Below are 288,358 nucleotides of genomic sequence, written 5' to 3'. Positions count from 1 at the left end.
TGGTGCCACAGGCGCTGGAGCGGGAGCAAGAAGAATGAACGAAATAATTTCATTGGAAAACGGTTTAATTTTTAATTATAAGATGGGGCACTTTGAGGGAATGAGGTGATTGGTCCACGAAGCTCTGTCTCCTGGATCCGTGTGGAGTCATGACAGGCACTTGAGCATATTTAATTATCCCGTCCCTTGTCTGTCCACTGACTCTGAGAACTGACAGGGAGCAGAGGCACAAACAGCGTAATTATAATAATAACAATGATCACTGCAGCTCGTGTTTGTGTCAAGGAAATTTCCACTGATTTTCTTCATTGTTACAGATACCATAAGGTAACCTTGAAGCCTTTTTGTCTTTTTGTATAAAAGAAAAGATACGAAGCCCTTAGGGCTGTAGAAGAGAGACTTGGACTGGGAATGAGGAGAAGGGGATGGTACTTCTGTTGTTGCTGTGGTAACAATAATCCTGTCACCTTGAGCAAGTCACTTTACCTCCCTAGGCCTTAACTTCCTTAATATATCATAAGGCCATTTGGGTCTGAAGACCTTTTTGATCCCTTCCAACTTTAAAATATACCTCTCCTCTGTGATCCTAAACCAGATTCTGTTCCCTGCAGATGAGGCTCTTTTGGGAATCCAAATGAACACTTCATTCTACTAAATATCATTCTATTTATTAATGGTCATTCAATAACTCTATTGAGCAGTATTGCACCGTGATCCCTTATGATCACTGGGAATCAGGAAGACTTGGATAACTCAAGTGATGCTAACTCCTAGCCTGATAGCATTGGATGGGTTAATTGATTTCTCTAAGCCATATCTCCCTAAAATGGGGAGAATGGTAGTAGTTACCTAAGGTTTGTGGTGAAAATTCAATGAAGTAATCCATGATGAGGATTACCATTTTCTTGTCATAACTCAATTTGGAATCTATAACAAATGGTGCAAAAAAATACACATTTATTTATGCATATGTGTATATTCATGTGAATGTTTAAGCACGGATGTGCAGAAATGTGTGCATCTATAAGCACATGTGGCCACATAGAGGGAGACACACTTGGTCCGTATGCACACGCATTAGTGTATGCTTAAGCACATGGGCATGCACATAACCACGTGCACATCCATATGTGGCCATGCATATATTTATCCACAGGCATGCATGTGTTCAAACACACATCCGCACAGATACATATGCACAGAGGGTATTTTGACAACACTGTGAACAGCTCCAGCAGCAAACACTGTGGTAGTTCCTATAATTTAATTCAGCAGTTGTCACGAAGCTTCAGTCCTGGTTTGGGAGGAGCTGGGATCTCCAGCTGCACTGGGCTTTAGCTCTTAATCATTGTAAGTCAATTAAAACAATGCTTTAAAACATCAGTTTTCTGCATCATCTGTACAATCTGAAATATAGAGTATGTACTTCATTCCAAGTGAATCAGAGGATGCTAAATCAAGAGCAGAACTTGACAATGGTTCTCCAACTTCAGGACCATAGCAACTCCCAGAGCATGCTTCAGATGCCAGTCATTCATCCTCAGCCCCAGAGATGCTTAGGCTGGCGTGAGGCCTGGGAACCTGCATTTAACAAGCCCCAATCAATGATATAGATGCTGATAGTTCATGGAATACCTTTTGAGAAGCACTAAATTAGAGACTATCTGAGCCTCCTTATTTTGCAACAGAATAAGTAGAGGTCCCAAATGGTGAAGTGAGTTTCCAAAGTTCCACTGTTGCTAATAGCAGGATAGGATTTGAAGCACAGAGCTTGTCCTTCTTTCTTAACAAGGTGGAATATGGAGTTATTATTTTGCCTGTGTAGGTCTCTCAACTTCCAACAGGATTTTTAAGCTTCCCAGAGTCATTCTTCTCCCTCTCTCTCTGTCTCTGTCTGTCTGTCTCTGTCTCTGTCTCTCTCTCCAATTTTGCCCCCTTTCTTTCTCTCTTTTCTTTCTGTGTCCAGTATTTGAATAAGCATAATCAGCTAAATAAAGAGGGTCAAAAGTGGATAAATGTATAAGAAAAATATCTTGGTGGAAAGGGGATTGACTGAATTGGGAAGAGTGTAAATACGTCTTGTGTTCCTATTTTGTGCTAGGTACTGTCTTGGAGTTTTGTACCAATTAGAGCTGTGATTGGCTGCAAAAAAAAAAAAAAATACAGAACAACTGACTAGAGTGGCTAAAACTAATAAAAGTCCATGATTTATTTATTTATTTTTGGTTAAATAAGGATCCAGGGTGAGGGATTGTTTTGACTGCTTAACAATATTGAGACTGATGTCTGTATATTAATAGTTCTTTTTGTCATTCCCTCACGTTTGTCAACACACCATCACAAGTCACTTGCTACAGCTCCAGGCATTGCATTTGAATTGAAGGTGAGAAGAAAGTTGGCGATACATAAGAGCTTTATCTGTCCCTTTTATTAAGGAACAAAAGCTTTCTTAGGAAATTTCAGCAGGCTTTGGCTTATGTATCATTGGGGAAGTATTTAGCTAGAAATTTGCTCTCAGAAATAAAATGGATTATGTCAGCAAAGACGAAGAGGGGATGGCTTTGGAATATTTTGCACCTTCACACTTGTGTCATAATGGAGAATAATCCATGTAGTATAAAGACAAAAGAATAGGTGCTTCTTTGCTAATATTTTGTAGGTGATGGTGGGAAGGTCATCTTTTCATGTAGCAAGCAGTGTTCAAGCTTATATGCCAAGAACTGGACTAAAAGCTGTAAACATAAAGTACAAATAGTAACGGTTCAAGTACTCATTTTTACAGTTAAGGTTACAGCCAGGAAAGCAATAGTGCAATTCAACGTAATGTGTGCTACAATGGAGACACAGCGTTCTATTTTTGCCTGTCGTTTCCATGCTCCTTAAAGTGTTTATTCGCTCTCTGTGGGTCTTCCAATAAAGAACTAAGACCCACAAAGTTTGATATGAGCAAAACCACCTTACTAGACTCATCTTGTATTACTTTCTCCCTCATTCTGTGCACACATCCATGATAACCTTCTTTCCTTCCTATAACTGGCCTATGCTACCTTAGGGCCTTTGCACACGCTCTTCCCTCTGTCTAGAATATGTTTTACCTACCTTTTCAACATACTTCATCCATCAATCCCTATTCATCATTTGGATTTCAGCTCACAAATGATATCTAGCCCCCCTGATGAGATCATATCCCTTGTTGTCAACCTCATAACGCTCATACTGCCTATCATATCCTGCTGGGAGATAATTGTGGCACAATTTCATTCATATATGTCTCTCACTCTATACTTTAGACACCAGGAGGGAAGGGGCTGTGTGTACTTGGATAACCATTTTTTTCTTCAGCACCTAGCACATAGTAGGTACTAAATAAACACCTATTAGATAGTACATGAGTGGGTAGAATGAAGCCACAGGTTCTACTTAGGGGTTCCATCCTCCACAAAGGATTTAGCATTTGAACTTGCCCTCTTTGATGCTCAGTTTTCCCATCTTTTAAATGGGATACAGCACAATGATTGCTAGGGATTTTTCCAGCCTTATTTTTCGCTGAGATCTACTCTTAAGCCCTGACTCCATCTCTGTCTTTCTGTGTGCCCCTGGGCAATATGCTTAACTGCCGTCAGCCTCAGTCTCCTTCTCAATAAAAACAAGTAGAGATGATCTCTAAGGCTCCTTCCAAGGCTGAAGCATCAGTGAGTTTTTGAAACTCCAGAAGGAGCATGAAAACCACAGGATGGGAGCCAGAGGGATTCTGCTGAGTTGTGGGTTTGCAGGTGTATCTCAGCAGGTTCCCAGAAGCTGTTCTTGAAGGGACTCAGCATGTTACCTGGACTAATTTGTAAAGGAAATGAAAAGGAAATGGACTCGTTATAATGAGCACCATTAATTCACCACTCCAGACTTCACTGTTTGAACAGCAAGTATCAAGTGATGCCATTGTCATTTGTCGATTGAATTCTGCTATTTTGCCTGTTGGAAATGACCATCCAACACCACAGCGTGCAGACAATGACATGACTACTAATTAGCATATATATTGTTTGTCCTGGTATAAATTTATGGCAAACAGCAATATTTTACACTCCAGTAAAGTTAATAAATGAAGCTTTGGGCTATAAAAATTTCATGTTCCTTTGTGCAAAGGTCAATTATAAATAGTTAAGCACATATTCATTCAAAAGCTGGAGGCCTTGCAGCCAGGAGAATGAAATATATTCTGGTCAATTTACACTCTGGCTGGACTTGCCTTTCATTTTATAGCCTTCATGACATCCTTCTTTTCTGGTCTGCACAGTCTGGTTCCCAAAGAACTTCTCTGGCTGGAGGGACTGAATGAAATGAGTATGTAAATGTTCCCAGGTCTACAGTTTGGTACCCAGAATGTGTTCAATACATGTCCATTTAAACTCATGGGGGCCCATGTGAGGGAAGGGGACACAGGGATTCAGAGCAACTCCTGAATCTCTTTGCTCATGGAAAGAATACTGGACTAGAGTCAGATGATGTGGGTTCGAGTCTCAGGTCTGCTGTGAACTAGTAACAGAACTCAGGCAAGTGACACTCTTCTCTCCAGGCCTTAGTTTTCTCAATGGAAAAAATGAAGAGCATGTATTACATTAGTATTCCAGTTACCTATTGCTGAATAACAAAATATCCAGGACATAGACTGGTTCAAGGTGTTTCAAAAATTCAGTCATTTTATTACATAGCATAAGTGGGTCAGGAAATTGGGCAGAGCTTGGTGGCAGATCTTCTGTTCCATGTGATGTCGTTGGTCATCATTCAGTGGTATTTGGCTGGTGGATAGCTGGTCTACAGAATGCAAGGTACCCTCTCCCACATAGCTGGTGCTTTGGGGGGGATGGCTGGAAGGCTGGGCTCTGCTGAGACTGTTGACTGGCTTTTCTATGTGTGGCCTCTCCAGCATGGCATTGTCAGGATAACTGGACTTGTATATGGCAGCTAAGGGCTCCAGAGAGGGTTTTTCAAGGCACAGGAGGTAGATGCCACCACTTTCTTAAGGCCTGGGCCCAGAAACTGACAAAACACCATTTCTGCCACACTTTATTGTACAAAGTAGTCACAGGGACCATCTGAATTAAAATGAGGCAACATAGGTCTTACCTCTTGACATGAGCGCAAGATCAAAGATTTTCCAGCCATTTTTAATCTGCCCCTACCCATGTATTCTGACTTTGTTGCATATTAAAAAGTGTTGCATGGAAAAGGATTTGGTGGGCGAGTAAGTGAGAACTAGTGGGCCAGACGGTTGAGCAATGTTTTTTTAAACAACAACACTCCTAGAGTCTTTGACTTATTCCTTCATTCTCTTTATACTTAAATGTTTACTTTATACCAGAATCCTGCCATGCTACAAAAATGAAACAGTGTACAAAATGGAACTTACATTCTAGTGAGGGAGAGATTTAAACAATAATAAAACAAATGCATAAAGTCAGATGCCAATATGCATTATGAAAACAAGTTGCAGTGATAGAGAATGACAAGATTTACTCTTTCAGATGGGACAATTCGATGGATTGGGAAAGCATGTGTCACACGTAGCTCAATAGTGAGAATGGAAGCTTATGGAGGGTTTACACAGTAGCATGAACAGGGTGCAAAGCCCCCAGGGTAGGAGCATTTTTGGCCAAAATGGCTGGGATGGAGTGAGGAAACACCTAAGTGTCAGAGTTGAGATCAGAGAATTAGGCAGGGCCTTGGGAACCATAGCAGGGTTTGGAATTTGTTGAGAGCGTAATGGAAAGCCACTCATGAACAAAGATGGGATGGAATCTCACTTTTAAAAGATCTCTCTCTCTCTCTCTGCCTGCTCTAATAAACAATAAGAGGCGAGTAAGTGGTGAACCAGTTAGGAAGCCATTGCAATACTCCAAGTGAGTGAAGATGATGATGACGTTACCCCTGCAGAGGTGAAAGTGGAGAAAGGAGTCTAGAATTGGGAGATATGGTAGTAGAGATGACAGATTTTGCTGATGGATGGAATATGGGATGTGAAGAAAGAGTGAGAAATGCCTTTGAGAGTTTGGATCTATGGAAACTGTGGGGAAGTAGTCTTAAATAAGTTAGTGCATGTTATGGCTATCAAGGTGAACACTTGCAGACAAAGTCTGAGGACCAAAAGTCTAAGGGACACATTTAGGGGAATGCCAAGCAACTCCTCTTGTCAAAGAAAAATTACACAAGACAGTTAAACAGGCAAGGAAGGCTTTATTGAGGACTACTGCAAGAGGGGAGAGAGACTTCATTAAACTCTGCTGAAACAAAAGACAGGAGGTTAAGAGCTGGAAAGGGGTTGGAGGATGATTTGGAGAGGAGGGCGTTGGTCAATGGGATTAAGTCATCTGCATTTGCTAATTGGCCTCCATTGAAGTTACCCTCCCACAGAGTCTAGGAGGTAGGGGTACTTACCTAGATGATTACATTTTAAAGGGATGGCTCCCAGGTCCTTGAGAAAGGCATTCCTGAGTTGTTGAAGTTGCAAGAGTCTGGGAGAAGATTTATAATACATCTCAAAGAGGCAGAGGAAAAATGTAAGGCTGTACATTTTCTGAAATAAATGCTCTAAGGTAAGGGAGATCAGGGGCCTATAGTCAGGAAGAAACCTGTCCAAAGTTTAGTCAAGCTGAGGGGATGCTAATACCATTCTGGTCACTCTATCATCTGATGCTTCCAGGTTTGAAAATTTAGTCACACTTGATGGAATCCTAGCAACCTGGGTCTGTTCTGCCACAGACCATCTGCTTGACACTGGGCAATAATATTAAATTATCTTAGTCTCTACTTCCTAATTCTTCTGCCTCAAAGCCTTTTCATTTTCTATTCCTCCTTCCTGGAAGGATCTTCTCTCAAATATCTGCTTGACTGACTTCCTCATCTCCTTCTAGTCTTTGGTTTCAGTGGGGCTGCCCTTACCACCATATAGAAAGTGGCAAATGTCACTCTGTTCCTTCTTATCCCCTTTATCCCTAATGTACTACATCATTTGTTTATTATGTTTCTTATTGATGACCTGTTGCCTCCGCTGGAATGGCAGACTTATGGGCAAAGTAGCTCATCACAAAATTACTTACGATAAGAAGAGATTTTAAAGAAAAAACCTAAGTGTACAACATTAGAGGAATAGTTAAGAAAGTCAACTCCTCTACTCAGGGGAATAGTATGCAGCCATTTAAATTATGTTTATGGAGAGAGTCTAATAATGAAAACGTGTGTGGAAAGGATAATTTAAAAGAATCTGAATATAAGATTACAAATAAGTATATTATGAAAACAAAAATTTAAAAAATAAAGAGAAAAAATATTAGAAGAAAATATGCCATGGCACTCATAATGATGACCTATACATGTTATTATATCTATATCTGTATTTATATCTAGATAGATGTCCATTTATATATGTATATGTAATGTTTTATTCTTTTTCTTAATTTCAATATTTTTCTATTTTTAAATAATGATCAGGTTTAAGACTGGAAAAACAGAATCTTTTAAAAAATAAAGACTCTATGAGACTCCAAGATTATAAAGTTCCTAGTCCCCAGTTTGTGACACATCCATGGAGTTCAAACTGCTTTGGCGCTTACAAGGGGACATGTGTAAAGTGAGTACCAAGAGCAGAGAAAGCTAGAGCCTATCTTTTGGAAAAACTCCCATGGAATTTTGAAGGGGAGTGGAGAAATAGAAGCCTGGGCAGAAGGAACTAGAGGAAGGCAAACCACAGCAAGCGTTTTGGGGCAGCAGCATACCCATGGAGAGCTCTGGGGATCCTCCATGCTGCAGAGTAGAGCTGGGGAAGCAGTGCAGCAGGTATTATCAATACCAGCCCAGTAACTAGGCAACTAAAAGATCTGTAAAGAAAGCACAGCTTCATGAGAAATGCGGGGATGTGTTTTAAGAAGTCGAGGTGGGGATTAACAGCCCTGTGATTCATGGAAACGGCAATTTGTCATCAGTGCTATCTGCCGAGCATAGGGGACAAAAGTATAGGGACAACACAGGAGAAATGTGGCAATGAACTGAGCGATGAGCACAGATGGGCGAAGCACCAGAATCACTTCACTTTAATTATTTTGAGCTCTGCTTTCACCTAGGCAATGTCCGGGGGCATTGTTCTCCCATTTTTTGTTTTGTTTTGTTTTGTTTTACTCTGGTTTGTTTTTTAAATGCTGAAATCAGTTTCTTTAGGATATCTCCTTGGACCAGAGGGAAGGCTCTGTTTTACTGAATACCTACTAGGTGTCAATCATTACCAGCTGTGGTATCTTTTAAACCTCTCCATGACCAACAGTGTAGGCATTACTATTATTCTCATTTCAGAGAGCGGTAAATTAAGACTTAAAAGAGGTGGTGCAATTTTGTTACAAAATCACAAATCAGTTACTGTAGAATCCTTGTATAGAATCCGTGCCTGGCTAGCTTTCCTTACCATCCCTTTCTACATTGCCGATCAAATTATATGTATGTGAATTTTTCCCCTTGGGCTGACCAGAGAATCCGCAAAACCTGTTGCTCAGAATTCAGGGTATTAAGGCTGATTGCAAAACGAGGCTTTAGTGTTGAGTCTGTTGATTTTCCAGGCTGTGCACTAACTTGACAACTTCACATGCTTCTCAGCATTCAATTTTCTAGCAAAATGGAAAATGCAATTACAGTTTTCAGCAAAATATTGTTGTTGGTTCAAAAATAATTAAGCATCTTATTAAATTGCTATTTTACCAAGTGGGATGCAATGGCTCTACAGGGCTTCGTCAGGGAAAAGCAAGGGCTTTTCAGAAATGGTGTGTATGTGTCTGTCGGGGGAATGCACCTCCAGTTAGTTAATAACCTGAGTTCTTAGGAGAAAGGGTGGCAAGGCGGCTCCTTTATAGGGCGGACTCTCTTATTAGGAGTTTAATGCTAAGGTTGACTGAAGCTCTTTCCATTGCAGTAGCTTTGGAATTTATTTCTCCAGGATCCATTTTCACTGCTTGACCTTAAGGGAGTTGGCTGCGGGAGAAATCCTAGGAGGTGAAACACCAGTTCTGAAAGTACTTAGTCTGTCAAAAAGAATAAAAGACACCTTTATTAGAAAGCACAAAAAGGACTGAGCATCGATTGTGCACCTACTATGCTCCGGGCATTGGATAAAGATATTCTCTCTTTTATTTAGAGAGAAAGAGAATGCTTCATTAATATCAAAGACAAACTCACAGTTTACTAAGCATCTATGCTGTGCCAGGCACTGTGCAAAAGTACTTAACATGCAGTTTCTCACTGATTGCCATAACTACCTGAATAGGCATTTAGCAGAGATGAGGAGCTATAAGCACAAAGAGATTAATAAATTGCCTAAGCCACAGAGCGAGTAAATAGGAGAGGTGGCTTGATTTCTAGAATCTTCATCTTGGCCACTTTTTTAATCAGTAGCTTAAAAAACTAATACTCGGATACTAAAGAATTTATTCTATGTGGATAAAAACCTTGTATAACATTACATGTTTAAAGGAAGACAAGCCTCATTTCAGAGCCTAGCTCTGTTTTGGGAATGTGGGCAATTTACTTTGCGTTTCTGAGGCTCTATCTCTTCACCAATGTTACTGAAACCAGAGTAGACATTAGAATCACCCAGAGGTGCTTTGTGACCACCTAGAGGTGTGGGATAGGGAGGGTGGGAGGGAGACACAAGGGGGAGGAGATATGGGGATATATGTATATGCATAGCTGATTCACTTTGTTATAAAGCAGAAACTAACACACCATTGTAAAGTAATTATACTCCAATAAAGATGTTAAAAAATAATAAAATTTAAAAAATAATTAAAAAAAAAAAAGAATCACCTGGAGGGCTTGCTAAAATCCAGATTGCTGGGTCCTGCCCCCAGGGTTATTGACTCAGGTTGTCTGGAGTGGGCCTGAGGATTTGCATTTCTCCCAGGTGATGCTGATGCCACAGACTTAGGACATCACCTGGACAAACTCTATTATCCATACTCTAAATCCAAACTCTGGTTTTCCCTGGACTGAAAGAGAGAGTTTGCTCTCTATAGAGCATTAGCTTTGGGGACTTGGTCTGATTCTTCCCTCTTTATTTGCTAGCTATGTGGTCTTAGATAAGTTGATTAATCCTTTTGAGCCTCAATATCTTCATCTGTAAAATAGGGCTATTGTTTTCTTTGTCACCACCCTGTTGGGGAGAATTATAGAAGTCTCCTATGGATGGCATCTAGCCTATTTTCTGGCTCAAATACTCAATAGATGTTGATTCTCAACATTGGAAAGTTATCAAGATTATTTTCATGATGCCTGGCTTCATATTCATTTATTTTTTTTATTCACTGAATCTACCAAGCACTGTAGCATTTTCCTGGCAGTATTTTTATTTCTTAGGTCTTTGCAGTTTCCATTATAAAAATATGCTGTATATACTGTAGAACTCCCAGATTAGAGCAAGGGCTGCACCCACACTACACATCATTATTGTTGGAAAATATTACGTGTATAGTTTTAGTTCAGAAGTCAGATTCACGGAATTCCCCAGAAGAAAGAATTCTGAATGGTTTTGGATTTAAGGCTTCTATAACCTTCAAGGACCAGGAATCACCAGGGAAGAACCCCAGGGAGGTAAAGATCAAGTTGAAGAATGGTTAACCCCTTGATGCCAGAGGGACTGTGTCTCAAATTGAGAAATTTCCTACCCTATCCTATCAAGAAGGCATCGCTAGTGAATTTATATTAATAACTACCCATCAAACTAGTTAGAAACTTAAATGAATTAAATCTGTTTTATTATTTTAAATAAAACCTTACATCTCCCACCCCCTTCAACTCCAAGCAGAAGTCCCTGAATACTATTTTCCCTCTCATCTTTGTCCAGGTTGAAAATCAATGCATCTGGTTCACCTTGAATCTCGAGCTGCATATTTTTAGCAGCAGAAAAGCCTATGTTGCCAGCATCCCTGGGAAAAAGGCAGATAACCCCCCAGTGTCCTCCAGCCAAGGAGGAGGCAGAGGGTTCAGAGGAGCAGAGTGCCTGCAGCTTGGATAATTCACCAGCCTCCATTGTTAACCAAGGAGCTTGCTGGGTGGTGCCAGGGACTAAAGGACCATGGATCAGGAGTTAGAATTTTCAGAAAAGGTCTCTGATCTCAGGCCACCAGTTCCTTTAACTATTGAGATCAAGGTGGGAAGAAAGTTTAGAGTAATTTTAAAAAAGCTCTCATGCATTATTATTGTTATGGATACCAAGCAGTATCTATTAAGGAATGGATGTAATAGGCAGTAGGAATTATAATAGTTAAAGCTCCTATATGCTTACTATGTGCTTGCTACTCACTGTTCTGTGTTTACCTTTGTTGACTCATTTTATTATAACATTTTATAGATGAGAGAAAAAAAACAAAAACAAGGAACTGAGAGGTTGATGAACTACCAGGTGCTATGTCATTAATTATACTATGATTTTGAGGGAAGGGTTTTCTTAAAACCTTAATTTAGCAGATGAAAAAAATGAAGGTGACTTCCCTGAGATTCCACAGCTTGCTTGAGAAAGAGCTATAGACTCTGAGCCCACAGGGTAGAAATCTTTGCTAGATTAATCTGAAGCCTTCCTGGAGGTGATGAGACTTGATCAAGCTTTGCGGTATAGAACAAACCATACTGAGGAGTGCATCTCGTTAAGATTCAGGAAGACCAGGTTCTCACCATACCTTCCCTAAAGATTTTCATTATGACCCACAACCTCTGCCCTGTTTATATGCCCAGAGTGATTGGAAAGGTCAAATGTTAAAATGCATATAAACTCTGCCTGGACTGCCATGTGATAGATCCACATGGCAAACTCCTATTCATCCGTCCAACCCTCATATCAAGGTTCAGCACAGCGGGAGCGGGAGCGGGAGCGGGAGCGGGAGCGGGAGCGGGAGCGAGAGCGAGAGCGACCAGAAATTCATCTGCACGTGGAACAACTACAGAACACCTGCTGAACGCTGGCAGAAGAGCTCAGACCCCCCAAAAGGCAAGAAACTCCACACGTACCTGGGTAGGGCAAAAGAAAAAAGAATAAAGAGAGACAAAAGGATAGGGACGGGACCTGCAGAAGTGGGAGGGAGCCGTGAGGGAGGAAAGGTTTCCACACACTAGGAAGCCCCTTCGCGGGCGGAGACTGTGGGTGGCGGAGGGGGAAAGCTTCGGAGTAGCGGAGGAGAGCACAGCAACAGGGGTGCGGAGGGCAAAGTGGAGAGATATCCGCACAGAGGATCGGTGCCGACCGGCACTCACCAGCCCGAGAGGCTTGTTTGCTCGGCCGCCGGGGCGGGTGGGGCTGGGAGCTGAGGCTCGGGTTTCGGGTTTCAGTCGGAGCGCAGGGAGAGGACTGGGTTTGGCGGCGTGAACACAGCCTGAAGGGGTTAGTGCGCCACGGCTAGCCCGGAGGGAGTCCGGGAAAAAGTCTGGACCTGCCGAAGAGGCAAGAGGCTTTTTCTTGTCTCTTTGTTTCCTGGTGCTCAAGGAGAGGAGATTAAGAGCGCTGCTTAAAGGAGCCCCAGAGACAGGCGCGAGCCGCGCCTAAAAGCGCGGACCCCAGAGACGGGCGTGGGACGCTGGGGCTGCTGGTGCGGCCACCAAGAGGCCTGTGTGCGAGCGCAGGTCACTGTCCACCCCCCCTGGTCACTGTCCACGCTCCCTTTCCGGGGAGCCTGTGCAGCCCGCCACTGCTGGGTCCCGGGATCCAGGACGGCTTCCCCGGGAGAGCGCACTGCGTGCCTTGGGCTGGTGCAACGTCATGCCGGCCTCTACCGCCTCAGGCTCGCCCCGCACTCCGTACCCCTCCCTCCCGCCGGGCCTGAGTGAGCCAAAGTCCCCGAATCAGCTGCTCCTTTAACCCCGTCCTGTCTGAGCAAAGAACAGACGCCCTCCAGCGATCTACACGCAGAGGCGGGGCCAAATCCAAAGCTGAGACCCGGGAGCTGTGAGAATAAAGAAGAGAAAGGGAAATCTCTCCCAGCAGTCTCAGGAGCAGCGGATTAAACCTCCACAATCAACTTGATATACCCTGCATCTGTGGAACATATGCATAGACAACGAATCATCCCAAATTGAGGAGCCGTGTGGATGAAAGGCTCTTGGTACTGCAGCCAGGAGTCAGTGCTGTGCCTCTGAGGTGGGAGAGCCAACTTCAGGACACTGGTCCACAAGAGACCTCCCAGCTCCACATAATATCAAATGGCGAAAATCTCCCAGAGATCTCCATCTCAACACCAGCACGCAGCTTCACTCAACGACCAGCAAGCTACAGTGCTGGACACCCTATGCCAAACAACTAGCAAGACAGGAACACAACCCCACGCATTAGCAGAGAGGCTGCCTAAAATCATAATAAGGCCACAGACACCCCCAAAACACAACACCAGACGTGGACCCGTCCACCAGAAAGACAAGATCCAGCCTCATCCACCAGAACACAGGCACCAGTCCCCTCCACCAGGAAGCCTTCACAACCCACTGAACCAACCTTAGCCACTGGGGACAGACACCAAAAACAACATGAACTACGAACCTGCAGCCTGCAAAAAGGAGACCCCAAACACAGTAAGATAAGCAAAATGAGAAGACACGAAAACACACAGCAGGTGAAGGAGCAAGATAAAAACCCACCAGACCTAACTAATTAAGAGGAAATAGGCAGTTTACCTGAAAACAAATTCAGAATAATGATAGTAAAGATGATCCAAAATCTTTGAAATAGAATAGACAAAATGCAAGAAACAGTTAACAAGGACCTAGAAGAACTAAAAATGAATCAAGCAACGATGAGCAACACAATAAATGAAATTAAAAATACTCTAGATGGGATCAATAGCAGAATAACTGAGGCAGAAGAACGGATAAGTGACATGGAATATAAAATAGTGGAAATAACTACTGCAGAGCAGAATAAAGAAAAAAGAATGAAAAGAACTGAGGACAGTCTCAGAGACCTCTGGGACAACATGAAACGCACCAACATTCGAATTATAGGGGTTCCAGAAGAAGAAGAGAAAAAGAAAGGGACTGAGAAAATATTTGAAAAGATTATAGTTGTAAACTTCCCTAATATGGGAAAAGAAATAGTTAATCAAGTCCAGGAGGCACAGAGAGTCCCATACAGAATAAATCCAAGGAGAAATACGCCAAGACACATATTAATCAAACTGTCAAAAATTAAATACAAAGAAAACATATTAAAAGCAGCAAGGGAAAAATAACACACAAGGGAATCCCCATAAGGTGAACATCTGATCTTTCAGCAGAAACTCTGCAAGCCAGAAGGGACTGGCAGGACATATTTAAAGTGATGAAGGAGAAAAACCTGCAACCAAGATTACTCTACCCAGCAAGGATCTCATTCAGATTTGATGGAGAAATTAAAATTTTTTCAGACAAGCAGAAGCTGAGAGAGTTCAGCACCACCAAACCAGCTTTACAACAAATGCTAAAGGAACTTCTCTAGGCAAGAAACACAACAGAAGGAAAATACCTACAATAATGAACCCAAAACAATTAACAAAATGGGAATAGGAACATACATATCGATAATTACCTTAAATGTAAATGGACTAAATGCTCCCGCCAAAAGACACAGGTTGGCTGAATGGATACAAAAACAAGACTCATATATATGCTGTCTACAAGAGACCCACTTCAGACCTAGAGACACATACAGACTGAAAGTAAGGGGATGGAAAAAGATATTCCATGCAAATGGAAATCAAAAGAAAGCTGGAGTAGCAATTCTCATATCAGACAAAATAGATTTTAAAATAAAGACTACTAGAAGAGACAAAGAAGGACACTACATAATGATCAAGGGATCAATCCAAGAAGAGGATATAACTATTGTAAATATTTATGCACCCAACATAGGAGCACCTCAATACATAAGGCAAATACTAACAGCCATAAAAGGGGAAATTGACAGTAACACATTCATAGTAGGGGACTTCAACACCCCACTTTCACCAATGGACAGATCATCCAAAATGAAAATAAATAAGGAAACACAAGGTTTAAGTGATACATTAAACAAGATGAACTTAACTGATATTTATAGGACATTCCATCCAAAAACAACAGAATACACATTTTTCTCAACTGCTCATGGAACATTCTCTAGGATAGATCATATCTTGGGTCACAAATCAAGCCTTGGTAAATTTAAGAAAATTGAAATTGTATCAAGTATCTTTTCTGACCACAATGCTATGAGACTAGATATCAATTACAGGAAAAGATCTGTAAAAAATACAAACACATGGAGGTTAAACAATACACTACTCAATAACGAAGTGACCACTGAAGAAATCAAAGAGGAAATTAAAAAATACCTAGAAACAAATGACAGTGGAGACACGATGACCCAAAACCTATGGGATGCAGCAAAAGCAGTTCTAAGAGGGAAGTTTATAGCAATACAATCCCACCTTAAGAAACAGGAAACATCTCGAGTAAACAACCTGACCTTGCACCTAAAGCAATTAGAGAACGAAGAACAAAAACACCCCAAAGTTAGCAGAAGGAAAGAAATCATAAAAATCAGATCAGAAATAAATGAAAAAGAAATGAAGGAAAAATAGCAAAGATCAATAAAAGTAAAAGCTGGTTCTTTGAGAAGATAAACAAAATTGATAAACCATTAGCCATCAAGAAAAAAAGGGAGAAGACTGAAATCAATAGAATTAGAAATGAAAAAGGAGAAGGAACAACTGACACTGCAGAAATACAGAAGATCATGAGAGATTACTACAAGCAACTCTATGCCAATAAAATGGACAACCTGGAAGAAATGGACAAATTCTTAGAAATGCACAACCTGCTGAGACTGAATCAGAAAGAAATAGAAAATATGAGCAGACCAATCACAAGCACTGAAATTGAAACTGTGATAAAAAATCTTCCAACAAACAAAAGCCCAGGACCAGATGGCTTCACAGGCGAATTCTATCAAACATTTAGAGAAGAGCTAAGACCTATCCTTCTCAAACTCTTCCAAAATATAGCAGAGGGAGGAACACTCCCAAACTCATTCTACGAGGTCACCATCACCTTGATACCAAAACCAGACAAGGATGTCACAAAGAAAGAAATTGAGCTATTTGTAATGAGGTGGATAGACCTAGAGTCTGTCATGCAGAGTGAAGTAAGTCAGAAACAGAAAAACAAATACAGTATGCTAACACTTATATATGGAATTTAAGGAAAAAAATGTCATGAAGAACCTAGGGGTAAGACAGGAATAAAGACACAGACCTACTTGAGAATGGACTTGAGGATATGGGGAGAGGGAAGGGTAAGCTGTGACAAAGTGAGAGAGAGGCATGGACATATATACACTACCAAACGTAAGGTAGATAGCTAGTGGGAAGCAGCCGCATAGCACAGGGAGATCAGCTTGGGGCTTTGTGACCACCTGGAGGGGTGGGATAGGGAGGGTGGGAGGGAGGTTGACGCAAGAGGGAAGGGATATAGGAACAGATGTATATGTATAACTGGTTCACTTTGTTATAAAGCAGAAACTAATACACCATTGTGAAGCAATTATACTCCCAATAAATTTGTAAAAAAAAAAAAAAAAAGGTTCACCACTCCAAGCAGCCATCTTTTCCTCTCCCTCTCTTTTCTGGGGAAGATTTCCTCTCTTTTTTATTTGCCCTCATGATATCTTCACTCACAGGGCACTTGAGATCCTCTGTGGGAAGAAGAATAGCAGAGTCTTGCCTTATTGGTGTCCTCATTACAGTCACGTGGACAACACTCAAAGTGTTTAATTAGTTATCTGAGTGGTCTTTTCTCAATTCTACAGCATTTTCCTCTCCCTGTGTAAAAGAAGGCTAGATCATTAATTGCACAAATAATTATTAGGGAACTCTGAGCAGGGCACTGTTGTAAATGCAGGTGATACAGTTGTAAATATGATGGAATATATATTATTTAATAGAGGATGCAGCCAACGGACAGGAACATACGAGAGTGTCGGAAGAGAGAGAGAGAAAGCCAGAGGGATGAAGAAAGCAACTTAGGTAGTTTATTCACTTGTGTCTCCTTAAAATTCGTATGTTGAGGTCCTAACCCTCAGTGTGATGGTGTTAGGAGACAGATCCTTTGGGTGGTAATTAGGATGTGAGGGCAGAGCCCTCATGAGTGAGATTAGTGCCTTTATAGAATTGGCCCAAGAGAACTCCCTTGCCCCTTCCACCATGTGAACGTACAGTGAAGAAAGATGGCTGTCTGTTAAGTGGGCTCTTGTTGGACATGAAATCTGCCAGAGCCATAATCTTGGATTTCCCAGTTGCCAGAACTGTGAGACATAAATGTGTGTTGTTTATAAGTCCTCCAGTTTATGGCATTTTTGTTACAGCAGCTCACGTGGACTAAGACATACATATACCCATCCAATCATTCATCAAAAATCAGAAGCATATATTATATGCCATGGGCTGTGCTAAGTACTGAAATATAACTATGAACAAGATCTAATACTTGCCATTAAAATACTTACACCCTAGCCAAATCCCCAGTTCTAATCATAATCATTGCCCTGGGATTTGGGCCATAAATATAGAATGGAAGCAAATAATCTTGCCTGTTATGGGCACAGCCTGGCTTGCAAGATTTCCTCATGGCTCCGTGTTTTCTCCTGGGAAAGGGAGCCATGGTTCCAGGGGCCCCATGCAGCAGTGACATCTCCTCTGGCTATTAATCAGCACCTTTACAGGTGCAGCAGCACTGTGGGGACAGGAGGATAGAGGATGTCTCATGCTATTTACTATCTCTCTAGAGAAAGTCTCTGACCTCAGTTTCATTTATTGACCCATTTCACACTAGTGGAGTGAATTTTCAAGGCCCTTTAGGGACAAATCAGCTCCTCTTGTCTTTGTTAAATGGACATACTCCATGTAGTCATGGATGGACACAACCTTATCATTGGGAAGATAAGGTCTGAAGTGCATGATTTGGCTGCAGTGACCCAGACTGCACCTAAGTCTTTAGAAATCAGGCTCTAGTGGCAGCATTTCATGAGCAGGACTTAGGATTGGTTCCACATTCTTATCCTAATTTGAAACAGAAGGAGGGCAGACAGAGTGACTTTGCCCCTAACTTAAATTATACTTAGGCTTCCCCAGGGAGACACCACTGCCACACGCCCCCCACCTCATGGAGGACTGCAGAAAGGAATTGTATAGGACAGAAAGAAAGAATTGAAGGTAGAAAGAGAAAGTAAAAGAGGAGGAGAAAACAGGCATAGGGGATTGAGAGTATGATCAAACAGGGAAGATTTCCAAAGAGAAAAAGTAAAAGATTAAAATTAACTAATAGGATGGATGCATCAGTCAGGATGGACTAAGTTATGCTGTAGTAACAAATAACTCTAAAATTTCAGCAACTTAAATCAATAAGAGTTTATTTCTCATTTAAGCTGCGTGTCTATTGTGAGTCAGAAGGATTATTGTGATCATTGCAGTCACTCCAGAATTCAGGTAGTGGAACAGGCAGCCTCTCATCTGTTTCTGGTCACCACGTCAAAGGGAAACTGAGTTCAGAAGGATCTCTAGCAATTAAATGCTCTGAACCGAATAGTAACACATAATTTTTGCCTGTACCGTATTGGATGACCAAGTCACATGGCCCCACTCCCCCAGGAGGTACCAGAGCTATGCACTCAGGAATCAGAGAGTGCTGGTGTCTACCCCAAGGGGCCTGGGAATCGAAGGAGATTCCTCAGAGGTGCTCCTGCCAGTATATTGTTTGCAGAAGTGGTCAGGTCTCCAAACTCTCTCTGATGAAGATCCTGGTCCTGGTAGGAGTGTGACTACACTTCCTGAGAGTTGAAAAGGAAACTGATAACAAAGCATAGGAAGGAACAGTAAAGTTAGATAAGACCATGTTTAATGAGATAATATTCTACTTTTTCTTTCCATTTCTGCTTTTCTGTGCAAGTTTGAATTCTGGCTCCATCTTTTATGAACTCTGTGACTTGGAGGAAGTTCCCACTCTGTGACACAGATTCCTCACTTTATAAAAATGAGCATAGCAACATTACAAAAAAAATTAGACTTTTGTGGGTATTTATTGAGTTAATACAGGTGAAGGGCTTAGGACAGTTTCTGACGCACACTAATAAGTATTCCATGGTATTTAGCATCCTTCTTAACAACTCGGTGAGGTAGGCTATGAGTCATGTTGAACGGGCTGGGAAGTGAGACCTGGGAGGCTAAGAATAATCAATATCATGTATATGGTCACTAGTGGAGCCAAGGTTCACTCACATTTAGGAACTTTGATTCCAGAGACTGAAGTTTACATTTCACATCAATATCATCATTCCAGTTGATCCCTTCAGTAGCCCTGTGGGCTAGAGTCAACAACATTTTGGCTATTACTGCCATCACTACAACTTCCAGGTATCATTCATAAAATACCTGTGTCTGCTTTACATAAAATATAGCTAAGCCTCCTAACAGTACCCTGGGGTTAAGTATTGTCACCTCTCTTTTTTTTAATTGAAGTATAGTTGATTTACAATATTGTGTTAATTTCAGGCATATGGCAAAATGATTCAATTATGTCTTTTTTTTTCAGATTATAATCTGTTACAGGTTATTACCAGATACTGAATATAATTCCCTCAAAGAAATTAAATAGTGCATTAGTCTGCCAGGGCTGCAATAACAAAGTAACACAGACGGCGTGGGTTAAACAACATGAATGTATCTTCTCACAGTTCTGGAGGCTAGAAGTCCAAGATCAAGGTCTTGGCAGGGTTGGTTTCTTCTGAGCCCTCTCTCCTTGGCTTGTAGATGGCCATCTTCTCCCTGTGTCTTCACGTCATCTTCCCTCTGTGTGTCTGTGTCCTAGTCTCCTCTTTTTATAAGGACACTAGTCATATTGGATTAAGGTCCAGCTATGCGATCTCATTTTACCTTACTTCTTTAAAAGCCATGTCTCCAAATACAGTCACGTACTGGGGTACTGGAGCTAAAACTTCAAGATGTGGATTGGGGGGAACACAATTCAGCCTGTAACAAGCAGCCTGCACCCAGATGGAGCCAGGATTTAAACATAGACTATTCTGATTCCAAGTCCACATGATGCCTCCACCTTCGAGCCATTAGTAAATCCCTCCTGTATGCTTAGCACAGTGCTTGGTGTTTTCCCTTCCTTTTTTTTACATATAGTTCTCAGAGGAAATGTTGGACCCTTTGGGTAGATGAGAAAATTAGGGACTCATAGTAGGGAGGAATTTCTTCCAGTTTGGTCACTGTTGGTCACCTTGGGGTGCGTTCAGATCTTCTTACTCTTGACTAAGAAGAAACTTTCTCCCTCCTTTAGTTTGCTCCTTTGGAAATGAGGCAACCCTTTTAAAATAATGCCATATCCATTACATCACCAATAGTTAACATTTTTTACAGTACCCACTATGTGCAAACATGAGGAAAGGCACTTAACACATAGAAAACGAAGACACAATGCCAGATTTTTTAGGAAATTGCAACCCAGCAGAAAAGGCAAGTAATAAGGAGTAAAATAAAAATACCACTCGATGTTCAATGGGAAGTACTGTCAATAAATCATGTAAAAAACATCAGAGGAAGACAAAACAACTATAGACTATGTATTCAGGGAAGACATTTTGCCAGGGCGTAAGGAATGCACTGGGGGTAGGGGGTGGCTAGAATGCCAGCAATGACAGAGACAGAGGTTCTCAAGAGGTGTTTGGGGGACAACTTCTGGTCATACTCTTGCTTATCTATTAATGGTTCACCATTGTCTGCAAAGTAAAATCCAAGTTTCGTAGGTTGCACTTTGCATCAACTAGCTGATGCTTCAGCCCTATCATCCACCCCCCACACCCATTGTGTAATGATGGACTAAAAGCCAGTCCCTAAAATGCCTTTCATTTCTGGCTCTGGTCCTTCACTTGTGGACAGGAACAGTGGCAGAAAGGAAGATGCAGGGGGCTCAGTCATGCAGGTCCAAATTCTGGCTCTGCTACTTACTAACTAGTGGGACATTTGGCAAGTGATTCAAGCTCTCATTTTGTTGGCCCATAAAATAAGAGTAGTAATAACTACCTGGCAAGGGATAGGGGGAGATGTAATGAAATGAAGTAAATAAAGTACCTAACTTACCACCTACTCTATTATATATGCTCAGGAAATGGTAGTTATCAGTATAATAATGATGTCTTCCTTGTGCCAGCAACTCGCTTCTACTGCTTCTTAGCCTAAACAATTCCCACAGCACTTTTTCATGTTTACACCTGAGCGTTATATAACTGTATCCTATTACTTACAGAGAGAAGCAATGCCATGTGGTGTTTAGGAGCTCAGTCCTGCAGTCAGTCTGCTTACCATTTATTAACTGTGTGACTTTGGGAAAGTTATTTGGTCTCTCTGTGTCTCAGCTTTTTTACGTATATGATGGAGAATAGAGCATTATCTCATTCACAGAGACAATTTGAAGATTAAATGAGTTTACAGTATAGTGCCTGGAATATAGTAGCTACTCAGTAAATGGTGGTTCTTGTTATCTCCACTTCATAGAGGAAGAAAGACGTTATGTAATTTGACCAACGTTGAATGACTAGTGGGACAACAAATTTCAGCATCAGAATTTTGTGTTAGATGACTGTGCTCTTAATCACCAGGCATTTGGCTTCCCGCATAAATAAGAAACACTTCCATCTCCAAGTCCTTCCTCACTGTCATTATCTGATACACATACTTGACAACTCTGTAGGCCAGGCAACAATCAGCCTATCAGACTAGAGATAGGAAGATCTGCCTCGACTTCCATTCCCCTTATAAAGAAATCTGCCTGGGTACCACCCATTTCCTCCCTCTACCCTCAACGCAGATGCATTTTGCATATGGAAACAGAAGGCTCACTGGTAAAGTACCATGTGCAGGGTCAAATAATCAAGACCAAAATCCGGCTCACATTTAGATGACTGCTGATTTTTTGAGTTCCTGCTGATTACCATATCCTGTTAGGCACTGGTGAGGGAGACTGGAAAATGTGTGTGTTTGATTATTTTAGGAATTGGATCATGGTTCTCTCTGGCACATGGTAGGTACTCACTGAATATTTGCTGAATGAATGAATTCACAGTTAACACACTTATCTACTCGTCTCTCTCCCTCTCCCTCTCCATCCATCCATCCATCCATCCATCCATCCGTCCGTCCGTCCGTCCACCCACCTAACAGGGCCCCTGCCTCATCTTCATAATGCTCCCTCAAATGGGGGAGAAATTGATGAAAGCAACTACTTACTGTATGGTGTGTCAAGAGCTGTGATAGAAGGGGGTGCTGTAGGCAACAAGGAAAGTTCTCATGACTTGCAAAATTGTTCATTCTGTGCCACTCAAGGTGCCATCCTGCCCACACCTATATTTTCCATACTAGCACAAAAAAGTCACAATTTCAGTGAAAGCTTATATAATGCTATAGTTATGCTATTAGCAAGCAGCAACAATCATGAAAAGAACTTTAATACAAATGGAACAAAGAATGGAAGAAATCAGGTTGCATTCTCCAATAAGAAAAAGCAATATATATATATATATATTTGGGGTGGTGGGGAAAGGTGGTTCTACATGAAGAACATAATCTATATCACACAAACACTGCCCTTTCTTAACACTCTGAATCATAGATTCACCAATATTTTTCTCTTGACCAAAAGGTCTTGTTACCTAAACAAGCTTGAACTATTTTTAAAAATTTTTCTTTGTTAATTTTGCGTTTCTTAGTTCTTCTCATTTCTCGCTCTATTTGCCTTAAGTATTTTTTGTTATTTGTTTTGGTTTGGTTTCGTTAAAGACACATCAACGTTTTTAATTAACTGTGTTAATTAAATACATATATATTTTTTCATATCTATTTAATAAGTAGAAAGCATATAGGCAAAATAAAGCAAAATGGCTTCATCTATACATCTTTGTGTCATACGTTCAAAATAACATATTAGGGGTTCCTTGATGTTTTTCTTACTTTCACTTTACACATCTTGATAGTCGCCAAGGCCTGTTAATTTTACGCCCTAAATTTCTCCCAAACTCACCTCCCTTTGACTACCCTTAGTCGCTGCAGTATTTCCAGTCCTCACCGGTGCCTGAACCATTGCAATGGCATCTTAAGTATCTGATCTCCATTTGCTGTCCAGCAATGCCATGCATCCCCTACAATGTTGCCAGAGGGACGATTCTAACACCCAGATCTGATCTTGCTCTCTACTAATTCAGTGGTTCTCCATCTGTTACAGGTTTAAGTCTGAGCTCCTTAGTATGATGTGATGGACTGACCTAGCATGATCTGACTTCTGCTTATGGCTCCAACTTCACCTACCACCAGACCAACTAATAGGTAGGGATCTAACAACTCTCCATATTTAATTTTTGTCCATTGTCTGCAAAATGGCTTAAAACTCCTTCTCCTTTTAATATACTGTTTCCCTTATCTGCTGTTTAGAGTCTTCACGATTTTTGTATGCCTCTTGTTTTTTTTCTTAACTGCCAAAACTCAAAGATAACTTTTATCCTTGCAAAGAGCCTTTATGACTCCCTTTTTACTACTAGGGCACCTTATGGGTACTGTTATCTTTATATATCGATAGATTGCATTGAAATATTTTAACTTCCTTTTTTTCTTGTAAAGTAATATATACACCTTGTAAAACCTTTAGAAAACATCTGAATAAGCAGAATGGAAAAAAAAATAAAATTATCCATAATTTTGGCACTCCAATGCAGCTATCGTTGACACTTTGGCAGACTCTACCTATAGTCTTTTCTCTAAATGTATATGTGTTTATTTTGCAAAAATATATTCATGCTCTCCATATTGTTTTGAAATTGGCTTTTTGAAATGGAAGAGTATATTGCAAAAATTATCTCCTGCCTTTAAAATTATTTCCTAATATCATTGCCAATGCTGAAACATATTTCCTTGGATGAATGAGATAATTTCCTATTATTCGAACTACAGTTATGTCCCAAAGTTTCACATTACAAACAAGAAGGCAATTACTCTCTTTATAACTAAATCTTTGAGTATGATCACCATTACTTCTGTTTGATAAATTTCAACGGGAGGAATTTCTGGATCAATGAGGACACTCAAGTTTAAGCCTTTTGATACGCCTTTCCAAATGGCTTTCCAAAAAGGTCCTATTTATTTGCACTCCCAAAAAACTTATAAGGGTTTGCACTCCCTATAAATATATAGGATATTTGATATGCAATTAAATAAGCAAAAAGTATCTTGTTGATTTAGCATAATTCTTTCTGATGTATATTTTCCTTTACATATTAAACTTATATATATATATGTATATTAATTTTATTAATTGGGTTCTCGATTCACTTTCCAGTTCAGTATTTATCTTTTGTTTCTCATTGGTTCATAAAAGGTTCTTTATATTGCCCTTTGTCTGTCATGTATGCCTCATAAAAATTTCATTTCTTTTTGCTGTCTGCCTTTGAATCTGAAAATGATTTATGATGCAATCCCAATTGATTTGAAATGCTACCAGTACTATATATTGATTCATATATACACTCAGATCAGTTTAAGAACATTTAAAAATAATTCGTCAGCCTGCTCCTCTACCACTACTCTATTTTTAAATTATTTTGGTTCATATCAATATTACTCTTTCTTTTTGTTTTTTTGTTTTGTTTTGTTTTTTGGCTGCATTGGGTCTTCGTTGCTGTGCATCAGCTTTCTCTAGTTGTGGTGAGCAGGGGCTACTCTTGGTTGTGGTGCACGGGCTTCTCATTGCGGCGCACGGGCTTCAGTAGTTGTGATGCATGGGCCTAGTTGTTCCGCGGCATGTGGGATCTTCCCGGATCAGGGAACAAACCTGTGTCCCCTGCATTGGCAGGTGGATTCTTAATCAATGTGCCACCAGGGAAGTCCCTCAATATTATTCTTATTGTTATTATTAAAATTAAAACTATATTATTGTAAAGTGGTGCTGGGAAAACTGGACAGCTACATGTAAAAGAATGCAATTAGAACACTTCCTAACACCATACACAAAAATAAACTCAAAATGGATTAAAGACCTAAATGTAAGGCCAGATATTATAAAACTCTTAAGGGAAAACATAGGCAGAACACTCTATGACATATATCACAGCAGTATCCTTTTTGACCCACCTCCTAGAGTAATGGAAATAAAAACAAAAATAAACAAATGGGACCTAATGAAACTTAAAAGCTTTTGCACAGCAAAGGAAAACATAAACAAGATGAAAAGACAACCCCCAGAATGGGAGAAATGAAGCAAATGAAGCAACTGACAAAGGGTTAATCTCCAAAATTTACAAGCAGTTCATGCAGCTCAATATCAAACAAACCAATCCAAAAATGGGCAGAAGACCTAAATTGACATTTCTGCAAAGATATACAGAGTGCCAACAAACACATGAAAAGATGCTCAACATCACTAATCATTCGAGAAATGCAAATCAAAACTACAATGAGCTATCACCTCTCACCAGTCAGAATGGCCATCATCAAAAAATCTACAAACAATAAATGCTGGAGAGGGTGTGGAGAAAAGGGAACCCTCTTGCACTGTTGGTAGGAATGTAAATTGGAATATTTACATTCCAGTTGGAATGGAATATTACCTCAGCCATAAAAAGAAACGAAATTGAGTTATTTGTAGTGAGGTGGATGGACCTAGAGTCTGTCATACAAAGTGAAGTAAGTCCGAAAGAGAAAAACAAATACCGTATGCTAACACATACATATAGAATCTAAAAAAAGAAATGGTTCTGAAGAACCTAGGGGCAGGACAGGAATAAAGACACAGACGTAGAGAATGGACTTGAGGACACGGGGAGGGGAAAGGGTAAGCTGGGACAAAGTGAGAGAGTGGCATGGACTTATATATACTACCAAATGTAAAATAGATAGCTAGTGGGAAGCAGCTACATAGCACAGGGAGATCAGCTCCGTGCTTTGTGACCACCTAGAGGGGTGGGATAGGGAGGGTGAGAGGGAGATGCAAGAGAGAGGAGATATGGGGATATATGTATATGTATAACTGATTCACTTTGTTATAAAGCAGAAACTAACACCCATTGTAAAGCAATTATACTTCAATAAAGATGATAAAAAAATACAATTAAACAAAAAAAATTATTATTGTAATAGACACCACTTACTGATCACGACCAACATAATATTTCAACATAAAATGCTTCGGAAAATATATCTGATTTATTCTTTCAAACAACTTTGTGAAATAGGTACAATTATTATATATTTTTCAGTTAAGAAAACTGAGACATGTATTATTTACTGTCCAGTAGACCTGATGTTAAAACTCAAGTTGGCCTAACACCAAACCTACAAACTCAAATCTGTACAAATAATTTCTCTTTATTAATCTTCAAAATGTTTTTTGTGTTTGTTCTCAGACGGTTTACTGTTGGAGATAAACTTTAAAATAACTTTATTAACTTTATAAAACCAGCCTTTGAATTTTTTAATAAACTTTTGATTGTGGTGTACTACACATATGTACATAAACCATAAATGAACCTGTGTGTAACCTATACACAGACCAAGAAATTTTCCCTCTTCCACTCATCACTATTCCCCAGTTAAACACTATCCTGACTTTTACACCATAAATTAGTTTTACTTGGTTTTGAATCTTAAAGAAACACATACATTTACATTTATGTTATTGATTGTCTTTTCATGTGCTTTTTGGCTATTTGTATATCTTCTATTATGAAATGTCCATTTGTTACTTTGTTTTTAAATTCTTTATTTGTCTTACTATTGGAATAAAGAGTATTTTATATATTCTTGACATTCGTCCTTTCTCAGAATACATATATATGTGTATGTGTGTGTGTGTGTGTGTGTATGTGTGTATGTGTGTGTGTGCATTTTTCCTATGCTTCCTATTTTTCAACCCTTTTTTTCTGAAAAGAATAACATATGCTTAATCCATTTTTCCCATTATGGTAAATACTTATTCCACAATTGTAATCTTTTAAATGTTTCTTCTCAAACTTTTATTTTTTAGCTTTTTTGTTTAGGTATATATGATCCATTTCGATCACATAATTTTGTGACTATTATGGTCAAGGTTTATGTTTTCTAGAGATAGACAGTTGTTCAGAGCATCATTTATTGAAAATACTGTCTCCAGTAAATTACTTTGAAAATTTTCTCTAAATTCAATTGAACATATATAAGTGTGGGTCTATTTCTTAACCCTTTCTCCTATTGTCTGATCTATAAATCTATTCTTTTGCTAATAGCACACTGCCTTAATTATTTGAAGCTACATAGTAAGGCTTGGAATCAGGTAAAGTATATGTTTTTAACTTCTTTGCTTTCAAAATTGTTGTAACTACTCTAGGTCTTTCGGATTGCCACATACATTTAGAATTAATTTGCCAATTTCTATTTAAAAAGACTGCTGGGATTTTGATTGGGATTGCAATGAACCTATAGATCAATATGAGAAGAATATTGAATCCTATTGTTCGTGAATATGGTATATATCTCTATTTATTTAGGTTTCATTCAACTTCTCTCAGTAGTACAGAAATCTTAGGTATCTAGTTTACTAAACTTTTATATCTGAATAAAACCCAAAGACTTCTCAAAAAGTATCTCTTTTTAATTCTATTTCTGATACCTCTAAATATGAGTCAGTAATAGGTTTCTTCCTTTTGTATGTTTTCTTTCGCTTCCCTCTCTTAGCATACCAGGCAACTTTTAGTTGAATGCTACCGTGTCCTTTTCTTTCAGACTTTCACCATATCCTTTGGTAGAACATAGACTTGTGGTAAAGCACTTTAATCTGACCAGAAACTGGGCTGACATGAAGTAGAGTTGCAGTTCTTATAAAGTTTCATCTACCTGGTTTGCACACTCCTTGACTACAGCTCTTCCAGGGGTTCCCAGCTGAGATCCCTGGGTGTTTATTAGGGCCCCTCCCTGTTGTGGTTTCTGATCACCAATTTTTGTCTGGTCAGCTCTGAGAGACTTGGAATACTCTGTTCTACACTTAAAAAGGCTGCTGCCTTGCTGGCTATTCTCCTGACCTCTACAGTTAAAGAATTCAGCACATATTTCAAGAAGAAACCAGCAATAGTGCTCGCTTCTGTGAACTCTCCTTTTTATGAAAATCTTGGCTTCCTAGGTCTTGGTTACCTTGACAGTCATAAAATATTTTTTTCTCCTCAGATTTGTGAGTTCACCAAAAATTCTGCTGTTTTCTTTACCTCTTAGCAATGGCCATCTGCCTCCTTCTTCCAATAATAATAATAATAGGCAAATGCCCTGAGGAATAGTGTGGGTAGATGCTGTGTGGTACCTAAACTTTCTATGATTCTCTTCACTCTGGATTCCTGGAATCTCAAGACACATTTCCCTCAATAGTTATGTCTTTTAAACAATTATTTAAAACTTTTTTGTCTTTTTTTTTTCTTTTTGTTCTCAGTGGGAGACTGGTCTTACACAAGCTACTACATCATGGCCTGAGAATTGTCCTTTTTGTATGTGATTTATCTTTCAGGACATTTGCCCATTTCATTTATATCATCAAATTTATTGGCTTTAAGTAGTTCATATTATTCACTTATTTTTTTCAATATCTGTAGCATCTAAATGATGCCCTTCTTTCATTCCTGATATTGGTAATTAGAACGTTCTCTCTTTTTGTCTTGATCAGTCAAGATAGAAGTTTGTCAGTTTTAGTAGTCTTTCCAAAAAACCAACTTTTGATTTCAGTGATTTCCTATATTTTGTTCATTTAAAAAATATTACCACCCTTTATTATTCTTTATTTTTACTTTCCTTGGGTTTACTTTTCCTCTCTTCCTCTAGTTTCCTAACGCAGAAGATTAGATAATATTTTTAGAACTATATTTAAAACTATAAATTTCCCATATAAGCACTGATTTCTCATATGTCATATCTTCACAACTTTTGATATTTTGTATTTTCATGTATATTTGAATTCAAAATATTTTCAAATTTTCTGTGTAATTTCCTCTGTCATACGTTGTTTTTTAGAAGTGTGTTATTTAAATTTCAAGTGTTTGGAGAGCTTTCAAATTTTTCTCTGTTATTGATCTCAGGTTTTATTATCAGAAAACATACTTTGTATAAATTGATTTATTTTAAACTTATTGAGACCTTTTATGGTCTAGAAAATGATCTATCTTGGTGAATGTTCCATGTGTGCTTGAATAGATTGTAATCTCTTGTTTTGGGACTGAATACTCTAGAAACATCAAGTAAGTTCAAATGATTAGTAATGTTCAATTCTTCTATATCCTGGGCAAATTTCTTTCTGATTGTTCTGTCAGTTAATGAGAGACAGGTATTGAAATCTCAAGTATATTTTTTGTCTATTTCTCCTTTCAATTCTGTCAGTTTTTGCTTTGTAAATTTTGTGCTTTGCTTTGTTGTTAAACATATGTAAATGATGATTTTATATTTTCCTATTATAGTCACCCTTTTATTATTATGAAATTTCCCTCTGTTCTCTAGAAATACACTTGTTTTAATGTCTGTTTTGTCTGATATTAATACAATCACTATAGGTTTCTTATACTTACTGTATGCATGATTCCTGTTTCCAGAAACTTAATTTCCACCTATATGTTTCTTTGTATTTAAAGTATGTCTCCTGTAGGCAGCGTATAGTTGAATCTCACTTTTGTATTGAGTTTGAGAATCTCTGCCTTTTGATTGGAGTATTTAATTCATTTACATTTAAGGTAATTATTAAATAAATTTAGATCTAACAATCTAATTGTTTTCCAATTTCCCATTTTTTTGTTTTATTATTTATTTATTATTTGTACTGTTTTATTCCTTTTGTGTTAAGCACATTTTTTTTAGTATGTCATTTGAATTCCACAGCTGAATTTTCGGCTACATTTTCTTGCATTGTTATTTTTGTTTGATCTGGGAATTACAATATGCATATTTAAATTATTACCTTCTATTTAAAATCAGTCCTGAATTTCTTCTGGTTAAAACAAAAATAGATGATTCTGGCTGCAGTAAATTTCCCATTACTCCACCTCCATCCTTTGTAATATTTTGCCATATATATTATCTTATACATAGATAGATAAATAGATCACTTGATAGATAGATAGAGATAGGTACTATAGGTATAGATAGGTACTATCTATCTATCCATAGATATCTACATAAGTATATCTATCTATACCTATATCTACATCTATATCTGTATATTACACAGATATGTTATACACAGCACTTGTTGCATAATTTTTGCTTTAAATAGCCATATATCTTTAAAGAATCAAGCACGATGACTGTGGAGATGCACTGATTGGATCTCCTTTAACGTACATGCTGAGGGTAGCGTAGTTAACTGACACTTCCAGGTGCTGTTCCCATAAACAATGAGGTCATGCTTCCCCCAGACTACTCATAGCCAATGACTGAGCAAGCTGGAGATACTACATTCCTCCTCAATGTGGGATTACTCTGACAGGCCCTCTGGCTGAGATTTTCTTAGACATGTCCTATGGGCTGAAGACTTTCCTACCCAATCCATCTTTTGTTCTCTCTATTCACCAGCGTTGGACCTGCACTTTAGTCTGAATGCTCTCTGCCTGCTCAAATTCTCTCCCCAATAATTCTTCACATACATTTCCTTAAAGTAATCTATCACATTTAAACCCATCTAAGTGTCTCATTCTTGGATGACTTAAACTGACTTAAAAAAACTTATATACATATAGTTGACCCTTTAACAACATGGGTTTGAACTGAGTGGGTCAACTTGTATGTGGAATTTTTTTTTCTTTGCGGTACGCGGGCCTCTCACTGTTGTGGCCTCTCCCGTTGTGGAGCACAGGCTCCGGACGTGCAGGCTCAGCGGCCATGGCTCACGGGCCCAGCCGCTCCACGGCATGTGGGATCCTCCCAGACCAGGGCATGAACCCGTGTCCCCTGCATCGGCAGGCGGACTCTCAACCACTGCGCCACCAGGGAAGCCCTGTATGTGGAATTTTTATAAAAATATTTTAAAGTAAATATGTACAGTACTATATGGTCCGTGTCTGAATCCAGGGTTGGTTGAATCTGTGTCTGTGGAACAACAGATACGGAGGGCCAACCATGGGACTTGAGTATCTGCAGATTTTGGTATTTATGGGGGTTCCTGGAACAAATCCCCTGCTGATACCAAGGGACCGGATGACTGTGTATATGATTTACAGTGTTCTTTATCTCTTCCTGTATATACAAGTCACTATCTGATTTTACTTCTTTTCAGCCTAAAAGATTTCCTTTAGCATTTCTTTAAATTGTGTCTAGTAGCAATGGATTCTGTCAGTTTTGTTTCTCTGAAAATGTCTTTATGACACCTTTAGTTTTTTCTTTTTTAATTCTTTCAGTACTTTAAATATCTAAATCCAATATCTGGCTTTCATTCAGATGTTAATTATATTATTGCACTCCTCCTTGTAGTGTGTTTTTTTATGTTGATGCTTTTAATTTGTTTGTGTTATTTTTGGCTCTCAGCAGGTTTACGAACTTATGTGGTTTTTTTGTTTGTTTTTGGTTTTTAAAGTTTTTACAGTTTTATTGAGATTTTTTTGGTTTTCATCCATATCCTCCTTGGGGGTTGTTGAGCTTCTTGAATCTGTAAATCAACAAATTTAGGGGAAATTTGACAATTATATCTTTAAATATTTTTTGCTCCATTCTATCTTCTCATTCTGGGAATCCAACTATTGGACTACTTGACCTTGACCATGGGTCTCTGTGGCCCTTTATGTATTTTTTCAACATCTCTCCTTTCTGTTATTTGACTAGAAAATTTCTAGAAATCTTTCTTCAAATTCACCAATTATTTCTTCTGCCATCTCAAATCTATTGTTGAACCCATCTAGTAATTTTTTTTTCATCTCAGTTGTTACGCTTTTCAAACCTAGAATTTTAAAAATTCCTTTTCAAAGCTTCTGTTTCTGTTAACATTTCATTTCTATTCACTCATGAATACCATCTTAATTTTTCAAATTTATTTTCCTTTAAATCTTTGGAAACATTTGTGTTAGCTGCTTTGATATCTTTGCCTGCTAAATCCAATAGCTAGACATACTCAGAGTCAGTTTCTATTGACTGGGCTTTACTAGCTTGTTTTCTTGCATAAGGGTCATACTTTCTTGTTCTTTGTATGTTTGGTAATTTGGGGTTAAAAACTGAACATTGCAGATAATATGTTATAGGCTTCTGGAATCTGTTGTGTCAGTTCTAATAGGTGGTTAACTTGGCTGTACTCACACTGAATTCCCTCTCGCTGTGGTGTACAGCAGCTGATATTTCTTTGTTCAGTTTTTTGGCTTCAAGCTGTTGCTTTTTGAGACATGTGTTCTGGATATCTCCATATCTACATAATTTAGTGGTCAGCCAAAGTTTGGTGCAGACTTTATACTTAGATTTTATTTGAGGGTCACTCTCTGTGATTCCCATGGATTAAGCTTTCTTCCTTAATCTTCTGGTTCTTTTAATAGCTCTCATGCCTGCCCTCTAATACCTTGAGAGGCTTCCACTTCTCTGCCATCAGAGATCTGTGTGGGGTGGGCAGCTCTCTTAGGTAAGAAAGTCCCAACATCACAGTTATTTTTGGTGCAGTAGCAGTCTTTGAAATATAGCCTCTTCTCCAGTTTTGACCTGCCTTCTCTTTGTTATTTTGCAGTGTCTTCAAATGTTTTTAAAATAATTTTGTCCAGTTTTTATCATTGTTATCTGTGTAAGAAATCACCTGTTCTCATCATGTGGCCATTACCATAAGTCATGGTCCTGATTTAATAGTATTTTCCTCATGCTAGTTTCCATTTATGTGTAGGTAAAATTATATGCTATATTTGTCACATTTTGGAATATAATGTTCATTACAAATTAGACAAATACATTAAAAAGCATCCCTTCTTTTTATGCGCTTAAGAACTATTAAAGTTACTTAGAAACTGTTTCTTAAAGATTTAAAAATCTCTCCATGTCCTGGCTATTGTAAATGGTGTTGCAATGAATATTGGGGTACATGTGTCTTTTTGAATTATGGTTTTCTCAGGGTATATGCCCAGTAGTGGGATTGCTGGATCATATGTTAGTTCTATTTGTAGTTTTTTAAGGAACCTCCGTACTGTTCTCCACAGTGGCTGTATCAATTTACATTCCTACCAACAGTGCAAGAGGGTTCCCTTTTGTGTTTGGAGGTTGTACCTCACTGCATAGCCTCCAGGTTTTACTCTTTCCTCCTCAACAGAGTTTGTGAGCTTACAGTTACTTTTAAAATATAAATTCCTTTTTTCTATTTAAAAAAATCTTTCCATTAAACATTCTGGGCTCTGTATTATTTCTGTATTATTATATAATAGTTGGATGATTTTCACATCACATTCATGATCACTTTGCATTTTAGACTTTCAACATATGCTTATATCAATCTTGATAATTTATATTTATTTAGAAAGTAATTTTCTACATATTTTAAAGTTTATTGGCAAAAGTGTACATCATATTCTTTCATCTGTTTAAATGACTCCTCTCAGAAAATGAAACTCTCATGCACTGTTGAATGAATGTAAATGGGTGAATGAATGTAAATGGGTGCAGCCACTATGGGAAGCAGGATGGAGGTTCCTCAGAAAAGTAAAAATAGAACTACCATATGAACCAGCAATTCCACCCTTGGGTATATTTCCAAAGAAAACAAAATCACTAATTTGAGAAGATACATGCACCCCAATGTTCATGGCAGCATTATTTACAATTGTCAAGATATGGAAGCAACCCAAGTGCCCATGGACAGATGAATGAAGAAGACATTATACACACACACACACACACACATACATATACACACACACACATTACTTAACCATAAAAAAAGAATGAAATTTTGCCATTTGCAACAATATGGATGGAACTGGAGGGTATTATTCTTAGTGAAATAAGTCAGACAGAGAAAGAAAAATACTGCATGTTTTCACTTTTATGTGGAATCTGAAAAATAAAACAAATGAATGAATATAATGAAATGGAAACAGACTCACAGATACAGAGAGCAAACAACTGGTTACCAGTGGGGAGAGGGAAGAGGAGAGGGGCAAAATATGGGTATGGGATTAAGAGGTACAAACTATTGATACTATGTATAAAATAGATAAGCTGCAGGGATATACTGTACAGCAGAGGGAATATCACCTATTTTATAATAAATTTAAATGGATTATAATCTGTAAAATATAAACCACTATGTTGTACACCTGAAACTAATATATTGTAAATCAACTATACATCAGTAAAAAATTAATTAATTAAGATAAATAAATTAAAAAATAAATGACTCCTCTCTGTCCATAGTCGTAAGTTCTTTTTCTTTTCTAATGTGGCTTATTTGGGTTTTCCCTAGTTTTCTGTTACACTCACTTAAGTTGGCTCTTTATGTATCAACCCTGCTCTTTAGGCTCTGACCACCTTGAAGTCAAGAATCCTGCTTTGCTCACCTTTGTGTTTAAAACACCTAGTATACCTTGTAGGTCTTTTCTGATTGTGTACTTAAATGAACTGCAAAGACTCTACGTTATTTATGAAGAAACTACTGATTAAACCGATCTAAGAATTTCATTTTCACCAATGGTGAAGCTAAGAGGAAAGTGGACTTGCCCAAGGTTACATAGCAAGTTTGTGGTAGAGCAGAAATTTCTTCTTCCCAACAAACGATGCTGTCTTGCTAAAATGGATTAAACTGAAGACAGCTTCAATTACCACCTCTTCCACACACATATATTCAAGTAAAATATGTACTTATTCCAAAGCAATTTAAGCTCTAAAATTGTGAAAGTCTTTCCATTAATATTCTGCTTCGTAAAATCATTTTTGGTTATTAATGACACCTAAATTCGGGGCTTCTTGTTCTTGGTGTTGTGTCATCCCAGGAACATGTCAGTGTGTGATGGATGTTGCTAATTTAGTGATTCTTTGCAACTTTGTAGAGAATCACCCTGCCAGTTTTTGGCAAGAAGATTTGGTTTATTAAACTTGGAATGCACCATCCAGGGTAAATAATGTCTAGGTCTGTCCCACTTTAGGAATGTGTTCCAACTGAGGAAAATAAATAAGCTTTCTCTTTTCTCTCAGCTATATCTATTCATTTTCATATGACGATAAACAGAGAATATTGAAGGAAGGATTAAGCTGGCAGTCAGGAGACCTGGGTTCTTTTTTTTTTTTTTTTTTTTTTTTTTTTTGCGGTACGCAGGCCTCTCACTGCTGTGGCCTCTCCCGTTGCGGAGCACAGGCTCCGGACGTGCAGGCTCAGTGGCCATGGCTCACGGGCCCAGCCGCTCCGCGGCATGTGGGATCTTCCCGGACTGGGGCACGAATCCGTGTCCCCTGCATCAGCAGGCGGACTCAACCACTGCGCCACCAGGGAAACCCGAGACCTGCGTTCTTAACCAAACTCTACCATTAACTTTCTGATGACTTATTTCCTTTCTAGGGATCACAGATCCCTTATCTTTAAATTGAAGCACTTAAATGTGTACACAGAGTCTGAGCATACCTCAGAGATGCCTTAGAGATCTCTATTTAATGCATAAGGACAGAAAAGCTTTCAGAAGCCAAATCTTTGTCTAACCCCTGAATATAAAAAGAAAGCCCAGTTTTTTAGAGAAGCATTTCCTTTATTTTCTGCCATTAATCAGGAATTCAAAAACTTGCACCCTTATTGTGATGGAAGCCAGCCTCTAAAACTTCCACAAGGGAGATACAGAAACTATGTTCTAAATAGTCAAAAGACTGAGAAATCACTTTCAGCACTTTTGTTTTAAAGTTGTGGGTTAAAGGAAGCAGAAGACAAAGACTTTATAGGGGCGGTGGCATTAGAGATGAACCTCGAGGAATGAATAAGATTTTCACATTCATTCATTAATTCTTTTATTCCTCTAGTACTCTGTTTATTCAGTGTGTAATTCTTGGGATCCTACTGTGGACCAGGCACTGTGCTAGTCATTGAGGAGACAATGGTGAGCATTAGGGGGGTTATTGTCTAGGGAGGAGGTAGACATTAACCTGATGATAATCGCATGAATGTATCATTACAACTTACTGTAGTTGTTATGCAATAAGAAAGTACAGTGTGACTTGATATAATTCAGTGAGGGTAGTGAAGGATGTCCAGAAAAGGCCTGCTTCTTGGATGCAGTGACCCTTGGGCCGATATCTGCATTATAACTGGGTTAAGGGGAGGTGTGGGAGGGGTAGAGGAAAGGTTCTGAAGAGGGAGGGAGACTGGTTTCCTTATAGAATGGAAACGAGGTTGGTGAGGCTGGTGCTGAGAGTCAGGAGGGGACGTAGGGAAAGGATATTCTGGGCTAAGAGCAGATATGGAAAAAAGCACAGCCTGTCCTGAGAATTACAGGTAATTGCATTTGGTACGAGCTTTCCATACCTGAGGAAAGGAAGTGGAAGTTTTTGAGGGAAAAGTAGGTTGAGTTTGTATTATAGAGAGGTTTAGTTGACAGGTTAAATAATCCCTGCTTAGGTACAATGTGTTAAAGAAAGTCAGAAAAGTTATTGTGCTTGGAGCATGCTTTTACAAATGTATATTTTTTGCTAGGTGAGGAGATTTAAAAAAAAAAAAAAAAACTCACTCTAAGAAAGGGGGGGTCTGCGAGGGACACCATGTGTGTAGACAACGGGATGAGTGTCTGCACTGATATTACCACACATCTTGCGGGCCCTTTTATGTGACTAGCTGCAAAAATGTGTGAGGAATGGAAGCCGCGCCTCTCCCTTTTCATCACCGATGCCATTTGTTGTTGCTTTCTGCCTTTTTTCTTCCTTGAGGTGTCACCCAAACTGTACATAATGACACGGGGAAAAATAAAAGCATTTCTTTTTCATAGTTGGGTTATAGTAACAGATGGTCATGTTCACTCTTCAAAGACAAATAGCTCAAGTGAAAATCACAACAGGGTTGAGAGGTGCAGGAGGAAGATTTTTGCCAGGATCCCCATTCACAGCTGACTCTGGAAAGAGGACAATGTGCTTTGACAGCTTTTTAGCCCCCGCAAAGAAGAAACACTTAAATACCTGCACTGGAAGACATAGAGGGCTGAGGAGCAGGCTAGGATACAGGAGTCATCGCACCGTGGGGGGGCAGCACCCACTCACACCCCCTCAGCTTCTACACCAAACTCTCACCAAGTCCTGTCAAGTTTGTTTCTTTTTTTTTTTTTCGGTACGCAGGCCTCTCACTGCTGTGGCCTCTCCCACTGCGGAGCACAGGCTCCGGACATGCAAGCTCAGCGGCCATGGCTCACGGGCCCAGCCGCTCTGCGGCATGTGGGATCTTCCCAGACTGGGGCACGAACCCGTGTCCCCTGCATAGGCAGGCGGACTCTCAGCCACTGCACCACCAGGGAAGCCCCAAGTTTGTTTCTTAAATTGCTGTCTGTTTCTCCCATCTTCTACCAGTTTATTCAGGTCTCTATTATCTCTTGTCTGTGCTATTTATTTTTTAAATTTTGAATCTATTGTTTATTATCTTCTTTTTAAAAAAATGTATTTATCTATACAGCAGGTTCTTATTAGTTATCTATTTTATACATATTAGTGTATATATGTCAATCCCAATCTCCCAATTCATCCCACCCCCACCCCCTTCGCTTTTCCCCCTTGGTGTCCATACGTTTGTTCTCTACATCTGTGTCTCTATTTCTGCCTTGCAAACCAGTTCATCTCTACCATTTTTCCAGATTCCACATACATGCGTTAATATATGGTACTTGGTTTTCTCTTTCTGACTTACTTCACTCTGTATGACAGACTCTAGGTCCATCCACGTCTCTGCAAATGACCCAATTTTACTCCTTTTTATGGCTGAGTAATATTCCATTGTATATATGTGCCACATCTTCTTTATCCATTCATCTGTCGATGGACACTTAGGTTGCTTCCATGACCTGGCTATTGTAAATAGTGCTGCAATGAACACTGGGGTGCATGTGTCTTTTTGAATTATGGTTTTCTCTGGGTATATGCCTGGTAGTGGGATTGCTGGGTCATATGGTAGTTCTATCTTTAGCTTTTTAAGGAACCTCCATACTGTTCTTCATAGTGGCTGCATCAATGTACGTTCCCACCAGCAGTGCAAGAGTGTTCCCTTTTCTCCACACCCTCTCCAGCATTTGTTGTTTGTAGATTTTCTGATGATGCCCATTCTAACTGGTGTGAGGTGATACTTCACTGTAGTTTTGATTTGCATTTCTCTAATAATTAGTGGTGTTGAGCAACTTTTCATGTGCTTCCTGGCCATCTGTATGTCTTCTTTGGAGAAATATCCATTTAGGTCTTCTGCCCATTTTTTTTTTTTTTTTTTTTTTTTTGCGGTACGCGGGCCTCTCACTGTTGTGGCCTCTCCCGTTGCGGAGCACAGGCTCCGGACGTGCAGGCTCAGCGGCCATGGCTCACGGGCCCAGCTGCTCCGTGGCATGTGGGATCTTCCCAGACTGGGGCACAAACCCGTATCCCCTGCATCGGCAGGTGGACTCTCAACCACTGTGCCACCAGGGAAGCCCCTTCTGCCCATTTATTGATTGGGTGTTTTTTTTTAATATTGAGTTGCATGAGCTGTTTATATACTTTGGAGATTAATCCTTTGTCCATTGATTCATTTGTAAATATTTTCTCCCATTCTGAGGGTTGTCTTTTCATCTTGTTTAGAGTTTCCTTTGCTGTGCAAAAGCTTTTAAGTTTCATTAGGTCCCATTTGTTTATTTTTGTTTTTATTTCCATTACTCTAGGAGGTGGGTCAAAAAAGATGTTGCTGTGATTTATGTGAAAGACTGTTCTTCATATGATTTCCTCTAAGAGTTTTATAGTATCCGGTCTTATATGTAGGTCTTTAATCCATTTTGAGTTTATTTTTGTGTATGGTGTTAGGGAGTGTTCTAATTTCATTCTTTTACATGTAGCTGTCCTTTGATTTCTTTCATCAGTGTCTTATAGTTCTCTGAGTACAGGTGTTTTACCTCCTTAGGTAGGTTTATTCCTAGATATTTTATTCTTTTTGTTGCAATGGTGAATGGGATTGTTTCCTTAATTTCTCTTTCTGATCTTTCGTTGTTAGTGTATAGGAATTCAAGAGATTTCTATGCATTACTTTTCTATCCTGCAACTTTACCAAATTCATTGATTAGCTCTAGTAGTTTTCTGGTGGCATCTTTAGGATTTTCTATGTATAGTATCATGTCATCTGCACACAGTGACAGTTTTACTTCTTCTTTTCCAATTTTTATTCCTTTTATTTCTTTTTCATCTCTGACTGCCATGGCTAGTACTTCCAAAACTACATTGAATAAGAGTGGCGAGAGTGGACATCCTTGTCTTGTTCCTGATCTTAGAGGAAATGCTTTCAGTTTTTCACCATTGAGAATGATGTTTGCTGTGGGTTTGTTGTATATGGTCTTTATTATGTTGATTTGTGACCCAAGATGTGATCTATCCTGGAGAATGTTCCGTGTGCACTTGAGAAGAAAGTGTAATCTGCTTTTTCCAGATGGAATGTCCTATAAATATCAATTAAATCTATCTGGTCTATTGTGTCATTTAAAGCTTGTGTTTCCTTATTAACTTTCTGTCTGGATGATCTGTCCATTGGTGTAAGTGAGGTGTTAAAGTCCCCCACTATTATTGTGTTACTCTCGATTTCCCCTTTTATGGCTGTTAGCATTTGCCTTATGTATTGAGGTGCTCCTTTGTTGGATGCATATATATTTATAATTGTTATATCTTCTTCTTGGATTGATCCCTTGATCATTATGTAGTGTCCTTCCTTGTCTCTTGTAACATTCTTTTTTTAAAGTATATTTTATCTGATATGAGTATTGCCACTCCAGCTTTCTTTTGATTTCCATTTGCATGGAATATCTTTTTCCATCCCCTCACTTTCAGTCTGTATGTGTCCCTCGGTCTGAAGTGTGTATCTTGTAGACAGCATATATATGCGTCTTGTTTTTGTATCCATTCAGCAAACCTGTGTTTTTTGGTTGGAGCATTTAATCCATTCACATTTAAGGTAATTATTGATATGTATGTTTCTACTACCATTTTCTTAATTATTTTGGGTTTGTTTTTGTAGGTCCTTTTCTTCTCTTGTATTTCCCACTTAGAGAAATTCCTTTAGCATTTGTTGTAGAGCTGGTTTGGTGGTGCTGAATTCTCTTAGCTTTTGCTTTTCTGTAAAGCTTTTGATTTTTGCATCGAATCTGAATGAGATCCTTGCCAGGTAGAGTAATCTTGGTTATAGGCTCTTCCCTTTCATCACTTTAAGTATATCGTGCCACTCCCTTCTGGCTTGTAGAGTTTCTGCTGAGAAATCAGCTCTTAACCGTATGGGAGTTCCCTTGTATGTTATTTGTCATTTTTCCATTGTTGCTTTTAATAATTTGTCTTGGTCTTTAATTTTTGTCACTTTGATTACTATGTGTCTCAGCATGTTTCTCCTTGGGTTTATCCTGCCTGGGACTCCCTGCACTTCCTGGACTTGGGTGGCTATTTCCTTTCCCATGTTAGGGAAATTTTTGACTATAATCTTTTCAAATATTTTCTCAGGTCCTTTCTCTCTCTCTTCTCCTTCTGGGACCTCTATAATGCTAATGTTGGTGTGTTTCATGCTGTCCCAGAGGTCTCTTAGGCTGTCTTCATTTCTTTTCATTCTTTTTTCTTTATTCTGTTCCATGACAGTGAATCCCACCATTCTGTCTTCCAGGTCACTTATCCATTCTTCTCCCTTAGTTATTCTGCTATTGATTCCTTCTAGTGTATTTTTCATTTCAGTTATTGTATTGTTCATCTCTGTTTGTTTGTTCTTTAATTCTTCTAGGTGTTTGTTCTTTAATTCTTCTAGGTCTTTGTTAAACATTTCTTGCATCTTCTCAATCTTTGCCTCCATTCTTTTTCCGAGGTCCTGGATCATCTTCACTATCATTATTCTGAATTCTTTTTCTGGAAGGTTGCTTATCTCCACTTAATTTAGTTGTTTTTCTGGGGTTTTATCTTGTTCCTTCATCTGGTACATAGTCCTCTGCCTTTTCATTTTGTCTATCTGTCTGTGAATGTGGTTTTTGTTCCACAGGCTGCAGGATTGTAGTTCTTCTTGCTTCTGCTGTCTTCCCTCTCATGGATGAGGCTAACTAAAAGGTTTGTGCAAGCTTCCTGATGGGAGGGACTGGTGGTGTGTAGAGCTGGGTGTTGCTCTGGTGGGCAGAGCTCGGTAAAACTTTAATCCACTTGTCTGCTGATGGATGGGGCTGAGTTCCCTCCTTTCTGGTTGTTTGACCTGAGGTGACCCAGCACTGGAGGCTGCAGGTTCTTTGGTGGGGTTAATGGCAGACTCCAGGAGGGCTCATGCCAAGGAATACTTCCCAGAACTTCTGCTGCCAGTGTCCTTGTCCCCACAGTGAGCCACAGCCATCCCCTGCCTCTGCAGGAGACTCTCCAACACTAGCAGGTAGGTCTGGTTCAGTTTCCTATGGGGTCACTGCTCCTTCTCCCTGGGTCCTGATGAGCACACTACTTTATGTGTGCCCTCCAAGAGTAGAGTCTCTGTTTCCCCCATTCCTGTCAAAGTCCTGAAATCAAATCCCACTAGCCTTCAAAGTCTTGATTCTCTGAGAATTCCTCCTCCTGTTTCTGGACCCCCAGGTTGGGAAGTTTGACATGGGGCACAGAATCTTCACTCCGGTGGGTGGACTTCTGTGGTATAATTGTTCTCCAGTTTGTGAGTCACCCATCCAGTGTTTATGGGATTTTATTTTATTGTGATTGTGCCCCTCCTACCGTCTCGTTGCTGCTTCTCCTTTGTCTTTGGGTGTGCTGTATCTTTTTTGGTGTGTTCCAGAGTCTTCCTGTTGATGACTGTTTAACAGTTAGTTGTGATTCCAGTGCTCTTGCAAGAGGGAGTGAGTGCACATCCTTCTACGCCACCATCTTGAACCAGTCTCTCTGTTTATTATCTTTTGATTTCATAGTTAAAAGTTCAAGACAATATCCAACACATTCATGTGAGCACAGATAAACTGTTAAACCTAAATTACTTCTTTTCCTAAGTCTGTTCTAAAGACAATTCCTTTAAGTTTCAGCTTTATTGAGGTATAATTGACAAATAAAATTGTAAGATATTTAAAGTGTGCATCATGATGATTTGATAGATCTATATGTTGTGAAAGGATCCCCCCCATCTAGTTAATTAACACATCCATCTCTTCACATATTTATCTCTTTTTTGTGAGAACATTTAAGTTCCACTCTCTTAGCAAATTTCAATTATATAATACAGTGTTATCGGGCTTCCCTGGTGGCGCAAGTGGTTGAGAGTCTGCCTGCCAATGCAGGGGACACAGGTTCGTGCCCCGGTCTGGGAAGATCCCACATGCCGCGGAGCGGCTGGGCCTGTGAGCCATGGCCGCTGAGCCTGCGCATCCAGAGCCTGTGCTTCGCAACGGGAGAGGCCACAACAGTGAGAGACCTGTGTACCGCAAAACAAAAACAAAAACAATACAGTGTTATCAAGTGCAGTCACCATGTTTTACATCAGAACCTCAGACCTTATTCATCTTGTAACTGCAAATTTGTATACTTTTACCGGCTTCTCCCTATTTCCCCCACCTCCAACCCCTGGCAACCACTTTGTACTATTTTCTACTGTTTCTATGTGTTTGACTTTTCTCTTTAGATTCCACATATAAGTGATGCCATGCAGTATTAGTCTTTCCTCTCTGACTTATCTCACTTAGCATAATGCCCTCAAGGTCCATCCATGTTGTCACAAAGGATTTCCTTCTTTCTCATGGCTAATTAATATATCATTGTAAAAAATACCCCACATCCTCTTTATCCATTCATCTGATGATGAACACTTAGGTTGTTTTCATATCTTGGCTATATTGTAAATAATGTTGCAATGAACATGGGAGTGCAGCTATCTCTTTGATATCCTGCTTTTATTTCCTTTGGATGTATACCCAGAAGTGGGATTGCTGGATCATATCGATGTTATTTCAATAGCCTCCTAATACTTCCTTCTCCTTTCTATTATCTGTGCTGCTAAAAAGTTATCTTTCTAAAATACCAATTTGACCATTTTACTTTACCATTTAAAACCCAGTGAGGATTCCCTGTTGGTTTCGATCTATTGTACAAGCCAAGTTCTTGAATTTGGTGAAAAATAACCTCTAGGAATCAGCCCCTTCCTAACTTGGAGCCTCATCTCTGCTCAACACCTCTCCATCACAAGCACATTTTTATACTTCTGTTCAATGGCCTTATTTTCAGTTCCATGGATGTTCTGAACAATCCAAGCCCCATGTTTTCCCTTTCCAGTTTGCTCTTACTGGAGTAGTTTTCCTTGCTCCTACTCACCCATCAAAACCCTATTCAGCATTTCCTCTCTATGAGGTCTGCTTAAAGCTTGCCTTCAACAGCACTGAATAATTAACTAACTACTCTCTTGTAGCATCTACATATCTTTTACAGATCTCTGTGATTTCACCATTAATAATTGTCATATGTTATAATTACCTATTAATGTGACAATCTCCCTATTATTTGGGGGCTTCCTGGAGAAAATGGGGATTCTTCATTAGTCATCATTTGTCCTCAAAGGCCATTATGAACTCTCCAAGCAGCAATACTTGCTAATGTTTATAGAAGGTTGCTATGAGCCAGGAATTGTGCTAAATCATCCTTTCAGCAGCAGGTAGTAGGGGCTCAATACAGTCTTTTGGATTCCAAGTTCCTCATCAGATAGAGTTTGATCCATTTGCTGATTCACAAATAATGGGGTAAAGAAATTATGTCCTTAAAGCACAGACTCAGCTAAGGGCCTGAGATGGAAGAGACAATTAGGTGATGAATAAAAGAGTCATACGTCTGCTATCCAGGGTGTGCAGTCGGACTCAGAAAGCATTGATTAAATATCTGCTGCGTACCCAACCCTGTACTGAGCAATTTACCACGTGTTTTCTTCAATAGAGGTGCTCTACCTTATTCCAAGTCCATTTTTCTAATCTGTAAATGAAAATATATTAGTATTTTGATCATCGTGTTTAAGTTCCATGTGCATAAAAGATCTCACCAGGGACTCAACGCTGAGCACGTAGTGGAAAGAGCGAGCACTGGCTAGGAGTCAGCAGGGCTCGGGCCCTGCTGTGTGAGCTCAGGCCAGATGCCCCCTCTCTGTATCTCAGTTTCACCACCTTGAAATTGAGAGAAGTGATCTGGTTGGGCTCTTTTGTCTCTTCCATGTTTGATGCAATCTGTGGCTTTATGGCTCCCTCCTCAGAAGCTTCTCTAAAAATGCTGTTTTCTTTACCTCCAGTTGAAGAAATTCCCCTTCTAGCCTTGTAGGTATAAATATCAAGAGAAGCTGCCAATGGCATTAGGGCTTCTCTCCTCAAGCTATCGTAAGGGTTTTTTGGAGGTTAAGATATATCCCTAGAACTAAGAAACAGACCAGCAAATAGCGTGTTTCTGGGCCCCATATTATTCTGATGCCATGTGTTACTAGGTAAGGTTCTAGAGAAGGTAGAGAGGCAGCCCTGAAGTTGCAATGTCTGATATCACATCTCAGCTCTGCCAGTGGTGTGATCTGGGATGAAAACCTCAAAATGGGGACAATGTTGTACTTATTGCATCAGCTAGTTTTTTAGTAAACCCATGTATAATGTTTAGAATGGTTTGGGCATATAGTGAGATCTCCTTAAATATTATTATTATTGTTCATATCATTAATCAAAGTGCTACTTCATTTTACACAGAAGAAAACTAGGACCCAGGGAGGTGATGTGACATTTCTATGGTCACAGAGCAACTCCTTCAGTAAGAAGAAACTAATACCAAATATAAAAGAAGGATCACTATCACAGCAACTGATATTTGTATATAGCATTTTAGGTTTGCAAGGGTCATCAGATAGGAACACTTATCCTCACTCTGCAAGAGAAGAACCAGACGCAGAGAGGTTAAGTGATTTGGTTACAGGGGTAATTCATAGCAAAACGGGGATACGAACCTGGATAATTCACCGCCAAAGCTTCTTCCCGTTGCATTAAATTCACAAGGTTGATAATCAGTTTAAGCCCCTAGCCCCTTGTGCCTCCCTAAATTCTCAGCACATGAGTCAGTAACATAAGAAAAATTCTGGAAGTTTGGAGATGAGAATATACCAAGGTCAGTGTATCTGTCAAAGTGTCTGTTCAACTGCCTATCAATCATCTGTCTTCTGGTTACTCCCAGTGGATGGGAAGGAGGAGGGAGAGGGGATGTTAAGCCCTCATTGGACTTGACTTTGCAGACATGTCTGCTCTTTCTCTCCAGAGTCCTGCCAGAGTCTGCCTCCCCAAGTGCTCCTTTGAGACCAGTGGGAAACCTTGAAGACACTCCAAGCCCCAGACCCCCAAGCAGATGGGCAAGGACGTTTGTTCACTTACTTAATGGCCCGCTCAAGACGTTTGAGCATCCGCACTATCTTCCGATATATCAGCCTCTCCAAAACATGCATTATCCATCCGTCCTTGAAGCAGGTCCCTTGGTGCATTGATTAAAACAGTCCTGTGTTGGATAAACCCGATGCAGTTTTCCAAAAGTCATCATCTCGGCATTTCCCCTGCCACTGTGGAGCACCGCACCTCCAATTTGGGGGCTTGCTCATTTGTTTTCCTTCAAACTATCTTGGAGACACTCTTTCCAGTGACCTCTGCTAAAGGAAGAGAACAGTACACTCTTATCCTGATATTATGCAGACACAGTGACAAATTGGTCTATTTTGTATGCTTGACAGAAATGGTAGAGGTAGGAAACAGGAGAGACGTATGAACTCACTGTATCTTTGACCACTTGTAGATAGAGTTTGGAAAAACTTGCTTTTTCTTTTTTTTTCTTATGTTTCTCTCCTTATGTCTCCCTTCAATTAATCCTGGAATGTGACAACATTTCCAAAGTAGGCTGCAATTTGAGTAGATTTTTGAAGGCACTATGACCATGAACAAATTTGTCATGATTTTCTTGAAACAGCTCCCCCTAACCTCTCTCCCCTGCCCATCCTTCTTAGAGACACACTCTCCAACTTCTCTGCTAGTCAAATGCTGGATTTGTTTTTACTCTGCCCTCTTTTTCATTGTTCATGTCATTAAATCGTATCAAATCTCCCTTAAAAATATTTAGTTTGTTCACCTCTCTTTGCATTTCTATCGTGTGTCCCTTGTATGGGTCTATGAGAGGGTGACTTTCCTACGTCTGCGTTTGTGTAATTTTTGTTACTTCCACCGCATTTTCTTACACTGCATCATCATCTATTGTTTTGCATTGAATTGTAATGAATGTAAAGCATGGTTGCTTCACCCATGTGGGTGTTGTATTGGTGTTCTCCCCTGAGCATTCCCTGGCACTCAGGGGGTCGTTGTCTATCTACTGTGTCTCTCAAAACAGAAAGCGACAAATGAATGAAGGATGGAATGAGGAGAAATTACCTCTTGATCATGGAGGGGGTCCAGGTGGCTGGGAGATAATTCTACAAGGTGAATTGTAAGATGGAACTCTTCACTTAGAAACAGATCGGGAGACGCAGGGAGAGAAACCAGGAGACTGACCTGCTGAAGCTCTCCTTCCCCCCAGCTGCTTCTCTTCTTTACCACCTGTACTATTCCTGGACTCATCCCTCTGTACTCTCATGACCTCCTTACTCATCTATCACCTATACAAGACTGTAATCTCCTTATGAAGAAAGAATTCTGCCTTTACTCTGAATGCACCTTCAGCCCCCAGCAGAGTTCTCAGTGTTTCTTAATAGATGCTTAATATGTTTGAGTTGAATTATGACAACCTTTGGGGCTAGAGACTTTAGAAAAACTTTCATTTGAAAATATAACTTTTTCTCTTCTGTGTTGATTTTCCTTTCATTCTTGCTTGGTATTTTTAAGTTTCGTTTGTTTGCTTTTGGATTGTCGTTGTTGTTTTTAATCCTAACCAGTCTAATCTCTGTTAATAAAAAGCTGAAGGAAGGAGCACTGTCTGTCCCCTGGTAGGCCAGAGAATTAAATTGGAGGAGAATATTGCTTGGTAACTATTGCATTCCAAGCAAGAGAACCCATAAAAGAAGGTCAAACTTCTGGATAATTGTGAGATCACTTGTTTAGGGTTTTAGTTGGTATGAATTATGTTGGCAAGTGAAAAAGAAAACAATCTAATGTAAACTGACATACACAAAGATGGTATTTATTACTTCACATCATGAAATTTCCAGAACTGGGGTAGATTTGAGGGTGAATAGATTCAGTGTCTTCAAGAACCTAAGTTACTTTCATCACTCTTCTCTGTTATCTTTGAAATATATGCATTGTCCTCAGATTCATTCTTCTAAAGTTCACAACATCGTGGCGGCAGCAAATGGGACATTGTGTTTCCTTATTCACATTGAGCAGGAAAATGAGATTCCCAATCCTGAAATTTGTTCTTCCTTTTAGCCAATTTAGAATGTATGAATAATAGGATGAATAATAGGCACCAACAGAATGTGATACACTCATTGGCTTGTGGCTAGATTCCTGGACCCATCAGTGGCTAAAAGGGAAGAGTTACCATGGTTGGCTTAGACAAAGGTTTCCTAACCTTTGCATTATTGACATTTTTGAGGCCAGATATTTCCATGTCCTGAGAATGTTATCTTGTGCATTGAAGGAGCAGCATCCCTGGCTCACTATATGTCAGTAGCATCCCTCCCCAGTTGTGGCAACCAATAATATCTGGACACATTGCCATTTGTTTCCTTGGGGGTAAAGTCACCCCCAGGTTGAAAACCAGTGGCTTAGAACAATAGATTTGAATATTTAAGAATCAACCACAATGTCTGCATTAATCAGTTACCCCTCCCTTTGCAGATTTTTCCTTTGAGAAATAAACCTTTGAAGTTGTTTTATTTTTAAATATATGCTTTACTTACAAGATCTTCATCATACTATGCCCAGACTATTACACATTCTAACAAGTCTCTCTCGTATTTGCTTCTTAAGAGTCAGAAAGTATGGTAATTCCCTGGCAGTCCTGTAGTTAGGACTCTGCTCTTTCAGTGCCAAGGGTGAGGAAACTAAGATCTCACAGGCCACATGGCCAGAAAAAAAAAGAGTCAGAAAGTAGAATCTGCACCGGCTATGTGTTAGCTGACTGTCTCCCTTCATAATAACCATGCCATTTCTTTTCTTTTTTTTTTTTAACATCTTTATTGGAGTATAATTGTTTACACTGATGTGTTAGTTTCTGCTGTATAACAAAGTGAATCAGCTATAAATATACATACATCCCCATATCTCCTCCCTCTTACGTCTCCCTCCCACCTTCCCAGGTGGTCACAAAGCACTGAGCTGATTTCCCTGTGTGATGCGGCTGCTTCCCACTAGCTATCTATTTTACACTTGGTAGTGTATATATGTCCATGCCACTCTCTCACTTCATCCCAGCTTACCCTTCTCCCTCCCCGTGTCCTTAAGTCCACTCTCTACATCTGTGTCTTTATTCCTGTCAGTATCCAAATTGGATAGGTAAGATTTAAGGAGGGAAACCTGATTTAAGGTAGTTGATATCATTGTAAGAGAGAGAAAGGAGAGGGGAGAAATGTGAAGTGTGGTAGCAAGCAAAGTTCTCCACACTCAGAATAGCTACATTTGCTTGTCTTTCATTCTGTGAACAGTCATTGTGCTGAATCCGTTATGTGCATTATGCTATTTAATCCACAATAATACATGAAATGTATGCACTTGTCTATGTATTTTACAAGTGGGGAAACTGAAACTAAGAGACATTTTATTCTTGCCTAAGGTTGCATACTATGGTTTTCATGCAGCAGCTGGGACATAAAAACACAGTTTGAACCCAACCCCTTGACACTCTGAACTTACTATTTTCTAGCCCAATGTCCGCCAATATCTATGTCACTCTTCTTTTATGAGCCCATGCCTTGGATCGCCAAGCTTCCAGGATTTTTTCCTTCATGAGGACAAGCATACTGGACACAGGAAGCAGGAGGAGGTGGGGCATAGGGGGTGTGAAAGGAAAAGGAGGTTATTGAAGGAAAGCCTGAATCTGCCTTGCAAACTCATTCCACAAGGCTGCCTTCTGACTCATATGATAAATCCTACTCCCTCAAGTCACTTTCTTCAGCCACAGCTGCATACAACACAGCAATCACCATCAGAGGGGTCATCTCCAAATTGCAAAGGACAGCCCAGCAGAGGAAATTATAACAGATAACAAACACCGCCTGTATATATCCATCACGCAGACAAGGGCTGCATGCAGAATTCTACTCCATCCCCTGTAGCTCTCCACTGCCTTCCATTTCTTTCGCAATTGCACTGATTTGAACCACATTTTTCAGAAGTCTCCCTACTGGTCTCCCTGCTTTTTCTCCCCCCCTTCCAATCTATTTTACTTAATTGGATTACTTTTATTTTCTTAAGCCACTTCTCTGCTCCTAAAAATGAACAAACCAACTACTAAAGAACTACAATAAAAAGAAACTAAGCCGAAGCTTCTTGCTCATTGTTGCCCTGGCACGGCATCCCAGTCCTTCTGTGATCTGGTCCCAGCCTAGATCTCACTGCTGGTCTTCGTACCTACCAGATTCTACCCTACTGAGCCTCTGCATCATTCACGTCGGGACTGTCCCCTGCTGTGTGTTTGCTCATGCTCTTCCTCCTGCTTAGAATGCTCTCTGGTAACTCTTTGTGTCCAGCTTGCCCTGTGTTGGCAATCCCACTAAATTCCGTGTTACTCAGAGAGGCTAAAGCCATTGTACCCATTTTATAGGTGACCAAAAGGAGAATCAAAGATGTAAGAGACGAAAGTCCAAGTCATGAAGTTTGTAGATTGTAGAGCAGGGACTGAAATCTTTGTCTTCTGATCTTCTAATTCTTTGCCTAATGTAATAGTATTCACTATTTTTCACACACAATCCAAGAGCGAATTTGTATAGCCAAAACCGCACCCAGGCCCCTTTCTCACAGCTACTTTATCTTCCAATTTCAGCTGGTAATATCAGCACAGCCCATTTAAGAACATTATCAAGGAAACTACTCTCCTGTTTCCTTTGTCCTAAACTCAAAGGAACCATCTCCATGAGATTAATTCTGAAGCTGCTGTAACATTTGTATAGGTAATGCCATCTCCAGTTATCTTAATTGCATATTTGGGAAACCCGCCCTGTGCCTGTTTCATATGGCATGCATTTGGTGTTTATGACCATCATACTGGAGTTAACAGCATATGGGGAGCTCACCCACTCTGAATACTAAGCTGATCCAATCTCTCTCCCAGAACTGACATGAGAAATAACTAATAAAAATGATTACAATAATAGAGGGTCATATAAATGCCAAATGCAATAGCTATTCTTCATTATAAAGTTCCTTAATATCTCTTCTCCACCAACATCATAAAAGTAGGGGAGGGAGAAGGCAAGATATTGTACATAAATCATGAGAAATAGTTCCTCAAGCTTTACTTCAAATTTGTCCATTTAGGGTTAAGATTCAATGTTAGGGTCAACTTGAAGGTGAGGCAAAGTTTCAGGGATAATTGAACTAGAAATTGTGTGACCTTTCCAAAGAGCTCTCTTTGTATTTATGCATTTTTCTCCAACCAGCAATAATAATAATATAAAAATATACAAGAATAACACTTAACTAAATCAGATGCAGATGGCTGTTTTATTAAGCAGAGTCAATTTTTATCATTTTAAAAGCTTTTGTTTTTGTAAAGGAAAGAAAATGGGCCATGTTCCCTTGCTTTTTTTTAAGGGAAGAAAAAGCATATGTTTCTTAGTTTGAAATGGAGTATTAATGGTGTTATCTACTGAGAATTGCTGCACTAGAGTGAATTGTAGAAAATGTATTTACTTGCAAGCTTCTTGGTAAATTCTTCTCTGACTTAGAGAGTTAGTGGTATATTACATCAGCCTACCTTTCCAAGATAATACTGTACATGCAGTACTGAGAGTCAGTTTTCTGAGCCTTTTTTTAATAGATCATCTTGTTTTCCTTGTTAATATTATTGATTTAGGGAAAATCATTTGGTGAATATTGAGAGTTCATCTAAATGAGAAGATGGTAATATGCAGCAAGTAGACAGAAAGGGATATAATCTAACTGGGAAATAAAAACCTTGCTTCTGCACTGCAGTTTATGGTTTGCATTATCCTATTTGAACCTCACTGTACCCCCTGAGAGTTATGGGGACAGAGACTATTGCTCTAATTTTATTTTTTGGATGTCAAGGAGTGAAGGGTTTAAGTGGCTTTCCTGTGGCCCCCTCCCCACATGCAGCTGGCAATCAAACCAGGACTAGAACCTTTGCCAGTAAATGTGATGTTCCCTCTTCTGCACAAAGCTGCCTCTAGATTAAAAATCAACCAATCTATGCAGAAGCATTTATGGAGCACCTATTTTTAAGCTGGTACTAGAGTTGAATCAGCGACAGACATAACAGTGTTTTTAGGTGCTGTCCCAGCACACAAGGTGCTTACTATTGAGTCTAAAAGACAAGAAAGAAATGTCAGAACTATTTAGTGAGTAAAATATGAGTATGAACAACTGCAAGATCAGTATAGGCTGGTAATGGGGAAGGCCTCATTCGGGAATGAATAGAAAATTAATGATGTTATTAGCTAACGTTTATGGAACGTTTACTATGTTCCAGTCACTTGAGTGGTAACTTCCTTCACTCATTCTAAAAACATTTTCCAGTTTTGACCCAAAGAAGGTGTTTTGGAGACTTGCAGGAAAGAAAGTCTAGTTCTTATACTTTTAACTAGGAGGACCAGGAGGATGTGACTTCACCTCTTTGGGCCTCATTTTAATCTGAAAAAAAAATCTGTTTAAAAAAAGTACCCAATTTTAATAGTTCTATAAATAGATTGTAAAATAAAATATTGGGCAATAATAATGACCTTACAACAATTTGGGGGGTTTTGTAATTAGTATAGTTATTTTTATTATTATTACTCTGTGGTAAGGACTGGAGATACAGAAATGAATAAGAAAATGTCCGTAGTCTTAAGAAACTCTATCTAGTAAGAAAGATTTCCATATCCCTCCCTCCCTCCCTCCCTCCCTCCCTTCTTTCCTTCCATTTCCTTTTCATTTGTCATTTCTTCTTTTCCCCCTTCTATCATTATTTACTGAGTGCCTCTTCTGTGCCAGACAAAGCACTAGGTCCTTGATTTTCAAGAATGTGTTAGGTGCTGACCAAGCCCTGAAGTAGGTCTCTGTCTAGAGGGGGAAATAATTCACAATAGATAGTTACAATGAAGGGTTGGAAACCCTGAGATGGAGTACGCCAAGATGCCAGTGGAGTACAAATCAGTGGCAGAGAGGTTAGAAAAAAGTTATAGAAAGCTTCTCCGGGAGTAGGAGAACTGTACTGAATCCTAAAATGCAATTGGGAATTGGCCAACCAAATGAGCATTTGCTATTTTACTAGGTTTGAGCATTGCTATTTCACTAGGAGGATGAGGCTCAGAGCAGCTTCATGTTATTCAGGGTCCTGCAGTGACTAGATGACCAGACAGTATTGCTCTGACTCTACATCCTCTCTGTCTAATCCAAGGGTTATGTTCCTTTGCCAGTTTAGACCTCAGTTTCTCTAGCTGTAAAATCACAGGATTAGTCTAGAGTTTTCTAAGGTATGTTTTACTGTGAATATTAACATTTTTATCGACTGTAGCAGTCACATAGAGGTCTCCATTTGGGGGGGGGGTCTCTTCACTATTTGTATCGCTTCCTTCGGGATTGCATTTTTATCCCAAGGTTTCAAAGATTACTGAAGACTCCTCAATTAGGTACTCAGTCATAAAACTTCTTGAGTTTGAGACTCATCTATTAGAATCAATAAATCAACCTGAATATTTAGCAGACATCTCATATATAACACCTCCAAAAACAAAATCTTTATTTTTTTTCCCTCAAAGCCCTGTCATCCCCTTTTCAGTTAATGGTGCCAACATTCACCTAGTGGCTCCACTTAGAAGTCTCTGCTCCTGCTCTCCTCTCCCATCTAACAACCAGTCCATCTGTTCTCCAGAATGTCCTCTACTCTAATGAAACAATATGGATCAAGGCAGAACACAACTGTGGTAAGACGTTGGTAGGAAACTTCACAAAGAATGAGTCAGAAAAATAGCACCAGAGTGCAAGGATCAATCTTACTATCATTTAAAGAGTGACAACCAAACCATGTGTCCTCTGGGATGCAATAGGAAGTCCCAATCACCATCTATGAAACTGAAAGTAATCAACCCTCTAGTATAACTTTCAGATCTTAGGAAATACAGGGGATAGAGGAACATGCATGATGACACTCTGAATATACAATCAGGCAAATACAGAATGTGGAAGTCTACATGACAAAAGACCCAGTTTAAAAAAATAATGTTAATTTCATTAGAGATGGAAGAGTTTCCTTTTATAAGTAATTCAAAGTCAGGCAAAACCAATCTATACTACAAAGGGTTGAATTGTGGTTACTTGTGAAGGATTCTGACCAGGAAGGGACGTGTGGCTCAAAATTATCTGGTTTATAATCTGTGAGGTTTTTATATGAGTAGGTAAGATTTATTGAGCTGTACACTTAGGATTTGTGTAAATGATACCTCAAACAAAAATATTTTATTAACTAATTTACATAAAGAGAGACAGAAAAATGTTATAAAGTAGACTTAAGAAACATTAACCTCAATGTGAAAATCTTATTTGGATTCTGATTTGGGAAAAGAAAACATGTAAACAGGAACTTTTTTTTTAAATTGAAGTACAGTTGATTTACAATGCTGTGTTAATTTCTGCTGTACAGCAAAGTGATTTGGTTATACATATATATACATTCTTTTTTTTAAAGAATATTTTTTTTAAAGAATATTCTTTTCCATTATGGTTTAGCACAGATAGTGAATATAGTTCCCTGTGCTATACAGTAGGACCTTGTTATCCATTCTATGTATAATAGTTTACATCCACTAAACCCAAACTCCCACTCCATCTCTCCCCCAGCCCCCTGCCACTTGGCAGCCACAGGTCTGTTCTCTATGTTAAACAGGAACATTTTAGATACAATGGGGAAATATTGAACACAGATTAGACATTAAATAACAATAAGAAGTTCATAATTCTGTTATGTGTGATAATAGTAATAGTAACAAAAATAACAATGAGGAGAGGGAGGGAGAAGAGGAAGAGATGGTCCTGATGTGGTAGAGATACTGAATTAATTGCTGGTAACATGATAAGATGTTTGATATCAGCCTCATAAGACTCTAGGCAGGAGTCAACAAACTGTGGCCCACAAGTTAAATCCAACTACCACCTGTTTTTGTAAATAAAGTTTTATTAGAACTCATTCCCATTCATTTACATATTGTCTAGGGATGCTTTTGTATCACAATGGCAGAATTGAATAATTGTAACAGTAATCCCTGCCTTCAAAGCTGAAAATATTTACTATGTGGCTTTTACAGGAAAAGTTTAGCAACCCCTGAAGGGAGTGAGAGAGGAGAAAGAAAGAAGGAAGGAAAGAAGGAAAGAAAGAAAGAAAGAGAGAGAGAGGAAGGAAGGAAGGGAGAAAGAGAAAGGAAGAAAGAAAGAAAGAAGAAAGGGAAAGAAAGAAGGGATGGAGGGAGAGAGGGAGGGAGGGAGGGAAGGGAAGGAAGGGCAGGAAGGGAAGGAAAAAAAAAAGACCCTAGAATGCTGCTCAACTGTGTGATGGCTATCTACAAATTTATTTTTCTAGTCTCTCTACTTTTATTAATATTTGAAGAGTTCTATAATATTTTAAAATATATCTTAAATGTGGACATGTCCCACCATGAGTCAAACCATCACCATTACCTGGAATTATTCAGTAGCTTCTAACTGTTCTTCCAGCATCCTCTCCTGTCCTCCCACCCTCTTTTCACTATACTTAAACCAAAATGATCCCTTTAAAATGTAAATTGAATCATTTCACTGAGTGTATTAAGATCTCTAGTGGAAACATTAAAGTCTGAAAAAATTCCACATTTCAGTCTATAACATGGCCATGAATGAACTGGCATCCCCCAACCTCATGGGCTTCATTTACTAACACTGTCTGCAATAGCCTACTCTTAATATTCTTGGTAAACTCCAAACTTATTTCAAATTCAGGACTTTTTATAGGCTATTTATTTTACCTGGAAACACTCTTGCCTGGCTCTTTGATTGATTTCTTCCATCATACAGGTCTCATCAGAGAAAACTTGTACCTTATTAAAATGGCATCTCCCCCAATTAATCTATATCCCCTATTATCTTATAGTGTTTGAATTTTTCAGAGTATATGTATTTATTGTAGCTTTGTATATTGTTTACTCATGTACTAGAAAATAAGCTACATATAAATGGAAACTAACCTCTTATTTACTACTTTGTTTTTACCCCTTAGAGTAGAAGCAGAGCAGAGAGAGTTAAAGAAAAGGGGGGAAAAAAAAGAATAAGCTGAAAAAATAGTAGGCTCATAGTAAGTAGACAGTGATACTATAAAACAAACAATTCTAAAACATAGAGATTCATGTGAGGTCAAAGAAACAGAATGCTGATAAACACAGGAAGCTCTGCAGAACAGAAGTCCAAGAGAGGTGGAAGAAACAGCAGTTCACATGATGCGGCTCACCAGACACCTATGGGAAACTTACTGGGTAAAAGATGTGGTCCTAGGAACTGGGAATATAGAAATGTCTAATGTAAATTCCTTTATACTCAGTCAAATGGGATTCCTGGTGAGGATAATAGCTCACCTGCTAACCAGGGTGGATCATTTCCTGTATTCCAGGCCCTATTCTAAGGTTTGTGGATGTATTATCCCATGCGCATTTCTTTCTCACAACAACACTCTGGGATAAGTACTATTAGAATCTGCATTTTACAAAAAGGAAATTGAGATGCAAAGATATAGAGTGACTCACTAAGAGCCAGTAGGTGAAATAAACAGCTACCAATGTAAAAGACAGTATTATGGCAATACTGAATATTTGCCAAATCCCTCTATTGTAGGACTAGGAATGATCTATCAGGACATGTGAGAGAAGGCTTCATAGATGAAGCAGGCAGCATTCGGCCTGTGCCTGGTGGTATTAGAAAGGCTTCTTACCTAGAGACTAGGGTGATGGCTCTCCAGCTTGACCAAAGGCCATGAGTAACACTATAGAGATGTCAAAATACAGTTGAGTGCTTAACTCCAGAATCTGACAGTGCTCAGAGTTGGAATCCCATTCTGCTAGGTACCAGCTCTATGACCCTATGATCAAGATCATAGTTCTAATTTCTTATTCTGTAAAATGCCACCTGTCTCGTTGGGTTATATTGAGAACTAAAGTAAGGCTTCCATTTGAAGCACACTACCAGATGCATAGCGGTGATCAGAAACTTTTTCAGCTCTTACTCATTCCAGTTTAGAAACAGTAAGTATAGGAAGCATATCACCAAAGAAATCTGGTGTGATATGTCTGTAAAGAGTATTCTGAGATCAGTTCACTGACAGCTAGGAATGTGCGAAGCTTGCAAGTTGATCCACCCGAGGCTTCAGACTCACATAAGGGGGTCTGAGTGCTCTAGGCAGGAAATTCTAGGAGTTGTGGTTTTGAGGTGAACTCAACAGGGCATCTTAAAGTATCTTTATTTTTATGATTATTAATAAGCACAGTTCATGACTAAATAAGACAAAACCTCATTAAAAGTCAAAAGCAGCCCTCTGGCAACTAATTTGAGACCTGTGTCTTCCATGGAAGCATTTATTGAAACAATTCTTCCCAAAAAGTGCATTGAGCACTATTGTGCAAATGGTTATACTCTGGGCAGTGTGGATGATTTCAAGGAGAACAAGGTCCAGGCCTTTTAACCTACATGGTCTAGTCCTGCATTGTCCAATATGATAACCGTTAGTTACATGGGGCTGGTGAGAACTTGAAATGTGACTAGTCCAAATTGAGAAGTGCTGTAAATGCAAAATACACTCCAGAATTCAAAGACTTAGAGTGAAAAATGTAAAATGTCATTAATATTTTTATATTTATTTATTATATGTTGAAATAATAGTATTTTGGATATATTGAGTTAAAATGTATTGTTAAAATTAGTTTTACCTGTTTTTTTTTACTTTTCTAATGGGGCTACTTGAAAAACTAAAATTTGCAACTGGCTTTCATTTGTAGCTCACTGTATTTCTACTGCATGGTGCTGCTCTTGACCCTGACCGATTAGACTTCTGGTTGCCCCCTAGAATAGCTGGCATTTAATGGCCTCATTCCTCAGCCTATGGTCAGCTTTCAAAATCTTGCCCACTCCTGAAACCCACCTGAAAGGACATTGCTTCAATTCATCCTTTTCTGAAGTCTCTTCAGGATTCTGAATTTCTGAATTCTCTCTTGAACTTCTAAGGAATTTATTTACAGGCATACCTCATTTTCTTGATATTGCATTTTCTTGATATCTGCTTTACAGGTATTGCATTTATTATTATTATTTTTTAACAAACTGAAGGTCTGTGGTAACCCTGCATGGAGCAAGTCTATCAGTGCCCTTTTTCCAACAGTATTGGCTCACTTAGTGTCTCTGTGTCACATTGTGGTAATTCTCACAATATTTCAAACATTTTCTCTATTATTATATTTATTGTAAATATAAAACTTTGATGCATGAGGAATTGCTTCTTATGGATGAGCACAGAAAGTGGTTTCTTGAGATGGAATCTATATCTGGTAGAGACGCTGTGAAGATTGTTGAAATGACAACAACAAACTTAGAATATTACATAAACTTGGTTGATAAAGCAATGGCAAGATTTGACAGGATTGACTTCATTTTGTTTTTTATTTATTTTATATTTTTAAAAAATATTTATTTATTTATTTATTATGGCTGCGCCAGGTCTTAGTTGCAACACGTGGGATCTTTGTTGCTGCTTGCGGGATCTTTAGTTGTGGCATACAGACTTTTTAGTTGCGGCATGTATGCGGGATCTAGTTCCCCGACCAGGGATTGAACCTGGGCCCCCTGCATTGGGAGCATAGAGTCTCACCCACTGGAGCACCAGGGAAGTCCCTTCAATTTTGAAAGAATGTCTACTGTGGGTAAAATGCCATCAAACAACATTGCATGCTACAGAGAGATTGTTCTTGAAAGGAAGAGTCAATTGATGAGGCAAACTGCACAGTTGTCTTATTTTAAGAAATTGCCACAACTACCCCAAACTTCAGCAACCACCACCCAGATCAGTCAGCAGCTATCAACACGGAGGCAATACGCTCCACCAGCAAAAGGATTACAATTTACTGAAGGCTCAGATGATTGTTAGCATTTTTAAGTGATCAAATATTTTAATTAAGATTTGTACATTGTTTTATAGACAATGATACTGCATATTTAATAGACTACAGTGCATATAGTGTAAGCATAACTTACATGCTCTGGGAAACCAGAAAAATTGTGTGACTCGCTTTATTGCAATATTCACTTTGTTCAGTGGTCTGGAACCAAACCTGCAGTATTTCCAAAGTATGCCTGTATTCATATAATGTATTTATCTTATCTTCATCTGTATTTTTAAATTTATTTTTTCCAGAATATAAATTTTTTTGAAGACAAGCATTTTATATAACACACTTTATGACCCATAGATCCTAGCATAATGCTTTATATATTTTTTTCTTCTGAATTTAAAATAATTCAAGGATCCTGTAATCTGTTATGGAGTCATGATGCTTCAGGGATCCCATAAACTCTTCTATATATAAAAGGGAGACACATCCCCTTGCTCCTGCTTTTGTGATATTGTGGCTACTAATGTAGATGGTCAACAGCTTTGGACAGGGAAAAAATAGGTAAAAATGAGTTTCTAAGTATAGGGAAGCTGAAACATGAAATAGAGGCCATAAGAGAGAGGTTGATAAAACATCTAATCATGTACAAGACAGTTGAGAGAGAAAGAGATGGAGAGACAAAGAGACAGATAAACAGACAGAGATCGGAAAATCTTGATCTGCTTTTCTGGCTAGGGAATAGCACATAGTCCAAGTAGTCAGATTTCAGATGTATAATCCAAAGTAGGCTAATTCCTGTAAAATGCAACCCTCAACTTTCACTGGCTTAATGAAATAAAAGGTTAAAGTTACTTTTCCTTCACAGTAGGATCTGATGTGGAGAATCAGGATTCTAGGGTATGCTGTACTCTGAACAGTCATTTGGGGACCCAGACTCCCCTGATTTTGTGTCTTCTTCCCCCTCTAGTTCATAAAAGAGCTCTCCATTCAGCTAATACAAGAGGAAAAATAAAGATAGGGAAGTTTATTCATGTATTAGTCCCAGAAGTGTCAGATGTAACTTCCATTCACATCCCATTGAGACAAACTTAGTCACTTGACCACACCTGAATTTAAAGGAAGGGAAGGAATCATGGTCTAGGTGTGGGTTAGAGAAAAAGGGGAGCGCAAATATGTTGGTGAACACTGGAGTCTCCAGCCCCAGAGAGTACATGTAGGATGCGGCTTTTGATCATTTGTTCTTCCATTCATTCCTTTGATACAGGATTTCTCAACTTTGGCACTATTGACATCTTGGGCTGGACAAGTCTCTGTTATACAGGGATATCCTGTGCCTTTGTAGGATGTTTACCAGCATTTCTGGTTTCTACCTTCTAGGTGTCAGTAACACCCCCCCAGTCATGTCAATCAAAAATGTCTCCGAATATTTCCATATATTCTGAGGGGAAGGAGATTGCCCCTAGTTTGATTTACTATTCCTTCCTTTATTGAGTATTTTCTGTATGCCATGAAATATCTCCTATTTGCTAACTTGGTAAAATTATAGAATTCTTGATTCAAAGACATCAGGAGTTTATTTATTTTTTTCCTGATCCTTTATTCATAGAAGTCCCTCAAGCATCGCATCAGGGAGAAACGAATCAGAGACAACAGATCTTATCTCAATTTTCAGCCCATTTATATGCCTGCATATAATATTTACCTCTATGTTCATCTCCCTGGCTCTCTAGTCTTATGATCAAAAATTTGTCTCTAGATTATCTTCTATGTTTAATCTCTATTCAGTCATCTTATTCTGTAATACTGAATTCACCTTCCCACAACTCTTGAATCTGCAGGCTTATTCCAAGATTCAGTCTTTCTTCTCTTTTGTAACAGGGAACAAGAATCATACAAGAACTAAAAGTATCATATCCCAGAAATATCAAAAAAAAATATGGCACTCATGCTGTAGTTACCATCTTGGTAGACATCACTAGTCAATCATGCTAATCTTTCTTCCTGAGCCTGAGGTCCACCTCAGAATCCAGAAAGCACTTAAAGGCAGTTACTATCGATTGAACAGGATTGTAACAAGAGATTAATATTATTTGGTGTACAAGATCTGGTCATTTTTAAAGCCATAGAAACTGAGAACCAGGTGACGAAGTGAAGTGCTCAGGCCACACAGAGTTTTGGTCTTCTGGCCTCATGCAGTTTCTTCTTCTGCACCTGTGGTATGACTTAAGGAGGCTTGCCCAAGCCTGGTGGGACTTGCTTGAAAGCGGAGCCTTAAAAAGGGTGCTAAAAGCAAGCGTATTTCTTGGAACAGTGGTTGGGTGAACTTGAGTTTAACCAGATTCTCTTTTCTTTGCTTTTTGAGCAACAAAGAATACTCCAGTTTATTGCACAGAAATTGAAGGGCTGTAATAACCCCCACCACCATGATTTTTAAGAGATCAAAGAAAAAAAGAAGATTCTGAATGGTACCTAAATGCCTGAATTTAAAATTCAAGAAAAAATAAAAAGTATCACGTAAAAAATTAGGTTAACTGCAGCAGAATTCATGGTGAATGTGGCATGTATATTTGCATGATAGAATTTGACATTCAGTCTTAGCCAGCCTTTTTTAGAAAAAAAATTATCAGAGTCTGGTGGGAAATCAGAAGCTGTTTATGCTTTATTGTTTGTATACAATAAAATACACTGGGAAGAAAAATTGATCCTGGCTTCATTTTCTCATCTGGGTTTTATTTCTCTACCCTCAGCTTTCCTGACTGCGGCTCATACTGTCCATGTTTATGTGAAATGGGCTTATGCTCTCGTCTTGCCTTTTGATAATTATAGGTCTCCCCAGGAAAATGGCTTTATAGAGAAATTTTATAAATGTTTTAAAGATTTTATTATGAAGAATTCAGCCCTTCCACAATTATTAGTTTTAAAAGGTGCTCTTGTAGCCATTGCTAGTAGAACAGCTATTGATCCTTTCATAAAGGGAAGACCAACTCTCATACACCCATGTGAGTGCTGTACCTTGGCATCTTTTTTTTTTTTTTTTTTTTTTTTTTTTGTGGTACACGGGCCTCCCACTGTTGTGGCCTCTCCCATTGTGGAGCACAGGCTCCGGACGCACAGGCTCAGCGGCCATGGCTCACGGGCCCAGCCGCTCTGCGGCATGTGGGATCTTCCCTGACCAGGGCACGAACCCGTGTCCCCTGCATCGGCAGGCGGACCCTCAACCACTGCGCCACCAGGGAAGCCCTGTACCTTGGCATCTTTTAAACTCATACAATAATGTGGTAAAGCAAAACAATCATTTTTCTTGTTGGAGGACCTCTCATTCCCACTAATGGGAACACAGTCAACTTTAGGCCTATGGGGAATAATAACCGCAAATTTCACTTTTGTTTTAACAGTTATATTGGAGGCTGTAATGAACTTCACCTTGTTTCATGAAGTTTGCTCAAGAGGCAGTTGCTAACCTTGTTAAAGAGACAACCTTCCAAATATCTCTTGACTCAGTCACCCCTCTCCATCCTCTTTGCCTTAGCCATCAGCTCCTTTCACTACTGGACACGTCCCAACGGCTATCGCTCTGACTTGCATGTCCTCCTGCTGTAATTATTGAATGCCTCTCCCTTGACTGTAGGAGTAAGTCCGAAGTGTACTATAGGCGTGCTAAGCCCCTGGGGACCTGGTTCTTACATACTTTGTCTCTTCACTTGCTCTTACACGAGCCTCATGAAGCAGGCTAACAAATCAGTGATCATATCATATCTCACTTGGTGGAATGGAGAATTATGGTATGTCTTCCAAGGCAGCTGTATAGTCTAATCTATGGCGGAGAAGTTTTACTTCTTATTTTTTTTATTAATTTTTCTTGGAGTATAGTTGCTTTACAGTGTTGCACTAGTTTCTGCTGTACAGCAAAGTGAGTCAGTTATATGTATACATATATCCCCTTTTTGGGGGGTTTCCTTCCCATTTAGGTCACCACAGAGCATTGAGTAGAGTTCCCTGTGCTATACAGCAGGTTCTCATTAGTGATCTATTTTATACATAGTAGTGTATGTATGTCAGTCCCAATCGCATGGACCTAGAGATTGTCATACAGAGTGAAGTAAGTCAGAAGGAGAAAAACAAATATTGTATAATATCACATATATGTGGAATCTAGAAAAATGGTACAGAAGAGCTTATTTGCAAAGCAGAAATAGAGACACAGATGTAGAGAACAAACTTATGGACACCAAGGGGGGAAAGTGGGGAGGTGAGTTGAACTGGGAAATTGGCAGAGAAGTTTTAGGGCCAGACAGATACGAGCTTTAATTTTCTTTTCTTCAGTTAGTAAATGTCTGTGAGAAAATCATTTAACCCCTGGAATCTTGTGTCTTAAAATGGGCATGATGATAAGAAGAAACAGATGTAAGGGGCCAGGCACAGTTGCTGTCCTATCATTGTTACGCCAAAAGAAAAGGAGCTATATTTCCATAGGTTATATAATATAATGGGAAAATATAGAGGTGTCAGAGGCAAGCAGATCAGGTTTTAGTTTTGCTGAATCTCAGTTTTATCATCTGTAAAACAGAGATCAGGAAATGGGGCTAGCTGGGTTATTAAGATGAAATATGACAGTAGATATAAAATGTCAAGTACATTGCCCAGCACAAAGTCAGTGTTTCAAAAGATGGTATATATGATTACTATTATGCCCTCTATACAATAAAATAGCACTAAAATCATTATTAAACTGCATTCCAACCACACAATGTTAGTAGCGAGTTAGAGGTGAATTCATGCTTGTAGCCCATTTATTCACTCACTTTATTTAATGAGCATTCTTTTAAATTACCATCTTGTTCCAACTATGGTTCCAGGTGACAGAAGTACAAAGATGAATATTTTAGCTCTTGTTCACAAGGAGCTCCCAATCTACTGGAGGACAGAAGATTTTTCAAAAGGCACGATGCAATATATACATGTGAGAAATATCCAAATAGTGTTTTGCAAAAAAGTGAAAACCAATTGCATCAATGAGAGTTTTAGGGAAGTACTGGCAATTTGAGCATGAAGGAGGAAGTGATATCTCAAAAGGCAGTGTTTAGAAGAAGGACATTCTGGAAGCAAGTAACACTTTGAGCACAGCCACAGGGATGGGAAAGGTCTGGAGAATGCTGGAGCGCATTAGGGAAATGTAGGGGACTCGGATGCCACAGGACTGGAGGAATGCTGGCAGGAGATAGGAGCTTAGCTTGGGGGTAACAGGAGATGACCCCCATTCAATGGAAGATTTTTTTGAATGGCAAAGTGACCTGGTTAGAAAAATGCTTAGAAAGATAATCAAATCGAGATTTGGAGACCAGTGAGGAGGCTGCTGTAATAATCCAGTTAAGAGTTAACAAGGGAACTAAGGTGCTTATAACAGAAATAAAATGTCCAGACGTGAGAAAGACTGTGGCTGTTTTAAGGAGAAAAATATTTAGTTAATTATTACCCTGTGGGGAACATTGTACTTTTTGTTAATTATTGCTGTGTTCTGGCTTGTAAACCCAATGGTTATTCTGATGTTTAAGCAAGAAAATATTGTCTCATCAAAAGCAAATTTCATTAGCAAATAAGGTCAAGTGTATTTGCTATGGCCACACCACAGTAGGCGCTGGAACCCAGATTAGAATGTAGGTCAGTCTGGGTCCAAAGTTTACGTGCTTTCCATGCCTATGTTCTACCATACTGCCTTCTGAAGGCATGTGCTTGGGTACTTTGCTCTGCTGGGAAAGGTGTGAAGAGAGCATAAAAGTTCATGGAGGAGTGTGATGGGAGATAAAGCCACACAAAGAAACAAGGATTAGATTACACAAAGCCTAGTGAGCCAGATGGAGTCAGATCCTGGGGGCAAAGGGGAATGTTTGAAGAACTGTGTGAAGTTAAGAAACATGAATATGGGAAAGAATCATGGCAGGGAGATAGGCTAGGGGTGTTGCAAAGATTCAGGCAAGAGAATATAGTAGCTTGAACTAAGGCATGGCCATGGGGATGGAAGTCTACTTATTGATATAGACGGTATTAGCAATGTACTGCCAAGGAGTAAAAGCAGGTTTCCAAATAATATGAATCTCACGTTGTGTTTAGAAGATAAATAGATGTCTGTATTTTTACCTGGGTCTATATCTTTCTCTCCCATTCTCTCTCTCATCCTCTCTCTCTCTCTCATTCTCTCTCTCATCTCCCCATACACCACTCTGTCTCCCTCTCTCTCTGTAATGTCTTCATGGATAATCTCAGAGTGAGAGGATAGCACGCATTTTTCGGCTCTTTTCTATTATAGCTAATATACTTTTAAGTAATTACTTGTGTCAGAAATTGTGCTAAGAGGTTTATGGTCATTTGCTTATTTAATCCTTATGATAGTTTTATGAGATAGGTATTAATGTAATTATCACTATTACTGCTGCTACTATTATTATTATTATCCCCATCCTAAAGTGAAATTGAGACTCATGGTGAAAAGTAAGCAGCCTGCCTAGAGCGTAGTTGCTTTGTTGAGTGGATGAATAAATACTGATCTTGCATATTTTAGTAACAGGGTAAGAATCCCAACTAATACTTGCATGCTTCCATGGATTAATATTTTAACCACCATGAAATATTTTATATTTCATCTATTAGTTCCCTTTTTTTTGGGGGGGGTGCCTCTCACTGTTGTGGCCTCTCCCGTTGTGGAGCACAGGCTCCGGACTTGCAGCCTCAGTGGCCGTGGCTCACAGGCCCAGCCGCTCCGCGGCATGTGGGATCTTCCCGGACCGGGGCACGAACCAGCATCCCCTGCATTGGCAGGCAGACTCTCAACCACTGCACCATGAGGGAAGCCCTATTAGTTCCTTTTTTTAAAGATAAAGTATATTTAATATATTTATAAATTGATTCACATAGGCTATAAAACATTCTTCACAAATAATATTGTTGTCTAGCTCTCACTTACTCATAGGAAAAAATGACCATTTTGTCTCTTTTAAAACTTGTATTATAAAAGAGATACATGGGGCTTCCCTGGTGGTGCAGTGGTTGAGAGTCCGCCTGCCGATGCAGGGGACACAGGTTCGTGTCCCGGTCCGGGAAGATCCCACATGCCACGGAGCGGCTGGGCCCGTGAGCCATGGCCACTGGGCCTGCGCATCCGGAGCCTGTGCTCCGCAGCAGGAGAGGCCACAGCAGTGAGAGGCCCGCGTACCGCAAAAAAAAAAGATACATGTATATGGTAAAAACCTTAATAGTTTAAATGGTACAGTAACAAAAACCAGTCTCCCTGAAAAGTCAACCTCACCTCCACACCCCAAAGAACACTACTGTGAACTGTTTGTGTGTGTGTGAACCTTTCCAGAAATGTTGAAACCACAAGCAAGCATATGTGTGTATCCTTTATTTAATTTGTTAAAAACAGATGAGGTCATACTATATACTGCTCTGTGCACTGATTTTTTTATTTTTCTCTAAATCTGTATTAAAAATTCTTCCATAAGTGCACATAAGAAAATTTCCAAGCTTTTGAAGAGCTATAAAGTATCCCATTGCATGGATATGTATACCTTAATTCATTTGAGTTGTCCTTTTTGGACATTCAGAGAAAATTCTTACACATATGTGACCAATAATATGTATAGAATAAATTCTTAGAGGTCACATTGCTGGATAAAAGAATCTATACGTGTTTAATTTGAATTGAGGTAGCCAAATTGAATACATATATCCATCAGTAGTTCATGAGAATGTCTGTTTCCGTATATACTTGCTAATGCTTTTTGATCTTTGGCAAAAGGATAAATAAAAATAATATGTAATTATTTTAATTTGCTTTCCTTTAATTATGAGAAATTTTGGTAATCTTTCTCTCATATATGTTTACTGGCTATTTGTGTGTGTATATGAGTACATTTTTCTCTAAACAGCTTTTTTTGTCCTTTCCGGTTTCATATTGGGCAATAGTTATATTTTCTTACTGATTGGTAAAGAGCACCTTATATATTTTAGGGATTAGCTATTTTCCCTGTGTGTTGCATATCAAATTCTCATTTTTTAAAAAATTTGATTATGATTCTAAAGATTGCATAGGAGTATTTCAGTATGTATATTAATAATCTATATTTTGGTAGTTTGTGGTTTTAGGTCAAATATATTAAGGCCTTCCCACTTCAAGATTTTTTAAAATTATTTTTTTGTCCTTATGTTTAGAGTTTCAAACTTCAGCTTAAATCTTTGATCAATCTAGAATTTACGTGGGTGTGAAAAATGAGATTGGAATTTAGTTTTCACTCATTTGCTCATACCAAATGGCTAGCCTGTTGTCCAAGAAAATGTATTCAATAAACTATTCTTCTCCCTTGCATTTGAAACTGTAATAATCCATTTGTTCAATATACATTTGGGCCTACTTGGAGAAGTTTTATGATGTTCCATTAATGCCATTATTGTGTTAATCTATTCTTGCTTCAGCAACACATAGTTTTAAATACCATATCTTTGTAATATAGTTTAACATCTGATGATGCTAGGCCTCTCATTTTCTCTTTTTGTTCAAATTGTCCTGGCCTCTCATTTTCTCTTTTTGTTCAAATTGTCCTGGCAATGTCTTCATGCTTACGTTCCAGATAAATTTTGGAGTCATATTTTCAAGTTCCAAAGTGACATATTATATTGATATGTTGGTTGGGATGGTTGGGATTATATTTGTTTGACATAAGGTTAGAGAAGAATCCTTTATATCTATTTCATATTTTGTTAAGCATCATAAAAATCAGGTATAGATAAATTTTATCATTCATCTGTTTGGGTATTAAGATAACCACTTTCTAAGTCTTTTTTCCTTTGATTTATTAAGATATTAAATAATATGAATTAAATAGTTAATCTTGAATAGTCCTTTCCTTCCTAAAGGGAAGAAATCCACTTCATTATAATGTGTTAATCTATTAAGTCACATAAAGATGTATTATCTTTGCTAAGACTTTAGAGTTTTTATATCAAAAACCAGAGATGGGATATATCTGCATTTTTCTATTTTACCCGAATTTTCTCATTTTGATATCAATATTGTCTTTTCCCAGTCACCTGCTCCCCAGCCCCTGCCTCAACACAAACGAACACAAATACACTTTTTTGAAGTATAGCGTTAATGTAGAGTCAATTTTTGTTTCTGAAGCAACTGCGTTTCATTTTATTCATTAATTTTATTGTGTTCTGTTTTCAAAATTGCTAATTTTGGTTTTTACTCATTAATTCCTATCTTTTGCCTTCCTTTTATTTAATTTTTCACTTTCTAACCTTTTTAGTTGGATGTTTAATTCACTTATATCGTGCTTTTCTATTAGTAATGTGCATACATCTATGAATGGTTCTGTGAGCATAACTGCATCACATAAGACCCAATCTATGGCATTTTCACTATTGTTATTTTCTAAGTATTCAGCAATTTTAGCTATTATTTTCTCTTTGTTCTAGGGGTCATTCAAAGAAGAGGGTGGTGTGGGTACTCTTTCTGATTTTATTCCTGTCCTTGCAATCTTATTATGATTTTATTGTGATCAGAAAATATCTTTCAATATCTACATTGGATGAATTATTGAAGCTTTATAATAGTAAACAAATAAAAGATTGAGATATGTATATGTTCCATGGACACTTGTAAATAATAAGTATTTGTTGCCCTCTGGTATAGAATTAATACCTATCATGGGTTATGTTATTTAGGTACTATCTCATCTATTTTTTTTCTTCTACTTGATATGTCTTTTTTACGCTGAGAGTTCAATTAAAAAAACCCGCCAATGTTGTTTAAAATCCATGGCCATGAGATCTCCATTAATGTATCATTAGAAAGTACCCTTCTTTGTCATATTTATTTACTCTGATTTTAGTTTTATCTTATGCTTACAACTTACTCCCTGATTTACTTTTGTTTTAACAATATGACTTTATTCAGCATTTTACAATCTTCCGAAGGCACTTGTTTCAATTGCTTCTAACTCCATGTTTTCTTCTGAGTCAATACGATGGACTTTTTGAATAATCTGTGGGTTTATCCCATTGCAATTAAATAATATGTCTGATTTCCATTTTAATTCTATTTCTTTATTTTATATTAATTTCTTATTTTTATGCCCTTTTAGATTTTCTTTGTTCTGCTTTTGGATACATGCTTCTTTGATTCATTCTGTAGTTCTGATTTCTTTCTGATAAGTGGGAAGGCTCTTTGAGCAAAAAACAAACAAATAAAAAGCAACCTATTTGTTACATTTACAGTTAGTAATAATATATCCAAATATATTTTTCTCAATCTAACAATATAAGTAATATTTATAGAATCCTCCCACCACCGTGAAAGATAAGAAGATAGCATGCACATGGGCACGTGGACACACACTCACTTCCTTCCTATGTCCCTACTTCCAGTTTCTGTTAGTTTCATTTTCATATATATATATACTTTCATAGTTTATAGCAGTTACATTTTGCATAGTAACCAACATTCTCACCATTCCTTAACCTTAGTTCTACATTAAAATAAAGTCAGTGCATAAGAACTTTGTTTTCATAGTTCCTCTTTCTATGCATTTTATTTTGCTTCATTTCTTGGTTGACTGGATTTTATGACCAGGCTATTTTTTTTTTTTTTTTTCCAAGAAGGGCTCATGGGTGACATTTCGTCTGAGTTCTACCATGTATAAAAATGGCTTTCGGGGACATGTGTATATGTATAACTGATTCACTTTGTTATAAAACAGAAACTAACACACCATTGTAAAGCAATTATACTCCAATAAGGATGTTAAAAAAAAAAAGGCTTTCGGTTTCCTTTATGCTTGAACACTGATTTGGCATGGTGGAAAATCCTTGAGTCACACTTCCTTTCCTTTGGATCATTGCTTGTACACATTGCTTCACTGTCTGCTAGCCCTGCACCTTGCCTAGGCAGAAACAGAAGCCTGTCTGCTCCTTGTCCCCCTCTTTGGAGGGAATCGTGTGTGTCAGGAGTCATTCTTTGCCTCTAAAATTGAATAACCTACACAGTTACTTCTCACACTTGATATGATTTTGTCTATCTGTTAAATCAACTTTCCCAGGACTTGTCGCACCCTTTCACTTTGCATGTGTAGGTATTTCTTTAATTCAGCATTTTTTGTTACATTATAAGAAATATTATTCTCTTGTCTAATTTGTTCTCTTTTTTTCAGGAACATTAATCATCCATATGTTTGCTTTCTTCTGTATTTCGTAGCTATATTTTTTTCAATCTCTTTTACTATTTATCCTTTTTCAGGTTATTTTATATTATTCCTCTAAACCTGTCCTCCCTAACTTTGTTTTGATGTTCAGTGAAGTCTTAACTCTACTTTTTTTTTATACTTCTCACGATTTAATTTCTATCATGGTTTGTTTATTCTTGTCTAATTATTTGCTAAGTCCTCTTCCCTGGGGTCATTCCCCTCCTTAGTGATCGATTTCTCTGTTTATGCAAGAATAAGTCTCTTGTGCTTCCCTGGAAGCCCTATATGGTCATGGTTTTCTAGGTGATGATTTAGACCTGCTTAGCTTTCTTCAGGTAATTATGCCATGTGTAGATCACAGAGATGATCCAGCAGCAAACCTATGTTCTAAAGAGGTATGCAGGAGATGAATTCAGAAAAGACCACTGTAAAGGGCAGGGTTGCAGGTGCCTAAGAGATGGATCAGGTTGGAGTTTTCACCAGGTGATCTCTCAGACTCTAAAGGGTGAGGATTTTATAGCCTAACTCTGTGCACTGTATGATGTACTTTCTCTGAGTTTAAAGATATGTATCAGTCTCAAAGGGAGTTATCTGGTCTATCCAAAGCCATGCTTATCTCAGGAATTAAACACTGAAATTCAAGAATAACCAGCAAACACTAAAGGTTCTTCAGAGCGCCCACTGCACTGCCTGGAAAGATATTTGAGATAATCCGAATGCAGTCTGGCTTTTAGACTTGTGGCAGACAGTGCTGCATGGTATTCAGGGCAGGAGATTTGTGTTGGTTGACTGGGCTTGAATATTACCTGTATCACGTGTCAGCTGTGGGAACCTGGGCAACTTATTTGATATCCCTGAACATCCATCTGTGATTATCTGTAGCAAAAAAAGTAAATTATGTCTGGAAAATCCATGGAAAATTACCTGGCACAAATGAAATATTCAGTACAGCTGCAATGATTGTAATGTAGCCAGAAGTAGATGGTGGAGTTTTATTGGAGGTAGTTAGCACTTGTTTTGGCTTATAAGGCATTGGTCACAACGTCTGCTGTGCTATGTGTGAGCTGCCTCTGTTTGAACATGACACCTGTGAGCTCCTGGAGAACACACACAAAGGCCGCATCCACTTCTCCTTCTCACCCAGCACAGTCCTGCCCACAGAATAATAGATGGCTGCTGATACATATTCTAACCAGATTTCAGGACCCAGTGGCCTCCAACAAAGGTGGCAAAAGATAAACTTTGGCCTTGTGGTAGGTGAGCTTCTCACTCCACCCACCAAGTGTTTTTATCCGTATGGATATGATTCCACTTTATTCTGTATAAACCATTTGGGGAAAACGACCTGTTAACTATTATAAAATGTTAATGATATTTTTAACATTTTGATGTTCATGATAAAAATGAGTTCATTAAAGAAAATACTTATAAATATGAAGCAGAAAATAAAAATCACCTTTCATCCTACCAACCATAATACGCCACTTTATTTTAAGATGTTTCCATTGTATTTTTAATGCATACACACATATATTTATGTCTAGGTACAATATGTCTATAATATATTTAGCGTTATGGAGGGGAGTGAATTAGGGAATATTTTAAAAGATGTTTAGCCGTATTATTTCCCAACTCGACAGATGAAAAAAACTAAAAGAAGCATTTGCCAAACAGTAAATTATTTCTTGAAGAAAAAGTCTTTAGCTTTAATGAACAGACACAAAGGCAATTGTTTATATGTTGATGGCCCTTCTAGAATCCCCGAAGGGGTTTGGAAACGCTGCCTTTAAACAGGTGAAACCTTCTCCTCTCCCTGCAGTCTTATTCCCACCATTAATTTATTTAGAAAATCTTTTTACTTCTAGATAACACAAAGTTATGTTTCAGTCCAGCCTGAATTAGTGGAGTCTGAATTAATGAGATTTGCCTGTATTTAATTCAGCTTCTTCAAACATGTGTTCCTCCTGATAAAATCACCTCAGGATGCAAGAACAAAACAGTAACAGTTAAAATATGCAGTGGCGGAACGCCAACTCTGAGTGTACCTTAAGAAATCAATGAGACACCATTGAGGCTTTAAATCTTGCCCCGCGACGGTGAAGGGTGAGCTGGGACAAAGTGAGAGAGTGGCATGGACATATATACACTACCAAACGTAAAATAGCTAGCTAGTGGGAAGCAGCCGCATAGCACAGGGGGATCAGCTCGGTGCTCTGTGACCACCTAGAGGGGTGGGATAGGGAGGGAGACACAAGAGGGAGGGGATATGGGGATATATGTATATGCACAGCTGATTCACTTTGTTATACAGCAGAAACTAACACACCATTGTAAAGCAATTATATTCCAACAAAGGTGTTTAAAAAATAAATAAATAAATAAATAAATAATTCTTGCCCAGAAGGTGAGTGGCTTGTGTTACAGTTTGGATAAACTATTCCAGGGCACAGGCTTGCCATAGAAAGTACTCCACAGACTCAGGGTCTCTGGAGGTACAATTTGGGTTTTGTTAGCAAGAACCTTGCAGCAAAAGATGCTAAAGCAAGCTGCAAAGCAGGCCCATCTCAAATCTGAATGGCACTTGAATTTGGTACAGATTGAGCACCAGACCGGTCTTTAGTGGAGCATCTGGCTCAAGCCATCATGGTTGGTGAGGGACCTAGATACTGACCATAGTGGCCAAATCACGAGAGGATGTTAGGAATAGTTGGGGAGAAGAGCAAAAAAGAAGCAAATGAACGTTAGGGAGAAAAAGGGGTCTGGATGGGAAGGCAGAACAACAGTAGATGCTTTTGCATGCAAATCAGGATGACTGACCCAGAAATAGACCACGCCCTCGTTTCTACCTGACCTTATCCTGAAGATGCTTCTCTCGGATCCATATTTGCATTACTTTTAAACATGCCCCACTCCCTAAATTGAGACTAAACCCTTTGAGGCAAATACTTAGTTGTATCCCCAGTAAACACGACACATAGCTAAGGCTTAATGAATGTTCATTTAATGAACAAATGAAGGAATAAAACTGAGACACAGACCCGTGTGTCTCAGAACAGCTTTTTTTGGTCCATAAAAGGGGAGAGAGATGAAATAGGTTTAGGAAGTGTTTGACATAGCCAGGCCTGAATATCTGGCTGCATTCTGTTGTGACATGGAGCAATTTGAGCTTATGCTTACCTTAAGCATCTGGCTTTGGGAAATAGTCCTGGGTCTGAAGGGAGGGGAGTTGCTTTCCTTAAATAGGTGCTGTTAACTAAGTCCAACAAGGTTACTTAGGGCGTTGTGCATTTTAAACATCTGCAGGACCTTACACCATTGAGACCCTGAGAGCTGGAAGTCAACAATCAAAAGCACACTGTTTGCAGTGAAGTCATTGTAAGATGGTGTTGGGAGGATGTGTCCTGTGCTCCAGGACCACTGGGAATTCCAGCCCTGGTAGCATCATTTACTTCCTGCAACCTGCAGGACACTTTCTTTCCCTGACTCACTGATTCTAGACAGACAGACATTCATTAACTAGAAGCATGCTCCAGACCACAGGCCACTCCTCACTCCTCACCTGGAAGTAGAGTGAGGGCTCCAACAGTTGTGTTTGGAAGAGTGAGTGACCTTTCTTCTCTAGGATCTGCCTACTTGCAAAGTAGTGCGCTGGTCTCGTCCCTGATGTAGGGGAGCAAAATTTGCCACCCCAGAATATGTCCTTGGCATGAGGATTGTTTGGAGCTGGCTATTTTTGAGAAACAGATGACTCAGGAAGTTTTTCTTTTCACCTCCCTGTTAACTGCCTAAAAGAATTTAGATAGGGAGCCTGTACCAGAAAGAGAGCTATTACCAAAGATAACTTCTTTTTATATCAGAAAGATTTCTCCGAATGGCAGGGCAGACATCTGTTTTCTCAACAGTTGTTCTTCCCCTCACCTGTGAACTCTCTGTCTCTCTTTTGAAGCCCCAGACCCCTATCTCATTCTCCCTAGCTCAGGATGGCATATAAGCCTCAGTTGCCTGTTTATGTATGGTTTCATATTCTTATGGGGTCCTTGGACGTACATGATTAAATTTGTTTTTCTCTCATGAACCTGTCCCATGTTGATTTAATTCTTAGACCAGCAGGAAGAACCTAGAAGGGCAAATGAAAGCTTTTTTCTCCCCAACACTGATATGCCAGGAGGGAAGTTTTATCTTCAAGGGGAGAGACCTATAGTTGTCTAGTGCTGTCTATGATTGGGTGGGCGGATCTGTAATTTGGGGGTTTATATTGTCATGCACACCTAAACCACATCCTCCAATCTCTCCTTTATCAGTGTGACAGGTGATATTTAGATTTTTTTTTTTTTAAAGAAGATCTTGGGGGTAGGAGTTTATTAACTAATTTATTTATTTTGCTGTGTTGCATCTTCGTTTCTGTGTGAGGGCTTTCTCTAGTTGTGGCAAGCGGGGGCCACTCTTCATCGCAGTGCGCGGGCCTCTCACTATCACGGCCTCTCGTTGCGGAGCACAGGCTCCAGATGCGCAGGCTCAGTAGTTGTGGCTCATGGGCCTAGTTGCTCCACGGCATGTGGGATCCTCCCAGACCAGGGCTCGAACCCGTGTCCCCTGCATTGGCAGGCAGATTCTCAACCACTGAGCCACCAGAGCAGCCCCAATATTTAGATTTTTAATGCCCTAACCACTCTCACTCTCCACTGGTTTAGAATGCAGGTGACATGGGGTCCTCAAAACATAATCCAGGAAGGCACTTGACCTCAGGGAATCTGAGATTTCTCATTCACACAATGGATATGCCAGTGCAGGGGGTCTCCCAAGTGTGATGAGGAATAAAAAAGATGATCAGTAGAAAAGTGGATGGTTGTTTCAGGGTTGCCCAAGATGACCCCAAGCCTCAGTGATTCACTAGAAGAACTCACAGGACTCAGAAGTTGTTACACTCACGTTATAGTTTATTACAGCAAAAGGGTGCAGATTAAAATCAGCAAAGGTAAATGTGCATAGGATGAAGTCCAAGAGAATCAAATGCAAGCTTCCAGGTATCTGCTTCCTATGGAGTTGCAGGGACACTTAATTCTCCCAGCAATGATGTGTGACAGTATAGGTGAACTGTTGCCACCCAGGGAAGCTCACCTAAGCGCTGGTACCCAGGATTTTCCTGGGATCAGTTATGTAGACATAATGCAGCGTCCACGTGACTGACCTCAAGTACTCTGACTCCGGGTCCGCAGAGCAAAAACAGATAAAAGCCCTACATCACATTTGTTAGCACGATCTGTCTGATCAAACTGGCAGCATGGCCCAAGGCCCCAGGCATATAAAAACACTCTTCTCAGGCAGAATATTCCAAGGACTTAGAGCTCATCTCTCAGCAGTTGGCCAAGAGCCGGTCCTGAAGACAAGTCTTGGAAATTTGCAAGGTTTGAGCAACCCAAGTAGCTAAGTTAATCCTTTCTTGCATAAAGGTCAATCATAAAGTACTATATTCATCTATAACATTAGGTTTCTTAGTGTAAAGGAAGCGTACTGATAAGAATGAGGTCTATATTTCACCTAGAAGATTGCTACATTAAAGAATACTGTGAAAGCTTTCTGACTGGGGAGGGTCCACCTTTTCCTTTTGAGGCAGCTAAGTACAGTACCAAGTACAATAGTAGGTGCTCAAGGTTTGCTAGATGAAAGAAGGAATGAATGATTTCAATAACACGAGCTTGGCTATGAGACGTGATGTGAATCCAGCTCTTCCAAAGTCCCAAAGCCAAAGACATTTTCTTAGACTCAATTTCCTCTTCTGTAAAATGAGGATGGCTATGCCTATCTTTCTTTCAGAGTCTTTTGGAGATTTAGAGGTTTGAACAGCTCGATGCCAGGCACATAAGTAATAAAATGGTCCTGCTTCATTGACGCACAGTCAGAAGTCAAGCCATCCTAGGGAGACGCACTGCTTACCCATAACTTTATCCCTCATATGCTCAACTGGCATAAAAACAAACCAAGGAAAGGTTTAAATGAGAAGATCATCACTCCAGACCTTTGCTCTGGCAACCATGAGAAATGTGCCAAGATCAAAGCATGAGCATCTTCTAATACAACAGGATTTCCGCTTTCTACACTCAGCGTGATGTTTCTGTTTACGTTGCTTCTTATCAGATGTCTGAAAAGTACATATTACGGCTTCAAAAAAATTTATTTTTTAATCAGCTTATTAGAGAGTTCCATGTACAATAAAGCCGTTATACGGCAGCAAATCCCAGCTGCCATGAAGGGTTCCTTGCAGTGTGACAGATTTAGGTCAGTGTCATTAACAAACATCCAGACTGACGTTGCCAGCTTGATGATCACAGAAGATGGCAAATTCCCCTCGCAAGAGGACAGAGGGAAAGAGGATTTGTCATACTAGATCATTCTGCCCATCCGTTGGCCTGTCCCAGGGAGAATCCTGAACCAGATGCTCTGGAAAAAGGATGTTAAATATCGACATAGTCTTTGAGCAGAACACGGGAGTGAAAGTCAAATGTTTTCATTCCTGCCCTGTATTATGGACTAAATGTTTATATCTCCACCCCCACCCAACCCCTCTGACCTCAATTCATATCTTGAAACCCTACGTGAAACTCCAGTGTGATGGTATTGAGGGCCGAGGCTTTTGGGAGGTAATCAAGTTTAGATAAGGTCATGAGATGGAGCCCCCAGATGGGATTAGTGTCCTTATAAAAAGAGAAGTCTGGAGCTCTCACTCTCTTTCGTGTGAAAAGACCCAACAAGAAGACAGCCATCTGCAAACCAAGAGCAAGTTCCCACCAGGCACTGAATCTCTGGCGCATTGATCTTGGACTTCTCAGCCTCCAGAACTGTAAGAAATAAGTGTTTGCTATTTAAGCTGCCCAGTTCAAGATATGCTGTTATAGAAGCCCAAACCGACTAAGACACCTTGTGTCTGCTGATGACTGTGTGACCTTGGTTAGGCCTCTTTAACCTCTCTGGGCCTCTGTCTGTGCATGTCTGAAATAAAGAAAGCAGCACATGGGTAGTCCATCTTTTTCATTCAACAAGTACTGAACACATACCTGATGTCAGGTGCTGTACTAGGATTAGGGATACAACAGAGACCAAGATAAATACAGTGTCTTCATAGCTGTTCTGCCTACTTATATATAATGGATATTAGTTTATTTCATTACGTACAGATGTGAGAAATTTTACCTATTTTTTTTCTTTTTAAATTATATGTTTCTGAGTTATCGTCTACCTGCTTAGCAGAATGACCATCACACTCATTAATGAAATTCCCTCCAGCCCTCTCTTGGAAGCTGCTTTAATCCTGCACACATATGGCCGGAAAGAAAATGAGGCAGAGGCCTGGTCCTTGGTCTCTACTGACCACTAGCTTGCAGCTATTACCTGGAGATGTGTGCAGGAAATCCTGCACGCTTCTTCTACAGAGAGCATGCTGAGGTCACTTATGGTACAGTCTCATGCCTCGGGGTCTTCACAAGGCAACCTGGATACTTCCCTCAAGGCCACACACCAGGTGTCCATTCTCCAAGGCATCTAGGCCAGCAGTTGCATCAAAGGTCCTCCTCCCCATGGGGAAGAAAGGTATAGTCTCATTCTCAGAAAATCCAAGCTACCATGCCATCTCCCAAAGAACCTGTTCTCTCTTCTGATTCAAGTACCTGTCTCTCTCCACCTACTCCATAGTGACTACAGCCTAATTCTTTGATGGACCACTGTATTAGTCTGCTCAGGCCGCCAGAACTAAATATCACAGACTAGGTAGCTTAAACCACAGACATTTATTTTCTCACAGTTCTGGAGGCTAGAAGTCCGAGATCAAGGAGTCGGCAGATTTGGTTTTCTTCTGAGGCCTCTCTCCTTGGTGTACAGAAGGCCACTTCTCCCTGTGTTCTCACAAGGTCTTTCTTTGCATACACACATCACTGGTGCCTTTTTGTGTGCCCAGATGTTTCCTTTTTATAGAGATACCAGTCAGATTGGATGAGGCCCACCCTAACAGCCTCATTTTAACTGAATCACCTCTTTATTTCCAAATACGTTCACATCCTGAAGTGCTGAGGTTTAGATCGTCAACATATGAATTTGGGGGGACATAATTCAGCATGTAACAGCCATCAACACTATCAACGACTCCACAAGATGCCATTCTTAGGCTACGATGAGAATGGTCCCCATGCAGCTGTGCAAAGCAACCAGTCTACTGACCTCCCCAGAGGGCGTCTTCTGCAGGATAGTCTCTGAAACCAAAGGAGCTGCTGGCCTTTCCCAAGGGTTCAGAATTGTCTTGAAGGAAAAAAGCTGCATTTTGTGGGTGATATGTGTGAATTCTCGAAAGGACAGTCACGATGGATGGTGACTTCTGTTCTTTTGGATGATCCCGTATTCAAGAAAACAAGACACAGTTAATCTCTTAATCAGGATATTCTGCTTCATTAATGATAATAATTAATAATAATAGCTAATACTTATCTTGTGTTTGCTATATACCTGGTGCTTTATACACATAAGCTCCTTTAATCCTCCAATCTTACGAATCATTGTAAGGATCAAAAACAGAAATGTAAGCAGATAATGCACTTTCAGAGGAAAAATAGAGAGGAATACATATTTATTTTGCTTCTACTATGTGCAAGGATATTTTATCTCCCTTGTCTTTTTTAATCCTCATAACAGCCCCATAGGTGGGTGTTAAGATCTTCATGTAAGGATGATGAGATGAACTGACTTGCCACACAGCTAAGTCTTGGCCTGGACCAGGGTTCGCTCTCAAGGGAAGTTGACTCCAGAGTGTGTGCCCTTAAGCACTATTCTAAAGAGGCAGGTGGGTCGATGAATTTCTTGCATCATCACTAAGGCTGACCAGAACTTTACATGAGACCAGTTCTTGGAGTGGATCAGTTCCTGGGCAAGTAGTTGGTTCAGCCACAGCTGCTGCAGGCTATGGGATGATGACTGTTTAGTTGAACTTCACCTGGTAGCAGTGGGATGAAGAAAACAAGAGTGAGTGGTAGAGAGTCCAACCAAACAGCATCAGGTCAGCTGTAATGACATGAGGAGAGGGGCAGGAGGGCAGGCCCTGTGGCTGAGAGTCAAAACAGGCAAAGTCAAAGGGGGGGGCAGGGAAATGGGTGATACATGAACTCAGGTTCAAGAGCAAGACTCTGTGCATTAAGGAAGGGGTGGTGATGTGTCCCCCTGCCTCCCCACCTCCCCACCCCCAGAGAATGCAGCCTCTCCTTTCTTCAGGGAGAGGGGAAACTATGCAGAAGATCAAGCCAGGAGTTCAAGAGACTAGACCAGGGACCCAGGCACTGGGTTACAAGCATAAAGTGGGGAAGCCGAAGGGCTGACGGGCTGCTAGTACACTTGATCACATGTTGTCATGCTTGAAATTCTGCAAGTGCTGCTAGTTGCTCTTAGGATAAAGTCCAGAATCCCCCTATGAGTTGCAGGACCCTTCATCACATGACTATATAATACTTTTACCTTCTGCTACTCCTTCGCACCCCCATCCCCAATTCATTCCTCTCTCCTCTCTCTTCTTTCCCTCCCTCTCCCCTTTTCTCTCTCTCATCTCCAGCTGAACTGGACCATTGCATGAACTGCCACTCCACGTGGAACAAATTTCCCTTCCTCTTTGTTCAACTCTTACTTATCATTCAAGACTCTCATTAAACATCAGATCTTCTGGTGCTTTCCACGACTTTCCCCCCTTCCCTGTCCGATCTAGGTTAGGGGTTCATGTTGTAGACTCCCATAGCCTCTTATGCTTCCCACTCCCTAACACGTATCACACTTCAAAACGAATGTCTATCTTTCTCTCTAAGCTGCAAACTTCAAGAAATATTTGTTGAATGAATGAATATAGAGTTGAACTCTGACACCTTCAATTTCCACTGACTAAGAACAATATTCTCTCCAGATCTGACTTTGAGACTGAACTTGTAGGTGGTAATCAAGTGGCTGCAGCTATAGGGAGAGGTGGCCCACATGAGCCGGGAACCTCGCATGTCCTGCTGGCCACAATTGCCACATCAACATGCAGTGAAGCTGACTCACCAAGTCCTTAGCTTGGCAAATCTTTCTCAGCACGTTGTTTCTGCAGTATTTGAAAGAAATTTTTAAAAATATTCACTCTGGGGGCTTCCCTGGTGGTGCAGTGGTTGAGAGTCCGCCTGCCGATGCAGGGGACACAGGTTCGTGCCCCGCGGTCCGGGAAGATCCCACATGCCGTGGAGCGGCTGGGCCCGTGAGCCATGGCCGCTGAGCCTGCGCGTCCGGAGCCTGTGCTCCGCAACGGGAGAGGCCACAACAGTGAGAGGCCTGCGTACTGCAAAAAAAAAAAAAAAATTCGCTCTCTATTTTTTCCACTAACTTAGACTCTTTTCCCCTTTGCCAGCCTTCTGTTCAACTGAACCTCCCAGAAAACTCTCCTCCCAGGTGCTTCCAATTCGCAGGTGTCCCTTGTGCTATAGGTGGGATTTTAAGCAAAAGTTTGGTCCTTTTCAGGACGACAGTAGCAGCCCTTAATGCACCAGCACAGAGCTCTCTCTGCTGTTTCTGGCTGGGTTGCTAAGCAACATACCTGCTTGCTTGGAAATGGGGTGAGGCTGTACCAAGCTTTGCCAGAGAGGACTCTGGAAACACTGCTCTTCTTCATTACTTCTCTTACAAACTCAGTCTTTCATTCTCTTTTTCCCCGATTCCATTTTTATCATTGAAAAATGATGTCTTCTTCCATTCTACCCTCCCCCTGTGTAAACTGTTGGAAGCTAGGAATTTGTCTACCTCTTCTGCTTAGTTTCTGTGCTATAGATGATAGCCAGGGGGCCACTTACTCAACAGGGGAAGCCAAAGGGCATAATGGGGCCATGACTTCAAGCTCCAGTCTTGATCCATGCCTTGCCCAAAGGAATTATGAAAGCTAACTTTGATTGAGTGCTTCCCATGTACCAAGGGAGTTCTAGGCAGGCCCTTACCTGCACTAAAGGGTGTAAATCTGTAAAGGGTGTAATGGGTGTAATGTAAAGGGTGGAAATCTGGCAAGAGAAACATCCTCATGGCAACTGGATCAACTGGGAGTTTTTATTCTCCCCAAGCGACAGATGAAGAAACTCCACAGAGGTTAAGTAACTTTCCGAGGTCACAGAGTTTATAAGCATTGAACCTCTTCAGGCCCCAGATCCCATGCTGCTAACCACTCCATCTTACTGTTTAATTTTGTGCTAAAAAAGTAAATTGTGAAACTGAACTTAAGTTACCAACCTTTTTGGTGCCTAAATTCCTCACCTGCATGATGTCAATAATAACATCTCTCTCCTAGCCATTTATGAGGATTGGATTAGATACATGCTAAGTACCTAGGGTATCATAGAGGAGCAATAAACATTACATGCCTTCTTTTCCTCTTCTGTAAATGTATGCTGAATCCCATTTCCTAAGACCTGATTGACCTTACAAGGCTAGAAGGTGAAATAGGCATTTATATTCCCCTTTCCATAGACATTGCTTGAAAAAGCACATGTAGAAGTCATTTTTTGGTAAACATCTAAATTTTTTTTTTTTTTTTTTTTTTTTTTTTTTTGCGGTACGCGGGCCTCTCACTGTTGTGGCCTCTCCCGTTGCGGAGCACAGGCTCCAGACGCGCAGGCTCAGCGGCCATGGTTCACGGGTCCAGCCGCTCCACAGCATGTGGGATCTTCCCGGACCGGGGCACGAACCCGTGTCCCCTGCATCGGCAGGCGGACTCTCAACCACTGCGCCACCAGGGAAGCCCAACATCTAAAATTCTGTAATCACAATATAGTTTATTCATTCTGCCTTTCTGTCTTTGTGTCACTGTAAGAGAAAGAAAAATTGGTTTGCATGTTATGGTCAAGAACGACAATTCTGGGACTTCTAGGATAGGCGAGATACAAATAGCTTGAGAAAGTGGGGTGACAGCAGGAAGCTGAACGAGGAACAAGGAAAACATCTTTACACAACCCCATCCACTGTCTACAGGTCATTCTCTATCCTCCCCAATTATCCCAAAGATCCCATTCAGCTCTGTGGGGGGATGGGCCAGGGATAGATTTCAGGAGCCTTGGATCAGACTGCTTCCAGCCCATGTTGAAACGTAGGAATAGGCCCAGCTGGAGATCAAAGGCCTCCTCTTTGTATGCTAGGCATGGAGAACAGACTATGGCGTTCATCTCCCGCTCACCACCTGCATATTTCACTCCCTCAGCACTGCTTTCCCAGAGAAGAGCAATGCACAAATCAATAGCACTTTGCCCAAAGAGATGGTGGACCTACCTGGAGCCAGTAGGCTTCCCTGAGGTGTGTGAGCAGGAGTGTGAAACGTTATCTGGGCTCTGCGCCAGATCCTGCTCTTCCGGATGGAAAATCTGTCCTAGACAGCCCATTCCTCCTGGGTCCCTGCTGAAGCTCTGATTCCAGGAGTCAGTACATTTAAAGCTATCTGGGTACCCTTGACTCTGGCTCACAGAGGAACTGAATGGTTCTGTAATAAAATAGTGGTGCCAGATGCCTCTTAAGATCTGGATTATGTTTATAAATAACTGTTAGGCCACTTATTTTCACTAATTGGGGAAATCGTGCAGCATACTTAAGAGACCTATTTTTGGAGACCGGCAAATCATAATTCCATCACTAGCTGTGTGACCACAGACAAGTTATTTCATCTTTCTAAGACTCAGTTTCTTCATGTGTAAGCTGAACTGATAATTCGACCCCCCTCATTGGGTTGCAGTGAAGTTAAAGGAGTAACTTGCATCAAATTGTTACTGTAGTGTTTGGCTTGTAAAATGAGCCCAATTGATGTTAGCTAGTATTATGAAGAATATTATTTTGCATATCTATCTATCTATCTAAAGTATATTTTTATTTATCTCACATATTTAACTAACAGATAGGCTTCCTATATGCCAGTCACAGTTTCAGGCTCTCAAACATATGTAACTCTCATAACCAACCATGTTAGAGGGAACCTGTTAAGAACCTCATTTTCACAGAATAAGAAATTGAAGCACAGAGAGGTTAAATATCTCAGTCAAGCAGCACAAGTAGTTAAGTGGATGAGCTCTACTTTCTCTTGTCTCCAGGCTGTACTCTTAGCTACAGCTCTATGCTGCTAGTTATTTTCTCATGTCAGGAATAATGTTGACTATAATGGTTAAATCACTCACCTGGAAGTTGGGGGATCTGAGTTTTAATCTGACTTCTAATCCGAGGTGTCTAATAATTCAGGAAAACCCAGCTCCTGGGTCCAGGCTTTAAGCACAGCATCCTTTTGCACACTAACAAAATGCTAGGTGATGTTATTATTAATTTATAATTATACATTATGCAATTAACACCATATAATTAACGATCCCCTGGCAGGGTTTATAATCACCCTCTAATTTGTAAGAACATTACAATTTCCTCACTGATGCAAGCCTGTGGCAGAGTCGGACCAATCTTGGGTCCCTGGTTAAGGTTTGCAGGGATCACTTGACAGGGCGAGCACAGCCATCCCCGGTGACATCAATAGGAAAATTTATACCAGTAGCTTAGGAATCCCTTCTTTCCCTTATCAATCAGCTCTGAAGCTTTTATTTAAAACTTTTCTCAAAGCCATTTTCTTCTTGGCATAAATGGCTCCATGTAGAAGTTTTATGGAGACTGTGAAATCTTGACCGTGGACAGGCTCCTTGTTCATTCTTAGGATTCTTAGGGAAATATTGGCCCTGGGGTGGAGCCAGTGCAGTTTTGTTGTGGACACTTACCAAGCAAGGAAGTTTGGGAGTGGAGGTCAGATACTCAAATGAGAGAAAGTCAACTTGTGACTCATGAAGCTCATTTGTTTATTCCAAGCTATTTAATGGAGGTTTTCACTTAAACTGATTTAACACTGTTACAGAGTAAATGTCTGTGTCCTCCTAATATTGATACATTGAAATCCTAAACCCTCAAGGTGCTGGTATTAGGAGATAGGGAGGTGATTAGGTCATGAGGGTGAAACCCTCATTAGTGGAATTTGTGCCTTTATAAAAAAAGACCCCCCGGGCTTCCCTGGTGGCGCAGTGCTTGAGAGTCCGCCTGCCGATGCAGGGGAAACGGGTTCGTGCCCCGGTCCAGGAAGATCCCACATGCCGCGGAGCAGCTGGGCCCGTAAGCCATGGCCCCTGAGCCTGTGCGTCCGGAGCCTGTGCTCCGCAATGGGAGAGGCCACAACAGTGAGAGGCCCGTGTACCGCAAAAAAAAAAAAAAAAAAAAAAAAAAAAGAACCCCCGAGAGCTCTCTTGCCCCTACTGCCACGTGAGGACACAGCGGGGACACAGCCCTTTATGACCAGGAAGTGGATCCTCACCAGACAGTGAATCTCCGGGTGCATTGATCTTGGAATCCCTAGCCTCCAGAAATGTAAGAAATAAATGTTTGCTATCTGAGCCACTCCATCTGTGGTATTGTTGGAATAGACTGAATTGAGTAGGACAAACCCTCTCTCTTTCAAACTTCATGTACTATTGTACCAGGTTCAGTGAACCAGACTCTCTCTCCACTGATGATGCAATACTTACCAGTGCATGCCTGCTCATCCTGTAACCAACCTCATTAGTTTCTGGTTTAGAGACCTCTTCCTTTTAGTTAGTGCTTATACAGAATGTATCTACTTAATACATTTGGGATTTTGTATATTTTGGGTTTTATTAACGTGACCATAACTGTCATTTCCATTAAGGTGTTTACCTGTATGTTAAAACCTGCCTTCCCTAAGGGCAGGATTCAGCTATCTGAACTACATTACCTTGATATGAGATCCTAGGCCAAAATATGCTTGAGATAGGGTAAAGGGAACTAAACCCATGCTCAGTGTTCAAGACTTTTAGGATAACTTTGGGTGCAACTCCTCATCTCTGAAAGCTGAAGTGTTAAATTTTGTAAAATAAAGGGTTTAGGCGAGATCAGAGGCACTTACTGAAGGTTTGTAGTATTCTAGAATGTTCAAGAAAGATCATTAAGGGATCTGTGAAATATTATTCAAAAGTGTATGTGAAGGTACATTTTTATTGGGAAAGAGTCCAGAGCTTTCACATTTCTCAAAAAGATCCGCAATTCCCCCAAAAGTAACTATGACTTTTGAGTTGATTTCCTCCCCATTGGTTCAAAACTGTCCCATCCCATTCCCTGCATCTGTCTTGATCTGTGAGTTATTGAGAGGAAAGAGGGTTCCAAGCCAGTCAGAGAAGGTACCATATGCCTTGATGCAGAATGCTTACCATTAGATCCAATACTGAAAAGTGAGGGATGACCTTACACTTGTAACTTCAGGCCCTGATAATGATTTGGAAAGACAGGGATATTGAGAAAGGAGAGTTCATTCAGGTAGCTTCTTCCATCTGTAGGTTCTCAGGTTGGCAGAGCTGGAGCCACTGGTATTACTCTGTTCTTAGGAAGAGAGTACTCTCTGCTCAGCCTGAGCTCATTATAACCAACCAAAGATTTGAATTGATCTCCAATTGGAAAAATGCCTATATAGAAGATTTTGGTGACATAGAAAAGAAAGATAGAGGAGAGAGAATATTTGCATATGAGTTTCTATACATTGTTAGCTTATTAATTTAAATGTCATGGAACTGATTCTTGTCTTGGTTAGGAGGTTGGACTGGACAGTCTTTTACTTGGAGGTAGTGAAAAGAGAACTGTAATCATGATCAGTGTTCAAAACTTGTAGAATAACTTCGAGTATAATTCTTCGTCTCTGAAAGTTGAAGTTTTACAGATTCTTAATGGCCCCTTTAGCCTAAAGAGTCTATGGTTCTATGTGTCCACTCTTCTCTCCACTTTCCCTGCTGAATTGACCATCTTTAATCCTAATAATGTGTTTTGCCTTAAAGTCCACTTTGCTATTAACAGTACTACATCAGCTTCCTTTTAGCTAATATTTGTCTACGATACATTTACGCATCTTTTTATTTTCAAACTGTTTTCCCATTACTTTTTTTTTTTTTTTTTTTGTGGTACGCAGGCCTCTCACTGTGTGGCCTCTCCCATTGTGGAGCACAGGCTCCGGACGCGCAGGCTCAGCGGCCATGGCTTATGGGCCTAGCCGCTCCGCGGCATGTGGGATCTTCCCGGACCGGGGCACGAACCCGTGTCCCCTGCATCGGCAGGCGGACTCTCAACCACTGCGCCACCAGGGAAGCCCTTTTCCCATTACTTTTTTTTTTTTTTTTTTTGCGGTACGCAGGCCTCTCACTGCTGTGGCCTCTCCCATTGCGGAGCACAGGCTCCGGACGCGCAGGCCCAGCGGCCATGGCTCACGGGCCCAGCCGCTCCGCGGCATGTGGGATCCTCCCGGACCAGGGCACGAACCCATGTCCCCTGCATCGGCAGGCAGACTCTCAACCACTGCGCCACCAGGGAAGCCCTTCCCATTACTTTTAAAAGTTATAACTTGTAGTCTGACTACCTCTGTCTCTTTACTGGCAAGTTTTGTCCAAGTACATTTATTGTGATTATTTGTGTGGCAAGTTTTGTTATGTCTGTTTATGTATTCAGCTATTTTAATGATTCTTTCTTCCTCCTTTTCTGCCTTTTTAATTAAAAAAATTCCCCCTATTAATTTCAAAGTTACACAATCTCCATCTATTATTTTAGGGGTTAATTGCTTCTCATGCTTTGACTCTCTGATAGCTTCCCCCAATCATTTATCACCATCTAGTGGATACATATTATTATTCTCACCTTCTTTCCACAAACAGAGAATAGGAGAAAATGTTTGTCATTGAGATAAGTTTATCAACATAGACAACCCAATAAGATACTCTACATTTAAAATATATCCTTGGAATCGGATAATCCCAAAGACTCTTTCCTTCTTTTGTGTCAATTTGTTTTACTTCCTAATCTTTCTTCCACTTTGTGACATGTAGTGCCTGTGAAGCTATGATTTTAATCAATGAAGGGAGACTTTGCTATTAGTGTGAACTCTTCTTGTCCTCCTCTTTGAAGGGGGCAGATATGCCAGAGTCCAGAATTTTCCAGTGATTTTATGTGATAGCTAATTAATGGCCTCCTGTGGTTTCCATGGCAATGCCATGCTTTGCTGCCAGGCTTATCCAAATGGGTACTCTGTTCACTATTTTACCTTAGCATCAGCCTATTAATCAGACACCATAGGTCCTTGGTTGCTGCATCAAATTGGTAAACACTAACTGAATTAAAATCTCACTTGAGGGCTTCAGGCTTCTCTTCCTTCCAGCTGGAGGGGAACCTTGTTAGCTCAAAGAGCCGGACCCAAGCAAGAGATACTTGGAAATCCACATAACTTTGTGTCCTTTTATAGAAAAGTATTTTCATTTCACCTTTGAACAAATATTTCGATGTTTGAATCTCTGAATCTCTGTGTCCTTGAAAATTTATATATTTCCCTGATCTTTCCAATCATTTGATATTGCTGTATTCTCTTTGTAATATAAAGTGATGTAATTACTATTGTTAGGGTAATGGGAAGAAACCTTTCTTACACACACACAAGCACACACACACACACAGTTGGTGAAGTCTGGGGAAGAACTCGGGTTGAATGCTGTAATTGAATTCGGATGAGGATTAGGTAGCACAGTGCATATAAAGATTGCCCCGTTATCTGTACAGGGCTGTGTAAATATAAGGGGTTATTACATTATGAGTATTTGGAACTTCTTGGAAGGTAGAGATGAAAGAGAAAGGAAGAGAGACAATTGAATTCATTCTTTAGGTTATAAGGACTATGGATGGTTATTTCAACTTCTCATTAGAGTCGAAATCCTCACTTTCCTTGGAAGGGTTACCATTTAAAAGGATACCCTTTGGGCCTCCCTGGTGGCGCAGTGGTTGAGAGTCCGCCTGCCGATGCAGGGGATACGGGTTCGTGCCCCGGTCTGGGAGGATCCCATATGCCGCGGAGCGGCTGGGCCCGTGAGCCATGGCTGCTGAGCCTGCGCATCCGGAGCCTGTGCTCCGCAACGGGAGAGGCCACAACAGTGAGAGGCCCGCATACCACAAAAAAAAAAAAAAAAAAAAAAAAAAAAAAAAAAAAAGGATACCCTTTAACACTATTATTTTTACTATTTGAACTGACCCTCAAATACCCATGCATATTTATTCCTTTGTGCTTTTGCATTCTCTGTTCCTTTGGGCCTTCTGCTCCTTGTTATTTGCCCAAGTCCTATTCATTTTCGCCACTCAGGATGAACATGTCCATATAAAGCCTGTACCAACTGCATGAACAGAATTCATAACTTCTTCACGTCTCCTCCCTGTGTGTGACCCCACAATAGCACTCATCATAGTGTACTGTAATTACTGTTTACTTTTTAATTGGTTTCATATGTCTTTTTCATTAATGTGTGAATGGCACAAAAGCATGGACCATTTCCTTCCAAATCTCATTTTTCTGGCATGCCTCATTCATCTACTAGGCGTTGAAGACATGTTTAATAATTTACTGACTTTCTGCAAAATCTTGTGCTTGATAAATAGCTGCTATGTTGACCTCTGGCATGAAGAATTTCCAACCTAAATGAACACCGAATCCTCTCAAAATCTGAGGTCAAACAACTATGTTGGTGTGAAGTGCACATTAAGTGTTAAAGTTCGTATCAAAATATATGCTAATTCATACTAAAAACTGGAACATTACATTTGGAATTTCACTATGCAAAAAACAGGATATATCTTCCCCTCCACTCCCCCCTGCGCACACACACTTAAATAAGCTAGATAATTCTTTACCTCTTCTGCACTGAAGCCCTCTCCTTTCATCTTAAAATAAACTGTAAGGGGGGGGTATTTTCTTTGAGTCATATTATGACAGACTCTGGTGACCCCTGAGATAGTTTTTGTATTTTATCTACAAAAGCACTGACATGAGGAAAACATGCACATTCTAGAACTGGAACCAGTGACTGGAAGGTACACAGAAACTGGTAAAGGTACAGAAGAACCATCTAATAATTAGATCTATTTTATAACACAAGCTGGAATGAGCACTGTTGCTCCCCCCCCAACCCAGTGAAAGGGGAATTCAAGGAATGTGGAAGATAGATCTAATGAGCTTCCTGTTCCTGGAATGGTCCAGTTAGCAAACAGGGGTATCTCCCAAAGACGGTAAAGAGATTTGCACTGGGCAGACGTCGAGACCAGAAGAGTCCTATTTTCTCTTCCAACCCTGAAGTGTGTGGTCCTGTTTCTCTGCCAATATGGAAATGAAGATTCGAAGCACCTCTAGCTAGTACCACCTTAGCAAAAAGATAAATGCAGAGTTCCTGGAGAACTGGTAAGAAACGGTATTTGCCCAAATCCTCTACAGAAGTGCTTTGAAATGAGTTTTCTTTCTTGCATCTCTCCTTTCAGTTTAAACCCCAAGTCCCAGACAAGGCTTCTCAGTTTTCAGCGATGCCCAAGAAGTGGCAGTGTTTGTGTATTTGTGTGTATGTGTGAGTACTGAGTTAAAGGACCTTTTTTTAGATACCTACTTGGGGAAGTCAGCCTGGCAGACCAATGCAATATTAAAACCTACCCTATTTTATTTTGGTGATTGATTTTTAGTCAAACTAAAGTTTAATATGCAAAGCATTTCTAGGAAATCTGACACCATTTCTTTTTGGAGACAGTAGGTAAAAGGGGTTTCTTGATTAAAAGAAAAAGAACTATCAAAACAACCTGAGACTGAAAAACACTCATCCCTTTGCAGTTTAGTTGGAGTAAACACAAAAGTGGCCAGCATGATTTAGGAGTCAGAAGGCAGGGCTCAAATCGCTATGCAGGCAGTAACCGTGTGTAGCCAAGGGCATGCCATTTCTCTCTGAGGCTATTTCCCAAACTGAATCAAGGAGGTCACTAAGCTGATATCCAAGGTTCCTTACTGTTTTAAACACCCTATGATTATGTGAATGCCTCTCCCCTACAATGCCACCTATTGTCCAGCTTCAATTAGCTTCAGTTTATTCAGCGTGAAAGAAGCTATCTGGGTGAGACAGAACTGTCATTGCATCCCCACCCTTGTGTGCAAATGAATCAAAAGAACCACAGGAATTAAGGATAAAGAGGGAAGAAATCATAACCGAAGAAATATCTTCTTTATCTATGTCCATTTCCTCCCACAAGGAAAAATGGCAGTGTCGGTTGTACATTACATATATCTTTCTTTTTAGTGTTTAATCTTAGCACCTGCACAGCAGAGATCTTTACAATTCATTGCATATGCTCTCTCTCATCTCCCCCCTCAATACAGCACCTGAGGCCTAAGAAGCAGCTCCCTCCAAGCTCCTCCCAAGGCTGAGACCCTTCTTCACGACAGAGTATAGAAATAACAAACATGCCCAACGGTTTTATACAGTTGCTAGAATGGTTTCGTTTCCAACGAATGAAGATTTTTCCTCCTTTCCTTTGAATATTAATTACATTTTACAAATTTGTGTCTGTTTTGCTTTGCTTGGTTCTGTTCTGTTTGAACAACAAAAGGGAACGTCCATGGCAAACAGTCCAGGTTAACAGAGCTTGGCTGTCATCTGGTCCGACTGTTTGAGGATCTCGGTGTTGTAGAGGTCCAGCGCGTGGTTCACCCTGATGATCTCGCTGTTGGTCAGTTTCAGGCGGTGTTTCAGCATACACGAGAACAAGTCCAGCTGGGGCTTCCCCGGGGCCACAGGGGGGGCCAGGCGATTGATTCGGTCCCGAATATCTAACAAGAGGAGCATCACAGACGAAGAGGAGTAGAACTGGCCGCCCTGTGTGTAGGACTGGTTGACCTGCTGCACGGCGCTGCGAAGGAGGTCGGCGTTGAACCTCAGGCTGTACCCGAACACCTGCACATCCGAGATCTTGATGTAGAACTGCCTCTTGGAGGGATCGGACAGGTCCACAGGGCCCTGGCCAGTCTCATTCCGCAGGAGGGTAGGTAGCCGAGTCCGACTACGTAGGTAGATGTGGACCGTCTCAAAAAACGTTTTCCACCGATTGCCCAGCAGGAGAGTCCAGTTGTAGCACTGGCTGTTCTGGAGACGGATCTTCTCCCAGCGCGGGTAGCCGAACTCCCCGAAGGGCATGTTCCAGCCCTCCGAGTGGCTCCCGCTGAAGGGGTTGACGTAGACGAAGAACATGGGGTCCAGGCTGCTGTTGCGCATCTGGCAGATGCGCATGGACATGCCGATCACCATGTGGATGAAGTCCATGCGGTTCTTGTTGCTCTTGAGAGTGAGGGACATGCGCTTGCGCCACCGGGGGTCAAAGAAGGTGTCGAGACGGATCTCGTTGCTGATGAAGGTGGTGTGGACGTAGAGGCGCGAGTCCATCTTCTGCAACAGGTACTTTAGCTCCAGGTCCTGGAAGTCCAGGTCGGTCTCAAAGCTGATGAACTGCTCGCTCCGCTCCGAGTCCACATTCTGTGGTTCGCAGCGGCCTCGATATAGCTTGTAGCCCTTGTTGCAGGAGCCGCAGAGCGAGATGTTGGCCAGGCTGCACATGGCACAGCTGTTGTTCCCTCCAATGATGCAGGGGATGGGGCGCTGGCACAGCGTGGTGCTGCCGTGGCACACGCAGCTCCTCTGGCTCTCCAGGAAGGTTCCCCAAAACCCGTTCTCATTGCAGTAGAGAAGCGACTGGACCCTTGCAAGCCACTGCTGAATTGTCCTGAGGGGTAGAGGTGAGATGGAGAATGTTAACCATCATGGGTGGGCTTGTGGTTATCCAGCTATTAATGCAAAGTGGGGTTATGGTTATCCAACTGTTAATGCAAAGTGGAGCTGCCCAAAGAGTGAAAGGACTGGGTAGAACAGTTATCTTAGGAAGGGCACCGAATATCAATTACAAGAACTACACTGTAGTTCCTGGTAATGCCACAGAGCAGCTACTTGACCTTGTACTCTACCCTTTTTTTTTTTTTTTTTTTTTTTTGGCGGTACACGGGCCTCTCACTGTTGTGGCCTCTCCCGTTGCGGAGCACAGGCTCCGGACGTGCAGGCTCAGCGGCCATGGCTCACGGGCCCAGCCGCTCCGCGGCATGTGGGATCTTCCCGGACCGGGGCACGAACCCATGTCCCCTGCATCGGCAGGCGGACTCTCAACCACTGCGCCACCAGGGAAGCCCTGTACTCTACCCTTCTAATGCTCAATGTCCTCATCTGTAAAGGGAAGGAGTTGGAGTGAATGTTCTTTGAAGCCCTTGCAGCTCTATAATCGTATTATTCATTCGTCCCGTGGAAGTTTGATTCAGAAAATTAAAGCGTATGAACTCAAAAACCCCTGCCAGATGACAACAGATTGTAAAAGATCGTCAATAAGAATAATTTAGGGGTTACTTCTTTTAACCTGCACCAGATGTTTCAACTCTCTTCACAGATTCCTCCCATGAGGTTATATAACATCCAAAAACTTCAACAAAAACAAATTATATTTTACATTACTCTGGAGATCAGGAAGTGCTTCCATATTTATGATCTTATGTGATCCTCCTACTGGCTTTTCAGAACAGGTAAGAAAGATGTGATTTCCCCCATTTTTTCCAGAGCTCCAAACTCTCGGGTCAGTGAAATTTCCATCACAACATGTACCTCTAGGCCCCCCTCTCCACAGCCCCTCAACACGTTTAGAAACAAACCCAGGCCTGTCCCCAGATTCCAGCCTCTGAAACATTCCAGTGAAGGTACATACTAGGTCAGATAAGAAGCAACAGAAGAATAGGTAAAAAGATGTAAGACCGTCGGCTTAGTGGCCTCTCATCTTTCCTCATTTCTGTGCAAGTCCCCTCTTGGCTGTCTTCCATGCTACGAATAAGCCCTTACATGTGTCTAGCACTTTTTACCCTGCACAGGGTACATTCACTCCCATTTTCTCACTTGAGCTTCACAACCACATCCCCAAAATAGCTTGGGACTTGAGGTCAGTCCGAGATTGCTTCAAATCCTGGCACCTCCACTCCTGAGCCAAGGGAATGCCGGCAGTTTCCTTCACCTTCCTAATCATTCCCCCCTACACCGGGCTGTGGTGAGGATGACATGAATTTTTTTGTGACGTCTTGGCCCCTAACTTGGTAGGTATTAGGGACTCCATAAAAGTTAGTTCTTGTTATTCCTGCCAAGGGACTCTCAGCTCCATTTTCTGGACACGGCTAGAGAAGCTCAGAGGTGAACTCATACAGTGAGTGAGGAGAGGACTCTCCTGGCTCGTAGCTCTTCACGCAAGAGCCAAGGGGGCCTTTCTTAAGGCTCTTGTGTGCTGTGGTGATGTTGACGATGATGACCACGGTGGCAGTGGTTCCTGAGCCGCATTTTCAAAAACTGGAAATGGAAGCCCTTTTGCATTGTACTGCGTCTGGTAGGAAATGCTAGCGATCTATCTATTCTGTCATTTCCACTGCCAAGCCACAATCACCAAGCCCAGGAGCCATGAGGTGTAGGCAGTACAGCCTGATATTGAAAAGCATGTGCGCTGGCCCAAGCAGAACTGAGTTCGAGGCTCAGTTCTGTAACCAGGAACAAGATACTTCGTGTCTTTGAGCCTCAGTATTCATATCTAAAAAGAGAATAATAAAGCCCATCTTAGGCAGTGAGGGAGAGGATTAAATGAGACGGTGTATTTAAAGCATTGAGCACAGAGCCTGGCATAGACCAATTATTAAGAAGGTAATAAGTACTCTCATCCCAGAGAATAAGCTCTTCCTTTGAAGGTACTGAGACACACTCTCAGGGATTTCACCATCCCTCTGGGGTTGGAGGGAAACCATTTGGTTACTTGGGACATTTGAAAATGGATACTGTTGAAACGGCTTCCCAGGATGCTGTGCTTTAAAGGAGGTGCTTATCAGCTAAGAGAAAATGGAGGAATAATTAGAGCGCTCTTTGAAACAGCTCTGCCTTTTAACTCCACAGAACGATTCTGGCTTTGGCAATGAAACCTCCCTCACAACATTCAAAACACCGTATTGAAACCCCTGGTTTTTTGGTCAGTTTCCCCTCCAGGCTCTAAGGCTGGAGAGAGGGGACCCCTCCTTCCCTGAGCATCTAGCCCAGAGCCTGGCTCTAAATAAATGTTTGCTGAATGAATGAACAGACAAAAATTAATATTTTTCTTACGAACAAACTCCTCTTCTCTCTCCCGAACTGCAGAATTAGTTTTCAATACCTTCCACCCGCACAGCTCCAGGCCTCCCCGGTCTCTGCTTCGTGGGACCAATCCCATTACAGCCTGGAGAACAGCAGCGGGCCCAGCCTTCAGGAGACGAAGCTGGAATGCTAATGAGCCATGCGGCTCCCAGCTCCCCAACCAGACCATTGACTGAATATCGGCTATGAGTCATCTGATATTTTTGTGAGCCGCAGGGGCACGCCACACGTCTCTGATTGCGTGTGGTTCCATCTGACGAGAGCGTCATTTCAAAATGCCTCTTTCAAATGGCCCGCACTTGCCCCGTCGCTCCCTCTCCAAGTGACAGGACAGAACCCCATTCAGAGCTCCTCTGTCCCCATCTGCAAGGCATTCTATAAGCCCGTAGAGCGCCCCCTTTCTCGTGTCTCATCATTGGGACCCTTTGTCAGGACCGCATCCCCCACTCCTTGAATCAATGCCTCATTGTGGCTGAGCTCTCAGCATCCTCAGTGAGGGAAAGAGGAAGATGAAAGTTCCCGGTGAGGCTGCCACAAGCAAAGGGGCGAGTGGCCAATTAGGATTCCAGCCCTGTCGAGCAGGAGGGATTGGGGACAGAGGCCCTCTGAGGCGCAGCAGAGAGCTGCCTGGCACCTGCATCTCCTGACCTCCGAATAATCATGAGGTTGTGGGCTGTATCAAAGAAGGCATTAATGATGCTGCGAGAGGACTGAGAAGAGGCGGGGCACGGGGAGGGGGGCTGGGAGCGCGCGGCCCAGGGAGAGAAGAGAGAATGGAGGAGAGAGGTGGGGACTGGGGAAGCATGCGGAGAGGAGGAACGGCCTCAGTGATGGAGGTGGAGGCGGAAACGGGGAGCCCGACCCAGGTGAGCAGACAGGGGCTGTGGAGGAGGAGGGCTGGAGAGGGCAAAGGTGATGGGATGAAGTTAGTGTGGGCAGGATGGAAACGAAGACACTCAGCCAAGCCTTCATGTGTCGTAACTCCCAGAATCAGGGAATGTGGACCCCAGATGGGCCATGGGAGGGCAAAGCATCCTTTTCTGAAAGAGGGGTGGGGGGTCAGGCGGAGAGCAATGTTACTGGTGAGCCCCGATTCCCAAGGTCAGTGAACGTTCCTGAGATTTCAGTCCTTCATTTTGAAGAGAACAAAACCAGAAAAAACAAGCTCATCCCAGTTTTTTGCATGCTTGTCCTTAGCACAAGCAACTTCTGATAATGGGGAGTCCAGCTCAATCAGATCAATCTCCTACACATTCTCCATCTCCAGCCAGTGCTCTGGGTAGTAATTGCTGATACTCAGAAACCCTGCCATGCTGGGAGGCATGCAGCACCTTAAACCAGCCAAGGGAATCAACGGCTCACAACCACCGAGCACTCACTGTATACCAGGCGTTGTGCCAGAGCTCTCCCAGAGCAGCATGGATAACCGTCCACAGCACAGGTGAAGAGAGTGAGGCCTTGAGAAGTGGGATAACTTGTCTGACATCACAGAGTCAGTCCACGTTCAAATACCAAGTTCTGTAACTGCAGCACCAGCGCACTTTCCGACGTACCACAATGTAAAATTATAATGACAAAGCCAGCAAGAAGAAGGAAGCAGGCCACAAGAAGAGAAATATATTGAAATAATGGAAAAATACTGAAACTTTGAATGTGTGAAGGGCCTATTATCACATTCCTTGCTTCCCCTGGACATGCCAGGATCCCTCTCCTCCATTCACAGATAATTGGAGCTCACCGACAAGTGCTCAGGGAGAGGCTGGGGACCAGGGGTAAGAGGGAATGCGATCTATAAATACCATTTCCCAGGCTAGCCAGTGACAGCCCACCTCAACTCTGGCAACAGAGGAGCGGCTTAATAGGCCAGCTCCAGAGAGATGGGATGGGGCAGTTTTCACAAAGGGCTGACACAGACCCACTGCAAGGCATTCAGTGTGTGGCAGTGAGGACCAAGATTTAAGATGCTTTTCTCTGTTTCTGGGGATCAAAAGCATCTTCTCTTTGCAGCCAAAGCTGAACTCCAATACATCCAAATCAGCATCTTTCTGCTGGATGGGATTTCAGTTCATTATGATGGGAGGGGCGGGGGGAGCAGGGATGAGGGGAGGGCAGGAAGCTGCATTTTTATTCCTAAAGCTGGAAAACCCTGGGGCCTGGTAAGTAGGCTCCCACAGAGGCTACACGTAAAGCTACTTGGCCCAGAAAACCTTCAAGAAGAAGCCTTGGAAATATCCAGCCCATCTCCCTCATGTTTAGACCTGAACATTGAGATTTAGTTGCTTAGGTGGAGGATTAATGTTTCTTGAGTGCTTTCTATATCATGGCAGTCAGCCTTTATCCTTACGTCAGCCCCATGAGAATAGGACTCCTTTGAGAGGAGGAGAAGGCATGAAAGACCAGAGAGGGACTGTGACTTTCCCATGGTCACACAGCATGGACATAGAAGATCAGAGCTCAGGATTTCTGGATCCAAACCCCGTGTTCCCTCCATTCCCCGCTGTACTTTTCCTACCCTCTCAAACCCAGGCTGGAGGAGAAGCTAGGCTCTGGGCCATGGGGACACCTCCGCTGCTCCCCTGCAGGCTCTGTCTTTGCCTCAGCCAGGATTTTCTGGCGACCTGACAGGCCTCCTGGTGACACAGCTGGAGTCGCTCATCATTTGGAGGACAGAGGCTATGCCACCCAGGGCTTCCCATCAGTGCTTTCAACAGGGCACGCCTCCCTTTCGGAACCACCTGGTGGGAAGCCCAGGCTGGGATTCCTAATTCAAGCAAACTTCCTGCTGATTTTAATTGGAGGTTTTGCCCAAGACAGGAATGCAGTGCCAGGCCAGTGGCATTTTAGGGAAGATCATACAAATCGAGTGCCAAGGAGAAGGGGGGAACAGATTTAGGCTAAAATAGAAAACTATAATCCATAAGTCCCATTTGCCTACCAGGAGTGTTTATTTAAAAGGGAGAGGAAAGTTTAAAAAATGAAATCAGAGTTCTGAATCAATCATTCTTGTATTTATGCCCTGTGCTTCTTCGAGATTGTAATGGGTGTCTAAGTAATTCCGTGAGACTACAAATTGTGTACTCTATAGACCAGAGACTAGTACTAGACTGGGAAGACAAACAGTTGTTTTTAGGTTTCTGATGATGCACTGTTTAGGGGGTGTGCTGTGTATGACTCTGTGTGTGTGTGTGTTACAGGAATAGTGCTGATAAAAGATGAATATATCAATGGTGTCAGAATGTTTGGGGCTCTACTGAAAGAAGCCTCGATTTATGGATGTGCTAGGGTAAATTATAACTGGCCATCAGACCCAGTCTGTGTTCATCATTTTCCCCAGATTCATATTTAGCTTTAATCATTCCCCTCTTTGAGTTTCTATCATTGACTTTAATAGTTTGTTTTCCTTCCTTCTGTCAGTTCTTCACATGATGTCAGAGAGCCTCATGGAACAGCTCACGGCAATGGAAGAAAAAACCCAAAGAAGATTTTGTGGTCCCTTGCCACGATGAAGATGCTTTCTGGTTTGGAACTGTGGAATGAAGGCAATAGGTCTTATTGGTGGAGGGCAGAGGCAGAGGGTAGAAGGGGGGAGGGGAAGAGCAGCAAAGAGAAAACCCGATGGAATCTTTAAATTTAGGTTGGCAGGAGTTTAACTGGGGAGGATTATGAAACAATTTTTGCAAATTACATAGTTCTGTGTCTGGAAGGAGGTGACAGGCAACATCAGCTACATGTTCAAATTCAGCATTTTGCTTTGGGGCATGGATTGCTGAGGGTAAGGAGGAAGGATCCAGAAGCTTCTTTAGGGCTGACAGAAATGCTAAAAGCAGCAGGAAGCTCCCAGGTGGAGAGCTGCCAGAGGGTTTTATTCTTCCTGGGCGGAAGTCAGGCAGGAGAATGACACACAGACCAAAGGCGAGAGAGTGAGAAGGGGCTAACCAGGTGTAATGGACTTCACCCTGAAGGACAGTGATGGTCATCTAGATCAATGATCTGGGCAGTGACGGGGGTGGTGAGCCAGTTAATAGACATGGGAGTCAGTTAAGGAAATGCTGGATCTGCTCTACCACTATTTTGTTGTGGATATTTGACCTTGCTATTTGACCTTGGATAAATCACTTCACCTCTTTGATCCTCAGTTTCTTTATCTGTCAAATGGGAAAGGTTATATACCTGCCTTACACTTTATCTTCAGAAGGAGAATCAGATACGTGAAGCTTGTGGGAGGTTCGCAGTGAAAGGAAGCTATCTATGATTGAGCATTAACTATAATTATTACTGAAGGCAAAGGAAAACTGTGTTTTATATTCCTCTCAGGTAAAAATATTCCTCTCAGTTACTACAACAGCCCAGTTGATTATAGCTTAATGTCCTAGTCTCCCTGGTCACTCACCCTCCACAGTTCTAATGAATGCTGTCACCATGATGCTTGAAGAAAGAGCTAGATGTGGGCTTTGGAGTCAGAAAAGATGGGTTATTGAATCATAGCTCCGCTCCTCATTACTTAACCTTGAGCTAATTGCTTGTCCTTTCTAAGCTTCAGTTTCCTCAACTACAGAATGGAATAATGATACATTACTTGCAGGATTGTTTTGAAGATCAGATAAGATAATGTATGTAGAGCTTCTAACATAGGTAGGTACACATTGTTTCTCATGAGAACAAACTATTGTGTTCCTCTTGAGCTCCTAAAGAAAATGGTCCCTTTGAAATAAGTATAGATTTAAAAATCCAGGGAAAGAATTCAATAAATATTGTTGGGTCCATTGAATATTGATATTAAAACAGCAACAACAACAACAAAATCTCTCATTGATACTTAATCTCTTCTATACCCCAGAATCATTAACAGGTGGATTGCAGATCTAAGTGTGAAAAGTAAAATAATAACATCAACAAAACACCTTTTAGAAGAAAACACAGAAGAGCATCATTATGACATTGGAGTAGGCAAAGATTTCTTAACACAGCTCACCATAAAGGAAAAAACCATGTTGATTAATAGGGATATATTAGGATTAAAATACATGAATCAAAAGACACCAAAGAGTGAAAAGACAACCCTTAGTTAGAAAATATATTTGCAAGATCTTTACCCAAAGACTATATTTATAGTACATAAATAACTCCTCCACTGGCTGGATGCTGGGCTAGTCAAAGGCATTTCACGCTGCCTGAGTTTCCCACTCCTTCCTGGGTCTCTTTAAACCAGAGTAGATGCAATTATCACAATTTATAGTTTTCTTCAGAAGGTTCTCACTAAACTGTTTAATAAATGTGATTTGTCCCAGAAAAAAAAAAAAATGACCAAACGGGAAAGTAGGCAACTGATACGATGACGTGAACGGACATGTCATAAAAGAGGATATTCAATAGGCCAACAAGCACATGAAACTCCCCGCCATCAGTCATCAGGACCGCGCCAATTAAAATTGCAATAGGATGCTTCTGCAGCAGGATGGCTAAAATAAAAATAAAAATAAAATAAAAAGGATGAGAAACACTAAGTATGGGCAAGGATGTGGAACAATCAAAACTCTTCTATGCTACCTGCAAGAGAGATCATTCGTTCAGCAAGTTTGGGAAGGTGGAATTATCTACTGAAGTATCTGTAAAGCTGAGCAATCCCACCCCTAGTAGATACTCAACAAAAATGCACATAGAAGTTCACTCCAAGGCATGTGGAAGACAGCAGCGCACTCTTGTCACAGCCCCAACCTGAAGACTGCAAATGACCACTGCAGTAGAATGGATGTCTAGAAACACAGTGGAATACGCTTGAGAATGAATGTGCCAAAACCACACAGAACAATACGAAGGAATCTCACAGAAGAATGAAAGGTGAAAAAAGCCAGATACCAAAGGGTCCACACTGCACAAAGAGAGGAAAAACTGAGCTACAGTGTGTGCAGCCATGAGAGGCATAATTCCCTGGGAGAGGAGGCTGATGGCATCAGAAGAGGACACGGCGGGTTTCTGCACTGCTGACAACGCCCTGCTCTTTGATCTAAGTGCTGGTTACATGTGGGAATTCATTCTGTGAAAATTCATCGTGCTGTACACTTAACGATATTTGCACTTGCTATATATTTCTAACACTTCCATAAAACATTTACCCCAAAAAATCGTCCTTTAAAACAACCAGAAAAACACTATTAAGGCAGCAGTATGTTACATTTTTATATCACTCTTTTAAACTTTCTAAAGCTCTTCTGTTTGGTTCTCTGATTTAGATCTTCACGACTTTTCTGTGTCATAGGTTGGGTTGAGGGGTATCAAGGATTTTTAAGGATATGAAAGACTGGGCTCAGGTGACGTGACTTCCTGAAGGTCACCAGTGAGCTGTCACATCACTAGGATTACAACTCACCCGGGTGTGGGTTTGTTGGTCGATTTGCAGGGTGGAGGTGGGTAGGAGCATAGGGAAATGGTGCTGAAGAGGAAAAAGAGCTACAGAAATTGTAAGAAATTAGTTCTATTTCTGACTCAATCCTCTAAGCCTCTAGATTCTATTCTGAACCGGAAGCCACTTCTGAGCCCCAGGGAAGAAAAAAAAACCCTGAAAAACTAAAAACAACAAAAAGACTCTGGAGATACTTATTTTCTTGCCTTACATCAACCAAGGGAGTCAATTCCCTACTTGCTACAAATGTACAATGGCAAACAGGGATGGGCATGGAGACATCCCTGGTAGTGCTGAGCTGAACAAACCCTGCATATCACTCATGGTGAAGCTCAGCTGCTGACACGCAGCTCCCTGCCCCTCACCCTGGTTGTGCATCCTTGGGATGCCATGGGGTTGGGCCTTACTACCTTCTTTATCTCCGTAAATAGAAAAGAAATGCACAAGATATTCTTAGTTAAAAGCTTCATTGCCCCATGGTTGGGAGGGTACTTCTAGGCTTCTGTGACTGACAGCGAGATGCCCCGAGCTAGCCTAGGTTATCTGTTGGCTTGTACCTCTTCCTCAATAGGACAATTTAGTACACACTCAGAATAGGTCCTTGCCACGAATTTGCCACCTCCTCCCAGGGTGCGTGCACCCGTGTGTGCACGTGCACACACACACACACATCAGTAGGTCAGGGACTGTCAAAGTAGCAATTAACTCTGGTAGGTGGAGCTGTCTGTGTGTTTAGTGTGGCAGATTTTCAGAATTCTGGAGTGGAATGATGCCTATGCAAGGCTTAGTCCACGGGAAACAGAGAGGTTATGTGACTTGCCTGAGGTCACACAAATAGTACCTGGAAACCCAGAGGCAGAATCTTTCCCTTGAGGGAGGAAGGACCCTGCACACAGCCACAAATGTAGACAGTTCATCTTTCCTCAACCTCTCCCAAGGGGACCGACAGCCTTTTACCTGGGTGACTGTGCACTGGGGGACAGGAAATATTCATACTTTTCAAGGATTACTGGACACTGGCTTTGACCTGATAGTATTTCTAGGAGACACAAAATGTCACTGTGGTCTACTAATCAGCACAGGTGTTTATGGGGGGTCAGGTGATCAATGGGACTTTGGTTCAGGTTCTTCTCACAGTGGGTCTGATGGTTATTTCCCCATTCCAGAGTGCATGCTTGAGATGAATCCATAATTGGAATACTCTGCAACTGGCAGAAACCCCTTCCTTCCCACTTCTGGTATCCCCACCAAATAATAAAACTTATATTATGGAATATTCTCTCCCTTTAACCAGCTTCCAAGAAAACAAAACAAGACAATAAGAACAACAACAAAACATGTACCTAGGCCGAAGCATGTTGCAAGGGGCATAAACCATACGATAAATCCACTAAAACAAACTTTGTCTTGATTGACAAAGGTTCAAAAGGGCAATTTTGTATTATGAGATATATCTTCATAAGGTCTCTGAAGAGTGCACTAACCTCTGTACTAAAATGTATCACAATGGAAAAATAAACAAACAGCAAACCCACAATGTACGGCAGGTGGCCACGGATCCTTTGACACTCCTCCCATAGACAGGAGATCTCTGTTCCCCTCCCTTGAATCTGGGCAGATTCCACCACTTCTTTGACCAATACAGTAAGACAGAAGTGATTCACTTAGTTTATGGACTCAGCAGCAGCTTCTACTGGAAAACTTCCCCTTAGAGCTCTGAGGCCACTTATAAGCAGGCTGACCACCCTGCTGGAGAGACCACATGAAGAGACCCTGAAGAGAGAGAGCTGCCCAGCTGAGCCCAGCCTTTTGGTCATCTCTGCTAAGGAACCAGATATGCGAGTGAAGCTCTCTTAGAACCTCCAGCTCGGCCCAGCTGCCACCTAAATACCAGTGAGTGACTTCGAGTAACCTCATGTGGAACAGAAGAATTGGCCAGCCAATTCTGGCACAAATTTCCGACTCATAGATCATGGGCATAGTATAATGATTGGTGCTTTAAGGCCCTAAATTTGGGTCAATTTGTTAAACAGCAATAGATATTCAGACTATTGTATACCATGAGCCCCCAGAGAACTCAGGATCTCTCTTCCTCCTTCCATTACTACCAAGCTATGTAACTGTACCAGGCAGAACTTGAAAAATGTCCTCCCTCCCCAAGATTCCAGGCTCTAACCCCCAGGACCTGTGGATGTGGTGAGATATCACACCCAAGACTATGTCCTGTTATTTGGCACAGTTGATGTAAAGATACTGAGATTATCTAGGTGAACCTAATTTAATTAGAGGTGCCCCTTTGAAAGCAGAGAGTTTTCTCTGGCCGTTGGCAGAAAGAGAATTCAGAGAGATCCAAAGCCTGAAAGACTTGCTGCACCTTTGTTCCTTTGAAGATGGAGTGGTCCATGTACCAGGGCTGGAGAATAGCCTCTAGGAACTAAGAGTGAACTCTGGCCAATGACAAGCACGGAAAAAGTGACCTCAGTCCTATAACCATAAAGAAGTGAATTCTGCCAACAACCAGACTGAGCTTTGAAGTGGGTTCTCGACATCTTCATTTCTGCTTATGAGACATCAGCAGAAGATCCAGCTATACCAGGCCCAGCCTCCCGACCCATGGAAACTGAAAGATAATAAATGCATATTGCTTTCAGCCTCTAAATGTGTGGTACTGTTACAAAACAATACAAAACCAATACAGTTACTCTGGCCAAGACACACTCTATTTTATTCTTTAATAAAATGACAGGAATTGATTAGATGATCTTTTAGGTTCCCTGACAGCCATGACATTTTATGATTTTGTAATTTTAGGCCATTTAACCTTCCTGAGCTTCAGATTCCTAAGGTAAAGCACCAGGTGCAGGCCCAGTCCTGTGCCGGTTTTATTTTACCTGCTAGAGCTCAAGATCTCTGTAAACGGAGGCGCCCCTGTCTTATTCACCATCTACCAAGACCTCATGCATGATGCCTGGCACTTAGTAGGTGATCACTAAATATCTGCTGGATGAAGGAATGCATGGATAAATGAATGAAGATTCAGTATAAATATTAATGTACATATTCTTTGACAAGAACAAAGGGCTATGCCTATATAGGATGGCAACAGAAGAAGGGGTATTATTTCATAATGTTGGACCAGTCATTAGTTTCTGTAAGCCTTAGTTTTCTCACCTGTACATGAGGAGTCTAATCCTTGTTCTAGCTCCGCCCAACCCCCAGGTTATTATAAGAATCAGCCCTGGGCTTCCCTGGTGGCGCAGTGGTTGAGAGTCCGCCTGCCGATGCAGGGGACACGGGTTCGTGCCCCAGTCTGGGAAGATCCCACATGCCGCGGAGCGGCTGGGCCCGTGGGCCACGGCTGCTGAGCCTGCGCGTCCGGAGCCTGTGCTCCGCAACGGGAGAGGCCACAACAGTGAGAGGCCCGTGTACCGCAAAAAGAAAAAAAAAAAAAAAAAAAAAGAATCAGCCCTTTGCAAAGTAAAATAATCTATACGTAAGGTATCTGTCTTATACATAAGGTATTTGTCTTAGTAATAGTTTACTTTTTAGAATTGGGAATATATCTAAGCCAAATGGGGTAAATTTATTCCCTAATTATACCAGAGACTGAGTACCTTCCTGCTGTTATTTTGGCCGCTGCTGGTTAGCAGTCTTGCCACCTCTCAGCAGGAGTTCTACCTGCTGGGATACAGAGCCATTAGCATCTGTTTAAGCAGAGGTGTTAGAAACTCAACTGGAAGAAGTCTGGCTGAAGGATGAGGATCTCTACTGTCAGGAAATCACAACCTGTGGCAGCACACCAAATAATCTGGGTCATTGCCTCTTAACCTGGAGTAAATCATTCTTTTCCAAGGCTGTGTGCTGAGGAACCCAATCCCTTAAAAAGAATTCAAAAAGAATGGTTCTATGGCCAAACAACTTTTTTAAAAAAAATGCATATGACCCCTTCTCTATTTAATTTTTTTTTAAATTCAACATTTCCTAAACTTATTCAATCAAAGACACCACTTCCTCCCCTCCCCACATCCCTTCACCCTTTCCCAATATCCTATCAGTTCCCTCAAGGGAACTAACTTTTGCCTGGTTTTGACCAAGTGCACATATTGTGAGATGAGACCATATTTATGGCAGTGAAGAGAGGCTTCTAATCCAAGGTTAGTTCGGTCCCCAGACCAGCCCTGTCAGTGTCACCTGGGACCTGGGACCCATCCCAGACCTACATAAGGAATCAGAAACCTTGGGGTGGGGTCCAGCCATCTGTGTTCAAAAGGCCCTCCTGGTGACTGTGATGCCCGCGCCGGTTTGAGAACCACTGCCCTAACCCATAGATCTGTGGTATAAAGCTCATGTCAACACAGTAAAGAGACACTGAATCCTTTTACACCTGGGAGAGCGAGTCCATTGATTCTCTAGTTCATATTTGGAATGGCTACCAGAGAGCACTCCCTAAGTGCATTCCTTATATATTTTTTCCAATGGCTACTCATCACCTAAATGATAATATACAAACTCCACAGCTAGGTATTCAATCCCTCCATAATTCCATTTCAAAATACTGGTCTAATCTTATTCAACAACAATAAGGACAATTATTTAATATTTGTTGACCATTTACTATATGCTAAGAACACTGTATATCTTTTTCTTGGGTAATCCTCCCAATAACTCTGGGGAGAAAGCACTGTTATTATCCTCATTTTACAGATGAACCAACAGCTCTAGCATACAACTCACCAAGATTTTACCCCAGACTGTCTGGTTCCCCAAGCCCATGTACTCAGTCTTGATTTATGTGCTTTCTCTGATCTTCTGATTTCTCATTTCTGGATGAAATTAGTCTCACATTCAATTCATCCTAAGTATCTGTTGCTTTCTTTTTTTTTTTTTTCATAAAACATTTTTTTATTAGTTTCTGCTTTATAACAAAGTGAATCAGTCATACATATACATCTGTTCCCACATCCCTTCCCTCATGCATCTCCCTCCCTCCCACCCTCCCCATCCCACCCCTCCAGGCGGTCACAAAGCACCGAGCTGATCTCCCCGTGCCCTGCGGCTGCTTCCCACCATCCATCCACCCCACGCCCGGTAGTGTACACATGTCCATGCCTGTCCCTCGCCCCGTCACAGCTTACCCTTCCCCCTCCGCATATCCTCAAGTCCATTCTCAAGTAGGTCTGTGTCTTTATTCCCGTTTTACCCCTAGGTTCTTCATGACATTTTTTTTTTTAATTCCATATATATGTGTTAGCATACGGTATTTGTCTTTCTCTTTCTGACTTACTTCACTCTGTATGACAGACTCTAGGTCTATCCACCTCATTACAAATAGCTCAATTTCATTTCTTTTTATGGCTGAGTAATATTCCATTGTATATATGTGCCACATCTTCTTTATCCATTCATCCGATGATGGACACTTAGGTTGTTTCCAGCTCCGGGCTATTGTGAATAGAGCTGCAATGAACATTTTGGTACATGTCTCTTTTTGAATTATGGTTTTCTCAGGGTATATGCCTAGTAGTGAGATTGCTGGATCATATGGTAGTTCTATTTTTAGTTTTTTAAGGAACCTCCATACTGTTCTCCATAGTGGCTGTACCAATTCACATTCCCACCAGCAGTGTAAGAGTGTTCCCTTTTCTCCACACCCTCTCCAGCATTTATTGTTTCTAGATTTCTTGATGATGGCCATTCTGACTGGTGTGAGATGATATCTCATTGTAGTTTTGATTTGCATTTCTCTAATGATTAATGATGTTGAGCATTCTTTCATGTGTTTGTTGGCAGTCTGTATATCTTCTTTGGAGAAATGCCTATTTAGGTCTTCTGCCCATTTTTGGATTGGGTTGTTTTTCTGCTATTGAGCTGCATGAGCTGTTTATAAATTTTGGAGATTAATCCTTTGTCAGTTGCTTCATTTGCAAATATTTTCTCCCATTCTGAGGGTTGTCTTTTGGTCTTCTTTATGGTTTCCTTTGCTGTGCAGAAGCTTTGAAGTTTCATTAGGTCCCATTTGTTTATCTTTGTTTTTATTTCCATTTCTCTAGGAGTTGGGTCCAAAAGGATCTTACTGTGATTTATGTCATAGAGTGTTCTGCCTATGTTTTCCTCTAAGAGTTTGATAGTTTCTGGCCTTACATTTTGGTCTTTAATCCATTTTGAGCTTATTTTTGTGTATGGTGTTAGGGAATGATCTAATCTCAAACATTTACATGTCCCTGTCCCAGCACCATTTATTGAAGAGGCTGTCCTTTCTCCACTGTACATTCCTGCCTCCTTTATCAAAGATAAGTTGACCATATGTGCGTGGGTTTATCTCTGGGCTTTCTATCCTGTTCCATTGATCTATCTTTCTGTTTTTGTGCCAGTACCACACTGTCTTAATTACTGTAGCTTTGTAGTATAGTCTGAAGTCAGGGAGCCTGATTCCTCCAGCTCCGTTTTTCGTTCTCAAGATTGCTTTGGCTGTTCGGGGTCTTTTGTTTCTCCAAACAAATTTTGAAATTTTTTGTTCTAGTTCTGTGAAAAATGCCAGTGGTAGTTTGATAGGGATTGCGTTGAATCTGTAGATTGCTTTGGGTAGTAGAGTCATTTTCACAATAATTGATTCTTCCAATCCAGGAGCATGGTATATCTCTCCATCTATTTGTATCATCTTTAATTTCTTTCATCAGTGTCTTATAATTTTCTGCATACAGGTCTTTTGTCTCCTTAGGTAGGTTTATTCCTAGATATTTTATTCTTTTTGTTGCAATGGTAAATGGGAGTGTTTTCTTGATTTCATTTTCAGATTTTTCATCATTAGTGTACAGGAATGCCAGAGATTTCTGTGCATTAATTTTGTATCCTGCTACTTTACCAAATTCATTGATTAGCTCTAGTAGTTTTCTGGTAGCATCTTTAGGATTCTCTATGTATAGCATCATGTCATCTGCAAACAGTGACAGCTTTACTTCTTCTTTTCCAATTTGGATACCTTTTATTTCCTTTTCTTCTCTGATTGCTGTGGCTAAAACTTCCAAAACTAAGTTGAGTAGGAGTGGTGAGAGTGGGCAGCCTTGTCTTGTTCCTGATCTTAGTGGAAATGGTTTCAGTTTTTCACCATTGAGGACAATGTTGGCTGTGGGTTTGTCATATATGGCCTTTATTATGTTGAGGAAAATTCCCTCTATGCCTACTTTCTGCAAGGTTTTTATCATAAATGGGTGTTGAATTTTGTCGAAAGCTTTCTCTGCATCTATTGAGATGATCATATGGTTTTTCTCCTTCAACTTGTTAATATGGTGTATCACATTGATTGATTTGCGTATATTGAAGAATCCTTGCATTCCTGGAATAAACCCCACTTGATCATGGTGTATGATCGTTTTAATGTGCTGTTGGATTCTGTTTGCTAGTATTTTGTTGAGGATTTTTGCATCTATGTTCATCAGTGATATTGGCCTGTAGTTTTCTTTCTTTGTGACATCCTTGCCTGGTTTTGGTATCAAGGTGATGGTGGCCTCATAGAATGAGTTTGGTAGTGTTCCTTCCTCTGAAATTGTTTGGAAGAGTTTGAGAAGGATGGGTGTTAGCTCTTCTCTAAATGTTTGATAGAATTCGCCTGTGAAGCCATCTGGTCCTGGGCTTTTGTTTGTTGGAAGATTTTTAATCACAGTTTCAATTTCAGGGCTTGTGATTGGTCTATTCATATTTTCTATTTCTTCCTGATTCAGTCTTGACAGGTTGTGCATTTCTAAGAATTTGTCCATTTCTTCCAGGTTGTCCATTTTATTGGCATAGAGTTGCTTGTAGTAATCTCTCATGATCTTTTGTATTTCTGCAGTGTCAGTTGTTACTTCTCCTTTTGCATTTCTAATTCTATTGATTTCAGTCTTCTCCCTTTTTTTCTTGATGAGTCTGGATAATGGTTTGTCTATTTTGTTTATCTTCTCAAAGAACCAGCTTTTAGTTTTATTGATCTTTGCTATCGTTTCCTTCATTTCTTTTTCATTTATTTCTGATCTGATCTTTATGATTTCTTTCCTTCTGCTAGCTTTGGGGGTTTTTTGTTCTTCTTTCTCTAATTGCTTTAGGCGCAGGGTCAGGTTGTTTGCTCGAGATGTTTCCTGTTTCTTAAGGTGGGATTGTATTGCTATAAACTTCCCCCTTAGAACTGCTTTTGCTGTGTCCCATAGGTTTTGGGTCGTCGTGTCTCCATTGTCATTTGTTTCTAGGTATTTTTTAATTTCCTCTTTGATTTCTTCAGTGATCACTTCGTTATTGAGTAGTGTATTGTTTAGCCTCCATGTGTTTGTATTTTTTACAGATCTTTTCCTGTAATTGATGTCTAGTCTCATAGCATTGCTGTTGCTTTCTTAAATGGAAAACCATTCTCTCTACCCCAAGTTCAAAGCATCATCATCCCTCAACTTCCATCTCAAATGGTCCCTCACTTCAGTTCAGCAAATGCTGTGTCATTCTATGCCAGGCACTTTACCTGTTACTGGGGGGGGGGATACACTGGTGAACAAGAAAAACAGAATCCCTGCCCTCACAGAATCTGTCATCAAGTAGGAGAAGTCTAGGATTAAACACACAATTGCAAACGTGCCGGGTGGTGGAAAAAACTTCCACGCAGGATGCAGTAAAGACATACTGTTGACAGTGCAACCTGGTCCAGTGTGTCAGGACAAGCATCACTAAGAAATGGGGGTTTGATCTGAAAGTTAAAGGATGAATAGAATAATCCAGGCAAAGAGAAAAGGGGATTCTAATAGTCTTCCTGACAGGAATACATTTCTCTCCTTTCTTACCTTTACTGCTATTCAAATTCCATGTTTATACAATGGGAAGCATAACAGCATCTATTTTACAGGGTTGTTGAAGGATTCAGTGAGTAAATTATGTAAGGCATTTAAAGCTGTGCCTGGTACATAATAAACAGTCATTATACGTTAACTATTATTATCATTATTTATTATTATCGTGGCGAGTTAGTAGGAATAAGAGCTGCTATCTCAGGACAAGCTCCTGAAATTGACCTGCCTGTAAGTGACTTGGCACACAATTGACACTCTCCCTTCCATCTGATCAGAGTGATGCGTGATGCTCTTGGCACACTGAATAGTCATGGCGGGTCGGTTACCCTCCTACAAAGCCCACATGCTTCTGGTCCCTCCAAGTAACAAGCACATTTACCAAGAGTCGTTTTGCTTGTTCCCAAACCTGCTTATGCCAGTTGTATTTGCTATTATGTTCCTGAGACCAAAGTATTCTAGGAATGTGTCTTATACTTTATGAAAAGTATGTTTAGACCTCTATTTTTTTTTTTTTTTTTTTTTTTTTTTTTTTTTTTGCGGTACGCAGGCCTCTCACTGTTGTGGCCTCTCCTATGCGGGATCTTCCCGGACCGGGGCACGAACCCGTGTCCCCTGCATCGGCAGGCGGACTCTCAACCACGGCACCACCACGGAAGCCCTAGACCTCTATTTCTGTGTTTGGACAATGATTGTAAAACACAACACAAAAGCATAAAAATGTCTAGGGTGAGAAATATTAGCTTATAAATTGTATTTGCTTAAACACTAAAGATGTAAGCAAATTAGCTTTAAGTATGCCATTTAACTATTGCTCTCCTTTTTTCCAAAGCAATTAAAAAATTAAACTTTTTGAAATAAAAAAAAGTCAAATCAATGAAATGCGAGCTTTTTTCTGTGGGAACTCATTTGAATTCTGTGGGAAAATTCTATAAAGACCAGTTGATGAAAGAATTGCCATCAATTTAAATAAAGGAGATGTACCTGAAAAAGATTGGGAGGGCCCCTAAAAATCTACAAACATTTAGGTTGCTTCTTAAGAGTCTTTAAACTATTGCTCCACTTTGAATAAACCAAAGTTGGAAATACTATACAATTACCAGTGTGGTTTATGCAAGAAAGCCAGGAAAACATCAAATGGAATATATTATACAAACACCCTCAAAAAAGATTTTGGCCCTACCTCAAAAGGCTGGCCAAGAAATATATATTTATATATTTTAAGTTAAAATAAATTGTGTTTATACATGTGCAGCATTGCATACATTTTAGCGTTCCTTATTTTAACTTTTTCTATTAATTGAGAAATCATTGGTTTCGAAATCTGTCTGATAAGGAGCCTGTGCTTGACTTCTTACTATGTGCTAAAAGTGCTAAAATCTTTTATTGATTTTCTGATGGTAGGTATCATTTTTATCTCCACCATGTCAATTGGAAAAATGAAGTTCAGATAACTTAATACTGTACCAACGTTCCATTGTTAGTAAATGGCAGTCTACACCTTGTTCTGTCAGATTCCATAGTCTAAAGCCTTAAGTATCTGAAATTTCATTGCCTCTCTACTACGTTATTACATTTTGTTGGGCTCATGAGTTATTTTCTCCAATGGAAAGATCTGTCTCTTAGAAGCAGAAACAGTGTCTTCATCAAAAATCTAGCATCTACTACAACTGTGCTCTTGATTATATTAACATTGCATCTGTGCATTTCTTCATAGGTTATGAAGAGTTTTCACATACAGCATCCAAATTGACTGAGACATCAACTCCATAGGGCAGCTTTTCTTATTATCCTGACCATACAGATGAGGAAACACAGGGCTCAGGTAGGTTTCGAGATTTTTTGAGGTCACACATCTAATAAGTGGGAGAGCAGGGACTGTCAGCCTAATAAACTGACACTGACACTGACTTCAGCTCAATAAAAGGTAAGAAGTCACAGCCTTCTGCCCCCCAGCAGGAGTCTGTGGAGATTAAATCCAGAGGCAAGTAAGTATAGGGTTCAGAGAGAAGAATCAAAATCAGTGTGGATACTGAGGGTTCTCATAATAGAGATAACGATTATCCTGGTAGCTGGACTCTTTCCACAGACACCAATTAAACGCTGTGTGGAGCAGGAAGTTTGTAAAAAGCTGACATGGGCTCAGAAGCTACGGCCCCACGATTGAAGCCTGAGGTGGATGCCCCCAAGAGATCTTCATCTGAACAATGCATAATTACATTGTGCCTGGCTAAAGCCCGGGTGCTGGGTCAAGTCCATGTGAATATGAGAAGTAAAAATAAACCGAACACCAGGAGTCATTGGAAAAATGCCAATAGTTATACTGCCTGCCCTCAAGTTAAAGTTCCATGAATCTCCTTTGTCTTACAATACTATAACCTCTACAAAAATTGGGACAGGGTGTGGGGAAAAATATCAAATCACACTGTCCTTCAGCACCTAGTTGGTGCTAGGAATTTTTTTTCATCTCACTGAATTTAGTAAACTCTTGGAAGTGTCTATTTTTGTCCTTTGTTTTTCACTAGGGCACATTTCCCAAAGTAGTGGACTTAACAACAGATACTTGCAGAAATTGGATACAGGTCAATTAAAGACAATCTCAATTTGCAGTTTCCATTTTACTGCCTGGACTGTCACAGTCAGAGGGCCTGAATTTTAATCAGGCTCTGTTCACACATTCCCAGAGTGACCTTGAACACGTCACTTAACTCCCTTTGGCCTTAGTTTCTTCCTTTGTAAATGAAGAAGACAATTTAAACTACATACAATGTAGTATGTGAAAAATCTGTAGGTTATTTTATGGCAATGCATACAATTTTAAAATATTGTGTCAACATGTTTTTGGGACCCCATTCCAAGTAGAAAATAATTTATTTGCCCATTCATTGAGCACATTTAAAAAAATGTGTGCCAATTACCATGCTAGGAAGTTATACTGCTAAAGTGATAAAAAACATGGGTCCAGATGCGTACCTGGGGCTGACGGTCTCACAGGAGAGACAGGTGTTAATAACTGGGTAAACAAAGGTACAGTGGTAAACTGAGACTTGGGCTTCATTTGGGAAATCAGATTGCTAGGAAAACATATTAAACAAGTCCTGATACAGCCTTTCAATGCAAGGAGCACAGGCTTTTGAGCTGAGATCTGAAGGATGCATAGATACTATTGCAGATAAGGAAGAAAGAAGAAAGCTTCAGGGAAGAGCCTGTGTGAAGCCTATGGGGTGGGAGGAGTGTGCACACCTAGTGAACTGAAAGATTAGTGAGTTGGCTGAGCGAGCCAAGAAGAGGGGTGAAACACAGAGTAAGAGGCAGACAGAGGCCAGATCACAACAGACCTGTAGGTCATCTTAAGAGCATGCCCGTTCTCCTAAGAGCAGGGATTAGTCACCAAAGGCTGTCAAGATCAAATGTGCTTCTTAAGTAATAATTCTGATGGCCTCCTGGAACACAGATTGGAAAGTGATTTGAGTAGATTTTGGGAGGCTTAGCTAAAAGGCTACTGTCACTTGGGGCAAAAGAAGATCTTAGTTTGAACTGTAGGCTACTCATGAAAATTGACTAGCATCATCAGAAAGTAATATGGTTCAAAGATTCAATTACCATTCTTGTATCAATACTTTGGAGTTGAACAGTTACTCTCTCATTCTCTGGGAGTGATATTTCTCCTAGGAGTTGGGAAGGACCTCAGAGATAACTGAGCCCAGTTGTTTTCAAATTGTTTTAGCAAAAATTTAAAAATCGGGCTTCCCTGGTGGCACAGTGGTTGGGAGTCCACCTGCCGATGCAGGGGACATGGGTTCATGCCCCGGTCCTGGAAGATCCCACATGCCGCGGAGCGGCTGGGCCTGTGAGCCATGGCCGCTGAGCCTGCGCGTCCGGAGCCTGTGCTCCGCAACGGGAGAGACCACAATAGTGAGAGGCCCGCGTACCGCAAAAAAAAAAAAAAAAAAAAAAAAAAAAATTTAAAAACCACCTTATTTTCCCAAATGAGTTTTAATGCAGAATTCTCATAAAGAAAATGGCTAAAGAGCTGCTCTGGTTAAAGGTGAGGTGCAACTGTTCTCTGCTCAGCCTGTACCCACCCCTGCAAGGCTCCTTTTTTTGCACCCAGTGTTCTCATTCTGGAATATATGCTACAGACCCAGTGTGGACTTAGTTGGGCTCACACAGGGCCCAGCCGGGGGGACTTGAACTCAGGTCTTCTGGTTCAAACAAGTGTCCTTCTCAAAAGCACATCCTGAGGCTAGATAATGATGCTTTGAAGACAAAGACCCCTTCGCTTGTATCTTTAAGTGTCTTACAGTGTCTGCCATAGGACGGGAGACGAGGTAGTCAGTAAACATTTATGGAACTGCACAGAAGCCAGCAGAATTCACTGCTCAAGCTGATTTTGTACTTCTTTTTCTCTCCCTCTCTCCCTTTTTGTTTTTCTTTCTCCCTCTCTTTCTTTCCTCCCTCCCTCCCTGCTTCCTTCCCTCCTTTGCAATGAGAGGTGATTTCCATCACATTGCAGTTTGCAGTTTAGGCAGGTAATCTGAACACCCTGGATCATCCTGCCTCGGGGGCAGGTAGAAGAGCATAGAGGTTATGGGAAAGGACTCTGCCAGGGTTTGAATCCTGCCTCTTATTTGATGTATAATCTTCAGCGAGTCAATTAACATCTCTGCATCTTAACTTCCCCATTCATAACATGGGATGAGCTGATGCTGCCAGATGAGTTGTCATGAAGATTAAATGAGGTGCAAGTGTGTAGGACAGTGCCGGGGGCAATAGAAATGCCTTAGAGTGTTACCTTGAACCTAAACTCAGCCCCATTCTCTTCCTGATGAATTTAATTCCAATTTCATGCTTGCAAAGCCCCCTTTCACACAGCACTCAGAGTTTACACAGTGCTGGCAGACATACCATCTCAGGTGAGCCAGACAGAGACCCTCTGAGGCAGGAAGAAGAAATTATGCTGCCTGTTTCACAGATGAGAAGACCAAGGTTCGGAAAGTCTAGTAATAGTGACCAAACTCAAAGCCCACTCCCAGTCTTTCTGCCTTTTTAACTGCAAAACATAAGGATATCCTGGTAGCGAAACAATCCACAGGAAACTTCCCTGTGGGTCCTGCCTTTCCTTGACCTAACTGAAGTACTGTGGTCTGACTCTAGGGCCAGCTCCTGCACAAGCTAAAAGAAATCCACCACAGTATCCCTGGGACCCCCCAAATTACCTAATACGTGATGGAAACCCAATCTGGTTGGGTGTTGAATTCCCCATTGGCAGGTGTGGTCTGGAATTAATCCTGCTACCATCATCCCAACAAGCACTGACCCCTGGGGGTGGGATGGTCTTATTTATCTTAATGCTTCCAGGGCCCCACACAGAGTAAGTTCTCAGGGACTCCTTGCTAAGTTGACCTGCACTGAACCTGACCTCTTCTCTGTACTTACAGGGGCTGTGTCTGATGTGTCTGCCTGGGCTCCAGAGTTGATTCAGGGTTCTACAACTGGTGCCGTTTCTTGAATCTCAGCACACTACATTAGGGTCTATAAAACTCTACTCCTGGTCTGCCATCACCCACATGACCTTGAGGGGCTCACCCTGCCTGTGACATCATCCTACACTCAAACCAAGGTGCCCCAACCCGGTGCAGCCGCCTCTCCTGCTTCTGCTCACCTCCTAGAGCCTGCACGGGGCTCCTGACCGCCACACCCACCCGTGGAGTCAGCAAGACCCTTCCAATCTTGCTGCTTATCTGCCCTATGACCTTGGACAAGTTAATTCCATCTCTGCCTTATCCGTTTCCTTACCTGTAAAACAAATCCAATCGCATCCACTTCACAGAGATAATGTGAAGATTAGATGAAAAAAATATATGTCATCAATATCATCAACACTCAGACTCACTGAATATTACGGTGGGCTAAGCAATTTGTATGCAAAATCAGTGCCTGGTAAAAATAAGAAAAATAGCTTAACATGTATTGAGTGTTTTCTATGCGCGAGGCCCTGTTCTAAACAGTTTATGTGGGTTCAAGCATTTAATCCTCAGAACAACCTTATGAGATTGGCACATTAGCCTCATTTTATAGATGAGAAAATTGAGGCTCAAAGGTGGTAGTAACTTCCCCAGGGTTATAAGGTGAGCAGGCAATAAATCTGGGATTTGAACCCAGGCAGTGTGACTCCAGAATCTTTATACGTAGCCAGCTCTATTGCCTATTATAATAGCTGCTCAGTTAAGTGTTTGTTATTGCTCTGTGATTGTTATTATTATCATTCATCTTATTTGCCCTACATATAGGATAGTCACCTCTACCTCCAATTATACTCAATTTATCCTGTGGTGCTTAATCTCCAAAAAGATTCCCTCTGCCCCCAGTGACCCACACCTCGCAGTATTCACCCGCTTGAATCTGGGCTGGGCTTTTGGCCAACAGAATATGGTGGAAGTGATACTCTCTGACTTCCAAAGCTAAGCTGTAAGAAGCCTTACCATTTCCTTTTAGTCTCAAGGAGGCTGTCATGTTTCAAGAAGCCCAGGCCACCTGGAGAGGGTACGTGTAGAGCCAGCATCCTGCCAGCCCTGGGAGTGAGCCATCTTGGACGTCCAGTCAAGGCCCCCTGTGACCCCAGCCCCAGTCAACCTGAGGGAGCCCCAGCTGTGGCCAGTCAGTCTACAGAATCCTGAGAGTTGATAATAAGTGTTGTTTTGAGCCCAGAAGTCTTGGGTGAATTGTTTGGCAACAACTGATAACCAGAACCCCCCTTTTGCCATCCAGCTCAATATTAAAGTTCCAGTATGCCTTCAAACCAATTATCTATATTTGACTTCTCACTAGATTTTATAGGTAAACACCTCTTTAAAGTAACAATAAAATAATATTTATTGAAGATGGCGGAAGAGTAAGATGCGGAGATCACCTTCCTCCCCACAGATACACCAGAAATACATCTACACATGGAACAACTCCTACAGAACACCTACTGAACGCTGGCAGAAGACCTCAGACCTCCCAAAAGGCAAGAAACTCCCCACGTACCTGGGAAGGGCAAAAGAAAAAAGGATAAACAGAGGCAAAAGGATAGGGACGGGACCTGCCCCAGTGGGAGGGAGCTGTGAAGGAGGAAAGGTTTCCACATACCAGAAGCCCCTTCGCGGGCGGAGACTGCGGGTGGCAGAGGGGGAAAGCTTCCGAGTCGCCGAGGAGAGCACAGCAACAGGGGTGCGGAGGGCAAAGCGGAGAGATTCCCGCACAGAGGATCGGTGCCAACCGGCACTCACCAGCCCGAGAGGCTTGTCTGCTCGGCCGCTGGGGCGGGCGGGGCTGGGAGCTGAGGCTCGGGCTTCAGTCGGAGCGCAGGGAGAGGACTGGTGCTGGCGGCGTGAACACAGCCAGAAGGGGCTAATGCGCCAGAGCTAGCTGGGAGGGAGTCCGGGAAAAAGTCTGGACCTGCCGAAGAGGCAAGAGACTTTTTCTTCCCTCTTTGTTTCCTGGTGCGCGAGGAGAGGGGATTAAGAGCGCTGCTTAAAGGAGCTCCAGAGACAGACGCGAGCCGCGGCCATCAGCGCGGACCCCAGAGACCGGCGTGGGACGCTGGGGCTGCTGCTGCCACCGACAAGAGGCCTGTGTGCGAGCGCAGGTCACTGTCCACGCCCCCTTTCCGGGGAGCCTGTGCAGCCCACCACTGCCGGGGACCCCAGATCCAGGGACGGCTTCCCCGGGAGAGCACACGGCGCGCCTCGGGCTGGTGCAACGTCATGCTGGCCTCTGCCGTGGCAGGCGCGCCCCGCCTCCGTGCCCCTCCCTCCCCCCACCGGCCTGAGTGAGCCAGAGTGCCCGACTCAGCTGCTCCTTTAACCCCGTCCTGTCTGAGTGAAGAACAGACGCCCTCCGGCCAAATCCAAAGCTGAGACCCGGGAGCTGTGAGAACAAAGAAGAGAAAGGGAAATCTCTTCCAGCAGCCTCAGAAGCAGCGGACTAAAGCTCCACAATCAACTTGATGTGCCCTGCATCTGTGGAATACATGCATAGACAAAGAATCATCCCAAATTGAGGAGCCAGGAGTCAGTGCTGTGCCTCTGAGGTGGGAGAGCCAACTTCAGGACACTGGTCCACAAGAGACCTCCCAGCTCCACATAATATCAAACGGTGAAAATCTTCCAGAGATCTCCATCTCAACACCAGCACCCAGCTACACTCAACGACCAGCAAGCTACAGTGCTGGACACCCTATGCCAAACAGCTAGCAAGACAGGAACACAATGCCACCCGTTAGCAGAGAGGTGGCCTAAAATCATAAAAAGTACACAGACACCCCAAAACACACCACCAGACGTGGACCTGCCCACCAGAAAGACAAGATCCAGCCTCATCCACCGGAACACAGACACTAGTCCCCTCCACCAGGAACCCTACACAACCCACTGAACCAACCTTAGCCACTGGGGACAGACACCAAAAACAACGGGAACTACGAACCTGCAGGCTGCAAAAAGGAGACCCCAAACACAGTAAGATAAGCAAAATGAGAAGACAGAAAAACACACAGCAGGTGAAGGAGCAAGATAAAAACCCACCAGACCTAACAAATGAAGAGGAAATAGGCAGTCTACCTGAAAAAGAATTCAGAATAATGATAGTAAAGATGATCCAAAATCTTTGAAATAGAATAGACAAAATGCAAGAAACAGTTAACAAGGACCTAGAAGAACTAACGATGAAACAAGCAACGATAAACAACACAATAAATGAAATTAAAAATACCCTAGATGGGATCAATAGCAGAATAACTGAGGCAGAAGAACGGATAAGTGACGTGGAAGATAAAATAGTGGAAATAACTACTGCAGAGCAGAGATAAAATAGTGGAAATAACTACTGCAGAGCAGAAGAAAGAAGAATGAAAAGAACTGAGGACAGTCTCAGAGACCTCTGGGACAACATTAAACGCACCAACATTCGAATTATAGGGGTTCCAGAAGAAGAAGAGAAAAAGAAAGGGACTGAGAAAATATTTGAAGAGATTATAGTTGAAAACTTCCCTAATATGGGAAAGGAAATAGTTAATCAAGTCCAGGAGGCATAGAGAGTCCCATACAGGATAAATCCAAGGAGAAATACGTCAAGACACATATTAATCAAACTGTCAAAAATTAAACACAAAGAAAACATATTAAAAGCAGCAAGGGGAAAACAACAAATAACACACAAGGGAATCCCCATAAGGTTAACAGCTGATCTTTCAGCAGAAACTCTGCAAGCCAAAAGGGACTGGCAGGACATATTTAAAGTGATGAAGGAGAAAAACCTGCAACCAAGATTACTCTACCCAGCAAGGATCTCATTCAGATTTGATGGAGAAATTAAAACCTTTACAGACGAGCAAAATCTGAGAGAGTTCAGAACCACCAAACGAGCTTTACAACAAATACTAAAGGAACTTCTCTAGGCAAGAAACACAACAGAAGGAAAAGACCTACAATAACGAACCCAAAACAATTAAGAAAATGGGAATAGGAACATACATATCAATAATTACCTTAAATGTAAACGGACTAAATGCTCCTACCAAAAGACACAGATTGGCTGAATGGATACAAAAACAAGACCCATATATATGCTGTCTACAAGAGACCCACTTCAGACCTAGAGACACATACAGATTGAAAGTAAGGGAATGGAAAAAGATATTCCATGCAAATGGAAACCAAAAATAAGCTGGAGTAGCAATTCTCATATCAGACAAAACAGACTTTAAAATAAAGACTACTAGAAGAGACAAAGAAGGACACTACATAATGATCAAGGGATCAATCCAAGAAGAAGATATAACAATTGTAAATATTTATGCACCCAACATAGGAGCACCTCAATACATAAGGCAAATACTAACAGCCATAAAAGGGGAAACTGACAGTAACACATTCACAGTAGGGGACTTTAACACCCTACTTTCACCAATGGACAGATCATCCAAAATGAAAATAAATAAGGAAACACAAGCTTTAAATGATACATTAAACAAGATGGACTTAATTGATATTTATAGGACACTGCATCCAAAAACAATAGAATACACATTTTTCTCAAGTGCTCATGGAACAGTCTCCAGGATAGATCATATCTTGGGTCACAAATCAAGCCTTCGTAAATTTAAGAAAACTGAAATTGTATCAAGTATCTTTTCCGACCACAACGCTATGAGACTAGATATCAATTACAGGAAAAGATCTGTAAAAAATACAAACACATGGAGGCTAAACAATACACTACTTAATAACGAAGTGATCACTGAAGAAATCAAAGAGGATATAAAATAATACCTAGAAACAAATGACAGTGGAGACACGACGACCCAAAACCTATGGGATGCAGCAAAAGCAGTTGTAAGAGGGAAGTTTATAGCAATACAGTCCCACCTTAAGAAACAGGAAACATCTCGAATAAACAACCTGACCTTGCACCTAAAGCAATTAGAGAAGAACAAAAACACCCCAAAGCTAGCAGAAGGAAAGAAATCATAAAAATCAGATCAGAAATAAATGAAAAAGAAATGAAGGAAACGATAGCAAAGATCAATAAAACTAAAAGCTGGTTCTTTGAGAAGATAAACAAAATTGATAAACCATTAGCCAGACTCATCAAGAAAAAAAGGGAGAAGACTCAAATCAATAGAATTAGAAATGAAAAAGGAGAACTAACAACTGACACTGCAGAAGTACAAAAGATCATGAGAGATTACTACAAGCAACTCTATGCCAATAAAATGGACAACCTGGAAGAAATGGACAAATTCTTAGAAATGCACAACCTGCCAAGACTGAATCAGGAAGAAATAGAAAATATGAACAGACCAATCACAAGCACTGAAATTGAAACTGTGATTAAAAATCTTCCAACAAATAAAAGCCCAGGACCAGATGGCTTCACAGGCGAATTCTATCAAACATTTAGAGAAGAGCTAACACCTAACCTTCTCAAACTCTTCCAAAATATAGCAGAGGGGAACACTCCCAAACTCATTCTACAAGGCCACCATCACCTTGATACCAAAACCAGACAAGGATGTCACAGAGAAAGAAAACTACAGGCCAATATCACTGATGAACATAGATGCAAAAATCCTCAACAAAATACTAGCAAACAGAATCCAACAGCACATTAAAAGGATCATACACCATGATCAAGTGGGGTTTATTCCAGGAATGCAAGGATTCTTCAATATATGCAAATCAATCAACGTGATACACCATATTAACAAACTGAAGGAGAAAAACCATATGATCATCTCGATAGACGCAGAGAAAGCTTTCGACAAAATTCAACACCCATTTATGATAAAAACCCTGCAGAAAGTAGGCATAGAGGGAACTTGCCTCAACATAATAAAGGCCATATATGACAAACCCACAGCCAACATTGTCCTCAATGGTGAAAAACTGAAACCATTTCCACTAAGATCAGGAATAAGACAAGGTTGCCCACTCTCACCACTCTTATTCAACATAGTTTTGGAAGTTTTAGCCACAGCCATCAGAGAAGAAAAGGAAATAAAAGGAATCCAAATCGGAAAAGAAGAAGTAAAGCTGTCACTGTTTGCAGATGACATGATACTATACATAGAGAATCCTAAAGATGCTACCAGAAAAGTACTAGAGCTAATCAATGAATTTGGTAAAGTAGCAGGATACAAAATTAATGCACAGAAGTCTCTGGCATTCCTATATACTAATGGTGAAAAATATGAAAGTGAAATTAAGAAAACACTCCCATTTACCATTGCAACAAAAAGAATAAAATATCTAGGATAAACCTACGTAAGGAGACAAAAGACCTGTATACAGAAAATTATAAGACACTAATTATAGAAATTAAAGATGATACAAATAGATGGAGAGATATACCATGTTCTTGGATTGGAAGAATCAACATTGTGAAAATGACTCTACTACCCAAAGCCATCTACAGATTCAATGCAATCCCCATCAAACTACCACTGGCATTTTTCACAGAACTAGAAGAAAAAATTTCACAATTTGTAGGAAACACAAAAGACCCCAAATAGCCAAAGCAATCTTGAGAACGAAAAGTGGAGCTGGAGGAATCAGGCTCCCTGACTTCAGACTATACTACAAAGCTACAGTAATCAAGACAGTATGGTACTGGCACAAAAACAGAAAGATAGATCAATGGAACAGGATAGAAAGCCCAGAGATAAACCCACACACATATGGTCAACTTATCTTTGATAAAGGAGGCAGGAATGTACAGTGGAGAAAGGACAGCCTCTTCAATAAGTGGTGCTGGGAAAACTGGACAGCTACATGTAAAAGTATGAGATTAGATCACTCCCTAACACCATACACAAAAATAAGCTCAAAATGGATTAAAGACCTAAATGTAAGGCCAGAAACTATCAAACTCTTAGAGGAAAACATAGGCAGAACACTCTATGATATAAATCACAGCAAGATCCTTTTTGACCCACCTCCTAGAGAAATGGAAATAAAGACAAAAATAAACACATGGGACCTAATGAAACTCAAAAGCTTTTGCACAGCAAAGGAAACCATAAACAAGACCAAAAGACAACCCTCAGAATGGGAGAAAGTATTTGCAAATGAAGCAACTGACAAAGGATTAATCTCCAAAATTTACCAGCAGCTCATGCAGCTCAATAACAAAAAAACAAACAACCCAATCCAAAAATGGGCAGAAGACCTAAATAGACATTTCTCCACAGAAGATATACAGACTGCCAACAAACACATGAAAGAATGCTCAACATCATTAATCATTAGAGAAATGCAAATCAAAACAAGAATGAGACATCATCTCACACCAGTCAGAATGGCCATCATCAAAAAATCTAGAAACAATAAATGCTGGAGAGGGTGTGGAAAAAAGGGAACACTCTTGCACTGCTGGTGGGAATGTGAATTGGTACAGCCACTATGGAGAACAGTATGGAGGTTCCTTAAAAAACTACAAATAGAACTACCATATGACCCAGCAATCCCACTACTGGGCATATACCCTGAGAAAACCATAATTCAAAAAGAGTCATGTACCAAAATGTTCATTGCAGCCCTATTTACAATAGCCCGGAGATGGAAACAACCTAAGTGTCCATCATCGGATGAATGGATAAAGATGTGGCACATATATACAATGGAATATTACTCAGCCATAAAAAGAAATGAAATTGAGCTATTTGTAATGAGGTGGATAGACCTAGAGTCTGTCATACAGAGTGAAGTAAGTCAGAAAGAGAAAGACAAATACCGTATGCTAACACATATATATGGAATTTAAGAAGAAAAAAAAATGTCATGAAGAACCTAGGGGTAAGACAGGAATAAAGACACAGACCTACTAGAGAATGGACTTGAGGATATGGGGAGGGGGAAGGGTAAGCTGTGAGAAAGCGAAAGAGAGGCATGGACATATATACACTACCAAACGTAAGGTAGATAGCTAGTGGGAAGCAACCGCATAGCAAAGGGAGGTCAGCTCGGTGCTTTGTGACCCCCTGTAGGGGTGGGATAGGGAGGGTGGGAGGGATACGCAAGAGGGAGGGATATGGGAACATATGTATAAGTATAACTGATTCACTTTGTTATAAAGCAGAAACTAACACACCATTGTTAAGCAATTATACTCCAGTAAATATATATATATATATAAATAAAAAAAATATTTATTGCCCTTGGGTACATTATTAAACTGTCTGTGCCTCAGTTCCCTTATCTGTAGAGTAGAAATAGTAAGATAGTAAGAGTACCTAGTTTGTAACATTGCAGTGAGGGGGAAGTGAGTTAATTCATAAGAGATGCTTACAACAGTGCCTGATCTTTAGAATCCATATACAGGTGTCCCCTGCTTTTCAAAAGTCTGCTTTATGCCACTTCGCTTTTACAAAAGATCTTACAAGAGACATGTTTTCACTAACCTAAAGAAATCCAAAGATTTTAGCTTTTATGAAAAAAGGTAATTGCTTCTTTGCTTTATGGCATTTCAGCTTATGAAAGGTTTCACAGAAAAGCTCTATTTTCGGATAGCGGGGGAAACCTGCACTAAGTGACAACTCTCTGTTAACTGAGTCAGGCTTTTTGAATTTTAAAATCTTAATCCTCATACTTAATCTGAAGGCTAGCATAATTATCCCACGTTGCAAATGAAGTGCAGGGACTTACATAAAGCCCTGTGGCTAGTAAACGGAGCCAGGATTTGGATCCAGTCCGTGTGCTGCTAAAGACCCGGGCTCTTTCCCTCTCCCACCCCCACCCAACAAGGCCACCCTTCTTGACACAAGTGATGGCATCTGCTTGGTGGACTCAGCCCCCATGGAGCCCAGGACACAGACAAATCACAGCAGAGCAAGTGGTTCATTTGCAAATTCCAGCTTGCTCAGCTCAGGTGGCCCAAGGTCCCCAGTGTTAGCACCTCTGTCTGACACTGCTTCGTGGCAGGGAGGTGCCCTGCCTGGTGTGAGAAACGCTCATTAAAGCCTCTGGTTCAGATGGCAGGAAGCAGCCCACAGCCAGCAGGGAGGTTCAGTTCTCCTGGGAAAGCTTCAGACGAATCAGCACAGAGCTGCATTTCTATGTCCCCTGTCCATCCCAGTATCCAATACATGCTAAATGAACATAATTGAGTGACATGCCAAAGTGGAATTCCAGGCACCCTCTCCAGGTGAGTGAAGGAGGGATGTAATGATTAGGGCAAGTTTTCTCATCTCAGGAGGAGAGATGACAGCACTGTGAGTTCTTTCTTCGCAGGTCCCAGCGGTGGCAGGATATTTCTAGCTGTCTGTGCCTTGCAGAGGAAGAGCAAATTACAGATGTGGACAGATTTTGCACTCAGAATAGTGAAGCGACCTGCTCAAGGTCCACAGCTTGCTAAGGTTAGGGTGCAATCTCATCCAACCCCCGATTCTGTTCCGTATTCTTCCCGTTACCCGATTTTGTCCCTCCTTCCTCCCTTCTAAGGCCTGTCCAGCTCCTCTCTCCTCTGGAGCCCTCCTGAGCCTTCCCTAGACCCAGTGTGCCCAGTGGTGCTCTATACTCTGTGCCCTGGACACTCTGCTCACCTTTAATAAATGTGTCTTCCCTGTGTCTTTGGGCTTCTGGACTTTCCACTTCATTCTCTGGAGTGACAACCAGCAACACTGATAGGTGCTTTTGTTTAAAGTCTGGTAATGGTTAAGTGTTAACTCCTTTGCCCAGGTGCAGAGCCAGTGTGGTCAGCCTGGGGATGCGCCATTTCTTCACTTAGGGATCTGATCAAAAGCCACCTCTTGTGGTGTCTAGGCTCAATTATATCCCCCCAAAATCCATACATTCAAGTCCTCACCCGCAGTATCTCCGAATGTGACTCTATTTGGAGATAAGGTCTTTAAAGAGGTAATTAAGTTAAAATGAGGTCACTGAGGTGAGCCCTATCCCAATAGGACTGGTGTCCTTATAAGAAAGGAGGATTAGAACACAGATACACAGAGAGCAAAGATCCTGTGAAGACACAGGGAGAAGATGTCCAGCTACAAGCCAAGGAGAGCGGCCTCAGGAATAACCAATACTTCAGTCTCAGACTTCCAGGCACCAGAACTGGGAAAAAATGCATTTCTGTTGTTTAAACCACTCAGTCAGGGGTAGTTAGCTATGGCGGCCCTAGCAAGCTAATATATGTGGGGAGTTCTTCCTGACTGCCAACAGAACTCCTCCTCACTCCTCCTTTAAGAGACATCTTTCATGGCACTGTTACCGTGTTCACTTCCGAATCTCCCCCAATGCCTGATGCAGGTCACGTGACTGATGCTCAGTGGGTCTAAATGGAAGCCACTTCAGACCCTCACTCATGGTGGCAGTTTGGGCAACTGTCACAGATGACAAGGGAGCTATTTGGTGACTGGATCCCTTTCCTAGTCCCTGGTTCTACAGCATTTCAACAAGTAAGCCACTGCCAGCCGAAATTCCATTTGTTTCACAATGATCACAAGCTTTATGAACAGAAAGGGGCTCCAAGTTGGGGGGAATGGGGAGAACAGAGATGAGCATGGACGAGTGCAAAAGGAGAAGGTTTTATTAAGGGAAATAGAAGAAAATCTGCTGACTAATGTGTGGGTTTTAGGTTAATGGGAACTTAAAATAAGGGGCCCTCCATATTGGCTGGTGTAATCAGGAAAGACTTCCTGAAGGAGGAAGCATTTGATCTGAGTCTGGAAAATGAGTGCTTGGGTGAGGGTGGTTGGGATAGAGGAGGACTTTTTAAAGAGTTTGGTGCTTTTTAAATTTTGAGTGCATGTAGAGCAAGCAGGGTGATTAAGAACACAGTACTTAGAGTCAAAGAGTCGGGATATCTTGTCTCTTCTTATATCAGCATCATTGACTTTTGGGGCCAGATCACTGTTTGTTGTGGGGACTGCAGTAGCACTCACATGTGTTATGACACTCAGAAATGTCTTCAGACCTTTCTAAATGTTCCCTGGAGACAAAGCCACCTCCATTGAAAACTACTGACTTACACTGCTGTTTTGGACCAATTCCTTGCCCTCTCTGAGCTTCAGTTTTCTAATCTGTACAATGCGGGTAGCAATTGTGGATGAAATATGTGGCTGACACAGAATCTGTTAAGTGAAGGTGACTTAGCCTCAGTCTTTTTAAGAGTGGATCTATTTTCATTGAATAAAGTTGAATGTGGAATCCCCAAATATGAAACAGATGAAAGCATCACTGCTCTGGCAGAAGCAGGGTGGAGAGACCCCAAGCCTGCCTTCTTGCTCTTCCATGATGCCTTCATGGAAACCCTGGAGACACAAATACAGAAAACCCCCAGATGTAGCTCATGAATGCCCTGGGAGAGTGGAGTCTGAGAGACTTGGATTTGAATTCTAGCTCCTTCTCTGTGGGTCCCTGAGAGAGTTGATAAACCCTAGGTGCTATGAAGGCATGAGCCCTGTCTGGCTTGTTCACCCCTGTGTTCTCCATCATTCTTCAGAATACCTGGTACATCGAGAGCAGGGTTGGGACTAGGGTGGGGCCAGTGAGGCAGGTATGCATTTGAGGAGGCACTCCCCCTCAGGTGAGGACCCTGTCCTCGCGTGACCGGGGAGGGAGTGCTTCCTTCATGGTAGGTGCCTCCTTTGCTTCACTCTACTCCAGCCCCTGAGCAAAGGCCCTCAGTCAATAAATTGTTTGATTCGTCAGTTAACCCAGTTTCTTCACTGTTAAGATGGGGATGCTAAAATCTGCTTTGCCAAGTAATTTTAAAGTTAGATAATACATTTAAGCAACCAGAATAATGTCACATAGCAGTCAGGGCTACTACTAATTTCCTTCATCTGTCAGATGGATCAGACAGACTACAGAGGCTGAAAGTTCAGGGTATTTTCAGGAAACAGAAATCCAGTGCAGCCAGAGCCAGTAGGGGAGAAGCCAGAGACAATCCAGAAAACTGTGGGTCTGGACCATGCAAGGCCATGAGCTCCAGATACATCTTCTGTAGTACATGTGCCCCTGCACCAGGTCTGAGCCTGTGGAGGTGGTAGGTGGGCCAGCACTTACCTCTCTCTAGGCAGCTGGTGGTTGGGATTGTGGCGGCAGCGGACGCTGAGGCCGAAGAGCTTGCGGGCGGTGCGCTGGATCTTCTGCCTCTGGGCCTCCGTGGCGCTCTGCAGGAGCTTGTAGCGGTTCTGCAGGTCCCAGTCGTTGCCCCAGTGCTGATGGATGCTCCCAATGGTCAGGAAGTGGTTGCTAGGGAGACGCTTCATGAACGATTTAAACTCATCTAGCAAGAGACAAAGGCCAAGAAGGCGGGCTGAGCATGACACAGCCCCCATCTGAGGCTCAAGTGCTTAGCCCCATCCACAAGCAAAGCAGGCGCACAATAAAGCCAACTTGTTGGTGGCCTATAAACATGGCACTAGCCTGCTCCACTCCTAGCAGGCAGTGAAGAGGCCACTGTGTTTTCACTGATGGGTCTTTTACTTTGCTGCCGCAGGAGTGAACCTGCATCCCGCATCCTTGCTTCAGACAGGGCTGCCCAAACTTCTGTCATTGGAATGCCAACTTTATGACATTCACATATCACTTGTACTTATATTTACTTGTACTTATCTTTGAATCAATTAAAACAATTTTTTATCCAATCCAAGTAGAGAATCACTATCAAATGCCCTCGGTAGAATGGGAGCTATAAAAATAAAGCTGTAAAAATAAATATAATGAAAATGATATTAATAAATTCTAGCCAAACGCTGTGGCCTGCTAAATGACCGAACCCCTGTGCCTGCTCTCACTTTGAAATTTAGGGAAGGAGCAAGTGATAGATGTAAAAGGATATTAGCAGCAACTGAGACATTCTCTTTGATGTAATCTTCAGGATCGACAGAGAACTGACATCGATCACCCTCCCCACCGTGTGCCCCACTGTCATGGAAGCTGCATGCGTGGACCACCTTACATCAAGTCACATTTTGGGAAACTCAAGCTGCATGTGTGGACCACCTTACGTCAAGTCACATTTTGGGAAACTCCAGATGGGGACGAACTCTTGGGTCTCCTGGGTGAAGATTTCTGCCTCAGTTGGTGATGCTGAGTTTCAGTGTGTCAGCATGTGCTACAAGGTGACACAGCCTTAGAAATTATCTAGGTCAGCTTTCTTGTTCTACATTTGGAGAAACTGAAGCCTCGAGTGGGAATACCATTTTCTGAAGGTAGAACAGTCCATGAGTAACAAGAGGCAGGACTAAAACCTGAGCTGCTGTTTTCTCATCTAATACCTCCTACTCAATCCCCCACTCAACTACTGGGAAAATTAAAAAATTAAGGGGTTGATCATTTTGCAGGAAAAAAAAGGCTAAATGGTTGGGATATCTATCTATCATTTATCTGTCATCTAGCTAGCTAGCTAGCTAGCTAGCTAGCTATCATCTGTCTATAGATATCTGAAGCTTGATATTTTCCATAAAACCTACAAGGAAATTTCAGGTACATTAGGCATTCTTTTCTTTCTAAAAAATGCCTTCAAAGCTCTCGATAAGCACCAGGGTCAGTCTTAAACATCTACAATATATAAGTGATTTTATAGCAAACGTACGAGGTGGGTGCTTTTAGCGCCCCCTTTTATAGAAACTAAGACACAGAGAAGTTAATTAACTTGCCAAGGTCACACAGCCAGCAAATGGTAGAATTAGAACTCTAGACTGGCTCCGAATCTTATGCTCTTATGTAGCACATTACACTTACTCTCAACACATAAAGAGGATCAGTGAATTGAGAGGAAAAAAACTATATATTTTTAATATATTAATATCTTTTCTGTTAAGGTGCTGAAACAGGAGTCTCTGACTCCTCAGGAACCTCGTTATAGACAGTCAGACATGCATGAGTTCAGACTGATTCCTGACCCTTGGATGGCTGTATAAGCATTATTCTCTCAATGCCTCAGTTTCCCCATCTGTCAGTAAGAGCATCTAATTCAAATCTTGAGAGACGCTGTCTGCCTAAATAGTTTTCGATATCCAGAAGGTGCTGAGTGGATGGCTGTGTAAGATTGGGAGGATACACACGACGGTACTGATGGATTTACTCAGTGGGCTGGTGGGGGCAGGGGACTGGCCCTAATGACGCTGCTGCCTTGGCCAGTCCAGCTCTCCTCGCCACACAGCTCATCCTGCAGAGGGCTCTGCTGACCTCGGAGGAGATAACAGTCCTTTCAAAGAACCAGAATTTGGGTCAGATACGAACACCTAATTAAAAAGTGAAAATGATTTCATTTTCTTGACTAAAAGTAGAAGGGTTCCCTCCCAGTAAAGGAAGCGTAGACCCCCATTTATGTGTGTAAACTAGGTCCTATGTGACCACTAACTCTCGAGCCATGAAGGAATCAATGGCTTTGACCTTTGGCCAGTCATTAATTCCTCCAAATTACTTGGGGCTGAGTCATTAAGGTTATGGGTTGCAAAGGAAAAGGAGGAAAGTACACATGTACAAGCCACATACACGTGTGGATGGATGGCTTTGTTTTCATGGGTACAAACATTTCAAATGGATGAGTGCAGGATCTAGAGGAAAGGCGTGCTTTTGTGGAGAGACAATCATGACACAGAAATCATTTCTGTGGCCTTTTCAGCTTACCCTGTAGCATCTCAGCTTTCTGCATTTCCTCCCACACCCACCCACTCAGAGTGGCTTCTCTTCCTTGGGAATAAGGATTCTGTGCTAGGGATCCCTACTACTTGTGCACACAGCCTACACCCCCCTCTGCTTTTTAGCAATCAGTAGAATCTCTTTTCAAAAGCATTTTATCAAATGCTTCTTTTGTTTGAGGCCAAATAATCATCATAATACATTTCCATCATGAACCTCTCCTCTTTCATGGATTCCCAGGATTTTAAATGGACTAATGCGTGCAGGTTCCTAAGGCCTCACAGCTCCACTTGATGACCCCATGAGAGCAGAATCATGGATGCATTCTGCGCTCCCAGAACTGGTGGGAGGTCTAGAGATAATGGAAACCAGTGGTTTTCAAACACAGCGCTCTACAGCTCAGCTTTTTTTTTTTTTTTTTTTTTTTTTTGCGGTATGCGGGCCTGTCACTGTTGTGGCCTCTCCCGTTGCGGAGCACAGGCTCCGGACGCGCAGGCTCAGCGGCCATGGCTCACGGGCCCAGCCGCTCCGCGGCATGTGGGATCCTCCCAGACCAGGGCACGAACCCATGTCCCCTGCAGCGGCAGGCGGACTCTCAACCACTGCGCCACCAGGGAAGCCCCTACAGCTCAGCTTTTATCTGTGGTACACAGTGGCTCCAAGGTAAGATTTTGTTTGATCAAAGGGTTTCTTGGCTAAAGATTTAAATAAATTCAAATATTAAAAACACAAACATGTCCTCTCATTTATCAGATGAGGGAACTGAGGCCTGGGGGTGGGTAAAGTAGAATTAATAAGTTACAAAAGCTGCTATGAGCAGTGGATTTGGAATCAGGCATTCCATTACCAGCGCAGTCATTTACTAACTACGTAACCCAGGGGAAGACACTGGGTCTTGACACCCTCCCTCCTCTAGAACACAGGAATATCACTACTCACTTTAACTCAATCTATTAATGTTGTAATAGATTTAAGGGATATAAGGTTGTGTTAAAAACAGAAACGCTCTCTACATACGTCCATTTATTTAACAGATCTCTGAGCACATATTAAATGCCAAATATCTACTTGGCATCTGTTTTTGGAAGTCTCCAGGGTTCCCAAGCTTTTCATGTCCAAAACTGAGTACACAGTCTTCTTTCCAAACCTTCCAGGGTGTTCTAGCTCTATGAATGGTACCAGCATCCATCAGATTGTCTAGCAAGCATACCTAAAAAAGGTCCTTGGAGCTCACCTCAAAACCCTTCCCTTGAACTCTCAGAGTCAATCTACCATCAAGCCCTGCTAATTGTTCCTTCTAAATACCTCAGCATCTCTGCACGTTTCCCATTTTTACTACATATACAACCCCTGTAACTCACATGGCAACCACCTCTCTCCCAGGCGCCTCCCACTGGCCCACCTGCGCTCACCCTCTGGTCTCTGCACACACTCAGGTACTGAGACTCTCCCTCGAGGCGGCCTCTCCTGACTCCCTGGCCATACTGCCCTCCAACACCATGAGATTTGTTCACAGGAGCCCCTCGCTCCTTACACACATATGATTAGCATGTCACTATTCTCTGCAGAGTTACATGTTAGGTGCCGGGATTGCCCATTAACTAGAAGCTCCACGAGGCAAAAATCCAACTTTGCACCTCACCTACTTTATGGCCTCGGGTGACTGATGTTCCTCCCCTGAAATTCATTTTTCTCAACCACAAAAACAGGAAATAGCTAAGTTACCTGAAAAGTGACTTCCAGCTATGAAAGTCTGTGAATTCGTTGGATATCTACAGCAATATCTACCTATGTATGAACATATATATAGATATATACATACCCATATTTACACATATATGTGTGTTCACTTATTCAGGGAGACAGGTACACACACGTGCACACACACACACACACACACACACAGACTCAGGAATCCATACAACAAGCTTTGACTCCCCTCTCCAGAGGCTTCCTATGTGCTAGCACACATTATTCTCTCTGTCGTCTGGATACCACAGAAGCAATACATCATAGGACCACACACTTGATTATGTTATTCAGCATTCCACTCGCTGGAGATTTACTGAGTGCCTACTCTTTGATGGCTACTAGGATGGCTCTGGACCCTCCAACGTGAATGACTTGGGGGTCACTGAATGTTCCCCTCAGCCATACTAATTCCAGTGAGATCATTTTCTCGACTTGGCATGGTACCATTCATGCAGTAGTAGCATTAGGCTCTCTACCTGAATTCTCCAGGTCCTTGTAAGCTTCGGCCCAAGACTTGGCCATGTTGGCCAGCGTGTACTCTATGATCTGGATGTCGGTGATGGGGCAGTTGCACTGCGGGAACTCCTCGGCACACTGGCATCTACACTGGCTGTTCTGGCACACGTATTCCCCCTCACCGTTGCACATGATGTAGCTCAAGGCTGATTGGACAAATTTCTCTTGCAGATACTGAGGGAAGATGATCTGAAGACCTATTTGAAAATAGCAAGGAGGGGAAAAGGAAAGGTTAGAAAAGGTGTTTCATTAACAATTTCGAGAGGTGATGCGTAGGACTCCGAAGCTGCTAGCTTTCTCTTTGTGTAACCAAACTATTTCTGGACCTGCCTAGATCCACACAGGACATAATTGGCGAGGCCTCCAGTTGCCTTACTTCTAGTTAAACTTCTCAGGTCATGACCTTGGCCATCTCTGTACTGCATACTCTATTCCGTGATATTAGGACTGACGCTAGAGCCAGATCTGTTAATATACCTTTTCCATTTTGGGAAAAAACCCTTATTGAAAGCACAAGATTGCTGTTTATTTTTCTTTATTTCCTTCTTTTCTTTCCTTTTCCTTTTATCTAATATTTATGAACCCTATTTATGAAGCACAAGTCCTGAGCTAGGCACTAGGTCTATAGAGATAAAAAAGACATGATCTTTGCCCTTGGGGAGTTTATAATATAATCAGCAGGGGTAGACATGGACACACATCATCATAACATAGCTTTATAGACCCAGAGCAGAGCCGGCCATATGAGGTAACTGGACAGCAGAAGGCTGCAAATAGCATTGCTGGGATAGCAGGGAAACTTTTGCAGAGGAGATGATATTTGGGCTGGTTGAAAAGTGAACAAGAGATCATTATGTAAAAAGGAACAGGACGCATACTCTAAAGAGAGGGGTAGCAAGAACTAAGACTTAACATGTCTGGGAGTTGCTGGTGAATGAAATGAATTTGATGGGTGGGGTTGCAGTGCTGGAGGAGAATGGATTTTAGAAAAGGGCAGATGCCAGAGTGCAAAGGTCGTTATTATATGCTAAGGAACTTGGACTCCATCCTGTGAATAATGGGAATACTTTGGTAGTTTCCTGGGTAAGGATGATATAAATAGAGTTATATAATTTAACAGGACCACAGTATCACTCACACATACACATAAATATCAGTCAGTGGAGAATGGCATCAAATTAAATTAATTATCTGTTCTTTGGTTAAAAATGAAGAAGGCAAAGCCCACCAAGAGGAAATGAGTAACTCATGGTTATAAGATGAGAACTGTTGACCACATCTCATGATTTTTTTCCTCTATACTTGACTAATCAAAGTCCTAAGCCAGAGGGCCAATGATGGAGAAGGATTTATCTGGGCATGAGCACTACTCTTGTACCTATGAAATGTCAGCACAGCAGGCCATCGCCTATGGTGCCCAGAAAAAAGGACAACTCTGGGCTAAATTAATTAATTCAAGCACTTTTGCCTGGGACATTTCTCTCCACCTCATTTGGAGCTGCCAACAGTTTTTGCCACCAATGCATACTGGGGTAATGGTTTTACTACCCACTGTGTAAAAGAGAACTGTGCTGTTTGGATTAAATTTTTTTTCTCATTCCTGCTTCAGGGACATCCCTAATCCTACTCATCAGGGATCTGCTGAATAAACTCAGCATTTCTTTCACTCTCGACTTCAAAGTTGTGTTTCTAGATTTTTATCTTTGTTTCTCTTGCTTTCAAATTATTAAAAAAAAAACGAAGCCCATCATTTCAACCTGTCTTCATATGGCAGCTAAAAAAAGACTATTTTCAGGGCTTCCCTGGTGGCGCAGTGGTTGGGGGTCCGCCTGCCGATGCAGGGGATACGGGTTCGTGCCCCGGTCTGGGAAGATCCCACATGCCGCGGAGCGGCTGGGCCCGTGAGCCATGGCCGCTGGGCCTGCGCGTCCGGAGCCTGTGCTCTGCAGCGGGAGTGGCCACAGCGGTGAGAGGCCCGCGTACCGCAAAAAAAAAAAAAAAAAAAAAGACTTTCAGCGGGGCCTTGTGAAGAAGAAGACTGTGCTTCTAGTATGCCTTCTGGTAGGAAATCATAACACAGTAGTTAAGAGCTGGGCATGACTAGAGTCAGGTTTCTCTACTGACTACCTAAGTCATCTCAAGTTAGTTAGTCAACCTCTCAAAGGCTCCACTTTCTCTTCTCTAAAATGGAGATACCTTTAGTACCTATATCAGAGGGTTATTGAGAGAGCTAAGTGAAATAATTCTTTAGAATTGTCTAGAACAAGTCCCTGATGCATAGCAAACAAACAAATGTGATTTATTCCTATTTTTGATGATGATGATGACAGGGATGCCATTTCTCTGATTAAAGTTTTTTAAAAAGTTTCAACAGAAACTTCGGGATAAACAAAGGAACAATAGCTGTGAGTATCTAATCAGAAGAAGAAAATATCCAGAAGGCAGTGTTTGGGTATTTGGAGAGCTTCCACAAAAAAGTGGGGTTTAGAATTATGTGTTTGTTGAACCAGCATTGGTGGGAGGGCTATCCGGAAAGGTGGATCCTTTGTCAACATGCACGGAAGACGTTCTAACAGACAGAGCTGAACAGCCCCGGGGCGATGATCCACCACAAGGCTGGGCGGGTGAGTGCCACCCCAATGAGCAGAGGGTCCAAATGAGTGAGTCACTGCTCAGAAGGGCTCCTGTACGGAGGGGTATGATGCAAATACCAAAAGGTAGAGCAAACCAAATCAAGCAGTAAAGTCCTTCTAAACCAAGTCTCTAATTCTTTCAGAGTATGCATTATTGAGTCACTTTATCTGTATCACCATTTTCACTTCCAAAGCAAAATTTATTTTTAGCTGATCCCAATCCCCTATAGGCATCTAAGTCTATGGATTGGGGTTAAGTTTCTGTTGCTTAAAGAAATTCTACAGACTGTACTCTCAGTCCTACTTTTCTAGCTTGCTCATCATTTTCTTTCTCCCCCTTTGTAGGGGATAAAATATTCTATTCTTAGTCCCAGCCCAAAAGGAATTTGGGGAGAGCATTTTTCAAAAATTGCATTAAATCATTTCTCCGTCTGGCAAGGATACAAAAGGCAGTATTACCTATCCCATTTAATGCAACTGAAAACAGATGAAGTTTGGGATCGGGGGGTTTGTGAGAGCAGCTGAAACACAAAACTGGTTGCTCTTTAAAAATGGAAACCCAGAACCTGCCAAGCTGTCTCTGAGGCGGAATCTCCTGGGCAAATTTGAAAGAGAATAATGAAGACATAGCAATTAAAAAGCACTTTTCTGCAAAATGTCATTACTATTTAAAGTTACATAACCATTTCTCCAGCAGCGGAGGTTCACATAGCAGTCACCGGCAGTGTCATCTCCCAATGGCCTGTGTCCAACAAAGAGGCCCATTGCTGAGCACCTCCTACATGGGCGCCTGAGTCCTGCCGGCTTCAATGGGAGCCATAAATAATTTGGAGGGGGATTTGGCCTGGGGAACCACAGTTTGAAAGATATACAGCTGCCGGCTGGGATGGAATCTTCTGTCCCCAGAGTTCCCAAAGATACACACACACACCCACACACACAAAGGAAAACTGAGAAAATCAGAGAGAGAAAAAGGCCACCCTTGGTGCCAAGCATATAAATTTGGCCTCACAAAACCCAGGAAGGCAAGAGTTGAAAGTTCTATTTGCACAGCGACTCACCCGTGCTAAACATATGGAATCTGCTCCCCCCACCCAAGTCTTGTTATACTTAAAAAAAAAATCTTGTTGTACTTTAAAATGGAATGTCGATGTGGGAACCCCCATGTCCTCTGCCTTCTCTTCTCCTGATTTCTGCCCCATCTTCCTCAGTCCCCCCTCCTGCCTCACCTTCAACACGCATGTCGCACGGTATCTTTTGTATTTTACGTACAGTCTCTGTGTGCTGTCACACGAGAGGGTACCTCTATTTCATTGACCGCCTCCTTCCTCTTCTCTCCTAATCCTCTCTTCTTTTTTTTCAGGACACACGGGCATCCTGCCCTTTTTCAGTCCCTCTTTTGTGCCAGTCTTATTCTTTCTACAGTCTCTGCACTTGTCCTCCCCTGTGCCTAGAATACTCCTTTCCCAGATCTCTGCCTGGCCCCCTTGTCCTGCCATCCAGACTTGCCCAGACCACCCGAGTTAAAATGTCTCTTCTATTTGCTTCACAGAATTAGTTTCTGAATGAAATTACCTTATTCATTTGTCTTTATTTTTGTTCCATCTCCCCCATTAGACAGTGGGCTTAAGGGGGACAGCCCACTGTCTAATGGGGGAGATGGGCTTTAGGGGGACAGAGGCTTATCTGTCCACGACAAGCCCCCAGAGTGTAACTTAAGGCCAAGCCCGGTGGAGGTTTCAGACTCTCATTTGTTGAATGAAAGAAGCATCCCCTTTCTCATCCCAACTGAAGAGAAAGTTGTCCCTAAAACCTTTGAGGCCGTTAGAATTGAGGACATGTCCATAGCTCCACAACTATAGTAAAAGACTCAGGACTTGAATCTGGGAATTAGGACTGAATTCTGAAACACTCGCAGTTCCTTCCACGTCTCCAGTGGGTAAGTGTGGAAACTGAGACGAATGCCTGGCTTGGGGCCTCTGTGGTACCTATGGCACAGAGTGGCCTCTGGGAATGTCTTAGCCCCTCTGAAACTCAGTTTTCTTGCCTGTGAAGTTAAAAATCCCAATAACCACCTTCCAGGGCCGTTGAAAAGGGTAAACAAGGGGAGAAAAGGCATAAACAGCACTTTAGCAAACACCTGACTCTTATGGGCTGAATGTTTGTGCCCCTCCCACCCCAATTTCATATACTGAAACCTTAACCCTGCCCCCCTTGTGATGGCATTAAGAGGCGGGGCCTTTGAAAGATGATTACATTTAGATGAGGTCATGAAGGTGGGGTCTCCATGATGGGATTAGTGCCCTTACAGGAAGAGGAAGAGACGGGAAGGCACGCACGCTTGCGCTCGCTCTTTCTTCCTCCCTCTCTCCCTCTCCCTCTCCATCTCTCCCTCTCTCTCTCCCTCTCCCCCTCCTCCCCTCCTTCCCTCCCTGAGCACACACTAAGAAAAGGCCATGTGAGCACACAGTGAGAAAGCAGCTGTCTACAAGCCAGGAATGTGCCTTAATCGGACACCAAATCTGTTGGCACCTTGACCTTAGACTTCCCAGCCTCCAGAATGGTAATAAATAATGTCTCTTGTTCAAACAACCCAATCTATGGTATTTTGTTATAATTAAGTGTTCAATAAATGTTAGGTTCCTCCATTTACACCCTATTAGAACATAAGCCATTACCTGGACCTAACCTGAGCCCTTCTTGGAAAAAGCCTTCTTGAGTAGCCCCATTTGGGCTAGTAGGAAACATGCCAAGAGTGCATTTTGTCTTAATAGCATTATAGTAATTATTGTAGGTGCTCATTATTATTGTTCCATTGTTTGTACTTCAATGAATTTTCCTTCCTTCCCTCCTTCCTTCCTTCCCTCCTTCCTTCCCTCCCTCCCTCCCGCCTTTCCTTCCTTGCCTTCTCCCTTCCATCTATCTTCTTCTTCTCTCCATCTCTCTTCCCTTCTTTCCACACATATTGCTTAAGCTCTACTGGGTGGCAGGCACTGTGCCATGGATACCAGGGTGAATAAAGCAGGCAACTCCCTGCCCTCGCTGACCTCACAGTTAAGGAAGGAGACAGATCTGTAAACAAGCTGCTTGGATGCAGTGAGACCAGTGCTTTAGCAGAAGCACAAGATTGCTCGGGAACACACGGGAAGAATACCTAGCCCAGCATGGAGTAGGGGTGGTCAAAGACTCTCTTCTTGAGGAAGCAGCATTTTTAGGCTGAGACCCAACGGATTAACAGGAGTTAGGGGAGTTAGGGGATGGGAGATCCACAGGAAGAGTGTTCTAGAAAGTGGAAACAGCATGTGCAAAGGCCTCAGGAAATACTACTCTTTCCAACTAAGAACCAACTTAGCCATCACCTTTCTTTCTGATTAAGGTTCATCTTTTTTTGTTTGTTCATTTACTTCCAAGTTCCCTAGAGAAGAACAACTTCCGGCACCTCAGAGAAGATCACAGCTCTGAAGGGAAGAATGACACAGAGCAGAGATCTGTCAGCTCATTAGAGGAACAGCACTTCTGACAATAACAAAGGTCAAGGATCCTGGTCTCTTACAGGCAGGGAGTGAACCTGAGGTTCAGAAAAAGAAAAGGCGGCTCACTGTGCTGCTGAGTTTCAACCATTGGGGGGCGCTAAAGTAACATAACTTTCAGGGTAACCTTACATTGGATCCCTGGAGACCTTTGAGGACATTGTCAATATTGCTGTGTAAAGCAGGCACCTGGTTCAGGTGACTGTGCTCAGTGAGCTAGGGAACACTTAAATGTCTGGAAAAGAGGACACTATCAACAAAAGCCAAGGTGCTCCTGAGATCTGGAGATTATAATCCAACCTTCCTCCCTGACCCTGCTCCTGCTCCTCTGCTGATAGGACCTCTTAGCCACTTTCTCCTTCCTTCAACAAGCAGTACCTGAGGAACTGCTGGACGAGATGTTTCCTACCTTCTAAGAACGCAAAAGTGCTACCTGGAGATTCAAAACTAAAGTTCTGAATCCAAGAGACAAAAGCCTTAACTGATGATTAAAACGTAAAGTTGCATGATGTCTGGTAAATAGTAGGTGTTCAATAGATATATTTCAAATATTGAATAAGTCAGTGATCTATTATGAAGATGAAAGAAAATAAGCCTGGGCATGATAATTATGGAAGACTTTGTGATGTGCGTAGGATGTGGGTAGAGTCTTGAGACACGAGCCTGGTCTCAGTGGATAAAGAAGGGCATCCCCAGCGTCCCATGGAGAAGGCATACGCTGCACAAAGTTGGGTCAGTGTGTGCATACCTTGTATCAATCTAAGTCTTGTTCAAGGCAAGAGCTCTATATCTTCCTTTTGTTTCCCTCAGCTTTGTTTTATTTTATTCTATATCCTAATTACCTAATATAGTAATATTTTTGATGGATTTGCTCTTTTCTGACCTATTTCATTAAACATTAAATGTACAATCTCTTACAGTGCTAAGAGGAAGAGGGAAAAATACAGGTTCTGTTTTGGTTGAGTATAAATATTTTTCTATCCTGTTCTTGCATCAGAATGTGGCCCCCTGTAGATCTCTCAGAGCCCTATAGGAGTCCTCCACCTGTTGTCTTGTACCTGCTAAGTTCTGCTTGTCAAATTCTGTCCATTTCTGAAAAGCATGAGGTGAGGAGAACCACAACAAGGACTGTACCTTTTGCAAAAAGTCAGCCTGACCCCCTTCCTGTGAAAGCCTAGGGATTTCAGACTCTGGCAGATAAAGGACTTGATGGTTCCAGCAGTCACTCTGAACCTCAGTGTAATGAAGGCATGCAGGTCAATTACCCATCTGTTTGTGTTTCTATTGCCGTGAATTACAGTATCTATCGCTGACAGCTCATTGGAGTGGAATGGAAATAAGATGATAATTCACAGGGTGAAACTGTGCAGAAAGGGCAAAAAGGCTATGATCTCATTCAGAAGCTCAGCCCTGTCTCCATGACGGGTCATTTGCACTCCAGGAAATGAAGAAAGGCAGCTACCTGGGGGGAAAAGTGGGTGGGTTCTGGCTCCCCCTTCTGGATAGAATAACCTTTTGTTTTCCCAGGTATCATCATCTATCCTGCGGGATCTTGAGGAGTAGACATGGAACTCTTGGAGGAAAAATACAGGTAAACGATATTCTGCACAATAAAATGAAAACCTTTTTAACGAGCAGAAGTTTTGAGGGGTGAAACAGGTTGCCTTAGTAGGTAGAGGGCTCCTCATCACTGGCAGTATAGAAAGGTGACCCTGTAGGGATGCTCCAAAGAACCTATTAATGCATATTCAGTGCCCCTCCCTGCAGTGTCCTGCCTTTGAAAAAATTACACACTCCCACCCTCTGAACTCAGATAGGTTCCCATGACATGTTTTGGTTAATGAAATGTGCAAGTGATGTTTGCAACTTCCAAAACGAAGCTATGAGAACCAACATATGGATCCATCAGATTCTCTTTTCCCATCACCACAAAAACAACAATGTTCCATCTAGAGGCCATGGCTGTTCTCCAGATAAGTGCCTTCTTCATTCTGTGAAGCAGAATCACAATTGACTTGTGACCATGATGTAGCATCAGTAAGAAATGAGTATTTACATTTGCCAACCACTGAGATTCAGGGATTGTTTGTTAGCACAACATAACCTAGCCTATACTGATGGATACAGGAAGTGGCAAACTGGGGCCCGTGGGCCTATTTTCACAAATTAATTCTATTGGAATGCAACCACACAGATTGAAGTATTGTTTACAGCTGCTTTCACATTACAATGGAAGAGCTGGATAGTTGCAACAGAGACTGTGTGTGACCCACAAAGCCTAAAATATTTACCATCTGGCTCTTTACAGAAAAAGTTGGCCAGCCAGTGTACTAGTTGATCATGAAGATTCTTTCAACCTTGATTTTCTGAGTCTATTCTGTGCTGGTCTTATTTCAATTATTATGCCAAATAGGCATCTATTAGGTGCCAGGTATTCTTTCAGGCACTGGCGAAAAGGCAAGGAACTAGAAACAAAATCCTTGCTCTCATGGAACTTAAGTGAGGCAGACAATCAGAGGAGGATTTAAACTGGCAAAAGGGATTGGGGGCAGGGAGACTTCTAAATGACAATTTTAACTTTGAAAAAGAGAATATGGTCTAAACTATGAAATCGCTAACGATAAGGAGGCCAAAATACTTTTTTTCTCCAACATAATTTTAAAATTCAATTTCATAAAATTGCAACATGAAGATGCCCTTGAAGCTTTAAGAAGAGGTTGAGTCAATTTAAACCTAAGCTTCTTCATAGAATTCATGATAAAAACCAAATGACACCTCTAAGACTCTGTGTCACCTGATCCCTAGATCAGCTGATGTCAGCAGATTCTTTTCTCACCTAACTTCCTTTTTTTGCTACATCCTGTACCACGACCACCGCTGTCCCCCAGATGCTCCAAATTCTCTTTGTTCAAATTTTGACTCCAGCTCTTATTAACGGCATGACCTTGGGAAGTTAAAACTAAGAGGCTTAACTTCTCTGATTTTCAGTTTCCTCATTAAAGCTTCCTGTGTAGGGTTTTTGTAAAAGTTAAATGAACAATTTTATACCTTGATTGTGGTGGTATCTTGATTACATGATTGGATATGTCTGACATATTCATAGAACTGTTCACCTCAAAAGGGTGAATTTTTCTGGATGTAAGTTATATCTCCATGAATGGGAAAACAAAATCAATTATGTAACCCATGTGAAGCTCTTAGTGCATGATAGTTATCCAACTAATGTCATTTCCTGTCCTCACCCTGTTTTCTATTGCTTTCTCTGGAAGCTTTTGACAATCTGAGGCATTCTCTCTGTGGGCAACCCAAGCACCTTGCACATAACTCAAATTCTAAGAGAACACGTACTGCATCATACTATGTGTGTCTATATTCACGTTCCTCCTGTTCTGTGAGCTCCTTGAACGCAAGAGGCAGTACCTCATTCACCTCCCACTTCCTTGTTATCTGGCACATTATTGGGTACCCAGTAAATGAGTTTGAATGAAGGTGAATTTAGAGAGGATGTGTTTCAAAGAGGACTGTGTTTCTCTGTTCTGGGCTTAGCACAGCCCACCTCTCTAGAGCCATCCCTCATGAGCAGGACCTGTATCATCTTTCCCAACATCATAGCTTGAAACCTGAAGCCACTTTAACTTCAGCTCAATAGTGAAGGGGACAGGTGCTCAGAAACATCTGAGTGAAAAAATGCACAAATTGAAAAAACATCCTAGGAGAACAATGATGCTAAAGGCCTTGACCACTAATTTCAGCACATATTTTGTTTGGGATCCATTGCTACAAATTATGATTCTTGAGAACTATAACTGCCTTTTCATTCTTTCCATGCTATCAAGCACAATACGAGATCACAGTAGGTGTGTAAAAATAAAACTGTTCAATTCAGGCACTCTTAGGAAAGTCCTTTCACTCACCATGTTATTGAGGCAGGCACTGTACTAGATGCTAGAGATACAGAAATGAATAAGACGGTTTCTGACCTCAGGGGGCTCCAGTTGGGTAGGAGAACAAAATTCATAAATGTACAATTGAAATAAAATATGCACACATTTCAGCAAAAAAGGAATAAAGAAAAGACCTCTACTTTTGTAAGAGTAGAGGAGTTTGGAACAGTTATTGTGGACAGGATTGAACCCAAGTGAAATTCTAGTCCAGCATTTGCCAAGTTGTATAACACAGAATCATAGACCTGCAGATGTAACCAAGATCAAGTACATTCAGGAAACTCTGTACGTTTAATCCAGCTCGTGAGACTCCTAATACACATTAGCCCAGTTAAGGCGCTGAGAAGTCCTGCAGTAAATAAGTGTGGTTTATGTTATTTAATCCAGTGTTTCAGTATTATTGAGCTTTTGCTACATTTCTGTTTCCTAACAAACAGCCTCTGAATCCCAGTGGTTTACAACCACAAAGATTTATTCCTGCTCATGTTTCATGCTGGCTGGGCTCTGGCTCTGCATCAGATGTCTTCTTCTTTTGGATCTATACTGAAGGAGCGGCCTCTCTCATGTATATGGCATTCTCATAACAGAGGGAAACAAAAGCCAAGCCAGGCAATGTCTCCTCAAGGGCCTTCTAAAATGAGGCATGCATTATAGTCTCTTACATTCCATTGGCCAAAGCAAATCATATGTCCCAGTGCAATGTCAACTAAGTGGGGTGTATACATCTCCCACAGGACAGCATTGCCTGTCACATGCAATGCACTGGTATGTATAATTCTCTCAGGGAAGAGAGAGATGCAATCATGCAATCTACCACAAAATAAACTTATTTTTCCACCAAAGCTTATTTTTTAAAATTTCATTGCCATATGATCCAGCAACTCCACTCTTAAGGTATATACTCAAAAGAATTGCACAGAAGTATTCAAATAAAAACTTGAACACACTGTTCATAGAAGCCATATTAACAAAAAGGTGAAGACAACCTAAATGTCCATCAACTTATGAATGGGTAAACAAAATGTGGTCTATCCACACAATGGAATCTTAACTCAGCCATAAAAGAATGAAGTACCGTTACATGCTACAACATACATGAACCCTGAAAACATTCTGTTACATCAAAGATGCCAGAGGGCTTCCCTGGTGGCGCAGTGGTTGAGAGTCCGCCTGCCAATGCAGGGGACACGGGTTCGTGCCCCAGTCCAGGAAGAGCCCACATGCTGCAGAGCGGCTGGGCCCCTGAGCCATGGCCGCTGAGCCTGAGCGTCTGGAGCCTGTGCTCCGCAACGGGAGAGGCCACAACAGTAAGAGGCCCACATACCGCAAAAAAAAAAAAAAAAAAAAATGCCAGAAACACACACAAAAAAACATATTGTATGATTCCAATTATATGAAATGTCCAGAATAGGCAAGTCCATAGCGACAGAAAGCAGATTAGTAGTTGTCTGGGGCTGGAGGGAGTGGGGAATGGGAAATTACTGCTTAATGAATATGGAATTTCCATTTGGGATGGTGAAAAAGCTCTGGAAGTAGATAGTGATGACACTTGCACAACTCTGTGAATATACTCAATGCTCCTGAATTGTGGATTTTAAAATGTTTAAAACATTAAACTTTGTGTGATATATATTTTATCACAGTAAAAAATTAAGATTCAAAGCAAACTGATTTGACAGTTCAAATAAATTTAAATCAGTAAATATTTATTGAGCGTATACTACAATCTAAACACTGAAATAAGAAGTGAATAATGAACACATTAAAAAGGATATGATTCTAATTTCGGGGAATTTAATTGCAATTTAGTAGACATATGAACAATTGTGCACATGAAACAAGGTAGAATGTATCTAGAACACAGTAGAAGTGCATCGAAAGTGCTATATTTGCAGTGCCAAAGAAGAGCTTAATTCTGCCTAAGATGTATTGTGAGGGAAAAAAATAAAGATTGACTTAATAATCTTAAAAAATAAACAGGTACCGTGTTTGAAGAGAGTCAATGTATAAATTTCCATGGGTGATTTATTTAGGTTTTGGCCATCCTGACGCCTGATTTGTGTACAATCAGAGACCAACAAGGAATCAAGTGGGATGTGGTGGTTAAAGTAGGTCAAACTGTCACATTGATCACTGATCAGTCAGGAGTTCCATGATGCACACTCGGACACAAGTTTATTAAAAGGTATAGCCCCACATGACCACATACCAAATGATAAATCTTCTGATATTCCCTCCCCTCAACACCAGCTTATGCTCCATTAGCATTTCCACCTCTTTCTGTACAAGTCTGAGTCTTGAGTCACCAAATTATTCCAGATTTCCCCCGGTCAGAGGCAGCCCTTTTTATAGTCATCTATACCTGGAATGTTGCGAGGCTTTCATAATCGTCTGTTATAAAGGTATTTGATCTTTTCTGGTTCTGGATTCTTTTGAGAGTATGAGAATAGCTATGGAAATGGCACACCTACGCACATCCACAAGTTGGCAAGTAATTTTAGGAAAATCACAGACTTTCTAAAGTAAATAGCAGAACCTATCAGCACATAGAAAGCACTATACAACTACCTGCTCCAATAAAAACCATGATTATATGTTCCGGGTTGAGACACAATATGCTACACACTTTAAGAGCACTGGCATTGAGTGGACCTGTGTTCAAATTCTTGCTCTGCTGGCTACAAGAGCGTTACTTAACTTCTGTGAGCCTCAATCTGCAAATCTGGAAAATGGGTCTGTGTTGAGGTTTCTGACAGATTAATATAAAGGAATAAGCTCTATACCTGGCACATGAGAACTATCCAGGAAGTCATAGCTATTATTTTGTATCAGCCCTCTTGGGTTTTAGGTCAGATGCTTTCAACATATTTTTCAAATAAATGCAGAACCATGACTCCGAGGCAGTGATGTTTTTATTCCCATTTATTAGAAGACCTAAAGAAGCTCAGAAACTTAATTAGCTAGTCCAAGGACTTATCACTAACACATGTGCTCTCAGGCACTCCCTATTTGTCCTCTGATTGAGTTTTAATTGATATCTTCAATCCACTTCTTAAGAGGAACTTCACTTCTCACAAGGCAGAGAACATGGTGCTCCTTGGCTCATAAAGGAAAACCAATATTTGGAGTCAAGCAGTTGGGTGGAAGTCAGCAATCCCATTTGTCATGAAGGCGCTGCTCTTTTATTCAACAGGCTTTACAGACAGAGCCACAGGAAGACGGAAACACGGATTCCCATCAGTGCCTCCTAGGCCCCTGCTAATCGACAAGAAGGCCCTTTAGTCGCAAGCCGTTGCCGGTGACCCCGGGCTAATTCTTAATGAGGATTCAGCCCGAACTGCCGACTAGAGCAGGCTCTGGCAACAATCACTCCGCCTTCCACTGGGGTCACAAGGCCATGTGGGGTGATGGGGCTTCATGAAAAGAAGGCCTGATGACGTTCCTTCCCCTCTTCCTCGACTACTGCAGCTGGACAGGGACTTATTCCCATTCTGCCCACATCTAGAATGTGTTGTGCTGACTCAAGGCTCCCTGAGAAAAGTAATCATGGATCCCAGGTGGCTAGGAACCAAAAACCGGGGGATCTTGGGAAAGTGACTTCACCTCTTGGGGCCTCAGTTTCTTCATCTATGTAATGGGGAGCATGATCCCTATCTCTTAGTTGGTGGGAGGGATAAACTGGCTCATGGATATAAGCACAATATGCCTAAGAAGGAAAAACAGCTCAAAATAACGTTAATTTTAAACAGTTCAAATACTCTGTTCCCCTCTATTACTTGTTGCAAGGTGATTTTAAAAATCATTATCTTCAGGCTTCCCTGGTGGTGCAGTGGTTGAGAGTCCGCCTGCCAATGCAGGGGACACGGGTTCGTGCCCTGGTCCAGGAAGATCCCACATGCCGCGGAGCAGCTGGGCCTGTGAGCCATGGCCGCTGGGCCTGCGTGACCAGAGCCTGTGCTCCGCAATGGGTGAGGCCACGACAGTGAGAGGCCCGCGTACCGCAAAAAAAAAAAATTACATTACTAAGACTTCCAGAAACCTCTCTCATCTCTCTTCAGTCACTTCCCCATTCCTCCTCCACAAAGGTTAATGCTCTTTGGAATTCTAAAGCAATGTATTTGTTTTACTGTATCTGAGCTGTGTAAGAATGGAATCATACAGCATTTCCTCTTTCGTGTCTGGCTTCTGTTATTTAATGTTGCATTCACGAGATTCTTCTATATTTTTGCATGAAAGTGTAGTTGATTCTTTCTCATTTCTGTATTGTAGCCCATCATGTGAATGTATGACAAGTTATTTACCCATTTTTTTGTTGATGGGCATTTGGGGCTATTTCCATTTGGGGGACTATTTTGAACAAAACTCCTATGAACATTCATGGTTTTTGGTGAACAAAGGTAACATTTCTGTTGGGCATATTCCTAGGAGTTGTAATTGTTAGGTCATAAGGTGAGGACATATTGAGTTTTCAGTAGAAGCTGCCAAAAAGTTTTCCAAAGTGATTGTACTAATTTATTCTCCCAGGAGCAATGCATGTAAGTTCCCAGTGTTCAACACTGTCACTCCTTGATACTGTCAGATTTTTCAGTTGAGCCAGACTGATCAGTGTGTTATGACACTGTTTTAATTTACATTTTCTGAGGACTAGTAAAGTTAATCACCGTTTCAAATATTTATTAGCCATTTTGATATTCTTGTTTGCAAAGTGCCTGTTCATGCCTTTTACCCATTTTCTTGTCTTTCCGGATTGTCTGCCTTTCTCTTATTGGTTTTAGGGGTTATTTACATATTTTATACATGAGTTCTTTGTCAGATACATTTATCACCAATATTGCCTTCCACTCTGTAACTTGCATTTTCATTCCATGAATAGCATCTTCTGATAAACAGGAATTCTTAATTTTAAAGTAGTCCAATTTATCAATCTTTTTCTTTTACTTCGTGCTTTATGTATTCTACTGAATAAATATCAGCCTACCCAAAACTCATGAGATATTCTTCTATTTAAGAAGTATTTTTGTTTTACCTTCCACCAGGAGAGTATTTTTCCTCCTTTCTATGATTCCTCTACCTAGACAGATAGAATGGATTGCCTCCTTTTCCACATCTCTGTAATAGTACGCATTACTTTTACTAGCTCTACTATATTACACACTACCTTGAATCATATGTATTTTCCTGTCTGTCAGCTCTATCTTATTCCCACTCTCCATTCACTCAAATACCTAAATCTTTCATGGTCTTTTCACTAAATCCTGGTAGTGACACCTCCTAAGTAACTCCAAAATTGGTCTATTTCTCTCCATCCCAACTGTTGCTTCCATGGTTTCAGTCTGTGACATCTCATCTTCAATACTGCAGTAGCCCTTAACTAACCGGTCACCAACCTCCAAAGTACTCCTCTCTAATTAATTGACCACACAGTAGCCAGAGTGATCTTCCAAAACATTAATCTAATCTCTTCCTGCTACTTTGTTTTTTAAAACCCTTTTATGGTTCCCATTACTCTCAAATTAATATTCAACTCATTAATGTGCTACAGAGGCCTTCTAGGATATGACATATTATTTTGCCTTTCTCACTATTGATGTCTCTGCTTTAATCTCTTAAGATCTTTTCAATTTCCTTGAATGCCATTCACGAGGACTCTGCTCCAGAGCTATGTCCCTGCCCCCTTCTTCACTCTTCAGGTCTCATTCTGTGCATCTTTTTATCAAGAAAACTTCCCTGATTCTCTAGTAGGTGAAATCTCCATACTACTGGGTATCAAAGAACCCTCACAATTTTTTTCCATCCAAACTCACTGCACATTATTATTTGTCTAAACCCATGTTTTTTGATAGAGTGTATATTTCCTTGGGGCAAAAAGTATGTCTGTCTTGTTCACCACTGTTTTCTGTGCCTATAGCTCAATGACAACATGAGTTCTTGAAAAATATTTGCTGAATTGAGTTGAACTGATTTGTGCTCATAGGCCCAGGATCTAGCACTGAATTTGGCACATAGTCAGTCTTGATAAAGGTTTGGTGATTCAGCATCTTCCTAAGCATCACTATCGATTCAATCACCAACACGGTGGAATGATGATTAAATAGTTTCTATAACATCCCTACCAAACATCACCAACATATAACCCTAATAACAAGAGAGCCACTAGGGCTTCCCTGGTGGTGCAGTGGTTGAGAGTCCGCCTGCCGATGCAGGGGACACGGGTTCGTGCCCCGGTCCGGGAAGATCCCACATGCTGCGGAGTGGCTGGGCACGTGAGCCATGGCTGCTGAGCCTGTGCGTCCGGAGCCTGTGCTCCGCAACGGGAGAAGCCACGGCAGTGAGAGGCCCGTGTACGGCACAAAAAAAAAAAAAAAAAGAGAGAGCCACTATATGCTTCAGCAGGACATTCTAGGTTTGGACATGAATGTGCATTAGAAGATCTATTTTATACTGAGTTTAAACTGAGATCTAGTTTAAACCTGGGATCCTTGTAGTTTCCCACATGTAGATCAGGTTTGGCCCATTTTATCCATATTATTGAATTTGACTAACTTTTCTGCAAGACAGCCCTTTAGGTACCTACAGACACATCCTTTTGCTCTAAGTCCACCTTCATCAGTTATGTATTATAAGACACTCTCCTTCAGTTTCTTGATTTCCCTCCTGAAATGTGTTGCCCACACTTGGACCCAATCCTCCAGGTGTGCTCTGACCAATCTAGAACAGAACAAAGCTGTCATCTCCTTCTTTTGTGTGAATAACATACTGCTAATAATGTAACCAATGGCAGATCTGGGTTTTAGGACTGAGGCTTAGGCTACAGGTGCTTACTGAGAAAAGGAATTCAAAATTACATGTGAATATGAATATGCAGAATGAGAAAATTTACGGACTTAGAAGGTGAGGGAGCCCTGGATCTTAAGCTTCCTTAGCTTCACTGTAAATCAGCTTCCAAATGGCCCTAAGATCTTAATAAATTCCTAGTGAGATCCTGTTAATCCCAACTAAATTTATTCTGATTATAACTCACCTCCTACATGCACAGCAGGGTGATCAGACACAGACCGGAGCCGTACTTCCTGGATTCAAACCCTGCTCTCACTCCACAAGCTCACTGTAGGCATCACAGGAGCTAATATGGAAAATCCTGGCGCACCCAAGGTGGGTCTGTCTTCCTTATTCATTTCTTATCAGGCATTACCAAACTCATCTGTCTACTCTTTTGTCTACCAAAGGGGTGTAGGATTATTCTTCATGTATTTGAGGTTTTGCTTTGTTGGCTTTTGTTTTAACGCTAAACCACTCTCTTGGCCTGAATTTTCATTCATTGCTCCCAAGTGACACTATCAAGCTTGCTCTGTACCACTTTCCAACCATCTTCTATAACAGGAGCATGAATCAAAGAGTTGCCAAGAAATCAGAATATAAAAGTCATATTAGGCTCTGTTTAGCTCAACCTGCCAATCTCAACCCAACTTTCCTCCCACTGACATTCAGAATCACCTTTATCAGATACCTTTCTAAAAGGTCACATTCTTAGTTTGCTCAAAGTTAAAGCATATGCCATTTTTTATGACTATAAAGTTAATACACGATCATTGTAGAAAAGTTAGAAAAGGAATTGGAAGACTAAAATAAATCATCTCTAACCTAATCATCCAGAAGTAACCTCTTTTAACATCTCGCATAATTCCTTGCAATGTTATTTTTCCTTATCCTTTTACATTAAGATCATGCCATACATTCACTCAGAAACCATCTACTTTTTAATTAACATTATAGTAAATCATTTTCACGTATCCTGAAAATTCTTTATAAACAACATTTTAGCACCTGCCTAATATTATGTTGTATGGATGCTACATAATTAATTTAGTCTCCTCATGTGGAAAATTGAGATCTTTACATTGTTTTTTTCTTTGCTATTATAAATTATGCTTTTTAAAACAGCACTATCTATACTTAAAGTTTTATCATTTTTCCCCCTACAATCTCCCCTCCTCTTTATGATGAATTAATCAGGATAAAATGACTATTTTAAAGAGTATATTTTCTTCAAGGTCTTGAGTATATATGGAGCACATAACATGTACCTGACATATAATAGATAATAAACAAATACAAATATGTATGTATTTCAACAAATTAATCCTTAGAATTGTTGCAATTTCACTAGCCATGCCTAAGAGGATCCGTCTTTCTATCTTCCAGCTGGCATTGAATGTTCTCATTTGTAAACTCTGCTAAAAGCACACACATATATACACAAATACATATGGGTGTATGAATATACTGAAGACCACTAATGATGAACAAATAAGGAGAAAGAAGTTTACACAGAACCAAAAATTCTATAAAATGCCCTATAGTTCTTGGAATTCAAATAATATCTGCCAAAATACATTGAGAATCAAACACAATAATGTAGGAAATTCAGAGGCTATGATATGAAACTTTAATATATATTAGATCTGGAACATCTATAAATAACACTGTTTAGACATTTTCATCAAAATAATCAGATAAAGCTCACATTTCCATACTTTATATCTGAAAACTAATTAATAACCATGAATTTAATGTCCCATATATGTTAAAATTTTTAAAAAGACATCATATCACAACTGTCTTAATTTGCATATTTTTATTTTTTGTTGGTTTCTCTGCCTTTCATCTTAGTTTTCATTCTCCCTCCACATCATGCCTCCTGATACCCTCTCATCCCTCCTCCCCCAGGCTGCTCTCCCCTCCTTCTCTCTGTTCCCATCATTTCCACTGACATCCTACCTTGAAGGTGCAGTTTGCTCTCCGTGCTTTGCAGAAGGACGGAACTCACAGAGTCCAGATTGTCATAGCTGTTACAGCCCAGAGGCCCAGTGCGTGTCTCTGTGACCTGGAGTGGACATCAAGGGCAAGAGATGTGAGACAGATGCCCTTGTCTGGGACAGATCCTGCAGAGTCAGCCCCCAGCAGAGCTCAGGCAGCAGAGGAAGCCTGACCTGAGCCAGTGGCCACTTCTTGAGCTCCTTGCCTGTGTCAAGGACCATGCCTGACTGTTGCCAAGCAGACAACGGGATAGCAGGGCAATCCAGCAGACTGGAGCCAGGACGCCCACGTTCTATCCTTGGTTCTCACTGCACAAAGCCATTTTAAGTATTATATGAACTAAAAATAAGTGGAAACACTATAGTGTATTTCAAAAGCATGGGCTTTGGAGTTAGGAGAGTCAGTGTTAAATCCTGGCTGCGCCCTTTATTTGCTGTGTGCCCTCAGGCAGTCACTTCTCTAAGCTCCTGCAACCTGAAGCTAGTAAATCCTTCCAGGAAGGTGGTGAGACTAAACCTGATGGGTTTAAGTGCCTGACACATGGCATATGTTCAATAATTGACATCTTATTACCAAGAGTCTCTATAAATTGTAACGTGCATTATTGATGAGTACGTATGCATCATCATTAGGCAAGAACAATGAAATTATTCCCATTTTCAAAAAAAAAATTAGCGAAGAGCACAATCAGCTCCAATGCAGAATGATCACCCCAGTCCTCCGGTGGTGTGTTTCTAAAACACTGTCTTAGAATAATTGAGGTGGTGGACAAGAGTGAAACAGCTATTCTAAAAGATAACCTTGAAATATGAATGGTTTAGTATGTAAAGTGGTTTCTTCATGTCTTTAGCCTTTACTTTCCATTATTTAACACAATCACTTGTAGGCTTGTTTTGAGGTCTGCATCCAGCTGTAAGGACACAGCACTGACCGCTGTCAGGAATGATGACCTGGGAAACAGTCACACGGATCTCCCAGTGCCAGCTCTGCCCCTGTCCAGCAGCAGAACCTTGGATCACTAACTCCTCTTTCTAAGCCTCAATTTCTGCATCTACACAATGTCAGTAATACCGTTACCCACCCTAACGGTAAAGGGATCATATTTTTGAAGTATCTAGCACTTAGGAAACAGTACAAAAATGGAAGGTTATTAGGCTTTGCTTTTAAAAAATAATTTATTCTTTTTTGTGTACAGAATAATGATATCGTTACTGATAAATGAGATTCAAAACTACCAATCCATCTTGCTAAAGATGCTCAGGAAGAGAAACCACGGGCAAAACGTCCCCACCTGGGTCAGCTGCTCATCTTAGACAAAGCTGGCAGGGAGACCAATTCTAGCCAGCTGGGTCGTGAGGTAGCGTCAAGAAATGGCTAGAAAAATTCAAGTGCCAGACTGAGTGTCGAGGATGGTGCTATTGCAAGAATGGCTTCTTGAGTGGCCTGTGTGCAATTTCTCTAAGAAATTCCTCGTAAGGAGGCACACTGCACTTCCGGGATGCACAAAAGAGGATTACCTTCTGACAGAGCTTCAATATCTCAATTCCGCATCCCATCCTGCGGGGAGGGAACCATTTGGTGATAATGAAAACCAGGGCTTTGCTTCACTCAGACTCCGATGGCTTCATCAAGCTCCATCTCTCTGTGCTGAGTTCCCTAACACGATAATCCCCCCAACATAGGCGATTCTTCTCGGATCAGCTGGCTCTTTGTTGATCTGATTTACTTCTCCCCTTCCTCCCTCCCTCCTCAGCAAGTCTCTCCCCTCCCACATTTTTTCTCTTCCCTTGGTCCGTTTCTGACTCATCTGCCTGACTTCTACCAACACTCCCCGGCAACCCCTCATCCCTTCACACACACACACTTTTTCCCTAGAGATACCTTTTAAAGTCTTGATATAAGACTAGGTCTGCATTTTATTCAGAAGAAAGATGCTCAGGAAGAGAAAATAGACTGAATAATGAGGTAAAATGCAGGTATAATCTGGTTTAAGAAACTTCGAGATGCAAAAACATCTTCATTGAAACCCTCCAAAGAACTAATCCTTTTTTATCAAAAATGTCCTCCTTTATTCTTTTTATAAAGGTAATCCTTGAATTTACTGCATTTAAAGTGGAATTTTTTTAAGTACCTATGCTCTAAGGCACTGAGCTGAAAAGTCTCCACAGCTGCTCTTACCAATGTGGCTATTTAAACTGAAATTAAAAAAAAAAAACCTTACAAATTTAGTGTCTAAGTAGCCACATGTCACATGCTCCATAACCCCATATGACTAGTGGCTCCTGTCTTGGCCAGCACAGGTACAGTCTCTCCATTATCTTGGAAGGGTCTATTGGACAGCGCTGGGGTAGGTGAGCCTGGGTCGGCACAGGACAGACTGCCTGATTTATAAACGAAGTTTTATTGGAACACAGCCATGCCCATTGTTTACACACTGACTGTATAGCTAATTTTGTGCTATAGCAGCACAGTTGAGTTGTAGTAATACCGATCATATGACCTGCAAATCTTAAAATATTTATTATTGACCCTTTACAAAAAATCCTCATGGATCCCTGGTCTAGAGAGTAGAGTTCCAGTCCCTGTTAATGTACTGGCTAGGTGTGTAACCCTGAGCAGAAGTCTTTAACCCTTGGACCTGAGTGTTCCCATCTGTAAAATGGGGAGGGAGGATGAAAAACACAGGTGTTAACCAATTACTGACCTAGGCATAATCTGACTCTTGAGAGGTCTGTGACCTTTCGAAAATGATTTACCCACTGTAGCCTGTTTCTTCACCTAGAAAGGGAGTCCGGAAATCATCCACACAGAGCTTTAAGAGTGAAGGAGAGTAAGCTGGGACAAAGTGAGAGAGTGGCATGGACATATATACACTACCAAATGTAAAATAGATAGCTAGTGGGAAGCAGCCACATCGCACAGGGAGATCAGCTTGGTGCTTTGTGACCACCTAGAGGGGTGGGATAGGGAGGGTGGGAGGGAGATGCAAGAGGGAGGGGATATGGGGATATATGCATATGTATAGCTGATTCACTTTGTTACACAGTAGAAACTAACACACCATTGTAAAGCAATTATACTCCAATAAAGCTGTTAAAAAAAAAAAAAGAGTGAAGGAAAGTACTATGGATAATTCTGCCATGACTACAGCCAGGGCTGCCCCAGGAAATCAGTACATGTGGTCACCTTAATGACAATGCTCGGGATATTATGGGGCACTTGACAACCTCAGGCAGAGTGGTTGGCAGGGGGGCACTGTTAGCTCCCTGGGTAAGAAACCAGGGATTTCATCTGCCCGTTGACTCTCAGACTACCTTTGTGCAGTGCTGTTGTCTTAAGAGCCTGCCACCCGAAGCCACCCTTGAGCCGTACCTTGATTGCTCCAGTTGATATCTGGATCTCATGGAGCCTCCTCATGGTGCCATCACGGTCGACAAAGTAGGATGATGCCAGCTGGTGCAGAGCTTCAACACTTTGGGTGGCATTCCCTGACTTCCTGTCCAGGTGACTTTTGTCCATGTACATGGTCAAGGCCTCCTCCCCTGCACAGAAAAGGAAAGAAGCTCAGGCAGCCTGTTGAGCTTTGGGATGGGTAGAAAGCCTTCATGGCTTGGATGCCGAAAATAGCTTCAGACCGCTCATTAATTTTGCCCAAATTTCCTTCTGCCTCTGAAAATCAAGAGCACAACGAAAGCAAGACAGTCCAGAGGTGTCTGTAAGCACCAAGCTCCATCAGGACGAAGACCATGAAAAGACTCTTAGTCATCAAGTCGAGCTCTTACTAATCCACTTCATTGTTCTCACCAGCATCATCTCGCAACACAACTCACTTCCTCTCTTCAAGGCTCAGCCTTTTCTGTAAAATGATGGATTTGCCATAGGTGGGCCCTTCCCATTCCTTTCTTCTCCTCCTGTTTCCTCATCATCATCCAATTCCACCTATTCCTCCTCTCATTTCTCCCCTCTTCTTCCCTCGTTCCTTCCTCCTTTCCTTTCTCTCTTTCTCCTTCTGCTACCCCTTCCCAGACAGATGGATGTACAGATGGATGGGTAGATAAATAGAGATATAGATAGAGAGAGAGGGAGAGAGACAGAGAGATAAGATATAGTTTAAACACAGATACAGATAGATAGGAAAAACTAAACTGTCAGCCCTGTGAAGTCAGACACTATCTATATTAGCCACTGCTGTATCCCTTGTACAAAGCCCAGTGCTTGGCATATAGTAGGTAGTAAATAGTTAATCCATCATTTTTTTTCATTCATTCAATAAACATTTCTTAAGTTACATCTTGGGGAGAGAGGAGATGACATGAAAGTTAGGCACAGGGTGGAAGAGACAGAGAGAGAGAGAGAGAGAGAGAGAGAGAGAGAGAGAAATAGAAAACCTTATATAATTTACCATGAAGTTTTCCTTAGAAATACATGCATGGATTACTAACAGTACTAACTAATGGTGCATTTTATTTTGGATAAAAAGATGTTTCACCAGAACTTCATAAAGGAAGCTCCAGATATGCCACCTAAATAGATCTGATCATTGTACCACTGGTTTCACTCTCAACTAACTGTGAACTTGGGGACATTTCTTAACCTCTCTGATTCTCAGTTTATTCATGAACAAAATTAGGAGAAGAATAGCACCTACTGCATAGAATAATTAAGAAGAATAAATTAATTAACACACGTGAAGTCCTAATATCATTGTCTGTTCGTTGTAGCAATCAAAAATCATTTGGAGTAGTAGCAGAGAGCAGTCTCTAGAACTAGACTGCCTGGACTTGAACTAGCTTTGGGAACAAGTTACCTGCACTCTTTATACCAGGGGTTGCCAACCCCGGTCTGCGGCCTGTTAGGAACCAGGCCACACAGCAGGAGGTGAGTGGTCGCGAGCTCCCCATAAATTAGGAGTATGGGATTAACAGATACAAATTACTGTACATAAAATAGATAAGCAATAAGGATTTACTGTATAACACAGGGAACAATATTCAATATTTTGTAATAACCTATTGAATCTAATGGAAAAGAATCTGAAAAAAAGTATATATGACTGAATCACTTTGCTATACACCTAAAACTAACACAATATTGTAAATCAACTATATTTCAATTAAAAAAATAAAAACAGAACTGTAACGGAAAAAAGAAATAAAAATATCATTAATAGTTTATTCGTTACATGCTGAAATGATGCAGGGTGCCTGCATCCCTGTAGATGTGGGACCCAAGACACTGATGATCTGGTCTCTCCAGCTGCATCCCGTGCTGCTCTCTAGCTGTGCTCTATCCTGCACAAATGTGCCCTATTTTCTCTTATGGCTGGGACTCTGCTTTTCTGTTTTTCTCCTGGCTAACTTCTACTCATCCCTCAGGTATCACTTAAGACACCTCCTCTAGGTAGCCTTCCTTGAATCCCCCACTGTTTACTTAAACTAAAGTAAGCACTCTAACCACGGGCTCCCACGATCTCTTTTTATTTCTCCAATATGTTACCTGTCACATTTCCTGGTAATTTCTTGTTTAATAGCCTCTCTCTTTTACTAGAGGAGAAGCACTGTGAAGTCAGTGAGTATGTAGGAGTCTTTCGTCACTTCACTGTCTTTGCCTAGCACAATATGGGCATATATTATGTGCTTAACAAATGATCAGGGTATGTGTGGGTAAATGGATAAATGTGGAAGTGGTCCAACTCTACGGTGTTTGTTGATTGACTGAAATCTTCCGGTAAGAAGATTCATCATTTTCAAAATTAATCTCTGGGTTTCACATGCCTAGACTCAAGTTGAGTTCAGAATAAAAAACTCTTATTTGCACCTTCCCATGAAGTCTTCGCCAGTTATGCAGGAGGACACGATTGTCCATCCTTTGGACTCTGCAGCAAGCTGAATAGACTTGGCTTAAAAACGACTTTATATACAATTAAACATTGAGTTCCAGGTGTGATGAGTGGTGGCCTGGGGCAGGAAGGACTCTGATTCTTCTTTATAATGTTCCCAATGCTTTTCCCAGGTCAAACAAAGAGCAAATGTTCAGTTATCATTTGATGGATAGATAGATGGATGGGGAGATAGATGATTAAATGAATAGGTGAATAGATAGGTGGGTGGAGAGGTAAATGATTAAATAAGTGAATATATGCTAGAAGTTAGAGCCAGGAAGCAGAGGATATAAATATTACAAGTGTCAGCTCAGGCTCGCCAAGGGGCCTGTGAAAGAGAAGGTGAAACAGCTCAGTTCCCTCCGGACTGAGAACTGGCAGAAGCAAACCTTAGATCAAGAGGGGTTAATGGACTTCTTGCTGCATTACTAAGACTTAATTTCTTGTTTATTAAGAGAACATTCTGTTTAGAGTCACTTTCCCACTTGGGCATTCCTGCAAATTGCCTCTTCACCCCTTTCCTCAATCTTTCTGTCTCTGGGGGCTTTGTCTCACTCTCTGTAGCACTTTTTTCAGAGGGGAACAAAGTGGGACACATAGGAAATGGGGGATGCGGGGGCAAGTCAATCATCTTATCTTTTGAGTCACCTGGGGACACAGTTCCCAGAAGAAGGAAGGGGATGTCTGGATTTCAGGCCTCTGGGGCATCCCTCATCCTTTCCTTCTGAGCCCCTGTGACTTTATTCTTAGCCTTCCTCTTAGCCAAGGGGAGCTCTCCCAAAATACAGGGTGGGGAACGAGTATACACACAAACATACATTTACACAAGCAGAAAAACGTGAGTGTTCACACATCAACAGACATTCATGCAATATACATACATTCACATACATGTGCAAGCTTACATATACACATATGTGTACATTGTACCCATATACATGGGTGTAAGATGTATGCATGTGTGCATTGCATATGTATGTATGTATGTCTGCATATAGATTAACTTTCACGCAAGTGTAGGCAGGAGTCTGTGCACATCCATCTGTGCAGAGAGACGCGCTCCCATGCACGTGTGCAAGCTTAGTTGTATATATCACACAGACACCCACCTCCAAGGTGTTTCCTTTAATCCAAAATATGATCTTCAGAGGGACTAAGGGAAATTGCGATCCCTGTATTTATATGGGTCAATCCAGACCCTAATTTTCTCCCTTTACCACCATCCATAAAAAAATCACTCATGGGCTTCCCTGGTGGCGCAGTGGTTGAGAGTCCGCCTGCCGATGCAGGGGACACGGGTTCGTGCCCCAGTCCGGGAAGATCCCACATGCCACAGAGCGGCTGGGCCCGTGAGCCATGGCCGCTGAGCCTGCGCGTCCGGAGCCTGTGCTCCGCAACGGGAGAGGCCACAACAGTGAGAGGCCCGCATACCGCAAAAAAAAAAAAAGAAAAGAAAAAATCACTCATACCAATTATTTTGAGTTTAACAGATTTCACCCCAAGAGTGAGGATCCCATGGAAATGTCTTAGATGTCAGCCCTCCTGCCACCTCCACTTCCTCCTCCTCACTCCGCTTCCTTCCTCTTCCCTCAACGCATGTACTTGTCCTCTACGTGACAGTTTAAGAATCATCTGTTGTTTGAGCATGTCCTCAGGAACTCACCTGACACCTCAAACAGCTTATCAAAGCATTTCCTCTAAGTGAATATGGTGTTCTCCTTAGGAAAAACTACAGTGAATACAATTCTCTGCACCTCCTTATATTTAGATGGAAAAACTGATAGCCAGACAGGAAAGTGAATTTCTCAATGTCTTCCATTCATCTAGTGAGTGGTAGGAATGGGTTTTAATTCCAAGTCCCCCAATTTTTTTAGTCTCACTAAATGATAACAGTAACAACAGTTATAATAAAACAATAATAATAATAATAGCTAGAACAACAATAGCAATGATTTGTTAGGTGCCAAACACTGCACTAAGCACTTTCAATGCATCATTTTATTTAATCTTCACAATATGCATGAAGTACTAGTATTATTTCTATTCATAAAAGAGGAAACCAAGGCTGAAAGTACTGAGTAACCTGCCAAGGTGACCCAAAACTGGTGAAAAACAGGCAATCAAACTCCAGAGCCTGCTTTTGCATGCCCTACAACCTACCGCCTCCATTCTCTCCCATTGCATGGGAAGGCTCTTAAGAAATACTTTTCCACAAATGAGTGAATGAAGTGATGATGTAAGAAGGACCTCACACAGTTGCTGGGTTGCTGCCACACTGTGTCCATCAACAGTAAATCCCCCACCGTCATCCACGCTGAGGATTCAGGGAAAATTTAGGGCTTGCTGTCCAATACCGGAACTCAATCCAAAGCTTTGCATATTTTAAAATATTGTGCTGTTGTAACAGGAAAGGACCAAGGCTCTGTGAATAATTAACCACCTCGCCTCAGAGAAATTAAAAATATATTTCACTGCAAAAGAAAAGTCTGTTATTTGGGACTTCCGGGGACTTGGACAGAACACAGTTCCTAATGGAAGTACTGCATTGATCTCAATAATTGTTTTTTTCAAGTGAAATGCGAGATGGGGGAAATTTGAAGAAAAGGGTACAGGTTAATGCCACACTCAGTGTAGAAGTGATTTCATTTTCACTTTACAATAGAGTAGAATTTATACTACATGATTTAACACTCAAATGTTAAAGAATACATGCTGGCTGGTTGGTTGTTGGATTGGGTGGGTTGGCAGGTGAGTGACTTGGTTAAAGAGATGACAGATGTTGGGTCAAAAAAATAACGCAGGCTTTGTGGACAGAAAACCCTAGGTTCAACACTTATTTTTGTCACTTAGCTATACCTCTTGTAAGTCTCAGCTTCCTTATCTATACAATGGAGATACTATAACTTAGCTTGCCGTTTTTGAGGACTAAAGACTATGTACAATGCCTGCTATGAGCAAATACTCAAGAAAGTGTAATAGGAGTAGCTAAGTAGTGGATACGAATGAATGAATGAATTTGCCCAACCAATTTCTCCACCCAATTTCTCCACATCATTGGTCTTCCTTGAAATGCATACCTAGAAAGCTTCACCACCCTCCTCTACCCAGCCAACTCCTACTGAGCTAAACTGCCACTTCCTCCAGGAACTTTATACTGACTGCTCCAGCTTGGAGCACTCACCCTCCTCTAAAAAAGATCACTTGTTATAAGCATGCCTCAGTCTACCCACCTGCCTTTGTCAGTACACCTATCTTGTTCAGCTGACATGGGCCTTATCTAAATGCATAACTTTGCAGCTCTCTGAGCAGGTGGCATGGTGCTCCACCACCAAACGGGCTTTCTCAAAATTCAGTGGACTTAAGTCATTGTGGCAGAAAACTGATGGCCAAAGGATTGTAGCTCATTATATAAAAGGATGCATGCAGGCGAGACCCATAGCATCTAAGTGCACTAGTCTCTACCATTTCCCATTTTCTTTGCATTTCTTTCCTTCCTTTTATCCTCCCCTCTTATCTTCACTCCCTTAAAGACAAACTGGAGGGCTTCCCTGGTGGCGCAGTGGTTGAGAGTCCGCCTGCCGATGCAGGGGACACGGGTTCGTGCCCCGGTCCGGGAAGATCCCACATGCCGCGGAGCAGCTGGGCCCGTGAGCCATGGCTGCTGAGCCTGCGCGTCTGGAGCCTGTGCTCCGCAACGGGAGAGGCCACAACAGTGAGAGGCCCGCGTACCACACAAAAAACCAGAAAAACAAAAACAAAAACAAAAACAAAAACAAAAAAAAAAAGACAAACTGGACATGATGGGGAGGGATGGGTAAAGCTGAGCAGGTGGAGCAATTAGTCTGCTTTCCTACTAATCTACTCCAAACCCATATAAGATACAAATGATATCCCATATGTAAAAAGACAACCTCAAGTTATCAACCCCTAAAGCAGACTTCAATAAACAAAGGCACTTCTCTAAACATCATCTGAAGTTATTTCCCCAGATTAGACTGCATTCCAAAGGAACTAATACAATAATACGATTAAACATTCCCAACGAATTGAGCTAATTCCAAGGTGAAGCCATATTTCCACAAAAGTTAGTAAACTCTCAAGTTAGACTGTCCTAGAGAACGGAATCAACCAAGACAATGTGGCTTATCTGGCAACATATACTTCTGAGTGACATACGATGGCAGAGATGTCAAGATGGCTTTGATCCTAGGCCACCCCACCATCCCCTCCATCTCAGACTCAAACTCATGACAAGGCTATGGCCCAGTGGTTGTTGACCTACCTCCCAAGGTAGCGGAGATGAGGAGGTGGGTGCCGTACTTTTTGATGATGGTATCGATGAACTGCTGAGTGGTGGGTCTCCTGCCAAGCAGGCGGATGCTCCTTTGAAACTCCGGCATGAGGGGCACTGGATGACGGACCAGGTCTCTCCTCTCAATGGCTGTGTTCCTCACCTTCCAACGGGCAAACTCCCTGGGCAGGAGAGATGAGTGAGACTTTCCACCTACCACCTCTACCCCCAAGCCAAAGCCCACCCAACCATCCCATCCAGGCATCTATACTTAGGCGAGAGAGTGCCCACAACTATTTTTAATATTTGTGAACTGATACTTGGATCTGGAGCCCTCAGTCTAGATCTAAGTATTGGGTAGTATTCTCATCACTGGGATACTGCAGTGAACCAGACAGATGCAGTCACGTTCTCACGATGCTTACAGATCACCAGAGATACAAAAATCATTGTCATCTAGTTGCTTATTTATCTCCCTCACTAGACTGTGAATGAAACCAGAGAGATGGGATCTTCTTAGGTGCATGTTACATGGTGCGAGTCACAAGTATGCTTGCTGGATGAATAAATAAGCAAAAGAATAAAAGGAAGGAAGGCTGTGTACCAATGGACAAGACGTTAAGGCACAATGCAACTTGAAACCTGTTCTAAGACAATTCCACAACCCAATCATTTAGTCCAGAGCTCAGTTTCATTCGAAATTTTCACATGCATTCACTGAGCAAATACTGTTTGGAAGAAATTAAGCTTTGTTCTGACCATGTAAGGGAATTTCCACTCTTCCCTTCACTAATGACAGAGAAAATCAAGACAGAAGAACATTGAACTTGGGAGTCTAAGCTCAGGGTCTCACTCTGCCTCTTGTAAACTATGTGGTGTGATCTTGGGCAGAGGATGTCACTTCTCTGGATCTACATTTCCTTATTTATAAAATCCAATTAATATTATCTATTTCCTATTGCTGGTACCCAGATTACATGAAACATAGGGTGTGAAAACACCACTGGAAAATGCCAGACACTAATCCAATGTGAGAGTTTTATAACTTTTATTTCCTCACACATTCACAGATATATAAATCATTAAAGGTTCACGTGTAATGAATGAGGAGAATGCAAACCAAATGTAAGTAGACATTTAAAGGGCCTTGGTTCAGGTTGTTTTGCTTTAATAATGACCTCTGCTCCTAACAAAGATGGAGCTCCCCCTGAAACAACCAGTTCTCCAACCTGTCTGAGTTACAAGCTCCAGGTCCCTTGAGAAAAACAGACTAGCCAAGAGGACTGTAAGGTCAGCCCAGATAAATGATGGGAACGAGAGTTTAATGAAAAGGTCTCTCACTCCTGCCACAGATGAGAGAGATGAATAAAGGAAGGGGCACAGAGCAAGAAGAAGCAGAACAGGGTGGGAATCGGGCTGGAATATGTCTCGGTAATTCAGTGGTGGAGTCTGACCCCTGATGCAGAGAAAACTGTGTCTGAAGAAAAAGCTTTCAAATTGGAATGCATTTCCAAGCCTCAGAGCTTATAGTCTGTGGCTGCTTAGCAAATCTCTGTCCATAATTCATAACATAGTTTGAATTCTAAATAAAATCTCAGTAATGTGCACATCTTAGATTTAAGTCAATCAACTGAACTCAGTGAACCTTGCAGAGCACCTACTAAATGCAGAATATCATGTGTACAGAGGTGAGTGGACACATCCCAGTCTCAGAAGCTCATAGTCTGGCAGGAAAGGCAAGACATGTCCAGCTTGTTGTAAACCAAAGACTACAGGATGCAGAAGAAGGAACACAGACTTCTGAGGTCTCTAGGGGAAGCTTCAGTGAGGTCATATCTTAACTATAGTTTTGAAGTTCACATGTGATTTAAATAAACAGAAATGTTGTTTAACATTGAAACAAAACCCAACAATCCACATGGATGAAAGGGCAGGAGCAGAGTGAGTGAGAGGGGGTTACATAACACATTATGGGAAGAGCTGAACAGGAAGGGAAGTGTATGAAGAGGGTGTGAAAGGGGACAAAATGGAGCAAGTGGGGTGACCAGACATGAGAAGAGAGTGGGGAATGCGAGAGCCAGCTCTGAGGGGAGTCTTATAGGTGAGGTAGCTGGTGACACAACTCCCCAAGGTTACTGCTCCCTGATGCTCACACCCTGTGTAATCTCCTCCCCTTTAGTATGGGCTGGACAGGACCCAGTGATTTGCTTCTAATGGACAGAATTTGGAGGTGACAGCATGTTAGTTTTGTGATTAGGTTACAAAATAGTTTTGTGGTTAGTTTACTTCTTACTCAGCCATAAAAAAGAATGAAATAATGCCATTTGCAGCAACATGGATGGACCTAGAGATTATCATATTAAGCGAAGTAAGTCAGAAAGAGAAAGACAAATACCAGATGATATCACTTATATATGGAATCTAAAATACAGCACAAAAGAATAGGTCTATGAAACAGAAAAAGACTCACAGACATAGAGAACAGACTTGTGGTTGCCAAGAAGGGGGTGTGGGGGAAGGATGGACTGGGAGTTTGGGATGAGCAGATGCAAACTAGTATGTATAGGATCGATAAACAGCAAGGTCCTACTGTATAGCACAGGGAACTATTGATATATTCAATATCCTGTGATAAACCATAATGGAGAAGAATATGAAAAACAATATCTATATCTATAACTGAGTCACTTTGCTGTACAGCAGAAATTAACACAACATTGTAAATCAACTATACTTCAATTAAAAAAAAATAACCCATAACCCCAAAGTATGGCAACTTCCGTTTTGCCCCTCCCCTCTGTCTCTCTGTCTCTCTTTGTCTTTGTCTTGCTCTGGCTGCCATGTTGTGAGATGCACTGTTGAGAGATCTATACCGGGAGGAGCTGAGGGAAGCCTCTGGCCAATAGCTTCTGAGGAACTGAGATCACACAAGGGACTGAGTTCTAACAGTAACTATGTGCATGAGCTGGGAAGCAGACCCTTACCAGTGGAACCTTCAAATGACAATAGCATGGCAAGAGCAAGGGCACCCCATTGAGCCACAGCCAAATTCCCTACCCACAGAAACTTTGAGATAATACATAGTGTTATATTAAGCTACTAACTTGTGGGGTAATTTGTTACTCAGCATTAGATGACCAATAAAAGGCAATGAGAATCATTAGATACTTCTGAGGAAAGAGTGTTTCCTCATCAGCTTATCCCTGAAATTTATAAAGCTATGTACGTGTAGTTATGAAAAAAATATATGTATATATGCATAGAAACATACACATATTTCAGTATAATAGACATACACTTCTATGCTATTATGTTATAAATTATAGTTATGTTATATACAGGGATATATATAGATAGATAGATATATAGATATAGAAATATATAACATTTATTTATAGCTTACAACCTTGGGTTACTATTTTTTTCATGTGAATATGTCTACAGTCCTCAAAACTGACATGCATTACACTCAGAGAGGTTAAGTAACATGTCAAAAGTCACACAGCTCATTAGTGGTAGAACTGGGGGTAGAAAACTTGTATCCTGACTCTTAAATCACACTTTTAATGTAGATATTGAAAAGTAGACTATGAAAACCATAGTAAAACCAGTACTGACACAAAGGAACAATACCATCCCCACCATCAAATAATAAGCCTATGACTTAATTCCTTTTTCTTTCTTTCCTTTTTTTTGTTTTTTTAAACAGCCTCTACATTCTTTCTGATGTTCACTAGCTATACACCCAGGGCCTGCCATCTGTGTTGCTTCCTTGAAAAAACTAAGGAGGAAGCCAGTGCTGGGTTCCCGGTTCCTGCCTCACAAGATGGAATGCAAGGCCTAAGTAAGGGGATGCATGTGACCCACTGAGCACAGTGCTGGGCACTTGGGAAAAGCTCAATAACTGAGGGATGTTATTATGAAGTGCTGACTCTGCCAGGCACTGCCTGTTCAGCACCACAGACAGCTCCCAATCCTAAGGAATTTCCATCTTACTGAATGATGTGCTATTTGCAACAGTCATCTTAGTCACAGAGGAATCAGACAAGAGGATCCCTGACCTAGTCTGGAGGAGCAGCTGGGGTGGGAGCGGGGACGTCAAAAAATTCTTCTGTACAAGTTGAATCTTGACGAGAGCTTAGCATTTGGCCAAAGTTAGGGGAAGGATATTTCAGGAAGAATAAGCTCCACGTGCAAACATGGAGAAAAATAAGAGAGAATAAGACAGTTGGAGAGAGAGGGATGTGTGTGTGTGCAGTATTCATGTGTATTGAGTGCATGTGATATATAAATGATAAGAAGTAAAGATAGAGAGGTTGTCAGGGACCACACGATGAAGGGTCTTGTGTGTTGAACTGTGTTATTAGATTTCTATCTATAAACTCTGTTCTTAATGGCCAACAGTCCAGGCTAAAAATGTTCTAAAAATGAGTCTATGTGACTCTGTGACGATCATGAGAATGTTGGAGTTAATACTGTAATAGCCACAAGATTCTATAATTTTATTCTCTTTACCAAAATACACTTCAGTAAAAAGTCTTCACAGTACCTAGATCTATTCAGAAGTAGATTTAAACAACATTAGAACAGTTCATTTATGCTTTCAAAATATGAATGCTTATTATTTTTCCAGATCTGAGTATACAGCAATAAACAAACTAGATAAAATTCTTGCTATCAAGGAGCTTACATTCTCGTGAGAGTGGACAGATAATGAAAGGACAAATGTGTAACATGTCAGAAGGAGAGAAGTGCTATGAAGATAAATAAAGCAGAGGAAGGAGGTAGGGATGCCCTGGGGTGGGGTGAGGGCATAGTTCTATATAGGTGGTCAGAAAACGCCTTCCTAATTTGAGGACATTTAAGGAGACTTGAAGGAAATAAGGAAGAGACCATGCAGCCACCTGGTGGAAGAGTAATCTAGGAAGAAGGAACAGCAGGTGCAAGTGCTGAAGTAAGAATATGTTTGCCAGGTTTGGGGAAGATCATGGAGGCAGGATGAGATGAGTAGATGCGTAGAAGAGATGTTATGAAAGGAAGGGCAAAAAGAAAAAAAAATAACATCAGAACATGGGATGGAGTTGGCACCAATCTCAAAAGGCCATTCTAGATTTGGTAAAGACTTTTTATTTTTAAATTCTAAGTAATATGGAAAGTCAAAAGAAGGTTTTGAGTAATGACACCATCTGATTTATGTTCTAAAAGAGGAGTAGGCAATCTTTTTCTGTAAAGGGACAGATAATATTTTAGGCTTTGCAGCCATAAGGTACCTGTTACAGCTACTCAACTCTGTCCTTGTAGTGTGAGTAGCCACAGACAATAAATGAGTGAGTGTGGCTGTGTTCCAATAAAACTTTGTTTATGAAAGCAGGTTTCAGGCCTGATTTGGCCCATGGTGAGTATGACTCCTGTTCTATAAGCATCACTACGACTCCTTTCATAGAAGTCATCCAATCCAACCCACTCAGTTCATAGATGGCAAAATTGAATTTCAAAGACATTAACTTATTTTCCCAAGATCGCACAGCAAAATGATTGGCAGGGCTGAAATCAGAGCCTAGGGCTTGTGACTCCAAGTGCAGTGCCCTTTCCACTGCAACATGCCACCTTAAAAAGATAGTAGAAGAAAATAAAAGAGAGAAAAAGCCTGCTTTTCATGTTGTCTAACTGCTCTGCTGACCCAGGAACAATTTTATGTAAGTTCTCAGTGAATTGAGCACAACATAAAATATATCTTTCCTTCTGAGCCCACAGAACAAGCAAATTCCCCTTGGAGGAGAAGGCAGAACTCACAATGGCATAGGATATGTTTATGCCCAATTAAGCATCCCAGCAGGGCGGGCAAACCAATTAGACTGAGATTAAAAAAGGATCCTGGATGGAAGGCATGGGGCGGCTGCAGCAAGGCTCATCCCACTAGGGGAGCGGAGGGTGGGAGGGCGGGTGAAGACAGAGGCAGAGGATGGATGGAGACTGGATCCAGGGTCACAGAACTTAGGATGAGGGTACAGAGAAAACCACAAGCCCAAGGCTCTCATTTCAGAGCATTGCTTTTATTGTAATACTCCCTTGTCCCCTTTGCTAACCCTCTGTTTCCTAGACACACACACACACACACACACACACACACACACACACACTCAATGACACATGGAGAATGAGGATGCACTGAAGAAAAGATTGTGAGACAGGCAGGAGAACTAGCTCTGTGCCCTTGTGGAGGTGTGTGTTTACTCTCCTGGGAAATAAGTTGATAGTATTAGATGATCTTCAGCTTTGTATCTCTCAGCCAGGGCCCCGGAGACAGAAATCTTGGGTTAAAACCTGACCCTTCCATCAATTAGCTGTGAAATCATGGTGAGTTTGCTTATACTCCAAAAAAATGTAGATGTAATCTAGGGGAAGCATATCTACCTTAGAGGGATGGGTTTAGGTTTATATTAAATCATGGAGCACAGTATCTAGAACATAAAAACCCTGAATAAAGGTAGTGTTAAATTTCTTATCAATATTACCATTGTTGTCATGGTCACAGGAGGGGCTCCAATGGGAAGGTGGGGAATAGTGGATGATGGATGGTGGGTAGAAGACAAGAGGAAACAATCCTGCTCTTTTTAATGTTTTTTTTTTTCCCCCGGTACGCGGGCCTCTCACTGCCATGGCCTCTCCCATTGCGGAGCACAGGCTCCGGACGCGCAGGCTCAGCGGCCATGGCTCACGGGCCCAGCCGCTCTGCGGCATGTGGGATCCTCCCGGACAGGGGCACGGACCCATGTCCCCTGCATCGGCAGGCAGGCTCTCAACCACTGCGCCACCAGGGAAGCCCAATCCTGCTCTTTTTAAAGCTATTAGTAGGTAGAACTTTTGTGGAGGGATTTGATTCCTGATTCCCACGAAGTATGATAAAAGTACTGACTGCATTTAAGAAATGGACTGACAGTTTATAAACCTCCTCCTACTCTATCTCCTCATATATGGGATGAAGACTAAAAACATGCATCTCCCAGATTGTTCTGAGAGTTAAATGAAATAATGGCTAGAAAACCTCTCTGTAAACTGCAGCAGGGTATGGACAATTGTAAGTTTTTGTTGATATTTATTATTTTTTTTATTATTATTATATCTATAGTTAATATATTTAATATTATCATATCTATATATTAATAATATAAATAATATATATTATTTAATATTATGATGATGATGATATTTAATAATAATATTATTATTATTATTTGCATAGGGCACAGTTATAACGATATTATTATTCCTTAAAATGTTCGCTTTTGTTTCATCATGTGTAAAATGGGGGATCACAATTTCTACTTCTCAGGGTTATGAGGAGAACATCTCCAGTAGTGTTGGGTGCTTAGTAAGTGCTGGATAAATGTGAGTTTCCTCCATTGTTTTCTAGATAATCAAAGTAACTAATTACCTCTAAGGAAGTGAAGGGTTGCTTTACTCTTCTTTATGAAACATGTTTTGCAGCCTTTTCTTTTAATTGAATCTGATTGCATAGCAGAACCAACTGGAAGTGGTTTTCAAAAACACACCTATTGTATAGACTTCAAAGAATAGAACAATGGAAAAATAAAGGGAGGAAAACAAAATGAATTTGGAGTTAAAATTAGCATGCAAAAGCAATCCTATAAAGTCCTGAACACTTGACAGAAGTGGACAACAAATGTCTCTGAGCTTCCTTGCAGCCAAAGGACAAAGGGAATTACAGACCAAAGGGCCACACAATCAAGAAGAAAACAGAGCAGCTGTTGTTCAAAGTTGTTGGAGATACAGAGAGTTCCTGGATGCTGCGATAAGATACAAACATCTCCTATGGTTTCTCATAAAGAGATGGATGTAGTTGATGCTGGTGGGGAATGTCCTCATTGACAATGTTTGATTGGCTCAGTGTAGCCTAAGGCATATGATGAAGCACCACTTGGTAATGCAACTCCATGAGAGACAAACATTACTGTTTAAACAGGAAGGACTATAGTGATCTGACTTAATCCAAGGATACATTTTAGAATATTTTATAGACATTGTATCCTCAATAAATGTTTGCCGAAAGCATAACTGATTAAGGTTACAGGACGTTTGCATTTGTTTATTTCTGGGTGGCTTATTCCGTTGGTTGCATTTATTTGCAAGTGAAATAAAAATAAGCCTCTGAATGTCTGGGGCTGGGGGCTGAGGAGGATCTGGGACCACTTCCATTACTGTTAGCAGAAAATTATCCCCAGAGATGAACAAGGGAAATCATAGAGGAGGGGACTGAGGAGGTGAAGTCACTGAGCCGAGAGAGAGACAGAGAGAGAGAGAGAGAGAGAGAGAGAAAGAGAGAGACAGCATTTCTCTTGCCTGCTGTTCCCAGCCTCTCCCCACATGTTCCCCAGCCAGCTCAGGGAAAGGTGAACCCAAGGGCACATGTGAAGTGGAAATGATGCATCTTAACAAGTATGGTGTCCTCAACAAATCCCCTGCCTGTCTCCATGCCTCAGAACGTAAGTGAGAAAGCAGCTGAGGAATCCCAGCATCCAAGTGGTTCTCCAGGGTAATTCAGCTCTAGAAGGGTAAGGAGAGGAAAAGCAGAAAACAAATAAACGAACAACCAACCAAAAAGAGCTGTCCCTGAAAATGTGATTATGAATAGTGTTGTTTTAATTACAAGTAAAGACACTGACTTAACTACAGAGAAAATAATCTTTGCTTACAATTTGTATATGTCTTTCTGTTTTCCAAAGTGTGTTCATTTAAGTAATGGCCTTTTTATTTTTCTACTAACCCTAGTAGCAGTTCTAAAGGCTCCTACGGGAATAAAGTTCAGAGAAATGGGAGCAACTAATCCAGGGTAAGCATCCTGGAATTGGGCTACATGCTTCTCGCTGAGTGGAAACTTGAAAGGGAAAAATAGAAACACAGCAAGCACACTTGAATGGCCCAGGTTTGACAGAAATGGACCACCTCCAGAAAAGCAAGTGGGATTCTTCATGGAGCACTGTTACTGAGGACAGGGACCACCATGGGGGTTATGGGAATTCATCATGGGGAAAGCAGCTTAGAATGTTCTTGCTTTATTTTACTCGGAGCAGACAGAGTTTCCTTAGATACCCTCAGTCACCTGAGCTACCTCGCTGCCATACAGAATCCAAAACATCAGAATGAGGATGAAAGGGATTTTGGAACAACCATCCAAGGACGTTGCTGTCATTTCACAAATGAGGAAATTGAGACTCAGAGAGAGAAATGGACTTTCCCAAGGCCTCAGAACCTTTGATAGCAAGGGGGACTAAAATCTGGGTTCCTGATCTCAGGTTCAGTGTCCTCTATGCTGATCCGCTGTCCCATCCCATTATCTCAACACTGTGGGGTCTGTACTGCACTTGGTCCTTTACAAAGCTCTGTCATCATATACATTATCCTCTCGATAACCTGGAAGTGGGGGGCATTTCCATCCCCATCACAAGTGGGGGAAACTGAGGTCCAGGGCAGTGAAGACCACATGACACATCCATGTCAGAGCTGGGACAGAAACTCAGCTTCCAGGATTCTCTGCCTGGGCTCTTCCCTGCTTCTTCCTGCCCCCTCATCCTCTGACTACTCTGGTGTCACCAGGCCAGTGGAGGACAGGTGTTAACTGTCCCAAACTGCCTTGTCGGAAGCACCCGCGACGTTCTGCAGAAGAACGAAATATGGCGTATCGAGAAAAAGCAAATGATACACTGAGCACCTGAAAAAGCGGCACCAAACAGGTCCTTTCCTGACATTGCGGCAGTGTGGGAGGAGCTCAGAGTTTACAGCCAGAAAGGCCTGGCTCTGAATCCCAGCAGAAAGCCACTCATTAGCTGAGTGATCCTTTGCAGATTGCTCAGCCTCTCTGAGCTTTCTTTATCGGTACAATAGGAAACCTAGTACTTACCTTGCAGGGTTACTGGAAGGATTCAGCATAATGAATGCAATTAATTTGGCAGTAGTACCTACTCAATAAATGTGAGTTATTTATCCTTTGGCAAGGCATTCTAAAAGGGGAGTTTGCCTCATAACACATAACTTTTAATGGATATTTTAAATGATCTTAATATAGGCTCTAGGGATCACACAAACTGCATATAAATAAAATATTTAAAATTCTGTTTACTCAATTTGTCTCTCTGCTTATTTCCAAAACATCTATTGTGAAAGCATGAGTCATAACTAAATATAGATTAATAAAAATTTGGAGCAGCAATTATTTTCCAATTGTCATAAATCCTATTAAACATTGCAGTTAGATGAATTTTCTTTTTCAGATCACAAAACTTGAGAGCTCCAAGGGACCACAGAGAACATCTTGATATTGCCTTCGATCTTTAGATGGAAATATGGAAACTCTGAGAGGGGAGATCATTTTCCCAGGGACACACAGCTATCAGTAGCTGGTTTTAAAATCCAAGTCTTGCACATGCAGACCTCTGCTCATTTCCCTCTGCCACAGCACATCTTTCTAGGAGAAAAACAAGCAAACTTCTTCCCTAGAAAGTAATGTTGCATTTAGTTGCCAATTTTTTTCTCGTTAAAATATTTTAGGATTAGCAAGTGTGCTGTCATCTGAGAGCCTCCCCCGAATCCGCATTCCCAGCTAGGTCCTCCTTTTGTTTCCCTATAGAGAAAGCTTTCCTGTCCCTGCTTTAACCTTATTAAGAAATACCTTTTTCTTCAATCCAATCAACACACATTCACTGAATTTCTGGTCTTATACCAGGAATTGGGGGGTCTAAAGCCATCTTTTACTTATATGTATCAAAGTTCTTAAGAATGATTTAACTCAGGGGTTGACAAACTATGGCCCACAGACCAATTTTGTCCCTCTGACTGTTGTGGAAATAAATTTTTATTGGAACATAGTCTCACTCATTTGTTTACGTATTATCTATGGCTGCTTCTGCACTATAATCTCAGGGTTTAATAGTTGCAACAGAGACCATAGGGCCCATGAAGGATAAAATATGTACTATCTGGCCCTATACAGAAAAAGTTGGCTGATCCTGATTTAACCCATTGAGCTGGCCAGTCAAATAATGTATTTTAAGGAAATAATAAAAAATGCCAGCTCAAAGATTTATAGATTGAGCTACTCAATAGAGATAGATAGATCATTAAATTCTGTGTGTTTTTAAAAATTCCTTTGCCCTAAAAATATTTTAAAAACATTGGGCAAAAGAAAATTAGAAAATGAGGATGTTTCCCACACAGCCTGCTTGAATCTCCTTTAAAGCCTAAATAACAAAGTCATTATTTACATACAAATTAGAAGGAACTGATTTTCTTAAAAACGCCGGGATCACACCTGAGTTAAGAAAATAAACACGCTTCAAGTGGAATTTATGATTTGATGATTAAACAAGGTAATTGACTTAATATACACAATGATGAAAAAAATACCTTCTGGGGGGTCTAAGGCATTCTCAGAGGTATTTGATTGCCCAAGCACTGAAGGAAGAAGGAAGATACTGCCAATTTTCCTAGTTGGTGGAATGTGATGAGTTGTAACGCCATGAAAACCTGGCTCCAGTGGCTAGAACTGCAATGACCAGGAAGAACTGACAGCAAGATAAAGTCCCACTCAATATAGCAAGCTTTTTCTGATTGTCAGAATGAATCAGGATAGAACAGGGAAGAAGGGAGCCCTTGTCTAAAGATATCAAAGCAGAGTCTGAGTAGCTGATTGACAGAGATGCTTACAGAAGGGATTCAGAACCCGCACCGTCATTGCAGAGTGTTGCTGTTGCTGTCTTTACCCACTCGGAGACCCTACGTGTTTCAGGAAAGAACATGAGCTGTCTTCTGAGTGCCCAGGTGAACTGAAAATGTTTCCTTGCAATCACTGACAGCTATACTGGTCTCACACAGACACCAAGATGAACTAAAGTTATGGAAGACATTACCTATTTAATTTTTTTTTTTTTTTTACCCCTGAGTTAGTTGGATGATACTCCAAAACACAATGAGAGACGTCAGCCCTGTTGTCTATCCCATGGCTACCCCCAGACTCTGAATTTTAATTTTATTTTTTCTCCTACAGCACCTAAATACGGTTCCTCTCCATCACATGATCCTTCAGTTCCTCTTTTTTGTGTGTCCATAAACGACTAGCAAGTGTTATTTTTCTTGGGCATAAAGGTATTTTAATGGCCATAGGCTACGAAAGTCACTGCCAATCAACCACTCTCCTGCAAGTTCACTTTACTTTCCAGAAGAGCCTAGCTCCCTCTCTCTCCTACACAGATGCTTATCCATCTAAATCCATAGACTCAGCCACAAACAATATCTCTCTTCTAACACTGGACAGGCTTGATTTTTCAGATCCATATGCCTAAGCATAAATATATATTGGGCACCGAATATGGACCAGGTGCTTTGCATTAAAGCACAAGCCCCCTGGGAGGTGGTTATAATCATCCCCATTTTACAGATGAGAAAGCTCAGATTCAAAAACCCACCCAGGTTTAACTGTCACACTATGTGCACACCAGATGTGACTTATGATTACTTGCAACCCAATATTCTGTCTAGCAAGCTAATTGCTTGTTATGATTTTATATGAACTATTCTTAAACTAGCTTGTATTTCTTACTTACCTCTTGCATTTTCAGTGAGGGACTGCCAACATTTTGGCCTCCTTAAAGGCTAACATTGGGTCTAGAAGAATGAGCACTGGCCTTCGAGCAAAAGCATCATAAAACTACCATCTACTCTACCATAATAAGCTGGGCTACCTTAGACAAGCCATGATTCATCTTTGGATTTCACTTTTCCCATCTGTAAAATGGACAGTTGGGTTGGACGACTGGCTTTCAGACTTTTGTTTAGACATGAAACATTTGATTCACAAATTCATTCTTTCAAATAAGCTTTTGTTTGTTTGTTTTAGAGGATTTACCATGATTCTGTCTCTATTTTAGGTGCTAGGGCTCCAGAAGTGAACAATACAAAGAACTTGCATTTTTCTGGGGAAAACACAAATAATAATTTTCCAATAAATGTTTTGCAAAATAGGTAAATTTGATATAAGCAGAGCTTCTCCAGGAATGGGGATGATTGCAGAATCCTGTCTCTCCCTTCACCACCACCCCCCTTCAGGCTAAGCTCAGAGCCCAATTTGAAAACTCAGACTCAGATTCTATCTGTGCTTTGTGAAATGGGATCCATAAGCCAGCTGCACCAGGATTTGGTGGGAATCCATGTTAAAATACAGAAACAACAGCTCACTCAAACTTAGCAAAGAGTCTCAGCCTCTGCCTTTCTAACAAGCTCCCAGGGGACCCCTCTATAGAGCAAAATTGAGAACCTCAGGACCAAAGGGCTCTGATGTTTCCCCTTCTCTGGACCATCTTCCCATCATTCCCTCCTAGTAAACTCTTTCCCTACCTACTAGGTCTCAGCTGAAGGTCATTTCTACAGGAAACTTTCCCCATCTCCCCATCCAGCTCTGGTCCCCCCGACCACCGAACTCCAGTGGCAATCGTGGACATATGTGATGATTTATTGTCATCCCCTCCTCTCGACAGTAACCTACATGGGGCGGGGACTATATTCTATATTCTACTGGAACTATAAAGTGCCCAAGTAAATAATTCTTAAATAAGTCAAAGCAGTACAAGTTTGTGAATCTATTTTCTCTCCTTTCCAGCATTAAGAAACTCATGTCTTTGAAGTACCCTCAGCAATCAGATTGTTTCACTGCCGATGCTTAGCCCCTGGAGTCTGGCACGTTACCTTAGGACCCTGTTTCCAAATTGCCCAAGTCTTCTGTGACTTCCTGTTTCTATTTCTTGCTGCACCCTGTTCCACGCGTAGGCAGAGGTGGCAATTTAAACCCCAGAAGTGAGGAATTTTGGAATTAATCTTCAACACCTTAGTGGTTTCATTTTTCCCTTTTCCAATCAGTAGCACATCTACTAAGTCCAGAGATCTGCAGGAAAGGACTCTTATGGGATTAAATAAAATGAGGTTCTTAGACAAAACACATGGAAGTGCAAACGCCGCCCACCTGACTCCCCTGCTTCCACCTTGACAACTCTGTGATTCTTGCTCAAGATCACAGCCAGAATTCTCTCCTCAAAGTGTGGACTGGCTCATGATGCCGCCTCCACGTTGTTGGGAAGCCATCAGTGAGCCCTCACTGTCTACAAAATAAATAGGAAACTCTCTGAATTCCTATTCAAGAGTCCTCATGACCAGAGTTAAACCTGAAAGTCTCAGCTCCTTCTATTACCCTATCCTTACTCCAGTCAAACTGAACTGCTCTGTGGACCCATTCCTAACTAATATCATTTCCTTACATTTTTCTTTTCTTTCAAATTTTTTTCATTTTTTATTGAAATATAGTTCATTTACAATGATTTAGGTGTGCAACAAAGTGATTCAGTTATACATACATATATATAGACATACATATACATATATATACACTCTTTTTCAGATTCTTTTCCATTATAGGTTATTAAAAGATATTGAGTATAGTTCCCTGTGCTATGCAGTAGATCCTTGTTGTCTATCTATTTTATATATAGTAGCGTGTATCTGTTAATCCCACATTCCTAATTTATCCCTCCCCACCCCTTACATTTTTATGAACATTCCAGATACCAGCCACCACCTAAACATAGCCCAGACCTCTTAATTCTGAGCGGAATGCCTTCCACGCCTACTTAATTCACCAGCTTCTTCTTGATTCCTAACCTCCCCCTGACCCTGGCCAGTACACAGCTTTATTTTTTTCTTTTTTATTTTTTTGCGGTACGTGGGCCTCTCACTGCTGTGGCCTCTCCCGCTGCGGAGCACAGGCTCCGGACGCACAGGCTCAGCGGCCATGGCTCACGGGCCCAGCCGCTCTGCGGCATGTGGGATCTTCCCGGACCAGGGCACAAACCCGTGTCCCCTGCATCGGCAGGTGGACTCTCAACCACTGAGCCACCAGGGAAGCCCTACACAGCTTTATTTTTTATTAAGCTCCATCAAGTATACAACCCACTCTTACATCCAGGCTTTTCTACCTTCATGTACTATTTTCTGATGGAAAAACGATTCCCCTACTTTACCTGGTTCCTTCTTACTCACCAATAGAGAGCACTTTGCACTTCTCAAAGTATATATTACCCTGTACTACAATTACCTGTTTACTTCTTTCTGTCCCTGCTCCATGATGCATTCTGCCTGAGAGTGGGAAGAAGCTAGCTTGTTCAGGCTATTCTTAGCACTTATCTTAAGACCTGGCATATGGTAGGTTCTGAAATAATTGAGGTGATTCCATGAATTCCCATCTATTCATTCACTCAGACAATATTTTTTGAGCACCTATATGTTCGATGTAGTTTCTAAATGCAGAAGATAAAGCAGTGAAGAGAACAGGCAAACTATTAAGCTCACATTCTAGTAGGAGAGTCAATCAAGAAATGAAGCAACGCATATGCAATAAAATGCCAGACCACAGTAAGTCTCACAGAAAAATGAAACAAGGTAAGAGGACAGAAAATGACACAGGTAAAGGGGGCTCACTTTTGTATGGGGGCACTGGAAACTCCTCTAATGAAGAGAAATAGGACCAGAGACCCAAATGAGGTAAAGAAGAGTTAGATTTGTTTCAGGCAAAGTGAAAAGCAATGGCAAAATATCCAGTGCTGAGAGTGAACATAGAGTATTTGAAAAATGACAAGAAGGCCAGTTTGGAGAGGGAGGGACAGGTGGCAGGGCCTGCGTAGAGTCAGTCCTAGTGGACCATGATGAGGGTTTTGGATTTTCCATTAGGAGTAATGAAAAGCCACTGGACAAGTCTGAGAAGGGTGATAGGATTCGAGTTAAGTTTCAGAAAGATCACTCTGGCTGCTTTGTGGATGAGAGCTGAAGATGGAAAATGACACAGCTGGAAGCAGGGGTGCCACCAGGTGGCCACTGCAGTGGTCTAATGGAAGCTGACAGTGGCCTGGATGAAGGTAGCAGTGGTCTAGATACAATAAAACTGGAGATGTATTTTGTAAGTAAAATCTATAGGATTGGGCTTCCCTGGTGGCGCAGTGGTTGAGAGTCCGCCTGCTGATGCAGGGAATGTGGGTTCGTGCCCCGGTCTGGGAGGGTCCCGCGTGCCGCAGAGCGGCAGGGCCCGTGGGCCATGGCCCCTGGGCCTGCGCGTCCGGAGCCTGTGTTCTGCAGTGGGAGAGGCCACAGCGGTGAGAGGCCCGCGTACCGAAAAAAAAAAAAAAAAACTATAGGATTTGCTGATATAGGGGTGTGAAGAAAAGAACCATGGATGCTTTGGGTTTGGAGTAGAAATAATGGGGTTGATAGTGATGTCATTAGACAAAAATGGAAACATTGGTAGAGGAGCACATTTGAAAAGGGAAACTAAGAATTCTGACTTTGATGGGACGCATTTAAGAAGGCTATTAAACGGTTGGGAATATGAGTCTGAGTTCAGGGAGAGGTCTAGGCTGGGAATATAAATATGAATCATCTATAAAGCCTCAAGAACAGAAAAGAACAGATGAGATCATCAGAACATGGACACAGGAAAGGAGGTCCAAAGGCTGAGACCCCAAGTGCTCTAATATCTAGACACTGTAAAGAGAAGGATCCAGCAAAGGCACTGAGAAGGTGATCCAAGCAAATAAGGAGGAGCAATGGGAGAGAAGTTGAGTAAGCACAGTGATTTAATTCACGTAAAATTGAATCTCTCTACCATAGCTCACATGACCTGGAATCTGCTTACCTCTCTAACTTCACCTTCTACCACTCTTCTCCCATTAACTGCACCGCTGACCTCCGTGGCCTTCCTCAGACAGGCCTGGATGCTTTGGCCCTCAGTGTCTCTATAGCCTGCACGGGGCACACTTCCCACAGATGTCCACAGTGCTGCCCTAGCCACCAGCTCAGAGAGGCAATCTCTGACCACCAAAGCTAAACTATAGCCTCCATCCCATTACCTGATTTTCATTTATTTAGGACAAGTATGTCACTATCTGCAATTATTTTATCCATTTGTTTACACTTTGTTATCTTCCTCTATATACTGTCCAGGTCCAGCCCTTTTCCCCACTACAACATAAACTCCAGGAGGACAAAGACATTGTCTTCTTATTCATCGGATGCTTCACTGCATGAGCCTATTAACCCTGCCCAGCACTTATAAGGTGCTCAATAAATATTTGTTAAACCCAAAGAATTCACCTGTCCAAATGCCATCCATCAAGATCAAAATAAAATCCTACTTCACGTATGGAAACTTCCCTAACACCTCCATCTCAGAGCAGAATGTGAGAGACGGTTAACATACAGCAGAAAGAGGACAGGCCTGGAAATCAAGTCAGAATGGGGTTCAAGTTCCAGTTCTGCTTCGAATCAGCTGGGTGGCTTTTCACCCATCACGTAAATTCTCTGGGCTAATTTCCTGCACAGTGGGGATGATAAAGGCCCTTCTTCCCCAAGTTTCCTGTTGGAGATAATAGATGTAAAGGGTTGGCCATATAGAGGGCTCATAAATGGTGAGTATTATCTTATAATCATTGTCCTTCCCTCCCCTGCTTTCCCAATGCAGGTACCTAAACCTCTCATGACCCTGGATTACAATTCTTTTGCATTTGGGGCTTGTCCCCATAAAACACTGTGTGATTATCAATACCAGTGCAACTCTGTCTGAATGCAGTGGCTTGCCATTTTCTAGATTCCTTGTAAATGCTTGCGGAATGATTCACCCTCCCCTTCCTTAGGGGCATGAAGCATTTTTAGCCTGAGTTTCTTCTACTTCATATTTACCAGTGTCTTATCCCGTCCAGTACTTGCATTGGGATTGTGGGAGTTTGCCCATATAATCCCCTGCTGGACACTCTTACTTCATGCTTTCTTTCCAATTTTTTAAATTCTTTCTCCCTTCCCCCTTTTTAAGCTAACATTTATACAGTGCCTTCCAGTTTGCAAAGTACCTTTCAAATACCTGAGTTTAATCCTCAAGGCCACCCTATGTGTTGCGATTTTTATTTACTCCATTTTTTAAGTGCTGAACCTGAAGCTCCATAGGTATGTGACTTGGAACACTCTGCTCTCTACACTTTGCCACACTATCCACTCATCCATCCAATTTTTCATTCACTCATGCATGCATACATTCACTCAGCAAATATTTAAGTCCCAGACACTGTTCTAAGCACCTGAGATCTATCAATGGACAAAACATTCACAGACCTTTCCCTTTTGAAACTTCTTTTCTAGTAGGAGGAGACAGACCAAAAAATGTAAATGGTTTAAGCAAGTAAAATAAAAAATGATAAATACTATGGAAAAAAAAAAGGTAAGGTGGAACAGGGTAAGGGAGAGGGGAAGTGCTGGCAGAAGGGGGCTGCGTTTCAAATAGGACGGTCAAGGTCAAGGTCACTGATAAAAGACCTGCAGGAGGTGGGGAGTGAACTATGTAGATTTCCAAGCAGAGGAGACACCAGGAGAGCTGGTGACTGCAGAGGCATGAGTGAGGGGCAGGGTGTAGCAGCAGGTCATGTCAGGGAGAGAGGGTCTGACCGTGGAAGACCTTGGTGAGTACCGTGATGGGATGATGTTGGGTTTTATCCTGAAATAAGCGGGGAGCTATTGCAGGTCACTGAGCTAAATAACTGGCATCATCTAACTTACATTTCACTCAGTGTTCACAGGAACATGGTAGAGCAAGAGGAGAAGCATGGGGATCATACAGGAGGCTTCTGCCATCATCCAGAAGAGAGAGAACAACAGCTTGAACTTGAACCAGGGAGGAACAGGAAAGGGGACAAGCAATGGTCAGGCTCTGGGTTTATATTTTCAAGTTAGCAAACATAGGGTTTCCTAAGAAATTAGATGAGAGGTGTTAGAGAACAAGGGGAATCAAGGAAGAGCAAATGGCTTTTGGCTTGGGCCACTGGAACTATGGATCTTTCATGAACTGATATGGGAAAGGCTATGGGTAAGACAGACTTGGCTAGTGATGGGGAGGGGCAGTCATAAGTACAGGTTTGGACCTGATATATTTGAGGTATCTACCCGAAATACAGGGGAGAGGTCCAGTGTGCAGCTGTGTGTACAAATCTGCATTTGAGAGGGAGTTGAGCAGGAAATATTAGTGATTCGCCCCACTCACTTTCAGAAATAATACGAGTGAAGATTTATTCAACTAACCAACGTGTGCCCACTATTCACTAGGAACCACGCTAGAGATGGGTGTTCATATGTCTGGGAGAAAATGGACATAGTTCCTGCCTTGCAGTGTTTACAGTCAATCTGGAAGACAGAGTCAGTATAAGAAATAAATAATTCTGATAATTAATTACATTACGATATGATAAGGTCTTTGGCGAAGCGAGTACAGGAAGTAATGGTATTACGTAGCTGTGGCATCTGACCTAATCGAGGGGTTTTCCTGAAAGCTTCTTGGAGGAAGTGAAAAGTAAGATGGTACCTGCAGAAATATTTAGGCCGAAGCACAGGAACAAGAGGAGTGTTTCAGGCAGAGGGAAGAGCCCAGAGGTGAGAGAGAACATGGAGTATATGAAGGAATAAGAAAAATTTTAAGGGAATCAGGTAGGTGGAGGGTGGAGGGGTTGGTGGACATGGTGAAAGAAGATGCTAGAAAAATGGATGATGGGCAGATTATAAAGGGATTCATCTAGAGGATGATGAAGAGGAGAATCACATAATAAGAGGGCAGATTTAGAAAGTTTAGAAAGAGCTTTCTCTGGCTACAGATCCCCCTTTAAAGGGAAAGTCTGGGAGATGTTTAGCAAAAGGATTTTGTTCGTGCCAGTTGTTGGCAGAAGCTCTCTGATGGCTACTCAAGACTCCATTTACCTAGGGAAGGGAGGAACGGAGGGAGGGAGAACAAGAGATCCCTCTGGAAGGCCAGGATGTGGAGTTACTGTGGGAAGCTCAGGACCAGTCTTTCTTATGCATTAACTGAAGCTAAACCCAAGCCTCCTGGGTTTGAGCAGAATGTGAGCAGGCAGACTAGGCACAATGGGAACTGGGAGGACTGCCACCACCAGAAGCCTCATGCCTGGCAGGAGGGGACAGGTGCTGGGACAACCTCCATATGAGCCACGTCACTGAAAATCTGCGAGGGAGAGAAGAGGGACTGCTCACCGATGAGACAGATTCCAGGAGAAATCATGAGGTGAGACTTACGGATTTTCACCCATTCATTCAACCTGTGGACACCAGCTGCTGAGGGTGACATGAAGCAGGTGATATTAAGATAGTATTTGCCAGGAACACAAGGGCCTACAAACCCTGCTTTAGATCAGGATCTCTTCCCAGAGACACAGCCTCTGTCACCAGTGGTGCTTCTATTCTCAACGCAACTAAATTCACCTGGTCCCCCATGTTGAAAGTTGTTTCTGAGCCAGAACAACGTCAACAGCCTTGAACCAAAGCTGATCTGAGGGCCTCCTTCCCCACCTCTACTCCACAGCTGAACGCAGTCTAGAGCTTCCCATTCCATTTCAAGAACAGGATGTACGTGCCAGGGCAAAGCAGAAGGGAGTACAAGAGGCCATTTCCCAGAACAGGCTGATCTCTCCTCTGAGGCTCCACCCTGGAACACACCAATCAAAGTCCAATCAAAGTCCATGACTTTGACCAATCCTGGGTAAAGGGAAGGGGACAGGTGGGAACTTCTCAGGCTGGTCCAGCTGGTGCCCAATGTGACTCGCCCAGCAAGTTCTTTGCTGGGTGCTGGGGACCTAATGGTTAACAAGATGAACCCTCCCTTTCAAGGAATTCGATCCAGTGGAGAAAACTTAAACTCTAAGCTCTGTAACATCAGGGACCACCAGGAGTTCTCTATTTACTGCATCACCCCCAGAGCTTAGCCTGTGCAGACCCTCAGTATTAGTATATGGCACACTCTAAACTGGGGAGAAGGGTGAATGGGAATTCATACTGGGAATTCATATGGTGTCTTCTGGAGGTGGTGGCAGTGGAGATGGTACCTTCAGCAGATATGAATGTGTAGCACTGGTGGGTGAGCAAAGGGAGGGATGGGTGGTTAGGGTCACAGAGATGCCCCAAATTATTTACAGTCTGGGAACTCAAGTGCCTCGTGTTCTGGGATAGAAATCACTCAGTTCACTCTTTGAGAGCTGCCTGAGGGATACCCAAATGCCTGAAGCATTTGTGTCCAGAAGTCCACACACTGTAGGAGAGGTGATGTCATGAGATGAAACGGAAGAGCCCCTACCATGCATGCTGGACACTCACAGCATCACCCATGAAGTATTATGGCCAAAAAAAAGTATTCTGTATCTAATCAAGAGTCTAGACCCAACCTCCAGTTTACAGGAAATACAGGGGACAGGGGGTAGGTTAAAGAACACCACATAAAAACAATCAGACAAATCCAGAATGGAAACACTCTGTAAATATTGCTCTGGAGTCTTCACAAAGTCAGTGTCATGAAAAAATAGTAAATAAAGGCTGGGATGGATGGTTTTGGATTAAAAAAAAAAAAGAGCAATGTATGAACTTTGATTGGATCCTAGAAAGGAAAGAAAAAAATAGCAATGAAAGAGTCTTGGAGAATATTGAGATTATTTGAATAAATATATATGATTTATTAGATTGTATTATGGAACTATTGTTAATTTTCTATGGGGTTTTAATAGTATAATTCTTTATTTGCTATGAAATGTATGCATTTATTATTTATAGGAGGATGTATTATTTATATGAATAGATTTATTTATTTATTATTTATGCACATGCTTATTCCTAGAAGAAGCGTGCCAAAATATTGCGGTGGGGGGATGTGATGGCTGCATTTCTGTTATTTCAGAGAAGGAGAGAGAGAACAAAGACAGAGAAAGCAGATGCAGCCAACGTGAATGATTTTCAAATCTAGGTAAGAAGTAGATACAAAACAGAAACAGATTCACACACACAGAAAACAAACTTCCGGTTACCAGAGGGGAAGGGAGAGAAGGATAAATTAGGAGTATGGGATTAACAGATACACATCACTATATGCAAAACAGGTAAACAACAAGAACTTACTGTAGAGCACAGGGAACTATAGTCAATATGTTGTAATAACCTATAATGGAAAAGTCTGAAAGAGAATATATATATATACACATATATAAAACTGAATCACTGTGCTGTACACCTGAAACTGCCACAACATTGTAAATCAACTCTTGCCCAATAAAAAAATTTAAAAATAAATAATTTTAAAATGCATATATAGCTGTTGATTTTCCTTTCCATTATTAAAAATTTTCAAAATTTACTTTTTTTTGAAATATTTCAAAAATATATATTAAAATTAAAATTTGGGGGAAGTTATTTTTGAAGACAATTATATAGAATATTACACTCTGCTACATATTAAATATACATGTATACATGTGTATATGTTGTATGCATGTGTGTGTGTAGACAGATAGGGAGAGTACTTCAAAGTGGCATCTTGCTGGGTGTGCTGATCTGGGGCATCCATGTTGAACTGAGTGTGTCAATGCTGAATTCTTAGAAGCAGATGAAAGCATTCTCTCCCAGAATACTGTGGAACACGCCTCAAGGGTCTCACCTGCAAGTCCCAACAGGCCAGCTCCCAGGATAAGGAAAGCCAGCTACCCAGACACAACCTAGGTTGTAGGGGCAGCCCGGAGGGGACACAGGCCCTGTGTGTGCTGAACTTGCTTCTCCCAGGCATTTTCTTTCCACACCTTTTCCTGCTCTAGTGATAAACATCAAAGACCAGCCTCCCTCAGGGCCAAAAGGGTCTCGGCGGCCACAATGTGGAAGTAGACGCTTCTCTGTGACAGCTGTTTCTGTACCAGTGCCCTCTCTTTTTCACTGAATAACTCAGCGTAATCTGCATTTATGTTGTATTTACTCATGTTTATAAGTAAAAATGAGAGCAGTTTGAACTAAGCCTTGTTGTGTAAGCTCTCTGTCCTTAGAGGCGGTTGTCAGGTCAGAGAATGCGGACCTGGGAGAGAAGTGCGTACAGAATCCCTGGTCCCCTCGTACATGCAGGTGCTGGAAGCACACCCGCAGCAGGGGGCTTCAGGGTGGCTTCCTGAGCACAGTTCTAGCAGTTGTCAGCACCCGGAGTAGAAAATAATGGTCACTCTAGACACTGATAACCTACACAGGAGATAAAACTCAGAGAACTCTGGAAAACAGAATGAATGTAGGATCCTATTTCTGGCTCTATCATCAGAGTTCTGTGAACTTGGGCAAGCTGTTTCTCTTCCCTGGACCTCAGTTTCCACATCTATAAAATGGAAGGTTTGGATAGTCCTTGTCATTACATACTATGATTCTCTGCAACAATTAGAGGGCAAATGAGTATAAAGCCTGGCTAATTTTTTTTTTTTTTTTTTTTTTTTTTTACTGAAGTGTTTAAAGTGATTTACAATGTCATGTTAGTTTCTGCTATACAGCAAAGTGATTCGATTACTTATATATACATATTCTTTTTCAGATTCTTTTCCATTATAGTTTATTACAGATATTGAATGTTGTTCTCTGTGCTATACAGGAGGTCCTTGTTGGTTATCTATTTTATTTATATAGTGTGTATCTGTTAATCCCAAACTCCTAATTTATCCCCCCCCAACCTGCTTTCCCTTTTGGTAACCATAAGTTTGTTTTCTATGTCTGTGAGTCTATTTTTGTTTTGTAAATAAGTTCATTTGTATCATTTTTTTAAGATTCCACATATAAGTGATATCATATATTTGTCTTTCTCTGTCTGACTTACTTCACTTAGTATGGTAATCTCTAGGTCCATCCATATTGTTGCAAATGGCATTACTTCATGTTTTTTAAATGGCTGAGTAGCATTCCACCATGTATATATACCACATCTTCTTTATCCATTCATCTGTCAATGGGCATTTAGGTTGCTTTCATATCTTGGTTATTGTAAATAGTTCTGCTATGAACACTGGTGTGCATGTATCTTTTCAAATTAGAGTTTTCTCCAGATACATGCCCAGGAGTGGGATTGCTGGATCATATGGCAACTCTGTTTTTAGTTTTTTGAGGAACCTCCATACTGTTTTCTATAGGAACCCTGGCTGATTCTTAATCTGAATCCAAAATGAGGCCAGAGAAGCTGGGCAAATGGAAGGGCAGGACTTTGCTGGGGTTGTGGGGGTGGTGAGGATTTGAGTGAGAAGGAAAAGGGATAAAGGAATTCCAGGGGTGAGGATCCCTGTGAGCAGGGGAGGGAGGCTGGACTGAAAACAGCATGAAGGAGGGGTGGAGGGGGAGAAGGGCACACAAGCATTGGCCCACTGAGTCCAACTTATCCTGCAAGGCCCAGTGCCAGCACTACTTCCTCCAGGAACCTTCCAGATCTCCAATATCCACCCTGCCTCTCCTGCCTGAATTGGTTGGTCCTTTATAATGATCTCCTTAGTACTCATTAATAGATACCAATTACTGACCACTTATGCTGAACTACGTGTTTCAAATACTGTCTCACTCAACTGTTTCATCCAAAGGCCAAGGTGAGATGCAAAAATATCAGGCGCAGAGAGGTTATGTTACTTGCCCAAGGGCGCCCAGCTAGACCAAATCTCTTTGCCACTATTTCATTCTATTTGTCCATTGCTTATATTCCCTCTGGATGAAGACAAGGACAAGTCACCTCTACCTCTGTATTCTCAGGTCCTGACACAGAGCTGAAGCTGACTATCAAAATGCAAACTCGAATGCCTTGGCCTAGATACAGACGGTAGTGGGCCAGGAAGCTAAAAGTGGAGAGTGAATGCCATTGGCAACCTTACCCTCTGAGTATTCTATTCTATCATATTCTATTTCTCCTGAGTCATCCCCCAGATCACCCAGCCAAGGAAACCTCTGCCCTCCTCTCTCCTCCCACCCACCAGCTGTGTTCTCTAGATGTCAAGTGTTTCCCAGCTCAGAGGAACAGAGAGCACATCACAGGAAATGAGGACGTCCTCTCACAAACTTCCACCCTTTTCTCTTTTCCTCTTCACCCCTCCTACTACCCTCTAGTTTCTCTGTTTCTTCTCTCTTTTTCTTTATTGCTTATCTCCTTTATTTGCTTATCTGTTATCTTTTCTTCCTCACTCTCTTCTTCTTCCCTTCTCTTCTACGTTTTCTCCCTCCTGGCAGCCAGACAAAACATCTTTACTTGAGGACTCATTTTCCTGAAATATCTGCAGCAATAATCTTAATTGGGTACTTTCCTAAACACATCTAAAACAAGGTCCATAAGTTTCCGTCATAATATTTCCTAATGACAGTTCATTTATGTTTAATTATCCAAGCAACGCATGAACGCAGTTTGTTTTTTTTAAAAAAGATTTTAATTAAAGATAATCACCATTATCAGGGTAAAACCTTCCTTATTTTTCTTTTTACATTTACAACTGTATAAATATACTCTTGGAAAATATAAGTATTGCTTTGTGTGTTGTGTGTGTGTGTGTGTGTGTGTTTAATGTATGTGGGAACACTACCCTGTGGATAGTTCTCTAACTTGTATTTTTGTCCCCACAAGTCCCCTATAGAACTTTTTTTATGTCAATGAAAAATATGCTTTATTCTTTTTAATTGCTTCAGAGCATTCTACACTATGAATAAACTGCAATGTATTTAAGCATTAACCTGCTAGTGGATATCTAGGCCACTTCTAACATTTTCACTATTATTTTACAAATCATCTGGCAATGAACACCTTGATCCATACCTCCCAGTATAGCGGGAGCATGTTTTCTCTAGGGAAAATACTAAGAGAAACATTGCTGGATCAGAGGACTTGTGCATTTTAAATGATATAGATACAGCCCAATTCTTTCCAAAGCAGCTGTATAAACATATATTTTTTCCTTCTTAATTTCCTTTAAAATTATCTGTGGAGGGCCCACAGTTCGCTTATCCATTCACCTGTTGAAGGACATTTGAGTTGTGCCCTGTCTTTACGTTTCCCTTCTTTCTATATCACTTCCTCTTTTCCTTCCTTCTTCCTTCTCCCAATACATTAACTTCTGCAACGAACTAGAAGCAATGAAATGTCCATAAATGAAACTGAGAAAGCATTTCCAGACACTGATTTGCAAAAGTCAGCTCCTAGTGACTGAAAGCTGATTCTGTGGCCCTCTTCTTAATGCCACATGTAGGGACATCGAGCTGGTAGCTGGACGGGGAGAATATTTCCACCAGGGAAAATGGCAAATACTAATCATCGAGCTTTTGTAGTGCAGGAAGGGTACACATTGTTAATGGTTGTTAAACGCTGGGAACAGTTGTTAAACATCTACCAGCGTACCACTGATTCCAAGAGAAGAGCTCGCCATGACAGACTAGAGAAAAAACCCAAAGCCAGTTAAAAGGTCCCAACTGAGTGGTACAGCTTAATACAGATGAATGATGAGTGCTGGATGGTCAGAATTAGGTGCCTTTCATACTGAGCTAGGACAAAAAGGTTATAACTTTTCAGGAAAAGAGAAATGTTCTTAGAAGTTTAAGTGTCATGAGAATCTCTCAAGGCAGGAAGTATGGCATCTATGATAAAGGCCTTGAAGATCACTGTGAAGACAGCTCACCCTACTTCCCTCACTCCCCAATCCCCTTGTTGGGTGTATTTTCAAAAGAGGTCACCAACCTCTGCTTAAAGATCTTTCATAGAAGCAGAGAGTAAAATGGTGGTTGCCTGAGGCTGAGAGATGGGGAAAATGGGGAGATGTTGGCCAAAAGGTATAAAATTTCAGTTATTTATGATGAATAAATTCTGTAGACCTAATGTACAGCCTGATGACTACATTTAATAATACTGTGTTGTATACTTGAAATCTGCTAGGACAGTGAGTCTTAATTGCCAAACAAACAAAACATGGAAACTAAATGCGGTGACAGATATGTTAATTACCTTGACTGTGTAATCATTTCACAATGTACACATATATCAAAACATCACGTTGTAGACCTTAAATATATACAATTTTTGCTGTTAATTTTGTCTTAATAAAGCTGCGGGGGAACAACCTTCCAGTAGCTGGCAACTCACCACCTCCTCAGGACTAATCCTTGTCTGTAAGGAATCTAGCTGCACCCCATGGCCTTTGCCTACTGCTCCTCTCCCCAGTGCTTGGGCAAGGTAGACAAATCTTGTCCCTTGTTCCTCACCTTCTCTGGGATGTACTTCTGTATTTACAATTCAGGGTTTGTACTGGATGATGCCTCACATCTCTTCCAGGACCCCTGACTCCTCTGATCCCCACACCTCTCCTTTCACAGACCCCTCTCGACCTCCCTGCATCCCCTTCTGCAGCCCTGCTGCACCCAGGGCACTGGATGTATTTAGAGCCTAACTTTCCTGAACTATTTCCCACACTGTTAGAGGCAGCGTTTCCTCCCTGACTGATTGTTTGGTGATTTTGTTTGGCATTTTTTTTTCTGGCCTCATATAGAGCTTATTAGGGAACCATTACACATTCCATAGATTATATTCGTGACTCCGCTCCAGTGGGGAGCTTCAAACTAAGAGACGGATGAGGGACCCCTGAAGAGCTAAGGGAGGCCCTGTATGAACTGAGTAAATAAGACAAATTCATCCACTTCCCATTTTTTTTTAATTTAAAGCATTTTTCTGTCAGTTGACTTTTATATACTCGTAACACCCCAAATAAGGAAACAGATATAACTCTTTATTTCCATTTCATTGATGAGACAACTGAGGTTCAGATACATACACTGATTTGCTAGGGCTCAAAGCAAATCAATAACAGAGCCAAGCTTATCTATGATCTTCGTAGGTACTCTCCAAAGTTCTTTGTAGAGAAGAGAAATAAAGCAACAACTTCAGGCTACTTGGGGAAAGTTCAGTCTGCCTTAATGAAAAGGCTGAGTAATTTAATATTTGAAAACAACCCAATACCATTTAGTACATATAGTAACTAGAACACCTGTCCTTATTTAAAGTCTTGGGTTGGTAAACTTCCACTCCTTTGCAACTGAACTCAGCTCTATGATTAAACCACTGGAATTCTGCCCTGGCCCCTGGCTGTGCTAGGTGCCCCCAAGGGGCTGCCCGCATCTTATGAGACTTGAAAGCCTAGAGAGAAGGGGCTTGTGTCGTATACATTGTCTTCAGCACCTAAAATAGTATGCAGCAAGTAATAGGTGATTAAAACATATGTATCAAATGAAACTAGTGGGGGACTCTTCACAGGTAACCAATGCTGCATTCACATCAATTGTGCAGAAAAAGGTGGAAATTAGTTAAACAAGTGTTGATCATTGAAACCTGTACTAATGAACTGATGAGAATAAATTATAATTAACAAATCAATTCTGTATACAAGAAAATGATGCCTCTAAAAATGCTTAAAATGTTTGCATGGAAGATTGTCAACAGCACTCTGGAAATGGTGTTCGTGCCAATTTATTATTTAGCAAATTTCCTTTCAACAAGTAAATAAAAGAAAGCTCGCAATCTGTATATTTTCTTTGGAGAAATGTCTATTTAGGTCTTCTGCCCATTTTTGTATTGGGTTGTTTGTTTTTTTGTTATTGAGCTGCATGAGCTGCTTGTAAATCTTGGAGATTAATCCTTTGTCAGTTGCTTCGTTTGCAAATATTTTCTCCCATTCTGAGGGTTGTCTTTTGGTCTTGTTTATGGTTTCCTTTGCTGTGCAAAAGCTTTTAAGTTTCATTAGCTCCCATTTGTTTATTTTTGTTTTTATTTCCATTTTTCTAGACGGTGGGTCAAAAAGTATCTTGCTGTGATTTATATCATAGAGTGTTCTGCCTATGTTTTCCTCTAAGAGTTTGATAGTGTCTGGCCTTACATTTAGGTCTTTAGCTGGAGAGGGTGTGGAGAAAAGGGAACCCTCTTGCACTGTTGGTGGGAATGTAAATTGATACAGCCACTATGGAGAACAGTATGGAGGTTCCTTAAAAAACTGAAAATAGAACTACCATACAACCCAGCAATCCCACTACTGGGCATATACCCTGAGAAAACCATAATTCAAAAAGAGTCATGTACCAAAATGTTCAATGCAGCTCTATTTACAATAGTTAAGACATAGAAGCAACCTAAGTGTCCATCGACAGATGAATGGATAAAGAAGATGTGGCACATATATACAATGGAATATTACTCAGCCATAAAAAGAGATGAAATTGAGTTACTTGTAGTGAGGTGGATGGACCTGGAGTCTATCATACAGAGTGAAGTAAGTCAGAAGGATAAAAACAAATACCGTATGCTAACACATATATATGGAATCTAAGAAAAAAAATGTCATGAAAGCCTAGAGGTAGGACAGGAATAAAGACACAGACCTACTAGAGCATGGACTTGAGGATATGGGGAGGGGGAAGGGTAAGCTGTGACAAACTGAGAGAGTGGCATGGACATATATACACTACCAAACGTAGGGTGGATAGCTAGTGGGAAGCAGCCACATGGCACAGGGAGATCAGCTAGGTGGTTTGTGACCACCTAGAGGGGTGGGATAGGAAGGGTGGGAGGGAGGGAGATGCAAGAGGGAAGAGATATGGGAACATATGTATATGTATAACTGATTCACTTTGTTGTAAAGCAGAAACTAACACACCATTGTAAAGCAATTATACTCCAATAAAGATGTTAAAAAAAAACACAGGGGCTTCCCTGGTGGCGCAGTGGTTGAGAATCTGCCTGCTAATGCAGGGGACACGGGTTCGAGCCCTGGTCTGGTAGGATCCCACATGCCGCAGAGCAACTATGCCCGTGAGCCACAACTACTGAGCCTGCGCGTCTGGAACCTGTGCTCTGCAACAAGAGAGGCCGCGATAGTGAGAGGCCTGCACACCGCGATGAAGAGTGGCCCCTGCTTGCCCCAACTAGAGAAAGCCCTCGCACAGAAACGAAGACCCAACACAGCAAAAATAAAAAATTAATTAATTAATAAACTCCTACCCCCAACATCTTCTTAAAAAAAAACAAAAAAGCAAAAACATTAGTGGGAAGGGAGGAATAAATAAACCAAAAAAAAAAAAGAAAGAAAGAAAAGAAAGCTCGCTACCTGCTCAAATCAGCACAAATTCTGAATTACTGGGGTCAAAATTAAAGAGGCTTATAAGAATATTCATATGCTTTGACCTAATAATCCTTCTCCTGGGAATCTATCCTAAGGAAATAATTCAAAAGAAGAGACGTTTTATGTGCACAAAGAGGATCCTAGCAGCTTTGGATATAATTTTGAAAAGATGGCAGTAAAATAAAACGTCCAACATAAGGAAAATGGTAGATGATCTCGGGAGAGACTTCTTGGGACCCAGGCAGGTGTTGAACATAGAAAGAGAGGGGAAGGATGCAGTGTTTTAGATCATGAGAACATGAGTAAAGTATCTCATCTTTGAGATGCAGTTGAATTAAGCCCAATTGAGATTTAATAGTAATCATTTAGGAAGCCTAACGGAATCAGGACTCTCACTACTCAATTTATTGCCTAATCATTCCCCTCACCCCAGTCATCCTTTATGTCATTTATTGAACATCTACTATGTATGAGGAGGAACTTAGGAGACCAAGGAGACATGATTCCTGTCTTCAAGGACAATCTGGCGTGAAGTATCGGCCCCAACTGAGTGTAGTACAATGCAACATCTAATAACTCTTCCAATAACAGAGTAACTGAAGGTTGATTAATTCTGAAAGAGCAGAGGTGTATGAAAGAAGATTTTTCAGAGGGGGAAGCGTTCAGCCAGGTCTTGAAGACTGCTTAGGAGTTTAACTGATGGCAGAAACATAAGTAAAGCCACAGAATGTGTGTCTAGGAAATGGCGACACACTCAGAGCCTCCAGCACAAAGGTACAGGAAAGGGAGGTGATGGGGATAATTGTGGTTTGGGGATGGATGATGGAGAGACCTTGAGTGCCAAGCCAAGGAACCCAGCCAGCACCGCTTACACTGGTTCCCTGAGTGTAGAAATGAGACAGGCTACCGATAGGTCAGGAATTACATACAATTCTCATTGCTCACTGCCTTTCATGCCTGGCCTGGCAGAGATACTTCTCCTCATATGGGATGTTTTATTCTGTTTTTAAGAGCTCTTCATTTGTCATTTGGGACAGAAAGTTGGAGCTGGTTGCAATCTGCAATCAATCAGCCTGCCTTTGTGGAAGAACTACCAGGAAAGGAGCATTCTTCCTCTGCAGGTCTTTTAGTGTTGATGTAAGCATTCAAAACTCACTTAAGCAGTGTGTATGAGGAGAAAAAGGGGGAAGGAAGAGGCAGGGAGAAACAGAGAGATACAGAGAGAGAAAGAGAGATTAAGGATGAATGGGATTTTCTATGAGCATGTGGGAATAAATCACCATTAACAGGGAATATGAAGACTGGGGGAGGGGCATTCCTTTTTGAAAAATATTAAAATCACTCATTGTTCTACTAGTTTACTATTTATCTTTGTACTTTTATTTCTTTTACTTATGCTAATATAAATCTAGCATCACTGCCTACAGACACATAAAATTTTTTTAAGGCAAAAATTGGGTCATGTGAGTATCTGCAACTTGCTGTATTTTTCACGTGATGATATATTACTTTTTTTCCAGATGAGTACACAAAGATTGCCTCTATTCTTTTTAGTGGCTTTGTGGTATTATAAGGATGTTCCCTAATTTATTTGACTAATCCTTATTGTTAGATATTAAGGCTGTTTCCATTTTTTGGTTCTTTTTTGGCTAGTACAAACAGTGCTGCAGAAAATGCCATTGAAATGAACCTCTGTACACATTGTATTTCTTGAAGATGATTGCTAAAGTGGAATTACAGAGCCATAGGGCATAGACACACTGAGTTCTCAAAAAGACAGATTTAAGCTTCTATCAGTCAGGTCTGGAAGTGCTGGCTTCTCCACATTCTCTAAGGGTTTGGAGAGTTTGGTCAAAGCCTTTTGCTCCCTTGCCTCCTTCCCACCCCATCCCTTGCCTGAGAATTATTACGCACAGCAGAGACACTGCTGCGGAATAGAGTGCTAAACTCGAGGACAGTGTTGAGATGGAAAGTGGTTGAGATTCACTCCCGAGAAGAGGCACCATGACACTTGGGTCCAGCGTGGCCCTGCAGTTAGCAGTGCCCAGACACTGGCCACAGCCCCTCCTATAAGACCCAGCAACACAGGGCTGAGGCGCTCTGGACCTTGGTCTTCCACCTGAGAGACAAGCAACTTGGTCTTGATGATTGAGGGTCTCTTTTGACATCCAGTGATTCCAGGAAAGGAGGAATGGAGGGAAGGAAGGATACAGGGAGAGAGGGAAGAACATAAAAGTAATGAGGAAGAAGAAGAAAAATGGGGAACAAAAGAAAAAGAAAGAAACCAAAGAAAGGATGCAATGAAGAATAAGCCCATCTCCACTCACTGTTACAGAAAAGCCTTTTAAAAATTCAATATTTAGCAACACACCAGGAAGAAAGAGGAAGGGATTACAAAAGGCAAGTGAGGAACAAGAATGCTGTTTTTTTATTTTCAAAACCCCCAAATTTAAATTTGTCCAGAATTTTTTTTTTTTTCATGTTGAGTGAGAGAGAGAGCACAGGGGAGAGAGCAACGTGACAGATGACCTCTCAGGTTGTGTGTTTCCGTGTGCACCACAGACACAAAAGCTCTCTGCCCCTGGGAGGAAGGCACGGTCTTTTCTCTTTAATAGTATATTAATCACAACTGCCCAAGGCATCATCCTCACTCACCACCACTTCTTAGATTCCTCTTAAACCTTTTTCAGGACAGAAACTGATGCTAGGACCTGACCCATGATGCAGAGCTATGGAGAAGTAGAAAAGGAACTGGACTAGAGGTTAACAGAGATTGGGGCCTAAATCTGCCCCTCAATGTTTCTATAACTGAAAATGAAGTCATTTCGTCTCTCTGGGCCTCCTGTGACGTTTCCTAAAATGAAGAGGTTGAAACAATCGTCCTCAAAGTCCCTGGATGGACCAGCAGCATCACCTGGGAATCTGCTAGAAATGCAAAATTCTTGACCCTACCTCAGACCTACTGACTCAGAAACTCTGTGAGTGGGGTAAAACAATCTCAGCAAGCCCACCAAGTGATTATGATGCAGGTTTAAGTTTGAGAATCACTGAATCAAAAAATCACAAAGGTACCTGCTACTTTCACGGGACACAAGCTTATCTCTAAGGATTAAAAAAAGGGGGGTGAGGACTTCCCTGGTGGCGCAGTGGTTGAGAGTCCGCCTGCCGATGCAGTGGACACGGGTTTGTACCCCGGTCCGGGAAGATCCCACATGCCACGGAGCGGCTGGGCCCGTGAGCCATGGCCGCTGAGCCTGCGCGTCCGGAGCCTGTGCTCCGCAACGGGAGAGGCCACAACAGTGAGAGGCCCACGTACCGCAAAAAAAAAAAAAAAAAAAAAAAAAGGGGGGGGGGGGTGAAATTAAAAATCCCTTTTTCCTAGTTTTCAGATCCCCCAGGCCAAGGGCTACACAGACACGTGATGCTACCACCCCTCCTAGTCCCCCCTTAGGCTGTTCCTTACCACCTTGCTGCTTAAACTGTAGTCCTTGGATCAATAGCATCAGTGACATCTGGGAGCTTGCTAGAAATTCACAGTCCCAAGTCCCACTCCACACCTGCTGAATCCAGATGGGTATGTTAAATAGGATATTGAGCTGCTCTGAATGCACCTTAACATTTTCAAAGTCTGCCACCAGATCTCTTGTTTTTCTCTCCTTCCCTTCCCTTTCTTGATGCTTCCACTCACTCATTTTGCATCAATCTTCTTTGTCTTTTAATTACCCTTGGAAATGCCCCTGCTTTCTAGAGGCACGGCTTAGACCTAGGCTGACCATCAGGTTTAACAAATTGCTAGCTACCCAGACACTTGAATATCAAATTTCATATTCAGAGCCAATGGCTAATGAAGCTGCACTTTCCTTCTCTCCCTGTGGGAGGCAGTGTGGGACAGGCAAGGGTCTTGAACTCAGCCATCAGATATCTGATCAGAGTTCCAGTCCCAGCTCACCTCTGTGTTTGACAAAAACATTTAACCTTTGGAGGCTGTTTCTAAAATGGAGATACTCATCCTTTTTTCTTGGGTTGTTTGTGAGGATCAAATGAGATCATGGAAATGAACGTAAAAGACACAATTCAAATGCAAGGAACTGTAATGCTGATTACCAAAGCCACACTTTCCCTCCCCCTTTCCCCAGAGCTTTCTCAAGAACAGATCTCAAACTCTTGCCCCCTCACCAGATGCTGCTGAAAAACAGGCACCAATTTCCACATCCTCTGTCCCTGGGTTTTTATTAGGAAAGCAAATACTGGATTGTTCCTCCCCCTCCTTCTCAATAAAAGTGTTTATCACCCTGTAAATTCCAACATATCGTAGCTTGTTACAGAGAGAAAAGGTCGCCGCCAAGAAAGATGTGTCATTCCACAGGAAATTTGGGTTTAATATGTACAAGGGAGCGGGCACATGGAAATCTCTTTGGAAATGATAAAGTCCTATAATGAAAAATACCACTACAATACTGGGCTCATTTCAGCAGATAAATATTTAATATAGATCAGCCAAGATTAATTGCCTACTGAAACGCTCCCGTCCTCTGGCTGGTGAGGAAAAAGAGCATCTTTACGTTAATTTATGACAGACTTTTTGAAACAAGCAAAGCTTAGCTTGTTCCAGGTTCATTTCACCTGCCATTGAGAAATGCATTGCCCAGTTCCCAAGGCCTTCTGCTCTGCGCTGGGCTCCAGCTGCAGTGTGGAGTGTACCGGCCACTCCTTCGCATACTAATCAAGTTCCTGCAGGCATGGGAAAAAAAAAAGTTCTAGAGAATCACTGAAATCAGGACATGGAACAAACCAGTGAGAAAGACTGTCTTGGTATTCATGGGACTGGTGCTGAATGGATCTGCATGTTCAAAATAGATCAGGGACCACAAAGGGAATCGAGCAAATGAGGGAAGTGCATGCATGTGTCAGGAACTGAGGAATTTGGCTTTAAGCACTTACCTGCATTGAACCCTTACCAGCTGGAAAAGGTAAATCAGTATGTCCCCATTTTACAGATAGGGGAGCACTGAAGCTCAGAGAAGTTCAATGGTTTACCCAAGGTCCACACAGCTAAGTGGAAGAGGTACAATTTCAATTCAGAGCTTTCTGACTCTAAATTTAGAGCTTTCTGTGTCTAGTTACTCATCTGACTGCCAAAGTTTTGTACTTGGGGATTAATACCTCCCAGGAAACTTCAAGTTCAGACTTTTGGCTCCAAGACTCTTTTTATACCTCGCCCTTCTTAGTTTCTTTCTATTTATCCATCCTCTCTCTCTTTACTTTTTCCTCCTCTCCTATCCATCATCTTTTGGCAAAAGGTGAGCAAACTAGAAACAGAGTAATACTTCTCCTCCTCCTCCAATTAGCAGCACCTTCAAAATCATTATCCCTATATCTTTGTTATCATTAAAACATCAGCATTGGAACCAACTGCAGATACTGTTATCACCAACAGAATTGTTCTCACTGACCTTTGTCATTGCCAACATCACTATTATCAGCAACTTTATTCACCATAAATTATATACCCTCTGCAGAGCTGAAGACACCAAGAGTGTCATCACCATCATCATTTTTAACAAAGAGCAACGAATTTAATGTGTACCTGCTATGTGCTGGAAATACAAAGAATAAAGGGTACAGCCTTTGCATATATGAACTTTTGATGTAGCTGGGTAGACAAGATAATTGACAATACAAGGCTCTGATTTTAAATGCCAAAAGAGTGCCATTTGGTATTTTGAAGGATCAGAGACAGTCATACATGCTCCAAGAGGCCACATACAAGAGGATAAGGGAAACTCACTGGGCAGGGAATTCTAGCCTTCTGTCCATCATTAATACATGCATAATTCTGACCAAGTCAACTAATCATTCTTATGTCAGTTTATTCAACAGAAAGTGAGAAGCAAGTGCTAGATAGATTTTCAAACCCTTTTCTAGGCTTAAAGATTCTTTGAACACTTGAATTGTACTACCATGTGGTTGCCTGTATTTTTTTTTTTCCAAATAGCTAAATAGTCTGGTTGATTTCACCTTGAGGAAATCGAAGGCAGTGAGAAAATTGAGATGGGCGGGGGGGAAGAAAAACCTACCTTGCAAATCTCATCTGATTTCTCTCTCCTCTCTGCGGATCTGTGGATTATTCTAAAGGCTCATTTACAGGGGTCCAGAGCACTTGAGGTTTAAATAGTTCACACGGTGCTTTAAGCTTTCCCTCTTGAGAGTATTCCATCATGAGAGAGACCTGGTTCCAAGGAACAGTTCTTGAATAGCATCCTTAATACATCACTGCAAGATGAAGTTTCCTCATTATCCCTACTCAGAGACAGTTCACATTGTTTACTTTTGTTCCACATAGTCTTCTGGGAGTAGGTGACTCTCAGTTTGAATCCCAGCTCTTCTCATCATTGTCTGTGTTACCTGGGGCAAGTTCATTAAGTTCTCTGAACCACAGACACCTCACAGTAGAAACGGAACAGTCACATCTTTATGCTGGAGTAGGTACGATAATCTGACTGGTGACATACATCAAAACACTGAGCCTTCTACACTGAATTTGTTCCCTGAAGATCAGAGAAACAGGCATATAAATAAGGCAATATAAATGACCTAGGGAATCAAAATCTCAACGGTTTCCAGGGTCATGGAAGTAATGTCTTAGTGGTGATGTTTGAACAGCATCCACATCTGACGACAGCAGCTGTGACATAGTTCCAGCCCACTGCTGATCTATACAAATGATGACAAAAGTTTACCAGACTTATCTATTTTTCAAGAAAAAAACAGATACTTGGATTTTTCTCTGAAATCTTCCTTATTTAGTTGTTTGTTTATTTTTAAAGACAAAGGCCTAAACTTCTGTTTAAAAACTCACTATAGACCAAGTAAAAACACGTCTTGTCTTTGGACCAAGATTTATATATCACATATCCATACACAGAACAGATGGTAGGGGTAGTTGTTAAATGTCTGTTCTATTTGCATGCAAGGACTTCTTCCTACCATCCTTTTTTCTTCTCATCTCCCCTGAAGAGACTCATTTCAGGAGGACAAATAACTTCAACCTCATAGTCACTTTCTGTAAGTAATTCACTGTGAATGATGCTGTCAGTACGTGACTCTTGGAGCCCGGATATATGAGGCAACAGTCACCACTCAGTCCTTTTTCTTCCCTTTTTTGGGAGTAACTATGCTGTATCTCAGACATAAAAACTGGTGACCTGATGCATGCAAAATATAGTGCTGAATGCTCTGGAGACAGAATGGATGACTAGAACTTGGGCCTTGACTTCATCAACCCATAGACTCCTTGTAATGAGAAAAAGTGGGGAAGAGTGGCAGAAACACAATATAGAAAGCAAAAGGATGTCTTTCAGCAGTCATTGAATTAAGCAACATCCAATGAATGCCTACTATGTGTTATGCATCAAGGGTAAAACAAAGGCTGGGAGTAATAGGTTTGGAGGAGAAAACTGGTAAATCTTAACAGGATCACACCATTTGTTGGTGATATCTTTAGTAAGGGGTGGGAAAGGCTTCTTACTCAATCTCATAGCCTTAGGATATAAGACAGTGCCTGGCACCCAGTAAGTGCTCAATAAAAAATATTTGAATCAATGAAAAGAGGTGAATGCACCAAAGAGGAGGTGTCATTTAAACAAAATCCTGAAGCCTGAACATAGTTTCAGAAGGCAGAGGATGGAGAGGAAGGAGAGAGAACAACAGGATGAGAAGAAGCACAGAGGCAGGGCCGTGTGGATGAAATGCAGGGACTGATAAATAATTGGGTGTGGCCTTGCCCTTGTGAAGAAATACATAGTAAGGAAAAAACTGGAAAAAGAAGCTAACATATCTGGATTTTAAATCTGCGAGTACTGGAAGCCACTGAAGATAGAGAAGAGGAAAAAGTATGGTCTGATTTTTATTTTAGGAAATCAGTTATGTCTGGCTGTTCTCTGCAAGGGAGAGATCTAATTAGGAGACAACCGCAATTACAGGATTGAGAGAAGCCGATGGTGTGTATTAGGGAATGGAAATAAGAGGGCAGAAAGGATAAATCAGAAACAGTAGTGTTTGATGACCCATTTGATATGTGGAGAGTGAGAAGAGACACATCTCAGATCCTCCATTAAGCTGGCTGAGAAATCTCCTTAGGGATTTAACCTCATCCAGAGCCCCAACCACTACAGACAATGTCTGAAGAGGGCTGAGGAGCCCAACAGTTACTCATTCTAAGTTCTCATCAGCTTAGACACCTAGGAGAACCCATGCATTGGCCAATAACTCACTGACATGACCCAGAAGACTACGGTGTTCTCCATCCTTGACTGACCACGTGGTTTGGCACAATCCTTCCATCTTCAACCTCCTGAACTGGATGATTTCTCACAAACTCCATTACAAGCCATTACTATCTCTTACCTGGGGAACTCTGATAGCCTCTTTATTGGTCCAAGCTTTGCATTCTAGTGTCCCCTACTGGTCAATCCTACAGTGATCTTTAACAAGTAAAAGGAGAACTTCTGGTAAAGGTATCAGAAGATTGTGGTCAAGCAAAACCTCCTACAGATAACAATGATAAAATCCAGATAAGTTTGAAAAGAAAAACAACAACAACAACAATTTAAAGATAATGAAAAGCACCTCAAAGCAGAGAGAGACCAAAGGAGACTTTAACCATGAAAAACTACAGTTGAAAAATGTAAGAACTACAAGTCTATAGCTTTCTAGCCTGAGGGTGCTTCCCAACCCCAAGGCAATAAACAGTGGTGGAAATCTACAAACTCACAGGCTTGGAGCAGCAGAGAACAGAGGTCAGGAATAGAAGAACAGAAGAAAATCATAAGGGAGAGTCTTGGTAGCAGGAGAACTGCAAAAAGAGTGAAAACTAAATTCCTGAGTTAAAAACTCTGCCCAAATCACTTGCTGGTGGCTAAACTACATATGGGTAGGAGAAACTTGGAGAAGTTTCCTACCCAAAGAGAAGGCAGAGGAAAGAAAAAAATCTACCCATCAGCTATAGAACTGTATAGGAAAAAAGCTCTGTGTTTGCTACTTTAAAAAAACTGAGTGCAGGGAACTCCCTGGCGGTGCAGTGATTAGGACTCTGTGCTTTCACTGACGAGGGCCTGGGTTCAATCCCTAGTCAGGGAACTAAGATCCTGCAAGCCCCATGGCACAGCCAGAAAACCAAAACAAAAATAAAAACAAAACAAAATAAAAACAACAACAACAAAAAACCTGACTGCATACCCTAAACGTGCATACTTCGGGTGCCAAAGGTTGAATCCTTATGGGATTGAAGTTTTAGAAGACAAAACTCAAGGTAGGAAGGTTAGGTGAAAGTTAAAGGGGTAGGGGGAATCCTTAGACATAAGAAAACCAAAGAAAGACATACTCGAAATTGAATTATAATCTCTCCCCAAATGTTTGGCTGACCACAAAATTGCATAGGCACAGAAAAGACCTGCGTGGGCCAAGCTGAAAAAGCAGCAGCTGGAAGTCATAAAAACAAAGCAGAGATATCAGTGCCTGCATCACATGGCTGAGACAAATTTAGCAGCAATAAGTTCAGGCAAGTTAAGTGCATACTAAGACAGCAGCAACAGTAAATATTCAAAAAAATACAGCATACTCCAAAGACACTGTGTCATATCATTTACAATGTCCAGTTTTCAACCAAAAATTACTATACTTGCAAAGAAAAAAGGAAATCCATAAAAAGGAAAAAAAGGCAGACAACAGAAACTGACTTCAAATAAACTCTGATGTTGGTTATAAATATGTTCAAAATACTATATATATATTAATTAAATATATATTAAGTATATATATTAAAGGAAATAAGAAAACATGAATAAACAGGAAAACACAACAGATGAGTGGAAACTATATATAAAAATTAAAAATTCTGGAGGTGAAAAATATAACAATTAGCAGTTTAAAGTTCGTAACACAGGATCAACAGCATAATTGAGAGAGCAAAAAAACCCCAGTAAATTTGAAGATAGAGCTTAAGAAATTATACAACCAAATGAATAGAGAGAAAAAAGACTGAAGAAAATGAACTGCACCTTAGAGACATGTCTGACAACAAGCAGTGCAACACATATGTAACAACAGTCCCAAAAGAAAATAAGAATAGGGAAGAAAAATATCTAGTGAAGTAATAGCTGAAAACTCCCCTAATTTGGTTAAAAACATTAACTTACATGAAGCAGGTAAAGCTCAAGCAGGATAAAAACAAAGGCCTCAATTAAAAAACCCACAGCTAACACCACAGATTAAATATTTCCCTTCTCTAAATCAGTAACAAGGCAAGGATTTACATTTTCAACGCTTCTACTTAACATTTTACCAGAGGTTCTTGCCAGTGCAATAAGGCAAGACAAAGAAATAAAGGGCACACAGATTGGAAAAGGAGAAGTAACACTCTTCACAGATGGTGTGATAGTGTATGTAGAAAAACCTGAGGAGTCTACAAAAAAGCTACCATAAGTAATCAGTGAAGGTGGCAAGGAGAATACAATACGCAAAGTTCAATTATATTTCTAACACAGCAACAAAAATATTTAAAAGTAAGATAAAAATTAGATTTTAACTTGCAATACCTTTCAAAAACATGAAATACTAAGAGACACGCTTAATGAAGTATTATGCACAATACTTACACACTGGTAACTGCAATTTATTGCTAAATAAAGTTAAATATCTAAACAAATGGAGCAATAAACCATGTCCATAAGAAGACTTGATGTTGTTAAGATGCCAATACTCTCCAAATTTATATACAGATTCAACAAAGTCCCAATCAAAATTCCAACCAGTAATTGGTAAAGTGTAATATTAGTGTAAGGAATATAATACAGTGTTCACACAGAAATGGTCAACTGATTTTGAAAAAATTTTTAAATTAATTTTTTATTGGAGTATAGTTGATTTACAATGTTGTGTTAGTTTCTGGTCAATTGATTTTTAAGAAAGATATCAGTGCCATTTAATGGGAAAAGAAATGTATTTTCAACAAATAGAAATGGAAAAAAATGGATATGTATATTGGGAAAAAATAAACATTAACCCCTACCTCACACCATACACAAAATTTAACTTGAAATGAATCATCTCAGGTACCATGGATCTACAAGTAAGTATCTGATATTGGAAAAGACAGATTTCAGAGGCTCTTCTTACATATCTGACCAAGAGGGGTGGGCAGTGACACCTTGGCTCATCTTTCTGTTTTCAGCTCACTGCAAGCTATTGCAGTTTACTTGTGCATGGTCAAGTGGGATCTGTGAATTCTTTACCTAGTATTAACTAAGCCAATACTCCTAAAATGGACAATTAGCTTTGAAAGTTTCCTGCAAAGAAATTACCAACTGAAGATAAGACCAATAACACAAGCAAAAGAAAATGGCAAAGCTGATATTTCTCCTATCATTGGGGAAAGTACTTCAACAATCATGGCACAAAGTAAAAAAAATCATAATGAAGCTAACAAGTCTGTCAATTTCCTTCCCCAAATTTAAAATAATTAGAAAGACTATTTGACATTAAAGTTTCCATCTATCCACAGTTGCTAATAATACACTGTTAAGTAACAACAAAAATAAATTTTTAAAAAATTTAACTGTTCTTATTTATTCCTTCATATCTTTTAAAATGTCTATAATAGTATAACAGTGAACATTACAGAATAGTTCTTGTTTATAACATGTAAATGAACATAGGAAATAAGATAGAAAAAAGGAAGCTCAAACAGGGAAAAGTACACGAATTGGAAGACATATACAAGTTGAGAGAGAGGGAGAATGGTGAGTAATTAGATATGAAAGTAGTATATCAAGGAGATTAAGAACACAGATTCTGGAGTCCTGAGTCCTAGCCCCTCCACCTACTAACTGTAACCTTGGGTAAGTTACTAACTTCCCCCATTTATGATATGAGGCAATAGTCATAGGGCAGTAGAAGGATTACATGATATCATCCATGTAATGTGGTTAACACAGAGTCTGAAACATGGTAAGCACTCAAATATTAGCAGTTACTATAATATTATTATTGTTTTCTTATTTTTACTATTACTGTTACTGGATAAGAAAGAGAAATGACTCAAGAATACTGTCCAACCTTCCTTCTCACTTGGACCTCTGACTGATGCTGGTGCCATTATTTGAGACAGAGAACACAGGAAGAGAAGTAGATTGGTAAAGAAGGAGAAAAGTAAGGATTCTGAGATTTCATGAAAAAATCCAATGGAAATGTCCATTTGGCAGTTGCGTGAAAGAATTTTTGAGTCTGGAGCAGAGATGAAAGCTGAAAACAGATATTTTGGAGTTGCCGGAATGGAGGATAATGGAAGACAGGGGAGTGAGTGTGATTACCCAGGAGGAGTGGAAGGAAAAGCAGCAGTTGATTGACATCTGGAAGAGGAGCGGCTTAGAGGAAAGATCCATAACACAGTAGGAGTGTCCCCTAGCCTGTTGATCAGACACTCAGCCCCTCCATTCGTGCAACAGACTCCACACGAAAATCAGAAAAAGTGCTCTCTCCAGACAGGCAAATGTCAGGAAAGCATTCCTTGCAGGTGTAATTACGCAACCTTGGGTTGCCAAGGGTATCAAAGGTCGCTGAAGTCAATGTTCCACCTGTGTTTACAGTCTCTTTAGGTCAGACTATGCTAAGTAGGATCGCTTTGGTGATGGAGAGTGGCTGCCCCCTCAGTTCTATCAAGGTAGTCCCTCCCATCTTCTAGCAACCCTGACCATTAGAAACTTCCCAACTGCAAGATTGTGCTCTAGTAACCACTACTAATTCTCTCTCTGGCGCTAACCCATGAGGAACTTCTGATCCCCAGTGCAGCCTCTGTAGGCATAAGTTCACAAGCTTCCTGCACATAATAGATATTTGTCCAGTGTCAGGGCCACTTTCTCTAGTTTTCTTTGAGAGATAGGCTTCCAAGTTAGTACTGAAAATCCAGCACCCAGTGAGTGACAAGCAGATGAGGAAGTTGAGACATCTGAAGATGTCTTTCACCTGGCCTTGTCTCCCAGAAGTAGGTGGGTGGTACTTAGCAAAAGAATAAGATCCAAAAAAAGGAAGTGAATTATAGAGTAGACTGACATAGAACAGCATAATAGGTACAGCTATGTCTCTTCTCTCTACCATCCTCCATCAGCAGAAGACAAAAGGATCTCTACACTGAAGTGTGGTGAGTTGGTTGTTTTTAATGATACCACATCAATCTGCTAATTTTAAGAAAACAATCTTTAAAAAGTACTTTGTTCCCAGAGTCAGGAAATAATACTCAGTGAGAGTTAATTTTCTGAAATCTTTAAGAAGCCGAGGGACCCACGGAACCACACCATGTAAGAACTGCATATACTTCATTTCTCCTTTCAAATATCACCTCTGGAATCCTTATGCATGTACAAGATGGAGTACTGCATGTTTGCAAAAATCTTCTCCATTCTCTCTTAAAAAGTATTGCCATCAACAGGAATGATGTTCCTAAACTGAGTCCCAGTGATAAGAAGGGGCTCATCAAACAAAAAGGAGCTGTGGGTGGACTTCCCTGGTGGTGCAGTGGTTAAGAATCCGCCTGCCAATGCAGGGGACATGGGTTCGAGCCCTGGTGTGGGAAGATCCCACATGCCACGGGGCAACTAAGCCCGTGCGCCACAACTACTGAGCCGGCGTGCAACAACTACTGAAGCCCACGGGCCTAGAGCCCATGCTTTGCAATAAGAGAAGCCCCCGCTCGCCGCAACTAGAGAAAGCCCGCACACAGCAACGAAGACTCAACGCAGCCAAAAATCAATAAATAAATTAAAAAAAAAAAAAGGAGCTGTGGGACAGTTAAAATGAGCATTGAAAGATGTGTCAGAGGCTCAGAAGCAAGTCAGTGTCCCATAATCTACCAGGTATATCACACTAGACAAACTAGTTACCTGCTCAAAGTTTTGCCTACCTCATCTTTAAAATGGGATATTACTACTTACTTCTTATGGGAAAGTGTCTTATGACTTTTAAAGCATTACATAGGGAAGGTATATTTCAAAAGGAAGAAGAAGAGCAGGAAAAAGAAGAATGGAAAAAGGAAAGAAAAAAAGGACATGAAGAAGGAGGAGAAGTGAAATTGTGGAGTATTAGAAAAGGAAAATTTGCTCCAGTCACAAGGTGATTCAATGTCAACAATGGAGTAGGACACAGGCTCCTTGAGTCCCAGGGCTGCTGTCACTTCACCCCCGCCTAGCACTCTGTAGAGCCAGGGGTTACAAGCACAGAGTCTGGAATCAGATTGTCTGGGTTTGAATCACAGTTATGTGACTTCCCAACTGTGTGACCTTGGGCAAAATACTTCTGTGAGCCTCCATTTCCTCATCTGTAACGTGGGACGAAAGGTAGTAGCTGTCACATAGGATTGTTGTGAGGATCAAATTACTTATTAAGGTTGTTAGGTTATTCAGCTATTAATATATTCAGTATCACGTCACACTAGTTCACTAGTTCCATTTTGTGTGTGCTTTGTTTTTCAACATTGTTCTTGGTTCTGGAATGAACTCCAACTGGATTCTGTTTTGGAATTCCTCCCATTATCTTATTCACTTCAGCTCACCTTGAAACAGCAAGGGTGGGAGAGTTACATTGGTAAGGAGGTGCCCCTTCCTGAACATTCTGTCTTTAGAAGCCCCTGCTCCCTAGTAGTCCCTTCCCTTGCCCTTACTACTGCTGCTGCTACTACTACTATTAAATTTAAAAGCAGGTTGAAGGACTTCCCTGGTGGTCCAGTGGTTAAGACTCTGAGCTGCCACTGCAGGGGGCATGGGTTCGATCCCTGGCCGGGGGACTAAGATCCTGCAGGCTGTGCAGCATGGCCAAAAATTTAAAAATCAAAATTAAAAAGAAGATAAAAGCAGGTTGAGCCGAAGCTGTTAGTGAGAACTCAGTGCTGTCTAAGGGAAATGCAATACAATCTACATTTCCCTTTTGCTGACAAGCATCCCAGGCCTGAGTGCCTCAGTGCTTTTTTTGTAAATCAAAAGAATATTCAACTCATTATGTTGAACCACAAGTTATCCTTTCATCGGTCAATTTGTCTGGGTCAACTGTACTCGCGTATTTATTCTAAACATCTAAAAGATAGTACATCTAACAGTCCATCTCCAGTACTACAGCTGCCGTTCACTCTGTTATCCTAGAATGATATTCTGAAATCAGGCTATTCCAATGCACTGATTAGGTACCAAAGCACAATCTTGCATCAGAGCAGTGAAAGGAATCCAAAGTCAATCTCTCGGTTCCAGTAAACAGAAACAATAGGGCCCATATTTACACGAAGGTGCAGGGTTTACTAAGCACATTTACTTCCTCTTCCCCTTTTGAGCACCACACTCTACATCTCTGTCAGGGATGTAAAGATTGTAAGTTCCTCTTTAAGAAGGAGGAAATCGAGGCTCAGAGAGGCTAGACATTATTCAAAGATCTAATGGAGAAGGGACAAAGAATTGAATGCAAATCTTCTGTTACCGATTTTCTCCTCCACCCCATCCTCTGCGTTCATTTCTTCCTTGTGTTCAATAACCAAATTCCGAGGTATTCTCTCATGTTAATTGAACAGCATCTGATTTTCAAACTATGTCTTCACCCCAAGTCCTGTCTTTATCCCTAACATCCAATACCCTCAGCCTCTTGACCTACTTCATCTCAATGATCTTCACCCCTGCTCTTCCAGCATCCTACTTCCTCCCACGATGACTACTAAAATGTGTCAGCTCCCAAAGTTCCTCTAACTCTGGCGCATTATGTTAAAACCTTCTAGTCTCCGACTTGTCTATCACAACACCTGCTCCCTACCTCTTTAAGACTGCTTGGCCCATGACCATCTTCTTTCCCTTTATCCGCTATTGACTCTCTTCACTTCCTTTTGGATTGACTGAGATCCAATGATCCATCCCTATATTTACCTTTTACCCATACCTGTAACTCCTTTACCCAGTTGTCCTTCCATCTCATCCACTTGGCAAACCCCACCCTGTCTGAACCCACATCCACTATCCATGATCTTACCTCAAATTTTCAGTTCTTTGGAAGAATAATATCCCAGCTACACAGACTACAACTGTTATAAAATGTGATCACAAACATGGTCAGAACCCTAACTGCTTCCTGGTGATCCTTTTGTATTTCCTTAATCAGATCTTTCTACCATTCTTCAGATTAACTATTTCATAACATTGCTTTTTTTTTTTTTTTTGCACTCCCAAGTACCCCCTTCCTCAGCAACTGGTTTCACATCCTACTTCACAAAGAGAACAGAAGCCATTGGAAGTCCCTTCAAATCACCAGGAGTGAAATCAACAGATCTATCTGCATCCACACCTCTTTCCCTTCTTTCTTCCTATTTCAGCTTAAAGGCATCCCTCCTTTACCTCAGTCTAAGCTCTTACCCTTTCCCTCCCTTCCCCTTCAGGAATCGCCTCAGCAAAAATAACCCCACTCTGCCCCTCAGCATCAGTCTCTCCCTCTTTTCACCGTCACCTTCCCTCTTAGAAACCAAGCAAAAACAACAAAAAAGCCTTCTTTTTATTTCACATCCCTGCTGCCTTTCAGAGCCATGCTTCTTTAAAAAAATATATCTACTCTCTTGCTTCTCCCTTATTTTTCAACCCACTGCAATCTGGCTTCTGTCCCCAACATTCCATTTAAATAGTTCTTGCCAAGGTCAAGATTTTAAGTATAAAAGACTACTTTCAGTTTTTACCTTAAGTAATATATCAGAAACCATGGCCTCTGATTACCTTCTCTCTTAAACATTCATTTATTTTAGCTTCCATGGTACCAACTGTCCCTGATTTTGCTCCTTTCTACTGGCCATTCCTCAACTTCTCAATGTTTTTCTCTGCACATGTTAAACAGGCTCTTCCATAAGCGAAGACTCCCAAGGGATGTTTTCAATTACTATTGGTAACCTGATGACTGTATTTTTTTTTTCAAGCACTCTCTTTTGAGGGTTAGAACCATTTATAAAACAACTACCTACCAAGTCTCTATTTGGATGTTCCAGGTAGTTTAAATTCAACATTTCCAAAGCCGCCTCATCATCTTCAGACACAAACAACGCCCCAAAACCCTCCTGGCCTTCCAAGGCTCCCTATTGTAATAAAAAGTAAAACCACCCACCAGTTGACCAAGTTAAAAATGTTCCCCCATTCTTTTTCCTATTTAACCTAGATCAAGTGATTCATCACTTAAAGTATGACCTTGCTAAGTCCTTTGCATCTTGAGCCATCCCTCTCTTTCAACATTCACATCCAAATACTGAGTCTTCGGTCTCCTTAAAGTATCTCAAGTTATGATTTTGTTTATATGACATTCTTGAAATGATGCAATTACAGAGATGGGAAACAAATTAGTGGCTGCCAGGGCTTAGGGATGATAGGGAAAAAGGAGACTTGTGACTCTAAGCAGATAGCACTAGGGAAATCTTTGAGGTGATGAAACTGTTCTGTATCTTGACTGTGGTGGTGGTTACATGAATCTACACATGCGATAAAATAGCATAGACTATACACACACAGTGTACCAATGTCAGTGTCCTGGTTTTGATATTGTACTATAGTTATATAAGATGTAACCCTTGGGGGAAACTGGGTGAAGGGTACATGGGATCTCTCTATACTGTCTCTGCAACTTCTTGCCAATCTATAATAATTTTAAATTTTAAAAAATTAAGAGGGCTTCCCTGGTGGCGCAGTGGTTGAGAGTCCGCCTGCCGATGCAGGGGACACGGGTTCGTGCCCCGATCCCGGAAGATCCCACATGCCGCGGAGCGGCTGGGCCCGCGAGCCATGGCCGCGGAGCCTGTGTGTGTCCGGAGCCTGTGCTCCGCAACGGGAGAGGCCACAGCAGTGAGAGGCCCACGTACAGAAAAAAAAAAAAACAAAAAAAAAAAAATTAAGAAAAACATATCTCAAATATCCCCATCAATGTTACTTTATTCCAAGATACTCTCCTTTCTCACGTGGGTCACTGCCATAGCATTCTATTTTCTTGCCATACATTTTTGCACCTTCTCCCAACGTTTCCCCATCAGTGCATTCTCTCCATTTTAGCAGAAGTGATCTTTCTAAGATGACAACCTGAACATGCTTTGCCACTGGGCAAAATCCTCTAAATCTCTTTTGTCCTTAGAACCTGGTTCCTAAATTGTGTGCTGAGATGCTGCAAAGTACCATAGCAAGCCACAGGAGCACAGTGGAATATTTTTAATGTTTAAGCGAAATGAGGGATACTTGATATTTATTGGGTATCACAAAAACTACTACACTGAGGTAGTTCACAGTTTCAACATGAAAACACACTACATTTCTTTCAATAATGGCATATCTTTGTTAAGGTGGGTTTTTGGCAGTTGGTATAATTATAAAACTGCAGAAAAATTAACAAGGAACAGGAAAGGAAGGTGGCTGTATCGAATTGCAAGGGTTGAGCAGTAGTAACTGTGGTTATTTAAGGATAAAATAAAGATACTGTTTTTTCCTTAGATTCACATGTATTATTTTCCAAATGGCTACTAAACTTTTGGGGACATAAATACTTCATTAAGTTGTTTGTACTTAATAAACAGAATTATTAGTATTTCTCTGACCTAGGGAAATAAAATCACTGAGACTTTAAGAGCATCTTGAAATGAGAAAATGTGGGAGCCATCACCTTAGGGTAAAGTTCAAAGTCTTCTATATAACATTCATAGGGCTTTGTGATCTGAACCCCTTCTGATTTCTCTGGCCTGCATGCTAACATTTTCTCTGCCTATCACTCAAAATGAGTTATCTGCAGGTCCCAAAACAAGTCTACCCCTTTACAGATACCCCCTCAAAACACACACACACACACACACACACACACACAGCGCTAACTTCCTTTGCCTAACTCCCACCATCCAGATCTCAGAAAAAGTTTTTCTTCTTTAAAGGCTTTCTTAACCTTGCAAGGTCAACTTCAGCACCCTTCCTTCGCACTAATACTGCATTTTATACTTCTTTCCCTGCACTCCTTATACGAGGTAGCAATGTGGTTGCTTATTGTCTGTTTCTCCCCAGCTACATTTGGTGCACTTGAGGCCACAGATCAGTAAACTTTGGTGTCAGCAGAGGCTCGCACAGTCCCTGCACATGGTAAGGATTCAACAAATCCTTGCCGAATTCATGCACAGGTGAGCAGTTCCTTCCGAAATCAGACAATCTCAAACCATTTAGCAGTGCAGAGGCTTCCATATCATTTATATTCACCTCCTTTTTTCTCACACAAACCACCCTCCCCCATCAACGTGGTATAAAGCCGGGTGTCATACTAGAGTCACAGAGAGCTTGTCACAAGCACTCAGGGATGGAGGCTGCTGGTCTTCTGTCAAAAACAAGGCTGCAATTTGAGAAAAAGCAGAGTTACCCTCACCACTGTACACACCCCATCCTGAAATGCTCTGATTACTGTGAAGGTGCTGAGGTGGGAAGCCATCTCTGGGGGCCCAATGTCTCCCGAGCAATACACATCAAAGAGAACCTGGCAGGCACCGAGAAGATGAGAGGTCTCAGACTGCTCCTGTCACCTGGGCTGATTAATAAATTAGACGCTTGCAAATCACGAGACGTGTACTGTTTACAGGAATCAATGCGTGCTGATTGCTTAAGGATGCTTTGCCAGTGTGTAGACCTCTGGATTCCTGCCACATGTGTCACAGGGCATCAGCAATCTTCCTCTCTCTTGTCCTCTTTCTGTGTTTTCCTCCAGATAAGTGTCCTCTTAATATGAGACTGGAGTTATGCTGCCTTCCTAGAGCACCTGGGCTACAGTGCACACAGGTCAAGCACCCCTCTTGTGGTTGGAGGTCTCCTGCAAGCTTTTGCAGAGTTCTTAGGGATGAATTTGCAGGTAGGGGTGTTTCAAATCCAAATGGGTAACTTGTTTTAGTTACTGGTCCTCAAGCACTTGCTCTCTGCTAAATGGGATCATACCTGGCAGAGTCAGGATTCAAACCAAGGTCTGCCTGAGCCTAAAGACTTGCTCTTCATCGCTAAACTTCAGCAGCTGTGTTAGGGTTCACATCAGCTTAGATACTGACTTGCGGCTGGAAGTTTCCATCAAGGTTTGCAGAGACAAGTCAGGTGCAGATAAAGGGTGGGATGCAAAGCCTTCCTCCAAGCTAGTCTGGGAATCCACTGCTACTGATACCTAGTAATGCTCATGCCCAGAAGGAAGGCCTTGAGAGATAAGGAAATAGCCTGGAGGCAGAAGCCTGGGCATTCTGGTTCCTTTCCTAAGAGACACAAAAGTATCCAGTGGCTGTAGAACTCTCCATAAAAGAACGCATCCTGCCACAGGGTGCCTAGAAGGGAACTAGGGCAGGTAAGCCTGGATGCAGCCCAGGAAGGGAGTTGCCTGACAGGTAGGTCCCAAGCAGCTTTGTTGGTGGACCTGAGTGGTACGTGGGAGTTAATGAATTCCATCTTTATAGCCTTTGTCTTCGCTCCAGTGTCCCCTTCCTCTCCCTTGAATTACTGCCACACCTTTCTAACCCTTCTCTCTCATTCCCTTCCACGCATTCCTCATGCTGCAGCCAGAGCAATATTTCTAAATGTATATCGGACCGTGACAGTCTCACGTTTCAAACCCTTCACTGTTTTCCTGTCGCCTCTATCAGACAAGGTACAGGTTCTAACCTGAACCCACGGCAAACTCTGCTTCTCAAACATGGCGCAATTTTCCTCTGAGCCAAAACGTAACCACAATGTAGACTCAAAGTCAGTGTTTTTCAAACTGCAAGGTCTACCCCATTAGTGGAGGTTGAAATCACAGAAGTTGGTAGACACCAGTATTTTAAAAAATAAATGAATCAGAAAGGAATAGGTTATATTAGAACGGTATAGAGGAGAAAATATCAAGATGCATCACATGGAGTAAGGTTAAGTATTTTTTTCATGAGTTTTCATTTCAATTACATATCTTCTTATCACTAGGTTTACTGAGTGTCAATGTGAAATGTATTTCTTAGCACGAGTGAGGTCAAGAAATGTAAAAATGAAACAAACAAAAAAACCCCACTGCTCTGAAGAGATATGTACTAGTACTCTGACAATTAACTGGAGTTCGAAGGTTGTTTGAAATCAATTTGTCATCCTAAATGCCTTTCACTGTTGGCTCCAAGCTGCCATCCAGCCTTATTTCCTAACATCACTTCAGTAGGACCACCCCATTGGTGGAGGAAACGTTCCAAGATGCCCAGTGGATGCCTAAAACCATGGATAGTACACAGAACGCTATGTATACCATATGTTTTTCCTATATATACATACCTTTGATAAAGTTTGATACATAAATTAGACACAGTAAGAATTTAACAACAGTGACTAATAATAAAATAGAATTATAACAATATACTGTAAAAAAGTTATGTGAATGTGGTCTCTCCCCCTCACCTTTCTTTCTCTGTAAATACCTTATGATAAAAATGTAATGCCTGGGCTTCCCTGGCGGCACAGTGGTTGAGAGTCCGCCTGCCGATGCAGGGGACACGGGTTCGTGCCCCGGTCCGGGAGAATCCCACATGCCGCAGAGCGGCTGGGCCCGTGAGCCATGGCCGCTGAGCCTGCACGTCCGGAGCCTGTGCTCCGCAACGGGAGAGGCCACAATGGTGAGAGGCCCACGTACCGCAAAAAAAAAAAAAAAAAAAAAAAAAAATGTAATGCCTTTTCCACCTTAACTAAGCCCTTATCATGCACTTTGGCCATAACTTCTGCAGTCTGAGGTGTGACAGCAAAGCTAGCATGAATTTCTGTTTTCTTCTTCACAATCTCACAGATAGAAGATTCATTCTTACCATAGATCTTAGCTACCTCAGCATATAAGTGTTCTTCCTTCCTTATTGAGAACTTTCACCTTTTCACTTAAAGGAAGCACTTTATCGTTTCTCTATGGCCTATCTGAATTGCCAGCACCACTACTCTGGCACTTTGGGGCTATTATTAAGTAAAATAAGAGCTACTTGAACATAAGCATTGAGATCCCAAGACAGTTGATCTGAAAACCAAAACCGAGATGGCTACTGATTAACGGGAGGGGATACACTGGACAAAGGGATGATTCGGGTCCTGGGAGGGGCGGAGCGGGACAGTACAAGATTTCATCACACTACTCAGAATGGTGTGCAATTTAAAACTTTTGAGTTGTTTATTTCTGGAATTTTCCATTTAATATTTTTGGACAGCAGTTGATTGTAACTGAAACCAACCTTGGCTAAGAGGGGACTACTATACTACTCAAAATACACACACACACACACACAGTTCCAGGCTTTCTTCTGCCTCTTTGCCTTTGCAGGCCCTACCTCCCTTTATCTGGGCTGCTTTTTCCCCCACTGCCTTCTCATAAAATCCTAATCCGCATTCATTGTTGAGACTTCCGGGGAACACGGCGGAAGAGTAAGACGCGGAGATCACCTTCCTCCCCACAGATACACCAGAAATACAGGTACACGTGGAACAACTCCTACAGAACACCTACTGAACACTGGCAGAAGACCTCAGACCTCCCAAAAGGCAAGAAACTCCCCACATACCTGGGTAGGGCAAAGCGGAGAGATTCCCGCACAGAGGATCGGTGACGACCGGCACTCACCAGGCCGAGAGGCTTGTCTGCTCGCCCGCCGGGGCGGGCGGGGCTGGGAGCTGAGGCTCGGGCTTCGGTCAGAGCGCAGGGAGAGGACTGGGGCTGGCGGCGTGAACACAGCCTGAAGTGGCTAATGCGCCACAGCTAGCCAGGAGGGAGTCAGGGAGAAAGTCTGGATCTGCCGAAGAGGCAAGAGACTTTTTCTTCCCTCTTTGTTTCCTGGTGCGCGAGGAGGGGATTAAGAGCGCTGCTTAAAGGAGCTCCAGAGACCGGCGCGAGCGCGGCTGAAAGCGCGGACCCCAGAGACGGGCGTGGGACGCTGGAGAGGCTGCTGCCGCCGCCAAGAGGCCTGTTTGCGAGCTCAGGTCACCGTCCACGCCCCCCTTCCGGGGAGCCTGTGCAGCACGTCACTGCCGGGGTCCCGGGATCCAGGGACGTCTTCCCCGGAAGAGCGTACGACGCGCCTCGGGCTGGTGCAACGTCACGCCGGCCTCTGCCGCCGCAGGCTCGCCCCGCCTCCTTGCCCCTCCCTCCCCCCCGGCCTGAGTGAGCCAGAGCGCCCGACTCAGCTGCTACTTTAACCCCATCCTGTCTGAGCGAAGAACAAACGCCCTCCAGCGACCTACACGCAGAGGCAGAGCCAAATCCGAAGCTGAGACCCGGGAGCTGTGAGAACAAAGAAGAGAAAGGGAAATCTCTCCCAGCAGCCGCAGAAGCAGTGGATTAAAGCTCCACAATCAACTTTATGTACGCTGCATTTGTGGAATACATGAATAGACAACAAATCATCCCAAATTGAGGAACCAGGAGTCAGTGCTGTGCCTCTGAGGTGGGAGAGCCATCTTCAGGACACTGGTCCACAAGAGACCTCCCAGCTCCACATAATATCAAATGGCGAAAATCTTCCAGAGATCTCCATCTCAACACCAGTACCCAGCTTCACTCAACGACCAGCAAGCTATAGTGCTGGACACCCTATGCCAAACAACTAGCAAGACAGGAACACAATGCCACCCATTAGCAGAGAGGCTGCCTAAAATCATAAAAAGTACACAGACACCCCAAAACACACCACCAGCCGTAGACCTGCCACCAGAAAGACAAGATCCAGCCTCATCCACCAGAACACAGGCACGAGTCCCCTCCACCAGGAAGCCTACACGACCCACTGAACCAACCTTAGCCACTGGGGACATACACAGAAAACAACGGGAACTACGAACCTGCAGCCTGCAAAAAGGAGACCCCAAACACAGTAAGATAAGCAAAATGAGAAGACAGAAAAACACACAGCAGGAGAAAGAGCAAGATAAAAACCCACCAGACCTAACAAATGAAGAGGAAATAGGCAGTCTACCTGAAAAAGAATTCAGAATAATGATAGTAAAGATGATCCAAAATCTTGGAAATAGAATAGACAAAATGCAAGAAACAGTTAACAAGGACCTAGAAGAACTAAAGATGAATCAAGCAATGATTAGAAACACAATAAATGAAATTAAAAATACTCTAGATGGGATCAGTAGCAGAATAACTGAGGCAGAAGAACGGATAAGTGACGTGGAAGATAAAATAGTGGAAATAACTACTGCAGAGCAGAAGAAAGAAAAACTAATGAAAAGAATCGAGCACAGTCTCAGAGACCTCTGGGACAACATTAAACGCACCAACATTCGAATTATAGAGGTTCCAGAAGAAGAAGAGAAAAAGAAAAGGACTGAGAAAATATTTGAAGAGATTATAGTTGAAAACTTCCCTAATATGGGAAAGGAAATAGTTAATCAAGTCCAGGAGGCACAGAGAGTCCCATACAGGATAAATCCAAGGACAAATATGCCAAGACACATATTAATCAAACTGTCAAAAATTAAATACAAAGAAAACATATTAAAAGCAGCAAGGGAAAAATAACAAATAACACACAAGGGAATCCCCATAAGGTTAACAGCTGATCTTTCAGCAGAAACTCTGCAAGCCAGAAGGGACTGTTAAAGTGATGAAGGAGAAAAACCTGCAACGAAGATTACTCTACCCAGCAAGGATCTCATTCAGATTTGATGGAGAAATTAAAACCTTTACAGACAAACATAAGCTGAGAGAGTTCAGCACCACCAAACCAGCTTTACAACAAATGCTAAAGAAACTTCTCTAGGAAAGAAACAAAACAGAAGGAAAAGACCTACAATAATGAACCCAAAACAATTAAGAAAATGGGAATAGCAACATACATATCGATAATTACCTTAACTGTAAATGGACTAAATGCTCCCACCAAAAGACACAGATTGGCTGAATGGATACAAAAACAAGACCCATATATATGCTGTCTACAAGAGACCCACTTCAGACCTAGAGACACATACAGACTGAAAGTCAGGGGATGGAAAAAGATATTCCATGCAAATGGAAACCAAAAGAAAGCTGGAGTAGCAATTCTCATATCAGACAAAATAGACTTTAAAATAAAGACTACTAGAAGAGACAAAGAAGGATACTACATAATGATCAAGGGGTCGATCCAAGAAGAAGATATAACAATTGTAAATATTTATGCACCCAACATAGGAGCACCTCAATACATAAGGCAAATACTAACAGCCAGAAAAGGGGAAATCGACAGTAACACATTCATGGTAGGGGACTTTAACACCCCACTTTCACCAATGGACAGATCATCCAAAATGAAAATAAATAAGGAAACACAAGCTTTAAATGACACATTAAACAAGATGGACTGAATTGAATTTAAAGGACATTCCATCCAAAAACAACAGAATACACATTTTTCTCAAGTGCTCATGGAACAGCCTCCAGGATAGATCATATCTTGGGTCACAAATCAAGCCTTGGTAAATTTAAGAAAATTGAAATTGTATCAAGTATCTTTTCTGACCACAACGCTATGAGACTAGATATCAATTACAGGAAAAGATCTGTAAAAAATACAAACACATGGAGGCTAAACAATACACTACTTAATAACGAAGTGATCACTGAAGAAATCAAAGAGGAAATAAAAAAATACCTAGAAACAAATGACAGTGGAGACACGACGACCCAAAACCTATGGGATGCAGCAAAAGCAGTTCTAAGAGGGAAGTTTATAGCAATACAATCCCACCTTAAGAAACAGGAAACATCTCGAAAAAACAACCTAACCTTGCACCTAAAGCAATTAGAGAAAGAAGAACAAAAACACCCCAAAGTTAGCAGAAGGAAAGAAAACATAAAAATCAGATCAGAAATAAATGAAAAAGAAATGAAGGAAACGATAGCAAAGATCAATAAAACTAAAAGCTGGTTCTTTGAGAAGATAAACAAAATTGATAAACCATTAGCCAGACTCATCAAGAAAACAAGGGAGAAGACTCAAATCAATAGAATTAGAAATGAAAAAGGAGAACTAACAACGGACACTGCAGAAATACAAAAGATCATGAGAGATTACTACAAGCAACTCTATGCCAATAAAATGGACAACCTGGTAGAAATGGACAAATTCTTAGAAATGCACAACCTGCCAAGACTGAATCAGGAAGAAATAGAAAATATGAACAGACCAATCACAAGCACTGAAATTGAAACTGTGATAAAAATCTTCCAACAAACAAAAGCCCAGGACCAGATGGCTTCACAGGCGAATTCTATCAAACATTTAGAAAAGAGCTAACACCTATCCTTCTCAAACTCTTCCAAAATATAGCAGAGGGAGGAACACTCCCAAACTCATTCTACGAGGCCACCATCACCTTGATACCAAAACCAGACAAGGATGTCACAGAGAAAGAAAACTACAGGCTAATATCACTGATGAACATAGATGCAAAAATCCTCAACAAAATACTAGCAAACAGAATCCAACAGCACATTAAAAGGATGATCAAGTGGGGTTTATTCCAGGAATGCAAGGATTCTTCAATATACGCAAATCAATCAACGTGATACACCATATTAACAAATTGAAGGAGAAAAACCATATGATCATCTCAATAGATGCAGAGAAAGCTTTCGACAAAATTCAACACCCATTTATGATAAAAACCCTGCAGAAAGTAGGCATAGAGGGAAATTTCCTCAACATAATAAAGGCCATATATGACAAACCCACAGCCAACATCGTGCTCAATGGTGAAAAACTGAAACCATTTCCACTAAGATCAGGAACAAGACAAGGTTGCCCACTCTCACCACTCTTATTCAACATAGTTTTGGAAGTTTTAGCCACAGCCATCAGAGAAGAAAAGGAAATAAAAGGAATCCAAATCGGAAAAGAAGAAGTAAAGCTGTCACTGTTTGCAGATGACATGTTACTATACATAGAGAATCCTAAAGATGCTACCAGAAAACTACTAGAGCTAATCAATGAATTTGGTAAAGTAGCAGGATACAAAATTAATGCACAGAAATCTCTGGCATTCCTGTATACTAATGATGAAAAATCTGAAAGTGAAATCAAGAAAACACTCCCATTTACCATTGCAACAAAAAGAATAAAATATCTAGGAATAAATCTACCTAAGGAGACAAAAGACCTGTATACAGAAAATTATAAGACCACTGATGAAAGAAATTAAAGATGATACAAATAGATGGAGAAATATACCATGTTCTTGGACTGGAAGAATCAACATTGTGAAAATGACTCTACTACCCAAAGCAATCTACAGATTCAATGCAATCTCTACCAAACTACCACTGGCATTTTTCACAGAATTAGAACAAAAAATTTCACAATTTGTATGGAAACACAAAAGACCCCGAATAGCCAAAGCAATCTTGAGGTCGAAAAATGGAGCTGGAGGAATCGGGCTCCCTGACTTCAGACTATACTACAAAGCTACAGTAATCAAGACAGTATGGTACTGGCATAAAAACAGAAAGATAGATCAATGGAACAGGATAGAAAGCCCAGAGATAAACCCATGCACATATGGTCACCTTATCTTTGATAAAGGAGGCAGGAATGTACAGTGGAGAAAGGACAGCCTCTTCAATAAGTGGTGCTGGGAAAACTGAACAGGGACATGTAAAAGTATGAGATTAGATCACTCCCTAACACCATACACAAAAATAAGCTCAAAATGGATTAAAGACCTAAATGTAAGGCCAGAAACTATCAAACTCTTAGAGGAAAATATAGGCAGAACACTCTATGACATAAATCACAGCAAGATCCTTTTTGACCCAACTCCTAGAGAAATGGAAGTAAAGACAAAAATAAACACATGGGACCTAATGAAACTCAAAAGCTTTTGCATAGCAAAGGAAACCATAAAGAAGACCAAAAGACAACCCTCAGAATGGGAGAAAATATTTGCAAATGAAGCAACTGACAAAGGATTAAGCTCCAAAATTTACAAGCAGCTCATGTGGCTCAATAACAAAAAAAAACCCAATCCAAAAATGGGCAGAAGACCTAAATAGTCATTTCTCCAAAGAAGATTTACAGACTGCCAACAAACACATGAAAGAATGCTCAACATCTTTAATCATTAGAGAAATGCAAATCAAAACTACAATGAGATATCATCTCACACCAGTCAGAATGGCCATCATGAAAAAATCTAGAAACAATAAATGCTGGAGAGGGTGTGGAAAAAAGGGAACACTCTTGCACTACTGGTGGGAATGTGAATTGGTACAGCCACTATGGAGAACAGTATGGAGGTTCCTTAAAAAACTACAAATAGGACTACCATATGACCCATCAATCCCACTACTGGGCATATACCCTGAGAAAACCATAATTCAAAAAGAGTCATGTACCAAAATGTTCTTAGCAGCCCTATTTACAATAGCCCGGAGATGGAAACAACCTAAGTGTCCATCATCAGATGAATGGATAAAGAAGATGTGGCTCATATATACAATGGAATATTACTCAGCCATAAAAAGAAATGAAATTGAGCTATTTGTAATGAGGTGGATAGACCTAGAGTCTGTCATACAGAGTGAAGTAAGTCAGAAAGAGAAAGAGAAATACCGTATGCTAACACATATATATGCAATTTAAGAAGAAAAAAAAATGTCATGAAGAACCTAGGGGTAAGACAGGAATAAAGACACAGACCTACTAGAGAATGGACTTGAGGATATGGGGAGGGGGAAGGGTAAGCTGTGACAAATTGAAAGAGAGGCATTGACATATATACACTACCAAACGTAAGATAGATAGCTAGTGGGAAGCAGCTGCATAGCACAGGGAGATCAGATCAGTGCTTTGTGACCGCCTGGAGGGGTGGGATAGGGAGGGTGGGAGGGAGACGCAAGAGGGAGGGGATATGGGAACAGATGTATATGTATAACTGATTCAGTTTGTTATAAAGCAGAAACTAATGCACCATTGTTAAGCAATTATACTCCAATAAAGATGTAAAAATAAATAAATAATTATAAATAAAAACTAAAGAAAAAACAATCCTAATCCTCCTTGAAGACTGAGTCAAATACCCCTTCCTCTAGGATGCCTCACTAGATTTGTCTTTTGCCCCCATCGTTCCCCACATTCATGATCCCAATGCCAAGGGTAGTTCCCATTCCCACCACAAACACTGCACCCAGCCAGCGTATTGATCAATCAGCGAACTGAGCCTATGGCATTGTGGTTATCTGCCCATCAGTTAGTTTTCCCCAAGACACTTTGAATTCCTTGAGGTCAGGGATCCAGTCTTTCCTCTCCCTATCTCCAGGGAATTGTCGTAGAGACTGATCCGTAGGAATTCGGAGATCAGTAAACATTTTTCAAATGAATGAATGAGTGGCACGTGCTCCAGATCACAGATTGGATCCCTTTCTTTCTTCCTTAGCCAAGATTTGGGGCATAGAGTCTGAAGCTCCAAGGGCTTGTCTTCATTCTCCTCCTAATTTCCCCAGTCATAACAATCACCATATCTTATTATGTCAGTTTTAAGACCCCGTGTCAGTCTGTCCTTTGGAGGGAGGTGTGCAAAAGCCAGTCCATTTTCAGACATGGCTCCTGACTAAAGCTGAACAACTGCTCTGCAGAGATTGCAGCAAACTAAGCTTAGCAGCTCACAGAAGTCAGTTTGGTAATGGAATGGGAGCAGAGAGGTAAAGTACTGCAAAGGTACCAATTTGGTAGCAATAAAGCTATTGGGCTTAGAAGTGGAAGATCAATTTTAAATAATCAACACAGAAGATTATCTCTGAATTGATGCCAAGTGGCCCGGGAGATGTTTGCTGACTATCCCTCCCCATCCCTCTCTATTCAGGGAGAGCTTGATCCAAAATTTGGATTGAATAAGGGATAAGGTAGGGGCAAGGGCACAGGGTATTGATTCTCACCAGTGATGCCAACCTCTAAGTGGCTGAAATTGACAATGACAAACGTGAGACACCATCCCAGTCTCATCTTCTTTTGAGCCCACTTCAAGAGAAAAAAAAAGTATCCCTTAATGCACTTTGTCCAAGCTGGTTTTTTATGACTCAGGTTTTTTATGACTGGTTTTTTATGTGTATCTGAACCTAACAGTGGGTGCCTAAACATCTTACCTCCTATAGAATACCATAGTCAGATGAGAAACTCACCAAATCTCCCAGAACTCCTGGAGGAATGGAGGCTGGTTACTTCTGGGGTAGAAAACTAGTTTCCCTTAAATGCTACTTCTCTGCAGCAGGAAGCAAAAATCAATTCACCTTCCTTAATGCATCAACTGCCACCCTGATCTGAGGGCATATCTAAAAACATGGAAAATCCCTTCCCCTTTGGTCTACAGCCAGATTTTTTTGGGAACCCAGCCACTGCACTGGCACCTATACTTCATTCCAACTCAAACTCATGATGACCAAAATCTAAAACCATTTTTTCTAATATCCTTCCCACCATCCCTTTTCCTTTTTTCCTAAAATCCTTGCTTTAGAGCAAAGGTGCTCAACCTCTATGCTACTGGCATTGTGAGCCAGATAATTCTTTGCTGCAGAGGGCTGTCTCTGCATTGTAGGGTGTTCAGCTGTATCCCTGATCCCTGGCTTCTACCCACCAGATGCCAGTAGCAAACCACCTCCCCACAACCAACTGTGACAACCAAAAATGCCCCCCTGACATTTCTACATGTCCCATTAGGAAGCAAAATCACCCCTAGGTTGGTGGTTCTCATGTCTATCCTAGACCAATTACAAATCCAAATATCTGAGGAAGGACCCAGGCATCGGAATTTTTTAAAAGCTTTGCAGGTGATTCTGATGTACAGCCACTTCTTTGCATATTAAACCAAGGTTTCACCTTTCTCTGTAACTGTGGCTCTGGCCTCTGTTGAAGTTTTCATCCCCATACCCACAGGGTGAAATGCCAAATTTAGGAATAAGAAATAGTAGTGCAGAAATTTAAGAAATGAGGAGGAGGAAAAAAAGATAAGATTATTACTGGTGATAGGAAAACTGAAGCTGTTAATTCCATTTCTTTGAATTATAAACCAGGAAGTAGATTTAGATCAAAGTGTTCCAAGCAAAATCCCAACAGGTAGGGTGGCTTCCTCAGCCAGGGGCCAGCTCCCCAAGTGGAAGCGGTGTCTTTTCAGATCGCTTTGACACAGGCTGGCATCCAAAGAAGCAACTCAAGCTGCCAAAGCCAGGTAGAGCCAGTGCCTCCTGAAGCCTGCTCACCTGAATTCCGATCTCTCTGAGAAAAAGAGCTTGTAGGGTCAAAGAGGTTTGCTTAAACATTGTTAAACAGTCTAGGAAAGACCTTGAAAAGCCCTGCGGTAAGGAAGCCTGTATAACTTTGCTTGGTTTTCCAAACAAATATATGTATGTCATTTGGGAGGCAATATAGCATGGTTAAACATGCAGACTCTGGAATCTGCTCGTTTATGATACATTCTACTCTACCATGAAGTAGCTCTCTTTCCTTGGGCAAGTTATGCAAATGGTGATGATAACAATACCTAAGCACAGGATTATTATAAGGACCAATCTGCTGCAGTAATTTAGACACTGTGTGTCCACGCTAGATGCTTGGTAATCTTTCAACCTTAGCAACTGACTTATCCTTATTACTGTTTTTACTATTATTATTTGACTATGGGATTTTTTTTTCTAGAAATGCCTTTTAACATTGCATTGAACTCCAGCTCCATGTGAGATACTTTAAGAAATGCTGATTTAGACTAATTTGAGCCACACTAATAGAAATACAACCCTTGCACCATGTGACATCAAGATTCTATCTGGAATCCAGAGGTTGGGGGGGGTCTCCTTTCAAGTTCAACCACAGCATCCCGAATGGTGCAGTGGTGGACTTCACCCTCACCACCCCATGTCTGTAAGCTCCTCGAAGCAGGGACCTGTCTACCTTATATATCATCAATTCCCCAGTGCACAGCATCTGACAAACCTAAGCACCCAATATACACTCTTTTTTTTTAATTAATTATTTTTAACATCTTTATTGGAGTATAATTGCTTTACATTGTTGTGTTAGTTGCCGCTGTATAACAAAGTGAATCAGTTATACGTATACATATATCCCCATATCCCCTCCCTCTTGCGTCTCCCTCCCATCCTCTCTATCCCACCCCTCTAGGTGGTCACAAAGCACTGAGCTGATCTCCCTGTGCTATGCGGCTGCTTCCCACTAGCTATCTATTTTACATTTGGTAGTATATGTATGTCAATGCTACTCTCTCACTTCGTCCCAGCTTACCTTTCCCCCTCCCCGTGTCCTCAAGTCCATTCTCTACATCTGTGTCTTTATTCCTGTCCTGACCCTAGGTTCTTCAGACCCTTTGTGTTTTTTTTTGGATTCCATATATATGTGTTAGCATATGGTATTTGTTTTTCTCTTTCTGACTTACTTCACTCTGTATGACATACTCTAGGTCCATCCACCTCACTACAAATAACTTAATTTTGTTTCTTTTCATGGCTGAGTAATATTCCATTGTATATATGTGCCACGTCTTCTTTATCCATTCATCTGTCGATGGACACTTAGGTTGCTTCCATGTCCTGGCTATTGTAAATAGTGCTGCAATGAACATTTCGGTACATGACTCTTTTTGAATTATGGTTTTCTCAGGGTATATGCCCAGTAGTGGGACTGCTGAGTCATATGGTAGTTCTGTTTTTAGTTTTTTAAGGAAACTCAATACTGTTCTCCATAGTGGCTGTATCAATTTACATTCGCCCCAACAGTGCAAGAGGGGTCCCTTTTCTCCACACCCTCTCCAGCATTTGCAGTATATACTCCTGAATGATTTCTGGACAAGGGCCACATCTCATTCATTTCAGCAGAATCATCCACCTAGCCCCATTCATTTAGCGAAGTATCTTTGCCACAAAACCTACAAAAGATATTTTTGTGAAACACACGAAGGAACCATCAAGATGGTGGATTAGAACAAAGATTTATGCAACTCTGATAAATGTGCAAGATGGTTAGGCAATCAGACCTAGTTTACCAAGATTTGATTTACATTCAACTTTTAGGTACTTATTTAAGGCTCACAGGAAGGTGCACCATAAGCCACAAACCACTTGCTCTGAAACCAGTAGGGAAAACCACTCAATATGAAACCACATCTTGTGGCATAGTGACCACCATTATCAGTGACCGCCCCCCGCCCCGCCCTGACTCTCCAAAACCAAAGCTTACAAAGGGTACCACAGTCCTCCTTTTAAATCCACCTCTGAAATAACTGCCAAATTTATGGCAACTACTGATGATCTCAAAGTCAGGAAAAGAGAAACAGAAAAATAAAACACAAAAAGGCAGCGGGAACACAGGAAACACCCTTTGGACCAACCTGACTTTTAAAATACCACGAGAAGAAAAGAAATCATTTCTAGCAATACCATCAGCTGTCTGAGGTCAAGGAGGGAACAGCTCCTGCAAAATTCCAAGCTCTCCATGACTGATAGCTAAACTATTTCTTGCCACAGCTACACAAGGCGTTTAATATTATCTCCATTTTACAGATGAGAAAACTAAGTCACAGAGAGGTTGCAACTTGTCCATGGTCAGCAGAAGTCTCTGGGTATTTGGTCATACACTAGGTAACTAAGAGAGGGTTATGACAACATAGAGTTAAGGGCTCACATTGTGGAATCTCAGAGGCCTGCTTTTATTCCTAGCTCTGCCACATCCCAGACGTGTGATGTGGACAATCTCCTTCACCTCTTGATGCCTGAGTTTTCTCATTCGTAATATGGACAATACTAGTATTTCCCTCACAGACTATTTAACGACTAATATATGTATGGGCTTACCAGAAAGTGAAACTAAATGATTTTATTAGAATGATGATTTCGAACCTTAATGAAAAAAATTTTCCAGATATAAGAAAATATAAATTTTACAAAGCATCTCACACCAAGTTAATCTCATTTGACCTTGTAGGTAGGACAGACATCACTGTCCCTTTCTAGAGAAGAGAATATTGAGTATCTGAGCGGTTACTTATTCATACCTCTCTGTGGAATAATTGTTTGCTTATTCACTCTTTTTTCCCTCCATCTTCCACCCCACCTCTGAGCTTGGTGAAAGAGGGGATGGACCTTGCAGGGTGTGGGGGGTGTGTGTGTGTATGTGTGCGAGCTTTGTTGTTTTCTTTTGGTCATCTCTATATTACCGAATCGTAGCACAGCTTACAGTACATGATTGGTGTTAAATTCTAAAGCACTGGATGTATGCTTGAGTGAATGATGCATGAATACATTTGCCCAGGATAAGGAAGCTAGTAAGCAGCTCCAAAATAAACACCTGAGTCTGCAGACTCGAAGTCCAGAGTCCTCTCTGATGTCTCATGCTGTATTTCCAAATGACAATATTTCATGGAATCATAGACTTTCAGAGAAGGGAAGGACCTTGGAGACCATCTTAGCGAACATTCCCCTTCCACAGATGAGAAAACAGGAGCTCAGAGAAGTCCCACTACTTGGCCTAAATCACACAGCAGGGAGGTGGGCGGATTGAGCCAGGACCCTGGTTCTCTGCCTCCAGGATCAAGGATGCTGTCCCTGTACCCAGGCAGATTCAAGTTCAGAAAACTCCCCCAGCCTCCACACATCAGCTCAGACTTAGGAGTGACAGAGCACGAACCTCATGCACCCAGACTACTGTTTGTGCACAGTTTATTGCTCAGCATGGGAAGCAACAGGAGAGAGGACTTCTGCTGGGATTTAATTTGAAAGGTTCTCATCATTGCCAGTGGCACAAACTCCCCACCAAGACTCTATGAGCTGAAGCCAGCCTCTGCCTGCATATGAATGAGGACAGAGATGGCCTTAACCCACTTAAGTGAGGAGAGCAGACTTCTTCCCAGTTTCTGAAGCTCCCAGGTTACCCTGGGCTCTAGCCTGGATTCTAGGGTTGGGGGGACTGGCCAAAGCTTGAGGCCTAGGACATTTCAGAAAGGCTGGCTCTGTAGCCTCAGATAATACGGCACATGGTGGTAGTAAAGCCTTTCTTTCATGATGCAAATGTCAAGTTTCTAATGTGCTATGTCCATGTTAGCACACAGGAAGACACACTTCGAATCACCTGCGGACATGCTTTTTTTTTTTTTTTTTTTGCGGTAGGCGGGCCTCTCACTGTTGTGGCCTCTCCCCTTGCGGAGCACAGGCTCCGGAGCACAGGCTCAGTGGCCATGGCTCACGGGCCCAGCCGCTCCGCGGCATGTGGGATCCTCCCAGACCGGGGCACGAACCCGTGTCCCCTGCATCGGCAGGCGGACTCTCAACCACTGCGCCACCAGGGAAGCCCCGGACATGCTTTAGTGTTTCAACAAAGTAGTGAAGAGAAAACGTCAATTGACAGCAGCCCTGGAGAGCACATCCTTGTTGGCTTTTGCTCTGGTCTGAACCTGGCCTAGATGATCACACACATCTCTGGGTACCTATTTGCATGTGTGTCCAGGTGAAGATTACAACAGGAGCCCCACCTAATCTTTCACACAATAGGTCCCAAATCAATGTTTATGATCTTCCAATTATGCCTATCCTGCACTTTCTCTTTTGTAGCACTTATACTGTGTGTGTGTGTGTGTGTGTGTGTGTGTGTTTAATTAATGTACTGCTATGAGAGCAAGGACCATGTTTGTTTTACTCGCCATTGTGTCATCTGCCTTAAACACAGTGCTGGGCCTCTAGCTGGTGCTTAATAATTATTTGAGGATTAAATAAGGAAGGAAGGAATAACTAGATGACCAGGGGCCTGACTTCTGGATTAAACTCCATCATTTAATTAACCATGTGACCTTGGTTAAATCTTATATTTAACTTTAGAGCTAGAAAGGATCTTAGAAATCAGCTTGTTGGATGACTGCAAACTTTCGTTTTAGCAGTGGAATCCAAGGAAAAGCATAGGTGAAATATGAACACAGAAGCAGATGCAAACTTTCTTTTGTATAAGGGCCAACTTTCAAACTCGGATTTGACTATTCAGCACAGAATCACAGGCATCTGCAGCTGGTAGCAAATTCATGAATCATCCATCCCTAGTCCACAATGCCACACAACGTGCAAAGGAGATATGCGCATTTTCATGTTAAATATACAGAAGATGTAAGACCTGAATTCACGGCTTCCTAGCTGCAGGTTAGGATTTTTTCCTCCACCATGCTTCCTTGTCTCCTATTTCAATTGGCCCAGAAGTGTTCCTTGACCTTAAGACAAAGCTTAAGCTGTCTTAGAGAGAGCTCTAGAGAGTTTTTTGCATTCTCCAATTTATTTAAGTCCACATTTTTTGTGTCCTTATGGTACAAGGCAGAACAAAAATCACTCTGGGGATCCAGAAATGAATTATATATAAGTCCTGGCCTCATAGAGTTTCCAGTAAGGTGAAAGAGAAATACAAGAATGGTATTTCTCCAAATGGTTGACAACTAAAGAGGTGTAAGTGTAGAGAGCTGTGGAAATATCAAAGAAAGGTGATCAGGTGGAGTGGGGAGAGTCCAAGATGGTTTCTTAGACTCTCAAAGAGGAAGAATTTGGGGCTAAGTCCTTTTGGGATGAGTAGGATTCCAAAAGGCCAAAGACCAGTTCAGACTTGCTCAAGAAAGAGGCATTCATTGAGTGTCCCTACTTGTTTCCAAATGTGTGAATATGTCTGGGTAGGATATTTGCTATATTACTAGCGTCTGCAAAACAACACAGCCTACACCTGATGCAACTGACTAAAAATACTGTCTGTGACTATGGATGCAGATAAACCAGGGTCCCACCACTCACAGACTGTGTGACTTTGGACAAGTTATTTCACCTAGCAGAAGCCCAGTCCCACCACTCACAGACTGTGTGACTTTGGACAAGTTATTTCACCTAGCAGAAGCCCAGTTACCCCTTCTATAAAGTGGAGAAAACAAATAGATGCTATCTCTGATGTTATTGTAAGGTTTAATGAGATAGTGTACAAAGTACTAAGCACCATGTCCAGCACACAATAGTAAGTACTCAAAAAATATTAGCTATTCTCACTCACCATTGCTTATCTCTTGCACAGTGTAACAAATTAAATAGATGGATAAATGAATCAATAGATAAATTAATAATGAAAAAGTACATAACAGCCTTGTCTCAGACACTCCTCCATACAGCAAGGCCCATGCCAATGTGTGACCCCCAAAAGCACTCAGTGAATGAAAAGCAAAGGCAAGCTTAGCCCAGCTCTTACCTGTATATTTTATATCTGGTTGTAAATCCTTGTCGGTGTCTTTCCACAAAGGATAGGTAGCTCCTGGAGTGGTGGAAAGGCCCCCTGTCTGAAATAAGCCAATCAAATTCCTTGGAGACATGTTGGTCTGTCCCAGCTGGTTCCTGGTGGGAGGGCTGCACTGAGATACGGCCCCATACAAACAGGAAGTAGAGGAGCTCAACAAACCTCCAGTTCATGCTTTTCTGCCGGCCTTTTTCCTCTCATTCTTGCTCCATTCTGTGGAGTCCTATGAAGAAAAGAATAAAAAGGAGAGAGAAAGAAAGAGGAAACAAAAGAGGAAGAGAGGAAAGGGGGGAGGGTGAAGCAAAATAAAAGGAAGAGAGAGAGAGACAAAGGAAAATTTTTTAAAATGCTCTTAACACATCATCATAATCCTTTACATCAGTAGAGTGTGTCAGGGTTTACAAAAATCAGTGCAGTTTCTGGTTAAGAGCGTGGCATCTATGGACATCTGGGCTTGCATTCCTGCTTTTGTTGTTCACATGTTCTGTGAACATGCATGAACACGTACAAACTGCTGAATCTCTTAGGGATGCAGTTTCCTCATCCGTAAAACAGAGGACGGGCTTAAGCGCCTGTATCTTGGCACCTGGCACATCATAGGTATTCAAGGCATAAGTGTTGAAAGAGTGAAATGAATGAATGCAGAAACAGAGTCTCCTACAGCCAGGAAGGAACCTGGGAGATAGAACTACAGTATCCATCACACCCGCTATCGTCACAAAGAAGCTGAATCTCACAGCAGGGACTCGGTGAACGAGAATCCCTTTCTCTCCTCCTCTCCCACAGACATGCACCAACTGAACACAGGCTTTGCTTGTGCATCATCAGGTGAGTACAAAAAGTCTTGGGATGCATCATGATCACGACTATCCAGGTTGAATACCTTACAGATGGAGAGTTTATGGAGTTCATTTGAATGCACTTCTACAACCCTTAGTGGACTGTCTCCTTCACCCCAAGGAAATGTAACTAGAGGATCCACCCATCAGTGACTCTGAGCCTCGAGGTTCTCTCGTACTCAGAAGGGGAACTAAAAGCTAAGGAACTAGTGGGGTCTTGCCCGCCTCTTTTTTCGGTGGTAGCACAGCACAGGGGTGCCATGTTGGAGAAATGCTTAAGACTAAGGGAGAGCTTAAGTGGGGGCTCCTTGGAAAATTTACAAGTTTTGTTTTTATCATCACAACATCATTCTACTTGCTAGTTTAACACTGTGCTGTCTGTGTCCACCACCCCACTTAGTCTAGAAGAGCTTATCTTACTCTACATTGAAAGGTAGCTGGGAATGCAGGTTCCATCAATTATAAACTGTATTATTTCAGGCAAGTGATTTCACTTCTCTGGGCCTCAGTTTCCTGGTCTGTAAAATGTAGTTAACAATAGCACCTACACCCAGAACTAGCATGAGAATGAAATGACACCATTTATGTCAAGTGTCCCATGAAGCACCTGACATTTTTAGGAAGTGCTCAATAAATGGCATCAATGATGATGAGGATACAGATAATGATAAATCTTGATGCTGATGATGTCCACCCAGTCCCTGCTGGGGGCGTCTTTGCTCCTACAGTCCCCACTGCCCCACCAAATCCTGTTTATCCTTCAGTAGCCGGTTGAGGTCAGGTCCTCAAAGGTCATTTCCTTTTTCTATTCCTCTCAAAAATTGTTAGTTGTTCCCTTCTTTCAGCTCTCGTTGCTCCTTTATATAACTGTATGTTAGTACTTACTATCTTTTATTGTACTTATTTGTGTCCATTTTGCTCATGGGGCTGTGAGTCTTTAACTGGCAAGAATCTTTAAAAGACTGTTTCTATATACTGCTGGCTGTGTGACTCTGGACAGTCATGGCCTCTGTCTAGATCTCAGATTTTTATGTCTAACATTTAAAAACATGGCGAGGACAAAAGCAATTTGTCGAGTGGAAAACCACATAGAAACATGAAGAAATATGATCCCTTACTTGTCTACTCTTCCAGCTGAAAATAGGAAGAAAGTCAAGCTAAGAAAGAGAGAAAATCAAAAAAAGAGAGGGCTCTCCTGGTGGCACAGTGGTTGAGAGTCCGCCTGCCGATGCAAGGGACATGGGTTTGTGCCCCGGTCCGGGAAGATCCCACGTGCCGCGGAGCGGCTGGGCCCGTAAGCCATGGCCGCTGAGCCTGCGCATCCAGAGCCTGTGCTCCGCAACGGGAGAGGCCACAACAGTGAGAGGCCTGCGTACCGCCAAAAAAAAAAAAAAGAGAGATGTGAATTTCCGACCCAATTGGCGATTTCTCTCCGTGGTCCGACTGCACCATTTTATTATAGTAGCTACAAAAATCTACTTGGCACTGCAGGCCCCAGCTGTCAGGGGCAAAGGAAAAAGGCATGTGAGCAGAGGAGTGGGCTGGCAGAAGCTGTGGCCTCAGGTTTTGTTCAGAGCCTAAAACAAAGACGTACATGTGGAGTGCAGAACGATAACAGCTCCAGCTGCCAAAACTGTCTGCCGGAGCCCACCTGAGCGGCAAGCAGGGGGTGGAGGCAATTGTTCAGAGATCCCGGCGGGGAGCTACAGCACACTGAAATCACAGCGTGTCACCCATCCAGCCCTTCTGCGTGGCTTCTGCTGTAAGTGGGTGCAGGGTGGGAGCCTAGGAGAGAATGCCTGGCTGTTAGACTGTTTGCAAGGAAACAGGATTCGGAACACTTCAGCTTTCAAAAGTGAAACAAGGCTAGACATGGAACAGCAGCGTATGTGTGTGTGTGTCTGTGTGCCCGAGAGTAAGACCTCAGCCCCGAGTCCTAGAATTTGCTGAAATTTGAAAGATGGAATCCAGTGCTTTCATTCTGGCAGCCATTTTGCCACCTAAGGGACATCTTTGCTTGTCACAATGGAGGGGATGCTACTGGCATCTAGTGGGTAGAGGCCAGGGATGCTGCTGCACATCCTACAGTGCACGGGATGGCCCCTTCCCCCACGACAAAGACTATTGGACCCAAAATGTCAGTGGAGCAAAAGTTAAATCCTGCTCTAATCCAACTCCTTCCTATAAGATCAGGACCTGAGTGGCTGACTGGGCTAGACTCCTGTCTTCCAGCTTCTGGTTTTCATGCTGCCACATTGTCTCAGCCGGGCAGTGGGCCAAGACGGGTCAGTAGCTGTGTCTGAACCTCCTTTGTAGTTGGGGTCTACGATACAATCTACATCTCAGCAAGTACACATGAGTGCTTCATGGAAGAAGTCTGAATACATCTCTTTTGGCTCAGAAAATCACAATAATCCACAGAACACTAAAAATGAAAATGGAAGTTTCTATGAGGTGCATTTGAATAGAAATGGACATTTTGTCAGGCAAGAGCAAGGATTAGTATGTATGTTACCTAAATATTGTCATATCATGACAGACACAGTGATTCCCATTCTGTAAACAAGCCCAAATTAGCACTAACTGTACTAGAGACTTGGGTTAATATGAGGGTCCCATGACTGATATTTATGGAGCACCTATTGTGTACTTGGATCGAAAAATGTCTGTTCTCTTGGCAGCAGCCAAAGCATCCAATTCAGACTAGATGTAAACAAAGGTTTCTTCCCCGAGGTGGGTACAGCTCTCCCATTTAACAGATGAGCACGGTGGAACTTGAAGACATTAAATAACTTTCCCAAGCTTGCAGGTCCTAAGTATTCAAGAATCTAACCCATGTATATCTCATTACGGGTACGGTTTCCACTACATGCCCACCCTCACCCCACCCAGCTGAAATTAGATCCTGCCCTCTAGAGATTCAAAATATTGTGGAGGAGTCACACCGAGGCCTGAGGAATTCTAGTATGAAATAGGCTGTCATAAATACTATAAGCAAAGAAAAGTGTCCCGTGGAAGAATAGAGGCCAGAGATAATGTTTCCAACCAAGAGACCTGGAAAGGATCCTTACAAGAGGTAGTATTTGAGCGGGGCCTTCATAGCATGTAAGCTTTTGGTGAGTAGAGATGAGCAAAAGGGAATTTCAGCAGAGCAAGTGCCATACAACATGTCTTGGGGGTGGGAGAGGGCAGAGTGATGGAGTGTGTGCCCAGAGTAGCACCCAGGTGGCAGAGGCTTTAGTGAGATTTTAGGACCCATGTAGGGCCTTCAAGCATCTGTATCTCCCTCTGAATCCCTCATCAAGCAAGGACTGTATATTTCATTTCCGTGCTATCCACCAAGGGCAAAGCACTGTAGATGTTCAATAAATTCATTCATTCATCCATTAACAGGTTTAGCTGGAAATTCAACAGTGAGCAGGGCTTCTTTTCTGTTGGGCTGGGAGAAGTAAACAAATGAGCAGTAAATGTACATGTGATGATGAGCAGTGCTCTAAAGAAAACCAAAGCAGATAAGACGGGATTGAGAGTGAGTCTGCTGCTTTACATACAAGGTGTTGAGGAAAAGCTGTTCTGATGAGGTCACCTTTGAGAGGCGACCTGAAGAAAGTGAAGGAGTGAGCAATGCAGAGCTTCAGGGAAAAAGAAATGTCAGTGGAAGGAAAGGAAAGAGAGGGTCAGCAACGGTTTGCATTTTGATATAGTCAGAGGCCAAGTTGTATTTCAGTCTCCTGCAGGGAGCTTACAGTTTAGTTGCGATGCAGGTCAGTTTGAGGAGGGAATCACCAATCAAGTAACTGAGCATTTACTATGTGCTGCTTTATACAAGTGACCTTGTCGCAATACGGAGAGGTTACGGTCCCCATTTACATGTTGGGGGAGGGGACACTAAGGTCCGGAAAGGATAAGTAACTGGTCCAACATCACAAAGCTGGCAAATGGCAGAGTTAGAATCGGAGGCTGGGGCTTCCCTGGTGGCGCAGTGGTTGGGAGTCTGCCTGCCGATGCAGGGGACACGGGTTCGTGCCCCGGTCCGGTAGGATCCTGCATGCCGCGGAGCACCTGGGCCCGTGGGCTGTGGCCACTGGGCCTGCGCGTCCGGAGCCTGTGCTCCACAGCGGAAGAGGCCGCGACAGTGAGAGGCCCGCGTACCGCAAAAAGAAAAAAAAAAAAAAGAATTGGAGGCTGTGCTGTCCACATTGGGAGCCGCTGACCACGTGTGGCTATTGAGCACTTGAAATATGGCTCGTCCAAATCGAGACGTGCTGTAAGTATGAAATACGCACCCACCAGATCTCAAACACTTAGAGGAACAGGATGTAAAATATCTCACTGATATTTTATATTGGTTACATGTTGAAATAGTACTATTTTGGATGTACTGGAGTAAATACAATATATTATTAAAATTCGTTTCACCTGTTTCTTTTTAATTGTTTTAATGTGGCTGCTAAAACTTTAAAATTGCGCATATGGATGGTATTCTATTTTCACTGGGCAAGACAGGGCTCAAACAAACCTTTTCTACTCTGTGACACCACCTGGAAAAGTCACTCATCCATCTCCTTTTGTTTTGTTTGTTTTTTATCTTGTTTTTCAAGTATAGTTGATTTACAATGTTGTGTTAGTTTCAGGTGTACAGCAAAGTGATTCAGTTACACATACATGTATATCTATTTTTTTCAGATTCTTTTCCCTTATAGGTTATTACAAAATATTGGGTGTAGTTCCGTTCCCTGTGCTATACAGGAGGTCCTTGCTAGTTATCTATTTTATATATAGTAGTATTATATGTTAATCAAAAACTCCTAATTTATCCCACCCCCCTTCCCCTTTGGTAAGCATGTTTGTTTTCTATGTCTGTGGGTCTATTTCTGTTTTGTATATAAGTTCTTTTGTATCATTTTTTTAGATTCCTTCTCCTTGCTTTTATTAACACTTGGAGAACCCAATTCACTCCCCACTATGACTGATTGAGCACTTGCCCCCTGTCTTCAAAATCAACAAACAAACAGACAATAAGTACATTTCAAATAAAAACTCCCATGCTCACGGCCACGTCTCTCCATCCCCATATCCCAGAGGCAGCCCTGGATATCCACCACCATGCATTTCAGAACTGTTGTTTTCCCAACATTCATAAAGGGAACATCCTGCCACTGGGTTTTAAAAGCCTGTGAAAGAGAGGCTGGTTCTATTTCCGAGCACCATCCTTGACCTGACTGTGACCTTCCGTGAGTCACTGGCCGGCTGCTGTGAGGGGCTCTGGTTGGCGTGGAGCTGCGGACGTGGGCTGAAGAAGCACGGAGAGCATGTCGGCTGAACCGTGCTATATATACGCCTGCAGTGTCATTAAGTGAATGGGTTCATCCCACACGGAGCACATTCTCTAATTGTTGCCATTGTAAATTATTTACATCCGCGGAGCACACAGCAGGAGACAGAGAGGAGAGAAGGGCCTTCCAGTAGCAGTATCACCGGCTCCTCCTCTGAAGTTTCCTACAGGGATTGCTGGGCCGCAGCCCACATTCAGGCCAGAGAGTGGAAGGGGATGCTTGCTCTGTCCCCATCCCTGGGGCCCTGAGGCTGATGACCGATCTGAGATCACCCACAAGGCCTGCATCCGAAGCCTGGGTCAACCTGAGGAGCTCATCCAGGCTTCCAGATAAGACATCTCCCAGGAGATACAAAGCTACAAAGCTGGGTGACCTTGAGCACATTAATAAACCCCCTTGCCTCAGTTTCCTCATCTGTAAAATTCAGGCAGTAACAGGAGGATGAGTACCTCCTAGGGTTCAGATAAGAATTCAATAGGACTTCAAATACAATTATTTTAGTCTAGGTTTGAGCCAAGACCAAGACAATAGTTATTATATTCTAAAGAGGGGTGCCTGACCACTATACAGGACGCATAAAAAAGGGAGCCAAAAGGCACTTTTTGAGATTCTTAACCTCTCACCCACAGGATAACACAGAGTGAGATGTCGGGATCTCCAGTGGAGCCTGAGGGACAACAGCCTGCCTGCTGTGAATCCCGCTGCCCACTCCCACACAGCTCCAGGGGAGAGTCAGGGGAGTAGCCCTGCACCTCAAGCTTCAACAAGACCCCACAAAGAACATGATAAATGTCCCAGAAGCTTGGAGGAATATGGCAGATTGGTGTCTGACTCACACGGCAGAAATCTAAAAAAAGAATTCTAAAGAGGGAATTCTACAGAGGGCTGAAACCTGGCGGCAGAGTAGAGGCTGCAAATTGGGAAGTAAGTGCTGAGCTCCTGTGTAAAAGGAATGTTTCCCTCATGGATCGGAGGTGGGCCACATGCAAGAGAAAGCTCAAGTGGAGGGAAAGGGGACGCCAGTGTGAATGAAAAATGCTGCCTGCCACGTTAGTAAACAAAGGATGTTGCGGCCATCAAGCCACTATGGCCCCCTCAACCGAAGGTGTGCCCTGAGGGACTCAGGATGGGAGAGCACAGGATACTGGCCCTAGACAGCTAAGGTGCATATCAGAGGAATGATGCCAATGAGCCCAGGCTCTTGCACCTTGAGACACCTCAAGTCAGATTCATTAACTTGAGGTGTCTGGTTTTCTTTGGTAATCAGTCATCTTTCGAAGTTCCAACCACCTATTCTTTGTTGCAAAAATTCTTATATAACCTGGTTCCTCCCTTACCTCTTTGGAGCAATCTCTCAGAGCTCTCTGAGGGGCTGGGTTCCACGCTCAAGTCCTCAGTTTTGTCCGCCAAATGAAATATGATTCTCAACTTTTAGGTTGTGCGTTTTTTTTTCAGGTGACACCAGTGAGGGGAAAGTGGGATTGGCCTGACATTGATCAAGGGTCCAAGGAATGAGTGGTCAGCAAGCAGTGGAAAAGACGTGTATTTTCCTTCATCAGAAGAATCACAAGTGGGAGATCTCAGGGAAAAACGAAAGCTCCAAAGATACCCACCAAATGTTGTAAGTTAAAAAGGTTGGAACTAAACGCCTGCTAAGCCCACAGAGAACTGATGCACAGTTGTCAAAAAAGTACTAGTCAAGGAAGATTGTTGCTACCTCCTATCTCTCCATCCTTCACCAAATCCCGCACCCTGAAGAAATCAAGATGAAGGTTAGCAAGAAGAAGGAGATAGGACAAAATCATTGGGAGAAGACAGGAGAGACTGGAGGAAAGATAACTTTCCACTTTAAATGAAATTTGATTTATTTTGTAACACACTGAACTGGAAACCTTAACTACTGAACTGAGACTATATGTGAGAAGTAGAGGTGAATAGAAAATTGTTGAACATAATTTTGAAAAATCATGGACTTGCCTTAACTTTCATCCAAATGCCAGAGGAAACCCAATAAAAGTAAGTTTAAACAGAGTGAGAGAAGAATTAAGTTTTTTTATTTGTCTTTGTTTTTGTTTATTTCCTGATCTTACTCTATGAATCCTATTTGGTCAAAGAAAAGATTTCACGTATTAAAACGCTTAACTCAGTGTCCAGCTCAATGTAAAAGTTCAGTGAACTCCAATTAGTATTTACTAATCAGGGCACAGAAGCAGGAAAAAATATCAGAACTTCTAGTGATGTGTTTATTATCTACTTTCAATGTCAGCCCAAATATCAGACAGTCACAAGTCACCAATGATACTGGAATGAAGAATGCGAGCCCTACAGCATGAAGAAGCTGGGCTCCATCTTTCCTTCACTTTCAGTGTCCTGTGATGCCCTGGCATTTATCTGTGCCTAGTGATATGCAGTTTACAATTATGTTATCTGATTTTAACTAAACCAACTCTCACAAAATAAGTAAGTGGCTTAAAAACTAAACCAACTCTCACAAAATAAGTGGCTTAAAAAGAATCTGTGGATGACGTTAATGATAATAATTCAACCCAGCGTGAGCAAGAAAACAGCAGAGGACCAGCCACATCACAATGCCAAACCAAAACAATAAGGATCAAATCATATTTTTCAAGAATTGTCCAGAAAGCTCTAATTTGAAAAGATACATGCATCCCAATATTCACAGTAGCACTATTTACGATAGCCAAGGCATGGACACAACCCAAATGTCCATTGACAGATGAATGGATAAAGAAGATGTGGTATGTGTGTCTATATATATATACATACATACACACACTGTATATACACACACATATATGTGTATATATGTATATATTGACACATATATATAATGGAATATTACTCAGCCATAAAAAAGAATGAAATAATGCCATTTTCAGTAACATGGATGGACACAGAGATTATCATATTAAGTAAATCAGAAGGAGAAAGATAAATATCATATGATATCACTTATATGTGGAATCTAAAAAAATGACACAAATGAACTTACTTACAAAACAGAAATAACCTCACAGACACAGAAAACAAACTTATGGTTACCAAAGGGGACAGCAGCATGGTAGAGGGATAAATTAGGAGTATGGGATTAACATATACACACTACTATACATAAAATAGGTAAACAACAAGGACCTACTGTATAGCACAGGGAACTATACTCAATATCTTGTAATAACCTATAATGGAAAAAAATCTGAAAAAGAATATATATATGTGAATATATATATGTATAACTGAATCACTTTACTGTACACTTGGAACTAACACAACATTGCAAATTAACTATACTTCAATTTTTAAAAAGTCATTGACAGGGCTTCCCTGGTGGCACAGTGGTTGAGAGTCCACCTGCCGATGCAAGGGACACGGGTTCGTGCCCCAGTCCAGGAAGATCCCACATGCCGCGAAGCGGCTGGGCCTGTGAGCCATGGCTGCTGAGCCTGCACGTCCGGAGCCTGTGCTCCGCAACAGGAGAGGCCACAACAGTGAGAGGCCCGTGTACTGCAAAAAAAAAAAAAAAAAAAAAAAAAAAGTCATTGACAAATTAAAATTTTCACTGAAAAAACCCCAAAAGAACTGGCCAAAACAATTTGAGGTGATCAAGAGGACTAATTAAAATATGGACTTACATATACAATGATTAATGCTGATCCTTGCTCTAAGGGACCACTGAGCACTGAGGAGCTGTGATATTAGCTAGTGATGGTAACATACATAAATAATTCAGGTACATACATTAATAGGGAGGTACGTAGTCAAAAAATTTTACTGGGTATATGTGTGTGGTTAAAAACAAGCCTAGAAACCACTGGAATGAGTGTTCATTATAACATGCATATTTTATATTATCATTTTCAACCACATAATCAATTTCTCTAGGAAATCACATAGGCTTTTCAAAATCCAAGTATCCCAAATGAAAGCCATCATCACACTCTCAAATTTCCTCTTCTCATGGTCCACATTCAAGTGAATCACACAGTCTCCCAAATCATGCCTGTGATAAGCCTGAGACTTTTCCCACATTCTTCCTCTACCCTATTCAACCATCTCCACCACCAAGACCACCATCACCACCATCTCCACATCCTGTCAATTTCCTTTGTTTTCATATTCATCCACTTCTCTTGACAACTTTATCCTTCTCCTGTATTCCCTGTAAACCTCAGTGTGGTCCTTTACTTCTCCTCCCTCCCCTTATATACTTTGCTTCAGAAATCCATTCTCTCTTGCTATCTGCCATTCAAACACAGCGCTCTGACTTGGACTATCACAATCATCTTCCTGCTGGTCTTCCTGTTTCATGTATCAATATCTCTGCCACCTCCATCCTAAACACCACTCTAGTTGCCAGAGTGATCTTTCTAGATACAGATATGACCATGACACTCCCCTAGTTAGACAGATTTAACAATTCCTTACTGATCGCCTTGCCTCTTAGTCTTGCATTCAATGTTCATGAGCTGGAACCTCTGTATACTAAGCTTTTCTACTTAACTTTTCCACCTCCCACCCTCAAGTCACCCTGTTCTCTAGATTCTCTTCCCAAGTGCACTGACTGAATACACTACAAATCATCATACTTTACACTACCTCTGCACATTCTGTTCCCGATTCTTACAATGCCCATTCCCAGTGCCCACCTTTACAATGGGTTATTCATAATTTATATTATATTTAAACGCCTGAGTAAGAGTGAGTGAATGACTACCCTGCACCTACTATATGATAATGTGCCAGACTGTTTCATATGCTCCATGGCATTAAATCCACAGAACTATCCTTTGAGACATAACATTATTTCTATTTTGCAGATGATAAAATGGAGACTCTTCTTAAAATATATAGTTATTTTTGCAATGTCAAATTATTTTAAATGGCAGAACTGAACTTCAAACTTAGCCAGTGCTAAGTTCTATGACTCAGTGCTTTAATATACTAAGCTAAAGACCCACATCATCCTTAGCTGTAGTTTTCCTGTTTTGACAATCATGAACAACCACAAATTAACTGTAAGTATATTAATAAAGACAATGGCTGATAAGTCAAACTGAGGCATAAAACTTCTGGAAATGTTGAATCTAAGGAAGACCATGACAATCTGAAAGACAACAGAAATATGTGGAATACTTAGTTTAGTGATTTTGGGGGATCCTAAATACCATTTTTTTCGTAATTAATAACGTAAGTTATGTATAGCATCTTTTTCTTCATAAATATTTCATTTGGAGCCAAATGAAATATTTGCAAATGTGAAGATCTAAATTCAGTGAAGCTGCCTTTTAAGTGTTCCTTCAAAATCGTCAACAGTCTCTGCAGGAGATATTTCAAAAAGGAAAGTGAAATTAACATTTTAGAATGTCTTTTCTTAGCCAGTTTGGAAAAATCCAAGAAATATTTGTTGAGTCCTTACTATTTTAATTAGCTCTCACAGCCCAGTGTAGGAGGTGGGCACAAAAATGGATAAATTAGACATAATGGGTGGAAGCAGAGAGTTGGCACCACATGAAACACCTTTGGGGGGAGACCTTCAAGATGGCGAAGGAGTAAGACATGGAGATCACCTTCCTCCCCACAAATACAACAGAAATACATCTAAATGTGGAACAACTCCTACAGAACACCTACTGAACGCTGGCAGAAGACCTCAGACTTTCCGAAAGACAAGAAACTCCCCACTTACCTGGCCATGTGGCTGACAGGGTCTTGGTGCTCCAGCCGGGTGTCAGGCCTGTGCCTCTGAGGTGGGAGAGCCAAGTTCAGGACATTAGTCCACCAGAGACCTCCGGCTCCGTGTAATATCAAATGGTGAAAGCTCTCCCAGAGATCTCCATCTCAACACTAAGACCCAGCTCCACTCAATGACCAGCAAGCTACAGTGCTGGACACTCTATGCCAAACAACAAGAAAGACAGGAACACAACCCCACCCATTAGAGAGAGGCTGCCTAAAATCATAATAAGATTACAGGCACCCCAAAATACACAAGCAGATGTGGTCCTGCCCACCAGAGAGAAAAGATCCAGCCTCATCCACCAGAACACAGGCACCAGTCCCCTACACCAGGAAGCCTACACAACCCACTGAACCAACCTTAGCCACTGGGAGCAGACACCAAAAACAACGGGAACTACACACCTGCAGCCTGCAAAAAGGAGACCCAAAACACAGTAAGTGAAGAAAAATCATAAGACAGAAAACACACAGCAGATGAAGAGTCAAGTTAAAAACCCATCAGACCAAACAAATGAAGAGGAAATAGGCAATCTACCTGAAGAAGAATTCAGAATAATGATAGTAAAGATGATCCAAAATCTTGGAAATAGAATGGAGAAAATACAAGAAACGTTTAACAAGGACCTAGAAGAACTAAAGAGGAAACAAACAATGATGAACAACACAATAAATGAAACTAAAAATCCTCTAGAAGGAACCAATAGCAGAATAACTGAGGCAGAAGAACGGATGAGTGACCTGGAAGATAAAATAGTGGAAATAACTACCACAGAGCAGAATAAAGAAAACAGAATGAAAAGAATTGAGGACAGTCTCAGAGACCTCAGAGACAACATTAAACACACCCACATTCGAATTATAGGGGTCCCAGAAGAAGAAGAGAAAAAGAAAGGGACTGAGAAAATATTTGAAGAGGTTATAGTTGAAAACTTCCCTAATATGGGAAAGGAAATAGTCAATCAAGTCGAGGAAGGGCAGAGAGTTCCATACAGGATAAATCCAAGGAGAAACACACCAAGACATTATTGATCAAACTATCAAAAATTAAATACAAAGAAATAATATTAAAAGCAGCAAGGGAAAAGCAACAATTAACATACAAGGGAATCCCCATAAGGTTAACAGCTGATCTTTCAGCAGAAACTCTGCAAGCCAGAGGGGAGTGGCAGGACATATTTAAAGTGATGAAAGTGAAAAACTACAACCAAGATGACTCTACCCAGCAAGGATCTCATTCAGATTCAACGGAGAAATTAAAACCTTTACAGACAAGCAATAGCTAAGAGAATTCAGCACCACCAAACCAGCTTTACAACAAATGCTAAAGGAACTTCTCTAGGCAGGAAACACAAGAGAAGGAAAAGACCTATAATAACAAACCCAAAACAATTAAGAAAACAGGAATAGGAATATACATATCAATAACTACCTTAAATGTAAATGGATTAAATGCTCCAACCAAAAGACATAGACTGGCTGAATGGATACAAAAACAAGACCCTTATAGCTGTCTACAAGAGACCCATTTCAGACCTAAGACATATCCAGACCGAAAGTGAGGGGATGGAAAAAAATATTCCATGCAAATGGAAATCAAAAGAAAGCTGGAGTAGCAATTCTCATATCAGACGAAATAGACTTTAAAATAAAGACTATTACAAGAGACACAGAAGGACACTACATAAGGATCAATCCAAGAAGAAGATATAACAATTGTAAATACTTATGCACCCAACACAGGAGCACCTCAGTACATAAGGCAAATGCAAACAGCCATAAAAGGGGAAATCGAGAGTAACACAATCATAGTAGGGGACTTTAACACCCCACTTTCACCAATGGACAGATCATCCAAAATGAAAATAAATAAGGAAACCCAAGCTTTAAATGATACATTAAACAAGATGGACTTAACTGATATTTATAGAACATTCCATCCAAAAACAACAGAATACACTTTCTTCTCAAGTGCTCATAGAACATTCTCCAGGACAGAACATACCTTGGGTCAAAAATCAAGCCTTGGTAAATTTAAGAAAAGTGAAATCATATCAAGTATCTTTTCAGACCACAACGTTATGAGACTAGATATCAATTACAGCAAAATATCTGTAAAATATACAAACACATGGAGGCTAAACAATACACTACTAAATAACCAAGAGATCACTGAAGAAATCAAAGAGGAAATCAAAAAGTACCTAGAAACAAATGACAATGAAAACACGACGACCCAAGATCTACGGGATGCAGCAAAAGCAGTTCTAAGAGGGAAGTTTACAGCAATACAATCCTACCTCAAGAAACAAGAAACATCTCAAATAAACAACCTAACCCTACACCTGAAACAATTAGAGAAAGAAGAACAAAGAAACCCCAAAGTCAGCAGAAGAAAAGAAATCATAAAGACCAGATCAGAAATAAATGAAAAAGAAATGAAGGAAATGATAGCAAAGATTGATAAAACTAAAAGCTGTTTCTTTGAGAAGATAAACAAAATTGCTAAACCATTAGCCAGACTCATCAAGAAAAGAAGGGAGAAGACTCAAATCAATAGAATTAGAAATGAAAAAAGAGAAGTAACAACTGACACTGCAGAAATACAAAGGATCACGAGAGACTACTACAAGCAACTCCATGCTGATAAAATGGACAACCTGGAAGAAATGGACAAATTCTTAGAAAAGCACAAACTTCTGAGACTGAACCAGGAACAAATAGAAAATATAAACAGACCAATCACAAGCACTAAAATTGAGACTGTGATTAAAAATCTTCCATCAAACAAAAGCCCAGGACCAGATGGTTTCACAGAAGAATTCTATCATTTAGAGAAGAGCTAACACCTATCCTTCTCAAACTCCTCCGAAATATAGCAGAGGGAGGAACACTCCCAAACTTATTCTACAAGGTCACCAAAACCAGACAAAGACATCACAAAGAAAGAAAACTACAGGTCAATATCACTGATAAACATAGATGCAAAAATCCTCAACAAAACACTAGCAAACAGACTCTAACAGCATATTAAAAGATCATACACCATGATCAAGTGGGGTTTATCCCAGAAATGCAAGGATTCTTCAATATACGCAAATCAATCAATGTGATAAACTATATTAACAAACTGAAGGAGAAAATCCATATGGTCATCTCAATAGATGCAGAAAAAGCTTTTGGCAAAATTCAACACCCATTTATGATAAAAACTCTCCAGACAGTAGGCATAGAGGGAACTTACCTCAATGTAATAAAGGCTATATATGACAAAAACACAGCTAACATCATTCGCAATGGTGAAAAACTGAAACCATTTCCTCTAAGATTAGGAACAAGACAAGGTTGCCCACTCTCACCACTCTTATTCAATGCAGTTTTGGAAGTTTTAGCCACAGCAATTAGAGAAAAAAAAGAAATAAAAGGAATCCAAATTGGAAAAGAAGAAGTAAAGCTGTCACTGTTTGCAGATGACATGATACTATACATAGAGAATCCTAAAGATGCTACCAGAAAACTACTAGAGCTAACCAATGAATTTGGTAAAGTAGAAGGATACAAAATTAATGCACAGAAATCTCTGGCATTCCTATATACTAATGATGAAAAATCTGAAAGTGAAATTAAGGAAACACTCCCATTTACCATTGCAATAAAAAGAATAAAATACTTAGGAATAAACCTACCTAAGGAGACAAAAGACCTGTATGCAGAAAACTATAAGACACTGATGAAAGAAATTAAAGATGATACAAACAGATGGAGAGATATACCATGTTCTTGGATTGCAAGAATCAACATTGTGAAAATGACTCTACTACCCAAAGCAATCTACAGATTCAATGCAATCTCTACCGAACTACCACTGGCATTTTTCATAGAACTAGAACCAAAAATTTCACAATTTGTATGGAAACATAAAAGACCCCGAATAGTCAAAGCAATCTTGAGAAAGAAAAACGGAGCTGGAGGAATCAGGCTCCCTGACTTCAGACTATACTACAAAGCTACAGTAATCAAGACAGTATTGTACTGGCACAAAAACAGAAATATAGATCAATGGAACAGGATAGAAAGCCCAGAGATAAACCCACACACATATGGTCACCTTATTTTTGATAAAGGAGGCAAGAATGTACAATGGAGAAAAGATAGCCTCTTCAATAAGTGGTGCTGGGAAAACTGGACAGCTACGTGTGAAAGAATGAAATTAGAACACTCCGTAACACCATACAAAAAACAAAACTCAAAATGGATTAAAGACCTAAATGTAAGGCCAGATACTATAAAACTCTTTGAGGAAAACATAGGCAGAACACTCAAGACATAAATCACAGCAAGATCCTTTTTGACCCACCGCCTACAGAAATGGAAATACAAACAAAAATACACGAATGGGACCTAATGAAACTTAAAAGCTTTTGCACAGCACAGGAAACCATAAACAAGATTAAAAGACAACCCTCTGAATGGGAGAAAATACTTGCAAATGAAGCAATTGACAAAGGATTAATCTCCAAAATTTACAAGCAGCTCATGCAGCTCAATATCAAAAAAATAAACAACCCAATCCAAAAATGGGCAGAAGGCTTAAGTAAACATTTCTCCACAGAAGATATCCAGATTGCCAACAAACACATGAAAGGATGCTCAACATCACTAATCATTAGAGAAATGCAAATCAAAACTACAATGAGGTTTCACCTCACACCAGTCAGCATGGCCATTATCAAAAAATCTACAAACAATAAATGTTGGAGAGGGTGTGGAAAAAAGGGAACCCTCCTGCACTGTTGATGGGAATATAAATTGATACAGCCACTACGGAGAACAGTATGGAGGTTCCTTAAAAAACTAAAAATAGAACTACCATATGACCCAGCAATTACTGTGTATACAAATAAAAAAATTATATGCCCATTACTCGGCATATACCCTGAGAAAACCATGATTTGAAAACAGTCATGTACCACAATGTTCACTGCAGCTCTATTTACAATAGCCAGGACATGGAAGCAACCTAAGTGTCCATCGACAGATGAATGGATAAAGAAGGTGTGGCACATATATACAATGGAATATTACTCAGCCATAAAAAGGAACAAAATTGAGTTATTTGTAGTGAGGTGGATGGACCTAGAGTCTGTCATACAGAGTGAGGTAAGTCAGAAAGAGAAAAACAAATACCATATGCTAACACATATATATGGAATCTAAAAAATAAACAAATAAAAGGTTCTGAAGAACCTAGGGGCAGGACAGGAATAAAGACACAGATGTAGAGAATGGACTTGAGGACATGGGGAGGGAGAAGGGTAGGCTGGGACGAAGTGAGAGAGTGGCATGGACATATATACACTACCAAATTTAAAACAGATATCCAGTGGGAAGCAGCCACATAACACAGGGAGATGAGCTCAGTGCTTTGTGACCATCTAGAGGGGTGGGATAGGGAGGGTGGGAGGGAGACGCAAGAAGGAGGAGATATGGGGATATATGTATATGTATAGCTGATTCACTTTGTTATACAGCAGAAACTAACACACCATTATAAAGCAATTATACTCCAATAAAGACGTTAAAAATAAATAAATAAATATAATGTAACAGGGCAAAAATAGGGTATACCCAGTGTTCTGTGGAGCATGGAGCCCCAAGCTAGGGTCTCGAAGAATGCTTCCTGGAGATGACACCCAGGAGAGGACTTAGAAGATAGAGGGGCATCTGTGAGGTGGATAAATGCAGGGCCTCCATTTCAGGCCAAGAGAGAAGCATATAAAAGGAATGAAGGATTCTGTTTTGAGTATAAAATCTACAAACGTTTCAAAGTTACTGCAGTGGCAATTTTGAAGCATAGAATAATAGGAGATGAAGCAGAAGAGCTAAATGATGTTCTTTTTTTATAATCATATCTTTATGCACAACCAGTTTCTTGAAGACATACACTCTTCTCCCCTCCCCCCATGTACGCCCAGGAACTGGAACCAATCATATTATAGGCACTAAATTCAGTATTTACTGAATGAATGAACAAATCAAGAGCTAGGGTTAGCCCTACAGGATCACAGTGAACCAATGAAAGCTTTTAAACAGAGCAGTTCTATGTTAGAGTTTCATTTTCAGTGGGGTAGTAGATAGATTTAAGAAAGGACAAGGATAAAATTGAGGAGGTTATTATAATAGTCTAGGCCAGATGTGGTCTAAAGAAGATATATTTGAGAGACAAAAAGTTAAAAAAAAATTGAAAGGCAAAGTTAGCAAGATTTGGTGACTATCTGGGAGAGTGGGGTGGAGAAGGAACAATGTCTCTGATGACTTCTACGTCTGGTTTGATGATTAGGCTGATAACAGTGTCATTCATGATAATAAATGATAGTGAAAAATCAACGGATTTAGAGTGAATAATGACAAGTTTCCTGTTGGATCTGTTGAGTTTGAGGTGTCTGTTGAACATTCAAATCAGAATTTTCAGTAGGCTATAGAATCCTTCAGTACAGATCAGAAGAGAGGCCAGGACTAGAGGTAGAGGTTTGTAAATCAACATGAACTAGTGGTAGTTAGAGCTCTGGAATTGGCTGAGAATACCCAGTGAACACATGTGAGACAACAGTCATGGAGACAAATGTGGAGCCGTGCTCACAGTTAGGCGGACTGAAGAGAGAAGCCCCCTATGAAGTACAGTGAGAAGGGATGGTAAGGGGGGAGGGGAAGAATCATGAGAGGGTAATGTCAACAAAGTCAGGGGAGCAGAAATATTTAAGAAGAGTCTCAAGTTTCAAAAAGCTACAGAGTGGTCCAACATAAGGAATGAAAATGCCTCTTGGGCTTCAGAATACAGAGGTGGTTGGCAGTTTTCATCGTCCTGATGGGAACGGAAGATTCACTGAAAGAGATGAAGGCATGCAGGGACATGAATAAATGGAGCCATAACGTGTAGGGTACTTGGCAGAGGAGGAAAGATCAAAAAAGCAGTAGTCAATGCTTCTCCTTTCACTCCACCAAGGAGGGAAGCAAACAGTCAACGAAAGGATGAGAATTTTTAAAATTTATTTTGTTGAAGTATAGTTGATTTGCAATGTTGTGTTAATTTCTACTGTGCAGCAAAGTGATTCAGTTATACATATAGACATACACACACACACACACACACACACACACACATATACACACACACATTCTTTTTTTCATATTCTTTTCCACTATGGTTTATCACAGGATATTGACTATAGTTCCCTGTGCTATACATTAGGACCTTGCTGTTTATCCATTCTATATTTACAAACTCAGAGGACAGATACAGAATTAAAGAAGAAAAGAAAAGTATGGGAGGGAAAGGAAATTAGTACTGATTGAAAGAACAGCATGAGGGCTGGAACTGGGGTGGAATGCCAAACTCTGCACTGGCCATTGGGAGTCAAAAATAAAAATAAAAACGTGTCTATGGCTTTAGGGGGCCATATGCTGGTGAGGGACCCCAAATTGCAAAACAGTGTACCGAGTTTTATCAGACGCCTGAATAAAGGGTTGTTGGAACAAAGGGAGGGGAAAAGTTAACCAAACACAACCAGTTCAAGACTTCCCAGGGGTGGTGAGATTTTTCTTGGGCTCTGATGGTTCAAGATTTTCCAGCTGAAGGGAGAAAAAAGGACTTAATAGAAGAAAGTATTTCAGGTAGTGGGCTTAGTATGAGCAAAAGGCATGGAATCATCCAAACCCACCTACTGGGTGCAAATCACTAAACTAGATGCTGCGTGGGATACAGAGATGAGTAAGAAAAGGTTGCGCTCCTACAGAGGAGTACTGAAGATCCTGGAGTCAGACAGGGATGCCAAAGATGGGAACCGGCACTACACAGGTGCTCAAAATATAATTGTTCAATAAATAGTGTTCTGCTGAGTTGATGGCTGAATTCTTCCCTGTGGCTAATCTATTCTGAATACTCAGTGGAGCAAATAAATAAAACACATTTCCATCTGAACCTAAATTTCAGCACTTACTCTTCAAAAGCTCTGACCCTTGGCTTCATGTTTCCAACAGGTCACTAATAAAAGCAGATGAAAGGTTCCTGTTTGGATCCATTTGGATAGAAGCTCCTGGGGCTCTGCTAGTTCTTGTGCAATGGCTTCATTCCTGTATGTGGTGCTTTTAAAAGAATGAACTAAAAGGACTGTTACAACTCCTGCTTGTCCATGACAATCATGGAACCCAAAGAAGAAGGCAGGGTACACGCATCTGAGGGTTTAAGCAGGTGCTGGGTTGTCAATCACGGATTTTAAAAAGCATGGTCAGTTTGAAGACTATAAGTACCTTCTCTCTTAAGGTACCCCTCATTCCATCCTTGTATTCCAGCAAGACCTCATGCTTCAAAGGGATAGAGCTTCCCCCTTTGATCTCAGAGGCACTTTTAACATATGTAGGGCAGAGATTTATACCTCCCATTCCAGAAATGAGAAATTAACATTCAGCAAGGGAACATCAGTAAATCATTTTAATACAACATACATAATTCACTTAGCCCTCAAAACAAACCTCTGAAGAAGGTATGATTATTATTCCCTGATTAATATTCCCATTTAATGGGAGAGGAAACCGAGGCCAGAAAGGTCCAGTAATTTCCCATGGTCTCAAAGCTAGTGTGTTATTTTGTTTTGCTTTTTTTGTTTATCTTGTTAACCTTAATCCAGGGTGAGTTTGGCTCCCTACCGCTAGCAACACACGAAGCCTTACCAGAAAACAGCAATTTCTCAACACAAAATGCATTTTTAATAAATGTTCCAGGTGAATATTATGCATACCAAAGACCCACTGTATTGGCAGGGGAGTGGGGTAGGTAGGGTCCTCTGAGGCCATCGCTTAACCCAAGGAAATGCCTTGCTATTGTTGGAATGTCAAGTATCACCATGAGCTAGAATCAGGATAATTCCTATTGTCCTTCAAATCCCAAATTAAAAAAACATTTCACTGTCTCACTTTTAAGGGCCCAACTAGTCCCATCTGTGTGATTTCGAGAAAGCTTCATTACCATTCTGAGCATCTGTCTTCCTATCTGTGTTGCTATATTTAGGAAATCTGGATTTAATCATTTTAGCCACCATTTCTGATTCCTTCCTATACTGGTGATCATGATGAAAATAATTTACAAACATCTAGTATATGACGGGAGCTGTGTCAAGAACTTTACAAACATTATTTCAGTTGACATCCACAATACCAATGGGATAGATGTGGTAGATTATTTTAATGGTCCCAAATCACCCCTCCCTATAATCAGGTGCTTCCTCATGGAGTTTTCCAGCTCTTCTGCTAAAGGGGTGGAGTCTATTCCCCATTCCTTGAATCTGGGCTCATCTTTGGAAGTCCCTTTGGTCATTAGAATGAGGCAGAAGTGATGCTGTGCTAATTCTGAGCCTGTATCTCAAGAGACCCTGTGGGTTTCTGCTTAACTTCTTGTACTTCTGTTACTGCCACAAAACAGATGTGACAGGTGTTTCAGAAGGAGGATGAAAGAAAGTCCAGCTAACATGACTCAGCCAAGCCAAGCTTAGAGCAGAGCCCCAGCTGAACTGCAAGAGCAAGAAGAGGTCAGCCTAGATCAGTGAGCCTGGGATAGATGAGTGGGGCCCTAGCTGACCCACAGATACATAAGCTTTTCCATTATGGTTTATTACAAGATACTGAATATAGTTCCCCGTAGATGCATGAGCTTAATAATAAATGCCAGTTATTTAAAGCCACTGAATTGGTGATGAGTAGGGGGAGGGGTGAAGGGGAGGGTAGCTAACAGGCACACAAGGTAATATTACTATTCCTATTTTGTAGATAAGGAAACTGAAGGTCGGTGAAGTTCAGTGACCTGTTCAAGGTCACATCATGGATAGTAGGAGTCAGAGTTGAGATGTGATTCAAGATGTCTCCAAAGTCTAGGCTCTTAACCCCACACTGCACTGTCAGCTACTGGGCTGAGAAATCTGGTCCCCAAGCCAGTCATCTTTAAGCTAGTGTAGACTGTGAGTCCTGAGCAGTCTTTTTAAAATGCACTTTCCCTTCCAGACTTCATCATAAATTCTGAAGGTGAAATCCCAGAAGCCTTAGTCTTAAAAAAAAAGCCAGATGATTTTAATGTGTTTCTATGGATGATTGGCCCATATAGGGAGTAAGACAGGAGGGCTAGTCCTGAAAGACGGGGGCACTAAATATTCACTGAGATTCCCTCCTTTTCAGAGGCTGTGAATGTGTAGTGTAACTTAATCCATCTATGCATAAGAAAGGAGGCTTGCAGGGCTTAAGCCAGAAAGGAACAAGGTGTTTCACTGGCAGCTTGAGGCAAGAAGAAAAAAAATGCATCTTTTGGATGAAAGGACCCTTAATCTTCAAAACACAAACCAGTTTTCCATACCAAAGCCCCTTCAAGCCTAGGAAGTCTGCTGAGGCCTCAAGTCAGGCAAACAGCTTGTGTCTTGCAGATTAAGGAGCCTTTGACCCAAAGGATCCATTTTTGTGAAACTTTAAAGGAAACTCATGGTTTGTTTCTAGCTGGCACACTCCCTGACAGAGGCGGCTTTAAATGCGGTCCCAGAAGACATCTGGCTGCCGCCCTGCTGGCCCTGGGGCCTAGCACACAGTAGGCAGATAGTCGAATGGGAAAGCTCCTAAAAGAGATCCTTTGCCCCTAAGTACCATACCTCCTTCCTTGCCAGGATGCCCCAAATGCTCACTATAGAATAAACACAACTTTGACATATTGAAAGTCCCCGTTCAAGGAAGAAGGCCAATAATAGCAAGCAGCAGGAATGGGCATATATCTAACACTCTCGAACTGAGGGGGCACATTACCTTATCTGAGACTCACAACAACAGCATGTCACCTGCAGGATGTGGAACTGAGTCCTCACTTCATAGACGAGGAAACTGGGTTCCAGGGAGTTGAAGCGGTGAACCTAAGATTACCCAAACATGGTGTCCCGCTCCTTCCTAGATCCAGCGTCAGGCCCGGAACCATCAGCCCAGATCAAGCCTGAAGCAGGCGTATTTATGGAGGCTAAATTAGAGGATGCTATGAGGTTTAACTGACCCTGGCTGAGACTCTAGGCTGAGTCAGGATGCCTGAATTCTAGCCCCACTCCTAATACCACTGCAGAGGCAACACAGGGTAACTGGTATCCCCATGTCTCTGGAATCTGGTCTCTGCACCTATAGAATCAGGAAGTCTGGCTTGGGTGTTTTCTTAGATGTCTTCCAAATTTAATATTGTCTTGGGCTATGATTCTATGCTAGTGAAATGAAGAAGAAACTTACACAGAGAGAGAGAGAAAGAAGAAGAAGAAGGAGGAGGAGGAGGAAGGGGAGGAAAGAGAGGGAAGGAGGGAAGAAATGAGGGAGAGAAGAAGGAAAAGAGGGAAAGGAGAGAGAGATAGAGAGAGAGCACCATGTTAAACTCTGGCTTGCCTTGGATGAGGGGAAATTATGCCAGACAAGAGGGATAGAGTCTGAGGAAGCGAATGGATTTGATTTGTGTAAGCCTTAGGAAAGCAAATATTACTGAAATGTTGGCTGACCGCCACTGACTTCCAAACAGAAAATGGCTTCCAGATATACTGTGGGTGCTCAGCAGGGTCTGTTAGAGTGAGTGATGGGGTGGTCATGCGTTGCTGGGGAACAGGGAGAAAATTATAATGGTCTCCTGACAGAGACCAACAGGAAGAGCCAGCCCAGGAGGAGGAGAGAAATCTCCATCTGGGCCTCCCTCAGAAGGCTCAGATAATTTACACAAAACCCACAGAGCACTCTGGAAATGGTTAACCTAAGATTGTTTGAGCCAAGTCACCATTCTGGATGCCATGAGAGTTGGTCGGTACAAAAGCACTGGTTTGGGAGTCAGGATGCCCGGCCTCCAATCCCAGCTTGGCTTCTGATTCATCACGTGATCTGGGTCAAGGCTCATCCTAACCATGGACCTCAGTTTGTCCGTGTAGGAAACAAGTGGGGCTTTCAAATGATCCCTAAGGGCCTTTCTGACTCAGGCATGCTATGACCTATGATGATCAAATATCAGTGACTTTCCCTCATTCAACAGGTCCTTACTAGACACTTTTCATGTGCCGGGCGTCATGCTTGAGGATGAGGCAACTGACATCCATAAACCTAAAACTGGCTTTCTGTGAGGTCATCAACACTCTGCTAAGGCAGGGAGGGACCCAAATGTGTCATCGGATCTAGCCTTCTGTCTCCGGGGAGTACAGAATCTTAATGCTGCACGGTCTGATGTTCACCTTATTCCTGATGATCCGCAGGGAAGGGAAAGAGCTTTCCTTAAGACCCACTAGGATCTCACATAATCAGGAAGTTCTTCCACTGAGTCTTACCTGAGCCTTGCCTGCCCTCCAGGAAGGTAGTTCTTACTAAGGCTGAAACATATGGGTAAAAATCTCCTGGTTTGCATATCAATATGTCATGTACATGTTGAAAAGAATACCCATCAGAAATGTCCTCCTAATCCTCTGAACTATTTTAGGTTGAATGGTCCTTAAAAAGAATCAAGTCCAGCTGCTTCTTTTTATGAAAAAGGAAACCAAGGCTTGCCCAAGGTCCCATAGCCAGTTAATGGCAGAAACCAAGAATAAAGACCAAGTCTTCTTGCCTCCTCCTGCATATACTTTTTACTACCCCAAGCATCCTCTCCTATGCCTACAGGCACTGACTGATCTTTTAGGTAAGGTTTTGTTTCAGTGTAAGGACCATTTCCAGTGAAGCCAACTTCCCAAATTCCGCTCCTCATTACTCTGAGAGCAATCATCCTGTAATGTGTGTGAGGGATGGAAAGACATTTGAGCCTTTGGGGAACACACTGGGGAAGGGATGGAAGGGTGGGCTCTGAAGGTGGGAGCGAAATGCAAGAGAGAGCATGCATGCTGTACTGGGGAGCAGAGGGAACAAGAATGCCGCAGTCAAGTGCAGAGATGGGGGCTTCCCTGGTGGCGCAGTGGTTGAGAGTCCACCTGCCGATGCAGGGGACACGGGTTTGTGCCCCGGTCCGGGAAGATCCCACATGCCGCGGAGCGGCTGGGCCCGTGAGCCATGGCCACTGAGCCTGCGCATCCGGAGCCTGTGCTCCGCAACGGGAGAGGCCACAGGAGTGAGAGGCCCGCACACCGCAAAAAAAAAAAAAAAAAAAATTGCAGAGGTGGAAACAAAGCAGTTGTAATGATTTGAAAAGGCAGCTCACTGAGGTTGATGCTGCCTGCCTGGCTCTTCCTGGTCTGCCCTCTGCCAGGCAGATCTCTGAAGGCTCGTGCCCACCCTCAGAGGATCAGAACTATCTACTCAGTATGCAGGGGGTGAATTGCAGGCAGTCAGGACCAGATGAGATGCGTACATTTGACAAGATGAGAAAGGGAGGGAGACAGAGTATGAGAAGGAAAGAGGATGGATCCCTTTTCTCAGATGAATGTAATATAAAAGAAACCAGGTGAAAAAGTCTAAGAGGACAGGTACCTGACTCTATGGAAATGAGATGGGGCAGCTTTCTCTTTAAAAGGAGGACTATGAAGACTGAGGAAGAAGGGTCCAACCTCTTTCCCATCACGATGGATGGCTCTGTTCCTAAGTAGTTTTAATATTCTCTCATCTGAACCACTTGACCAGCCTCCTAATTCATCTCCTGAACTCAATCTTTCCCTTCCAGAGCCTTGCAGGAAATAGATGCTCAATAAATGTCTGATGAGCAAATAAACACCCTCTAACATTGATCTCATCATATCTGTGATGACGAATTTTTAGTGTATCACCACTTCTTCAGGGAATGTAAACTCAACAGCCTACAGAGTCCAGGCCATAAACGTGAGGGAATGAAGTGGTCTGGTACAAAGTTTAAGAAGGAAGCATAGTGACAAATGGTAGGCACATTACCCAGACTAGGACAGCAGACTGCTTCCATGTAGCAATGGTATTCCTAAGCTGCCATGTCACCTGATTTCTCAGAAGTCAGATGGAAATCCAGATTTTTATGTGAAATCTCTCCATTTTAAGCATTGACAAAGGATCTCTCCCCTACCCTCTACCTGTGAGAGTCAAATACAATGCATCCCTGTGCTAACAGATGCATCTGGGTTTACAGGATCAAGTCCAAATATCTTAATTAATCTCTCCCTTAACTAGATCTAACCTAATTCCCAAATCTTGTTATCCCTTTCTATACAACTGTATAGATCCTGAAACCACAATAAGTCCAATTTCTGGACACTTTGGGAAATGTCCCGCTGTCTTTATCAGTGCAGAACATTTTCTCTGCCCATTTTGTTCCACCTAAGCCTTGCTTCCTCCAGGAAGTCTTTCCTGACTGCATCAGCCCCTTTGCAAATCCTAAAACTTGCAGGGGAGATAATTGTTCTTTGTCCTTTAAAACATATGCCACTATTCCATGTTTACTTAACGAAATCCTGCAGTGGAAAGAGAGTTTGGGAACCTAGGATACCTGGGTTCCAATCCTGGCTGTCCCCCAACCTTACTCTGTGGCTTTGAGCAAGTTAACTTCTCTCTGAGTTACCCAACTTCCTCCACTTTTGAAATAAGGACACTGGCTTAAGGTAGCCATTTTTAAAATGGATTCAGAGGTGGCCATGATGCAGGGAGGGATGGTGGCGTTCAGGAAGCTCTCCAGGCCGATCTTGCTGGTGCCTTGAAAAACACCAGTCTCTAAGGCTCTGACCAGTTGCTGGCATTTGGATTGTGAGCATATGATTTTTGCCTCTGCAATTAGACCGGGCTTTTCTTGAAATCAGCTAAGCCTCACTGATCATTTATTATGTGCCAGGCACTGTGCTAAATGCTTCTTCTATATTTTTATATCTCTTGTCTCCTCTTAGCTCCTAACCATGTTCTGTATACACAGTGAAGGAAGCTGGGGAAAAAACACCAGCTGAGAAGTGGTTGTCCCTTCACGGCCACTCTCGGGCCACCTTATCTGGGCAGTCACTTCCAGTCTCTAGAGTTCAGTGTCCTCTTCATTAACAGAGAGGAATGGAATAGAAGGAATCTTTTGGCTTAAAATAAGAGGAGAGGAAGGAAAGAAGGTAGGCAAGCAGTCAGGAAGGGAGGGAGGGAGGGAAGGAGGGAGGGAGAGAAAGGAAAGGTAAGGAAGAAGAAATTAAGGAGGAAAGGAAAAATGAGGCACTAAATGAAGGGAGGAGATAAAGAAAACTTTAGCTTCTTTTTTTATACCTGGACAGTGGCTTCTACTAATCTTGTTTTCCTCTAGATAGGGAATACAAAACTTTCTCTTTAAAGGATCAGGTAGTAAATATTTCAGTTTTAGAGGCCATATTGTCTATGCTTCAGTTACTCAACTCTACCATTATAGTATGAAAGCTGTCATAGACAATAAATTTAAAAAATGGGCATACCTGTGTGCCAATAAAACTTTATTGGCAAAAACAAGTAGTGGGCCAGATTTGGCCCCTTCCCTAGTGCCCTTGTGCTCCAGAAAATGTTCACCTCTCTAAGTCACATTCTGAGACAACCTCAGCTTCTCCATCCAGAAGAGGACCCAAGAGCCATTCTCCCTCTACAGAGATGACACTAAAGCGATTTTACTGATTTATCTAGAATTCATACCCCACCTACCTCCAGACACAGCTAAAGTAATATTACAAAGTTAAATAAGATATAAATCAGGATAATTAAAAATAAAAGTGGGGCTTCCCTGGTGGCACAGTGGTTGAGAGTCCGCCTGCCGATGCAGGGAACATGGGTTCGTGCCCTGGTCCGGGAAGATCCCACATGCCGCGGAGCGGCTGGGCCCATGAGCCATGGCCCATGGCGTCCGGAGCCTGTGCTCCGCAACGGGGGAGGCCACAACAGTGAGAGGCCCGCGTAACACACACACACACACAAAAAAGTGGAACAAAGAACAGTTAAAATGAGTGAAGGAAGAGATGCTACCAGGCACCTGGGAAGAGTTAATTGATCTGGATTTAGTTCTGAGGTTCCTGGCAGCTGAAGTAAAGTGAAGTTAATTGGCCCCCAAGGGGCTCACATCCATGAGTAGGGTCTCATTAGCATCATCAGTCTATCAGTGAATAAAGAAAGGCTGAGCGGAGAGGTGTGACAGGGTGCCCTACCCCAGGGTGCAGGGACAGTCCAGAAACGGCCCCCAATCCAAGTACCCCCTCTTCCCCAACCCAGGAAAACCTTCAGCACCTCACCACCACAGAAAGAAAGCACAGGATGTGAGACAGTCGGACTCTACAGGCCTCAGAAGCTGAGGGACTTAACTGAGTTACCAGTATTCTCCGTATCTCATCTTCTGATGTGCCAGATGAGACACTAACTCTCGCTGCTTTCACTGAGCTGTTGAGGGAAGTGAAGGCACATTTGCCAAATGCTCAACCATTGATGAGGGCAGAGCAAATTCAGGGTTCTTGTTAATTGCCCCTACAGAACTGTTAAGAGGCAAGGGAGTTATAAATTAGGAGTTTGGGATTCACATATACACACTACTATATATAAAATAGATAACCAACAAGGGTCTACTGTGTAGCACAGGGAACTCTACTCAATATCTTGTAATAACCTATAAGGGAAAAGAATCTGAAAAGATATATATAACTGAATCACTTTGCTATACACCTGAAACTAACACAACATTATAAATCAACTATACTTCAATTAAAAAAAGGAGATTTTATTAAAAAAAAGCAAATCCTCATTAGACATAGCTCTTTACATTGAAACCAGTCCTTTCCATTCTCGGGCAAACAAGGGAGAGGCAAGGAGGTGTGACTCATGGGAAGGGCCATAGAGTAGGGAGCTAATGGGCATCAAGATGAAACAATAAATGAGTGAAAAGGTTAGAATGTGGCTCTGGAAATAAGTTTCCAGCACTGAGCTTTTTATGTACTCTAATCCCTGCCTCCCTTCAAGATGTTTCAGGATAACTATAGTATAACAACAGCTCTCTTTTTACTTCCTTCTTCCGCAACTCAGTCTAGATTCATATCTCCCATTTAACCATCCAATCAAGTCTCTCAAGCTGGGTCTCAAACTATTGGAGGAGCCTTTGAACATTCTTAGAATTAAAGAATGCAAGAGCTGGAAAGATGCTACAGATTCCCAGATAAAGCATTTCATGCTGGCCAGAAGAGACACGGCTTTAAGTAGAGACCCAATTTTTCATAAAGTAACTTTAACTCATACAGTGAAAAAAATTTCCAATTTTAACTCTCTCTCAATCTTGGTTAAGTTGTGGAGAAAGACTCATTTTGGTGCTACTATGTCTTTAGCTTCTCTCTAACATTTTTTTTTTAAACATCTTTTTGGAGTATTATTGCTTTACAAATGTGTGTTAGTTTCTGCTTTATAACAAGTGAACAAAGACTATTATTGCTTTACAAATGTGTGTTAGTTTCTGCTTTATAACAAGTGAACAAAGAGTATTATTGCTTTACAAATGTGTGTTAGTTTCTGCTTTATAACAAAGTGAATCAGTTATACATATACATATGTTCCCGTATCTCCTCCCTCTTGCATCTCCCTCCCTCCCACCCTCCCTATCCCACCCCTCTAGGTGGTCACAAACTACCGAGCTGATCTCCCTGTGCTATGCGGCTGCTTCCCACTAGCTAGCTATTTTACGTTTGGTAGTGTATATATGGCCATGCCACTCTCTCACTTTGTCACAGCTTACCCTTCCCCCTCCCCATATCCTCAAGTCCATTCTCTAGTAGGTCTGTGTCTTTATATCCGTCTGACCCTTAGGTTCTTCATGACCTTTTTTTTTTAGATTCCATATGTCTGTGTTAGCGGTATTTGTTTTTCTCCTTCTGACTTACTTCACTCTGTGTGATAGACTCCAGGTCCATCCACCTCACTACAAGTAACTCAATTTCATCTCTTTTTATGGCTGAGTAATATTCCATTGTATATATGTGCCACATCTTTATCCATTCATCTGTCGATGGACACTTAGGTTGCTTCCATGTCTTAACTATTGTAAATAGAACTGCATTGAACATTTTGGTACATGACTCTTTTTGAATTATGGTTTTCTCAGGGTATATGCGCAGTCGTGGGATTGCTGGGTCGTATAGTAGTTCTATTTGTAGTTTTTTAAGGAACCTCCATACTGTTCTCCATAGTGGCTGTACCAATTTACATTCCCACCAACAGTGCAAGAGGGTTCCCTTTTCTCCACACCCTCTCCAGCTAAAGACCTAAATGTAAGGCCAGACACTATCAAACTCTTAGAGGAAAACATAGGCAGGACACTCTATGACATAAATCACAGCAAGATCCTTTTTGACCCACCTCCTAGAGAAATGGAAATAAAAACAAAAGTAAACAAATGGGACCTAATGAAACTTAAAAGCTTTTGCACAGCAAAGGAAACCATAAACAAGGCCAAAAGACAACCCTCAGAATGGGAGAAAATATTTGCAAATGAAGCAACTGACAAAGGATTAATCTCCAAGATTTACATGCAGTTCAATAACAAAAAAACAAACAACCCAATCCAAAAATGGGCAGAAGACCTAAATAGACATTTCTCCAAAGAAGATATACAGATTGCCAACAAACACATGAAAGAACGCTCAACATCACTAATCATTAGAGAAATGCAAATCAAAACTACATTGAGGTATCACCTCACACCAGTCAGTATAGCCATCATCAGAAAATCTCTAACATTTTTAAATATTCCTTTTTCACACAAAGAAAGCAGGCCTAAAGATTAGAGATTTGGGCTGGCAAGAACACAGCTGAATGTAATATAAGCTAGAATATAAACTAGAATATCTTTACACCGTTTTTGTTTTCATTGTATTATTTGTACAGTTACCATCTATTTAGTGGACATAATGCTTTTTACAAAAGAAATTCGTGAGAGTGATAGGGCATTTCCTCTGTGAATGTATGCATTTATATAAGAAGTGGATTAATTTAAGGAAAGATACTAAGTAGCATAAACGGAACAAAAATAGAGCAGAAATTGTTAAGGTGGTACTGACATTTCAGAAACATTGATCTAATTCAATTCCTTTGTTTTAGGACAAAGAAACAGAAACAAAGAGAAGGGAAATGGCCCACACAAAATCTCCTGTAAGAACAAGGACTTTGGTGCCAGATCAGCCTCAATTTGAGCCCCAAATCTGCCAACTACTACAAATCCCTTGGGAATATTACATCACTGTCTGAGCCTCCATTCATGTATCCACCAAATGGGAACCTTACTTGCGTTTGCATCATGGCCTGAACTACACCCAGAGTTCATATGTTCAGCACCTGGGAGAGCTCCAGACATGAGACCAATAAGAATTCCCCATGGGTGACTGGTGATTTGTGAGCAAAATTAGCCCAGTGGTATTAGTGATGGCCTGATATTACTTTCCTTCCTATTCCTAAGACGTAACTATTATTATAGCACTGCCCCCTAACGCCCCCATGCTTGTGCTGGAAAATCTATGCACAGCAGCCAGCATACAATATAGTAGAGAGATTAAGCACAAGGCTCTGGAACTGAGACATCGACAGTTCAAATCTTAGGTTTTCCATTAATTACCTGCATAACTCTGGCAACTTGCTTGATTTCCTTTTGCCTCAATTTACAAATCTATAAGACAGATTAACATAATATATTGGGCTGTTGCCTGGATCAAACCAATGATTGCACGTAAAGAAGTTAGCAGCCAGCGTGTCTGGAACATAGGAAGTGTGCACTAAATGCTTCCGACAGTTATTAGGGCACGGTGTCAAGCTGAGCTTCCTCCAGGTCATTCAGCGAAATGCTACTTTGACTGTTGCACTGTGTCCAAGGTGTGACCCACCAGGTGTGATGAGAGAAGGACCCACAGCTGTACAAAGTACAGATGTAAATACACTGCTCCACACTGCCTCTGGGGAAAAAGGTATGGAGTCAGTGAAGGGTGAATTTTGGAAGAACATCCAATTAAAAAGACATCAGTAAGAGAAAGCTGGCTTATATGGGTCACGTTCTTCAAGTCATAAACCCTGAGCTTAACAACCGCTCCACTCCCTGCCTGGCAACAGGCAGGCTTTCTCCCTACTTATCTACTCGCATTTACACATTCACTGCATTTACATTGAACTCGATGGATCTGGCTTTTCTGCAATGTTTACTCTGCCTACACAGCAACCAGTTTGAAAGCCACCCATGCCCCTCAGAGGAGTTCTTAAACCCGGAAGCCCATCTTTCTACACTTAATACGTGCTTCCTCCTTCTTTATCTCTGTAGGGTGGGTCCTAATCAGGTCAGTGAATTCCTCCTCTCTCACTCAGTCCCTGAGAAGTAAGTGATCTTTGGCAGATACAGTCATTGTCCCTTGGTATCTGTGGGGGATGGGTTCTAGGACCCCCACCCCCACCCCGGGGATACCAAAATCTGCGGATGCTCAACTCCCTTATGTGAAATGGCACAGTATAGTCGACCCTCTGGACCCATGGGCTCCACATCCTTGGATACAGAGGGCCAACTGTACCAAAATCCAAGACATGTTCCCTGCCCAAGGCTGTGCCGTGTGAAAGGATGGGACTGTCCTTCTGCTTTTACTCTTGGCTGTCCCCAACCCATCTACTCAGAGCTAATTATTCTTCCTCAACAGTCCACGATGGTTCAGACCACTTTGTTCTCACACCCTGAGATGCTCTTCCTGAATGTGTCCTCCTAATGGATTCTCACTAGACCCACAGCTTAAGCATTTTTCCTGCCCCCACCCCATCTCTCCAACCCAACTGTGTTAGTTACTTTTTCCTCCAGAGCCCCTGTCATGTGTCAGGGAAGATGGGACAGATGGAAAGAAGCTAAGAGGAAGGGCACTGAGGTCAAAAGACATCAGTTTGTTTCCTATTCTGTTGCTATTCTTTTGTTTCCTTGGGCAACTTATCTAACGTCCCTGAATCCATTTTCCTTTTGGTAAAATTTGGATAGTAGCTGTACTCTACCTATTTCAGAGATAATCAGGGAAAATCATTTGAAAAGTACATATAATAAAATGTTTCAGTACTGTGCCTTGCACAGAGTAAATGCTCAATAAATATACATTGTTGTTATTATTTGGAACACACACACACACACACACACACACGCGAGTGTTCCAGCACACTCATATCATACTCTATTTGCTTAATAGTAATCTTTCTCCTAAATGATAATCCCTTTAAAAGTAAAGTCCATACTGTCTAGTTCATTTTTGTATCATATTTAGCACAGAGTAGGTGTTTATCAGTTGATTAAACTCCTCCAGAGCAGAGGCATATCTATTTTATCATTTTAACCCGCAGCCTTTAGTACAAAGAGGAGCCCTTTCACACATGCTCACTGCGTGAATAGATGAAAGGGTAAGTGGATAGGAGGATTGCCAAGACGCTCTAGTTAAAATGCTTACCCAGTGCTGAGGTTTTGCCTTTACCTCCAACCTCCCAGTTTTTGGCCATGCAGTCAACCTCAAATGCCACAGCTCCCATCCAGTTGTGCAAACACCTTGTTTTACTAAGAGGGACACTCAAACAGATTATCCATTCAGCATCCTCTGCTCATGCCTGATTTTTTTTTTTTTTAAACTCAGCCCCTGCTGTGGCTTACCAAGATCCCCCAAGCACTGAAAAAATTGAGCTTCAGACTTCCTGTCCTCACCCCACATGACCAGTCTCTTCTCCTAACCTTAATGTTCTAGCATTTTTTTTGGTCTGCACGAAAATAAACAAAAGGCATTGTTGACAAACTTCTGAAAATCAGCAAGAATCCATGCAACATCTTGGATGCAGGTATTATCCAGATGGCAGCCTAATCTCTGGCAACAAGCAAAACCCAGAGAGCCGGAAGCACCAACAACCTCTGCCTCATCGAATATTCACAAACACACATCTGATTCCACTCACGTCACACAGAAACCCTTTCCAGATTGATCCCATCTTAAGTATACTTGATAACAATTCCAGTCCCTGAACACCAGTCTAACAACTTGAGTGCCCTTAATTCCATTTTCAACTTTATTTTCATCATTTCATTAACTCCCTTGTAATAAGCAGGGTCTTCATCAAGGTAGTGAATTTGCAGAGGAGAATGGAAATTCTACCTCAAGGTGGCTCCATGAAAAACAATGTCCCGTCAGCTGCAATAGTTTCAATATCCCCCACCCTAAGGAAAAACAATAACCTTACAAATGCTTCAAAGAACTTTCCAGAAAGAGGAAAGTAGTTGGCTCCAAATCTTTTCCATAGGCTACTTCACCTTTTCAGCCACCCATCTCACTACCTTCTTCATAGCAATATCCTGCTCATCCTTTAAGGTCCCTCTTCATGGAGGCTTTTGCAACTTCTCCATCCTACACTCATTAGCTAACTAAAGTCTTACTGACTATTCTGAATTTGGATTTATACAAAGAGGTTAAGCGATTCTTCCAAGTTTACTCAACTAATAAGCTATGGAGCAGGACCATGTATCCCGGTCTGCTGAATCAAGGTCAACCTGGGCTCCCTACTCCATCATTTCTGACAACGTAAGCCTCAATGATGAGAGTTAACATCTACTGAGCAATTCTTATGTATCAGGCACTGCTCTAAAATCTTTACCTGGATAAACTCATGTAATCTTCACAACAACTCTATGAGGCTTTTATTATACCCACTTTACAGATAGGGTAAGTAAGGCAGTACACTGTCAAGTACACTGCCTAAGGTTATACAGCTAGTGAGTGGGCTCACACCCAGGCAGAACCTGAGTCCTTAACCACTAAGCTTACCCAACTCCTGTAAGCTTTGTATCAGACTGAAATTTATTTATACTATTGTGTATGCTTCTACTTTAAGCAGCCCTGAACATAGAAAAGATACTCAATATATTTTTGATTACCTGAAGATTCACGTACTTATCCCACATTTAATGATGACCCACTAGGCGCAAGACATTATCAAGGTATTACAGGAGATGATGAAATATACAAAGATATGATAACAGTATTCTGTAGTCAAATGTGGAATGAGAAACAGACTTATTCTGTGTGACCTACAGCATCAACATCAATCTTTCAGATTCCATGGCCGAGTCAAATTTGTAAAACCAATTTTGGGGACCAACATGAAATTATCAACATGTTCTTGTTCAAGGAAAGAACATTTAGCTAAACAGATATCACAAGTACTACTAACAGCATTTTATAAGCATTTTTATAAGCATTTTAACAGAAAATAGGGAGGGCATAATCTCAAAATAAAAGATGGCCCTTCATATTTAGACACCAAATTTTAGATCAGCATTTGAAAGACATCAACCTATAAGTTTTGACCAAAGAAGAATGGCACAGAAAGTCATATACATGAAAGAAAAGCCTGACAGGCAGAGATTCCAGCAATAGAAAGAGGTCGAATTGAGGGGAGTGGGCGCTGGCATTCACAAATGGAGAAAGAGGCTAAAAATCTCAGAGACATTTCAGACCACAGAGTTTGTGATTCTATGGCTCTTTCTTCAAGGAATTTTAAAATGCTATAAAAATGTAATTATAGAAGGAGAAAAAAATAAAGTTTATGGGTTGTTTTATGGTCTTTTCACTTTGGGGCTCTGCCTCTGGTAGATTGCCAAGGAAGGCAGCTTCCATGACATTATCCAGAATGTTAGGTGTTTCCTAAGAACCCACTAGAGTTGATGTGAAGGATGTTAATTAACAGAAGCCAGAGGGCCCGACTTCCTCTCCTGTTCCCATCTCCACCCCTCGGTGCCCCACGAAGTTGCCCACATAGACTTTCCTCCTTGCTTCAAAGTTCCTCCCTGAAAAAGCTGGGAATTATGTCTGGAATTCCACCACCAGGGTGACTTCTTTTTAGAGTTCTAAGGGATTTTTTTACCCGCAGGAGTAACCACAATTTGTTACTTGTTCAGCCTCTTCCTCTTTACCAGCTCCTTCCCAGAGCTAACCAGGTATTTCTTTTCTTTTTTTTTTTTTTTTTGTGGTACGCGGGCCTCTCACTGTTGCGGCCCCTCCCGCTGCGGCGGACGCGCAGGCTCAGCGGCCCTGGCCCACGGGCCCAGCCGCTCCGCGGCATATGGGATCCTCCCAGACCGGGGCACGAACCCGTATCCCCTGCACCGGCAGGCGGACTCCCAACCACTGCGCCACCAGGGAGGCCCTAACCAGGTATTTCTAAAATGCCAATGTGGATAGTGAGGTGATCAAGAGTAGAGACTACAGGCAGACAGATCTGGCTTTGACTCAAGCTGTGGGGCCCTCTCTATGTGGGCAAGTCATGTCCACTCTCTTAACCTGTTTCTATATCAGTTGAATTGTACCTCGTCCTTAGCATCTTAGTTTTTTGAGCATTCAGTGAAATGAAGTGTTTGGTAAAAAGCCATCTTTCATTATTATTGGGTCTTTTGGTGTTCTGAGAACAAAGATGAATGGGTAAGTGGATAGGAGGATTGCCAAGACGCTCTAGTTAAAATACTTACCCAGTGCTGAGGTTATGCCTTTACCTCCAACCTCCCAGTTTTTGGCCATGCAGTCAACCTCAAATGCCATAGTTCCCATCCAGTTGTGCAAACACCTTTGTTTTACTAAGAGGGACAATCAAACAGATTATCCATTCAGCATCCTCTGCTCATGCCTGATTTTTTTTTTTTTTTTAAACTCAGCCCCTGCTGTGGCTTACCAAGATCCCCCAAGCACTGAAAAAATTGAGCCTCAGACTTCCTGCCCTCACCCCACATGACCGGGCTTGGGGACAGGGAGTGTTTCCCACAACAAGAAGCAATGTTCAGACACCAGCTGGGTGTCCCAGAGTTCAACTCAGTTCTGACACTATCTACCCAGACACTGTGCCCCCCGTCACACACACACACTTCAGATGCCAATCACAAGCCCAGGTCATCACTTGTGTTTCTGACCCACTGGCGATAGACTGGAGGTTCCAATGACCTTGGACTTCAGATGCCTAGCTAAAGCCCAGGTTGTTACCTGTGCTTCTGAGCAACTGGCTACAGACTGAAGGTTCCAATGAACCCCTCTAACTCAGAGTGTCAATAGCAAGCCTAGGTTATTACCTATACTTCTGATCCACTGGCTGTAGATCAGAGGTCCCAACGACCCCCTCTTGGGGTTTAATTTGTTAGGGCGTCTCAAAGAACTCAGGAAAACCGTTTACCCACTAGATCATCAGTTTATTATAAGAAAATATAACTACAGGAACAGCCAGATGGAAGAGATGCAAAGGGCAAGGAAGGAGAAAGGGCACAGCGCTTCCATGTCCTCTTGGAGTGCCACTCTCTCCAAAACTCCACATGTTCACCAATCCCAAAGCTCACCAAACCCTCCTTTTGGGGGGTTTTATAGAGGTTTCATTACATAAGCATGCTTGATGAAATCATTGGCCATTGGTGATTGATGCAGCTTCTACCCTCTCTCTCCCTTCCCCAGAGGTTGGGGGATGGGACCGAAAGTTCCAACCCTCTAATCACTTGGTTGACTCCCCTGGCATCAGCCCCCCGCCCTTAGGCGCTTTTCAAAAGGTACCTCATTTAACATAACAAAAGACACCTACTTAGCTCTCATCACTTAGGAAATTCCAAGGGTTTTCAGAGCTCTGTACCAGACGGGGGATGAAGACCAAATTTATACTCCTTATTATAAATCACAATGTCACACTAGGCTACTTCCTTGATTACATCTATCAATGGCTTCCTCCCACCTCTAGATGTCAACTATCAGCTATTGTCACTTTACCTCATTATTCGCCATATCTTACTCTCCGTGTCTCTTCCCAGAATCTCTGCCTTTACTTTCTAGATTCCCTGCAGATATTTTCAGCACGTCCCAATCTGTTTTACCCCTCTGTTACTTTTTCCGAAGCCAATTCCTCTGCCAAGAATGCTCTCTTTACCCTATTCCCATCCCAAACCTAACGCACCCCTTATTCGTTAATATTCAGTTCAAGGTCATCCCCTCTTTGAAGAATCCCGACTCCCCAGGAAGAGGAAACCACAGCCTATTCATAACCATGCGCCGACACTTATGCTGCCATACATGTGGGCTTCGGAGGGTGTGGCTTTTGCCTTATTCATGTCAGTATCACCCACACCAAAGCAAGACCTGGTGTACAGCATTCATTCAGCAAATGTCCCATAAATAAGTAAGTAAATGAAAGAATGAACAAGCAAAATAAGCTGACAAATTACTGGCATGACTGGGTATGTATAGCATGAGTGCAGCATTTCACAATCTGCAGAGCATTTGGGCATTAATTAAACCGTTTGATACTTACAACGTACCAGGGCTTTCCCAGGAAATCCAGGCTCAAAGTTTGAGTGATTTTCTGGGTTAAAACATGGAAAAGTAGGGACTTGAACTCAATCTACCGATGTGAGTCCAAAACCCCTTCTACACCAAGCATAGTCCTTATTATTAAGAACTAAGGATAATTTATTAGAAAAACCCCAATGTTGGATCTAGCTTGGAATAAGGAACAAAGATGAGAACAGAACTGATGGTTCCATTGTAAATATGAGTGGAAAAACCTAACTGTGGGGTGCCCAGCCACCCCCAGATGCATACAGGGGAACATGATGGCACTGGCTGGGCTCATGGGAGAACCTTTAGTTTGGGGAAATGATCATCCAGAAGATACTGGAAATAGATGCTGCCTATTTCCTGATTTTGCCGATGGCCAACTCCATTTCCTGCACTGCACTCCTTGCTACAACTGAAGTTTCAGCCCTTGGAGAGAAGCCGAGAAATTTCTGCAAATGTTTTCTCTTCAACAGATAGAGCAGAAACTGAGAAGCATTACAAGGAAGATGGATCAGTGCATTACAAGGAAGATGGATCAGTGCATCACATTTGCAACAATAAAAATACAGCAACAGTTAAAAGCAGTCGCAGTTAAATAGAACTGGGAACCCAGGGTTGGCCTAAATCTTTTTTAAATTAAAAGTGAAGGAGAATTTCAAAATTTTATTTCAGCCCCTTGGAGCATCAGTGCAGTGAATTTGGAATGTTTATGTGGCTTGACTGGGTGTCAGACAGCTTGAGATTTATGTGGGTTGAGGTCGGGGTCTGAGAAAAACCCCAACAGAGGAAACAGCGACGGGAAGTGCGGGGGTGGGGGGAGGCTGCACGTGGCAGGAAAACCTGGGTTCCAATCCCAGCTCTGTTCCTGTGTGACTTCAAAACAATCACTTAAGGGCTTCCCTGGTGGCGCAGTGGTTGAGAGTCCGCCTGCCGATGCAGGGGACACAGGTTCGTGCCCCGGTCCGGGAAGATCCCACATGCCACGGAGCGGCTGGGCCCGTGAGCCATGGCCGCTGAGCCTGCGTGTCCAGAGCCTGTGCTCCGCAACAGGAGAGGCCACAACAGTGAGAGGCCCGCGTACCACAAAAACAACAACAACAAAAAAAAACCAATCACTTAAGCCCGAACCTCAGTCCCATCATCTGTAAAACAGAGAAACACGGCCTGCCTCAGAGTTCCTGCAGGCTCTTGCTGAAATAACATTAGTGGAACGTGGGTGTTTTACCTTTCCTGCCCCTTCCAAAGTGACCACACAAGAGCATCCTGATACCTTTCCCAAGTTCTGCATTCCTTTCCTCCCAATTCTTTCTGTCTTTCTCCTCCTTCAGGTTCTGTATCATGAATACCCGCTGATATTTGCTTCCTTTGGCTCCCTCTTCTTCTATCTTTAAAGCCTACCTTAATATTTCACTAACTGTGATCTCGGGATCACCTGAAATGGACACACCTGATGCTTTTCAAAAGCATCTTGGGTCCAGACCATGAACTTCTGAGTCAGGCTCCAGGACTGTGGAGGCTGGGATCCTGCCTGTCAACCAACCTCCCCAAAGATGGTGACACACACCAGCCTTTGGGTACTGCTGTTGGATGAAGGCTGCCAGAGAACAGAGGTTGTCAGTCAAAGATGCTCTTCAGAACTGCTGGGGGAACTTGTTAAATACATTCAAATGAGAGCACTACCAAAGAAAATCTGATTCAGTGGGTCTGGGTTGGGCCTGGGTATACTTATTTTGAAGAAAAGATCTCAGGGGTTAATAACTTGTAGTGAAAAATCCCTGCAAAGCACATAGTCATGTCAGCACTGTGGATGAATTTATACTAAGCTGTCTATCCTCTGCCTCTTGGATGTGCTTCCCCAAACTCCTTCGACCCCCAAAACCAAAGATACAGATTTGCTCTGTTGGATGATTATGGTTTCAGCCGGTGCATACATATTTACTACATACATATTCATGTATATATATATATATATATGAATATATATGAACATTTTTTCATATATATATATGAACTTTTTTTAACATGTATTTCTTAATACCTGTGGATGCCTATGTATATATATAGGCATCCATAGGTATTAAGAAATGCATGCAAAAAATGTAAATTACCTACATGCCCATGAACAAATGTGCGTGCGTGCACACACACACACACACACACTCTTGTACTCACATACCAAGCACTCAAACACAAAAACATATAAACAAAAGTCTTTCATATAGAGACTCCATTTCAAATACCAGCCCTGATCACTTCAATTCTTCTTTTTTAAAAATTAATTAATTAGGGCTTCCCTGGTGGCGCAGAGGTTGAGAGTCCGCCTGCCGATGCAGGGGACGCGGGTTCGTGCCCCGGTCTGGGAGGATCCCACGTGCCGCGGAGCGGCTGGGCCCGTGAGCTATGGCCGCTGAGCCTGCGCGTCCGGAGCCTGTGCTCCGCAACGGGAAAGGCCACAACAGTGAGAGGCCCACATACCACAAAAAAAAAAAAAAAAAAAAAAAAAAAAAAAAAAAAAAAAATTAATTAATTAATTATTTTATTTTTGGCTGCTTTGGGTCTTCGTTGCTGCACGCGGGCTTTCTCTAGTTGCGGTGAGCGGGGGCTACTCTTCCTTGTGGCGTGTGGGCTTCTCACTGCGGTGGCTTCTCTTGTTGCGGAGCACGGGCTCTAGGCACACGGGCTTCAGTAGTTGTGGCACGCAGGCTCAGGAGTTGTGGCTTGTGGGCTCTAGAGCGCAGGCTCAGTAGCTGTGGCACACGAGCTTAGTTGCTCCGCAGCATGTGGGATCTTCCCAGACCAGGGCTCAAACCCGTGTCCCTTGCATTGGCAGGTGGACTCTTAACTACTGCTCCACGAGGGAAGTCCCTCACTTCAATTCTAAAAACCTTAGTTGACAGATCTTCGAAACAGAAACTGTAATATCTATTTCATAGTTATAAATGCAATAGATTTGCATCTATGAAAGGACTTACTTCATTATCAGATATGCAGTAGATGCTCACCAAATAGACTTCAAGAACCACATAATCATTTACACATCTCACTTATTCAGAAGCACATTCATTTCACACAAGTTTAACCACATAGGAATGCATGCAGGAATCCATGAGCACATTCAAATACAATTGCACACTCATGTGAAAAGCAACCAAACTCACATTTTATGTGGGCGGCACATACGCACACATGTGTGCGTGCATGTGCACACACACACACACACAGTTTCCGTGGTATAAAGCAAAGAACCCTACATACTCTCTACACTTCCTTAAGCCAGGTTCTTTCTGTACCTGTGAGAGATGTGGAGGAAACAACTACCCCACACGAAATGGACGCCAGGTGGGTTTTTTTCTAAAAGAAAAAAGTCTTGGGCATATAAGCCAGCACTTCAGAGGAAACATAAGCAAGGACACAGATCAACAATAGTTGACCTTGTGTGAACAAGAGGAAGTTAAGGAGGGAACAAAAAAAACAATAAGACTGGAGGCCTGAAGGGTCCAGCAATGCAAACCACTTTTCTAGAAACCTTGTGTAAGTCATAAAGATGCATTTGTCACTCCCAGAACTTATAGTCCTAAGAAAGAAGACCAATATTTAGGGACTATTTTCTAAAATGACAACATGAATGGTCAGTGAGCAAAGTCACGGATTCCTATTTTGCTCCAAGATTTCTATTACTTGAGTGTCTCAGGTATCAGTAAAGTCAACGATTGCCCTTCCTGGCCCCCACCAAGAATTTTTATGATGTTCGGAAACTCCACCTGTCTCCACCATCAGTGTCCCTTGACCAAAATATTACCATTAGTGTTATTAAGCATTGGATTTCCTTCAAGGCCACCTTTTTCCTGTATAAAGGTTCTCAAGAATGTTTGTAGTTTTAATGCTGTATTAGTATTTTCCATGAACTAGGGAGGAGGGTGGACCAGATAACCATAAAATGCCATTCTCTTCCAAGAAACTCTAATTCCATGAATCTATGATTTTTAAGATTTGGTGGTACTCAGAGTTGATTTTTATATTCCATAAATATTACATTCTGAGTCCATGAGATTCTGACTCTCAGTTTTTATTATCCTAAGATTCTACAACTATCATTCTAAGATGCCAATATCATAAGAATCAAGACACTTAAAGCTTAACAGGGATTTCCCTGGTGGCTCAGTGGTTTAGAATCTGCCTGCCAATGCAGGGGACACAAGTTCAAGCCCTGGTCCGGGAAGATCCCATATGCTGCGGAGCAACAAAGCCCATGTACCACAACTACTGAGCCTGCACTCTAGAGCCCACAAGCCACAACTACTGAAGCCTGCATGCCTAGAGTCCATGCTCCGCAACAAGAGAAGCCACTGCAATGAGAAGCCCACGCACAGCAGAAACAAAGACCCAACGCAGCCAAAAAAAAAATAAAGAGAGAAAAAGCTTAACAATTCCAAGCCACCATCACCTTGATGTGAAAGTGGTGGTTAGACTGTGTTCCCCATGAGACAAGTGGAACCTACGTCAGGGTCACAGCATCTGTACTTGATCAGGGAAGGCAGACTGGTTGTGAAAAGAGAGAAGAATGTCCAGTTGAGATAAGGGCTCCTAAAACACATCCTGAGGCTTTCCAACCACCTCCCTTCACCCAATCTTCCTCCTTGACTCCATGCTATGGCCTAGAGATTGAGAATACTGATTGCTAGAATAGAGGTGCCACAGAGGCAAGGCTCAGCTGTTTCCTGCCATGGTAGCCCCCAGCGTCAGCATGTAGAAGGCTCTCAAATCCATCCTGCATGACTGAATGAGTCCACTGGACTCACTGCAACATTCTTCCTCCTCTTTCTTTCCCGTTGCCTCCTTCTAACCTTCCTCCACCTTTTCCTTCTTCTCCTCTTTCACCTTCCCCCTCTTTCTCCATCATCTCTTAACAGTATGTTAGAAATTCCATGTGTATTAATTATACAATCCTCATAGGAACACAATAATGTAGGGATTAGTATCCCCATTTTACAGATGAGGAGCCTGAGGCTAAGAAATGGAATAACTCACTAAAGGGCACATAACAGAGAAAGGATCAAACCCTAATTGTCTGACTCTATGTTCAGCACTCCTTCCTTTATTCCACAGCTGCTTTATAATGTTTTTTTTTAATTGAAGTACAGCTGATTTACAATATTGTGTTTGTTTCAGGTGTATGGCACAGTGATTCAGTATTTTTGCAGATTCTATTCCATTCTAATGTTCTTAATAATAATAAAAATAATAACTTCATGAGAGATTAAGAAAACCAATGCCTAGAGCAAAGGCTTACACTTCCGATTGCTGAATTTAACCCCAAATTAATGTCCTCAACCAACACCAATTCTCATTTCAGAATTTCTAATAATTGAGGGCCTACCACACCCAACTGTTCACTTCATTTTCTAGCTTTTCCTCCTCCCTCCGGAGACTGCTGTACATGGCATGTGTTTGTTTTTCAATTAAAGCAAATTAAACAATTTTGTTTTGAGAACTTTTTTTTTTTTAGAATTTCACAGCCCACGGTGAGATAATTGAGACCCTGCTGTTTCTGGACGCACTCTTTAGAGAGCACAGGCCTAGATCTGGCACAGCCTCGGAGGAAGTTATCCTTAACCCCTCCCTCTCCTGTGTCCCACCATCACTGTTTCTCCAATCCACTCTCTTGTCATTGCCCTAGCCTAGAAGGACATCTTCTATCAGTCATCTGAACAATTACGATAACCTGCTACAGGGCCACCAGACTCCTCCCTCCCCCTCCCCGTACCCCCGTCTTTGTCTTTCTCAATCCCAGATCTGATCAAGTCCATCCACTTCTTAAGAGCTACCAACAATGTTCTAAACACAGATTACTTAATAGGAGTTCTAAGGTTTTATATGTTTCATCCTTAGATTGTCTCTAGCTCTGCCCCTGAGCATGCTCTCCAGTCAGACTGAACTATTTCATCTCCCTCTCTCTACTTGGAATGCTGTTCCTCCATCTATCCGTCCTTCATGGCTCACGCAGACAGACCTCCTCTCTTCTCCCTAACCTGCTGTGATGCTCCAATTGCAGCACCAGGTACTCTGTATGACCTCATGATGCACACCTGTCTCCTTATGAGACCAGCAGAGCTTCAGATCAAAAAAATGTCCTATTCATTGAAGATCAGAGAGAAAAAGGGCAGGAAAGTAGGATGGTAAAGGCAGAAGGAAGGAAGGAAGGGAGGAAGGTGAAACTTACATTGAATCTGGGAAACTTCCCTTCTTACTCTTCTTTGATAATGATTTTCTTAATATGACCATCAGCTCTGAAATAATATGGACCATCAGAATTGCTCATATAAAATTTTTCCATAGGGGCTTCCCTGGTGGCGCAGTGGTTGAGAGTCCGCCTGCCGATGAAGGGGACGCGGGTTCGTGCCCCGGTCCGGGAGGATCCCGCATGCCGTGGAGCGGCTGGGCCCATGAGCCATGGCCGCTGAGCCTGTGCGTCCGGAGCCTGTGCTCCGCGGCGGGGGAGGCCACAATGGTGGGAGGCCCGCGTACCGCAAAGAAAATTAAAAAAAAAAAAAAATTTCCATACTCATAATATTCTTATTTTTCTATGGAAGATAGATTTGTCTAGTGCAGAGTTTCCTCAAGTAAGCTATACAGAACATTATTATGAATTAAATGAAAAATATAGAAAGTTGAAACTATGAGGTCAAATTCTGAGAAAGACTGAGTTAGATTTTAAAATCTCTATGACAGGACTTTGTCAGGAAATATGCTTATACATAATTTGATTTCCAAGAGAGGGTAAATCATTGAAGCAGCTCCCAAATTTATTTGACCACACAACACCTTTTTCTCAGAGTTTTAGAGGAACTCGTGCACCGTGGGAAATGACATGAAAATGTTCAGTCAGAAGAATAACTGTTGCCTGGGAATCAGGAGTCGGGGTAGGTTTAACAACCTCACTAATAAAGATCGTGGCCTTTGCCATAACATTCCCCCATCAGAGCCTTAATTTCCTTACCTGAAAAAAAGAGGGAGGGTCAGATATGATGCATCCTAAGGTCCCTTCTAGCTCAGTTCTAACATTCTATGGTTCTGTGATGAAAAACGGACACAAACTTGGGGTCATGTCTTTGTGCCCACCATTTCCTCTTCGTGGAATGCCCCCTTTCCACTTGCATGAGGACAGATCCTTCCCTCCAATGCCATTGCCTGTCCTAAGCCTTTCCTGGGCAACTTGGATTAGCATGCTTTCACTCCTGAGGTTTCCTGTGGAAATGTTTCATTTTCATATTCTGCCTTGAATATAGCTCATACCTTCCTGAATTCATTTAATCTTTGAGGGCGATTATATGACGTGCATTGTGATTACAAAGGTGGCAAAGACACAGTCTTACATATGCCTTCTCTTCCCACTCAGCCCTTGGGGATATGTCAGAGTCATACATAGCCTCCCAAAGAGCTCAAGACAATGACTTAATCGAGGACAAAATCTATCATTTCTAAATCCCCTTTAAAGACCATTTAATGTTTAAACCAATGATTTCAAGTCATTTTTTAAAAGACTTGGAACCCTTTACTCAAAGAGTAATAAAGCCAAGATAAAGGAGATCTGCTCTAGGTAGATGGCAAGGTGAGGATGGACTCTGAGGCAATCTCACCTGCTCAACCCTTCTACTCCCCCGGCGCACATCCAAAGGGTTTCTTAGGACCCCTACTGAATCTCAAGCCCTTAGTTTACAAGCGAGGAAACTGAGGTCCAGAGAAGGAATGTGATTTACCCAAAATTAAAAGTGACTCTCAGAGTCAAAGCTGATTCCCAGGTGGCAGCCACTAAATCTGTGTTTTCCAAATCGTGGCACACAAAATACTACCAGTATGTGAAATGATTCCAGATGATTCAGAGGTGGTACCGCTTGTCTTTTAAGGGCATGATAGCTATTTTAGTGTATATTGCAAAGTATAAATTACTTATCAAATATTTGGTTTTTATGAGCATTATTGCTCAGGCCAAGGTCAAGGAAATAAAAGGAAAAAAAAACTGAGTCCATTTAAATTTGATTTAGGACAAATTACTTAGAAATTTAGCAAACTCTGCATTAAAGCACGTGTCTCTGCTTCTTCAGGTCTTTTTTCTACCAAGAACTGTTCACTGGTTCACCACATCTTACTACTTAAAATGCTCATTACCCAAGTAATGCACATTCATTAAAGAAATATTAGGCAATACAGGTAAGTATAAAGGAGAGACTGAAATTCACTCATAGCCTATCGCCCAGAGATAACCACTCAAATATTAGGGTGCACCTTTCAAAATAGCATGCTATACACAATATTCTGTACCTTATGGGGTTTTTTTGGGGGGGGGTTAACTTAGTAGGTTACCAAAAAATATATCCATACTGATAAATGTTATCATCAGTGCCATAGATTCAGCACTTAACTGTATACGAGGCATGTTGCTAGGCACTTTATACACGTGATATTCATTCTCACAGCTAAACTATCAGGGAGGTACTGTTGCTAGCCCCGTTTTACAGGTTCCCTATTTTCATCCCACCTTCTAACATATAAGTGTGCTTCTCTATTAACATTCCGAATGACTCTAGATATTCCATGATATGCTTTGTTTTGGTGTTTCTTTTTTCTCCCAAACACTCTCAATTCCTTCTTCTCATACAAATAATTAATTTACTTCTTGGAATGGGGAATTTCTTAAAATGGAAGGATTTTCATCTTCTTTTAAAAAATAGGGACAGAGACAACGAGAGCGGTAGAGATGGAAAGAGATCTGATCCTGCTCTAAAGCATCTCCTCTCCTCCCCACCTTCCTCTTGATCACCTCACTGCAGCCACACTGGTCTCACTGTTCCTCCAACCCACCAAGCACAGTCTGACCTCAGAGACTTTATCCTTGCTGGAATGCTCGTCCCCGGATGTCCTCATGGCTCTCCCGCAACTTCAGACAGACGTCTGCCCAACGTCAACATCTCACTGAGGATGTCCATTGTCCATCTATACAAAACAACCCGCCCTCTCCCACCAGGCTACCCTCCACCTCTATGACACTCCTCTCCACCTCCTCTCCACATATAGTAATATGTTTGCTTGTTTATTTATTTCTCTTCTCCCTCATGAGAAGGTCAGCTCCAAGCAAGCAGGGGCTTAGTCAGTTTTGCTCACTGCTGCATTTACAGCTCCTAGAACAATGCCTTACACAGAACAAGTGTTCAATAAACAATGTCTGTTTCTTAAATGAAAGAATGAAAGCCACATTTCATAAAAGGTTGCATTCAATAAAGATTTCTGCCAATGCCCCAGGAGAGTGTCTTTTTCCCTTCATTCTTACCAATACTGGATGCTGGCATTAAAAAACACACACACACACACATCTTGATGATGTTGTGTGGCATCACATTCCTATGTTCATTTGTTTGATTACTAGGGAACCTGAATATTTTGTTTTTTTGTATAGGTTTATGAACCAAGTGTGTTGCCCATCCCATTTTTAGCTGGAAGTCCCATCCCCAGATCATATTCTGGCAAAAGATGATCTTATGACCATATCTGGGCTCAGGTTCCATTAATAGAGAGAACTCTGCCTTGGACATTTCCTCCCGTATCTACTGCTCTTCTCCTTCCTACCTGTTCTCAACTACATTCAATATTCCTTTATACACTCACATGTGTGTGTGTGTGTGTGTGTGTGTGTGTGTGTGTGTGTGTGTGTGTGTGTAGAGAGGGAGAGTATATACAGATATCTATATACGTAGAGAGAATATATATACGTATGTATTCTATATATACTTTACATAATATATATTCTATCTGTCTCTATATATCTTTTCTCTTGCAACATTAGGCTGTCACAATTCATGCCACCTCCACCCTGCTATTTCCTGAGCCTCTTTTAAAAGTGCTACTGTTACCAGAGGTGGCTTTGGTGATTCTATTCCCAAGAAAAGTAAGATCTTGGCTCTTGGCTGCAGCCCAGAGTCAGAAAGTAGCTTATTCTATGACCACTGGTCCTGGTCTCAGCAGCATTGGAGCTTCCACAACTTAAGGGTGCAAATAAACATGCTAAGCTAAGGTTTCCTGCTGAGGCACTGTGAACTTAAATTACTATTTTAAGAGGCTATGAAGTTGGCAGCCAGAAAGCACTGGAAGAGTGGAAGATATTCATGACGCTGACAAAGAAGGAGAGAAAGCAAAATGCAGGTTATTAAGGAGATTTAAGAAGTTCCCCTCCAGTGACACCATTTATAACATCTCCTGGAGCACGTAAGATAGACGCTTTCCTCATTTAGGCATATACAAGACGGGGATTGAGGGCAGGGACAGAATGACAGAAGGCTTGAACATCTGCAACAACGTACCTGGCCTAAAACAACAGAGACCAAACCGCAAGAATCCACCTTGATTTGGGGAAGCCACCAAGCTTCTAGGGGCTGGACCATGCCTTAAGGGTGTGTGTGGATGGAGGGCAGTTCAGTAGAAAGACGTTATGTTTAGTGTCTGATGATATGGGTTTGAGACCTGATGCCATCACTCATTTTTTATCTTGGGGCAAATCCTTTCACCTCTGAGGCATGAGGTCCTCATCTGGAAAATGGGGAGAAGAATTCCGGCTTCAGAATGTGATTGTGAAGGCTGAATAAGATACACATGTTAAGATATACAAGCAGTTGGTAAGATACATGATGAAGACGAGGAAGAGGGGAGTCGTGAGGAGGAGGATGATAAACATGGTTCACACGAGGGCGTGCAGCCTGCTGTCAATCAGCTGCTCTCCCATAGGTACCTGCTGAACACCCAGGTCTTACAGATTAGGACACCAAATCAAGAGGTACAATGACATGGGCTGCAGGGGACTAGGGTACCATGACCAACTCAAATACAGATGGATCCTAAAGAGGAAAAAGTGTATATGTAAAAAAATGAGAAAGTTGACCCGGACCACATTGAAGATGACTTTTCAGCCCTGATTGGTCAATGATTGTATGGCTATATCTGGTTTCTGACACATGGTAACAGAAAGAATTAAAAAATCTGCCTCAATCATTTTGAATCTTTCAAGGCCTTTTCCCACCCTCTTAATCTCTCGCCTAACTGCTGGTATCACATTGCCATATGAGGGGACAGGATTGGTAAAAACAATGGAGAGGGGCTTCCCTGGTGGTCCAGTGGTTGGGATTCTGTGCTTCCACTGCAGGGGGCACGGGTTCAATCCCTGGTCAGGGAAGCTCTGCATACCACGAGGTGCCTCCAAAGAAAAAGAAAAGATTGAGAAAGCTCATTTGCAAGGTAGTGCCTTGAACCTGATAATCTCTTTCCTACAGGACATTTCCAGTTGGGGAACATACCTGGGGCCTGGGCGACATTTCATCTAATGCAACAGGGTGTAGTAGTAATAAAAAAAAAGTTATAATAGTTAACGTTTATATAATGGTGATGATCTGCCAGGCATGATTCAAAGCCCCTATCGTATAAACTCATTAAAACCCCACAATATCTCTATGAGGAGTGACTATTGTTATCCTCATTTTACAGATGAAGAAACTGGCAGAGAAACATTAGGTGATCTGGCCAAGGTCACAGAGCTAGCCAGTGGCACAGCTGGCATGCAAACTCTGGAGTCCACGCTTTCAACCACTACGCTTTCAAGTGAGACAGAAATAGTACAAATCCTCAACACATGATGGACTCAGTGTGTGGCCTTGACCGAGGGGCATCACTGCACTGAGCCCTAGTTTCCTCATCTCTAGTATGGGGGATGATACTGCTTATGCATGTGTTTGTTGAGAACATTCAACAAGATATCTATGCCAAGTACCCATTACAGCTCAAAGAATTGGTGACATTCTTGGCATACCCACTGCTCCATTTCAAGAATGGTTCTCTAATTGTGATAGTTCAGCCATCTCTAAATATTGTGGGCGAAGACCCTTCCAGAACTCCTGAAGTTCTATCCTATGCTCTGCCTAAATGTATAATTCCCACTGTCAGGAATGAGAGAGGGCAGGTAAAACTGCGGCTGATCTAGTAATATTTTCAGGAATCACTTGTGAGGTTTCACTGGACTTTGAATGACACTGTCCTGCTGATGTGCATTCAGAATAAATTTCTTTATGACCCCTCTCGGCCCTCCTGCGCCTCAGCCAACTCTGGTAATGGCACTTGACGAGGACCACATCACCTCAGAGAGTCATGACTCCAAAATTGGTCCCAGTACGAAAACCATATTACCACCCCCTGCTGCTGGGTAATCTACTTTTCAATCTTTCCCTCCATTCCCAAACATATCAAAGTGCTGATTTTCTTTTTTTAATGGCTCCTGTGCTTTGTGTAGTTTTTTTTTGTTTGTTTTTTTTTTTTTTTGCTGTACGCAGGCCTCTCACAGTTGTGGCCTCTCCCGTTGCAGAGCACAGGCTCCGGACGCGCAGGCTCAGCGGCCATGGCTCACGGGCCCAGCCGCTCCGCGGCATGTGGGATCTTCCCGGGCCAGGGCACGAACCCGTGTCCCCTGCATCGGCAGGCGGACTCTCAACCACTGCGCCACCAGGTAAGCCCGTGTGTAGATGTTTTTATAGTGCCAGGTAAGGCTTCTTGTGGGTCCTTCCCCTATGATGTGCCTGTAAACCCAGAGCCCATCAAATTCCATGAGAAATTTAGCTTATCCACTACCATGTAAACCAAAACATACTTACTTAAGGTAGGTATCACAGTTCATGGAATGTCTTCCAGATCGATCTTGGGGTGGGGGTGGGGGTGGTCTCTGGAGTCTCTAGGGATTCCACAGCCCACCAGAAATTCACCTACATAAGGACTGACCACCCGGAAGTGTGGGTCCTCTAAAAAGCAATGGTATCCTAGATGTCTGCCCTTCCTCCTCTGAATCAGCTTGTAATCAATCTGTAACTCAACTGCTCCAGGATCCATTATTTCTCAGAGAGGTTCCTACTGGTTCATTTGCAGGACTTCTAAAAGGCTAGATAAATTATGCCCCAGAAACCCCTCCGGGCCAGTATTGGGTTAACCCTTACAAAGGGTTCTAGCTGTTCAGATGGGCTATTTACTTGGAACCCTGCTGCTCTGACCTTTGCAATTTACACAAAAACCATGGCATCTTGCTTTTGTTAATTGCCTTATGCATCTACCTCCTCACACTTGGGGGGAATACAGTCTCTTAGCTGTTCCCAAGATGGCCCTGACATTGTTGTATGCAGCTCTGCACCCTGTGAGATAATCACAAACTGAGAACAAGATTTGTTCAGAATGATGTATTTTGTGTCCACCCCAGGCTTTCTTTCCTATGTGTGTCCGCAAACAGATAGTGGACAGGCCTGGTAATTTACCACTCTTAACTTTCCTACACCCTGTCTCTTTCAGTCTATTTGCCTTAAGGCCACCTGCAATCTCCAAAAGACAGTTCCTTTGAGAGATAAAGATGCCCCTCACCCTCATATGCAAAAAAGAAATTAATTTCACATTTCCTCAGCCTCCTTATCTTCTTAATTGTCCTCTCCACCCCCTCAGTAGCAAGGACTGTCTATGGATTTCTAGGCAGCCTTTCTAGGCTACCATGTTCCAGGAGGACAGTGGGTTTCCTGCTAACACGTAATCCCTTTGATATTAAGAGTTACAAGAAAGCCACCTCTATCCCACTCAGCAACACTGTGTTGAGTCACAATCTGTGCCCTGAGGTGTGACTTATTTTTGATTTGCTTTTTTGAGAAGACATCTAAACCTTATGATGAAGTGTGGCTATTGCGTGTGAGTCTCTCTCTGCTTTTACAAGAATTTCGTCATGCACCATTTCCGCAGAGCTGGGCAAATCCCTTCGGTAAGGCAGGCCACCGTGTGGTCCTTCTTAATTGGGAGAAGGCAAGCCCAGAGAAGGGCAGATATGTTCTCAAGGTGGTCCACATATACGGTGGTAGGAGCCAGGACCAAAATCAGGTGCCCTGAGTCTCTGTGCTCTTCGTACACTTGGAATTAATGAAGATACAACACGAACAGATGTCATCTCTGATCTCCAACACTTTATAATCATAGCCATCTGCCTCCTTCCTCTACCATCACCATCTCTGTGTCTTCTTTTAATCTTACCCTTCCCCAAACTCTCACAGAACTTCTGAAATGGCAATGAGCAGTCTCCATGAATGTTAATTATTTATGGATTTGCAGACCTCCTCTAGTCCTTGGCACGATTCATCGCCATACCCCCAAGCCATTTTGTTTAAGGCCTTTCCCAGACAAGAGACGCAATAAATATTTGCTGATACAAACTGATTCCAGCTTTCCTCCTTTTTCATCAGACTTCATTTCAATTACTTCTCCCCAGGTATTCATTCCTCTCCTCCTTTTCTAGCCATTCCCCCCTCTCCAGGTCCTCTCCCTCCCTTTAGATTTGAGTATTTCCAGGGTGTGTAGCACTCAGAGCAGGACTAGAAATTAAGAGTAGAGGAATTCATTGAAATGACTGATTAAAAATGGACACGAAGAAAACCCACAGAGATCGTGTAAGGATGAGCTTCAATCTCCAAACTCTCCTCAGCTCAGTCCTCAGACTACCTACTTCCTAGACAGGGAGATTGCAAAGGGGAGATGTCTAGACTTCTCATCCTTCACCTTGTACAAGACCTTTGCGATCTGGCCTCTCCCTACCTTATTTTCATCTCATGACATTCCCTTTCTCATGCAAAAGCTTCAGTCACACTATCCCTTAGATTTCCTAAGCTTGACCCTGCCTAGTGACGTCATCACTGTTCTTCTCTCTGCCTCTGATATGATATTCTTTCCCCACATAATCACAAGGTTGGTTCCTTTTCATTTAAATCTCAGTTCTAATATCACTCCCTCCGAGAATTCTTTTCCTGACGACCCTATCTAAAGTTCTGTGACCTACATTTCTTTCTAGCCTATTACCCCCAATTTTTATTTGCATGACATTTACTATTACATGCAATTGTTTTGCTTGTCTATGTCTTTACTCATTTATCAGCAATTTCTCCCCACTAGATTATGAGCTCCATGAGAACAGGACCATGTTCATGCTACAATTCTGATGTCTAGATCTGTGCTGTTCAGTAAGTAGCCACTATCCACATACAGCTACTTAAATTAAAATAAAATGAATAAAAATTAAATAAGATAAAAAACCCAAAGTAACACTAGCCATGTTTCAGGTGCCCAGCAGTCACATGTGCTTTGTGGCTACCATACTGGACAGCACAGGGAGCATATCCAGCATCACAGAAAGTTCTATTTGACAGAACTGGTCTATAGCAATGCTTGAAAAATAGTAGGCAGCCAATAAATATTTGCTGAATCAATAAATGAATGAACGTCCCTTTTAATCCTCACTCAACTTCACCTCTCCCTTTTGTGGCTCACCCCATAAGTAAGATAAACTAGACGATGCCCATGGGACAACATACAGTTTGGTGAGGGGCCTGAATGGATGTTACAGGAGAAAGGGCTGTGAAAATAAGCCCATCTAGTCTGAAAGAGAATATCTGTGGTTATAAGATTGGTAGAGAATTATACTTGTGTTATATGATTTTAGAGACTTATGGATAGAAGGCAGATTTAGTGTCAAGGTGAGAAAACATTCCAGCAAAGCTCTCCCTAGACAACACAGGCTGCTTTGTGTGGCAAAGAGTTCACTGTTGCTAAAAGTACTAAAAATGAGACTGAGTGGCCATGTGTTATGGATATTACAAAAAGGATTCTTGGTTCTTAAATAAGGAGAAAGGTTTGGTTATAGTGAAACCTTAAAACACTGAGATTCTTTGATGAATGTCATGAAACATCAATTTCAAAGAGTTAATAATATGCCCCCAACTGTTCCTAGCAACTACTGAACAACCCAATCCTCTTGGCCATCCACAACAGTTACCATTAACTCAGAGGTACACTGGAAAAGGCAGAGATGCTGAAGCAAGGAGGACTTAGGTTCAAATTCTAGCTCTGTTGGTTATGTGAAGGGACCTAGCCACACTGAGTTTCACTCTCCTCTTGGGCAAGGGACCTATACATCCTGCATTTCACTTTCCTCTTCACTAAAAGGGGCTGTGTCTGCCTCACTGGGTGAGAAGGAAGATTAAATGAGAACAAAACAAAAGACCCAGGAACACAGCAGGGAAACTTTCACTTCCAAGTAGGAGAGAAGTTTACTTGTCTGTATCATCATTGGTATCCCTACATTATTGGTATAGGTGGTATAATTTTGAAGCCATGATTGCATTGCTTTGAGTGAATATGAAACAATTATCAGAAAGAGAAAGAAGAAAAGAGAAAGAGAAATTACAGCTGTTGATCAAACTGGGCTTCAAATGTAACAGCAAACATTTCTAGAGCAACTACCCTGTGTCAGTCCCTGGGGATAAAAAGATGCTCCTAAGATCTTAGACCATATCGAAGAGGGCAAGTGAGACACAGGCCCACAGAGGTATGAAACAGGGCGAAGAGAGACACAAGCTAAAATAGAATTTCAGACAAAATTATATGAAAGAACAGGGTAGAAAGAGATTAATTACAAAATAAGATTTGGGGAAGACTTCTTGGAAGGGTCATTTGAGCTGGATGCTGAAATACAGGTAGGATATTAGAAATGTGAGGCTGACATTGTGAGACGGAGGAGAGAAAGATAGAGGTACTCCTTGCAAAAGGGGTTAGAATGGAAAACAATGAGGGGAATTATTTGGAGAATGACATTTGGAGATTCGTCCTCTTCACATGACCCCCATCTTGTCTTTAATACGATTACTGGGAGTTCAGTGGCCAGTCTGTTAATCTTTCGACTTTAGCAAGGTGGACGCAGGTAGAGAAGATGAGTAGGATATGGCTAACCCTAGTGGCCTGGTTAGGTGATAGGTACTGGTGATTTCATCTAAGGAATCGGGAGGGGATAAGCTAGAGGATGCAAATCAGAAATTTTCTCTTCCCACAACTGAAGGTCCCTTGGGCAAAGACCTTTCCAGAGAAACAGGACTTTTTGGTCAAAAGCATAAACTCTTGTAAGCACTAAGAAGGAGATGTCTTATTTGGACTGACCAGGGGAGAGTGTTTTTAAGGTCCCCACCTGTACAATTTCAAATATATTCATTGCAGTCTGAGCTGGGCTGTCTAAACTCAAGAGGGGCTCAACAGCTGATTTGGAATCTCTGATCTGTTTCTTCTTGATTGAAATGGAGTCACAGCTCCCCCTTCTGGGAGCTGAAGTGCCATCCAGCCCCAGAAAAGGCTGTGTGGAAAGGCTCTATTGCAGATGGGCCTGAAATACCCATGGTTTTTTCCTCCATGCTCACCCGCACCCCAGAAAGAGCAGATAGGAGTCCGGGAGCACACTTTTGCTTAGACATGATTCTAAACTTCTTAAGAGCCCATCTTTCACAGGGCTTTATACTTCCCATTCCATGGGACTATGAGTCCCAGTCTTCATGTGGGTGATGCTTTTATATAGGGGAAAGCAATTTGGTGCAGAGGTTGCAATTCGCTTCTGGGAAATATACCAAGTAGAAAAGATTTCTAAATCTGCATGTGTCCATGTGAGTGCATGTATGTAGGTGTGCTTGTGCATGCTCCCGTGACGGCAATGTGTATGATTGTATAGGGGTAAGAGACTCATTGATATAAAGAAATGAATTTGCCTTAAGTATTTGCATTGCTAGATGGGTGGACACTTGGCTCTGTGGAAAGCAAAGCATTTCTTAATAAAGAGCTCAGGTACAGTCCAGATGCTCTGCTGGCTTCTGTCTACTAGGCATGGGCAGCATTAGGTCCCTAGCTATGTGTAATTCTCTGAAGGCATTAGAGAAGGAATGTATGTTCTGTGCATGTGTGTGTCTGTCTATCTGTTTCTGTCTGTCTAACCGGGAGTGTGATTAAAGCATTGGACCCTTTCTCTCCAGGTCATGTTTCCAGATGGAACAGCTTTGAAATGCATCTCTGAAATGAGAAGTTTCATGAGGGAAGATAATCGATTATCTTGGATGGGAACATGGTGGCAGGGTAGGGGTGGAGAGCAATATATAGTCCCTGGGCAGTGTGGCCAAGAGGAAAAGACATTGATCTGGCTGTCAGGCATCAAAGGTACTAGCCCTGGGCATCCCACCAACTCGCTAGAGAATGTTGGGGACTTCTCATGGCCTCTCTGGCTACAGACTCCTGCCTTTCTGCTCTTCAATATTCTGTCCAGCTTCTATTGTCTATTTAAAAAGAGAGAAAATGAGAGCAGTTCCTAACATGGGGTCTCCTCCTTTGCCTTCACACACCCCACCTAAAGGGAACTGGGGACCTCTGCTCTGACATGAGTTTCCCGAAGCAGATTCCTTGTGGCCATGTGAACCTTCAGCCTGAGGCGTCAGCCTCTAGCCAGAGAACGGTGTGTCTGCAAGTGCCTGCAGGTAGCACCATCACCCACGCGCCAGGGCAGGTTCCCGCGAACACGTTTGCTTTTATCTCTCCCCAGAAGATAAATATATACATGTAGGTTTTTAAGACAAGTATATTTCTACTTTTCTCCCCTAGAAGACCTTTCCACTGGCCCCTTCCTGCCTAGGTAGACAAGAGGCTGTGGTCCCAGCATCTCAGCCCTTGTCCTCCGGAGCCTCACTGCCTAACAGCAGAACGGCTGCCTCTTACCTCGGGAAAGTAACAGCTGCCGAGTCTGGAAGCCATGCTAACAGCAGTAAAACTCAGCATTTTTGCTGAGTAGGGCAAGCCTTTAAGACACATCCGGGAATCAAGTCAATGGCTGGCCCCAGAGTCCAAGCCTAGCAGGACCTAGCCCGGGAGGCCAAAGGACTTACCTAGACAGCCTCCTAGAAGGTGGAGGAAAGAGGAAAGGGGGGCTTGACCCGAACTGTCTTCCTTACTGAGATTCTTCCCACCAGCCCTGTGTGCCCTTGGCAGTATGTTGGAGCCAAGCAAGAGATGTGAGGTGCAGATCAACAGCAGTTTAAGTCAATTACCGCCACACTCCGCCATGAGTTCTCCACCCACAATCAGTTCCCAAATTGTAGGTCTCCTTCAGTATTGAAGCGCGCGCACACACACACACACACACACACACACACACACTGCCTCTCTACCATCTCCCAGGATCCTCCTAAGCCCAGTGGAGCCACGAGGAGGCATAGTATAGGAAAAGATTCCCTTGGGTCTCCCCAGTGGGGAAGGGAAAGAGGGATCTGTCTCAGGGAAGTGCCCCATCCATCTCCTACCATATTTCTCAGAGCTGCCCCCAGATGAAATTTCCTCTGCGATTCTACGTAGCTATGATGGATGAGCAAGTCCCTGAGGACCCTTTCTCCTTTCCCTGGAGGGGAATCCATACAGACTTGCCCAGATCCTCCCCCAGAGCACAGAAGCAGGAGGTGCTGTAATGCTGTTGTGATTACAAACAGAGAAGCAGGGTAGACTCTATCCCAGACTTGCCCCAGCTGAGTCCACCTGCGACTTCTCCCAGTGACTCCAAATTCCCATCAGAATCCTGGAATCTGCCCAGTGTGGAATTTAAAGTGACAGCCTCTCATTGCCTCAGGGTTTGGCCATTTCTCTTCCACATTAAACGGTGAGTCCAAGTGTAGCAGATCTCCATCCTTTGGAGAAACCTTCCTTCAAAGGTACCAATATTGGGCTAAATAAGGTACCATCCCGATCCCCGGAATCCTCCCCAAATCCCAAGCCCAGAGCCCCAAGGGGAATCCACAGCGGGTTTCCCAATGGCTACGTGATCCTATAGTAAGGATCCCATTCCCTGTACGCTGGAGAGACCTAATTAAAAAGACACACGAGCGCACACAAACATACACGTACAAGCATGCACACACACACATCGTGCCTTAAGTAGGTTAGAGGACCTCTCTTCACCCCCTCCCCTATACACACACACACACACACACACACCACAAACACACGCATCGAACGCAAACGACGCCGCACACGCAAACACACACTAGCACCATATCAAGTTCTCACCATGGTACACACGTCGGGAGCGCGCGGGGAGCACACACGCCACTTCCTAAGACCCGCATTTAACCCTCTGCGCCCCAGAATACAGAGCCCCCCCGCCCGCAGGGAAGCTGAGAGGACTTGCAGGCGTCGGGGTGGCCGGGGGAAGCGCGGAAGGGGGCCGGACGGGGGAGGGGCCGGGCGGGCGGGAGCGCCCCGAATGCGGTCCCGGGCGGTCTCCAAGGGCAGCGGGGCCGCCTGCCCGGCGCCCGGCGCCGCCTTACCTGGAGTCAACGTCCGTCTTTGGCGGAGAGCTGTGCGCGGACGCTTTTTATTCGGCTCAGAGGGAACTTGGGAGAGCCCTGCGTCCAGCTCGCATACCGGGAACGGCGCGGGGACTGCAGGCGTAGGGGTACCTGGCTCCTAGCAGCCTGGCTCATACTCAGCCGTAAAGTCCCCTTCGCTGGTCCCGAGGACAGGCATGAATCCCCGCTCCGGAAGGCGGCCCCTGCTGCCTCTGCCTCCCGGCTCTCCGGCTCTGGCTCCCTCGCTCTCGCCCTCTCTCGCCTGCGCTTTCTTCCTCCCCCCCCCACCCCGCGCCAGCTCAGTTCGCAGCCCTGGGGCCCGGGAGCGAGGCGACTAGCGAATGGAGAGGGAAGTCCAAGTGCGCCGCGGTCTCCGGGCGGGGAGCAGCAGAGGCCGGGCTACGCGGGGGGAGGGACTTACCCGGCGACCGGCGAAGATGAATGGGGGAGCCGCTGCCTAGGGGCGGGCAGGGAGGAGCCAGGAGACGGGGTTTATTCTGAGGAGTGTTTTGTACATCTTTAGGCGGAGGAGGAGGAGAAGAGAGAGGACGAAAGAAGGGAGGCCTCCTCGGAGGGAGGGGCGGCCTGGGTGGTCTGAGGCTGAGCCACTGGGGAGTCTCGTGGGTCTGGGGATAGGGTGGCGTCTCTCCGAGTCTGAGCACCCAAAGGGACTGTGTGTGGTGGGTATGCGCAGACCCCCGCATCGTGATGCTCTTAAGCGTGTCTGTAGCTGTGTGCGTCGCGGGTATCTGTTTCTAGGTATGCGGGTGCTTGTGGGTCTGTGCGTATCTATTCGAGTGCGGTTTTGTCTGGGGAGGTGCCCGTGTGGGTCCGTTTGTATCTGCGTGGCTCTCTATGAGTACTTTAGACTGTTTGTTTCTCTGTATGTGTAGGCATGAGCCCACGTAACCTCCCAGAATTAAGCAAGTGCTTCTCTCTACGTGGGCAGGATGTAGGAGTGAGACGCTGAGGGGACACAAAGTTCTCTCGATACCACCAGAGGCAGGAAAGGGGCGAGGGTACGGGGGCTAAGGCATTAATACAGAGAACCAAAGACTCCCAATTTAGCCTGAAACGCAGGCTGGGGTTGCTGGCACGGGGCCTCTGCCTAAAGCAGAAAAGAAGGCCAGAACACATTCTGAATTCTCACACAGCGCATATTCTGTATTTTTGCTTACTTTGCTTCCTTTTTTAATTTAAACCAAATCAGCAATGAGGGTTCCTAGTCCCTGGAAGCTTAGGCAGGTGTAGGCATTGGCGAAGGTACCAGATGAAGGGGCAGGGAGCAATAAGGAAAAAGTGATGAGAAATTTAAAGGAACCCAGATTCAGTAAAAGTGCAGGCCCTAGATGAGTAAGACTCCTGTAGGTATGTGATCTTGGTCAATTCACTTACCTCTTAAGCTCTAATTCCTCATCTGTATAACAGGATAATATAACTACCTATCTAACATGGTTGGTGTAATATTTAAATGAGTTAATGTATGTAAGATCATTTGGAATAGTCCCCGGCACCTACTGAGTGCTCAAAGCATGTTATCTTTAATTACAGTTGCTATTGTTACTAATGTTATTATTACCCAAAGGGTGATAGAAGAGAGATGTGATACTTAGACCTAAAAGTATCTAGGGGCTAGTGAATTAATTAGAGGAAGAGGAGCCTTGAAACGGACCCACACGGGCACCTCCCCAGACAAAACCACACTCGAACGGAAAAGAAATTCTTGAGTGAGGAATTGAGAACTTGAGAAAAAAATATTTAATTGGCAAGGAGGAAAGGGAAAAGAGATGAAAAGAGAACGAGCCTGGGTCTGAGAAGTGCAAGACTGAGGAGAGGAGGCGGGGAAGAGAGACGCAGTAGCCAGTTCAAAGTTCCTCTCTCCTCCTCCTGTCTGCTCCAAATGACGGGCAGTCAGCACCACGGACAGCTCTCCAGCCACTGACCAAGAAGGGTTTTTCTCTCTCTGCCTGCTAGAAACACCTC

General features: G+C 41.8%; 1 protein-coding gene across 1 annotated transcript; it reads right to left on the bottom strand.

Annotated features, from left to right (window-relative positions):
- Positions 1-90,214: 90,214 nt before the first annotated feature.
- On the bottom strand, positions 90,215-228,088 carry BRINP1 (BMP/retinoic acid inducible neural specific 1; the record flags this gene model as incomplete). Its single annotated transcript, XM_079706134.1, has 7 exons — positions 90,215-91,355; positions 126,583-126,805; positions 131,397-131,633; positions 150,322-150,427; positions 153,733-153,902; positions 160,524-160,714; positions 227,871-228,088. 7 exons carry the CDS (start codon positions 228,086-228,088, stop codon positions 90,215-90,217), a joined length of 2,286 nt encoding a protein of 761 aa, XP_079562260.1.
- Between the last annotated feature and the right edge of the window lie 60,270 nt (positions 228,089-288,358).

This window comes from Hyperoodon ampullatus (assembly GCF_949752795.1).
Source record: "Hyperoodon ampullatus genome assembly, chromosome: 6".
NCBI lineage: Eukaryota > Metazoa > Chordata > Mammalia > Artiodactyla > Ziphiidae > Hyperoodon > Hyperoodon ampullatus.
The sequence above is the reverse complement of the archived record's forward strand: the minus strand, read 5'-3'. Positions and strand labels throughout refer to the sequence as shown.